The 248,678-nt window shown below is 33.6% G+C and overlaps 4 protein-coding genes across 6 annotated transcripts; 1 reads left to right on the top strand and 3 right to left on the bottom strand.

The window, feature by feature from the left end:
* Positions 1-35,128: 35,128 nt before the first annotated feature.
* LOC123718585 (protein bric-a-brac 1-like) lies at positions 35,129-193,713 on the top strand. Of its 2 annotated transcripts, none has more exons than XM_045675224.1 (5): positions 35,129-35,876; positions 185,862-185,919; positions 186,902-187,165; positions 188,325-188,491; positions 188,931-193,713. In XM_045675224.1, exons 1-5 carry the CDS (start codon positions 35,202-35,204, stop codon positions 189,420-189,422), a joined length of 1,656 nt encoding a protein of 551 aa, XP_045531180.1. In that variant the 5' UTR covers positions 35,129-35,201; the 3' UTR covers positions 189,423-193,713. The 2 variants fall into 2 exon arrangements, with proteins under 2 accessions (XP_045531180.1, XP_045531179.1); XM_045675223.1 differs by having other exon boundaries at positions 186,899-187,165.
* A 2,574-nt stretch (positions 193,714-196,287) lies between these two features.
* On the bottom strand, positions 196,288-210,985 carry LOC123718464 (F-box/WD repeat-containing protein 7). 2 transcript variants are annotated; one of them, XM_045674977.1, is made up of 12 exons: positions 210,804-210,985; positions 208,852-209,114; positions 208,378-208,677; positions 208,204-208,287; positions 208,032-208,076; positions 207,509-207,675; positions 205,392-205,607; positions 204,563-204,851; positions 203,567-203,748; positions 202,187-202,412; positions 199,812-200,022; positions 196,288-199,267 (listed from the first exon to the last, which is right to left on the bottom strand). In XM_045674977.1, exons 2-12 carry the CDS (start codon positions 209,101-209,103, stop codon positions 198,981-198,983), a joined length of 2,259 nt encoding a protein of 752 aa, XP_045530933.1. In that variant the 5' UTR covers positions 209,104-209,114; positions 210,804-210,985; the 3' UTR covers positions 196,288-198,980. The 2 variants fall into 2 exon arrangements, with proteins under 2 accessions (XP_045530933.1, XP_045530932.1); XM_045674976.1 differs by having other exon boundaries at positions 208,378-209,114.
* A 1,358-nt stretch (positions 210,986-212,343) lies between these two features.
* Positions 212,344-213,602, bottom strand: LOC123718647. The gene is made up of 3 exons (XM_045675336.1): positions 213,443-213,602; positions 212,924-213,125; positions 212,344-212,656 (listed from the first exon to the last, which is right to left on the bottom strand). Exons 1-3 carry the CDS (start codon positions 213,478-213,480, stop codon positions 212,411-212,413), a joined length of 486 nt encoding a protein of 161 aa, XP_045531292.1. The 5' UTR covers positions 213,481-213,602; the 3' UTR covers positions 212,344-212,410.
* A 1,680-nt stretch (positions 213,603-215,282) lies between these two features.
* Positions 215,283-218,166, bottom strand: LOC123718651. Its single transcript, XM_045675337.1, has 5 exons — positions 218,002-218,166; positions 217,493-217,711; positions 216,790-216,925; positions 216,178-216,305; positions 215,283-215,496 (listed from the first exon to the last, which is right to left on the bottom strand). Exons 1-5 carry the CDS (start codon positions 218,007-218,009, stop codon positions 215,361-215,363), a joined length of 627 nt encoding a protein of 208 aa, XP_045531293.1. The 5' UTR covers positions 218,010-218,166; the 3' UTR covers positions 215,283-215,360.
* Between the last annotated feature and the right edge of the window lie 30,512 nt (positions 218,167-248,678).

Here is a 248,678-nt window from a genome sequence, read left to right as displayed (position 1 = left end):
CAACATGCAACAGTCTTACCTTTATAAAGATATAGAATAGATTAATTCTCTATGATTTACTCGACGAATTTAGAATTTGTTCCTTTAACTGGCAGTAGCCGGGAAAGGCGAGGATTTGTATATCGAAAACCGTCAAAATAAGAGCGTTTAAGAGTTAGTGAGGGGATGTAGGCAGGTTACCCATATGTTCATCTTAAATACCAAACATACTTATACCTAGGTAACACTGAACATGTTTAGAAAATGAAAAAACGGCTTAAGGAGTAGAAAGTTTTCGAAGTAATCTCCGTTCCTCTCTATACATTCGATGGAACCACTGAGAAAAGCAGTGGGCCCATTCTTCATTAGGGGTCTCTCTACGGCATTTTCGTACGCTTTCACCGCATTTTCAGGGCTCGTAAAGCGAATACCTCGAATTTTATCTTAAGCTCTGGGGTATAAATGAAAGTCACAGGGCGCCAGGTCAGGACTGTATGGCGGATGACTCGACACCTACCATAGTCAAATATTATCAGTCCATGCGAAGGTGTCGTCGGTTAAAGTATGGTGAATCCATCTGGTACAAAGCTTCCTGACGCCTAAATGTTCGTGTTATCTTCAGTAGTCGCTGTTAAAGGACGTCCTTCACGCGGATATCATTGAGGTTGCTATGTTCATTCTTAAACTCGTTAAACTAATTGTAAATAGTGGAACGAGATGGGGCTTCATTAAAAAATGCTAATCGCAGCCTATCATAGCTTTGTTGTTGAGTAAGCCCACAACGAAAGTCATAATAAATAATTGACCGAAAAATTTCTCGCGTTAGGTTAATTTTCACGTGTAACAAGAGTTTTAGATTTGCCGCCAATTCACAAAAACAAATGACAAATTAATGCAATATACTACATTAGGTTACCAAATAGTTCTACAATTAAAATTCAAAAAAGTTTTCATTAGCAATGTTTCTAACTGGCCAGTTAGAAACATTTTCAGTGTTACCCAAGTATGTTGACGCATGTTCGTACACATTTTGGAACACTTATGTAGTCTAAAATATACACAAATTATAACAGCGAAACAAATTAGTGGAACACTCATCGCCGCGGGCGGTGCCAAAATGATTTTATACGTATTAAATATTTTAATAACGGGATAGGGTCGCAAGGAGAACGCCCTGCGGTCTACTCGAGGGTCTATCACATCGCAACTGTTCAATTTTATACACCTCTGTGGGGTGTCGAAAATATCAACGTGTTAAGGACATAACACACTATCCATTTATTGCAAATAATGATCAGTCGTTGCGCAGAAACTACTAAAAGTAAATGCCAACTTATCCCACCTACGCAAAATCTCGTACATACCTATATTTGTATAATTGAACGTATTATGAGTAGATTAGATTACTTAATTTTTGTAAATCGCCGGTGTTGCGCCACATCCGATACAGTATGTCTATAAGTAATCATAATATAATAGCAAAAATGTTTTAGACGTTCAGTATCGTTGATATAATTGTATAGATGATATTTTTGTAGGATATAGCCAGTGTGAAAGTTCTTTAATTCAATAAAGAAATGATTTCACGGTGGTTTTCGAGTGAGTTAGTTACAAGTGCACAGAGGCAGCGCTGGAGTACGCATTAACAAATAACACATGTGTTAGAGGGAAGTAAATGAATGAGTTAGGCCCCGAAGTCAGTCAGTGTAACACTCAATCTCAAACGTTTTCTTAGTATTCATTTACCTGAATAGATAAAAAGGTCATACAGCAACAGGATCCAATTTTGAACCAGGATTATTCTATCGGCCTTGAATAAAAACATAATTTAATTAGTTTCTTATAAATATCGCAGAATGTACAGTGTAGAATCTTACATGAGTGTTTGAAATCCCATCGTAAAAAATCGTATTATACACTGATATGTTAAAGAACAGGTCAGAAATATTATGTTTTGACATCAATCAGAACACGATTGCAAGAGAATATGTATTATTTGAGGCTGAAATTTATGAGTTAGAATTATACGTTCGGGACTTAAACCGCATTCTCTTCGCATATACAATTATGTCTACGAACAAACGTGAGTTTGTTGTGAATATTTATTAAGATTGGATAATTTTCTCTCAATTATCCGTCAAGTTTAGAGTTGCTATTTTTATTGCGAAATTATATGGTTATATGTAAAGTTATATATATTAGTTCTAAAAAAACTTGGCGATTAATGAGTGGCGGTTTTCTTGCCTGTTTTTCTCGTGCGCTCTAGGCCCTTGATGGAAGTAGTGTACTTGGTGTACAAAGAACTATTCGTTGATACACTATTTAACAATAAATAGTAGGCGTACATACCTCGGTGTATCCTTTAAATTTAATAATGAAAGGCACACAATTGTCAGTCCTTGGGTGGGTTTGAGAGGTTAGACGCATAAAAAATACTTTGCATTTAAATAAAATCATAAATAGTTACACACTAACACTCACTAAACAATATATGATAGATGGCTTAATTAAATAAGTTAAATTAACAAAAATCTAAGCAATTACAAATGCATCTAAACTAGCGTTATATCAAAACAACAGCGAAATGCAAACAAAGTTGCGAGATGTTTGAAAATTATAGATCACCCTCAACAAAATTTATAAAATAAGAATATTAACTTCATAAGAAATGTTTAGACCTTTTTTAAATATTGATATGGATAGTTCCTTGACATTCATAAGATTTATTAAGATCATTTTAATCATGGTTTTTAATTAGTCGACGTTTATTACCGTGGTTTAAATTATTAAGTAATGTACATAGTTATATATATCTAAAAGGGTGGCAGCGCACTTGCGAGCCCTCTGGCATTGAGAGAGCATGGGTTTATGTGTGTATCACTTAAAATAAGGTGAGGCTCCTGCCAGTTCGATAACAAAATATATATTTTTGCTGCATCATTTGGTTTCATCATTTTAGTCAGTAGGTACTTAATCTTGTAAGTCTTATTTTCCTATATGGAAATTGGATATTGCAATAACACTAACACGAAGTTATAAAGACGCAAAATATGTATTTCATTGTTTATAGAGGTCATATTATATTTTTTTCCTTTTATTCAGATACTTTTACACTTAAACACATATACATTTCTATTATCTCATTGTTTTTAAATACAAGTGTGCCCTTGTTTGGCAAAGGCCTCCTCCAAAATCCCGTATTCCTGTCTGCACTGTGCTACTCTCTGCCATCTACCACCTCTGTTTCCTTCTGGTCTAACCACCTGCTAAATTGCTTTTAGTACTTTCTCGCTCCAATTTTACTACATAAATATACATATATTAGCCAATACCATATCGTTATAAGGTAGGCGTCCTAATGAACTGTATGTCATCTACCCCTACTATTTGTCGTAGGGATGGTGGGGTACAATAAATTGGAAACCAGGTATGTCCTGTACTATATGTAATGTACTGGAAGTCTTGAGGGGTGTAGTGTGCAACCCATGTGTTCTTCAAGAACTGGGTTTCTTTGTACTCATGCGATATGTGCGACGGCGAAGGCCAAGGTTGTTTGCGATACCAAGGACCGGAACCAGTCTGTTGCTCAGATCTCCGTTATCAAATATCGACATATTTATATGTTCGCAGAGTAAATTCACAGCAGCGTTATTACATATATTATGTGTTTAATATTATTTACTTCTTTTATTTTATTTTTTCTCGACATTTGCGTACTGGAATAATCTGTTAGAATAATTTATGTATTTCTTTCATCAATAAATAATACCGATAGAAATCATTAAAACCGAATTTTGTACACCCTCATTAACTTAGTTCTATAGGTATTGCAAATACCATAAAAATATGGTAACAAAGTAGTTAATATAAAACGTGTAGGTAGTTGGAGCTGGCAATCTGAAGTCCATCATTAGAAATTATAAAATATAATAAACAACTGCAATAAGAGGCAGTGTTTCGATGTTTTTGGGTCACACAGTCAGCGTTAACTCAGAGCATTGAGCAATAAAAAAGATAAATTTATTATTCCATTCGGAAGTTAATGCTTCTCTGACACAGACTTACATAAATTCGTAGGTGAATTGCACCTACGTGTATTGTATTGTTTTGTTTGTATTGTAATAAAAATCTAATTAATTAGTACCTAAACATAACAATCAAACATGCTGATCTGGTCTTCATATTTTATTTATTTATTTCCAAATCATCAATTTAAATAATACGTGCATTTTACTTATACTATACGTCATTGCATTAAGGCCCATGAAAACCGAAAGTCGAAACGTTGTCGATTGTGACAGGTCAAACGGACGTTATATGACGTGAGGTCAAGTGGTAACGCGTGACTAGATAATGATGATGATTTAACATAAAAAAGTATATTTGATTAAATCGCTGTAAATAAGGCCGAACGTTGCATGTGAAGAAGGCTAATATTATAGGCTTTTCAAGTGCTACTGTAAGAGATTTTTATTTATGCGTTTTATTCGCATTAAATTCTTTGATCGAACAATAGTTTTTTTTTTTGCATCTAAAATATATATCTGAGGTATTTTGTATTTTTTTACATGAAGGGAATCGACGAGAACATTTCTAAAAGGTACCTAGTGACCTTTTTTATATAAGGGAACCGGAACCTTATTATAAGCATATACTCTCAATGGTTCGCGAGTATGTTGCCGGCCTTTTAAAGACTTATATTCGGCTTATTCATTCGTGAAAAATATATTTTTATCCATATATTTATTATAAGCTGTTTTATTAAATTTATTTATGACAAAACATTTAAGTACTTAGTATATTAATTAATAATATTATGCTCTATTAATCCTTTGAATCATCACAAATATCTATGTCAAATGTGTCACGAATCAAAGTTCGCGCTGCATCTCAAAATTTTATCGTATGAGTTAAAAGATAAATAATAAAATTATTGCATTTAAAGTTTCAATAAATTGTCTTATATGCAATGTTAATGCAAGCATAAATTAATATTTTGCAACACACCAAACTTATGCGTCGGCCATTAAGCGGCGATTAGAATACCCTACCGTTAATTAAAACAGTGGCGCTACAACCTTTTAGGCTTGGCCTTTCAGGCCTCAGATTTCTGTTTGTATCTGTTTTGTGAACATTTGTTTTTGTTTTCTAATAGACAGGTAGGTTCAGCCTTCTGTGCATACGCAGTCGACGTGTAAGGCTATCGGTTCCGTCGTGATGTTTTACTTAACTGCACAAATAAGTATTTAAAGTACACAGAAAAGTATTAGTGCAGCCGGAGCTCGAACCTACGTACTCAGGCATGAGAGTCGCTCAAGCCACAACACTGTTATAGTTCCATCTCAATTAATAACGTGCTACTCTTGAAAACTATGAAAAATTCTGAGCTATTTTTTGTAGTTATGTACCACTATCGTATTGTATGAAAAACAATCTAATCTAACCGTTTCAAACAAAAACTTGGCTTAATTTTAAGGTAAGGGGAGCTACCGACTTGCAGCCACTCATTACTGTCTACAATCAAAAGTAATTTCAATAAATATGGACGCTGGCCCTCTGCTAGCCCGTATATCTCTACTAATAAACAGTTCAGCGTCACGAGAAAGCTGATCGTTGTTCAAATTGAGGTATTTATTATGACTTTCTCACGATCTTCGATTGCTACCCTTTTATATTACATGAGAATATATTAATAAGGATTTGCTTTTTTATGAAACTCCTCCGAGCGGTACATGCACGTAAATGTATACGAATTTCCGTGAGAGCCGGAAGTAAACAAAAACAGAGTTTTCTAGAATACCGAAATCAATATGATTTTAATTGGAATCCTAAGAACCTTTGTTGTAATAATGTTAAGCAAACGAAATGTTAAAATTATATGGAGTCACGAAATATGTTTTGTTTATTAAGAAAAACACTTTTTGAACGGATTGAAGTTATGTATTATTATTAAAAATGTATAATTATATACATAATTTTAATTTTTTTTCTGACGTTTCGCGTGCTTTTCAGCGTGCGTGGTCACGGTGATTTTTAATTGTAATACATAGCTTCAATCCGTTCAAAAAGTGTTTTTCTTAATGTGTAAAAGCTATGTTAACAAAAGACAATACTACGTTTTCTATAGATCAATATATATTTTAACTTAAACAAACTCACACAGACCTAACAACACCACTTTTTTGTATCTGTGATAATCATATCCACACAGCTTGATAACATTTAAACTCCAAAGCCATCGAGTCGGGCAAATAATGTTTTCTACTATAAGGAAGCTAGACTATCAGTACACAAGGAAGTAACATATATGATAATTACTAGTTAACAAATTATAAATGATAATAGCGACATTGCGGCACAACGCAACGAGCCCGCTGAAAGCAAGCGCGGTTGTACAAGGCATAATTAATCACACAGATAAACTCGGCCAATGAAGGAAGGAAGCCGGCCACATTTATATTTTGTGTGACAAAATACAGCGCCGTTTGATCCGGACGTAAAAACTGAGGCGGAGCCGCCTAGTTGAGAGCGTAAAACAACTATTAATATCGATAGTCTTTGGTTAACTCGAGTGGAGGATGGTTGGTTACTGTTCTTCCGACTTAAGAGGAGGACCCTCGATCTATCTAACCACTGACTGGCCTCCCCGAAGGCCCCAGCTGAGGTCCAGAAGTTTTATATTTCCTTAGCCGGAATAACTTTGTTAGCGCGTTTCAGGGAATAAGGTCATCGCAGAAATTTAGAAGCGCTGATTGTAGATGTCGGTATAGCGTATACACATTTAGATAAAACGTTTTTGATGATATGTATAATGCATACTTAAATGAATAGTTTTGTTATGTATTTAATTAAGATGTATCCTTTTTAATATATTTGATACTCCTGCGTTTGTGTTTGTACGGACATAAAAATCCTCAATTCAATTCATACGAGCAAAAAATTAAAGAAAGGAGTCTGTAAATTTTTAGTCTAAACAAAAACTTATCAAGTGCCGCTTGAACTGCTATATCATACCTTTTATAACGCGACAGGTGGAGGACTGTAAAGGACAACTACTATATATGTGATACAATCATTTGTTAAGAATAAATCTTAGTACCAATTTTGTTTTAGTTACTACAGCTGTAGTATTGTCTTTTATTAACATAGCTTTTACACATTTAAAGAAAACACTTTTGTATCGGATTGAAACTATGTATTATTATTAACTTACAATCCGGTAAAAAAGTGTTTTCTTTACTAAAGATGTATCACAAGTCTATGTAAATTTTCTTAGGAAGCATGATTTCTTTAATCGTCGATGTTAAGCGCACATCCCTATGGTTTAACATTCGAGCCTTTAGCGGTACCGCTTATCGGGGCGTTTTACATTTTTATTGCTAGCGGATACGGACCGCACTGCACAGACTTTATTATTTCTCCCTTGCAATTATTGTTTAGAGAATATACTGCGGTTTTAGCTAATATGATTGCAAAGAGGCTAGGTGAATAATGTACTGACTACAAACAAAGTTTTGATATGACCTCCCATTTTCCGAACTTTGTTGGTAACTTTTTTAATCTATGTGCAATACGTGTTTATAGAACAAGGAAAAAGATATGAGGCTACCTTGATATTAAGTTATACCGCCGCCCATAGATGCCAAACGTACGTTACTGGCCTTGTATGAGCTTCCGAAAGATTTTATAGCGCTTTTAATTAGATTTAATTGTGTCTTGAAACTAAAAACGTCCACACTTTAAGACTTCCGTTTCTCCCTAAATTGAAAAATATATTTTTTTAAACCTTCCGATAGATCTTATCGCGTTTTCAATTAAATTTAACTGTTTATTGTAACCAAAAGCTCATTAAATACTTATAACTTAAATTTCTCTCTAAATCACCACGTTACGTAAAATCGTTTAGCGTAAAATTATTCCTACTCATATAAAAAGTAATAAGAGCGGAACAGCCAGCGATTTCGACATTCAATGGTCATGTCAATGTTATCTTGTTACCGTGTTATCATGTTAACTTGTTCCACCATCTGTACTATAATGTATTACTTATTAAAAATAACAGCGATATTATGAACGAGAGTTTTGTTAATACCTATTGGAATATTCTAAAGAAGTACATAATCAACAATGAAATATGTAAATATAGAACTCCGTCGATTAAACAAACTTCTATCAAAGCTTAGACTTCTAAAGCAACTGCTAATTCTATTAAAATGCCTGTAAAGGTGCCATCTTCGCCAGCAGAAACTTAATTTATAAGTCGTACTATTCGACGGAAACGAGACACCAGACCGTGATTTCCGCACGGAAACCTGCAGACCTGTCTTTGACCGATTCCTTGAAGCCAATCGTATCCTCGTTCGCTTTGCTATTTTTGTTTATAAAAAAAGTATAGTAAAAAAATACGTGGCCACGCTCACGGATTTGGTTTTCTGTATCTACTTTCTTTTTGAACTTTTGCCAGACTCAAACGCGATTTTGACTCTTACTGTTGCGGTTCCCTCACAATGTGTGTACACCATATCAGTATTAACTCTACGCGTAGATAAATCCATTGATACAATACCTAGTTTCGGCGGACGGCTTCAGTGTGGCAAGGCGATATGGGTATATGGGTACATACTCACGTATATCTTAAGGTAGACTGGGGAAGACTTCAGCCCCTGTATGATATATATTTATTAAGGTGAGACAAAATTCAATAACGCTCCCCAAGCAAATAAATTGCTATAAATACGAGCGTCTTGGGGCTGGCAATATTTGAATTATATCAATTTACTAACGACCAATAGAAAACATTGGCGTAATCTGAAAACGGTACATGTGACCAATCATTGCTTGAATCCGAATTTGGAATTTTACGTTGGAAACGTTTTAGAAGCTATCGTTGTGCCTCAGGGCAAATCAAATCGTTAGTCAATAGGGAGAAGTGGTTGCATTGAACCGTGTGCTTTGCTTGGCTACTTCATATACAAGTATTTAGGTTTAAGCCATTTGCGTTTCATCATAGATATCATAAGTTTTGGAGTCCCTATAATTTGATCCAAATATTGTTTGCATTCAGTACGGGTAAAAAACGTTTACGAATTGCTTATTTGTTTACTCTATATCCCGGTAATGGTTAATATTGAAAATTTATGGTCTGCCGATTAGTTTAGATTGGAATATATATTCCAATCGTTTCTAGAATGAAAAGTTGTGTAAAGCTCAAACTGAAAAAACTAAATTTAAAAATCGAATAAAAAATGGTTTTTTAATTAGGTAAATACTATGGCCTATCAGGATCCACTTTGAACTTGGACACACCCTATGCATTCTGAAGCTCGTTTTCGATTTCCTTTGAAATTCTTAAATAATATCCTCTTGTCGTTGGCAGTTCCGGTTTAGGCTTTTGCAAGGTTCGCTTCAGTTCGACTCCAACAGAAGGGTGTTTAGAGGAAGGCAGATCTATCTACTGCCAGTTAATAAATGATTTTTAATTAAAATAACAGCTTTGAATAAAAAAATCTCATTACACTAGAAGATAACAAAAAGTTTCGTATAATCCCTTTTTCTCTCATGTACTGGATGCATTTTATCCAGAAGCCCTGTTTTTAATTCCCGGGTCTTTGGATTGAAAGCTTAGCTACCTAGCCTTATTAATAAAAGCCACATAAAATACGAAATGTCTTGAAACATTGGTTGTGTATGTGAACAATGTATTGCCTTGGTGGATTAGTTCGAATTGTCCATTGAATTATTAAACACTCTTCGTTCATTAAAACTTCGTTAGTCTGCCTTATGCTTGACCGTTGCACTTCAGTATAAATGCTAAAGTGTATCAATATGTCATCTTTTATTTTTGTGGTATGTCATTTACTTGTTTAGTATTAAATGAATTTTTAATAATTATTGTGTGCATAGCCTAAAATTTATACAGACTTAAACTGTAAGCCTTAACTACTTAAATAATGTTTTGTGACGAGTATGAATGACGAGTATGATAAGGACAAATAAAACAGGGATAGGTACATTATGTTTTATTTTACAAAATATTATTTAAATTGTGTTAATTTAGAAATAGAGTAAAACCATCTTCATACGATTTCCCGCATAACATTCGCCTTACGTGTTTAGGTGGTGCTTTATAGATCTTTAAAGGGGTTTTGACTCAGTCTTTACACATTTGTGTAAAGTGCGTTGCATTCAAAACAAACTGGAAGCTGTATTGGTGACCCTAGTCAGGAATATAATAAAGACATTTTAAGTTCGTTTAATTCAATAGATATATGACACACAAATATACAAATTTGAGCAAACGTATCTTCTTGGTTTAATTTGAAGGCAATTATGCTTGTGAGTACAATACTAGCCTAGCGGTGTTTTCTTTAACCCTGCAAGCAGTTTTTACCATTAGGGGCTCAATATCAGGCTCTAACTTAGCCATTAGCTAACACTGCACCATAATAATTATTATTACTTTATTTTCTCCCATATAACATTTGCAACAAACAATAAGATTACAGTTAAGAAAGTATTGGGAGACTGGTTTCCAAACTAGGTAAGAACCTGTGATATGGATTGGTTATCCATTCCACACCAAAGTCATGCTGATTGGTAACAAATGGTTATAAATAGGCCATTAATTATTTAAATTACAAATGCAGGACAACAAACCCTAATAATCTAAAATAAAACAAGTTCGTTAAGTAGAGACATGTATACATATGCATGTGATAATCGTAATACATATACGTAATTATCTTTTGTAAATTCGTGAAATACAATAATCACAGGATTGGGTAGGAAGAAAGATAAAACCATAGATTCTTAATGCTTATGGAATGGAATTAATATTTTTCAACTTATAGAGAATAATATTCATTTTAAAGAATATTCCTGAAAATGTAAGTCGTGGGATGAAATTTCCAGACTATATCGATCTGAGCAATTTGTAGATATTTCAAGAATCAGTGTGTGGGAGTTCGTAGGTGGTGAATTTAATTGTCAACCGAGACGTGAAAATATTTTGTGAAAGAGAAACTTGTGGGTATTCATTTTCACAAATAGCGTATTGTATGTCTACCCACTTATTCGTTTTTTATTTAGTATAATAATATTATAAATGCTATTGAGAAATAAATCTGTTACTTGATCATTTTTCAATATAAGAGGTGATCAGCCTCCAGTGCCTGCTATTACACACTTCAAATAATTGAATGAAATTATTACAATATTTGTTCCATGTCCACTTGGAAAAAAATTGAGGCATTTTACTGATAAGGTGTTCTGAGACAGGCCTTTACTCGTATAGAGGTCCTTGCAACTAAATATTGCCTAGGATTAAGTTATTTTTTTATATTAGTTACATTTTAATTTTAACTTTTAAATTCTATATATTTATAATAGTTATTGAGGTATAGGCTTTTTATTTTATTTATTTTTCAAGTTACAACTACACTAATACCGAACCAATTCGGGTCCTTCAACAAAAGAGCGTAACAATTCTTAAAAGGCCGGGAACGCACTCGTCCTCTGGCATTGAGAATGCTTTAATCTTCAGTCGGTGACTCATGTCTGAGCCTCGTGGTCAGCAAGGTGTTTCCTTGCTGACCGGAAGACCGCACATATTGTTTCCACCAGTTTCTGTCATGAAAAAGAGGGACTCTTTAATAATAACAATAGTTCAATCTTTTACTTCACTTCACTTCGAGCGAATCTTAAATGCGCACATAGAAAGAAAGTCCATTGGTGCACAGCCGGGGATCGAACCTACGGCCTCAGGAATGAGAGTCGCACGCTGATTCCACTAGGCCAATACTACTCACTGTAAATGCTTATACTAAGTTGTAAATAAAGTTAATGATGTATGTTTGTCGGTGCCTTACGACCTAAGAGGGCGGTGCCATAATAAAGTTATACTTTATAGCTTTTGTGTTTGTTCGTCCGTGCGTCATAGGCGCTCCTTTTGACGATTACTAACCAATGATTGTATGAAATAAGTTTAATATTTAAATAATCACAGCGGGTGATAACAACGACACTGCTAGATCTTGCCGGGTGTAACACTTTTAGACCTCCGTTAAAAATTTACAACGTACAGGACGATGCAAAAAAATATTTTATTGTTAGATTACAAATCATTGACTAACTATAAAATGTAATTGAAACAGTATTTATGTGGAGATTAATTAACTTAAAAAATTTCAATGAGTATCTCCTAAATGATTTTATATAAATAGAGATTTATTTAAAAAAATAAAATAAATTATTATTCATTTAATTTTCCGTTTTTTCTTTGCGCAACCCTTGTGAGCAACTGCAACACATTACCATGTTTTGAGTCTAGAAACATCAAATGTTTTTACTTATTTAAACCTTCTCTGAACTTTTCCTTGCACAAATATTTTAAGATCATAATAAGCCAAATCGGTCATTCATTTCGAGTTTTAGCAATTTATTTGTATATATAACTAGCGGACCAAACAGACGTTGTCCTGTCTTAACTATGAATATTGATTTCAAAAATATTTCAGAAACAAAGTGTTAATTACTCTAAGGCTTTATGATTTACAACATTCTTTGTTTGCATTTTTGTCCGCAATCTGTCAATGTTATGTCAAACGACATAAGGTGGCATAAAAAATTGTAAAAGCGCTGTAAATTTGCTATCGTAACAAAAGTCAGGATTAATATGGTAGTTAAGTATTCTAAAACTCTCTAATTTTCAATTTTCTTATTTTTTTCTTCTCCTGACAATAACAAACACAACAAAAAAAGAATTAGCGAAATCGGTCCAGCCGTTCAGTCGAAAAATAAAGACATTCATTTTTATATATATAGATGAAGGTAAATCACTCAGCATTGAAACAACATTAGTACATTGTACTGAAATGGCTATTATGAAATATATACTTTAACCACATATTTACAAAAGCCTGCCAATGCTCGGCAAACTGATACATTGGTACATACTATAAAATAAAAATTTTAATGCGGCAACCACTTATTGGCAATCGTCAAACACGAAGGGTAAAAAAATCGATTCCCGAATTATAAATATTAGGTAAAAAAACAACAATGATCTGGATATCGATGAGTTTTGGCCAAAACGCGTTCTTCAGAAAATAGGGACAAACGGGATGGCAATTCGTGTGTCGTAACTTACACGATTTGCACTAAATATTACTAAAACAAGAAGTGACGAGTCACGAATACAAAAGGTGCGTGTAACCACGATTAATATGCTCAAAGAATAAATTACCAACATATTGTGTACAAATTCTTATAGTATTAACTTTAATATTCATACACTTAGGTACGCCTACGCAACATGATAAGAAATTTAGAAGACAAATTCAACAAAAACTGAATATAATAGTTATATAAAGCGGTACGATAAACTATTATTACTTAATTCTTGTGTTAAAAAATATATTATACTAGATGATCCGGTCAACTTCGCATCGCCATATACATATATGGGTGATACAAAATCTTTAAAACATACCAAACAGAGCTTTTCCTACAGATATTTCCCAGATAGGAGAATTAGACCTGTCGTTTCTAGTATTTTTCTATACATATATATAAATATATATAAATTACCGCTTAAACCTTTTCTGAACTTTCACAAACGTTTCAAGATCATAATTAGCCATTTTCTCCATTTATATATATATATATATATATATATATATATATATATATATATATATATATAGATTAGGTAGCTGTTTGGGAATAAATTCGTTAATGCATTAAAGGCCGAAAAAAAATCTAGGAATTATGTTTTAAGTAAGCTACGTTATTAGTCTTATAAAAACTTACTGGCCCTGGGAGTCCATTCATTTTCGGCGCCCTGGGCGGTTGCCCAAGCGCGTCCTACCGTAACGCCGCTACTGTCGGTCTTCGTGGGCCTATTTTTACCTCAAGTCTTAAATTCAAACTCAAAATAACTTTATTCATACAGCTAAACCAGTACACTTATGAACGTCAGAAAAGAAGTTAAATTAATTGCAAATTTACATTTACTACTAGATCGCAAGCCAAGGGCGTAGAGTGGGCAAGAAGAACTGGCAAGAAACTTTCTGCCCTTTTTTTAATCGCTAAGTTTAAATTAACTTACGTTTAACGAGGACTTTGAATTTATTTAGTGATATTTCTCTAATTTCAATTGGAGTTTGCTGTAAAAGGAGTGGTTTATCTTCTGGAGCATGGTTGGTCGTACACTCAAATTAGTTCTGTTTCCAGTATTATACTGGTGAAAGTCACCATTTGTTTTAAAATCGTTTATATTTTTTTGAACATACCAATAGGCTTCAAGAATATAAAAGACCAAGATCAAGTTGCGTGTATAAGTTTTGGACATATTTAGAGTATTCACATATTAAGTCTGTAATGAGAATCTTAGCGTGCTTGAAGATTTTAATTAATTTCTTTCATAGATTTTTCAATATAAAATTCTACTGCAAATGAATTTCTTCCCGTGTATTTGTTCAAATATTTATCTACTTCATAGATAGGTATTTAATAAACTATCAATGGAAAAATTTTCTCTATGCGTGGGTAATGGCGACGTTACAGTCAGTAATTTGGTCGCCTTAAATAAATACTAGATTGATACGTTGTATATCGTCATTATGCATGTATTTTACATAAAATACTGTTTATAAGAAATATGCGCCAAAATTATGATTTGACGGCCTAAATATTACAAATAAAAATACTTAAATATATGTTTTCTAAGACCAAGATGGTTTGTTCGTCTATTTTAAGTTTATGTTCATTATGTTTAGAATCGAGCTCACATTTTTGATGGGAAACCTCTATCGCCCCGGGTTAAACCAACTGATGTCGTCGAAATATCGCAACTGGTTTTAATGGGTCGAGATTGAAATATTTTTTTGAATATTCGTGTTTAATGGGGAAAACAGGCACGACGCTGAACTGTTTAAGTGATACCGCTGCCCGTGCTCACCTAATATTGCCAGTAGTACCTAACATTTACTAGAGAAAAATGTAAATTTTTTACCATGTAATATTTAGTTCCTGTCGAAATATGTTTTTTATGCATAGTAAAATAGATGTCTCGCATCTGCCAGCCGGTCCGTGGTGGCTCACAATTTTTAATTTATTAGAGCAAATAAGCGAATTTTATGAACTGTAGCATGGAGAATGTGGCCGCATCTATCGATATAGCTCTCGGCACCCCTAGGCCGAGCAGAGACCTAAGTAGGCCACGCGATGGGGTACCAATGATGTATTATAACATGCATTTTCCGATATAACATCGCTTTTATTCTTTACTAATTATATTGCGTATTGCATACAAAAATTGTTATTTTGGTGTACAGATATGCACGTCAGTACATATGCTTCAAAATTTCTATTTACTGCCAGTTGTCAACGGACAAGAAGAAATAGATTCCAGATTTAATTCCCGGTCGAATAATCGTTTTGCGATCTCCCTTGAAAGACTAGTATTGTGACTGGAGCATGAATTCGAGAGCTATGTGTAACATAAGACCAGCAATTACTCGTGAATTCTTATTTAATATAAACTGAAAATTATAATAAAATAAATAAAAATAATAAAATAGATAAAAACATATTTATAAAACAAATGAAAACTATAGTCTAATACGAAAAAGATTCACCTTGGTACTACGTGTTTGTGTTGTTCTCACACTAATGTAAAAGCATGCCTCTATTTTACCGCGCCTTGTTGATAGAGGTGAAACGTTCTTATTTATTCATAATTTTTTATTTAAATACAATAATAAACTGATTTAACTTGTGATGAGGAACGTGATTTATTACTTACAAATATTTTGTCAAAAACCTTTGCGTTTTATATGTGCGGAGAGCCTTTGCCATTGCCATCCTTTCTACGCCCTTGATTTGAGACCTGGCAGTAAATGTAAATTGAGAAGCATCGTTTTTTGTAATTATTTTTCTACAGTGTACATTAAATTACGAAGATTACATCGTTGTTTATATATTGTGATTTGGATCGAGTTAATTCGGGCTTTAGAGTAGTGTTCACCTAGTGGATTCAGTGTGCGTCGTATACACACACACTTATGATAGTCTGTCTATGTACGCATTTATCACTTGCTCATATTGATAGGTGAAGGTTTTCCTTTACGATGTTTTGTGAGGCAAAGGGCTTGTCTTTAAGTCAAGCCAACGGTGTTTGTCAGAAATTTGCATACCTAATACAAGAAAAATTATCACGAAATAAATCTGAGCCAAGACCTAAAATATAGTAGCGTTACTGGTTTTCTTAAAATTTTGATAACGTGCAATCAAATGCACATCCAACAGCTAATTATGGGCCCTATCATATCATTCTCGTGTCACTTTGCCAAATAAGGAAAAATGTTATTAAATTAAATTCAGAACATTCTATTTATTGTACACCGTAAATAAACCATTGAAGCGGCTTATGTTTCACATAATTCGCATTAGTAACACAAAGAGGTGCTTTTAATAGGATTTATGCACCCATGATTGACAGCAACTGGGCTAAAGGCATCCGCCGTCTTACTCCATAGACATGGGAATTCGATTAGGCCGAGAATAATTGGAGTGGCCACCTTCCGCCTAGTCAATTTGATCTTGACGTGACCACAGGCAAATGTGAATACGATAATACATTGTATATCTATTGATAGATATGGGCTGGAAAGTTTAGCACTAAGGGGTCGTAGCAATGAGCTTGGCATCATGGCTGGGACATATATGTCGACCTATGAGTGTTTCAGTAAAGTCATTGAATCTAGATTATATATTTTGCTAGGGTGGGGATTGTTCACGATCGGTTTCTTTATAAACTATAGAATTTTCAAAAGGTTGCCTGAGAGGCTTACATATTAGAGGTATACTATATAATAAATTTTAATGTCCAACAATGTTGGACAGAGAAAATTATATTATATTATAATCATAAATTTCTCTAATCTAATTAACTTTAAACATAAAAAAACAATCGTGCTTGACACACGCCGTCGACTTTTGAGTCTACAGCAAGCCGGTTTTCTCACGGTTATTTCCTAAACCGTTAGCTGTTAGATGTGCATTTATTTGCTAGTTATAATAAAAAAAAACACCGGTGCTACAACTCTTTAGGTCTTAAATTTGTCTCTTTGTTTAGTGATATTTTTTTTAATAATGCAAATTTCTGCAATACAACCTTAACTTGGATCAAAAACATGCCGGTTTCCTCCTTGCTCTGCTGCAACAGCTCTCTTTAAACATCAAAGCTCACATCTGATGCTTTCCTCTCTCATCGAACATGTCTCGCAATACAGCAAGGAAAAGCTGCCAGTGTTAGAGGAACACTGCCACAGGGACAAAAAATGTTTTTATACATACATATATATTTCAACTATTTTTTGAAAATAAATATTTAATTATTTCTATGATTACTATGTAGGTTAAGAAAATTGTAAATACTATATATTTTATTATATTTCGGTTCTAATAGACGACATAAATCATAGTTCAGTATTCATAGTATTTATTTCCATAAACAGATTACATAGGAAATATCTAAATATGTATTGTGTAGCGATATTGAGAGTTAATAATAATGTTCTAGTTCTTTCGATTTAAAAGGGATGCTAAAACGGTGACTCAACATGATTACAAACCGTAAGGGTGTGCATGGTACACACACATATGTGGGTTAGGTATATATTTTAACAATAGCCACAAAAATATGAAAACAAATATTACTTACTAAAATTACGAACAAACCAAACCTAAGTTTAGGATATAAGTAAAACGTGTACTGCGTATGTTATGTTGTATGCTCCAAAGTCTAGAATCTAGAATAATATCGGAGCGAACGAAAGCTCGGATTCAGACTGATAGACAAATATTACACAAACAGCCTATAATTAATTCTGTTCCGTACTCCGTCTCTCGCATATTTTGAGCGAGAGATTTCAGATTGGAGTCGTGGCTAGTCATAATTGATGGCATTGATTATACATTTGCATGATGTTACGTTTGCCGATTAATTTGGTGTATTTTAGTGGCATGTTACAGCTTGAGGATACTAATTTCTTTAGGCACTAAAATTTTTGAATTGCGATGCAAAATTTGTTAAAAGACCAAGTAGTGAAGTGTATACTATCTTCATCTAATTTCTTGTATGGTATAATAGTTTAAGCTGGCGCCTGGTAGATATCCGTGACGCCAAAGCTAGTGCTTTCCTCGCTCATCGAATAAGTATCACAATACAGCTAGGAAATGCTGCCAGCGTTAAAGGAACCAATTTTTTATTATTATTTAGTATTTAATTATTACTATGTAGGTTAAGAAAATTGTAAATACTGTATATTTTATTATATTCAGGTTTCAATAAACTATATAAACCATAGTTCAGTAATAATATATATATTGCCATAAAAAGATTACATAGAAAATATGTATTGCGTAGCAACATCGAGAGGTAATTGTAATGTTCTAGTTCTCTCGATTTAAAAGGGATTCTAAATCGGTGACTCGACATGATTATAAACCGTAAGGGTGTGCATGGTGCATACACATATGTGGGTTAGGTATATATTTTAACACGAATAAGGATATATAATAAACTCTGGTGCAGCATTGTGTTAAGGAGTGTTGCCCTAGTGGCTTGAGGACGTTGTTCAAATCCCGGCTATGAACCAATGGACTTTCCAGGTGCGAATTTAACATCCGTATAGTCAAGGAAAACATCGCCTTTAGACCCAAGTCGAAGCCGTCGGGAAGCCGTTGAATGATGCTCTATTGTAGTAATGAAATTAAGTTAAGAAGCTTAAAATATAATATCAAAATTTTTGATAATTAATTATTTAATTTCATGATAAACAATTTTAACCATAATGCGTATCTCTTTAATTTATAAGTCTTTTATGTTTTCCTTCGCCGTACGTGTAAAAAAACTGGCGCTTAATTGTCCGCCCTCAGGTTTGTGATTGATTAGACAGTACTATAATTATATTACATTGGTTTATGGGTGATAAATTCGTTAGGTATGAGTAAGTAGTAAGTTAATTAGAGTTAAGCGACGCCCATTGTGCGTATAATCTATTGACTAAATGCAGGTACCACATCAATGTCTCATAAAGCATTCTAACTTAACTACTATTCTGAGGAGAAATTACTGTTTGTCATAACTAGTGGTTAATTTGAACTAATATTAATACAGCAAAGTACAACGTGAAATAAAAATATTATAGCAGAACTTTGTTGTTTATTATTTAAGTCATTGATCGTATGATATTATATTTTAAGTAAAAAAACCTAAGCTTTTAGATGAAACTTGTTTAACGTCGCATATGGGCTTGAGGCTGACATTATGTTAGTTCGCCTATGAACACTCTCTTTGTCAGAGGATTCGCGAGTGAGTTGCTGACCTTTTAACGGTACTGTTACTTTTAGTGTTGTAGGTAATCAGGTAGTTGCAAATTTCCTCACCATATTTTAACTCAATAAAAATTGTATCTGCCGCTGGTCCTCCATGTTGAAATGGTTGCGCAGTTGATTTCATTTCCCTTGTGCTAAGTTCGTTATCTAACGAAAAACTGTTGAGACAACTAGCCGTTGAAATACGGGACTAATCTCTCGTGACCCATCGATTTGCTGTTTAAAATTGTTTCACTTTAATAACAAACGGGTCGAGAGGGGGTGGAATGGGGTGTGGGGTGCTGGGAAGTGAAAGCGAAGCAATAGTGGTAGGTGGCGCCCTCAGCGATTTATTGTTTTTAATAATAACGTGAAGCAGTCACAAAGAGAACAAAAGTCTACGTTGGAACGAAGCGCGGATGTACGGGATTACGAAGTCAACTGAGAACAGTTGAGGTGGCATTTAAATATAAAAATAAGTTGTGCTCTGTGGGGCCATATTAATAGACTAAATAATACAGTATAATAGACCGATAACACTTGTAGATAAAGGTAATTAAACAGCACATTTAATAGATATCGCCACACCCAAAATCTATAAATTAAAGAATATTGTTTGTTGTAAAAAAACGGAATAAAGAGATCTTAAAAATGGAATTAAAATTATGTGGATACTTAGCAATGTATCAATAGTATCGTTATGTCAACTACCGGAATAATACCCAAAACAGTTAGACGAATCAAATTGAGACCTCCCAATGTCCATTTATATCCTTCAAAAGGCAGTATTATTAAATACTGCAGAATATCCCGCAAATAACTACAATAACCATAAAAAATGTGTTCACTTGGTTTAACTTAAACATCTACCAATAAAACACTATATGTAACGCTAGTAACACTAGTAGAATTATTCCGTGGTACATGCTTGAAACCAATTTCAAGAAAATGTAGTATTAGTGTTACATATAATCGAACAAGTCGTTAAGCCCTTAATTGCGCGTGAGTATGAGTATCTCGTGTGGGCGTATTCACAAAGAAAGTGTAGCTCGAGAAAGGCAAAGCACGATGTCTTTAAGATGTGTTGATGGCGGCAAATGCTCAGAATACCGTGGACTGCGAAGCGTACCAATACATAGATCTTGACCTAACTCCGCATACGGACTTGCCTGCCTTACCATATGCCTACAGCGTATATAGTATCTCATTTCGGCCATACAATGCGTATCGAGGCGATGAGAACTTCGAGAAACTGTTCGTGGTTGGTAAGGCAGAAGGAAAAAAATCACGTGGCCGTTCACCAACCAGATGAACCGATCAAATGAATGACTTATCGTCCTCAAAACTGTTCACTGTCATAAGGCAGGCGCTGGACAGAAACATATAGTCCGTTCAAGATGCTTCGTTGCTGACCAGGACGCGCAGACATAAGGCGCCAATTAAAAAGAGTGAGGGTAAACTCTGTGTATTAGAGGGTGTAGCTAAGAGTTATAGTTATAGAGTGTTTTCTGCGTTTTCACAGTCATGCTCATATAGAGATAGATAAAGGCCTCTGAATTGCTTGTTCTTTTTTGTAAGGCGTTAATAATTAATACTTTCGCAATCCTTCACTAGGTTGAGTTCTTTGTGCTACTTTATAAACAAATGAAATATAGTGCATAAAACAAATTTTATTATTTAATTTATATAACAAACTTGCAGGACGCTCACCTTATTTTAAGTCATGTCATGAACATGTCCATAGGTGTTCATGGACACTCACATTGCTGGAAGCCTCGCTATAGCATTGCCTTTTAAGTATTAGTATGTTCATTTCTTGAGGAACTCTAATTGTGCTATGAAAAAACCAGCAACTAAGCAATAATTGCCCTTTCCGATATGGTTTTCGTACATCCACGTGTCCTGCTCGAAGTCCCACTGGAGCGGTCCGCGGTCGCAATATTAACATTCGTACCCTTTACCATTCTCAAATAAGTGGGCTCACTCTATCCCGATGGACTAAGAGCTATTTTACAATAGCACGGCAAGATGCGTTCGTTTCAAAACGATGACGTCAACATTATAATGTCAAACTAAATTTTTATTGTTTTGTCAAAGTGTTTGAATAACAGGTCTAAATACATTTTAACAATAGCTGTGTCCCGTAGATTAGTGTTATATATAAATAGCCATAGAAATTCGGTATTTGTTCCGGATATTAGTAATGGCGTTAATTAATTAATTTTGAATATTATGGAGTATTAATTGAAACACTTTGTACAACAGTGTAACCTTTTTAGTTTTTTAATTTCCGGTAAACTATAGCGTTTATTGACTTGTTCGAATTTTCTATGAAATACACACTTGTCTAACTTAATATTTTTAACCGACTCTAGTAATTAATGTTATCACTATATAAGTGTTAGAGGCTCTAAACGTGTACTGAATTAGTGTGTGTATGTTTGTACACAAACATATCTATATCTATTTCAACTTAGGGTACAAGTTCAATATTCGTTTTAGAAGTTTATATTATAATATAATATTGTACATACCGACAGCTATTGATACATATAGGCTACGAAATACGAAAATATCTTTAGAGGTGCCATCTATTAGGTATTTTAAAATTTTTGTGTCTGAACAGTCCACAAAATTATGTTTTCCAATCTGGCCTTAACAATTATTTATTAATTTAATTTATAAAGCTTAAACTAAAATAATGTTCATTAACATATCAGTATCAGTCTTATGTGTCCACATATACTTATATTTGCACTAGTCGACCAACCCAAAAGCTTTAAAATTACATATAAAAATATATTTTTTAGCACTTGTTGACTAAACACAAGAAAATTAAATTTCAATGACAGATACAAAGAAAAATATTGTTAACCCATTTAGCAAATGAATCGTTGCATTTTCCCAAGAAAACGATGTTTTGTGTTTTAAAAGAAAAGCAATAGATCCAAACCGCTCCCGCCCCTTGGTAATTGAATTATATCATTGATTTTCCATTAAAATGCTTTATAGAATGTTTAAGTCGAGGTGGGGCGTTGGCTGTGCAACGCCACTGATCACGATATTAATATTTTTTTTATTACAAAAGCAAAATGTTATATTTAGATCGTTTGGAATATAAAATTGACGAAAAAGCGCACTATTTTAAACTATTCATCTCTTTTATTTAAATTGTACTTACATTGTGATGAAAAGAGACATTTCAAGCGAGCAGGGTCATGTTATTGTTTATCGCATGGACACCCGCGGGCTTTAAGGTAGTGTTACGCTCTTGAAGATCTCTAAATCATCAACGCTTTGCTAAATTATAATTTAAAAAGTTGTTCAAGTTTAGTGAAAACTCATAGCTTTTCCTAGTCACGATATCATGACCAGCTCGATATCATTAGAGAAAAATAAAGCAAATACAGCCAATGCTCTCTGCATCACCTAATGGCATCATTTAAGCCTGCAATGAAAACCAGTGACGCTACAACCTTTTAGGTCTCTGATTTCTGTCTGTGTCGTGATGTGTTTTCGTTTGTTTCGTGTGTTAAGCTCGCACATAGAAGGCCAACACTGGTCTTCATTCCAGAAAGCATGGAAAATCTAGGATGGAAAATTTATATTGTCGTAATTCAAACAACTCCCAGAAAACAATAATAAAAAACAGTGAAAAAATTAATTGTTATACGTTGTCATGGCAAGCATGTGAACTTTGTGCGCGTGTGAACATGTTTTTTTTTATAAGTAACTCCTAGTATTTATTTTTTATCAAATAAATGTGTCTCGGGGTATGTTTAAGGGAACTACAGTAAACCCTATGTCATGTGGAACATGGTGTAATGGTTGCAGCTCCTTACAAACATTGTGTAAAACAAAAAACTTGGCGATTAAAAAGAGTGGCGGAGAGTTTGTTCCCAGTTCTCCTCTTCCGTTCTACGCCCTTGCTTTGAGATCTGGCAGTAAATGTAAAATTAGAAGCATTTTTGTATTTTTCTTTTTTTGACGTTCATAAGTGTACTTTGTGTTACCTATATGAATAAATGATTTTTGACTTATTTGAACAGATAACACATTCAGTCTTACTAATAAAAAATAGTATTTTCCGTTATTTATAGTAATAACTTGATTTAAAGGCCTGCAGTCTGCGATGACTGTACTTTTTAGTCCTCCCACAGGCTCGTTTGGCCCTACACTATAAAAATAATAGTTTGTAATTGAGATTTTGATGCATTACAGGAAATCCTTACAGTATCACGGGCTATTTTCCTGCCACGATGACATCAACCCATATATATCTGAAGTATGGTGAATGGAAAAAAAATATGGTGGAGTTGAGTAGTTTATGTATCCATTTTGAAAGATCGATACACGATTTAAATAACTTCGGTCGATAGAAATAAAACCAAACATAGCCAATTGTTGTCACTTTGAATTCATTTTATGACGAAATGTATATAGAACATGACTTTTAAATTTACTCGATATATTTATCGCAAGCCAAGTATTCCATTTCAGAAAAATTAATGAAAAAAATAATTAATAATTTAATGTTTTACATAACTAATTGTTAATACGGGCCGGCGCGCCTCAGTGCTCCAGCTCTCCACTGCGCACCGCAGTCCACCCCGAGACACTGACACAGCAATTCGTGCTGGGATTGAGCCTTAATTGCGTGTACTCGTAATCATTAATACACAGCCACTGGGCTAGCCATCTTTTATATAGATAAAATATGAATATAAAACCATTGATTAAAGTCTGAATAAATATAGAGAAATAACCAATTTTAACGCCGTCTTACGCAGATAGAAGTGATAACTGAATTGACACCGTAGCATCAACCACTCGCGGATTAAAGAGTAATAATCACGCAAGCGATAATGGTGCTTCAAACAATGATATAAAGCTTATTCTCGCCTCACGGGATTCCACGGTTTGTAATGGTTGATGAGTGTATACGTCATCGAGGCTGTCCATCGCCCTTTCCAATTAACTACATGTCAGATCGACACTTGCACAAATCGGTAGGTATAAAATGTACAAAAGCTATAGGAGATTGTACGGGTTTTTGGAAGAATCGGCTTCTTTTATTTTCGTCTATAGTGAATCAAATGTGGAATTGAAAATCAATTTTCAATATAGCTTTTTTTAGCTGGTTTCAAAAACACGCGATATTAGATTGATAGGTTGTTTTAGTTGGAGATAAAACTTCACAATACTTTATAATTTTATAAGTATGTATGAACAAAATTACCAGTGGGCTAAAACTTCAGCGTGCGAATCCCATCCTTGAGGTCGTATGTTCGAATCCCATGCACCAATGGAATTATTTTTCTATATATGCAATTAAGACTTGCTCGTTCGGTGAAGGAAATCATGGTGAAACTGGCATGCCTTAGACCCAAGTCAACGCCGTGTGTCAGGCACAGACTGATAACCTACTTGCGTATTAGAGAAAACAAATGATCACAAAACAGACACACAAATGTGAGGCCAAGACCTTAAAACTTTGAAGCGCCACTGGTAAAACAAAATACTGAATAAATAAATGTTCCGTTCAAACCGTGTTCATTATCATGGAAAATTACTAAATTTTACTTAACTTATTTATTAAATTCATATCGTAATGAGTAGGTACCATAATTTCGGATATCATAATGACTCATAATTGTAATTTATCTTATATACGCTACTTCACATCAAGCTCAAGAAATAATAATATAAAGGTATTGGAAATATAAATAATTTTGTGAGCAACGGATAGAGATCTCTTTCAGGCCAAAAAGTGCGAATGTTATGTAAATACACAAAATTTGTATTAGAGTTAGAGTGATTATGATAGTGTCAAACGAAAACTAGTTTGTTAATTTTTTTAGTAAATAAAAAAAGTGTACTATATATTTGATATGACACAACTTTGATGAGGCTTTCAATGACAACTACATCTACGGGCTGTTTCCATACGATGTTTTTTCGCTGCAAGTTTTGCACAAGTGCAATGATGCAGTTGGGGTTTATGACAGTCGTTACGCAAGCCACTAACCCAACACTGCTATATTCCACTGCATTTGTAACGCAGAGAGCAGTGAGTGGCCTAGTGGCTTCAATGTGTGACTCTATTCCTTGAGGTGGCAGGTTCGATCCCCGGTTATGTACCAAAAGACTTTCAGTGTTCGCATTTACCATTAGCTCGAACGGTGAAGGAAAACATCGTGAGGATACCGGCTTGCCTTACACCCAACAAAGTCAACGGCGTCTGTCAGAGACAGGTCACCTTGTCAACTACACTACTTGCCTATTAGATTGACAAATGATCAATAAATACATTCAAAAATCAGTGGCCCAGTCTTAAAAAGGTTGTAGAGCCGCTGATTTCATTTAAAACGCATGCAATAGTTATAGCGACAAAAAATAATGTTCTTTACCTAACGCACGCTTCCATATAAAGATATTTCCATACATTCTTAAAATGACTTCGAAGACAAAGTGCTTGAATGTTTATTTTTCCAAACTCCGTTAGCGGCTTACTTAACGTACCATGATACTAAGAAACAACTCGAACGAGCAATTAAATACTTCTTAAGATCTACAAATATTTGTCTTTAGCTAACAGTCTTTTTTAATCTTGAATTAATTTTATTAACATGGTAACAACGAGCCCTATTTTTAATACTTACTAGTTACCCGAATCATGTCTTACTGTCCGTGACTGGTGTAAAATAGTTATTAAGTCATTTAAATGTATTTTGGCATTAATAAATTAAGTAAAATGTTACTTTTAAATGAACATTTTAAACAGTGTATGTACTGAAATTCCAAACAATCTTTGATTAAGTATCGTAATTTGTAATAGAAAACTACATCTAAACTGGTTATTGGTCTTTAAAAATATTATTGCAAGGAAAATGTAATCATATAAAAACCCCATTTTCTCAAACTAACAAATTGAGATAAAAATGGTCGAAACATTGAACACCATTGCCAATTCATTGATACTAGACGACTGTCGAACATTAAAAAATTACGGGACGAAAGTATTATTATGTTCAGTGGTGTCGAAATAATAACAAATTCAGATTCAAATAACAAATAGGATACGATTGTTAACTTTTTAGATGTTCAGAAGTGTCGTATGAATATATCAATAAATCTCAACTATACCCCATGTGTGCCATTAAAAGTATATCGATATACTTTTTCAATTTAAAAATATTACGAATTATTCATCCTTTAATAAATTGTCATTTAATTATAATATAAAACATATTTCACAACGATTATGGCAGCCTATCAATCAGCGTAAAGTTCCTTTAGGTAATGAACATGATCCCAAGCCAAGTATTCAGCGAGAATGCGGATTTGTAATAAATTTGATAGTTAGAATAGTTAGAATAATTAGATAGTTTCACGTTTGATTAACGTGATCTCGTGGAGTTAACTCAAGTTATTTAACTTAATGTAAAAACCATACAAAGCATCATATGATTTTGACATTTTTACACAATTTTTGTTAAGTCCTAGATGTAAAGTGCGAAGCACGAAGCTGCGCGCGCCGTACGACTATCATTGAGCAGTCATCATAGAATCAAAGAATTTTGTGCATTGTTCATTATCTGTTACAATAGAATAACCTATCACAACATGAGTCGATCTACTTTATGTGACGATTATTTTGTGTATGGAAATTATGATTCTATGACACACATGTCCTTGTTAAATAGAACGTTTAGAATTATGTTTAAAATAAAAAAAAATCTGAGAAAATAAAATATGAGGCAAAAAAACTTACAACAGTTTCCGAGAAAGGTTTTACTTCTTTTTTTAGGATCAAAATTACCTTGTCCTCGAGTTTTGCTCTTAGGAACATTTCTTTCCATTCATTTTTATTTAAAAGTAAAATAATAGACGTTACTTTTTGCCAGCACCCAATCACCATTTTCCTAATTGAACGCTATCTTAATTAAAACCTGTTAAAGTTACCATATTCACCAATCTGGCAACACTAATCAAGGTAATAGACGTTCAGTTTTTATTAATTAATAATGGCAAGTACAATGTTACGATTTAAGGCTTTATGTGCTACAATTTAATTTGATGACCCTCGCGTGACTCGGTTTGTCGTCACATTTTATGACTGATGTAAAATAATGAAAAATACCAAATGAAAGTTTATATGACCTGTTTGATTTAGGTCTTTATAGTTTTTTACGTTATATGGTAATTTTTAATGTAATGACGCGATTCGAAGGATATTCACGTTGAATGAATGAATGAATGAGTGAATGAATGTTTCTTATAGCTACGTGCCGTCGACTCGAGTCTAAGGCATGCCGGTCCTCATGGTACGAGAGAGTTGATGCACAGCTGGGGTTCGAACCTACGATATCACGGATTAGAGTCGTACAATAAAACTATTGGTTCAAGCTGAGAGACAAAGAGGGCGTAGAAATGTGCCTGTCCCAATGGTTTGGCTAAAACATTTGATTAAAATATTTTAAATTCGATTAATAATAATTATTAGGTTAGACGCGGGATTAAGTTTGTAATTACCCAGAGGTCAATTGGTTCAGAATCCTAGTTTTATTTAAATATCCAAGGTACTTCCGGTGGGGCTAAAAATAGTATAATGTATTTCTGGTAGTAAATAATTTCTGAACAAATGTTATTCCACTGGGACGCCAACCATAAATAATTCAGCTACACTTCTAGTATAATATTAATAAAGCTAATATTTCCGATGAGTTATAATACAATTTACGTTTATTTATTTTTTTCTTATTATTCGTTGTCGTAATTTGCTTCAGTACTTTGTATCGGAACCCTTTCTCGGGTATAGGCTTCCTCCAGTTTCTTCTCTATCCATGGCTTTCAGTCTAAATTAGCTTAATGCTATTGCTTCTATTCACCTTTTTCTACGGCACCCTCTTCTTCTTGATCTTTTCCATATAGATGCCTTTAAAGGCTAACTGTGCGTTTTGATACGTGTCCCGCTCAAGTTCTGGTTATTTTCTGTGAGTCGTGTGTATCACTCGTTTTATTAATAGCTTTTTGCTGTTTGTTTTTATATTCCTTAGTTAATATTAGGTCCTTACATATGAAATTGGCGTTTTGTCGTACTGGCCACTTTGACCTCAAATACCTCGTCTTTGGTTAGGAATTTCAAATTCAAATTTGTACAGCTATTTACTCATGTATTTGTGCTTCGATGACCGTCATTCATTGGTTTTTTTTCTGTTTGCGTCACTCATTTTACAAAATGGAAAACTTAAAGTATCGCATTTATTTAAGAGTACGAGTTCCGCCGTGGCACTAGTGCTGCGGAAACGACTCGAAGGGTGAATGATGTGTATGGCGGTCATGTTGTAAAAGAAAACACAGTTCGTTTTTGATTCCAACGTTTTCGTTCTGGAAATTTCGACCTGCAGAACAAGCCCCGTGGACGGCCTAAGACCCAAGTTGATAATGAAGTATTGAAGGCTACTGTGGAAGCGGATCCATCGCAAACCACGTCCGAGTTAGCTGCAGGCTGCGGTGTTAGTGATAAAACTGTTTTAATTCACTTGAAGCAAATTGGGAAGATTAAAAAGCTTGAAAGGTGGTTATCTCACGAATTGACTGAAGCAAACCGGCAAACGCGCGTCGACTGCTGCGTTACATTACTGAACCGGTACAATAATGAAGGAATTTTAAGCCGAATCATTACCTGTGATGAACAATGGATTCTTTACGATAATCGGAAGCGCTCAGCGCAATGGTTGGATCCTGGCCAGCCAGCCAAATCCTGCCCCAAGCGAAAATTAACCCGAAAAAAGTTACTTGTAAGCGATTGGTGGACTAGTGCCGGTATTGTTCATTGCAGTTTTCTCAAATCTGGCCAGACTATTACGGCTGATATCTATTGTCAGCAATTGCAAACCATGATGGAAAAGCTAGCGGCTAAACAACCTAGGCTGGTCAATCGCTCCACGCCACTGCTACTTCACGACAACGCTAGACCACACACTGCACAACAGACGGCTACCAAATTAGAAGAGCTTCAATTGGAATGTCTAAGACATCCTTCGTACTCCCCGGACCTTGCTTTAGATTACCATTTTTTTCGAAATTTGGACATCCTGTTGCAAGGGAAAAAATTTAACTCTGATGGGGGGCAGTCCAAATCGCCTTCACAGATTTTATTGATTCCCGTCCGACTGGTTTTAGTAAAGGGATCAATGAACTACCTATGAGATGGCAAAAGTGCATAGAAAACAATGGTTCATACTTTGATTAATTAAATATATTATTTTTAAAAATATTCAACTTTTTGTTCCTCCCATACAAAAATCTATTTAGTAAACATTATACTAAATAGATTTTTAGAATACTCCGTTAAAATTAACCATCTCAGTCAAGTCGAGTCACCGAGACCATGGCAGAGATTAATCTCAAAGTTTAAAAAAAGATAGTTTTAGTGCGAAGATAGTTCTGTTGAATTTGCATCATTCAATTTGAATTAATAGTATATCGCTACAGGGTGAAACAAAGTACTTATAGGTTATCTGTCAAAGTCACACTACAAGTTTATGTTTTAGGAACAAGAAAAGAGAGAGAAAGACTCTGAGACCAATCGAACTTTGTCTTGCAATATGGAATGCTTGCTCGCAACGTGAGCATGATTTATATGTATATAGGGTTGTCTGGAAGAGATCCCTTGTTAGCGATAAGGCCACCCGATGCATCCCCTACAGTTTTTCTATGAATGTGACGATATGAAAATAAATTAATAGTAAAAAAACGAGTAGATGTAGGTAATTTCCTCGCCAGCACTTTGGACCGTAATCTGTAAAATGAGACACTAATTAGTATTTAGTTTCAGATTAATCAAGGTATTTCTATTTGTGATACAATTTATTCACATCCCATTTTACAGTGTACTGTAGTCTTTTATTTATCTGTGGTTTCTAATACCACCATAGAGTTTTTGTGACGAGTTTCTTAGAAAACAGTTGTGTGTGTTTATACGAGATTAAAGGGTGCAGCCGGAACGGGGTAACTGTCGATTTAGCCTTGTTCCAACGTATTTTATTCGAAATTTACTTAAAATAACTAATATATACGTGCACGGATGACTGATCTACAAGCCTTAATGTTTCCACTTCGTTAGTTACTCTAATACTTAACCAGAATAACTTACGTCCTTTGACGTAAGCAACGTCTGATCTATTTATACTCTTTGAAATCAGCTTTTGTTTCGAATTGAAGGAATTATGCCGTTATATGAGTAGGATAAAAGTACCTTACGAATACATCAACAACAACTATGCTAAAAACTCAGTTTTGTATCGTACTGCGCGGACACAACGTCCACTATTTTTTTGTCATAGTGGCGTATGTGTTCTGGATGAGCTTATAAGTTAAACAATATTTTTAGACAGGAGGATAAACACGCAAGGAAGAAGTGGCTTTTTGATACCTACTTCGTTCCTTGTAACTTTGTAGGTTTTAAATTTTAAATTGTTACAATAGATATTTTGTCTTCAGTCACCGTGACCACGCACGCTGAAAAGCACGCGAAACGTCGGAAAAATAAAATAAAATTTAGAATTATGTAAATAATTATAATACATAGCTTCAATCCGTTCAAAAAGTGTTTTTCTTAATGTTACAATAGTGTCTTTTTAATTGTTTTAAATTACATAAAGCAAGGGATGACATTAATTTAACAAATTCTTGACGTCAAATACGTATAACCTGGAGTCTCAGTTCAGAAAACCACTATTTAAGTGTCAACTTGTTTAACCTATCGAAGAGTATGCATAAAAGAAGTATTAATAATATCACTCACCTGCATTAGATCATACGGTGTGTATGATGTCTTCGTGATGCAGTGTCCTCATGTCCCACGTTCAAATGATAAGACAACAGAGCCGAATTAGATATTAACTTGTTTAAGTGTATTTAATCATTTTCATTTCTTTTTTCCTTTCTTAATTGTTAGAATCTTTTTGTATATATGATTTCATTCTTGTTAAGGTTGCCTAGTACGTCTCTTGCGTATTACTCAGAAACGAAATAATTTCAATTTTTCTTTCCTGCTATATATTGCATTATTATTCATTAATTAATAATCAGAACAAGTCCAAGTCTATCTATAAAGTATATTGTCTAGTTCCTGTAATTGTTATTTAATGTTTGTCTGAAAGAAATGGCCTTATTTTGTACATAGATTTCGTCACTTGAAAGATTCATCGAAAACTATGGCTTACCTGAAAATTAAACCTTGTCCGCTAGTATTAAGGTCGTTTTTAACAAAGCTATAACGAACGTCTCGTGTAATATGAAAGCAACTTATTACCATATTGTGAATGTGAGAATACGAACTGTTTCCTTAACAGCCGTACTTAGAGTCGTAAATTAATTGTAGATTTTAGTTAGGTGGCTTACCTGATGTTAAAACACACAATGCCAGCGTGTATCCCTGGCCTTTTAACAATGAGACCTGGCTTACGGCTCTCATCCCTGAGGCCATAGGTTCGAACTCCGGCTGGGCGCAAAAGGAATTTCTATGTGCATTAAAACTCGCTCATACGGTGATGGAAACTGCCGTGTATTTGAACGTCAAATCCACTCCACTGGATAATTATCCAGTTATATATATAATCCAGAATAATAATTCTTTTGCAATAAATTACAGCATTGAATAGTTAATCATCCATTTGAAGCTAGGACGGGTGAGTATGTGACTCCGGAATGTCAAACATTTTAACATACAGGAATCACAGCCCTAAGTCCCGTATCACCCCAAGGCACTAAGAACTGTAACTCGAAGTCGTTGATTGCACGAAATCAAACCTACAATTAAATTAACCGCTCGATTCGCCAGACATAACATCAAGATTAAAAATAACATTTGACTCCGAGGAATTCCGCGCTCATTCTATATACATAAAAACCCCGTCGTATAGTAGTAAAAGATACAATAATCCTACTATATTGACATTAGATGGCATTCGTTTCTTTGATAATTTTAATTAGTAGTATACGTACGAATATTTCCCCTAGAACCAATTTTAAAAACCGCTTAATTATCGCCAAAAGATTTTTTTGTACACTCGGTTTGAGAGGTAATTTCATAATACGTCAAAAATACTTGATATTATAAAATTTCTATCTTGATGTTAAAGCTATAATATAACTTTTTGATATTTCAGTTATAGCCGCTTGTTTATATTTGGTTAAGTTTGTTGGTTGGGTTCTAGGCCTAATATAAATTAAATAGAATTGTGTTTCAAAAAAAAAATAATCATTCAACTTAAGTTTGGGGGGGAAATCCAAAGTTGGTAACGTTTTATGCGTGACACACGCCGTCAACGTTTTAAAGCATATGCGCATAAAAAAGTGTAATTTGACCTTGTAAATCACACGCTTAGGCTAGGTCAATGGCCTTAACAAAAAAGAAAAGCCAGCACTGAAAACAGTGTTACAACACTTCTGTATCTGTTCGTGATAATTTTCTCTAATGCTGTTTACTATGACCACGATGCTTAGACATGAGCTACCTATAACAAATTAAAATAAATTTATTCATATTGACAAGAATTTTTTATTTTATTTTATAACGGGCAGGAGGCTCACTGATACTAAATGATACCGCCGCCCATGGAGACTCCCAATGCCAGGGGGCTCGCGAAGGCGTTGCCGGCCTTTTAAAAATTGATACGCTCTTTTCTTGAATGAATTCAGCTCAGTAACGCTCAGTTGTGGAACGGAGGACGTCGAGGTGATACGGGTAGAATTTTGTATTCTGCCTCGACGTCCGATGATGAAACTGAGGTATTAATCCGATCAACTCTGAACACTCTCCATGGTATATGAGGTAGAAGATGCAGAGTGACCCAACATCTCTACGCAACCCCATAGGATCAAACCGATCTGAAAGGGATTGGTCGTCGACGATTCGAAACGCTCTTCGTTGAATACGGTCAAGTGGAAGGAGCTGGTACTGGGGAGCCCCGACCATAGGTGTGAACAGTACTCCACGTGGGGTCCAGTTTGCACTTTATACAGTTGCAAGCGGTGGCCCGGAGTGAAGTACCGTCTCGCGTTGCTGAGCACACCAAGCTGGAGGCTAATTTAGCTTTTCCCTCCAAATGACCGCGAATCTGAACGTCGTTCGATATGTCAACGCCAAGTATGATGCTGGCTGTGCTTTTAAGAAGAGTGTCTTCGAAAAGAGGAGTAGCGACAAAGGGTGTTGTATAGCGGAAAATGCGAACTTCTGTTTTCTTGGGGTAAAATTGGACTAGGTCTACCCCAGTCCGAGACTCCGTGTAGTAGAGTTTCGACTTAGTCTAAAAGTTCCTAAATCAAGGGTGTATAGAAGAACTGGCAAATAACTCTCCGCTATGACCACTTTACAGGGCAAACATTACGTGATTTGAGATATTGATGCATAGGTAATCTCACAATAATTAAAAAATGCTTTGAAGGGAAAAACTGGAGTGAAAGCCATATAAAATGAAGTCGAGAGTTTTGTAAATTTTTAGATTTGGTCCAAGTTATTTAGTAAATTTTAATTAGTATATACCGTGTGCACGTACGTGCATGATATATGTAAATACGTTCACACGTGACATTATAGGTACGTGATTTTTATTCAAACTATTTGACGGATGACCAAAATTAATACAATTACAGATGCCTACTGAAATAGTTATACAAAATGCAGACTCGATTTGGTCATAGTCTGTCTTTTGTTTTTGTTATGAGTGTAGAAATAACCCGAACGAAATGCAAGGATACACGAAAATATTATGGGCCTAGTTCCCTGGACAGGACCAAAACAAGGAAACGACATGACGTTAGTAGTAGTAGTGATTAAAACAGATGCAGTACCTACCTAATGTTTGTCTTACATGTTTGTCCCTTTAAATTAGATAATATTGTTTAATACCGCATTTCTGAGTCAACGGTCATAAAGCTCCGGTTAAAATATAGTCTGTTTGTTAAAAAATATAATATTTCATAAATACTAGTCAGATCTATCTATCTCTCCATACCTTTCAATACTTTAATGTCTTCAATAAAATTATTTAAAGTATCTTAATGAATATATAGCTATAATGCTAGACGGAGAAGCAATCAACCTTCGAAGAAAAATATTTTTAAGTCCATAATTTTATTTAAGCAAAAGTTATTTTCATTCTTAATTGATTGGTTCTTATAAAAACCCCTACAAAGATTCTTTTGAATAGAGATTCTTTGCTCTTGAATGATAAATTGAAATTGTATTAATTTAGCTTAGAGCTACCCACCGGTACAAGATCAATCTAGAAAATGAATCTCCCACACATTTCTTATAACATTATTTAATAATAAGATGTGAAACCTGATAAATAACTTCAATAAAGCAAAAAAATATAACAGTGATTCCTTGTTAGAGGTGAAGAGGGTAAAATTCGAGAATTAATGAATATTTTTGTAGTCTAAAGAAAATAAAAATCCAAACAATAAATATGAACAAAACATGTCTATCATAAAACCGTAATAATTTCATCATTTACTCAGGTTTGCGTACATAAATCACGAGCAGTTTACTTTTTAGCAGCAAGCAGAAGAGAAGTTGCGCGGGCGCTGCGCGATCGATGCGGCGGCGGCGGAGGGAAGCGGCGGCGTGCGGGGGCGGGCGGGCGTGGCGAGAGGCGGCGCGCGGCGGCCATTCGCTTGCCGCTCGGCCCGCCCTCGCGCCGCCCCGCGCCACCCGCACGGCCCTCGTCGCTCAGTGCTTCGCGAGCCATCGTCGCCGACGCTTGCGTCTCACACGCTACTTCGTGAACGCGTTCCGTTGCAGATGCGAGTTACCTATTACTAAAGCGATGCCGGCCGAGGAAGAACCCGTGGCCATGGACGCCAGGGACCCACCCGGCTCGCCCCAGCAATTCTGCCTGCGGTGGAATAATTATCAATCCAACCTCACGAGTTGTTTTGACCAGCTGTTTCAAACGGAAACTTTGGTGGACGTGACGCTCGCCTGCGATGGGAGGAAACTCAAGGCCCACAAAGTCGTGTTGTCGGCCTGCAGCCCCTACTTCCAGAGCTTGTTTATGGACAATCCCAGTGAGCATCCCATCGTGATATTGCGCGACATCATGTACAGCGATTTGAAGGCAGTGGTAGAGTTCATGTACCGTGGGGAGATAAACGTGTCGCAGGAGCAGATCACGGGCTTGCTGAAAGTGGCCGAAACCTTAAAAGTGAGGGGATTGACAGACGTGAACGGGGAGCAAGCCGTGCTGCGAGCCGAGACCGCCCAGAGGGAGATGGAGGCCCGGGCTCAAAAGCGGCCAATGGACGACGCGGTCACAATTCCATCTAAGGTCCGCAGAAGGGGCTCGGATGTCGAACGCAGCCCGAGGCAGAGCCCCCGCGAGTCCCCGTCGACACCAGCCGACCTTCTGCCCCCGCCGGACGTCAGCGTGCCCATGCCCATCCACGGCGACGACGCGGACATCAGACCAGGCATCGCTGAAATGATTCGCGAGGAGGAAAGGGTGAGTCCAATGTTCTAAAACTTTTTCCCGCCGTTTTCGCCCCGCCCCGCGTCTCATCCCCGCTTAATCGGCGCCTCTTTAAAACCGTAATACTGCACGTAATTAAAAAATACGATTATTGTATTGTAACATTGTAAATACAAAGACATTCATTATTCCATATGATTTACTAAACGTAAATTGATGACTCAAATACAACCGTTGTCTATGTTTTTTTTTCAATTTATTTTTATATATAAAATTTAGTTTCCATATACCTTCTAAAGTGTAGAATTATGTATATTGTTTCGCGTGTAATTATAATAATACATACTAAGTTGCAACTAATAACTTGTTAACTTAGTTTAATTGTTGCAACTGCAACTTCGGTTTGCATATTTATTGTAGTGTAAGGTATTGGGTAATAAACCTTACGTAATGGTCTTAAAGCACAAAATCTCTTAAATGAGCGTAACGCGGAGTTCAGCTGTTGTAAGACTAGGGAGCGTCTCGGTCCGAGTGTCAAGGAACTGATAAATGAACTTCGCTCAGAATTTATGGAGGCGCATAGATCTTGAATAATTAATCATCGGATAATACTTTTACTCTTTTTAAAATATATTAAATTTAAAAAAAAAAACATTTTTTTATATTAAATTTATTGAATTAATTAGGTGTTTAAAATAAAATGAAATATGAATAAATATTAAAACGTGTCGTTTAAAAAAGATTGTATTTAATTTTATAGTCTTCTAATAAAATTCAATAAATAAAAGTATAATAACGTTAAAACAATTTACATTAAACAGTTTATAATAAGAAAGAATTATTTTTAAAGGTCATCCGTAAAGTTCATACAATATGCATACATTTCAAATTAAATTAAATTCTAAAAACAATTTTATTAAAATCTATCTATAAATATTATTTTAAAAGTAATTGACAGTAAAACATTAAACTAAGTTAAAACTTACTGCCATATTTTAAAACTGTTCTCAGCTATGTGTATGATTTGGTTTTATTATCTTAATTTTTAATTAAAGGTCAGACAAAACGTTCTAATTCATGTTCCTTAATAATAGGGTTAAGCCCAATTATTAATGATTAAAATGGTAAATAGTTCTTATAAATATATTTATATCTTGATTTTCACACTATATCGAAATTCTTATTTAGGATATAATAAGCCGCGTCCATATCGCGTTGTTCAACGGGAGTTAACTTTGTTGCGCTACTTTAAGTTAAAGAGAATATTTTTTACTTTATTTTTTATAGATTTCCTTTTTGCGATACAAATGCTCTTTTTGGCTGTATTTAAAATTCTTTAATAATAATGTACTTATAAACGTGGATCAAAACGGATTTTTGTATAGACGAAAAATATGAAACACCGAAAAAATTGGACTGATAAAATACCTTTTTATTAAGAATGAAAAGATGGATTTTAAATTCATATAAATCGTAGGTATTTATTAAACGCTATTTTTAAAGGTAATGGTCTCTCGCCCTTTGAGACTTGGGTCAGTCACATGTGTTTATAGATTTTTTTCAAGGACACCATCTGTGTCCAACCGAAAAAATCTATTGTTTTTCGAATCCAAATCTGGAGCTTCGGGTCTTACGTGTTTGCTAAGCCCATAAATTATACAATCACGATTGCAATTACATCTTTTAATCCATTTAAATTATATTTTTATAACAATAAAATTATCATTTGTGACAATAGTGATAACTATTATATCAATTATAAGCATAATTAATTTAATTATATTACACGTTGCGTAACATTTAAGCGTTGTACTTAACTAATATAAAACAATATTCTTATCAATTTTAATATTTTTCTCCTATTGTTCATAACAAAATATTATTAGATTCAGTGGAAAAATGATCGCAATCGCTTTTTAATATAGCGCCACCTATCGGAACAGATTGTAACTTCATTCAAATTTTCGACCTTTCTGTCAAATACATACTGAGAGTGTTTTGTGTGTTATATCTTTATACAAAATGACCATAAACCGGAGTTCGCCTTCTAATAGGGCTGAAATAACCCTAATATTAATACAGGTTCTTAAGTAGGTACAATACCTAATACCTACAAACTAATCAGTTTCCTTTCAGCGATAAATATTAATTATTAACTTTACTCCATTGTTCTAAAATTTTCCGATAAAGTACTGTTTACACTGGTGCGTATTATGAAAATGCAGTTACCTAAAAACTATACGAATTTATTCAATAGACAAAAAATATATTGAGATGCATTTGAGGTATCTTAAATGTCTTTGTCTATTAAAGGCGATTCAATAGAGATAGCTATATTTCTCCTGTAAGACTATTATCCGCTCTTACATATCGTGATTTTAGGTATAAAACCTATACAATATAGGTGAAGTGCCCTCTAGTAATGCTCTAAGTAATATCGTATGGCACGACGCTAATCAAATACGTCATGTTTAAATATAGTCTCCAAATAACAATTCAAACAATATTGAAAAACTTAAAGAATGCTGCTTGCCTTACACTTATTTTCTGTCCCTTATACACATACGCGTTTTTCAGTAGACTGGACAAAGATGTTTTCGCTGCACCGTTTGTTTATTTAGAATCGGCCCTCTACATTGAATCAACATTTGGGAACTGGGGCTGACGATTTCTTTGAATTGTTTTAAATTCGTATTTTAAATATTTTTCAATAATCAGTTTTGTTCTATACATATATAAAAAAAAAAACTAATCTTAGTGTTATATTGGAAGTTGCTTTAACTTATAAATATTGTATTATGAACTTGCCTTAGCTATTTTCACGACCTAAAATAAAGTGTGGCAACAAAAGCATATTGTTCGTTACAATTAGCAATACAATAAGCATAGATAAGCATCCATACACAATACTTTTCAATAATACGTTTAAGTCAGGTAGAAATTAGCATAGTAATGTCAAAATTTAAAATTTGAGCTTACCAAACACCTTTGCCATTCCTCTTTTACTTAGCCCTGTCGGACAGGGAAGTGTTAAACTAATGAGGGATTGGTCAACAGTAACTATAGTTCTTCTCAAAATCATGATCATCATTCTATATTCAAAATCTTGATACGTCATGATAAGTCACGATACGTTATAATTGTTTGTCCAATCAAACGCCAGGTTTCTATTGTTTTAGATTCACCCAGGGAAATGGGAAGTTTCTCAGGTCAATCCCCCTGCTATTGCTCATGCCAAGAGCAGGTTGGGCAGCTGGCCCGTATTTTTTACGGAGTTTTCACTCACAGTATAAGTACGAACTTATACTGGTCCCCTGCCTAAGGAATCAACTGATGATAGTTAATGCTGTAGGTACCTTCGCAAGTCTTTTGTGAGATTTATGAACTAACAGGTATTGCAGTGGATAGGGCAATATTTTCGGAAGGGACAGGAACAAGTAGTCAGTATAAATCTGGCAAGAGCCTGGCTAAAGCGTGCGACTGTAAGCCCTGGGGTCAGGCGTTCCATTCTGGGTGCACCAATGGATTTTGTATGCAAAAAACTAGTAGATATTAATAAAATTCACGTATAGAGGCTGATCAGATACGTCAAATAAAACAAAATATTAATTTACAATTATTATATTTAAAAAATAACTCTAATTGAACTATCTAAAAGTGTTTCATCTTATTCTGCCAAATAGTGTTTACGATTTGCTGAAAAGAGACAGAGTGCTTGAATAAATATATCAATGGCACTACAACCTTTTTAGGTCTGAGCCTCAGATTTTTGTATCATTTTCATGATCATTTATTAATCTAATTCGACTTTTTGGGTCTTAGGCAAGCCGGTTTCCTCACGATGTTTTCCTTCAGCGTTCGAGTGAATGTTATATATATACATAGAAAGAAAGTCAATTAATGCACAGCTGGGGATCGAACCTACGACCTCAGGGATGAGAGTCTCACGCTGAAGCCACTAGGCCAACACTACTCTAATGGAGTGTAATATTTATTATAAAAACGAGTGTCAATGTGAACTACTATAAAACATTTATTTTTTTAATTTTACTATCATCAAAATCAAATCAAAAATAGTATGAAAAGTCAGGATCAAAAATATAACAAGTCTTAGTGTTATATCGCCTTGATAAATGAGAAAGACTGAAATATATCATAAAAATCGCTTAACTGCCTTTGGGAGAGAGAAGAAACAAATCAATACGTTACTATATTTATAATATAATGTTTGTCAGGTTTCGTATATAAAACTATGAAATATTGATAAATAAAATGATATTTCTATTGCAAGAGCCTAAAGAAATAATCGTAAATGTGACAAATATGAAATGATGCCTTTAAATAACTACTTTATAACTAAGTATAACACTAATAATAATATTCTATTACTAAACTTAAATTGTATAAATTCGAATTAAACAAAATTTATCAATTTATTTAACAATTGATTCAAATAATCATTCTCCTCTGTCTTACAACGCATTCCGAGCTGGAGACAGTAAACTTCGTCTACACACCTTTTTGGCTACGACCGAAGACTGAGTGGGTAGTTTATGATGGAATTGCTATACCGTATTTATTTTGAAGAGAGACCGACTGTCAGCCCTAAGGTCTTACGTTCGATCCCCGTTGTCCACTTTCTATTAAACATACGAGGAAAAAACCGTGAGGAATCGGCTTATTTAGACCGAATAAGTCGGTAGTGTCAGGCACAGAATTCTGACCGCCTACTTGCTTATCAGAGAATACAAATGATCGCGAAACAGATACAGATATTGAAGACACTTCTGACTTAGCCTCTCAAAGTTACTTTGTTTAATAAAATGAAGCATTAAAAAATTCAAAAGTGATAATGTTAAATCACTTCACTATCAGCGGGAATTTCTTACCCATATCTTGACTTCGACTCAAATAATTGTAGTCCGTCAGGTGTGGTATACTTCACGAACAGAAAGACGTCTCATGTCAAAAAAAAAATCATACATAACTTCTTTGCTCTGATAGCCATTTGTTTTGTGAATAAATAATACATCTCGACATTGTAAAACGCGAACAATTAAGTAATTTAAATGCAAATTAATTATAGCAAGCAACAATCAACATTAATTAATAATTTATCACGAAATCCGAATAGTTTTATTGCGTGATTAAATATGAGTAGACAGATACGATTTCCGTTAACTATTACTATGTCTTAGAATGCGAAATCGGTTTGGTGAAAATTAATAATAATCAAAATTAATATAAACACCAGTAGCGCTACAACGTTCTAGAATCTTCCTTCGAGGAGAAGGAGGACGCCCGTCTCGGGGGTTAGAATAAAAGTTATAGCAGGGAAGGTTTAGAAAATGAGGATGAGAGACAAGTGGAAGAATTTGGAGGCCTTCACTCCGCCGGAGGTCGTGTACTAAATTTAAACATAATGATATGTCTTAATGTAATCTTGATTAGGTTGTAATCGAATAACGGCCTTTTATATATAAGATATTTTAAGACCAAGTAAAAGTATGTAAGTGTTTCTCACATTAAAACAAATATATATAATAATAATAATAATTAATATAAAACAGTAGCAATACAACCTTCTAGCTTCAAGTGTCCACTTTTTGGGTTTTGGTTATTGGTGTGTGGACTCAGTGCGTAGGACTGTTTTGGGTATATATAACTGTAAGCGCAAGTGTTCAGCATATAGACCGAAAGATCTTTATGGCACACCCAACACAATAATTGTACTTTCATATTAATAGATTGCGATAATCTATAGTCATGTGATACTAAGAAATTCTACAATTGATGTATAATATGGTAAAATGAAATATAAAACCTTATCACTGAAGGAATTAATCGTACAAGAACGGTATTAAATACAGAGATTGATAAGCATAAATTAATCTTAGCTAATACTTTATTTTACTTACAATTTTAATTAACCGCGTTAATGGAAACTCACGTGTTCCTTCACGCATATAAAATCTCCACTAATTAATTTTTAAAAATTTATTAAGCAGATAATTTTTGTCCTATAAGAATTCTGGTACTAAGGTTGGTCAATTTGTGAGGATGTAGGGGGTGATCTACTGAACGGATTTAAAAAATATATTACCAATAGAAAGCCCCGAGAAAGATTTTTTGCACAGAGAAACATCTGCCGAACGAAATCGCTTCTTACGGACGCTACCTTAACGACAACTCTGATAATGCCTAAAGCATAACTAACTTTTATATTATACCAAACAAGTCCGCCTCGTGTCTCAAAAACTACTTTAATTTATTATTTTTTTACGGGTCACTAATTAAAAAAATGTTTTTATTTATTTTTTGTTAAAATTGTGATAACGCTTTGATAATATCAGTTTAGTGCTTTATCTCAATATATATTTTTAGTATAGGAGTTATCGCTAAGTCCCAACTCTCTAATAAGTCCTTTTTACTGTTAGTGAAATATTTTCTTATCCTTACCGTGATTTGTCTTATATCCTGACTTATTCGACGCATATGTATTAGAAACATAATATCTATACTAGTATTATAAAGAGGAAACATTTGTGTTTTTGTATGTAAAGTTTTAACACAAAAACTACAGGACCGATTTAAAAAAATCTTTCACTATAAGAAAGCTGCATTATTACTGACATATGCTATATTAACTATTGATGATAGAACAAAAAAAAAAGAACGTATCAATATCTACATAAATAATGTTTTACCCATGGGCAATTGTATGTTGGCCTAGATCGAGCCGGAATTCCAAGACATGAAACTATTTTGCTTCCACAAAACAAAACTACGTCAAATGTTGTGTATATAATTTCTAAGACACTGAAGTTCTACAAATAAATCTCTTCCCTAAAAAAAGTTTTGCATTTTGAGTTTTTATTTTGACAATTTATCATAATCATGCTTAAAACTCTTAGACTGATTAAAACCTTCTTTCGCTACCTACTTTAAATACATGTAAAGTATTTTTAAATTTACTAATGTCGGACGGTTGGTCGGTGTCGGTCGGACGATTGTTCACATTTCGAATGACGTTCAATTTCCCGGTCATTTGGAAGGGAAGACTAAATTAGTTTCGAAGAAGCTTGGTTTGCTCAGCAAGGCGATACGGTGCTTTACTCCGGGCCACCGCTTGCAACTGTAAAAGCCCCAGTCGGCCCTACATGGAGTGCTGTTTTCACCTCTGGGAGTTTCCCAGTACCAGCTCCTTCTGCTTGACCGTATTCAACAACCAGTCACTTTCCAGTAGAGATGTGGGACTCTCTTTATCTTCTACCGCATTTACCATGGAGGTGTTCTGAGTAGTTGTTCGGACTAATACCGGCACCTGAGCTTTTTATCGGACGTCAATACAGAATACAAAATACCATTCATATTACCTCGACGTCCGTCATACCACAACTGAGAACCTGCAGAACTGTGGAACCACCTGCCGACTGAAGTATTTACGAACCAATTCGATTTAGGGTCCTTCAAGAAAAGAGCGTACCAATTCTTGAAAGGCAGGGAACGCACTTGATCCTTCTGGCAATGTGAGTCTCCATGGGCGGCGGTATCACTTAACATCAGGTGAGCCTTCTGCCCGTTTGCTTCCTATTACATAAAAAATAGACTATAAGATTAGGTAGAATAAGGGCTGTCGCATCATCTAAGTGGCGGTGGGCAGGCCACATATACGGGTATATACACAAGAACTGATGGATCCACAGGCTCTTTGACGGGAGATCTCGACAGAACAAAAGACCGCGCGGCTGTATACCATCTAGGTGGATTAACGTCGTCGTTAAGGGAGTTGGGTCCTCAGCAGAGGCTAGTACTGGATGAATATAGAGGAGGCCTACTTCCAGAAATGGACCCAAACAAAGAGTGAAATTCTTAAAACAAAAATCACAATTTCAAATAATTTCAACCCAGACCGTAACTTTCGCTTATAGTTTGGCGCTTTAGACACCTCCTACATTAAAAGTATTGACGTACGAATATAGTGAAATTAATTTGAATTAGAGCACCGACATTAAGTCTCCCGAACGCATGCGTCATGCGATTGAATAATTCAATTATTCATAATATCTACACGCGCTGAGACGATGAATTTTTAGTAGCTAACATCTTATACGTTTATGCTGGATTTCTAGAAATGGACAAATCATCACTTGGAACGGTAAAATAGTGAATATGTAGACAGGGAATTGTAATAGTTTTGTGTTCACTCTATATTAGAGCAGTGTTGGCTTACAGTGGCTTCAGCGTACGATTCATACCTGGTAGGTTTGATCCCCCCCCGGCTGTGTACCATAATATGAAATAGCGCCAGTGATTTACTTTTTTTATTTTATTATAACGATATTTGAGAATGTTTGGAAGCTAGAAATTAAACCTTTAATAATTTTTAAAGGTTCAAGACAATAATAATCTTTATTTATTAGCTCCCATATAACATTTACAACAATAAATAACATTGTATAAAAATTACGCTACCCGCAATTGGATTTCGATGCTATACTATGTATATTGGCATGACTGAAGGTAAAAAAAAACACTTTTTAAACGGTTTAAAGCTATGTATTATTATTAAAACTTATAGTTATTTACATAATTAAAATTTAGAATTATGTAAGTAACTATAAGTTTTAATAATAATACATAGCTTTAATCCGTTCAAAAAGTGTTTTTCTTAATGTGTAAAAGCTATTTTAACAAAAGACAATACTATGACTGAAGGTTCCAAACACTAACATAGACCACGAATATAACAACTCTCAGCCAATACATACCCACACACACCCTATCATATACTCATACATTGACGCATACCTAATGTCTTATACTTGTGTTTGATTAGACGTAACTAGTATTAAAATTGTTCTAAACATGCACAATGTACCTCGGAATAATTGTTATCTAGTTACCCACAACACAGGGGGACCGTAGTGCGGAGACCAGCGATAAATGAATTTTGTCACAACCATATGTCTGTCTTGAATTAAGTTTAAATTATATATTTATCGATTCATGATGCTGGTAGATGGTTGCACACGGGCCTAAACCAAGTAAACAGTGTATAATGCATTGTCTTGTAGAAATTTGCGCGTTAGTCTGGCCGTATTTAATATCACTGCTTTTTGTAGGATGATAAATGGATTTTGATGGTCTTATTATATTATTATTATTCTATACTATTTATATTTTATATGTTGGCCTAATGACTTCAGCGTGCGACTCTCATCTTTGTGGTCGTAGATTCGATGTGGCTGTGTAATTTTACACAGCCACACTTTCTTTCTATGTGCGCATTTAACATTCGTTCGAATAGTGAAGGAAAACATTGTAAGGAAAGGGACATGTCTTAGACACAATAAGTCGACGGCGTGTGTCTACTACTCGCCTATGAGATTGTAAAATGCTCATGAAACATATATCCAAATCAAGAAAAACCAAGAAATCCGAGGCCCAAACCTAGAGGTTGTAACGCCACTAATTTATTTTACAAGTTTCTATAAGAAGTACTTATATCCCACAATCACATCTTAAATCCACCATCCTTTTGTAAAGATGTGAATTTGTGAGTTTAATTCAGAATTGGAAATTCCATTTACCATTCCATATAATTCCTTTATGTAGAAAGGATTTTATGTATGAGACCACACTTCGGCATATTTATATGACCTCATTTTCCGTCGCCGTATAATAAAACTGCAAAACAACATTCAAAGGTCAATCATAAATTGCATGGAAAAATGATTCTGTTATGTTTTGATATGAATTCAGCACCTTGGAAACATTTTAACATGTACTAATTACAGATTAAACCCTTCTTCGCTATCGCTTTAAACAATACAATTATAATACGCATAAAAGTTAATTTAGTACGCAATGATTCATTTTCGATTTAGTGAATAAGCCCTAACGTAAACAATGACGTAATTTAAAAAAATATAAACTCGGCATGTGTTCATAGATTTATAGGAGACAGTTCTGTTCCTACCTACCTTACTATAAAAGGTAGAAGATAGAAAAATAATGATCGCAAACTTATAGTTTTATAGAGTTTTTCAACCTAACCTAACCTGTCTAAAAAGTGTTATAAAGGAAATAGTAAAATAATTGTTTGCCTGTACAATATTAAAATCAGATTACCTTATGAATAAAAATGTTTAATTAATGTTTATCGCCGCGAATATTAAATTCGCCAATTAATATTTATTTGTGCATGAAATTAAAAAAATATATTATATGGAGGTGTTATTAAATTCACGCTGGGAAACTTCATTTGTGAAGATTTATATTTATGCATATTGCCTTATCGGATTCAATATAATACCAGTCGTAACTGTTACTAGTCGTTGATTATTTTATTTTATCTATTCTATAGAATCGACTTGATGAATGGATTTTTGGATATATAATTAGATATTTGGATATTGGAACCACACGAAACGTGGCTGTGTAGTCAGGGTTCGATTCCCTCCATTATATTATTATCCCTTGATGAGTTTGTTTTGTTATTTTTGATAAAAAAATATAATTAATTAAACATACCTAGAGGGGGGACCCAGCTCTTCCGTTCAATAAAACTCTATGCGGTAAACTTAGTATCTCCTATATATTATATATTTATATCGATACATTTCTAAAAGCAACCAAAGAGATCAACCTCCTACTACAGCTATGGAACACAAATGACCGTTAAACATAAATATATTTCAAGATCATAATTAGGCAAATCGATCCAGCCATTTTTGAGCAGTAAAACTAGGAAATGCTGTCAGCATTAAAGGTACACTGGTTGGAAACTTTTGATTTTTTTACATACAATTTTTATTATTATCATAAATAGTAGACCTTTAATGCTGGCAACATTTCCTCGCCGTAATGCGATACTTATTCGTTGAGCGATGAAAACACCAGCTTTTCAATTAGCGCCCCTGAACTTGAACCCCATAGGCCAAGATTCTCTACTCTAAAGGGAACACAATCAAAGTTGGAGGAAAGACTCTTATATTTGAGCCGAGGGAGGTAAGACGGGGCTAACGTGACCACATAAATAACATACTAGACCAAACCCTGTCCCATGCTCCACGGGATCAAAGACATCATTACTGTTATTTACTATATAGGTTAAGAATATTCTAAATAATGTATATTTGTGTATTGAAAATAAATCTATTTAGAAGCTCAATAATTATAACCAACGAGGCGAGTATTAGCTATTAAGATACATACGTAAATGCCCGTAGTTTAGTTATGTAACATTTCACCAATCGCGGGGTACGTGCGGAATTGAATAAAAGAGTTTTAGTGTATTTCACTATTAATAAATTAATCCTACAGCTAACTAAACTTAAAATATAATAACTAAAATATATTATTAAAAGGAGTCGCTATAGGTTACGATTATACTGGCAGCGTTCGCCCTTTGAATAGCTAGACTAATTCTTTGTCTGAGGTAGCTAGCTGCCAGCTCTTCGGTCTCCTGTGTCGACTAACTTTTTGCTTAAAAAGTTTTATAGCGGTAGGAACCCACGGACCTTGGGTCTCAACACCTCATGGGATAAAATCATATTCGGAGTATACCCTCATCCTAATTAGCAATTGAATTATTAATATATTCAGAAATAGATTCATCAAAATTGGAGAATCTAAAAGCTAAAGATAATTACTGTTTTAATATTTGTGTACTTCTGGATTTGTGATACAATTGATAGATGTCCATTACGAGTCGTTATATATCCCGGGCTACACATGTTAAACGATAGGCAGAATAACGTTTTACTGCTAATCTATTTTCGCAAGAATGCTCGAAAATTATGGTAAATATTAAAAAATAATGTTGTCTAATAAAACACTCTCATTTATACATAAAAAAAATATTTTTGTATCATAAAGATTTTATTTGTTTTTGAAAATTTAAATTAAACTTAAACTTTATTGATAAAGAATAGTTTTATAATAAGATATTGATAAAGAATAATTTTGATTAGGCAAAGAGCACTGTTCCGTTACTAAAAGTATTATTTATTGAAACTGTAAGTTATTGGATGGATTCTAAACTAAATTAGATGTGTTTCTCTTAGGGAGCGTTCAAGTATTACGTAAGGAATTTGTCTGTTTTGTAAAACGTTACGGTGCGTTTTACAGGGTTGGGCGGGGTTTTGGATTACGCGTTATGTAACATTGTTTTTAATCATGTTAAAGCGATTAAAACAATAACAACAGTATTTTAGCCAGTTTCCGGTATTTTACGCCACATAATTGTGACTTAGGTAAAAATGGTGTCTTGGTGGTCACGTAACGTTTTACTGGGGGATTATTACAGAACGATACGGCGTGTTACACTTGGCCATCAAAAATTGCATTACGAAAATGTATGCCTCCTTCATAAACTAAACTAGAGTATTACAAGTGCACTGAGACTTCGCTAGGCTTCTATGTGTGTGCTAATAAGTGCTCAGCTTATGCTTAAAATGCGTTTACACCACTAGCCCTGTGAGACTTGACTCACTTCAGCCATGGCGTTACTGGATTATATCCCGCAATAATAAAATATTGCGTGTGTCGTTAGTTCAGTGGTAGACTAATAAAATAAAAAAAAGTCAATGGCGCTACAACTTTTTAGGTCTGGGCCTCTGGATTTCTGAATCAGTCATGATCGTTTGTGAATTGAATAGGCAAGTAGATGATCAGCCTTCTGTGCCTGACACACACCGTCGACTTTTTGGGTCTAAGGCAAGCCGGTTTTCTCACGATGTTTTCCTTCACCGTTCGAGCTAATGTTAAATGCGCACGTAGAAAGAAAATCCCTTGGTACCCTTGGCACAGCCGGGGATCGAACCTACGACCTTAGGGATGAGAGTCGCACGCTGAAGCCACTAGGCCAACACTACTCACAGTTTAATAAGACAATCGCTTAAATTTCACTGACGACGATTTTGACACAATTACTAAGCGGCTATGTGTGAAAAATTAAAAAGCTCAATGTCAATATTACACAATAGAATGATAGCCGTTATCTAACGCCTTTCACAATTTGCTCATTACAAACATCGGCTATTCTTTACATGTTATTAAGCTTATGTACACAACTTATCGTCTTCATAGTTTTAATTTAAAACAACAGAGATAGTAGTATATGGCTATTTCATATGAATTTCTTGTTTGACCGGCGATTCTTGGTAATTTGTGTCAACATTTTGGTACTTTGTTAGTGATATTCTATTAAGCTTTTTCTCACAGGTATTAGTGCAGTCAATATGATGTAATGGCGGTTTTATTTATTTATTAAAGCATCATCACATATATAATGCATTTTCTAAATTATAAGTTACAATCTATTTATACTAAAATACGTGTCAAGTATGGTAAACATAAACTTTACAAAAAATAAATAAAAATATTACACTTCTATTCTAGATTTTATAAGTAATTTTTTGCTTAACAATACGGATTAGGCACTAGATAGGCGCGTAACAACGCTTGATTAATTTGATCAACCCACTACTGAATATATATCTCTCGCTCTGGATCAGTAGTGTTTATAAGTAACGAAGAATTCGAATGTGAGATGCCTGATCTCCTGGATTGGTTTTTAAACACGAAATTTGGAAAATTCAGGTGATTTTGAATCTTGAGAATGAATGTCATCCCACATTCAACCTTAATACATATTCTGTAGGAGCATATTTTACATTTGACGATTTAACAATTTGTATAAGAACGTAACACCGGCTGGAGATCTATGTTTAAATTTACTAAGTCGCTGATAGTAGATACAATGAGAAAATATTGTACTAATGTAAGGTGTCGGATAAATTATCTTTGAATACTTTCAATGCGTTGCAAAAGGGTCGTATAAAATGGATTCTGGATACCATATTCAATCTCAAAAGCTGGCGCGGCCGCAGAGCATGCAGAAAATAACAGTTTAAATATAAGAGTCTTTGCTGCAACTTTGATTTTGTTCCATTTGGAGCAATTCTTTTGGGCCGTGGGGTTCAAGTGCACATGTTCTAAGGCGATTTGTAGATAGCACCGCTGCCCCTAGAGCTGGTGCCACCCTCCCTGAACGAATATGTGTCGCAATACAATGAGGAAATGCCAGCAATAAAGGTACACTGCCACAAGTACCATACTTTTTGAATTTGTTTCATCATTCATAAATGTCATATTTATAAATGTTTAATGATTGTTATTATTGAGGTTTATAGACATAAATGTTTGCGTCAGCCTAACAAGGGATTGTGTGTACGATGTTTTCTTTTACAATACCTATTCGACCTACCTTGGTCTGAATAAAAATTTAACAAAGAAAAGTCTATATAGGACAACATTTTTTGTTTGAATAATTGTATTCAGGTAATAATGCTAGTATTAACTGAATTATCATTGTTAAACATAAGATAATTATGTTTTTGGCCTTTAATCTTATCTTAATGCTTTGTGCGCATCGCCGCCTAAAATATAATAAACCAATGAATGGAGATTGTATTATTTGATTAATTATAAAAAGCAAGCGTAATTAGAGGTCAGTAGGTACTTGGTTTGTTGACTCAGTTTCCGCACTTAGACTCTCAAATAGGTCAGTTGTGCGTAAAGTCCTGGCTAACTAAGCCAGCCTAACTCCTTCCAAAAGCACAGAAGCCTCCTGGGTACTTTGAAGGCTTCACGGAGAGACCTCACTGTTCCGAGGATTTCTGCACGTTGTTTAGCCACAGCCTCGCATTCCTGGACAACGTGGGTGACTGATTCTTCTGCGCTGAGACAGCCTCTGCACAGGGGGCTGTCAGTCGCGCCTAGGACAAAAAGATGTTTTGTTAAGAAGACCATGGCCCGTAATTGTCCCTATCATTGTTTTTAGATTGGTTCTATTTAAGATTAGAAGTTGCTTTGTAAGTCGCGGGTTGACTGCTAGAGAGCCTTTTGGACTGTCTGCTGTCCGCACCTCAGTAGGTACTTAATACAATACATATAATTAAAATAATATCAGATTTATATTAGGAACGGTCTGTAGTTATAGTATTTTATTCTCGGGGTGTCTTTAAAGACTTTCGTAGAAAGAGAAGAATAATGAAAAGAGAAAAGTTTCTTCGACCATTTTCTTGACTTAAAGAATAATAATACGGAGGTCCTGGCTTCGATTCTAGCACTTGTTGTTTTAATCCGATGTGTGTCCTATTATAAATAATTGAATTGAGTTATTATAAAATGCCGTTTTTTAAGAAGCTTTGTTGTCCCGTTTATTGTGGTATGCCTTCGCGTTCGTAAAAATGCGCGTACTATTTGGTTGTTAGATGTATCCAAGCAAAGCCTTAAATAAAAGGAAAACAACGGAGGTTTAAGGACAAAAGCTTTAAGCAGCTTTTCGCGTGAACTTTCGCTACTTATAAATTCTAATTAATGTTCCGAATTCAAGACTTAAAACTTAAAAAGTTGGTTAAGTAATTACTAGTTTTGGAATCGGTTTATGAAAAACATGTGTTTTATTTTTAAGATATTGCTAGATTTTTTTTCTAATGCGTTTTGTGTCAAATTCCAATTTCAATGAAATATTCTGGGAAATAAAATGTGTATTACGTGCGTCTGTAGTCTACGGTATTTTAGGAATCATTGTGTCTATAAATGTTAGATCATAAAAATAATAATCGTTTGTAGATTAATGCGCGCGCATGATATATTGTTGAAGTATTTAGTCTGCTGTCAATTATATTGATTTGTAAGAGAACTCCATTACATTACGATATACAAAAAATTCTAAATTCAAATTTAGCACAGTGGAAAATTGCATTTTGATATTTCAACGCGGACGTTCGAATTTTGAATCCAATAACAGTTTTCATTTATAGAACAAATTTAATTCAATTTCGTGAATTGTAACTAAATACGACTGGTTCTTGCAATATTAAACTCAGGGAAGGCATTTTATAAATAAAGAGCCACCTCTCTTGTTAATAAAATTTTTACGTTCATCTATTGCTTATTGCTACGATTACTGCTTAACTATAATTATAAAACACACATCATTGTTGTTTGAAGACAAAAAAAACCGATCGAAAAACTGCCAACAATATAGGATAACTATATCACAACAACTACTGAACCGATTATGATGAAACTTGGACTGTTCCCTAATTTAATAATTACCGCTACATGATTATTGTATAGCCTTAAAAGTCTCATTCACGCCTGCATGTCATGAAGGGTCACAACTGAAAAAAATCAATCTTAATAATAAATAAATTCTTGAAATAATTCTCTTAATAATTAATTTTATACTTAAGCGTGTGACTCTCAACTGAAATTTTCTTTTGTGCTCGTACGGTGAAGGAAAACATCATAGGTTTATCAGCTACTTGTCTATTAAATACAAATAGTCGAGGAAATCTCACCCATATGAGGACGAGGATACCATTTTGACGTTGAAGGTTTCCATGGGTGGCGGTTAACACTTTACTCAAAGTGCACGTTTGCGTCCTGTTTCATAAAAAAATATTTTGGGTGGTAGCACTGGAATTTTTACATATAACGGGACAAACGGTCAGGAAGCTCACCAGATGTGAAGTGATACCGCCGTAGACAGTCACATCGCCAGAGGTTACTAGTAAATTGCTGGCTTTTTAAGAATTGGTGACCTTCGTATTCTTATTATTATAGTTATTTTATTTTGTATTAGTCGTCTCTCTCTACCTCTAATTATCTACGGCACTCGATTGTGAGAAGTGATCAATAGAGGCGTCGCTGAAGCTCAAGCCAATCTGATATAAAGACACCTGTTGCACCATCTTAGGGTAGACAAGGCATATGGAGAGAAGGTCTTGACAATATTACTAAATGACTCCATACCTCTTGACCTAGGCATATCAATCATGAATATTGCATGTTTATATTATATTTTTTTTAAGATCAGTGTTGGATTCATCGTGCGACTGTCATCCCTGAGGTCGTAGGTTCGATCTCCGGCTGTGCACCAATAGACTTACTTTTCTATGTGCTCATTTAACATTCGCTCGAACGGTAAAGAAAAGTCAAGACCCAAATATTCGATGACGTCTATCAGGCACAGGAGGCTGGTCACCTACTTGGCTATTAAATTGACAAATTATTATAAAACAGATACAGAAATCTGAGGCCCAGACCTAAAAAGGTGTGTACTGCCACTGAATTATTTTAATTCACAAAATATAATATAAACTTACATCGTGTACTCTGTGTAAGTCAATAACACGCCGCAAATATAGTTAAAACTCGAATAAACGTCGTGTTTGCAATCCTGTTATTTTAATTAAAAATATCTCTCATGAATATTTATGAATAAGGATTCATACAACTTTATACAAACCGAAACCGTCATTTAATTCTAATGTATAACGGATCTTTTGAAAACTACATCTCTCTTGTTTGGCTCGACCGTAACAATCTTAGGAGGCAAATATTTTGAAACTATTTTATAATTTTTATTACAAAACTTAATTTTTACATGAAACCACCATATTAAGAGTTACTTTGAGTAAAACATAATTTCATATGTTAGTGGATCTACAGAACTCTACAACTGAGCGTTTTTTAAGATAGTTTTGGCTGCGCACCACCTCTATGTGGAACTAGCTGCCCACTAATGTATCTCCAAAACAATTTGACTTCAAGTCAAATATCAATTCTTAAAAAGCCGGCAACCCAAGTCTGGTTTTGAGAGTCCATGGTCGGCGGTAACACCTAACATCAGATAAGTCTCCACCCAGTTTGCCCCTGTTCTTTAAAAAAATATATTTAAGTGACAAAAATGCTTGAACAAGTTACAGCCTTTATCATTAAAGAGGTTGATTCTTATATGGAGCTTAAGAGATGTTACGTTCTACTTGTCATCCTGGCTTACAGACACCACCTCCAGGTTTCCACAGGTGATTGAATGGTGAAACTGACGCTAAGGGAAAACAACATATAATCAAGTGAAAGGCTTTCATTTTCAAACATATTTTTTTAGTATTTTGTTTAAAAATAGTATATAACGCCATCTCGTATCGAACAGAGAAACACATCTTTATTCAAAACTATTTTAATATAAAATATTTCTGTCATAGGTCCTATTGACCAAGGAAAGTGTAGTTTTAAATATTATATTGAATATTGAACTATGAAAATATGTAAACCTTTTAAATCGAACCTTTTAATTCTCTTACCGACGCTTAAAATATGTCTTGTTTAAAGGAGTATCTCTCGCTGGACGATTGGACATGTCGAGTTATATTTCGAATATAGTTAGTAATAATAGATTTTTTCTCTTCGTGATTTTTACAACAGTGCTTGTCACATTAAAACTTTTTTATGTATCATTGTGAGCGTTGGCAAGCTTTTGTAAATTTAAAAATATTTATTTAAATAGTTAAACTAAGTGCGGCGGAGTTTCTTAAATCCTTTCTGCGTCCTTTATTTGGAAACTGGCCCAGAAAGTTATTAATTTATTATTATTATAAATTATTCGTTCATTAATATATTTTGACTTTATTTATGTTAATAACTGATGTGCCTTTTATAACTTCACCCAACTTAATAAACATATTTTCAGTTATATTTCTATGAATTTATGTGACTTCAGTCATAAATTCATGAATATAATAGGATACAATATACAAGTACTAGCTAATTATTAAAGTACAGTGAAAAAGTAGAAATCTTCAAACGCCATATTCTATATATATATATATATATTTGTTCTAAAATTCTAAGTAATATACTATCGTGTTGTGTTGACAGTAAACGTCAAATTTGTTTAATTAAAAGTCATGTGAATTACAAGTTTTGTGATAGTTTTGACAAATAACGCATGTAAGATTAGATCTACAATAGATTTATGCCTTGAATGAGTCCTACTGGCCGGCACGCAATAGTACGCACGATATTACGTTCATACACATCGGGTGGCGAGTATGACCGGAAACAGTATCAGTTTTGCCGTGTTTTGGTATAGCCGCTTTTTAGCAATGTTTTTACAGTACTAAGTTAATTCAGATTTTAAATATATTTCTATACGCGTCGTCGTCGTTATATGGTCATATTTTTTGTCAAATGTAGGTGTGGATTGTTTTTACACAATATTTTAGGGTCAGATTTTATTTTCATATTAAATATAAAATTTATTTTTAAATTATAAAAAAAAATCATCCGACGAAGACCGTCACTGTTATCTCTTGGTAACGAAGATTAGTGCCACCATCACTATAAGAAGAGAATTACCACGAGAATTAGTGAAATATATCTACACTAATAAGAGAAAAGATTTGATTTGAACCTAAAAAATATTCACCATTAGTATTCCACATTATTCCCGATGTACATAGGCTGTAGAATTTTTTCATAAAAGTTACGCTATGAAAACTTCGATAATGTATACAAATACAGTCCTTATATCGCCTACGCTGCGAAAACTATTGACAATAGAGCTAAGTTATGTATTACAGTTTTATAGAATACATCAATATCTATCCTTGGTATCATGTCTTATTATATTTCTAATCGAATAAATGACCACTCGTGCGGAGCCGTGAATGTATTATACAATGTATCCTGTCCCAAAAATTCCATGAAGCTATTTCTAAACGCTGCGTCCCTCGTCTACCTGATTAACTTTCCTATACAGACACGGAGAATAGCAGCCACGCTGGCTGAACAATTTTCATATTACTAAATCTGGCATACGACAATAGATAAAATAGGAAAACTACGGATATTCTCCCAAAGGAGGGCGAATTCTCAGTAGAGGTTGTGATTACTGTGAAAAATAATTAAATAACAAGAGACATATAGTTATGTACAAGACCACATCCTACGCTTAGTGACATAATTATTGGCCAATTATGTGCGATGATACGAAGCGTGACGAACAAGCGTATTTTATAAAATTGTAACTCTTGCGTGCGATTTTTATTAACCATTAATTTTCACTCTTTCTTGAGTTTTGTATCAATAAACGAATGAGTAATTGTAACTTCCCGATACGCGGTACCTGATTAAAAACAATTGAAAAATGTATAAGAGTCATCTGAAATTAACATTAAAGTTCTGAAAGTTGTATGCAGAACAATGGGATTTTAATTTTTCTGTAAGTAAAAAAATACTTGCGGAACACACTAGTGCCTATTTCAATCGCTGTCAAAACACCATTATTTAATTGATTACATTATTAAATGCAAAAGTGCTAGGTATTTTTTCCTAAAAGCAGTAATCCATATCTAAACAAAGCTTTTATACAATGTTATGAACAATAGCCCCTGTGTTGTCGGCAATCTATTAATTAACACATATCCTTGAAATTGACTTAAAGGTTGTAAATTAAAAAAAGTTCTTTCATTAGTTCATCGGAGTAGAGAATGCCACCTTTCTTTTATTATATGGGGTATAATGTAACACACATAATAAGGTATATTAGGTAAGTCTGAATACATAAAATACTTATTTTAGATACCCCGTGATCCAAAACCAATCTAAATCTGATCTAAAGCCACTTACAAAGGACCAGAGGCCCTACCACCTTTGGTCTTGTCCTTGTATTCTGTTTGGTGATGATTCTTTTTTTATAATAGGTGATCAGGCTTTTATTTTTATTTCCTCACTAGGTTATTCATTTGAACGGATTTCTAAATGCGCACAAAAAAAGTCCATTGATCCACAGCCTACGACATGAGGGATGAGTCGTACGCTCAAGCCACTAGGTCAACACTGATTCAACGCAAAGTTTAAACTATAGACGTTAGATTTTTGGAACGTTGACAGCTGACAAATTTATGGCAACACCAACCAAAAATATAAGAATGATTGACCTCCAAAGCATGGATTGCGCAAATAATCATTGCAACAAGAATAATAATTTTATTACAAGAACTGCAAAAATATCTTATGTTGCGATATATACTTTGTAATTTATTTTTATTAAGTTCATCCCTTCGTAATTAAGTGTTTGACTCCGACCATTCGTAAAACTGGCAATAATTCCCTACCAAACGTGTCTTGAAGGTATTTATTAAAGCATAAGTAATGGTTGCAACAACCATATATTTTATAACATTAACCGAATAAAATAACGTTAGTCCATTTATAAACGTTTTTATAAGTGTATAATTTTGCACCTTTGTATGCAAAAATAGCGCAATGGTCTGATCTATCACTTTTTCTATATTAAGCTTAAGAAATCCACTTCGCATAACTCTTATTAATTTCTTTGTTAAAATTTCTATCCAGTACTGGAAAATCTGTAAGAACGATATATTCTTGAGAATATATACTAGCTTTGAAGAGGTTTTTATAAGTATTCAGTTCATTCGGAACGTCTGGCATTTTAATCACTTATTTATGGGAAGGTGCTGCTCTCCCTGACAAAGGGAAAATATATTAAATTAGCAGTCAATCTAAATAAAGCGTACATACAAATAATACCATAAATTCGATTAATATCGATTCATCACTTTATTTTAATTTCTCCTAGAGGTTAATATTCTCCTAGTGGTTCATACAAATGAGACCACACATTCGTTACGTGGTTTCCAGTGAAGCCTCTGAATTTCAGTCAACTTCATTAGTTGAAGAAAATATATAAGCTTCCGCCGAAGAAAATTATCCAAGAAGAAACGTTAATTAAGTCTGCAGTCGTAATTTTTAGCACAGAATAACACTAACAGTCGGCTCAATTTTTTTTTAATTCCTTTAACGAGGTTAACAATGAATTCAATAATTAACTGCAATATAAGCCTTTCCGCCCCACTGCTCTCTGTAGTCTGTGCCGTAAATATAACCTGTCGATATCGACCCACACTTAAAGGCAACACTGTAATCGACCAGACGCAATTTATTTATTATTTATAATATTATAATTATAGTTTCAATATACGAAATGGGATCGTAACGGTGTGCAGTTAAGTATTGGTTATTTTGCATATCTATAAGCTTAATCATTTATATCCCTACAAACTAAGTAGGCTAAAGAATTTTTAGTTTTAATATGAAAAATCAACAATTACAATCGTTGCCCGGAAAATGTTTAGTTAATACGATGACGTGGCTTATTTAGAGCTGTGGTGTTAGCGTGTTGATAAGCGGAGCGAAAAGCGGGTAGCATTGTCTCCGATACATCAGTTCACACTCGTCCACAGCGTGAGCGTGGAGATTTATATTAAACTAAATCGTTTCAGATATCGTATTCGAAAAATAAACATTAGGTTTGCTACGGAAAAATCTGTGTTACGTAGTTAATACAATTGGTCGGATCCAGAGAACGCGGGAAAATATATAAATGTAAGTTAAGCTTAAGCGACGTGATTACAACGCTCTAAATGGGGACTCACTGCATGATTCATGTATGGATGCTGCTCGCTCATAATGCGTTAATTTGATCTAAAAATAACACCATTCTTTGTTTGTTAGATTTTACGAAATCTGTATTCATTATGAACATTCTGTATTGTATAGTCTAGTTTTTTTTACTTAATTACACATAGCATTCATATATTCACAATGAACACATGACATGATATGACATCTGTGAGGTTCTTTTTGACGTGGGACTGAGACGTAATTACTTTGTCCCTGAAGGCCTTACGGATTTGTATGAAAACGGGCACGTGACTAAACGTTAGCTAATGTCATTCCCAGTCGCTCGCGCCTGTCGTTTGATTTGGGCGTACAGAAAACTGATCGTATTTAAAAACGTAACGGACGCAGAACTGTGCCTGGCAGTGGGATATTTTTTAAACAACTTTTAATATTCAGAACACTTTATATGTAAATTTTTGAACCTATGTTGATGTTATGAGGGGTATGTACACAGGTAATTTGCTTGAGAAAAACTTGAATTTTTATTAAAAAAGTTATACGTGGTGTTACAGAATATAAGTTGGAGCTTTTAGATAAGCTTTCTTTATATATTTAAAGTGTTTTCTCAAGCACGTGTGTAGTAAACTTCTTTACTAAGCCACTATTACCGCAAGCGGTTACAAAAAAACCTTACAGCGGCTGTGGTCACGCGTCTTTCAAAATTGTTAAAAACATGGCAACACTGGCGCACTGAACATATCATAAATAAATCTAATTCAAATGTGTTGTTAATTTTGTCTTCTCGGTTCGGGTCTTTTGCTATGACAGAAAATCTTTAACTTATTAGGGTCGGATATTAAAAGGCCGGCGCCGCACTCGCGAGCCGTCTGACATTTCTTCTCTGTTCTATTACATTCAAAATATATACACAAAAACCAGTGCAGTGTATAACACCTGTCACTCTGTAGCTCGGTGTACTTTAGACAATTAAATGTAAACCTGTGCATTTAATGAAGCTCCTAAACGGCTGAAGCGATTTTGATAAAAAAATTTGTGGATTAGAGACACGTTTAGAATTAGATGACTGTCAGAAGTAGAAATATAAATTAATCATGTTTTTTAAAGTCTTTTTACGTGACTTAAATGAAATGTTTTTGTTACAGGTATGTACAACTTATTATTATCCATGCAGAAAGGTAAGTCTCTCCAGTGAAATTAAAAATCATTTTTTAATTTATAAAATGCCAGGTAAGTCTTCAGTAACATTTGATTTTAATTTGAAAAATCCAAGTCTAACAGTTAAATGTTTTGTCCTTATGTAACAATGTATATATTTAAATACATTTGTATGATTCTGATCATTTACTACAGGAACTACTGATATGTACTACCACTACTTGAAAAATCATTAATAAGATATATCATATACTTATACTATATATATTTTTGTAAATATTATTGATGAGGTTATTTCTAAATTATAATTCTTGCAAAAGTCCAGTTACACCCGCGTCATTGTATGTATAGGCGGCGGTGTCACATATAGAACAAGTTTAATATAACAATATTTTTTTTCATAAAATTACTATTCAATTGGATAGTTTTAAGGCTTAAAGTTTTACACAATTGTGTTTACACAGTTTAACTACCGGAAGCTTTAGTTAAGTAATATTAATTATAAAAAAACGCATTAAAACTAGGTTTTAGGTCTGGACCTTGATTCTATATGTAGTCATTTATTTCTAATTAAACTGACACGCCGTCGACTTTGTTGGGTTTGAGGAGGATGTTTTCCTTCATCGTACGCCGCTGAACCTTCTAGAGATGAGATGCACGTAGAACGAATACTTCTCTCAAATACAAAGATTGGTTTAAATATGAAAATAACGACCGTTGTCGCGATTCCGCTGCACGAGAGCTTCATTCAATTACATGAGGAAATGAAACATAAAAATAACAATATCCTTATATGTTTTAAGTAACTATAGCTGAAGAAATGTAACTGATGTTAAGTGGTACCGCTGCCCTGGATACACTCACATAGCCATAAGTCTCGTGCGTTGCCGACATTTTAGGAACTGGTACGCTCTTTTCTCGAAGGATCCTAAGTCGAATTGATTTTAAAATACTTCAGTGGGCAGCTGGCTCCACGTAGTGCTGATGCGCGGAAAATACTGCCTTAAGAAACGCTCAGTTGTGGAAGGACGGCCTGTACGGATATAGCTGAAGTTCAGAGATAGATAGAAAGGAATTTTAATCTGTTTTGTGTTCTACATTAGGCTAATTTCTTTTTTTAATACGATTTTTGACATAGGTCAAAGTTCACACTTAGTCTCGTCTCGGAATGTTACCATCATTTGCGAGATGTCGCCCTATAGTAATTGAAGTTGTACAAAAAAATACACATTGGATTGATAAATTCATCGGCATTTTAAAAGTCGGTTAAAAATGCAGTAACAACTACAAAATTACTTCCGGGTCTAAGTATTTATTATACTCATTCATCATTTTAATTCACCGCGTCTGCTCGCTAATTAATATTTATTTTATTGTTCTCTATATCTCGTTACAGTGCACACAAAAAGATTATCTACTTAAAGTAAAATCGCCTGCTATTTTATATTGAACGCCTTAATTGCCACTATATTGTATAATTACTAATTTTAATTCGTTAACAAGAAATATGTTAAATTATTATTACTGTTATTTAGATTCCAATGTTGTATTTAAATTAATATAAAATTCATAAACATCTGTCTATACATAAAAAATTGCGCCGAAATGAATATAAAAGAAACACATTATTAATTTAAAATGGCTAGATATAAATAATTATGGCTAAGAGCAAAAAGAAAATGACTTCTCGGTCATTCAAAAATACTAATAATACTACCATAGAGAAATAATAATACTATAAATAGGTCCAAAAGACTTCAATCAAACTCTTAATTTAAAATAAACCAGTAGTGTAAAAAAAAATATTTAAAAAATACATTTATTATCTGTGGTTATTATTCATGTATGTGTCAGAACACAGCGAATATCTTGTAATGACTATTATCTTCAGACGGATCTAACATATTTACAAAGCGGTAACGTCACGGAATTAATCGTAACAGAGGGGACATTAAATTGTTAGGTAGTGAGAATAGTATTTTAAATTGGTTATTTTTAACACATTCGGAATTTTACCTCATTCGTAAAACTAAATCGGTCTGATTGGACTGATTTTTCGTTTTTTTCTTGTAAATTGTGTTTACGCTGTGATGAAAGGAGGCATGTGTACTTTAGTTAACGTTTAATGATTATGAATAAATACGATACACAAAATTTTTGGTGTTTAAAAAAATCAATAGTTCCATTAATTTTAATGAACAATAATTGTAGTTTAGATAAAATAATTTGGCAAATACAGTGAAGGCAGATTTCCTTAGCATTGAGATCAAAAAGTATTCGTGCTTTCGCATGCTAATCTGTGCCCTCCATCGCAGTGTAATTCGGTGTCACTGATACAAGCGAGATAGCACTATTGTGTTGTCAGCACATCACTTAAAACAGAAAACATAAAACTTAACGGCCGTCTATATGAATATATTAATTTCGTCTTGTTTATTACGGCCCGAATTAATTATAACAGTTAAATGAGCGTGCGATAATAAAAAATATTGAACGCTCTGTTTCTTAAATAATATGCATTATATTTTTATAGATGTTGGTAGGCTAATGTCCGATGTAAATGAGAAATAGTTTTACGTGTAGCTATAAATGAAATTAAACGCTTCGCTTGCTTCCTTCATTCAGAGCTGTTTTTTGTTATGAATTTTCGTCTGACCGCAGAGAATTTGTACAGTAGCTTTTAAATTAGTTAAAATTTGTATTTATTGTTTACGGTTTATTACTGACGGTGACTTTTTGTCTTGCTTGGTTAAATTGATTGAAGTACTTATGTCTCTTTTCGGTGCAGTGTTAACCCACGTATATAGAAGAAGACGAGAAAGTTATTTATGGTTTTATATGAATAAGGTAAATGTTTGGTATGTTTATTAGTGAAGTAGATATGAGTCGCAAGTCTATTAGAATTGTTAGAATTATTTCATAGAGCACAATCGACTAACTACCAATATCCTCTTTAAGATATTTTGTCCATTGCTGATTGAAGTCAAACATGTCAAGGTATTTATGAACTTACGTCAGTACACGTGACATTTTGGTCCCGACTTTGATCACAGACGACGTTTCGAAGATAAAGAAAAGGATGTTGAATTACTTGAGTAATTGTAATTAGCACCCCCTACCCTAGCAGACACCTAATAAGACTGTTAGACTACGATGCCCTTATAGTATTTGTATTTTACACAAGGAGCACCATAGGCAAAACAAACCTCAAGACATCGGTGTCAGTGTCATTATAACCGTGTCATTCAAAAATCCATTGAAGGGCGTTCCGGACGGACGTTTGAGTTTTTACCGTATTTAACTTTATAAATAGCACGACAGTTTTGGGAATTTTGAAAAATATTGAAATTGAAGATAGTCATAAAATTTTAAATGAATAGACATTAGTTTGGTGCTGTATTTTTATGGAAAATTTAATAAATGCAGGTGTAAAGCTGAATTACTACGGTCTATAATTACTTCTTGTATTTAAAGGGGAAGGGGAAGGGGCGAGGGGTTAGTTTAGAGTCTGTAGCTTCGAAAAAAAATTCAACGGTCCTAAACGGTGACATCTAACGCGATCGGACTTTGCGGTATAAAAAAAACAAAAAAAAGTCACATTCAGTTCGCTGTTTATAGATCCATATTACGTACTTAAAATTTCTTGTAATAATAGTTATTGTAACATGTCTTAGCAAGCATTCAATATTTTTATACACCTTTCACATATTAAAGCTATTAACTAATGCCAGACGTCGCTGGAAAATGTTTTTAAACGACATTATGAAGGTAACTTATTAAATTTCTAGACTTAATGTATTTAGCGATGGTATTGGACTGAAAACTGGAGACTTGCTTTTCATTACCGTAAATCAATTTTAAATATAAGTACTGATGCGGTTAACTGTACGTACAGGTAAAGATTCCACGACCCGATTCGATTTACTGTTGGGAAATACTCCTGAGGCTTTCAGATGATAAGTCTTGTACACGGGGTAGGGTTTGATGGACCTTTGGCATTCATAAGAAGCCATGGTATCCAACCAGCTATCCATAGACATACACAACTAGATATATTTTTACCATATTCTACAGGCGTATATCGAAATTATTGCCAAAGAATCCTTCAAAGACTAAGTACACACACACCTGGTTACTTTTTAACTATTCTGTCCTGAGAGTAAGCTAATAATTGAACTAGGTGCAAAGGCTGGTCACCAATAATTGTTTATTATGATTGTTACAATTTGATTTGTCTTTAGGGAAAGCCCAAAGGTAGAATTCAAAAGCTTCCAGGTGTCTCGCAATGCACCAGGAGGTGGAGATTAGCAGTGATTTCTCATCTTTGAGTAACTAGAGGTGATGTAAATAACTAATTAAAACAGAGACGAGCAACACAAATGGGCTTATGTACAATTCTTTTTTAGTACCTCTTATATTTTCGTGTATGTATATTTCGTGTACATATAATATACACGAATATATAAGAGCTATAAAAACTCCTTACAGACTATTGATGTTAAAAAAAATGAAAACAAAGCTTTTCAAGCCTAGGATTATCGTGATTCGTCAGCACATTAAGCAGTAGTAAACTTTACCAGGCCATAGACTAGAGACAGATATTATAAAAACAACAGGTAGATATTTGTGTTTGCGCAGATTGTCTTGACAATAGAGGCAAACATAAAGTAAATCTCTCTAATATTTCTCTATGACATTTGACTTTACGAAAGACCACACAGACATTTCTATACATATTTTTCTTATATTTCTAATTAATTTATCTATTGCGTTAGTAACCGTAAATTTTGAATTACTTGTTCTCACTGCGAACTCATTAAAAATAAAATCACGCGTTTTTCTATTCATATTAGAAGAAATTATATTCTATCTGGCAATTTTAGGTGACTGTAAACTTTACTGTAATATACAGAATATAAGTTATTCAAAATATAATTATCCGGATCTGTAGCTCACTTGACTCTAATAGAAAAATGACTCCGGTTCACAAGACATGGAAAATACTACCCTATCAAATTGCGTTGTTGATATGTCTAGTAGAAAATTAAAACCTTACATGACAGCAAAGGGAGAGAGAAGAGCAAATGCCTCTAAATCTACGACTCGTGGCAATTATGTCACGTAATTGCGATATTGAAACCGGGCGGGCGGAAGAATGGAAATGAAATCTAGTGCATCTAGAATAGGCAAATGAAAGTTACTGGAATCGATCATTCAATTGTCAAGTTTAAATTCTCCCACCCAGATTGAAACAGGAATTTAATTGTTGGTTCCAAGTGGAGCAATCAAAAAACCTTCTCGCTAAGCTGTTAATCATGTTTTCGGGTCTTCTTGCTTTTATATTAACTGTGTGCGCTATACCTAGTCCAGCCATATCATATCAACCCTCTAAAGAGTCGAAATCACTTGGCTTTGATAGCTTGTCTTCCATACAATAATACACTCTACATAGCATTACACCGACTCTTAATAGCGACTACTTTTAAGTTGCTAAATTTGTAAAAACTGCGCAGATGTGTAACTTTATAAAAAATTCGTTCTTTTGTTTACAAATTGCTTGCACGTGCTTTAACCCGAAGATGCCTCAATATCGCAAGATTTATATAAAATAAGTAAAAAAAATCAACATAATTACTGGTGCATCAAGAGACGTCAGGTGAATACGACAGGCTATACGCAATAGCGTTCAATTAAGAATTGTTTTCTTATGTACAGATTTTGTCTAATATCCATTTAACGACAACTCTTTGTAACGTCAAAATATGTTACAGTCCCTTGAGTGTCGCTATAGAGAGTTGAAAAAAAAAATGCATTTTCATTTGTTTAATGTTAGTAAATTTCTTGATCCATAAAAATCTCAAAGCGACAATACACTTGGAGGTAGGCGTGTACTTTCTTAGTTGTGGAATTACTTTTTACATTCACCTTTATGCACGTTGACAAGAAACAATTTATAAAGTAAATATATATATCATTAGACCTCTAATTTATAGAGATAAATTGATTACTTCGTATGTTTTGGCTTAAATTAATGTGTTGGTCAAAATATTTACATTACTTTTCTATTCGGTATGTAGAACTTAACAAAAAAATTCTAGGCTTTGAATACAGGTGTCAAAGGTTTTAGAACGTTCCCATCAATTAAATATGCTAAAATTGAAAGACCGGATACGGTTGGAGCGCCATTTAGTCCTTTACCTTTAGCGATAAAAAACCAATTCTTTTTGTAGTTGGCTAAAAGCTACGTCTGCTCTTAAATGTGCACTGACACCTCTATATTCACTGCGTAGGTTAGAACGGACGGGTAAAAGCATGTAATAGTATATCCCAGGATTTACAATAGACTCAAAGTCAATACATTTTTTACATAGGTTTCACTTAGTGTTGTTTAGATTCATTAATTTCTTGTAGAAGCAATCAACAACAACAAACTAACCATCAACAACAACAACCAACAACATGTACCAGTGTTTTTTTGGGAAATTTATTATAAAGAGTTTGATGACAATCAAATTCGTTAGTGACCACTATATGAATTTTTGATATCGTTTTATACTTAATTATTTAATAACTAAACACACCTCTATTCAAGGTAACAAAACTCATAAATTATTACGTGTGTCCAAATATTGGTTGGTGGTGTTTATTTTTTAAAACCGGACGCATCAAACCTACGGTGTAGTATTTAAATGTATTCACAAACAACGGGCGAGCAGGACCCGCGGCCGCGGTGTCGAGGGACCTCACTACTACGTACCTAATTGAAACCAACTTACTCTGACCGATCAAACTTGATACTATAAACTAAAACCTGCCACGTGCGATGGCGCTAATATTTATCCCGCTCTGTAGCTTGGGTTGCGGATATGGTGCTGAAAATTGCAATTATAGTCGGGAAATAAGTCGGTGAAGTGCTTCAATGCGTTTTAAATGGTCTAGGTTCAATATGCCAACAGTTTTCTGCGAGATATTAATTGTGGAGACAGATGCAGAATGTTTCTGTCATGCAAAAGGTTTTTTATAACTTGCATTTATGATATAGATTATTAGTATCTTAATGTACACATTTCATTACTTTTTAGTCACAATTTTTGATACATTTATTTGATTAAAGCACTCATATATATAAAACATATACAAACACAACTCAGCTTTAAGTTCCTGTCAGCAATACTGATTTTTAGTAGAGCCACACTTGGAGTGATAGATACAATGAAAGTTAAGCTTAAGCTCCAAAAAGAAAATTTTATTTTTATTTTTAGACAAGTTTTGACTAATATAAAAATTCTAATTCATGTAAAGTATCAAGAGATTTCGTGCCAAGTAAAACGTAGGGCCGGCCAGTCTTTAAGTTTACTTATAATATTAAGATAAATATTTCACAGACCCATGTGAAACTGCTTTATGGTTTGAGAATATCACTTTTAAATCTTACTGTGTTCAAGTTTGAATGTTTTCAATGCAATTAGATACGCTTAACCATCCTTATTGTATGTATCTTGTGCCTGCCTGTGTTTCTTTTGTGCTGCCTTTCGGGTTTGCTTGTTAAAAATCATCGCGGACTACTTTATTTTAGGGGGCAAATAGACTACCTCAAGTTAAGAGGAAATGCCAACATTGGGTACCCGCGGTGGGTACATCACGGTGGTCGTTATTTGACACCTAATGTGTTTGTAATACTGACCTAACGCTCCTTCGATTAGGCGTGACTTAAACGTGCTCCAACGTATGTAGTTTAAAAGTGCTTAGAACAAAGTTAATTTTGATTTCCTTTTTAGCTAGCGCTGTAAATAGTTTTTATTCTTTATTTTTATTATTGCTAATAAAAGTACAGAAAACACGACCTTGGTCCCTGAACCACCACGGTATAAATTATGTAACGTATATATTTTTTTTATAGAACAGGGGCTAACCGGCAGGAAGCTCATCTGATGTTAAGTGTGATGCCGAGTCTTTTAAGAATTGGTACGCTCTTTTCTTGAAGGTCCCTAACTCGAATTGGTTAAACTCTGTTCCAACATCACCTTCAAACTTTAGTAGGTATTTATCTTGTTTATTAATGTCTTTTTGTTTATTATCTGACCCAACGATTACTGATTTTGCAATTAAAATGCCATAAGTAAATTTTAAGTGCAATCTAAAATAGACTACATTACAATAGGCTTAGACTTTGTTTTTAAACAAAAAGTAATTTCGAGTTGTATAAGGCACAACATTAAGTGTAGGAATATTAAATCGAGATCGGAAGTTGACGGCGCATAATAATACGGGTACAACTTTTCTCATTTTAATGTTGTTCCTGGCAAAGTTTAAATATAAAAATATAATGATGCGACACGCATTAGTGACTCATTGAGTGCGTGCGTGCGTCCTGCCACACAACTTTAAGCTCTCCCATTGCGAATATAGAAGTTAAAACAAATGGAAAATAAACTTTTCGAATAAAATAAAAATAACCCTCTTGGCGGTGAGGGTGGCGGCCCTCCCCAATAAAAAATATAATAACTTTTCTTTTTATTCGACGTAATGGCAACGTTTCGTTTACTAATGTTGCCGTCCTTTTCGCACGGATTATTGTTATGGGGTGCGCGCCGACTGCTCTGCACTGCCAACAATTTCAACATTGTTCGCAAAATTTTATTATTGAATCTTTCAACCGGGAGCAAATGTCCTGCAAGCTAATCAAAGCCTCTAGAAAATGCGACAAAACCTGACCTTGGGAATTCATGTCTTCGTCATTATTTAATTTTTCTAAAATTTTCAATTTATTTTTCAAATTTCGATTCGAAAATTTATTTATAGAAGTTCGTTCGTCAATTGTTTTTACGTACCTATATTTAAAAAATTATGAGTTTTAAACCAGATGTAATCTGTCGAGGCACAGTAGTTAGAACAAGCAAAATAAATAAGAGGATTATTACTAAACCGACTGACATTTTGTAACACTTGTAAGTTACCGGGATCTATTCACGTTAAAAATGCCCTTAGGCTTATGTAATAAGGTTTAAATTTCTATGACGTTTAGGATGTAAAGTATTCTTTTCTACGATAAATCTAATGATTTTGATTATTATAAATATCTATTTATTGTATTCGTTGGTAATACTTATTGAATTTAAAAAGATCTACACTTACAAGTAGTTACTACGGTTATTTTAATTTACAGATAACTTTTATTATATATTTACGGTTCACATTCGTTATTCCGTTGACACATTAAATTATACTCCATAAAATGTTCGACCTGTAAAAGGCAATATTGTGAAGAGTCAAATTCCAGGCTTAGAAGCTGAGGCAATGACAGACCCATAAAATAAGCTTCTATTTTAAAATTCGAGTAGGCTTGAATATCACCAGGGTTATAATTTAAAATCGCAATTCAGTTAAACTTTCGATTTTCTTATGAATAATTATAACAGTCTTTGTTCAGAGTACAATAAAGCGGACTTCATAAGACCGATATTTGTGTACGTCTCAAAGTTTTTGCATACAATGCTTGTTATAATCTTGTGTATCAATAGTAACATTGTGCGGTAATTTGTTGTGCTCTACAAATTATATGGGTTATTATTGTTTCAAAATCCATTTTATTTAGACTAAAGAATAGCAAATGATTTTGGCCCGTAATGAACTATGCTTACAAATTTTCTTAGGTTAAACTTCAGACAAGACTGTGTGCTAAGGGCATGAATCAAAAATGACACTTAACGCGAACTATGACTCTCGTTTGTCAAAATCCAATTTATTTTTGACGTTTCTGAGTCACACTTATCGTAATGGGTGGACGAAATAATCATATATCTGACTCTAAGGTTATATTTACACCCTTATTCTATTGGACTGAAAATACTTTAAAAATAAAAAAGTGATACCGAACCATATGGACACTCCACTTGCCAGAGGATCAAGAATTGGTAATCCTTACCCTTTTAACACTGCTTTAAAAAGTTGTTTTATGTATATAATATATATAACTAGAGCTTAAATTTAATAAGTTGCCTTTAGTTTAATCGTTAATTAGTTTTATCTCTGTAATAAAATAACAATTTCCCTAACTCTATTAGTTTTTTAATTTCCACAACATTTATTATTTCAATGAAATTTAAACACCTGAATATCGCTGAATGTCACCTGAATGAAGGACCCAAAAATTCAATGAAATAAGTCTCATACGCATTTATTGCAACGTTGTTTAGTATTAGATGTATTGTAAAAATCATACTGAATCTGGTTCTATAAATAAAATTTATATGAATTTGAATTAACACGTAAGTCATTTTTCACGTGTTATATTAGAATAATTTTGTGTTCTCTACAGTTGTTATAAAGCTTATTATTGAATGGAAAGACGCGTGCGCACTACACAATAGACGACGAAACTAAAAATCTGTTCAGAATAACATTCTCTTGTTTGAACTGTCCATGTTTGTTTAGTTGGGAACTAAAAAATTACCAGCAGAATGTGCCAGCTAAACATATATAAAATTGTCCGACTTTTCTAAATACATTATACGATGACCAAGTAAGGCCAGAATTCCTAATAATTTTGACTGTAACTGTTGATTTTGCTCGTGTCAGTTTGAAAATAACTGACAAAAGTTTCTTCAACTAATTGGGGCATCGCTGGTAAGTAGAAATTTCAAAAGAGAACATTAAAAAAACATTACGCAGTTTTAAAACTCTCGTAAAAAAGATAAAAGTATTTTGCATTTCGATTTTCAATTTCACAAAATGACAATCATCTATTGTCAAACACACACACAATTTATCATTTACAATAAACAAATTACAGACAGCGTTCATGTAAACTTTATTTGTTGAAAGTATTTTAAAACTACTTCAAAGAACGCGCTCCATATGTTTCGTCACAACTCTCTTTGAAATTAATTTTATAGGGCTCATTAATAATAGTTTGGTCTAGTTTTCGTTTAGCCCCCTAATGGGGCACATTGAGAATTGATCGATATTTTTAGGCTAAAAAATTGTCTTGCTGCAAACAAAACTGCCAGGTTATATTACGTCCGTCAACACCTAGCGCAAAACGCATACTGTTATGAGTTTAATAAAGAGAAATATTTAAACCTGAATCTTATTTATTTATATTTAAATTGAAAGCGTATTGTGCCTTAATACACAGCTAAATCTACTGATGATATAGAAACAATATTTATACAATGTTTATCATAAATCCTTGGCGTGAATATTAAATCGCAATTACTGCATTTTGTTTAAACTAGGCAATTGAAATAGACATTGTAATGCTAAAGTGATTGTAAATTGTGTAAAAATTTACTAACAATTAAAAAAGAGCACTTCCAGAACTAAAAAATATATCACCCATTTTTGGAAGCCCGTAAAAATCATTTTTTAACAGGCCTTTTATCTAATATAACCTCTCAAACTTTTCCAGTGTTACTAGTTAGATAATTGGATGAAAAATAAAATAGTGCTACAGCATTTTTACGTCTGGATATCAGAGTTTTGTATCTGTTTCGTATTCATTTGTCTTTTTATAATATATAGAGAGCATTACTAAAACACATCGAGTTAGGTTTTCAGTTTGGCATTTGTTACGGGCATTAGCGGAGTAGTCTTTTAGTAAGATTTTATTTACTTCAGAAACATTACAAAACAGAATACAAATGCTGTAAATGGGCGGTACTTTGCTAAGAGCACTTTCTTCGAGACACTCTGTTCTGTTACTAATACTTCATGCTAATAATCATCACGTCACTTAGACTCAATTGTTAGATTACATAAATTAAGGTGGCACCTTATTTGTAGCTAACAAGCGATCGCTTCCAGGCACCCCAGTGAAAAAAGTGCAAATATACATCTAAAAGCTACTCTTAAGAGTCTTGAATGGCGATGGTAGGTTCTAAAAAATATAAAAATAATATATTAACATTACAATAAAATAAATAACAATAGATGAAACAAAACGTAAGTCGTAATTACAAACGGTGAACGTTGACTTTCACTTGTCTTTCGTATTTTTATCAAATAAGCGAAAATTAATTAAGTTAACAAACGTACATACATTGCAGTCGGGTAAATACTTATACATCAAAATATCATTCTAGTCACGTATACAATCATTCGTATTGTTATTATGTTTATTATTTTTTTGTGAGACCGAAAAATGTTAATAGCGTACCAAAAAGGCTTATATCGGCCATAATTACAGTATTTCGTCTCCGCTTCGACGGTTTCAAGCATCAATACGACTTATAATATGTATCTCGTTTTGATCTTGGTTGGTAATAAATAAAAATTAGGGAGACAATTTGTGGAAAACGAAATTTATGCATTATTTAAATGAACATATTATTTTTACTTTTTTAACAATTCTAACGATTCGAACTCGAGTATTACAGTTTTGCAAAACATACTTTACTTTCCTTACGTATTATACTTCGTTAATTCTCAACTTACATACATACATATGCAGACGTTTATTCCTTTTAGGCACTTAAGAGCGTTTTGTTTGTAGAACAGAGGACACATGGTAAGGAGACTCACCTGATGTTAAATGATACCGCCCTTGGACACTCGCAATGCGAGAGGGTCGTGAGTGCGTTACCGGCCTTTAAAATTGGTATGCTCTTTCCTTGAAGGACCCCCAGTCGAATTGGTTTTGAAATCCTGTTATATAAAAAAATATATGGTCAAATTCACAGCATATATTAAAAATTTCATTTCTAACTAGTTAAGGTCCTGCACGAATTTCTGTGTCAGTGTCTCGGAGTGGACAGCGGTACGCAATGGAGGGTTGGAGCACTGAGGCGCCTGCCCGTTATAACAATTGGTTATGTAAAACATTAATTTAATATAATTTTATCAACTTTTTTTTCTGAAATGGATTACTTGACTTGCGATAAAATATATCGAGTAAATTTAAAAGTCATGTTCTATATACATTTTCGTCATAAAATGAATTCAAAGTGTCAAAAATTGGCTATGTTTGGATTTTTTTTGTATCGAGTGCAGTTATTTAAATCGTGTATCGATCTTTCAAAATGGATGCATAAACTACTTAACTCCACCATATATTTTTTCCATTCGCCATACTTCAAGAAACGATGACAAACAATGGAAAGAAAAATATGCTTTTTTGGAGTTTGGCGACCGTATAGGCCCTTAAGCCTTGATAAAACGTCTAAATTTTCCTACAAATTTCGTAGAAACTATACGCACCAATTAATTATTACCAATGATTGAGGTACACACAATCCCACCAATTAAATGCTCAATATAATTGACATATTATACGTAACTATTGCTTTTGCAACACAAAAAATATGTTAATTTTGCTTATTAATAATAATGTTATAACAAAATTTGTAACATTTAGTAGAGTTATTGTTCTCTGTCTTTTGTTTTATACCATTTAAATTTGACAGACACGCGGACTTGGTATCGACAATTAATATAATTCAAGAAAAGGGTTTTAAATATATTAATTGCATATACAGTGACCCGTAGTACTCCATCGAATATTAATCTAAGTTGGCTGAGTATGTAGAACCTTACTGTAAGGCATGGTGACTGATGGTGATTACAAATAATTTACTTCACGTTTAGCAAATACACATACATATAAAACATGTTTTTAATTAAAGAAATTAAAGTAATGATTGCTTAATTCTATAAAATATCAGCCGACTAGTCCGTAGAATACATGAATCAATTTATTCGAGCAGTGAACGCGAGCAACTGCATATTTTTCAATTACGTCAATTTAAAATAATACTTAATTCGCTATTGTGAGTCATTGAGAGCATTGTGTCAGTCGGCGGACAAATAAAGAGGATTTTACATTGTGGGCATGTCAACTACCGTGTTGATGTGGCTTTTTAGTCGCAATCATGGTCTAATGAATCGGTAGATATCTTTCCACTTATGGTGGAATTCACAAGGGCGAAGGTCACTACAGCGTACAGAAAAACATATAAATGGAATCCTGTTAATTCGCTCTATTAGAAGATAGTATATACTTTCCCCTACTTTTACCTTATAGTGGAACTGTCTTTAATATCATAACATTATGCGTATGAGAGTAAAAAATACTCGATATATGAGGTTGGCTTTTGTGTCAGTGAAAACAGAATATATGTATGGTATTATTGAACGCAAATTGAACTTAAAAAGTTATATGAACCAGGAATATTCTAGATCTAATTACTGATGATTTTTAATTCAAATTAATTTTTGCACACCCCCTCTAGATACCGTAGGCTGCCCGTCACCCCATTTGTCCTTCCAGAAGAACGCGTTTTGGCCACAACTCGCCGAAATCCAGGTTTAGTTTTGCAAATAATAATTTATGGTAAAGAGGTTTTTCTTTTCGTGTTTCTTGTTTTAGCCTATGAGTGCTTGTCACATTAAATATTGTATTTTTTGTTCTTTATGTACCAATTTATCAGAGTTCCGGGCGTTGGCAAGCGTTTTATAAATAAATAAATAAACATAATACTTAAGAATAGAATTCAGTATGCTATTTAAAAAATACGTTGGCTCCGAACATTTTTAGATTTTATTAAATTTAAAATGAGTTTGAATATGCCTAACGGCTCATACTCAGAAAGTTTTTAGCGTTGTTGTCGTTTTGTGAGCTTTTAGACGAATTTTACGGAGAGTCGGAATGCTTCATGTCATATTATATTTTCATATAATATTAAATTCGTTGTGTTTTTAGAACGTTCATTAATACTGTAAATATTTAACCTGAACTGTTGCTCGATATTAGAAAGAGAGTTATTTCAACACATGACAGTAAATTATATTAGCAGCTAATCTAAATTAATCAAATTCTATCGTTCGTGACAATTTTATATTAAAATTAGTTTGAAATATTAATATGATATGAACTAGTTACAATGTTGTTTCCACGCAACTCTATTTGGTTAATATTCTAGCATTTAACATTAATTAGTCAATTTATATTCAAGTAGCAACGAAGAGTCGGTTCCATATAATTCACCACACTAGTTCAGACCTCGCCTGACATTATGCCAATGTAACTAAGTGCCAAGGCTTCACATTCATACCACCTCTAAGCTCGGAAATAAACAAAAAAAAAACAACGTAAAAATCTGAAGTTCTTACGCAAATTTCATGATCTCTTATGTCGAAGAGTTCAACAATTTAGAGGAAATATTTAACATTTACCCAGTATCCGGAGTTTCTAGGCTTGAACACTATTTCTTTGTGTACATAAAAGTAACATGTGTAGATTGAGGCGGCAATTATTAATGTCCACTGTAAAGGTTTTAATATTTATTAATTCCGGAGACAATTACATCAAGTCTTCCAAATCTGGAATCATCTCCACGTTATTAAACATGGAATAAAAGGCTGACGTCTTGCTATGTTTAATTATGGTATTCAATATACCATACACAGGTAGAAATAAATATCTAACACATAAAATAAAAACTGGATGTGTAAATCAACTTTAATTAATATTCTATTAAAGAAAAAGCGAATTATATTCATACTTTTTAATCCATATTAGGCGAGCAGGAATATTAAAAATTCATGAATAAAGGTCACAGTATGCCAATTTTAATTAAAGAATACGAATTAAAATTGTTATTAAAATATTGTTTAAAATATTTAATACTGTTGAATTAATAAAAATCATATGCTCTGTTCTGGTACATCTCCAGAGTTTAACTGATTTATCTCTATCTCTATATCTCAAAGCAGCCTAAAGTCGACAAACCAGTCTCACGATTAATCGCAAAACATGTTGCATTTTCTTTCCCATAATTCGATTCAAAACATACCTCCCATAGGTTCAAAAGCGTCTATTAACCATGAATCATTTCACATCAGTGGTGTTGATTGAAGATTATTACCTTTGTCAATATTTATAATACCTATTGTTATGATCGCGTTCTGCTCTTTATTATTATTGGCTTAAGGTTAAAAATATAACGTTTTTATTGTTAAAATGTCAATGCACTCATACATATTAATATCTATTCGTAGTCGTCTGTTGCACTCTGTTTTATTAAATGTATGAGTTTTCTTCATGTACTTTGAGTTTCTTTAGCGTTTATTAAATATACTTAAGTAGTTCAGGCTAATTATAATTTAATGGTAGTAAGAAGTAACTGTTCTCGCGAGCAATTTGTAGACTAAGTGAAATTTGTGAGTACTTTATTTTGAAAGCATGTAATCATAATTCCGGGTTCGAGAGAATACCTATATTGCTGGTTACTCGACAACTACTGTGTTTGACGAGATCGAAATACACAAAAAGTTAGATATGAAAATTGGAACTATTGATAAATTAAAACAGACTTTACTTGAGTTGTCGGTCGTTTTGACAGAAAACCGATACCTGAGCTACGTATGTATGTCCATTGACCTAAATATCATAAACTTAATGTGAAAATATAAAGTGTTACTATTTTGAACATAAATTTTATATAGAAAACATTTATTAATTACAACGTATTAATGAGTATTAATAAAATTGATTTTATTATATATTTTTTGTAACTTTTGTAGTGAGGCGTGTAATTGTTTTATATTTATAAAACTTTATTGCATTTCCTTTTTAGTTTTATAAATTATTAATCTATATTAAATGTCTCAATTAATAAAATAAAACGGAAAATCACACAATTCAATCAATAAATAAATAATCGATTGGAATCTATGAGAAAGTTTCTTAGCAAAGAATGCATCAGACTGTGAAATTTTTTACTGGAATTATTAACATTTCACGTATATTATTTATGGTTATCATATCTATAAATATTACTCTTAGGTTTTTGTGGTTTATATTAAAAATCCCTTCTACTATGTTTTTAACATGGTACGGAAATATTAAACGCTAATTATCTTTCCCCATTTAAATTTTTTTTGCAAAGTTTTTAAAAGGTAATATTTACAGATAATTCTATACTCCTACTTCCGGTATTCAAAGCTACGATTGAAAGTTGTCTAAATAATAGCTAGTTCATACAATAGTCACGCTAATGATCATGACTGGTACACACTAATTAAATCCTACCACAAATGATGTTAGTACCACAATATATACATTTTATTATATGCAAAAGTTACCTTTGTTTTGATTCATAGCGAAATTTTGTTACTGAAATAGCTGTCACTCATATGGATACCAGGAAATAAGCAAACAAGAGAGCTAATAATTAACTCTATATGTTCCCCGCTTCATCGACTACATTGTATCACTGTATTTCAAAAGGATTCGAACGATATAAATAGAATTTTGTTTAGTTTGTAGTATGGGTACCAATGGGTATGGGACAAACACGTGCTTTTTAAGGCAAGTGTTCAGCCCTCAAACAACACAATACCTATTACTTTCGTGTATGTAAATGCGGGAGCACCTGGCTATACGTACTTCTTTAATTGCAAACGAATTTTCAATTGTATTAATATTAAAATCACGATTTGTGCGAGTAGCCGTTTATAGGGTTTGGGTAGCCGTTTTTTGGCTTTGTGCAATTGGGAGAGAGAGGATTGCAATATAACCTTATTTGAGGAAGTACTCTCATGTATTTTCTTATTAATATTTAAATTGCAGAAGGTCATAATGGTTGTCATGCGTGGGTTTCTTAATATTTGCATAATTTTTAAGCATAATATTATGTTAAAGATACGGGGCCCGTATAACGCATAATTGATGCAAATTAATTAAATGGAATGCATATAGAAAACCGCATATTATATTACCGATGGGTAAGTTTCTTGTTTATATAAATTAAGGATAGTGCCTTCAGATAATACACGACAACGGGACCTGTTTAAATATTTAACTTTATTTCAACTATCCAAATGTGTGAATTTACTGTAGAATGTTCAAAATTGTACTTTAAGAGACACCAGTAAAGGTAAATAATAAAACAGTTATTGATCTAAAAACTTGATCAAGCGTGACTTTCCACGCATCATTGAGCGACGCAGTTATGTATCTAACGTGCGATGAATAATTATATTGTAAATAAAATGTGAAAAATCATCGCCTCACTCGACTTTTTTTCCCGTGAAAGCACTTTGTTAGATATTTATTACGGCGTGTGTTATAGTGTTTCCTCTGCTTGGTGTTTTGTTAGTACATCAACGGCCTTTATACTTATAACTTCTGGAATGTTCTTCTATGTTGCAATGTTTGCCTTCGTAATTACCTGATTGTATTACATCTATTTTTTATAACAATTTTTGTCTACTTCACACTTAGACAGCAATTTAACATTATAAAGTAACAATGTGAATAATGAATATGGCCTTTGCAAATATAATTAAGGAACTTGAATCAGATCATTTCTATATTGAGTCGAATGAAACCACACCAATTACAATGAGCATTCAATTTAAACGTAAATTTCTTTGAACTTTTTAAAGAAACATTTGCTATAAAATATTACATCTTAGCATCGTAACAAGAGGAACACGTACCAGACGGATATCATGTTTTCTTTTAGATTCAAAATTAATTATGACAATAGATTATGACCTTCAGGGAATAGTTGTTTCATTGTTTCGTGTCTGCAGAGCGCGATGTGAGTTATTTATTACAGTTGGATTGTGCTTGTACTAGATTAGACTAAAAGTAGATTAATACCAAACTACTAGTTTTGTCGCCCGCTTTGTTCATACGAAAATACTTCGATTTAAAACTTTTCTTTTTTGTAAATAGGCAGTTTCTATTTTGTTTTTAAGGAGTCCCTATTAAACTTAATCGTCTACTTTTTACTGTTATGAATCACTCAGCTATAGTCATAGCTAAATTAAAAAAAAAATATAAATATTTTAAACAACATTGCATTTCTCCTTCTCGGAACGTATTGAAGTAAGTAGATTGAGTGGCTTCCTATTATTATGATTGTTTTATTAGCCTGTATTATTGGAGTATATTGTTATCTAATTGGTATCTGATGGTATAAATATTGTGTTGATTTTTAGTAACAGAGAAGTGGTTTATTAAAAATAGGCAAATTGAGTTCGACGATGCTAGTACATATTTCTAATGTTCCGTAGCAATACAGCGCGAAAGGTCGCGACCGGGCCCCGCAGTTGCCCGTTAATGTTAATTTATTTGATGTAATACGCGGTGGGTGCGAGACGCATGCGTCGCCGCCGCAGCGAACGATCTGGATATTTTTTATGTGTTTATATAATCTAATTTTATTGTTTTCTTTATTTGCGTCCCACTTTTGTTTGGTCCGGAGCCCGGCATTGTTCTCCATCGTAAACGCCGATTTAGATATAAAATGTTGTAATAATAAATGCCGTATGAATTTTTATTTAGTGTATGTATTTTTGCGTTCGTTTGTTTTAGTTTGTGTTAACGAATTACGAACATTTGTTTGTCATAGTTTGGGCTTGGGCGTGCGACGGATGTAATTTCTTTGAAGCGTGTGTATCAGCTGATTAAAAGTCAATTAGTTGGAATCGGTTAATAAGCATAAATGATTCCTGTTTTCAAAACATGTTAAATATTTGCTTTTCATTCTCGTGCCGGAACACTGAATAAGAGAGGGTAGGTGTTTACGCATTTTTATCGATTATGAATTATGTTATATATTGTTACTGTCCGTTTCGCGTTATACAAATGATTCTTTGTGACATTGTCGTGTGCTTGACTGTGGAATAAAGAAAAGCTTTGTGCGATTTGCTTAGATACAAAATGTAAGTTTGTCTAAAGCAAATTTTGACAGTTTTCACGCTGTTTAGTGCATATTGCCGTTATGTCACTCTTGTTTAAGGCGTTAGTGCTAAGTTAAATTCCCGACGGTATTCTAATGCTTTTGCCTATCAAAGATGCAGGAGGCAACGGACTGGATTGATAAATTTATTCATTCTCATTCCACTCGACCCTGCAATTGCGAGTGGGTCAAGCCAGATGTATGGGGGCTAGATTTCTACGTATAACAAGCTATTTTGTAAGGGTTACAAAAACTGAATACATATCGCAAAAACCTGTATTTACTATAAATAATAATAGCAAGTCGCGACCACGGTTTAGTAATTAAACACGGCATTCACAATTACAAACGGACAATGTTTTTGACTTAATTATTTTCTTGGAATTTCAATTAAAGCTTTCAAATTGAAAACTTTTACTGTGCTTTTTAACTTCGGCTCTGTTTTTAATGTATTATTACCTTTTAAAATAAATAAAGGCCTTAACCGAATCCACTGAATCGAAAACAATGTAACTTCGTAATTTATTTATAGTTTTATTTGTCCGTATAGTTACGACCATATATCAGTTCACAAGAAATCAAAATATGTAGTACTACTTTTTTAATATCACATTCGATTTATATGCACAACTACGTAATTTGAAAGCACAATCATCTATGTCCTTTAGTTTCTGTTTATCAGAATGTATTTTGATTTTTATCACAAACGTGATAAGGGTTACTTTTCCGTGCAGCCTCTGACTCGTAAAGCAGTCATCCGGCCGTGCTTAGTAAGCGATTATGAACTTTATGGTGCACGTATACTGTTAGATTTTCATTGGCGCTATTTTGACAATCATTGCGCTATCAAAGTAAATTCTTTCGGATTCGGATATATTTTTACTTTAATTGCACATAATTTATGAATTTGTATAATTAATAATTTGTATAGAGACTTAAGAAGCTTTTACTAAGCTCTCAGTATTACGGGAAAACATCGTAAAGACAACGGCGATTGTTAATATAAAAATCCTTGATCCCTAAACGTATATCCATGATGAGTATAGGCGTAAAGGCCAGATATTATCCTGGGATGTATCAGTGAGTTAACAAATGTTACATTACTAAAACAAACTTATATCATTACAATACTAAATTCTATATTCATATATTTCTTTCTCTTAGTTTACTTTTAACCAAGGTCCCGATAGCCTAATTATTTTGTATATTTTTGCGATATCTTCACCGATAAACATATCTATTTCAATCTACCAAAATACTAGGAAGGCTTATGTAACATTATGAAAACCATACAAATATTCGTTCAATGAAATGAAAATTACAGATACTAAGTGTAATTTTTTTATTATATTCGTTTTTACTTACATCCTATAACGATTTAATATGCTGCCAACAACGTTATAAATAAGAGAAATTAATAGGGTTTCGCATTAAGCAATTACATCTCATGATTATTAGTATTAGCCATAGCGCTAATAAAAACATAATATTATATTTGTACTTTCGACATTCACTAACCAGCTTGTAATATTTAAATATTAATGTATGATGATCTAGGTATTATGAAATCCCAGCTATATATCAATCGCATGATTTGTAGTTAAATGAAGATCCATTTTTAAATAACTTTATATTTTGTACAGACATTATAATTTATTTTATTAAAAATAGCTTATGTAATTAATCATCTGTTAGAACAAAAGCGGAGCAAACAAATGAATTTTTGTAATTTAGTAAATTTATTGCGAGGCGCGTTTACATTCTATTTCCGAAGAATCGCGAAACCGACACGGGCATCAGCTATAATAAATTTCTTGTCTTATAAAAATAAAAGTTTTCTTTTTGCCCGTGCCGCGCGGGGCGATCACAGACTAAATGATAACAGAGACTGATAAATTTAACCGCTAACCTTGAGGTACTTCTTATAAAGGCTCCCTTGCTGTATCTGTTTCGTCAACGAATGACGGGGCCGTAGTTGAGATATTTTCCTTTGTTTATAAATGATGTCCCCGGTTCCTTACATGGCAATAATCTAAAGTACCCCGACGCTAAGTTCAAACTACGACAGAAATAATAAACGAGCCAAGTTTCGGATTTGTATAGCCGGAATATAAATTGTATAATATCAGTGTGGGGTATTATTATTGAAATTAAAATGTATTGTTATAAGTTTAAGTAGTCTGTGTAAGGGTGGAGGAGCGGGGGCGGGTAGACCCTACCTCGGCAAAGTTGTGAATTGGCCGCGCAGCCGCTCGCATTATCGTGATTCATGCCGCTTATAATTTTATATTATGTTAAAACTGAGGGGGTGCGGAGGCGGAGGGATATTAAAAATACAAGAGGCCAGAGCACTTTGCACCGTCTGCATGGTAACCAAGTTTGTTTGTACCAAAACTATTGATCCGAAAATCCGCCCGAGTTTCGAGCTTTATAATCACTTCCTGAAGAGTTTACTTGCGATTTACGTTCTTTTATTTAGGGGTTAGAATATTTTGCGCTAGTAAAATATATTCACTCGATACAGATGTATTGTAATGTCATCTGAATTGGTGAAATCAATATAGGTAGAAATAGATTAAACGGCACATCGAGGTTTATTTTGGGCTGTCTGACTTCATTCTACAAAAGATGGACCATTGAATAGTGGAATTATTACTTTGGATAACCGAATTTTGCTTTTCTATTATATGTCGTAAATATGCCATATGGCACACAGCTTATTCGGAATGCCTCAGTATGATTGACCTAATTATTAATTATTTTATTTGGAATTTCACACACATTTCAAAAAAGCTAGAGCGGCACACAGAGAACCTTATTAAATTAGCCAAGCCTGCTATTAAATGGTCCGCCGAACCGAGACGTTCAACGCACTGCCGTATATTTATTATACACAATACAATTTCATTATTAGATATCTATTTGTGAATAGTTATTTCTATTGTCGCTTTTTCTATTTTTTCTCGTCTACAATGCATGATTATGTGGCTTATAATAAATGAGTTATGTGGGAGGAACGTTATACCTGGCCGGTTCCAAGTACGATATTATATTTTGTAATTATTAACATTACCATATGATTACAAGTTTTTATAGTACACCCGTTATGTTATGCATAGTAAGTTTTGAATAATTTGCAGCATCCTTTTTAAAATATACATATCAGCGATTTTATCTGTTCTTTTTCAGTATCTTGAACTTAATATACGTTCGTCACATCAGCACCAACTATGCAAAAAACTCAATTTTGTATCGCTTAGCCCGGACATAAAACGTTCAATATTTAGGCCTCGACTTGTATTAGCTATCGGGGAATATGCTTAAAAGGTATTAAGAATATCCATAGCACTAACCTGCATCATGAACACACCCCACATACACACCATCATACAACGCAGCCGAATTAGGCATTACTTAGTTAAGTTTATTTAATAATATTTATAATTTATTTTTTCGTAAATGTTTGAACATTTTGTATGATGTATAACATCTTTAGTAAAATTGTTTTTTTGTTTAATTTATTAACCTGTGGTACTTTGAAATGAATGAATGAATATTTTTGTAAAATATGGATTGATAATATCGGTGTAGAAAAGCTTATATGAGAATATAAAAATAATTCTCTAAGGACTTAGGAAACAGTAATAGTTTGAACCAACGTTCACTATAAAATCGATACTTAGCTCACTAATTTAAAAAAAAACCGATAAATCGGCGTTTTGTTTCAAATGTTAACTAAGTCTAGGGTAGGGTAATTAAAGTAAATATGATACATAATTTACAGATTACGTTCTAAGCTTCGCATAGTTGAACTTTTAACGGCGCGAGAAAAATTTTACGTTAAATTGTTTTCAAATTTTCCTCTTTATTAGTTCGAAGACTTTCACGTTCGGCATCGTAAATAATACAAATGCTTATTACGAGAGTTTTTAATTTGAATTTTTATTAAAATCGTTTATCTTGTTAAGATTTTTCTACTTGAAATGAACTGCTTTTCTGAGTATACAAGTCTGTGTACCTGGTGAGAAAAGTGTTAGAAAACCAGAACCTCACAATTTGGTGGCCCAGCCAGAATTTAGGTTAAGAAATTCCTTGTTTTAAAAGCCAGACCCTCAGATCTAGACTAGTGCTGTCTCGTCTGTACATGCGTGTCAGAGTCTTAGAGCGAATTATGACTCTCATATGTTCATAATCTCTATTTACGTAATATTAAATAGTCAAATTTCAACGTCCAGAGGCACATACATTTCTTTTAAAGTCGGTTAATAAACAGAGAATTAGTGGGTAAAACTGATTTAATCAAAGATTGTATGTCAAAAATTAATTTCATTCTTAATGCATCTTTGGTCTTTAATTTTTTAGTTATATAATCTCACGTACGGACAGCAGATATATCTTTAAATAATATATAATCTTGAGTTATATATTTTGGCTAATTTAAAGCAAATATCTGGAGTGCCTAGATATCCTTACAGTTGTGTGTTGGCCTTGCCTGACACGACATCTAATAACACACCAGTTCACATTCATTTAAAATTACACCTTAATACAATGCAATAAAGATACTAATTCAATCTTATATGTAATTCTAAGTGTAAATAAATCCCGGTAGGTAATAGTTTTTTTTATAAAACAGGCATGGACACACACATTTCCAGTAGGATTACAAGTGCGTGGCCGACTTTTTAAGAATTGGTACGCTCCTTCCTTGAAAGTTAAGAGTTTCCCTCTGGCTTTAAAACAATAACTAGCTTTTATTTGCGTCAGAATTTACTGGTTTAATGTTTAATTAGCTCCCGTGAATCGAGTTAACGCCAATTATTATCACAATATACTGGAAATAAGTAATTGTATTCCATAAATTATATAACAATGTTGCAATATAACATTCTTGTAATAAAATATAATGCATATTAATTTTATCATTTCCGTAATACTGTGTATTGACTTTATTTATTTAAAAAGGTTTTTTAACGGACATTACAAAGAATCTTACATCCAGAAACAAATAAAAACTAATAAAGCTAATTATCCATACTTTTACAGGCACACACGTGGTGTGTTTTGTTTGTGTAAAGATAACTATTACTAACAGTATTCTTACAAAGTATAAGTAAATAAAAATTTGGTAACATGATTGAAAAAAGAAATATATATATATATATATATATAATCTAAGCGACGTGGGTTTCTCTGAACGGTTTAGGAAACCGTTTAAGCTAACTTCACCTAATCTTTATGAAGGTAATTTCTACATTAGTACTTGCTCTATAGATACGAAATTGTTTTATAATAAATACCTCATGTAAAATCAACACTGTTAGTATTGGTTTTGTAGCAGAAAAAATGGTAATATATAAATAATTTTATTAATAATGCCAATTATAATTAATCGTATTAAAACTTTGCCGACTGTACTTGGCCCTTAAAAATGCAATTTTCGAAAATTGGTTCATTACAGTGGCAATAAATAATTATTTATAAATATGGAAGTGTCAACGCTGTCAGGTGTCGCAATGAAGAATAACATTTTATTAAACGTTGTAAGGTCAACGAAAACAAATTATCCGATATTAATTTACTCAATACGTTCTGATAATTGCCGATGTACATATTCGCATAAGTTTTTTTTACATAATGAACATATTTTAAATTAATTCATAAACCGGTTACGTGTCATCGAAATGGGTGAAGTGTGTGTCGGGTATATTTTTACGTATTTTAATTAAGATTTAATAAATCCCGTTTTTTATGCAGAACGATAAATAAGTTTAGTTATTATTTTTGGCTAAGTCTACCCTGTAAAACGTTTTTTACACAGTGGCCTAGTGGCTTCAGCGTGCGTCCCTGAGGTCATAGTTTCGATCTCCGGCTGTGCACCAAAATTTCTTTCTATGTGCGCATTTAACATTTGCTCGAACAGTGAAGGAAAACATTGTGGGGAAACCGCCTTGCCTTAGACCCAAAAAGTCGATGTCGTGCGTCAGACACAGAAAGCTGATCACCTACTTACCTATTAGATTAACAAATGATCATGAAACAGATACACAAATCTGAGGCCCACACCTAAAAAGGTAGCGCTATTGATAAAATAAAATAGTTTTTTGTTTAACTGCTAAACCACGGCGGAGTTAAACCGTAGTCTGAGTACACACGTTACGAGCGATTAAATGGTTTTAAAATTTTGATAACAAATTTCTTAATTACTGAAATTAATTGTTATTTTTTTAAAGTAATCACGAATCTTTCTTATCAGATAAACAATAACAATTTAGTTTACCTTTTGTTATCGCTTTGTACGGTCGGTAAATTAAAGAAAGCTTATTTTGAATTATGTGAAAGCGTATATTCGTACTATTAAGAATAGTGAAGCTCTGGTACAAACAATTTGAAACGTTTCAAACTTTTGAAACTTTTTGTTGAAAACTTATACAATTATACATGTACATATAGAATGGCTGGATTAGGCTAATTTTGATCTTGATATATTTGTGGAAGTTCAGGGAAGGTTTAAACGAGAGAAGGAGATGTGAGAAGCATGTATATATTATAAAAAAAATCTGAGCATAATTAGTTTTTAGTTTCAAAATATGTTCTGTTTTGTTGAATTTTTGTGTGTTTACGTGGACTGGAGAATGGAATTAAAGTTAGACGATCAGTTTTGCATTTAAAACGTAACTGTGTGATTAGTATATTTTATTTTAACGTTAAAATGTAAAACTGGCAAACTGTGTAAAATATAACTGGCATATAACTGTCAAATTTGACAGATGCGCTGAGAATTCAATAAGTCATATTGTGTTAATAATAATTATTGCCTACAACAATGTGTAATGCGTCTGTCATAGTAGTAGGGTCTGTGTACCGGAGCTGCTTAGTGACAAGCATGTCTATGAATACGATTCAGTGGAACAGTGACCAGCATCGCGTAAAGACAGTTTGCTTAAGCTTTTAAAGAGTGTATTTCTTTTACTACTTGCTTATACAGATATTACGAATTTGATACTAATGATATATTTAATCCACAAACATCTCAATCAATTCAATAACCTCAAAGGAGTCTAGTAAAACAAATGTATATACATTATATAATAGCTTTACGACACAAGATCACACTACATTGTGTCCGTAAGTACGTTATCGCGCGAAAAATGATCGATAGATCCTAAAGTAAGGGGTCAATGACCGCCGAACACCGACGTTTCTAATTAAAGTATATTTTATTGTTCCCCTCGCCGATAGCCTCGGCTCGCCCCCACCAATAAACAATTATTATTATTATATTTATTCTACATTACAGCCGACGCCACATTGTTTCAAGTTTCCCCGAGACTGTATGGCTTTTTGTGCTGTTTAAAAACCATCCATTCACTTTGAACAATAGACTAATTAACATCATAGGTAACTTATATACAATGTTATTATAATTATATATCGCAATATTTTTATTGTGTTCGTGCGTCTCGCGCTCTCTAGCTTTCTTGCGATTTCTTCGATTGTTTTGACTCGAAGTGAAAAGTTTTTCTCGGTCCTTAAATAATGCAAATCCCTTGAAAGTCTAAGTTTTTGTTATTCGTCCCAAAATCTTATTATGACTTATAGGCTATAAGTAAGAAGCTGAATACAAAAATAGTCGTACGAAATTATTATATTTATTTATTTGCACTTCGTTGTAGTAATAGAGTACAATTGAAATAATTACATAAAAACGGGCGGCCTTATCGCTTTCGAGCGATCTCTTCTAAAATTAGATAAAATACATACATTAGTTTAGTTTAGCAAAGCAATGAAACATTAAATAATTGAACTCATAAAAAAGATAAAAGATATACAGATAAAGAAAACTAAGCGTGAACAGACTCAAATAACATATCAAAAATTTAACCAGGCCGGCGACGCACTTGCGAGCCATCGATATAATTTTCTATGTAGGTGTCACTTAATATAAGGTGAACCTCCTGTCCGTTTGCCCCCTTTAACATAAAGAAATATGTTAATTTCCAAGGTTGATCGAGCTCAAACATTTTTTAATATAATTGAATTTATATGCAAGTACTTATATTTAATTAAAATAACTTATATACGGCGTCATTGCCGTCTATGGCAGGACAAGGTGACATTTGAGTAGAAACTGCATAATTTAATACAATGTTGTATTTATAAGAAATGTATTAGGTTTAACTTGAGTTATGTTGCGTAAAAAACACGTTCCATTGAACGTAAAGTTTTAGGCGATATGTCGTTTTTTTTTAAATAATGTAAAGTAAAATTATTAAAAAGGCAACGGGCGGTCTTCTGGGCGTAACTAGTTGCCTAGGAAAAGTCCGAATATCACTCACTATTGGAAAACAAAAAAAATGCCCCCTGCCATGTCGGAATGTTCGTGAATCTGCACAGATTTATTCAGATAACCCCAATACATTTAGTGTAAATTGGTTGGAAATAACGAACATTTTTGGTGTTTTGAGAAAAGTTACTCCACCTTTGAGCTTTCATGAAAAACACTGCATAACCCCCTTGATATAAGCGTGGGATATTTCTCTTTTATGTATAGATTTCAATAATCTGTGATGGTATGTATATCTATAATTTATAGACTATTATATAATGCTCCGGGCATTACCTTTATTGCTCGTAACTTACATCGATATAACGAAAATATAAGTATTTTTGATTCAGTGTTATAATTACTCATTCCAAATTTAAAATATGCTTAAGAGTGACTTTACTTTACTTGAGTTTTACAACCTGCAGAAAAATTAAAACCGACGAAAATCCGAAAAACTACTTTTATGTCGTCAGTCAATATCTATATTTTGAAACTGGTCGGCTTCATGAAATACGGGCTTCTTTTTAAAAATTGCTTGGCGTTTCTGACGAATTATGATTTATCATCTCTGTGATAAAAACAGATGTATGTTACCTAGAAAAATTTCGTATGTTATAACTTCGAATGTACTATTAGAAGCATATAAATTTGTTTTATTCTCAAGATACTATAGATCGATCAATTTAATAGTTTCGTACCAGTCTGTACTTATCAACGCACATTGATTAAGCTTTTTTAAACCTTATTTCTATGTTATTAGAACTCAAAGTATTTTTAATTTTGATCGGCTTTGTTAAGTTATTATATCCATTGTACTGTTGTATTTTGAATGATTGACGGAGTCTTGTGAAATACCAATGTAGAGCATGAGAGCCAAATTTTTATATAATCTTCAGTCCCTTAAACATATACATTTCTATAAAACAACGGTGTAAATGAATATTCTATATACATTGTCTGTCTGGAAATCGCCTGTATACTATATGCCGATAGCGTATATCTTATTTCGGCCGTACAATGCACAAAGGTGATGAGAACTTGGAGAAACTGATTGTGGTTGATAACACAGAAGACGAAACGTAGCCGTTAACCATTCAGATGTACCGATTAAGTGAAAGACACATCGCCCCTTAAAACTATATGAACATAAAAGCCGCTGGGCAGAAACAGGTGGAAAGAGAATATCCTTTCGATGTTCTCTTGTTGACCACGACACTCAGACATGAGCTCATGAGCTGAAGAGAGATATCTGTTTTATTAGGTAACCAGAGTTCGACCTTGAAAATCCATCTACACTAACAATGAAATGAATACTATAGAGTATAGTTCCTCATAGCAGTAGCTCATACAGCAGTAGGCCTAAGTTAATATAATTTATATTGTACAAGTCATGAATATTTTAGTAAAGTGGTCAGTTTTCTGTTTCGTCCCTTTTCCATATTTACAGTAACAATTTATTCCCGACTAGGTACTTTTAATTATAATAATTAAAGCTTTCACTGTATGCCGTGTGAACGCCGCCAAATAAGGGTGGTTATACACAGAAAGCGATAAGATAATATTAATTCTTATGTAGTTTATAACTTTTATTTAACAGGACTTTGAGTTATTTGTTTTATTAACTTGTAGATCGTAGGTTTGACTTCTTTCCGTGCTAACCTGGAATCTAACGCCTTATAAACAAGTCAACTAGTTATTTTTGTACTGACACGCTATATATGAGTCTATATTTCCCTGCCTCATTATATTTTTATACATCACCTACTTGCCAATTAGAAAATGATGACACATCAAACATGCTATGGGCGTGTGGACACAAATCTTTATGCAATAGCCAATTTTCTTGAATAAGTATGTTTATAAAAGTAACATTCCGTAAAATTAAGTAAATTACATTAAAGTTCTATTGATTATGTTTCAATGTATGAAATTGGTACTCGTAAAATATATTAATATTTAATGCATTAAACAGTAAACATTCGTCATTTGTTAATTTAAAATTTAGATAGTATGTGGTCTGGAATAGTACTAATTCGATTGACATTACTTTAAATTCGTGAGTGTTTTATTTTAAATCTTCATGTTATAGCTACATTTATATCGCAGCCCTAAGTTTCTCATACTATTGGAATTTCTTTAGTATAATATATAGTGGGTTGGCATTGTCTTACCTGTGTTTTGTTGATTGTGAAAAGCGACATCTGTCATTTATTGATGAACTTTTTTGAAACATGTAATCAACGTATTATAACTGTCGGTCTAACAGTTGTATAACAGTTAAATGCTAACAACTGGTTCAATATACAAAATATCAATCGTTTTTGTTACGGTAGGTTTTTATAGGAAACGTTATAAGATAGTTCGAGCAAACGTTCGTCTACTTTTATTTAGGGAAAATGTATGGTGAGTATTAGCAATGTATTCGTTACAAACATACAAAAATGTGTAATATTGCCTCTGATTTTATGCATCACCTTGAAATCTATCAGCTCTATTTCTCGAAATGGTTCGGGATTGAATATTACCAAACTTATATTTAAATATTAATATACTATACAAAATATTATAAAAATATTTGCTTATTAAACAAAAACTTTACGTAGCGTATAAAAAGTTATTAAAAGTTAAAATGTTCATTCGTCGCCGTATTTGGTTTCATATATTCCAAAACCGTACACCTTATAATTCTTACATAATTAAGTTAAACGCAATAATTTGTAAAACGCTCGCTTTAATTAATTGTAATGACATTAAATATTTTGATTATATGGACTAAACAGCAAACGGCAAAAATAAGAGATTTGTTTTGAATTTGTGCCCTTTGGATACAGGTGCTGATGGTAATGATTTCAATCGGGGCTTGGTAGACGACAGTACGGGTAACCCCAGAGCTGGTGCTGAGACGCGCTGTCAAAGAAAGGTTCACCGCTAGACCGAACTTTTTTAATTATCAAAAATTCTTTATCATAAGAAGATTTATTATTTAAAATATTGCTATTTTAACTGCTTTAAAGGACAAGAGTTTTGCATTAGTATATTTTAAAACTCTTTAACTCGGAGTACCAAGACTAGTATTTTTCCAAATATCAAGTGTTATTAATTACGTTCGTGAACTTGAGTATCTACTTATTTATTTATTATTAAAGTTGTATTCTAATACATGAAAATTACGGTGAACATAAATGTTACAGAAAAATACGCTAAAACTTTAGATTTCACTAGTAATTTTGTTTTTGGGATTCGAACAGAAGACCACCGTTGTTCACGCATATAATGAAGTTTACAGTACTAATATCGCATTTAATATATGGGGACTCGTGGTAAAAGATTTATGTATGTAATGCCACCAATCATTATTGCTAATCCTGTTTCAGAGTTTAGTCACAAACACTGACACGAGAATTTTATATATGTTCTATATTTTTATAGTTTAACGAAAATGGATAAAGTAATTAATTAAGTAATTAACTTTTTTAATTGTCTATAATTGTTCTTTTTTATTGTTGTCCAGTAAACAAAATGTGGGCCACCCTTATCAATTGTATAACAATTTGTTTAGTAACACCAATAAATTTATCAATATTAAAGTTTGTAACCCAATTTTAATAATGGTAAGTACTGTTAAAATGGATAAATTAATTTATGTTTTCATTATAAATAAAAATAGTTCTTAAATAGCATACAACATACCTGTTGCCCTATAAAGAATGCTGTCCGCAATAACAAAGCAATTAACAGGATATCATATTTTAAAACATTGTATAGGCTTTGTTCTCAGGAAACATATGGAGGAGGCTCTTACCATAAAGGGGCCATAAAATACTAGACCATTAAAAAGAAAAAAAAAACTATTTTTTAATACTTATACTAACACAACTAATACTAATATTAAGAAATGTAAACTAACCAATTGTCGTATAGATTCATTAATAAAGCATTAATTAAGAGTATTGTTTTAATGGCAACTTGTTCATCGTGCGACTTCCGTCACTGATGTTGTAGGTTCGGACTTGCATTTACGCATTTAACACTCGCTCGTACGGTGAAGGAAATCATCGCGAGGCACAGAAGGCTGATCACCTAATTGTGTAATAAATTTATAACGAAACAGAAATCTATATCCTAAACCTGAAATGTTCTAGCCCCAGTGTTATTTCAATTTTATTTCCGAAAAGTAACATAGGTAACATATAAGGTGTATATTGTTGATCGTTAAGAGGTTTTCTTATTTGTCTTTAACAGATGAGAATTGGAGATGGATTTATGAAACTTATCATTGCTTTAAATCAGGTTTGTCTATAAAAGACAAGCCCTAGCTGACGCTACTATGACCACCTAAATTAGACCGTCATAAAATTGCATTGTAAAATGTACTTTAACTTATATCGGATAATTGTTTCAGATATAATATCATCTTAAGTCTTCTTCAATGTTTAATCAGTAAAATGATTTTCGTATCAAAAAAATAACATAAACAAATCTGTATCATCGATTTAACTGATAATGTTTGTTCTTTATCTATTGCATCGTAATAAATTTTAATTGAAAGAGACGGAAAGTACAATGTTACTTTAAATGTAATTAGAATGAATGAATGAATTATTACGTATAAAATTATTTTACTTAGGTATTCATAATGTTCAATTATTTTGTTTTCATTCTTGTCTCACTTTAAAACAAATAAACCCGACATTCCTTAACTAAAGCGAGCTTTTTCGTAATTGTGTGTTTTTAGTAATTTAATTTGTGACTCAAACCTATCATAAATTTTACACGTCAAATACCTTTTCTCTTTTAATGTTTTGCATTTATCGATATCGCTTCGCTCGCTTCGGCTGGATCATTTCTTTGTTTTCTATACGACTTTAACCAGATTAAATTGTCAAGTAGTTAACAGGCTACCGCAATAACTAAAGATTTCAAGAGCCAACGAAAAAAAACTCCGCGGTTTAATATTTAAAACTTTACAATATAAATAATATTCGTTTGCCGACACTGCGGACATTTACATTATGCGGAATAATCTCATTAATATTTATGACGAAATAAAAATAAATTATCCTCGTGTACCGTCCGTCGTGCAAGTGAGCGACACCTGCTTTACTTTCAACCAAAAAATATCCTTATTCATATAACACAGAGTATCATAATTGCAACACCTAATTTCGTTCTCCAATACGCGTACTATGCTTTTGTTGCGTACGTAAACCTCTTTGTTATAAAAAGCTCTATACGCAGGTGTCCTTTATCAATATTGCAACTTTACTAAATTAATACATAGCCATATGGTAATGTAGATGTTAATATAAAAACTTTTCACAGATATCTAGAATAGTTGAGATCATAAATTAACATCAGCTATATTGTTATATGTGGAGATAAAGACTGACTCTATAAGGATGAAACGGTACATTAAAATGACTAAGTAATGTAATAGAATAATAAATGATAACATCCGTATTAAGAGAACTTACGGGCATCATTTTATATTGTAGCGACAACAATGGGCCCGGCAAGTACAGAGGCACGTATTATATCACCGTACAGTCGCGCGGAAAAGTCTTGAGAACAAAGTATTTTTCGCTCGAGTGTTGTGTGTACACGAGAAGGCTTCGACTTCGCAAAGGCGCCGCTCGGCGCGCGTCAGCCGTTTCCAAGTTCAACATTCACAAATTCTCGTCGTTTAATTCGCTTAACGAATTATTACAATGTTGCTAGTCCATTAGAACTTTTTTACACGATTGTCTTTTTACAGATTCGTTCCGACGTTGGACAATTAATATTAATTAAGATTTAAATTGGTCTAATTACATAGAGCCCGTCCCATCTTCCAGCAGGCGAGTCTTTGAATTTACAAAGAAATATGATATATTTTTAATTTCGTGAGTTAAATAAGTTATTACTTGTACAAAATTAATACATTCTAAAAGGTTATGTGGTGTATTTTGAAAGTCAGTTTGACCTTTAGCCTTTGTCATTAAATGTCAATTCCTACCATTACATCATTACTTACTTTATTTATTATTTTCAGGTAAGTCTTAAAAACCTGTGCCCCTGTGCCCTGTCGTCAAGACGAGGTAAGTATTCTTAAAATAAATCGGCGCTTCGAACTTTCCAGATCTTGAGAATTGCATTGAAACACGACAAATTTAGACGTAAAAGTAGTATGTGTCTCCATTGAGCCTGATATAAGTTTCAAACTTAGCATAGATGCGGTTTTAGATAAAAAACGTGCAAATGTCAGCGCATCGTGGACTGTTCCCGATTTGAATAAAATACGCCCCTCCCCACGCTCGAAGTCACTCAAATTGTTTCACGACTTAAACCTAACAGCTTCTTTTAGTTTAAAGCTCTGGCTTTTTTGTGTCCACAGCCGCAATTACCCCTTTCATTTTCATCGTATGAGATGGCTTTTATTTTATCCAGCAGCTTCTGCGATACTTTTTTTATATTCAGAGTATGTTTAATAGAGGCGGCGTCAACCCTTTCACCGCGCGACAATGTACCGGTACGCGAGCGTAAAAATTACACGCTCACGAGGCAGTGTGAATTGTCCGTTAATTCGTGTTTTCACTATTTCAACGTCAGTCGTACGTTAGTGGATGATTGAGGGCGGCAAAGCTTTGCGTTTGAATTTTTAACGGATAATGGCCCTTTGAAGATGTGGCGTAGACGTGTCGCGCTAGATAATTTGTACATTAATGTTACACTCTAAATACGTTATGATACATTTGCGAACGTGTTTGTTGAGTAAGCTAAGTACATAGCCGATTTCTGTGTATTATCATTGCGATCCTTACGAGGGAAATAGTCAATGAATATCCACTGAAAATTAAAACGTAATATGTAAGAAAGAAATGATAGTAGGAAAAAGCTTGGTAATTTACTAAAATCCCTCATTACATCACTGTTTAAAAAGGTGACAATAATTAGGCGGTGTTCACAACTGCTTTTCATCGGCAGCGATGGCGGCGGGGTGTAGTGCCTTAATTATGACATTTCAGTGTTAAATCTCATTTTAATGCAGTGTATGGCGCTCTCGAGCCGCGGCCCGGTGAAAAGGCCCTCTCATTAAATTAGTCCGGCGGTTGGAGCACTATGAATTTACTTAGTTCACGCACTGATTCACGTAAGTGTGAAACTCGCGCTCTCAACCCCTTCTATGAATTAGCGAAACACTACCTGAATACTCTCTATGGGGGTAATGAAGACTGTTAGTATTTTTTATAGTGGCTAATTTTTGCCGCTTTCCGCTGGCACACGCGCGTTAACATTCAAAAGTGGGGTTATCTGTAAGTTGAAAAATAAACGTATAAAGAAATGATTGTAAGATGTTGTTTGCATGAAACTAAAGGACTTTTAACGTACGTTCTTTATTTTACAGAATAAAACAATCTATATCATGATATTTGACGTTTACAAGTCGAAGATTTTTTTTAAAACTTCTCTCTTTTTTTTATATTCTTCGACTTGTTTTATGTTGCTTAGGTAGTCCATTTAATAGCTATTTATTTATTACAACATTAGCAGATACATAACTCCGATACTATTTGTCTCCTTAGGCCAGGGTATATAAAAGTTATATTAAATGGGTGTAACTAGTCATATTTATGGCCTTTGCCCGCACAAATTGAGTATAGTTTGCTACCAGCTTCGTTTAAATAACTAATGTATATTAATATCAGTTGGAAGCTTTGTGATATGAACTTAGTTATTAATTAATGTTTATAATGGTATTAAATTGCACAGCGCAGTTAAGAAGGCCTTAATATTTTATAAAGCTCGGAAAATCATACAATTGCGACATTTGTATAATTTTTGCCAACTTATTAAGTTAAGCCGACGACTTTGGTTTATAGAAAAGATACAATAAATTAATTTCTGTCGTTAAAATTAATTAAGAACGTTCTGATGTTAAAATTGAAATTTTCGCATTTTCTATTACACACAAATCGTCTTCTGAAAGCATTTTTAGCGATTAGCTATCAATCAATCAATTAGGTATACCTCGAACCTATCAGAATTTGCTTAGAAAATAGTTTTATTACGAAAAGTAAATCAAATTATTGTATGCATAATTTAAAGTACGCTTAAATTCAAAATAAACAACAACTTTTATACATTCTCACTCGTATCGCATCTGCATCGCTTGTTTTTTATCGCGTACAGAATTATAATAATGGGTGTGAATGAACAATAGGGTGTGGATTATAAACTTTTAGGGTCTCTTGGGGTATGAAGGTGCGCAGTATGCGTGTTTTGTGCAACTGCGCACGCGTTCAGCTTCACCGATCTGCAACTCACATCTGACAATTTTGGGGTAATTTTTTTACGTATTGATTATATTGTATTGTTGTTTGTATTGTACATGGAAAATAAACGCTAATAAATCTATAGTATTATACAACTTTTTTCATGAGAAAATTGCAGTAAATGTCAATTTGAAATCGCATTACTTAAATTGACGTTGTTAATAAATTATCTTACAACAAGCACGCCATCAGGACAATTCTGTATCGATTTTGTACTAATCGTATAATTTTAAAAGCTCTTTGTTATTAAACCATAGTAATATCCATGAAATTGTATATGTGATGACATGTGTTATTTTGCGATAGGCTTTATTTGTCATTGAATTTTTCATTTAATAATCGGTAATCATGTTTGATGTCTCCGTTCTGTAATGAGATGGTTTGGTTAAAAACTGTCAGTGAGGATACAAAATTATTACATTATTGCGTTGTATTGTTATTGGTTGTAGGAAATTAATGGTAAAAGCAATTCTGTGGACATAAATATATACGCTTGTTGACCCCTATTGTTCTTTAGTAATAAGTAGGGATACTTTCTGCTTATTATAATGATGTATATAGAAAGGGCAGTGAGTATAAGGACGTTGTAGATTTAAATATTGAAGTATAAAAAAGTGTTTATTGATTACAACGAATTAATATCGAAATACAGCGAATACAGGAAATGCTTTAACGCTGACATTAAAGGTACACTGCCATATGGACAAAACGTTTTAAATTAGTTTTTATGTTCAATTCATAAATTTATACTTATTATTAGTACCTATGAAACTAAATAATATTGTAATTACTATATATTTGTTTGTTGGAAATATATAAGACCTTTATTTCGATTAGGTAAGTGTCACTTTTGTTATAACAATGCATTATAATGTGTGAGATTTGCGAAACTTTTTAAGTAAAAATACCTGTGTCAGTGATATCGGCTCTTCTATAACAAACTTAATAGTAAATTCCACAACAACTTTTTTGGTAAAAATTAAATTAGATTTTTTAAGTGTTTACAACATCTTCCAATTTTTTTAAATAAAAATCATTATGCGACGTGAGTGACGCGTAACATGTGTGCATGAGTGAGCACTCATGCACACATGTTACGCGTCACACTCACACTCGTGTGGGTGCTTGTGAGTGTCATAAACTAGGTCATATATTTTATATTTATCACTGTTTATGATATTTCACAAGGAAAACATTTAAAAATCTTGCAATAATTTAACAATGCGATATTTCAAAATTTATGTCGACCTAATCCTTTGATGTTATATTGGGATCTGTTGTGGAAATTTTGGCAAGTAACCATTTCCTTTTATAGTAAATTTTATTTATTTCTTTGTATGTAACCTAGTGTATAAGTGCATCGAAATAAAGCTCTACATTTAATGTGTTTTGTTTTGCATAAGCCATTAAGTAAGAAAATAATATCCGTTGAAATTGTCGTCGCATGATGTGAATATTGCGAAACTTAAAACTATTTAAAACCTTTTAATCTTTGGATTCAATAGAGTCATTCAAATAAACATGGTTTTCATGTTCAGTGATCGTAAGTTGTTATGTTGTTTACTTGTTTTTGCTCTACTAATCAACTGATTAGACGTATATCTCTTCCTACCAGTTTCAATACTTTCTTATCATTACTGTTATTATCAATAATATTAAAACTAATCGAGTTTTTTTATTCTACATTTAATGCGCTTTCTGCCCGTATCATCCTTACAGCTGTAACGAATATTAATTTATTTGTATAAATATTTATTAAAATATAGAAAAGGGTTAGATGAAGTCCTAAATTGGCTTCCCAGACTGACGATAAGACTTTAAACATTAGAAATTTCTATATATTTCTGAAAGTTATGATTTCGTGAATGATTGATGGCTTTCTTAAACATGGATTAAAATAATTACTGTGGTAACGATGTTTTATTCATATTAAACAATGGTTGCCATGGCAACAAATACCGTATTTTAATTCGCGGTTACCGTGTTCGCAATGACATTAAACTAAAGGATAACCTGTACGGTTTTCATCCATATACAGAAAAAAAATTGTTTGTAATACAAACTTATTGGAACACTACTAGTCCAAAATCACACAATGTTTTGCGAACCTTGTGAAGGCTGTGGTATTATTTACATTACGGCACTGATTTATAACAGACATTGAAGACACACACATGTTTATCAAATTGCCCCTAATAGCCTGCAAGTTTACCTTAGGCATGGACGTGGGAAGCCCCGATATTGATGATTTATTAATACCGCATAATTTATATCGCAAAATAAATCCTTGAAAAGGGAAATATCTGAAGCTTTTATGCGCCAATTACAGTCAAAAACTGTTATAACGACATTGAAGGCACTATTCATATTTTGGTCGTAAAAACCGATAGTCCTAATAGCCGATGACGTTGTTATTAAATACCAACGTCATACTAATAATATGACATTAATAATAATACATATAAGTCAGCCGAGACCTGATTTTGGTCAATATAACCGGTACGTTGTTCTAAACGATGTCGTCGTAAACGGTTTTGCCTGTATTTCCAACTTGTTGCTAAAGACCTACTACTCGTCATTGTCCCTTAATAATTCAAGAAAGCATAACCGTAGTTACTTGTCACTAGAAATATTGTATGGGGTTAAGGTGGTCGGGTTAGAAAAAAATTAAAGAAAGAAAACTTATATCAGTTCTATCTGGCTTTTAAGTTGTAGAAGTGCCCGTTGTTATAGTATAAGTATAAAAGGAACTAGTAGGTTCTTTTGTTAAAGGCCGATTGAAAGACGGCTCAAAGACTTAGGAGACTTTTCTATGCTCGTAATTCGTTTATTCGAACAGTGACACGGTCGATGCGGTCTCCGCAAGCCTTCATCCGGTAAACGAATAGCGGTCGCCAGGTTTTACGCAATTTTGATTAATTTATAGAATATTTAGAGCTTCCGCAGTACAAACTCTGTATTGGGAGTTAAAGAGGACTCGCTTTTTATTTAAACTTAGAATTTTAGTACATACGTCCTAGATGACGACCTTGATTTATTATGATGGCAAGAGTCAATCAACACGTTCGTGACCGGATAAAGGATGTTTCCATTGACGGTACTTAGTTGATTCTTGACACATGTTGATGCGGATCTTGCTATTACAGTTTACATAGATTCAGAACTGTTCCATAAATCGAGGAATAAACGTGACCTAGTGATTGAACGTATTTTAATCAAAGTGCGACTTTACTGCGAAAAATTCACAACTTTCAAATCGATTGATAATCGATGCGATCACCTACTTGCTAATAAAGCATAATTCTGAATCTCATTTACATGTCCCATGCCCCAATGTGGGATTTATTGACTTTGTCTATAAAGATTGCCCTTGAAACCATGCATTTAGTTTCTATACTAATATTGTAGAATACTATAATATTAAGACACCATAAAAATGTTTAAAATGTCTTAACTTCTAAAATAGTGGCAGGCAATAAAGCTATCTTTTGCGTTTCCCAATATATCGTATAACATATGTGACGGAGTGAGTAGTAACAAAGAGTAAGGAAGGAAGGTAGAAAGTCGAAAGAGGTAGGAAGCGGCTATGAACGATAGGATTATTGTTGTCTAGCGATACCAATGACGGGGGAAAGAGGAGAGACAGAGAAAAATTGTTGATAAAGCAACAAAGGATAATCTGAACAATGTCTCGAAAGAACGACATGAAAAAAAAAACAGGGCGCTGCAGAAAACTTGTTGAAGGTGTCAGGAATATTGACGTCATAAATTAGTTTATTAGTTGGCATTAGCCGTGTAATTTCGACATTACAGTTCCACTTTTTAAAGACTTCTACTGGGTTCGGGGTTAGTCGAACCAGTTCTTGTATTTATAGCAACCCCAATTTGTGATAAATAAGTTTCGTGACATTTCGTGAACTCCTGCCACAACCGAACCCGAATCGACTACAGAGTCAAACGTCAGTCTTAGGAGCGAGTGTTAAAGAGTATATTAGATATTTATTGACATTAATTTTCAAATGATTAAAGTTATAATAAATTACTATTAATAATAATAGCAATAATAATAATGACTCCATATTCATATCGACTATTGAATAGTCGTTAATTTTTAAATCTAGCAACATTGACCAATTAAATAAAACATTCGTATTAACAAAACTGTCAAAATTAATTGAAATAACAATGGCAGCTGACACTAACGCCATTGCTCCGACATTTATAATATGACAAAAGTTATTTTTACTACAGACTATGTAACTACGAAACTATTTAACTACGAAAAGTATGTTAATTTTTAGATCTATTAACATTGGCAAAACGAATAAACCATATAATGGTTTCGAACTAATTTGACTTTGATGTTATTAAATTATAATTACAACTGCAGCTGATTCCAGCGCTATTTCTCCGACATATATTATGCATACTATAATTGTATTTTGCAATGTTCTTAGTTACTTTCGTAATTTATTCGTATTTATTAATGCACTATGCTTAACAACGTGACTGTAAATATAGATTTCTGAATTAGCGTGAATTTTGGACGCAAAGCCTTTCAAAGCTTTATTGTCAAAGAGTCGTCCTCACAGCAGATTATAAAATGTAGTACTTGCCGTAATCCAGACACCCTGCACGAGCTAAAAAATGAGGGCAAAATGACGATGTTGAGGGCAACGGGCGAATTGCATAACGTGGCATCCATTAGAGTCATACATACTAAGGCTAACCCAAAACGTTCGCCCCATAGTCGCAAAGAGAAAAACAGAACAGCCCCCAGTATTGATTCAAAACAGGGATAGTCGCTAAAGGCTCGGGGTTAAAAAAAGGAATTAAAAATATGCATAATCAAAATTTGTTCGATGAATCCCTCATGCAGGTTCAGCTAATGCAGTAGGAAGCTCGATCGATTATTTTTTGGGATTACGGCCGCGTTCACGGAATTACATAGTACGACCGACGCTGGGTACGCTTCTGTGTTGGCTTCGCGTGCTTGTAATGAATGTTTTCGAATTGACTTTCGGTTTGAACGGTTTACTAGTAATTATAATACGTAGAAATGTTACAATATGAGCCCTTGAAACTGTGTAAAGTTTGATGGATATAAATTTGTATGTTATTAAGCTTAGCGATGCCCCCATCCTATGAGTACTTCCAAATCGATATCAAGTTTTCATTATGTAACAGGTCTCCTTTGGACTAGAGAGGCAACGTCCGCGTATGACATCTAGTGTCAGTCCAACATGATTTCCGACTTAATGAAATTCCAATTGCCTAACTAAATTTTGATTGACTACGAGCAGAGGTGCCGCTCCGGTCTGTATTCAGAATATGTAATGGTTTGGGTATTGTGCGTACTAATTGTGGGGTTTATAAGGACCTTTGACGATCCAAAATAATCTATACGAACGTAAGAGACAATCAAAGGTCTTTGAACGTGAAAATCAACTGCTCTTGCGACACTGTCAAGACCACGATCAATTGTCTGTTGGCATAACGTCATGTTGATTGGTTTTGTTTGTTGGATTGTTACAAATGGTACTGTGTACTTTTGAAAATAAAAAAAAGATTTAAAGTATACGATAGCGGCTTAGTTGTGTAAAATAAGGGTAATAGTAGCTCAGATCACCCTATGATGGGGTGCGCAAGGATCGGTGTTAACAATTCAGCGGAAGGTAGAAATAAACTTTGTCCGTTAAACTTGCGACCGCGGCCCGGCCCGTCATCGGCGCGTACTAACAGGTTGCCAAATGCTACACTATTTTTACGTGTCCCGCCTGAACTCGACCAGTGATGTGATCAAACACCTGTTGTTTGTCGAATAAAAAAAGTGTTAACTCTTAGAAATATTGTCAGTTTATAATAATTGCGGTATATTCGTATTTCTTATGTATGTAAAGTACAGTACGTACTTAAATTTAAATATCATGTTGAGTCTTTATATTCAATACATTCCTTCTGGTCGCATAAGAATATGTAGTGTCTGTTGTTTCGCTTTTTGAATAAATATATATTCTAAACGATGTCATGCAACGGTGAAGTGAGTTCATTTTGCTGTTATTGATTCTTCATTTCACAACAAACTGAAGATATTGCAAATGATTGTGTAACCTCTCAATCAGCACACTTTATAATTATAGCTTGACGTTCCGTCGATATAAAACGCGTATAAATAGAGTGGTAACGCAAATGACGGAATATATATGATTGACACGTTCATTATACTCAATCCCGGTCGAGATAGGCTTAAAAATATTAAGTAAAATGTCATCAATGTCATCGTGAGTCATCGTCACAGCACTACGGTGTCGAGCGTCAGCGGTGATTGCGATGATCCGTACTGAGCCAATTAAACGGTTTTTACACGGCCGCACGTCTGAATGGTATAATGCGTTCACTCGGCGTGCGATGAGGTTGCACACCGGGACTTTTTAGATTCGTACACAAACGATTTATGAAATTAAAATATTGATTTACTTTAATCTGTTTAGGATGACAGTTCTTTGTTAGCGTATTACGAATATGTTGTAGTAACACCTACATTCTATGGCTACAATCACGGCGGCTATAACCTGAAACGCGCTAACAAAGACAATCCAGCCGCTATGGACATACAACTTCTCCACCTTAGCCACTGGGGCTTCGGTCTAGTCAGTGGTAAGACTGGTCGAAGATTATGACTTTAGGTTATAGGAACTGTTTCCATTCTTCTTCAACAATTTAATGATTTCAGCATCGACAAATTAATTGAATAATTTGATTTGGATATTTAATTAAATTAAAACCATTAAGCTCCTTTGTCTCCCGGTAGCCGTTATGTAAGGGTTTCTTATGCCAATGCTTTTATAATTGTTAACTCTCGACTTATAACACAGTGCAGTCAAAGTGTGTCCTAAGCCATAATGAATTATTGGCATATACCTATTTGCTTTGTCGCTACAAAGCATCCTCCAGAATATTGGATTAAGTCGGTTGACCATGTCAATGACTCGAATTTCAATTAGAACAAATTATCAAGGGATGCACCGCAGTAAACTTGATTTGTTCACGCAAGCGCAGCGCCAGCACGTGTTCCTGTTTCCAACATTTTCCTTCGATGGTAGTTACAAACAAGTAATGAAATCGGTTTGATATTCCAATGGACGTTCATTCAAAATATCTAGGTATTTACTAGAATTCATGTCTTCGCATAAATTTTCTATCGTAACCCGTGAAAAATGTTAAAATTTTCTCGGAGAGAAGTGAATCACAAGAATAGTTATTTGAAAATTAGTTCGACTCATGATTATGGACATTTTTACTTGTAATTAGGTATCTCGTCATAAACACGAGTTTAGCCAACGCAATCCACAAATACCGCCTAACACATTCATGAAATAATTAATAATTACATACTCACAATATTAGCGGAAATCGAATCGTTGTTGGCATTTATGAAGCCATTTCTCTATTTCGACTTAACTACTCAGTAATTCCCCATGATATAGGTACATTTCAACTGGCGACTCACTAATCGAATACATATCACATAGAACTCGATTTCGATTCACGTAAAGCCGAGTTCAATAGGCTAGTAGGTACTGACCTCAGTGCAACACTAATGGAACCTTTGATTATAAAAAGCTCTGCTAATCGTATTGCAGGACACCCTTTGTAACAATACAGTTTGCAGGCATGTGTTGGCTGATTTTAGATTTCATTAAAATAATGTACCAAAGTTTACCATTTATAAAGCATTTTCAGATTTTCTTTTTTCAATTTGAAACAGTAAATATTCGCACACGCATTTTTGAAATTTTAATACAAACTTTGATATTTTACAATTAGTGAGTCAATTATGAATTGATTTTTATTCCTGTTTGAGAAATATAAATTTTCGCGTTTTTGTAACCTTTTTGGATAGGCTCGAGATTTATACAAAAATATAAATATACAGGCTTGTTAAAGTATCCGTGGTATCCACGGAGTGGGAAACGCAAGAGGCATGCAGATAAGAAGATGAAAGGAAGTTATGAAAAAGGTAGCGGTTTCAATGTGGATTCGAATCGCTAGAGAAAAGAGGGCTTTGTCGAAGTAAAAGCTGTCAATAAATACCCGTTTGACATAGATACAGAAAGATACTAAATATTATATTACGTTAGGAATATTTATATTATTTTTAGCATGTATGTTCTAAAAATTTATTTATAAAACTTCAATGCTTTTTAAAATCGTACCTTTAGATTGGATATATAAAATTCTAAACATTTTTAGCAATCGTTACAAGACCATGACATTACCATACAATCCTTAATAATATATCGAAAAAATATATATTTTGCCAAAGACTAAATCGGAATCTTTCCTATATTACGTACCTGAAATCTGTCTTTAAATAAATTATACCAGGGTAAATAAATTTATTCACCTATTAAAGATAACTTACGAGGACACACGCAGTAGGACACACAAACACAGATAATATAGCGGTGGTCGCTAAAGAACATTTACACAGGAAATTTAGTTTCAGAATATTTAATGTTTCGGGACTTAATCTAATCTACGTGTCGTAATTTAATTTGTATTTTTAGCATTATTTATTTAACTGCATGTTTTATATGCTTGTATGTACAAGTGCATCGACGAACTATTCCGATCGAAATCTGTGTGAATCACGCGTTGAGTTATACTTTATATGGTTAAATTGAATAAATCAATAATAAAAAACTTGCAATGTTAAGATTATTACAACAATTTAGTTTCCATACAATAAGGCGCAGTTAATAATTAAGTATAATTATTTATATAGTAAACAAATATGTTACATTTTATGTAAGCAATTCTTATTTAAAGTTAAGTAATGTTTGTCTGTACAATATATACGGAATATAAACTTTTGCAATTTTATCTAATCCCATTAATTTAAATAAATACTCTTAGCTTGTAGCATTAATATATGACAAAGGCAAAAATATACACTGTCATGCGTAAAAAAAACATATATAAAAGTAACTAAAATATCGTCCGCTGTATGTTCGTCCACCAACAACCATCTTCGTGTTGAACCTTTCCCCGTTTCGTAGTAGGCTGTTGTAAAGGCACTCGGAAATCATTGCGACCATATTCGGTTCTGATTATAGACATATGAATGAAAGAATTATGCCTAAACGAAGTTTCAACTTCGTGACATTAATGCTTCGAACGAAGCTAAACCAGGCGTCACGCCTAGCAATATATTATAATTTTGTTGTCTTATTAAGTTTAATAGTCGTATTACATTGTAGACATGACTACAATAATTATATTATTATTAAAGCTAATTGTACTTTATGCTCATAAATATCACAACCTTCACAACTACATTATTTAATAAACATAATTATTATTACAATTAATAAAATTACCATTTTACAATGATAGAATATCGTTTTAAAAAAAAAATATTTTACAACGCGTTGATTGTTTGCTTATAGATGTATTAAAACTAATCTTAATACATATGCGAAGAGGGGTAAGTGAAGGAATGATCACGTTTATTTATTTAAATTATTATTTGTTGGAATTGCCAAAGGTGTTCCGCCTGATCTATGATGTTCAATAATATAATTTCAGATAAATGTATGTATTTTTAAGAAATGTTGTTTAATAGGTATTAGTTTAATACTTGGAAAAATTCCTAGAGCCAATTAAAATAATATTAACGACACTAAAGCAGTAGAGTTTCTACGTTTGCGAGTCAGGTCCGAGTTTTCATTTCCTCTATTGTTCCTACGTACGAACTAGTGTCTACGATATTGAAAACAAATCATGAGTCAAAATTAAGTCTGATTATATTAGCTAGCCCTTCACTTGGGCGTGAAAATGTATTTCATTTCTTAGTTACTAACATGTAAATATATTTATTAAGACCTACAGTTCATACTATCAAAGAAAAATCATTGCTTCACTGGCGACTAGCTTCTGAGTTATTACACTCCTATATATTACGTCCCGATATAAAGTGCAAACAGCAACAAATTGTTTAAAGCGTAGACAAACACAGCTCAAAACCGCGGCCTAGTTTTGTACCAGTCTACGTTTAATGCAGTTTATATGTTTCCTATTATGTCATTAAGTGAAAAGTCGAGGTCCAACAGATTCTTAATTGGCGCAATGTACTCTAAATAGATACCTATAGGTTATTCGTGAAATTCAGTACACGTTCGGGCAAGCTTACATCGAAATTTGATTACGCGTTGTCAAGCTAGTACGTCAAAATCTATGCTGGAATTAGTAGCTAATATCAAGTATTTAGATTATAACGTTATATGCCCGAGCAGAGGCTTATATACGCTTTAATGCAAAGATAGGATACGATATTGTGAGCGGAATTATGCATTTGAAATTTGAACACGTGTGTTTGGCCTTTCTGACAGAACACTAATGAGAGTTATGGATATAACAGGTATCTTAAACTAAAAGTATCATTGCTTCCCAAATTAAAATTTCATTTTAGTTTATTTTAACAGACTGTTTATTTGTACTGTCGTGGGAATAAGTTTTATTTTATAAATTATTTTTGACCAGTTCTTAAGCCTGCATTGTATTTTTTTTAAATTTTTGGAGTTTGAATAGTATTATATTTATCTCATTATGCAGTCGTATAGCAATACAGTACAATTCAAATAATTAAATAAAAAGGAGGGTAACTGCTGGCTTTATCGCTTTCGAGCGATTCCTATCAGGCACAAATTTAGAAAAAAAAAATCAATTAAAGTATATGTAGGCAAGGGAAGGGACAATAAATAATAGGGACATAAAACAGAAAAGGGCCTTTGTTACAAGTATGTAATATATGGAGCGCGAGTACAACTGTAGATAGGCTGTAGACAGGAGAACGCGCTGGTGAAGCCAAGTAGACGTTCTCACGTCACTTTTGACAATAAGTGGTTATCGAAACAAGAGTGATTGTAAAGCGATATATCTCTCAGTTGAAGTATTTGTTTTCTATAGGGTCAAGTGAACACTGAGAATATATTTAAGATCTAATAAAAATGTACTCAATACCATTCAATTATTTTAAATAGCAGCCAAAAAAACTACCAGAAGTTTCTTTTCATATACGATATTATTTTCTCGGACACAATCGCTCATACATGCTTATGTACCTACTATTAGGATCACATTTATAAAGACTAAATGCTGGTATTACCAAATGAGTATTAGCCTTAGCCTTAGGCTACTTTGTTACAGTGGTCGCATATAAAAATTTTTTTTTTTTAGTTTATTATGTGTGGGCAGTGTTGGCCTAGTATGTTCAACGTGTGATCGTAGGTTCGGGTCTAGATCTGGGTGTGCACCAATTCATTTTTATGTACACATTTAAAACTCGCTCGTACGGTGAAGGAGAACATCGTAAGATCCATAGATTCAAAATGTCGACGTGTCAGATACAGAAGGTTGATCACCTTGCCCATTAGAAATAATCGGGGAACAGAAAAATAATTCTGAGGCCCACCATAAAAGGTTGTAGCGCCATTGGTTTAGTATTATAATGCAGGGAACATTTGAAAAACTCCTGTAAATAGGTGCGTTAATGATAGGCGATAATAAGGAGATAATCGAAATGCAGAAGATGCAGCGTGCGGCTGTGCCCGCAGCTACATAATGAATCAGAATTGCAAAACGCACCCCCGCTTTGTTTACGTGCTCATATACATAATACTTCCTATGGTCGCTTGTTTAGACTATGTACGGGGGTATAATCACATTGACTGGGTGTCGAGCTTCACATTTCGCTTGCGGTTTTCGAATGCTTCTATCAAAGCCTGTTAGAGGTAAGATTTTGCGCAGTATTTTATTTGAGTAATTTTATTATTTAAACTCTTCTGGGTAGTGTAACCAATTTAATATCTTGAACATTCATTGGTTACACTAATTATTGATAAATGCAAACGGCATGTTCTGAAGAAACTATAATACATAACTTAGCAATTTTTTCAGTTTCTACCGGAGGATACTCTCTGATTAACTTTAATTTTCAAGAGAGACTAGGCTCGTTCCTCTATGTCCCCATTTAATATGAAATGTCGATTGTAGCATTGATCGACGGGAGCGTGGATTAGAAATCCCGTGCGAGATATTGTACCCTGACGAAAGTACACATTAGTTACCGCTCCATTTTCGTTCACTTCGTCATGAGTGTGGATGCGCTAGAATTTCGTACATGCTGCTCTGTGTCTACAAATCTAATTTGAAATTGGTTAATGAAATCGTAACAAAGAGTGATTTAATACAAACATCGATAAAAATGATATGATTCCTTATTAACTCCACAGCCTCTCGGGCAACAAATATTTCTCTCACAAATCCAACATGCAATTTTAATAAAAACAAACAATTAATTGATATATAGCCACGCTTTTTCCCACACGTTTCTAATGTTAAGGGTGAGATGAATTTGCATAATGACGATATTATAGTGTTGTAAATGTGTTAGTGTTTGAATTTGGAGATAGGAGGATAAGGGGGGCAGTCGCTCACCGAGCCAATGTTAGTGATGCAGCTATCTGCAATGGTGTTTTACCCCCCTTTGAAAATGTATCCTACATTGTTGCACTTCATGAAGATTCGACTCTCGATTAGGCACAAACGTTCGGTATAAATTACCATGGTATCAGACGCATTACATACCTTCTCACTTTATGGTGGTGAATTCACGCTGAATTTGAAATAACAGTATTATCGAAAACCTCCTCGATTATCGATATACGAGTTGGAGTAGTTCCAATGAATAACAAGTTATCATATATCGTAATTAGCGGGTCAAGTATATAAATCTGGCAATAATTTTGCTGAGCAATTCATTGTTTCACACGAGGGTCATGAAGTTGGCAATGGGTCCTTTAGTATCGTATCGGCTATCTTTGCGGAGCTGTCTGTTTATCGGACGGGTGATCATTGCGACAATTTGGGTTCTATTAAATTCAATCGTCAATACAGAGGTCCTTTGAATAAACCTCCCGTTATCAACCTGTCGATAGCTCCAACTTTACAAACCACAATAGCGAACTTCGCTTAAATGACTACAATGCTCGTTGAGGCTATTGTAAAAAGGCATCTATCTGATGTGTGCCTCAAAACGTTACCTTTGAATGGTCGTTGATGGATAATGATATTGTGCGGAGCCGCAAAGCTTTTGTTTTAATGAGCGTCTGACCTATTGCTTTGTTCTATTACTTTTCTAATTCAATGAAACGTTAGTGATTATATACAAGCCCGGATGTGTGCTTTACTATTTTATTAATTAAAAGGAACTTTTCCAAGCTTTGTTATACCCCTGTTAATAGCATTCGTATATGTTGATATACAAAATATTTCTAGCGAAGATATTAAGAATATTATTATACATAATATATAGTATCTATTTACCGCTATATTTTAAAGCTATATAAGTCTTCATTGTATACTAAACTTATTCGATAAGTTCTAGTTCGAAGTAATTTTTTAAAATAAATTTTATTAGTTAATATTCTTATAACAATAGAAGTTGATTTAAAATTTCACACCCGGTCTAAGATTTCTTTCAATCTTTTTAAGCTAATGAATATAAGTTTTCCCATCTCGTATACCAAATGTAGATTACGATACTAGCAGATTACGCAATGAGACCCTAGCACTCTAACTTATGTATGAGAGCTTGTCCGTTCCTGTACTCATAAATCATTGATGAAAATTGCAATTCATATAACGCCCTGTTCAAATATTTACAGGTGTAGCTTTCGGACCGATGCACAAGTAATATTAGTTTAGATTTAGGTGATTGTGAAATCATGCGGTACGTCACCGCGGGTGCTGACTTCGGGTCAGATCGAGCTAATATTTGCCCATATATTGTAGCAAATTGGTCTCACGCAATGCGTTTGGCAAATCTCATAGGATACAGGCGGACTCCCATGCTTTCTCCAACTCAAAGAGCCTTTTGTAATAAATCAACACGTGCAGTCGGAGTGAGCTTTTGGTAATGTCGACGTACATAGTGTCAACTCTAGGATCTCGTATTGTAAAGCCACGGGTTTATTACCGGTTATTATGTTGTTACTAGAATACTCTGAATGGCTAGTGAATAGGCTTAGTATTAATAAAACAAGAGATAAGGGTTGTCGCATTTGTCTGAGCGTCTTCCTTGCTCGAATCTCGATTCTACCCGATCCTGTCCTGATGCCTCTACATGCTGCCTCTGAATTATTTATGCGGATTTTATGTTACGTCTCCTGCAAGCTTCCGAAACGAATTTCTTGGATTTCTTACAAATGTATCTGCCACTACCATTTTGGTATCATGTGTTATTGTGCTGAATTGTTAAAGGCAATATTGTAATGCTAACTAAAATAAACTTTAATATTTCAAGAACATATTTTAAAATCCCACAAAGGTAATGAAACGGCTAATCGAACAAACTCGAAGTGTTAAAAAGAATGGACGTTAAAAGTATTACTCTTAGAAATAAGCCTTAAAAGTTAATATAGCCAGTAGCACGGGACCACAACGGTATTCGTTAATTATCCGCATCAACGGGACGAAGGGGGGGTAGGGTGGTAGGGGGGCAGTGTAGTACGCCGCGTTTGTCGAACAAATGCGGCTGATTAGCCTTGCTTTGTAAACCTGGCCCTATCGATGCCCATTTCTAGATCTGTTTTTTAAAGATTTCTCGTCTCGATATTAAATTCGAGCTGTATTACTACGGAGCTTGAAATGAGCGTTCGTTTACCGAGACAGCCGTTGATTGACTTTTTAATTATTAATTTCCTTTTAATTTTAAATAGTTCTTCTGATAACATTTTTGCAGTTTTCATATACATCGCTAGGCTACATTATTAAAGACATTAAAAAAAATCGTGTACACATATGCTTTGATAATATAAATTATTAATATTACCGATTATAACTTGCAACGTATAAAGCGGTAGTCTCATAGCTTGTCTAATAAATCGCATATCACGGAGTCGAATTAATCTAAAGGTAAGCCGTACAAAACCGCTGCATCATTGGTATCGGAGCCGGCACCTATTGTTTAGAAGCAGGTGTGGCCTGCCCACCTGACTTACTCCTAATTCACTTTTAGTCGGTCGTACAACGCTCGCAAACGCATGTGGGCTCTGATATCTGGATACCGTACACGATTATCTACATATCTCTATTTGCTTGGAATAGTTCGTCTGTGCTTGGGTTCGCAGATTGAACTACTATTCTCCTATTGTACTGTATCAATTTGGATCAGATTTGTCATTTGGAAAATTGCTATGTAATGTAAGGCTTTTAAATATTCCGAAAATGTGGGGACGTTTGATATTTTTGATTAAAAAGCATTATAATATGTTAGTGTTCGATTAAGCGCCGTTTCGTAGATAGTTGCTCGTAGCGTAGATTTGAAATAGTGTAAGCGAATACCGTAGACGCTCTACGACGCAATTTTTTAATTAGTTTATTTATCGCAATTGAATAGTTAGGAACTCTATGTTAAACATCAAACTCGTGAATTAAGAGATGATTACTGATTACTTAAGCCATTTAGTAAAGATTTAAATGTAATCTGTGCTTCTTTCACTTCACCGTTTACGATTTGGGAATCTCTGAGTTACATCTCTCTTTGTATAATTATTTATCTAAAATTAATGTTCGGCTTTTGTTTTACTTTGTTTTGATTAAATTATTATTAAGGGTGTTCAAACCAAATGGCTATAGAGTTTTCTTAAAAAATTGTAATAGCGTTCTTCTTCTATATCCCGCCTTGGAATCAATCTCGAATCGTCATGCAGTCTTACCATTACACCAATATTAATTTTGTATGCGGATATGAGGTTTATAATAAAGTCATTACAAGTATTCACTATAAAGATTAAACTTTAATAATTCAGTTATTGCAAGTGTTCTCACCGAAGTTTTATTGGAAGGAACATTAAATATTTACATTGATTGCGTTTACTTCTCTGATATAAACCGTTCTCGTTTCACAAATAAATTTAATAGAAAAATATGAAATGCTCTTGTAAGCTCATAAGCTGGTTTATTAAAAATATTTATGAGTGAGTGGGAAATTAACACGAATATAATCGGATTTTCATCGAACAATTTAATTAAAACACATTCGTGCACTTATTTATTCCATTTTATTTTTAAGTAATAACTTACATTAAAATAATCTTAATGTAAATTCAATTCATAGACGAAATATCATTCTAATATCATATAACAATAATTACTTAAAACCATTGTCGTCGCTTTGACTTAATTTCATATAGTGTTTGACATCTTATACCAACCACGTTACTTGTAGACTTGGAGTATCAGCCTTCATTCGAAAAGTGTTCTTTTACAGTTCTAGAATGTTAATATAACATGAATTTAATTTAGACAATATTGTGGCCGTATTTGCGAATGGGAGAAATCTATGCGGTAAACTGTATAAATTCAATTAATACTAACGTTAATTTCTAGTGATTAGAATAATTATTGTGTTGTTATGGAAACTAGTATGTTATTTATTAACAAATTATACACGCAAATGATATAGACATATTATTTTGTAATTACCGCTAATATACAAATGATAAACCATATAGACCAAAATGTCGGAATATTACTTTGCTAATCTTTTATTGAGTAACTGAATGTGATTATGTCTTATTCGAACTTCACGAGCTGTTGTTACTAAATAGTTAACGATTTAGAAGTGGAGTGGAGTGTTAGTTCTTTAGATGCCTATTGCCAACGGACAGCTGACCTGACTTAGTCTTTTTCGTGTATCAGAACACAAACGGGATTGAAGCTCACCTGATATTAAGTGATACCTCCGCCCATGGACACTCACATTGCCAGAAGGCTCGCAAGTTCGTTGCCAGTACACGTATTTTGTACACTATTTTTATGAATGACCCTTAGTCCAAAAAAGTATATAGTTTCGAATTCATAGTAACATAATGTATTTGTGACAAGAATGAAGTGTGTTGAACTAGCCCAATGTATGCAACTCATTGGCCTAAGGCCCAAGAGCTTTTGACAATTTCCGCCCGAAAGCGGCTGCTAGGAAAATTGAATCGTGATGTCCAAGGTACAGATATAAGCGTTTTGAAATCATATTCCTTTTATTTATACATTTAAGAATTTGCCGACTTATTTATCATCAGTATATCCTAATTTTAACCCTTTCTTACCATATAAGAAAAAGTTAAAAATTTATGGCATTTAATGTTCGTATATATGTACGTAGTTTCTGGTTAATAGTTGAATGTTTTTAAATATGTTTCTCTATATATTTGTTGTATATAAAAGTTGGCACGTTTTTAGTAACACTTGTTGACCAAAAGCGTTTTCTAATACGTATTTTAAATTTTTGTCTAATATACGCAATACGACGAGGTACGCCGTTTATTTGTTATCCTTAAATTTACTTGAGCTAAGTCTTTACCACGATAATCCACAACATACCCATGAAAGTAAATAAAAACATGTTTTGAATTTAAAAAAATCTTTCAATTGTTCTCTATCATTGTTATTTGGAGAACTTTGCTTCTGTGTTGTTTTAAAAAAGAAATTGTTTGTTGTAAGATTTCGAAGTTGTATATGAAATGACATTTTCTGATAAAACGCATAAACTTGCTTTGTTCTCAAATGTTGATTTTGTGTAACGCGAACACAATTGTATGGCATTCACTTGTTTCTACGTAGATTGCTATTAAGTTGTTAACATTCTACGAATTTGTTTCATATAAACATTTAATAAACTGAAAATATATTTGGTATTGAGACGTTAATTAGTATAGATCAAATGGTCTTTCAAGTTATTCATTTATTAAGTCTAGAAAATTAAGTAGCTACTAATAGGATTAAACTTTCTCCTTTATTGCTCTTTTAAATTACCGTCTTTAGTCTCAGCTTCGATCATTTATTATAAGCTAATCTATAGTTCGAACTCAGCCTTCGTGGTTTTATCTGTAGTGTAACAGAGGTACTAGATTTGATTCAGGATAAATAATTTTTTTGAGTAGTGAAACCAATTTAGAATTTCCGTCTCTTGTGCCATTGAAGGGTTAATAAATTAAGCTATAGCTAGAAAATCAGGGTCATTCATTCAATAAAACTTATTAAACATCGAGCTAAGTTATAATAGGCAAACATTAAACATTTAAATTAAATGATAAGTTACATAAAAAGTGTTTAATATTTATTTATTTATTCATTTAGAAAACAAAACAGATAAACATAAAATTAACACATTGGATATATCCACAAAAAGTTTCACTGATAAAAAATAAGATAAAGCAAAGAAAGAAAATAATAAAGCAAAACAAAACAAAAATGTTGACAGCAGAATGTTATTTAAGTAGACAATACAATACAAAATATTTAAGTAGACAATACAATACGAAGTTTATAAATCAGGAGAACGACAAACATACTAGTAGCCATAATAAAGAAGAAAAATACAAGGTTTACTACTTTAATAGTTGTTTTAACTTATTCTTAAATGAAGCAGTAGAGGAGTGCGAAAAAAGATCGATATTAGTAGCAGAATCCAAAGTAGAACACATCCTGTGACCTGTTCACAACGTGGGAACCCAAGGTTAAAGGTTCTGTGCGAGCGTAGAGATCTTGCAGGAATATTGAATCTTATGAGTTCGAGAAGATTTGAACAAGTCAGTTCATGTACGCATATTTTTCACTATAAGTGACACAATCTATCAAATTACGCCTAGTACTCAAAGAAAGTAAATTATATTTTATTAAAAGTTCATTGTTTTTAGCCCTACCACCATTCATGCGACAATTTAAAATACGTTTCTTTTGTACAGCCTCCCATGGTGTGACATATATAGCGTAGTAGGGATTGGAGTCCAGATTGGACAAGCGTATTCCAACTGAGACTGCACAAGCGTCTTATAGAGGTGAATATATGTGGTTTTTTCTTTGAAAGGTTTGGTGACACGCCTTATGAAACCCAACATACGGTAGGCTTTACTAATAGTCAAGCCCTTGTGCTTATCTAGGGATAATTTGGAGTCAAGAAGGACCCCAAGATCCCTTACAGAGTCCACACGTTCAATGGAATGGTTTCCAAGGGTGAAGAAAATAGAAATAGTCATGTACCTTTATCTAATGGAATAATAGGCTGGAAAACTTCAAGTAATAAAACTTCAAACACTTTCCATTTAAACTGAACAAAACGTGAAACGAACTTTCGAAATGTTATCTAAAATAGTGTAAATACTTTTATTTGAAAGCCGCCCCGCTTGATTGGGTAGAAGGCTTCTCTCGCGGGATAGTGTGAAAAAAGTCCGATGTTACGCGGAATGGTCCATTCATACTGGCATGCTTCCCATTGTCTATAAACTAAAACGGTCCAACACCTCTATACACGGGTTGAATAGCAGGCAGAAATGAACGTGAATATCTGCCAAGTTCAAAATGCTTCAATTATATTGTTAATTAGACACTCGTTACACTAATTAATATATGCTCAACATTACATTCCCAAAATTATTGGCACTCAGTGCAATGTATTTGATTTCGCAATTAATTACGAGTATGATGAAATGATAGATTAGTTACCCAAACTTTGAACCCACTTATTGAAATTGATTGAAAAGTACGCGTTCTAAAAGCGACTTAGAAAAACCCCAAGGCAAATACAGCGCTGATAACAAAGAAGCATTACCAAAATACGATCACTGAACAACACAAACATAGTTGAAAATAGGACGGTAAAAAGTTGAACTAAAAAGGATAACGGGAGGTGGCCGTGAGGAGCATAGTTTAGACTGATAGTGCCTACGGTTAGCACAAATAGCATTAATATAAACTAGAATCGAACGTTGCTCTATCGATTAGGAGCTGGCGTTTACAACAATTAATGACCTCCATGTCCCTCGCTCGACAAAGCTATGGCTAAACAAATAGATGCACGCCGCGCCTCCCCGATATATAGTGTGTTTACGAATTGCTAATTTACGAGTGCTTTGAAAATTTGAAGCGGTTCTTCGAAGTTTAGTTCGACGAGTTTGCTGAATTTGTTTCTATAGCGAATGCTTACACAATGATAGATAATTAATCAGTTATGTCATCATTATTGTAAATTTATACATTTAGGTTTTGTCTTTTATAAGTTACTAATTACTTATAAGGATTTCTTTGTTTGATTTTGTTTATTTATAAACTAATAAATAATTTCAAACGCTATGCTGCTAACAAATTATAATTCGTCCTTAATAAAAAAAAACAAATAAAACCGGGTTCTCAAAAAAACTGTAAAAACTAAAGCTACTCCCGATGTCTGCTTTTCAATTGGCACACAATATTGCTCGGATTGAACCACTGTGCGATTAAATTGCAACCACAACTGTGCTCAAGCTTCGATACTAATCGTAAATCTTGGCTGTTATACTAGGCGTATAGGTAACTATACGGCTTAGGTTATTGAATAAACGTACGAAGCGATTCATTTAAAGAAAGGCTTGTTGCACGGCCATTTTAAAATTAGAAAATTTAGAAAATATAAATGAAAGAGGAACACGCTGTGCTTAGCAAGCAATGGGGTGCAATTATACGAATGTGTGAGTGCGCTCAGTCAATGTGTGCATTAGTTTAGGTAGGGGTGCCGTGCTTAGACAATTTTAGTATCACATATTGCAAAATAATGCACGGGGGTCATATCGCATGAACGGCCTCTGTTGCCGCACCTTGTTTATGGCATTTGGGTGGCCGAAAAATAATGGCCCATGTAATTCTATTTTCAATTGTTTATTTGTAATAACTGATTTATAGAAGACTCACACGCAAATGACATGGACAAGTTAATCTTAGTATAGACGTTAGGGATCAAACGTAATGTTGCCGAAGTTATTAGCTAATAGAAAAATGCTTTGGTTTCAAATCGGCCCATTCTGTCCGTACGTTTATGACGTTGTGAAGATCGTGACAGACACGTTATTTCCGTACACCAGGTCTAACATCACAACAACGGGAAAGATACTGTTCGCCTATTGTCCAAATATAAAAGAGAAACACCTTTTGTTATGGAATATAGGAAAGTACCTATACATTTTTATACCAAGCTCTGTTACTTTGAATTACTAACATACTTTGAAAAGTGTTTCCACGGCGATTATCAATAAGCCAGGATAGTTTATAGCCACGTTTCACATTAACTAAGAGGCACTCAAACATTCACATTAACTAAAATTGCGTGCGGTCGGGCCCTCGGATAGGCTAGTAGAAATACTGTGTATCTTCACTTAATGAAGTATCGCAAATGATGGCCGACGTTCGCATACCTCGCGCTCAGAGATAACTGGTGGAAATTCAAATTCGTATCGGCCAGTGGGATTCTTAACAAGGCCTCGGGCTATCGAGAGCTGTAAAATCTCGAAAATCCCGCCACAGGTCGCACTAGAATCGGAATATGCGATAAGGTATTTGGCTAAATGTTTTAGTGTGCCGCCCCTACAGCGTCGTACGTTGTCTCGTGACATTCCTTTCTAGTTACGCCCGAAAATGGGTATTTTTGAAAATTTTCATAAGCCGTTCCTTTTTAGAAAATTAAGTACGTTTCAGTATAAAACTGAAGCTTTTTGAAGGCTGTCTAAGAATCCAAATAAATATACAAAATCACTTACTTTTAATCGATACATTATTCCGATTCATTATTTAATAATAAAAAGAGCCCTTAAACGAATGTATTCAACTCATCATTCTCAAGCAATTACAAATAAAGACGATAAAACATACTATTTACCGTTTATAAAGGTAACTTTTTAAAATGATATAATACTTAGAACCAAAGACAAATCTCTCAGCTAAATTGACATGGCTCTTGACGTTTTGAAGAATTCATTCACTTTATGTAAATATAAGAATAAAAAAGTATTCGTGTGAAACAATGGTGTCGTGTACAGTTTGTCCGCTTTTCATAAACACCAGTTAAGCACAAAATGCAACTGTGTTTTACACTTTTATATTAATTCTAATTTTCTTATTTCAGGTAAGTGAAAGTCTTGGATTATAACATTAGTGTTGACAGGTAACTCTTATATAGGGTTAATAGAAATAATATATATTCAATATTACAAATTATGATACTTAGGATAAATTGACAACCCGAAAAGCGATATATCAGAACAAATCAACGTGCAACCCTTCATGATGGTCTTAAAATAATCCTAGCAAATATAATTAAGATTTCTATTTCTTTGAATATGTACAGATGATAAATCTGATGCATAAAGCCCATTTTTAATAAGGAATGTTTTGGTTTTTCTGTCACCTTACGCCCGCAAACGCGTTGATATAAAGAAAAATATATCGTGCCGTGGTAACGGTTAACCCCGATCTAAAACATCGTATTATAACACTTGTTTGAAGTCGAATAAACGCTATCGTAAACGGTTTTTCATAAACTGCAAACCCTCATTTGTGTCATTTCTTTGTTAGTATAATTTAAAAAGGAAATAGATTATATCACCTGCAATGTTTCATTGCATTTTTTTCTTAAAGCTTTCATTCTTCTATGCGAATTTGAAAAGGGGAACGACAAATTGGTATTGTGTGAAGTTGGCGGCGCTTTGGCGCTGTATAATGTTGGCCTGGGTAATGGACGTTTGAGACAAAAGGGCTCGGGAGTGGTTGGGACTCGCGAGAAAAGGTTTAGACCCGATGCACACAGTCGATAGTCCTTGATACAGTCGGAATTTCTATTGGACATATTACGTTTAATCTGTAGGATACTACGGAGTTTACTAACAGTTAAAGTTGCATGGAAACTTCGTTACATTTCACTATATTAATTACATTTTAAATGTGTTATTTATTCATTATGTATGTTAGACATATTTATCATGGCATATAATTGTTTGATAAGAGTGATGTATGTGCTTATGTTACATTTTCCCTTTTTGTTTATTCTCTGCTATGCCGAACCACTCACTTTCGTTCTACCACCGTATACAAAATTGCCTTTTCAATGCTATTCCACATGAATATGGGATTAATTATTATTGATTACCCTTCTTGTGTACCAGGTCTTATAAATAGGGTAGGTGCAAGTTTGTCGCGTCGTGTATCGTAGTGTTCCTAACACGCGACGCGCTAAATAATTCGCACGTCAAACCCCCGACTGCAGTTGAAAGTCCCTTCACTATCTTTTAATCGACTAACCTATCAATTACTAAGTATATTATGGGAATTAGTATTCAAAATGGTAAGTACTATTATCAAAGCTCGACCGACCACAATCACGTGTTAACGGGAAACACATTTTTTTAATAAAAACGATTCGTAAATACTTGTTTTAGAAGTAAACAGACTGCTGTCAAGTGATAAGCCTATAGACAATCACAGTGCCAAAAGTCTGGCAAATGCGTTGCCGGTCTTTAAAGAAACTAATGCTTTACGTTTGATATTCACTTTTTGAAGGAGCCTAACTTGATCCAGTTCGGGATTACTTCAAAATACTCGTGGATCGACGTACGTCTACGTGGTGTTATAATTTATAGAAGTTTCATTCAACTAATGAAATAATTTTCATATATCCAAATCTCAATTGTTACCTCTATAATTTTAGTTTATATATACAATTTGAGAATGTTTTTCGACTTTTATTTACCAGTTAAAACATTCTGTATCAGTGTATTTTTCTTGCGGGATTTAAATTGTATCTTGAACAATAATTGTTTCGCCGAGAAACAAGTCTCCAGGTTAAATTCAATACACATAGCTCGTTTAATAAATTTAGTTAATTACAATCTAGCTCGTACTGATCTTGTTTCAACAAAGCGTAGGTTAACACAATTTGACAGAAACTAATAGTTCAATTTAGTTTTTGATTTATGTTTAGTATGTGTATATAAATAAATGGGTTATAGAAACATATATTTCATTATCGCTTTGTCGTCTTTATTACGGTTTAGAGTTGTATTGTACAGACAAAACAGGCGCGGACTTATTTGCTTATAACCACGAAATCTTTAGACATTTTCGAATTATTACAATTGTCAATATTAGGTTGTGTTAATACTACCCAATTGATATGTGGATATGAATGTATGAACCAAAAACCCGAAGTAAGTAACATAATTACAGGATTCTTACGAGACGAGTCAGTATGGTGCGATTTTCTCAAAGCTCGAAACAAAAACTAGGCTTCAAGGCGTAGCCAATTTAAGTCCAACCAAAACATTATAAAAATTTAATATAAAATCAGCCCGATATTAATATTTATAGTATTGATCCTGTATTTTCTATAGCGAGTCGTAAAAAACTCCCTTAGACTTAACGACTGGGATTAAACGTACGTATCGAGACCGATTTGTACGATGGCGTTCAGCTGAGCACAATGAAACAAGAAAAAGTGAAGAGAAAATTACTTAGCGCAGTATCTCCCGCAATTAATTAACGAGATTAACCTAGCAATATCCAATGCTGTGAAATGGCCTTTGCCTTTTTAATCGGAACATCTGAATTACTTTTAGTAGTATTCAATTGGTATTGATAGAATAGTAAGTATAAATGTGAATCGGTATGGAAATCGTTATAATGCGTTTAAGATACAGGAAATATTTTCTTGTAAATTCAGCGACGCTATCAAAGTATCGGATTATATAGAGACGAGAATTTTATCTAAGAAACGTTAATTACTTGCTGTGATTTGGACTTAGTCCAAACTTTTACTTTAAGATTTGTAAAGAGAAACGTAAGGGGCTTCATATTTCCAACTTATTTCACTGTCGAACTATGCTTCTTAAGAAACTTCGTCTACGATTTCGTTCAAAGCTAGGTAGAAGTTTGGACCGGCCAGGTAACTGTATAAATAATAAGCGTTGTACCTAATAAATGAATAATATTTAGACCTTATTTGCTAATTGTCATTTCATCTAATATGACATTCTATGGATAATTTACTTTTGATGTTACGAAACAATGAAATCCTTGAAGTTTACAGTCTAGCTAGTAATTAAATTTCATTTCGGTGTCACACCAAGGGCCTCCTTTATTTTCCTCGATCTCTTCTCGTCCTTGACCTCGACTAATTTTTATTACATGACGCCATTTACCTCATAATAAACGTGCGTTTTGGTGAATGGGTTGGACGTTTGTAATTGGTTTGATTTCACATGATCATTCCTCAAAGCAACGGGTTACTTAAATAACGTTATATTTGTCTAAATTCTGCTTACTGCATGTCGATTGCCATTGACACAATACATAGGTGTAGTTGAAAGTTGAAGCACGTCGTCGAAAAGGTTTATAGCTCAAGGATTGTATTTTTAAGCGCGAGACAATTTGCCATAGTTGCCGTGAATTTTTCACTAACTTTCCCGGCTTGAGCCACCGTACAAACGAATATATTGTTTGAATGTTTCAAACCTGCGATTTGTAAAGTAACTTTGACAGAAACTCGGGGTCGGGGCCGAGGGGAGGGCTTACAGCACAAATTATAAATAATAGGCGAACGTTATTTTTCGAATACATTTTTCATTTTATATTGTACGGAAGAGCGGGTGTCGCGGAGGAGGCGAGGGAGTTAAAATAAAGAGAAGCGCAATTGAATTTTTAATATTTCATGAAGAGGGCTGGGCGGTGTTCCCGGAGTTGCTTTAATGGGGTTACGACGATCTATTCCATCTCACTTACGCTGCCCGCCAACGCGTTGCTGCGGTCAAGGCGTCTTGCTCTTATACCATAGATTAAAGACTAGCATTTAGTTTGAGATAGACAAACGTCCAACTCAACCACTATATAGTTGAGGCTATGCGTTCCTTCACCTTTATCTTGCTAGCTAACTAGTCAAGAATAAGAATCTTAATTGAACACAGCCTTTGCTAACGTATAAAGTCAAACATATTAAAATAATTGCACTCAAATGAAACTGGATTCTTACTATGAATGCCCCACTTTTAAGAGCACACAAAAACATTTATACGACTAAATATTACAATTTCGATTCAGAGCCGTTATAGGTTGAACATTTTAATTGCTAAAAATTCACGACTTGAAATTGAAATGAAAATTCAGACTTCAATAAGTCGTTTCAACTTTTTTAATCAACGCTTTTTTATGTGTATGTTTTTGAGAACGACATGAGATTGAAACTAAACAGATTTGTAGTCGTAAGTCAAAGTCTTATAGAAGACACGATACCTTTATAAATGCAATCGTTAATATTAGTCGAAAATAGTTACAATCACGTCTTAAATTCAACGGATATCACGCTTACAATTGTCCGATAAGTATCAATTATAGTATTGTCTTTGGTTAACATAGCTTTTACACATTGGAAGAAAACAATTTATTACTGGATTTAAGCTATTTGTATTATTATAATAAACTTATAATTATTTACATAATTTTAAATTAAATTTTTTCCGATTATTTTTAAAATTATATAAATAATTATTCTCAATTATGTCACTTAATAAAAGTCAAAGACATCAGACTATCAGACATACTACAATAATTCATTACACTTTAAGCCAAATCAAGCTCAGAATCTAATATAAAAATAAATATGCCTTATTTAATTTTTTTCCGTTGAGAGAACTTGCAATAAGAAACGGAATTCCATTTACTTCAATAAGTCCCTCTCGCTGAACATTTCTTGCTCTAATGCAATATTAAAGATACAGCTACCGTATACACTTTACGCTTAATAGAATCTAACAACCAGGCGACAAGGTGTATTGTAATGATCGCCGAAGCGAAGATTACACGCACGGCCGCATGGATTCCTGGATGTGCTCATTAGATCGGTGGATTAAGTAAGCATTCCCATAGAAAGGGTAGGCCGTGGTCTTCCTCGCGTGGACCTAGGGATTACGTCTGCATGTATTGAATCGGCTGTTATTTCACTGGCGGGTTTGATTCTCTGAGATATAGTTACTGAAACTTTGAGAGAACCAAAGATAACTAATTAAATAGTGGCTAAAGACAATTGTTATTCGTAATTTTATTTGATTAAAAGATATACCGGGAAAAGATTGGAAATAGTAGCGAAGATGAGAGACTAATGAAAGACACAAGTACAATAATAACTTAATGTAATCCTAATTATAGTACTAGAATAAAGGCTATTATAGTGTCGGTAATGTGGTGTAATTAAATTTTATTTAATGATTCGTATTTAATCTTAAAACTCTCAAGGCTCATCTTCTAGTATTCTAAGAAACAATTACTAATAAATATACACAGATTCTAGTATGAAAGCAATTCAGTTTAAAACATTCCATTGTATTTAAAACGTGAGAAACATTATTTAAAATAGACATAATATCGTAGATTGATTCATCAACAAAAAATATCACCATTGAACTCCATTGACAAACTCCCCCAAATCGAAATTGAATGAGCGTGTATCATGAGTCGGCGCTTAAATAACAATTGTCGTAAGACAGTTCCAATCTGCAGGGTTCGAGTTGCTTGTCCCATTCACTTCAAATAGTTTTGATACTCGATCGCCACATCCTGGTATTATGTTTTCTTTTAAGTGAAAACACAACATAATGCTACTTGTATCAGACAATTTGTATGCGATTGAGGCGTTAGGTTGCACTTACAATAACATCAGGTACCCGAGTAGCGCCATAATATAAACATTTCTGATAATTCTAGCCGATAAACATCTAATTTCATTAATAACAAAAATCATTTCTTTTGTGATTGTCGTAAAAATATTTTTACTAATAATAGTTTTCATTAAATGAAATGGACTGAAGATAAAATTAACTGTTTACATTTTGTATTTATTGTATTGAACGGAACAGGAAAAAAAACAGTGGCTACGGCTAATCAGATCCGGCGGATCTTAGAAAACTTCTCGTTAATCAACATCGTTTAAGAAATAAGATTGCGGTAAAACTGTGATTTTAAATGTCGATGTTATCGTAATATTGGTACGGATTTCGTAAACACGAAAGCTATCGTAGTTTCGTACATCGTTTATTTTAGAGCATGTGTTCAAAATTTTCACGAAAATGCCAGATACATATATCCTATAGGTGACGTATTACGTTAAACGCATCGAAACTCCAAAACATATTGTAATGTCATTATATCTAGACTTGTGCCGTAAATGACGACGGTGTTGACATTTATAGCTTAACAGACAGTGTAGGTACTGCACGCCACGGTGCTTACATGTCACTGTCTTTAAAATCGTGTTAACGAATAGCGACGTCCACGCGTTTACAAATCTATCGAATCGCAATTTCCGAAACGTTAACCCTATTATGAAATGGGTCAGTATTTCCACATTCATTAATTGTAACTGTCTGCTGGCGTCTATGATGAGGTGCAGGTTGCAAGGTAAGCGGGTCACGCCTGTCGTCTAGGCGTCTGACCCACATAGCCACAATAAGTTTCCGCAAACCACCACGCAATTACGCGAAACAGCAGACATAAAAAATTACCGAAACAAAAGGGGACCGGGCGTGCCACCACCCACCTCTGCTACAATTTATCATAGCAAATAAAAATACGCCGAATTAAAAAGAAAAGGACCAAGAAAGTTAAGCGAGAGGGAGCGACAAACGCTTCACTGCCGAACGTCCAAAATATAAAGTCTTTTATTTTTTTATGGCCGGCCAGGGCGAGAGCTGCGGAGGGTTGATTTTGCAAAATCGATACTTGAACGTGACCAATTAAAATGGTAGCCTTGCACCCACTTCTAGATGTGATCTTTGAAATTTAAATGTCACCTTAAAATCCAATCGGGCATATAATTTGGGCTACTTCATAAAGTGAGCGCTAATAAATTATTTGATTGAAATTAGTGGAACTACACCTTTTTTTAGGTCTGGGTCTCAATTTCTGTGCCTGTTTAATGATCAGTTGTCAATCTAATAGATGATAAAGCTATTACGTCTCTACAGCAAATCAGTAAATAAATTAATATAAATATTTGATTTACTATTGTAAATAATTGATGTCCGAAGATCATTAAATGCCTTAACATTGTTTTAAGAATAAAAGTAAATAATGAATGTATGCAAAAAATACTCAATTATATTGTAACAGTGATACTTAGAGATGACCACGTGTTTCATTGCTTCGAAGTGAAGGTAATTAAATTTCCAACACGAGAAATGAAGTTGACGCATGAATGGTGCTTCACTTCACGTTAATAAATAGAATCAGAAATCTTTGGATCTAAATTTGAATACAAAATAGATAGTTTACACTTCAGAAGTCAAAAATGAATGGACTCCAAGTGTAGTCCTTAATCTCCAAAGCTGTATTGGATTTTTTCTAATGAGTCACAACTCAAACGGTTCCTCGTTTCAGAATTGGTAATCAATTGATGTCAAAGAATCATAGTATCGGCTTAGCCAATTAATTTATTTGCTTTAACTGTCTGCTATCAATTAGCGGGGACTTGCTATTGAAAGATGCAGTCTCAAGTTCATTATGGATTTTAAAACTAGCGTACACTCTTGAGTTTAGTTCGTAAATAACAATTTATTAGCTGCATACAGGTTTTATGTGTGTGTATCACAGTGAACCACATTTGTGTGTTTGTTTCGTTGATAATATTTCTTTAGGCAAAGGCCTAAGGTACCGGCATGTTTTCCGTCGCAGTCAACAGCAAATGTAACCACCCATAGAAAAATCCATTGACACAGCTGAGATCCTACTAGTAAGAAGTGTGAAGAGAATCGCTCGCAACCATTGGTCTGCGCAGACTTATAAAAGCTTTAAAATATGTTTAATATTATTGATAGTACGGTGTAGATTATTCAGTCTATCACCGCATTCACAGCGGCTTAAGTACCCGTTAAAGTGCTTTGAATTAAACAGTCAATGAGATCAAATTAATTAAGTTCTCGTATCGAGTACTTAGAGGTAATTTTAAAATAAATCCGTACTTCAATGGAAATTTTGTCCTGTTGACAAAGGTTATATGTCCGAAGGCTTCGCGAATACAAAAGAGCTTTTAGTTGGCGTTTATCTATTGTCTTTTTGTTCAACATATTAATATTTGTTTATTCACATTATTAGTTGTAATTAATTACTCAATGATTTAAAGCAAAAGGTTTCATTTGCGTTAATATGTTGCGTTGCGTTGCGTTGGTGTATTGTCTACCTGACTGAATTGAAATTAATTTGATTAAAACGCAATATATGTTCACGAAATGTATATTATGTAATTAAGAAAGGCAATGCAGGCCTTAACGCTACTCAGGGATCTCTTTCCGTGAACTCTAATAAATAAATTGTAATGTATGCTATTACAAGAAAAATCAAACCTAACAAAAATATACACTAAATTAGTAGAAAATATATAAAAATAAGAAATTCCGATAGGTAAACTAACCATATTGAAACGCAATATATTTTTATAAGATCGCAAACTGAAGACGTTAAAAATCCGTCATAAATTAAACAATTTTAAAGGCTTAAAAACTTGTATTAGTGCGACACTCAGTAATAGTCGACGCTGCAAGGTTTTGTCTCCAAGTGGTAGGGAGCACTCACGAGCTAAGGGGGGCGAATAATTCCGTCTAACGTGAACAATACCTTATCACAACTAAAGTACTGTATTATGTATGTATCGGGGTGTTACACGCCATTACTAACATATTTCTATAGAACCAAGTCCGTAAACTACAAAGATATTGTTGAGCTAAACGAAAACCTTGCTTCTTCAGTGCTAAGTGGTACTCATATCTCTATAAATTATTAAATATAAAAATATTATAATTATCACTATATATAATACGAAATATAATATTTATAACGGACTGTAGTAAATATTTTGTTTGTGTATGCCGTCCGTGCAAGTACTATATTAGTCTTATTAGATTAGATTACATTTAAATATAAAAAATAGACTCTTGGTAGTCATAAATAAATAATAATAGATCGCATGCTTATAAAACAACTTCCTCACACTAAAATATGTGTGCATTTAACTCTTAGTTGTACTCATGTTTTGAGGGACTTTTTCAGTGTATAATTTTGCATTATTTAGTTTACATAAGAATTTCTCCTGTTTTTATTAGAAATAGATTTTGATTACTCATTTAAAGAACCAAACGAAAAAAACTAAAAGTTTATTTTTATTATATCACCTTAAATTTCTTTATAACGAATAAGTAGCTTCCAACAATAAGATAAACTTTTATATTTGTTTTTTACCTTATATATTTGTATGTATAATAATGAGGAAATAATTGCAGTTCCTTACAATTTCCTCGTCAACCAAAAGCTTGGCGATTAAAACTAGTGGCGGGGAATTTGTTGCCAGTTCTTCTCTCCCGCCCTACTCCTTGATTTGGCAACTGGTATTAAATGTAAATTTATATACTTGTATTTAATATTGACGTTTATAAGGGTACACTGTGACCAATATAAATTGATAACACGTTCACAAGTATCCACCGACTATATAAAAAAAATGGAAATATTAAATAAAATTAGATCGATATATAGTCATTTATAGCAAATACATAGTATGTTCAGCTACATTAAAACTCATCCCTAATTCATTAATCCAATTCAAAAACTTAGGCATCTTAAACAAAACTGCATTGCACAAAAGCGTTATTTAAAGACACAAACAGATGCGTTACAATATCAAACGAAAGTTTACTGTAGCAAAGTTGCAAGCGTGTTACGCGACAGCACCTTTGATCCACACACGCCACAAGCCTGAGAGGCTACTACCCCCATTAGTGTATGCAGATTATACTTTGTGTCATTTTTGTCTCCACCCCATCCTCCCTACACCTAGCGGGGGTTTTTACTTAGCTGATGACTTATTAAGAGCGCATTCTTCCGCATTCTTCAGAGGTGTCTGCCTGGCGCGGCGGCTTAATGACGTGGGGCGCTCTCGCTTTACGATTTCGTTCGCAACTCAATAGCCCACTTCTCAGTACAATGATACGTATTCGATTAGTAACGACTCATTGGTTTATCTATAATATGGTCATCAACTACTACATAGCCATTATAGTTCTAGTTTACATTTCGTTTGAATTTGAATTTGGAGATTTACGTACTAGTAATGCGTTTTGTTCATGCGACGCGTGTGGTCCAGCTTGGGATCGATTTCCAAATAAATTATATATTATTATGCTCCATATAATATATAGAAAGACACTGTATTAATTAATCACTACTATCAGTCTAATGTAACTTTGAACTTGACTAAAAGTGCGGCTGTTAGTTAATGACTCGGAGTACGACACGGTAGGTATAAATGCAACAATATATCTTATTAAGTTCTAAATATTATATATGTTGGTAAAGAAAATCGTAGAAAAGATGATATACTATGTAGGGCAACTATAACGATAAATAATTGAATGCGAATAGAAAAAAACATGGTCTAAGCCAAGGTGTTAATTGTATGAATAAATCTAGGCCTTTTTTCTTATTCAATTTACTTAACTTCAATAAATACTTAAACCTATTTAAAGGTAGTGTGCTGAAATTCTATTAGAAACTAGTAAGAAATGTTTAACTTTAATATATGAATGCATAAACTTCACTATTCATTCATTTCTTTGCTATTTATAAGTATCGGTGGCAATGTTTATTTCTTCTTAAGTCCAAATTTCTGTAATTTAACTTGGTTTAGTGTTATTTAGCTGATATCGTATTATAATTCTAGTAACGTTATTATAAATATACTCGTATAAAATAGGACAATATGTACATATTGATAAATATAAAAATACATGTTTTCATCAATAAGATTCTACTATATATTCTTTGTATCTTTCCGAAGATAATAAAAACTCCTTTGTATTTATCTCGTTATAGATAGCGCTCAAAGCTATATTTAATTGTCCTAAAAAAAGTAGTACAGATTGTGTATATATTATAATAATAATAAAATACCTTTATTCACTATCCTTTTAAACTTACATGCTGTTGTTATGAAACAGTAGTATTCTTAAATCTAATTTACATAGCAATAATAATAAATTTATTAGCAACCACTTTCGTCTGGTTGTGTATCGACATAGACACCCCACCGCCCCATTGTTTAAACGTCTCGCTATCCTTAACCTATACCAGATTATGAATAAACGCATTTTGCAGCTAAGTTTCATCATCGGACGAGGCAGAATACAAAATTCCACCTGTATCACCTCGACGTCCGCCGTTCCACGACTAACCGTTTTTCAAGGCAATTTTAGCCGCGCACCACCGCTATGTGGAACCAGCTGTCCACTGAAGTATTTCCGAACCAATTCGACTTAGGGTCATTCAAGAAAAAAGCTTACCAATTCTTAAAAGGCATGCAACGCACTCGCGAGCCCTCTGGCATTGAGAGTGTCCATGGGCGGCGGTATCACTTAACATCAGGTGAGCCTCCTACCCTTTTGTTCTATAAAAAAAACAACTCAATCCTAATTTGAGCTTTAAAAGCTCATAAATAATTAACGGAAAAATTATTTTCAAGCAATAGCAAGATAAACTTTCCAGTATTACGCGAAGTATGTCTGCCCTTGGCCATTTAGACCTTGATTTTGTTTAACAAAAAGGTTTCTTCGTCTGCAAGAAATTTCTGCATCTATATTACACAAATTGTGTTAAAAACAAACTTTTTAGGCTTCCAAGAGTTTGTTTTTCTAATTGTAAGCCGACAGTTTGTACCATGAAGTATCAAGGTTTCCGATACAAAAAATGAAAGGGTCGGTATTAATGAAAGGGTAAGATTTTTGAAAGAATCCAATGAAATACAAGGCTTTCGCAATTTTATCAAGAATGAATTGTTATGAATCAGCTGACAAATTTAAAGAAACGAATAAGTAATTATGTAAGCAATTAAATAGGACTCAGGCTCTTGATTGAAAATATTTAAACTACTGTAACAATTAAATGTTTAAAAATGTTAATTCTGTCTTTATTGTGTTTAAATCCCTTGACCTGAGAAAAATCCCTTATCCATACAAGGATTAATAAGACAAATAGTATATAAATCTTAACTGAATTCCACCAAAATCTTTCTGACAATTTTTGCGCAATAGTCCAAATATAATGCAATCGCTAAATGAAACTTAATTTCATGTAACTTTTTCTTCATAGCAAATACGCTAGAAGTCATCGAACCACTCATAAATTGCCTTATGCGCGACCAAAAAGGAACGCGACCATTCCAGAATTAACCCAGGCTGCAACCCGCTGGCGTTACGCCATGATATTTAATCACTTTATTAAAGCCATAAAACGAGCAACCCATCGACTCGCCGGCAGAACAATGGACCACATGCGATTGAAGTAAAACAAATCTTACCTCTGATACAATTAAATAATGCTAAGAGAAGACTGATTTCAACTTAATACGTACGCACAATACTTCATTAAAAAGCCTTTTAGCGCAGGACGTGTGAACATTCTTTACAACGTTTGAGGTGTGCATTTGTTTTTTTTATTGAAATATTGTACTCAGACTTAAATATAGGTCGCCTAGTAAGGTGCATATACATTTTATATACATAAGCTGGGTTTTAATATCTTTAATCGAAGAAATTATAACAACTAGTGTTTTTATGTATCGTTATTATACATATAAAGAATGGTATTTTAAATTTTGAAACCAGATTTTGCCTATGTTGGAAATGAATAACACTCAAAGTTACATTGAAGACTTCAGTCAAGTTTTCCTATTTTCTTTCTTGTGCCTTATAGACATATCTTTAAATTTTCAAATGACGATTATGAAAAAGGATTTGCAATTTGCAAAACCTCCATTTTTGTTGTACAATGCGAATTCCAAAGGCTAACACAAATATTTCGTTTTCTAAAAACAGCGAGAATGTAGTAAAGAAAAAACTAAAGCTGTATTTTTATCTCGCATCGTCTGATTCAGGGCCTGTACCCTTGTTGAATATTAGAATTGCAATTCTTTTGATGTCCTTTGATGAACGTACATAGATTTAAGCGATATTACTCGCTCTTTAAAATTGTAGCTTGCAGTATGCGCTCAGTGCCATAATGCTGATTTAAAAAACATGGATCGTACTTCAAAAAAGAATGTATCCATTTAGATTAAATCAATTATTAAATAATTATACAAAGTTAAGCTTATTAATTTAAGCCTTTTGTATGAGAGTTACTAATAATACTGATGGCAATGTAAAGATGGACAAATTACCAAAACCAAAAATGACCACTCTAGCAACTATGCTATGCGTGCACTAGCCTGGACTACTGAGAACTTATAATACATTAAATATATTGTATACCAGTGTAATGTAGATATGGTCTGTGGCCCGTTGGAACTTAGGCGTGATGACGTATAGACGTAAGTCAGAAGTCGTGGATCCTAAATCATTTATTATAATAAAGCTCGATGCAAATTGCTACTTTCAGTTACACTTTTCTTACGTAGAAGTCCGTTTTATATAAAAGGCAATCTTCATGGAAATTATACAACCGGTGAGGAGTATTAAAGGGCGTCGGTGAGACCGTGAAATCCTCGAGCCAACAAGTATATGGTGATATTACGTAAATGAACGCAGCGAGAGCGGATAAATCGAAAACTTTTTATCGTGTTGACTAAAAAACTAAGGTTGAAAACTCATTTCTGAAGTGTTCGTTTGTTCAATAACATTTTCGATTATTAGATTTCCATAAAGCTTAAAATAAGTTAAAACAGATTACGAAGCAAATAGTACAAATGCTAATTAATTGAATTTTATGACCGTAATGAATCAGCGGGCAAATTAAAATGATCAATTCAATTACTAATTAATTTCTAATACTGTAACAATGAATGACTGTTAAGACAGGTGAATTTATTAATGAACCTTAAATATTATTAGGTACAAGTTAAGAAGTGTGTTAATAATTGTGCATTTTAATCTTTATATTTAAAAAGTTTGTCGCTCCGCTCTCCTTTATAATCATATCCCGGGGTCACACCGTACTTCCCTCTTCGCGCCTGCCTCACGCGATTCGTGTAGGACAACATTAAGTGCATTAGCGTCGCCGACAGCCTTTTTTAAACCTAACAACCTTAATAGACTTGTTTAGTATACGCCACGTTAACACTTTTTTTAATGTTTTACTTTGTGTCCGCAGTTTCTCTCTCAATATCGTTGCTTTATTTATCTTTAGTCAGATCATGCTGTTATTTTTCTTTCTTTTTATTTTTTATTCTTTCGCGCCGGTACTTAGGGATGTTTAAACATAAAATCTATCATTTACGCCTTTTAAGATGTTAGTAAAAGAAAGCAATCCAAACACAGAAATTATAAAAAATATACTAATATCGGTTGTTAGTCTAACATGTTTTTTGATACTACATGAAACCTTTAGATGTCCGAAGTGTTTGGGAATTTCGTAACTAAATTTTAGTGCGATGCATATGCATATAGTGGACGGTAGTGTTTGAGTTTACTTTGTTCCACTTGTATTGGTTGAAGTTTGATTTATATACAGTCGGGCGTTGAAAAACGACCGTTGACTTGTTGTTTTTTTCTTCGTAGACGTCATTTATGAAACTCCGGCAAAGAGCCAATGGAAATCGACTACAGACTGTTTCACAAGCACAATAACATTATGGTAATCAATATCTACCGTACAGTTTCCCGGCATGATTTATTGATATTACATATTTTAAGTAATATTATGATACGTTAACTTAATTTAAATATATCAGGACAAATTCTTTGAAATGTATGTAAAGCGTGGTGTCTGAGTTTGACCGTTATAGCATCGACAATTCATCGGCGGAAGCAATCGGCTAGTTGAAAAAGTAGAGCCTTAGATTGGATCGTCGCGCGGAATAGATTTTCGCTAGTTATTAGAGTGTCATCGCAGGATTTGGCCCGGGCGGCTGAGGTGCAGCCTCCTCCGTCCCCTTGTGCATCCCCACACGCCTCGTTTTTATTTTGTTGCCTTATTTTTCTATATGAAGGTCCACTCACTTATTCATGCGAGCGGGATTGTAGTTTTTTATACTTTTTGCATGCGCCGTATATAGATATTTTTGGCTACCTCCTATTTTTCCCCGGACTATAAAACTCGAGCGGGTCGTGTACTTTTTTCGCGGTGGCCCAACTGGGGCGTTAGGGGGCGCAGGGTGTTAGCAGTTAGAGAATTATTCATTGCCTACCCGCGCCGAACGAACTTCCCGTTATTTCTGTTTGTTATGAATTATGTCCAATGACTTTTCCGACGCCCGGCTTTCTTTCGCTTTCGCTAATTACTTTCTCTAGCCACCAACTATAAATCTTTTCGAGGCGCGATCAATACCTTACTTTTGAATTGTATTGATGACTCAGACTTCTTTGTAATAGCAGTATGTATTTATTAGTTACTATTGTGGGCGTTCTGTTAGCTTTGTGGAGATATTAACAGTTATTTAGTTTTCGCCATGACAAACACTTCAGTAGTTTAATTATGTTTGTTTCGTGATATAAAGTTCAAATAAATAAGAATGAATTTTGACAAGTAGCTGATGAGATATTACCAATAATGCTGTACTTAAAATGTTAAGTAAATTCTCAACAGCCTCAAACCAGTTTAATAAGATTTATCCGTTACTGATGAGCAGGATGTTTCGTATATTTATGTTCTCTACACAATAGGCATCAAATACGCACGTAGACAATAACATACATTAAGATACGATTTAACATTGTTTTCCAGCTCTGACGCTCTAAATGCTAACAAAAGACTCTAATTCACACTCTACTGCCTACTAAAATATGGAGAAGAGCTCGCTCCGACCCGCGATACAAATTTGAATTTCATATCAATGTTTCGCCTATTACGGATGCACTCATTAATATCTTAAGTGATGTGTGTAGTGACGTACACCACGATTTTGTACTTTATGTCTTTAATAAGAGAGAAGCTTATAGCGGGCTTAGTTTTAAAACCCGGTAGAAGGTAGGTGAAAATTCTGCAAATTGTATGACCCTTGCATGAAAAAACATTATTGTTACATATCCGTGATGGCGTTTTTGATGTAAATCTGGAGGACGCTTGGTGCAGTCGGGGCCCTTAAACAGTTGCTTTTACCCACAATTATCTCTTAGTTTTGTTAGACGTTCCCCTACAAAACATTCTCATTTAGTAATAGTTACCATACGAAGGGCGAAATTTGCATCTTATCACTATTTTTAATGAGAAATGTATTTTGTCAACACTGTATAAATTATTGTCTTGACGTGAACAACATCTGAGAAGATTCTGGGAATTAACACAAATAGTAAGAATTTTAGACAAGTTTGTGTTCAAGGAGATTATTATTCATAATTAATAATTCAGTCCAACTGCACCGATTAAACTCATCTCTCTTTTCATCATAGCGTAAAAACAATTTGGCAAGAGACAAAAGAGTTAACGGCTTTAAAGGTGTAATTTACTGATTTAGTATACTACCATGGTAGAATATATTTATAGCCAGTTCATGCGTTGTTGTGAATAACTACTATAATACTACATCTTATTCTTAAAATGTACCAGATATTATCGGAGTCAATGTATAATAATGTAGTTTGATCTTTGCAAATTAATCACACTTTAATTTCCTTGGTATTAAAGAAATTAACAAAATTTTTATGTTATGTAAAGATTTAAAGAATGTTAGTAAAAAATATATACCTCTAGAGAACTGGACCTTTAATGTGCCTTAAGTTTATAGTTTCATTATCATTAATTTATTTTATATTGCGTATCAAAATCCCTTTAAAGACAGTTAAACCAGTAAATGGCGAGCAGTGTTGGCCTAGCGTGCGACTCTCATCTCTGAGGTCGTAGGTTCGAGCCCCGGCTGTGCATTAATGGACTTTCTTTCTATGTGCGCATTAAATATTCGCTCGAACGGTGAAGGAAATCATCGTGAGGAAACCGGCTTGCCTTACCCCCAAAAAGTCGACGGCATGTGTCAAGCACAGGAGGCTGATCACCTACTTGCCTATTCACCTATTAGATTAATAGATGATCATGAAACAGGTGCAGAACTCTGAGGCCTAGACCTAAAAAGGTTGTAGCGTCATTGACATTTTTTTTAAACCAGTAAATGGTGGCGTAATTTGAATGATGGCCCATCTCCAGTTACAATCTCTCCATTACAATTAAGGTCAATTATCATATAATTTATTTGACGCACACACCACAATTTATCTTTTTTTTCTACCTTGTAAAATGTTTGATTTAGGTGCAAATGTCGCCACACGTACTATGGCGTCAAGAAGGGATCTGAGTTGTACGTCCATTCATTCGTGTCACACAGAAATACTGACGAGGTAGGCTCGGCGCGTTTCCAGAGTCGTAACGTATAAAAGATTTTTGGTACAAAATAAATATTTTTGGCGATTTTTTTTTATGTAATAGCAGGCAAACGTGCAAGAGGCTCTCCTGATGTGAAGTGATACCGCCGCCCATGGACACTCACATAGCCAGAAGGCTCGCAAGTGCGTTGCCTCGTCTTGTGTTAAAATGACCTGTTTCCATGCAATTTAATCTTTGTGTACATTAACTCAATTCTTTATTACGAATGATGATTTAAAAATGTTATTCAATCCTATTTCTAATACTTTGATCTAATTATTGGCATTTCGCGATCACGTACTAATTGAGGCCATTCGTGAAATCGACGTAAGAAGAGCTGTTGCATCATATAAGTAGCTGCGGGCAGACCACATATCATGGATAAGAACCGCTGGGGTCCAGCATGCTTCTTGAACTGAGACCTAGACCTAACGAAAGACCGCGCGGCTGCCCACCGACTAGGTGGACTGACGACATCATCGAGGAGCCACCGCCCGGTAAATTCAGAAAGGCCGGTGCAGGGCGTACTGGCGGGTAGGCCTACGTCCAGAATTGGACCAAAAATACAAGCTGATGTTGAACGAATCCTACTTAAGAACTGTTTCTATTATTCCTTTAATAAGTTTGCTTTCAGTAAACATTGAATAGATGAAATAAATAATTAGTGTTAGAATACGGCCCTGCACGTCTTGGAGGCAGGCCTCATATTAATAGAGGTATGGTACAAGCTCCTCTGATGTTCTGACAAAGGGTTGCGCGAGACGACTATTTTTATTAAAACCTACAGCAAAGGCACACTTTTTTTAATAACTTATGTACGTAGGTGCGGGTCGAGCCATTTGAATTGCACTCGGGGTGCAGTTTGCACTCGCACGCGGTTTTTTTAGAGAAACGTGTAGTGCCTAGCCTTTGTGAAAGGACTTTCCTGCCTTGAGCCGAACGTTTGCTATGAAATGTTTTATTTTAACACTTTCCCGTATAGATTGTATTGATGATCCCGATCCTTTGAGGGTTTGTGGAATTTAAAGCGAATTTTTGCTTTTTCTGACATATCTGTACTGCTGATAAGAAACGTACTCTTCACTGTTCAAAATTGGGACAATATTTCTCAACAACGAGGAAAAATGTCGCCTTAAAACTTTAGTTAAAAATTAAACAAGTCATAATCACAGTCACTAAAGTTAGAGCCCTCAATTCAAAGCCGAAATGAATGAATAAAATAATACTTAGTAGACAATGAGCGAAAAGTAGTAAAAAGTTGAACAGAACACAAAACTCAAAGAGTTTGGAACATTAAGGTATTCATAAGAGCGACATGGCCTACACGTGCAGTTCACTAAATGAAACGTCACCAACGAGTACCCAGACGAAAGACGCCTGGAATTAAAAGGAATCAAATATGAATGGTGTATGCATGAAGCATGAATAAGTCGGTTCGCTCCTGGCAGCCCGGCGCGCCGGTACTCCCCAACAACTAAAATAGGTACATTAATAATGCGCTTGCTTACAATGTGCTTTAAATGTAGATCCATAGGGCGTCTCATTCGAGCCCTCTCACTTGCACACTAACATATGCTCATGCAAAATGCAGGCCATCACTACAAATACTCTTTCACCCTCAAGATACCACTTTCTCGTTATCGGATGTATCGGTGACCGAATCCGACAAATGTACGATCGAAGAGCCGTCCCCAGAGCAGGTAGCCTCGAGCGCTAATTTCTAACTCTTTGACGCACCACATACATTATTAAACAACTTGTAACAGCCTTTCTACACTACTCATCTTTGAACTTTGTGAAAATATAACGCGTCAACACTTTACAAACACCTTTTAGAGCCGGAGATTATGCATAAAAACTATATTATGCATGGAAAATATATAGAGTTGTACACTTTTAATCACTTACAATTGTTAACTGTTAAAACGGCAGTAGAAATAAGTAATTAATCTTTTTTACTGAGGTTATTGTTATATTGAAATACATTTAATTGCTTAATTATTACTTAAGAATTATTAGAAAAAACAACGCTTTAACGTTAATGTTTATTTACAGGAAAAAGACCATGTATATATGTAGTATGTACATTATATTTCACCAAAATCGAACTAATAACCTCAGGGTTAAGAAATCAACTGTGCTACTGATGTGTTAATATCACAATAAAATGAATTTCGCATATTATATGACTGTGACCGTCTCAATTAATAGAAATAACATTATTGCAAATATTGCTATTTCGATCAAAACCTTACTTTTGTGATAATATTTTAGAGTAACTTAAATAATCCCCTAGTTTTGGAATAAAATATATATGAACAAACCAATGGCGCTACAACCTTTATAGGTCTGTGCCTCAGATGTATGTATCTGTTCCAAGTAAGTGATCAGCCTCCTATGCCTGAGACACGCCGTTGACTTTTTGGGTCTAAGGGAAGTCGGTTTCCGAACGATGTTTTTCTGTATTATTCGAGCAAATTATTAATGCGCACAGAGACAGAAAGTCCATTGGCTGGGGAACAAACCTGCGACCTCCAGGTTGAGAGTCGCGATCTGAAGCCCGTAGGCCAACACTGCTCATATATATAATACGCATAAATAAAATATACTATAAAGTTAAGCTTACCCACCGCGTATAATCTGACTTTGACTATTCGATAGATAGGTCATATTAATTAATTAACAAAGGGCATAAATAGGCTTCTTAGAGGCTTAATCGCGTCAGCCATTGTAATAATAATAAATGCAGGACTCACCTCACTGGCTTAAATTTATACAGGTAAATCATAAATATATGTTTTGTTAAATGCTTTTTACCAATATCATTATTGTAACCAGATGATACTTTAAAATATGATCTGTAAAATTCGTTATGTCCAGTACCTAGTCCTTTTATACACTACTGTTACCAAAACAGAGTTGTTGTTCAAAACGTTTATTAAGAATTGTATTGTATTCAATAATCAGGTGTTAATTCATCGCAAGGTGTATTTAAATATCAATGCGATAAGAAAAGCCTGATTGTCACTAAAAATATTTCTCATTCAAAATGCAATATTTAAATGATACTTCATATTTTTATTTTTATTCTCTCAACCACATTTATTGACACCACTTCTAGTGAGATGCTAGTGAGCTTCTAGATTGAAAAGTTAACCATTTGAACTAGTGAATAAGTGATAGTGGACGGTAGTATTAAGTGCTAAACAGTGAGAAAAATAGAACAGAAGAGCAGACTATCTTCCCTTTAATAGAGACTGTAAGTGTTATTGGGCACTTCCTTATTTTAAAAATCCTTTTGAGTAAATTAGGTTAGACTTAAATTACTTATTAGTCCTAAGTTAGGCAAGATCGTGATGTTCTATGATGTCTTAGTAAAGACTCGCAAAGGTAATTTAGGTAGTTTTTAATTCCTATATTTTAATATTTCTGATACTGCTTTAGTTCTTATTTCCGTAAACGAGGCATATCTTTCGTACTTGTTTTTTAAAACACAAAGTAAATTAAAACGTATTGAGTTATATCGCACAATATTAATAGCATGCCACTAGGTACTTTGACTATATACATACATTATGTACTGAATAGCAAGCCGAGACTTGGCGATGTAAGGCTGAATAAAGCATTAGACACGGCGCGTAAACTAAAATATGCATAGCTTCTGTGTTACTTGCCGACCTCCAGCGTCCGGTGAGTATAGCTATATACTTAAACTCGAAATTATACATTCAGTAGACAAAATAAAAGGATATGCTGGTATTGGGTCATCTATAAACTTTATTAAGGTGAATGTTGATTAGGATGTGGTTATTGCTAAAGTCAGAGATAGAAAACTCAAGTGAATCACATAAAACTAGACTTGGCTGATTTTATTGAGTTGTCTTCGAAGACTAGCTCTCGCTAATCTCTCTATTAGCGCTGATAAATAAATGCTCTTAATTTACATATTCATTTCGTACTGTGAACGAATTGTAAAACCTTGTTCTGTGTGTGTCTTTTATGTTTATAAATACCTATTTATTTCCAAACACTATGGCACGGTGTCATTCAACTACTCTCTTGCACTTATTCACATTATAATTTAGCCAATCTTAGGTCAGCAGAAACACAAATTGAAAACCTGTACTGACCTGCCCTATCGTGTCCATAACTTGACCAGTTAATAAATTTAAGGGTTACTTTAATATTTTCTTTGCGATTGCCTAATTCAAGGTGATTATTGTTTGGTTGATGGAATAAACTAGCACTTTATAAAGTTGCCTATATGTTCAAGTAATCTTACGTAACTAGCTAACTTTTCCTTTGCATTAATAATGAAGTGCTATTACATATACGCTCTTATTAATAAACATTTTAAGCCAGCTTGCCAGTTCAAAAACATCGCTATTTAATTGATACAAGCTTAAGTATTTTAGTTTTTTGTGTAACAAATGTATTCATTATTTATTAGAATTAAAAACTTTACACAAAATTGCCTTATTTGTGAGGACCATATCTCCATATCAACTCCAAGCAATATTTAAGGTGGAATTTAAAATACCCAATAATTTTATGATGTGTCATTAAAGTTATCAAAATTTGATTCTAACTGCTTAGATATATTTAACACAAAAGTTCTACTAAAAATGTTTAAATTAAAATATTTCTAAAGGAATACCCAATAATCAATTACTAAGCTTTCCGTAGCACGTTTCATCCGGCCTACGGCTACAATAGATACCCGTAGCAAATCACTGAAGCCACGTAGGACGCGTAGCGTTATTACATTAGAAACTTGCTACGACGTTTTCACGCCTAGAAATATGGATTTGTCAAAAATATATTTTTCCAATCCCCATAAGTGGTTTTCTTTTATATTAAAAAGCTAATAATATTATCCCCTTATTCTATTATTATTCTTATTTATTTCTGAAATTGTACCAAGAAATTAATTTTTTAATATTATGTTTAGAAGCCAATGATTCGATTTCTAAACGCAAACACTATTACAATATTTTGTATATCCGAAGATGGAATAACGAATGGTAATAGAAATGAAATACGAATCTATCAAGTTGTACATAGAGGGGCAATCAAGGCGACGAATCCGCTTTGAAATTGGAATCATACCGACATAGATGTAACAAGTTTCTTTCAATTGAAACGATAACTCGGCGGTAACGAACTTTAGCTTTTAATTTCGTGTCCCGTATGCGTTCGACCTGTTTTAATTGATCTCCGACATTTACGTGGAGTCCCCGTCACTGGAAAGGACATCATTGTCGTGCCTTTTAATCGATACGTGACAAGACAGGATAAGCACTTCACCCGTTATTGCATATTGATAGACTTTAGATGGAAGTGCTACTGAGATCAATTGATGCATTGTTCATAGATAGTACATTTAAATTGTTGTACCAAATTATAGAATTTAAAACTCTTCCACCTTATTTTTTGTAGTTTTTGTTGAATTAAATATTCGATGGTTATCGTTCGTAGTCCAACATCCAACAAAAAAAATATTAAAATGTTTAAACAACGAGCTTGCGCCAGAGTTGAATTGGTGTATTTTGCGGCCTCTTCAACTAGAATCCTTATAGTTAGTCAATTTATATAAAACGCTAAAGAATTACTTACCTAAACCTTCATTAAGAATATATTATGTACTGTCGATAAGCTGGTCGGTATTTTTTCAATCTAAGATTCAAACGGCATGATTTAATTTATTTTATCATGTATTTATACCATAACCAATGATTATTTATATTATTAATACGAAAAGAAAAATGTCTTCATCGTAATAATTTATTTGTATATCAAAGTCCATAATAAAGTTTAAATTACGTAAGAAATCGACTCTATTTTTGGCTCAAAATGGGCAAGAGTTATGCACTTTTGACACAGAGATTTTTTCCTAGCGGCCGATTCTAACCAATTCTTTCGCTTCGTTTTACACTCGCCCAATGATATATGGTTTTTGCAATAACTGCTCGCTATTGTTTTTCTTTCTTTATAGAATTTATTAGAACTGGGTATTGAATTTGGTTCAGTATTTTAATAAAATAGGCTGACTACAAATTGAACCTACATTTAGTTCAATCCCCATACATCGTTACTGGTTTATAATTTTTTTCAAATACTCTATTTTAGTACTGAGAGGATATTTAACTTTTATGATCAGGCATCTAAGTAGAAGAAGATGTAACCAATGCACTAGGTGCTACGATTCACCTTTACCACATTCAAAGCATTGCCGAGATCATAATTTGAATTCCATGCATTCCTAGTCCGAGCGCTGAGTAACTTTATTCATTAACTTCGAAAATATTAGTCACGTATCAGTTATGTTCGATTGCAACGCACAACGAATACATATAAATTACATAACCTACTACAAAGCTGTGAAAAATGCAAAAGTCGCGTAGCAAAATGTTGTTTCAAACGAATTGCCGGTACATCGGGGGGTAACAGTGAGCTTTTTTCAACATGACGGGCATAAATTCACGTACGTACTAGGTTCTAGATCGAGATGTCATATAAGTCGTCGATCAACGTTTGTAAATAGAACTGATGTATACCTGATAGAGCTTTCATTGTTGTTTATTTTTCTGTTATGGTGTGGTTTATTCGATGAATGAACTATGAAATCCCATATCCCTAATCTAATGACTATGAGGCCGACCCATTTCAGTGATAATAATTCGTTATGGGTGAGTCAAGTAGCTTTTTTCATGTAAAAATAAATACAACCACATTAAGAATGTTATATCAATGAAGAATGCAGATAATCAGTTACAAAAATTACTTAAAACCAAGTTTGTTATTCAGTCAAACTCCACTGAATATGGATATGAAACAGAAACGTCGCATCGTTAATCTTCACCGATACCCACTTTATTTCATTGAAACAAATATACGATGAAAATAAAGTACAATAAATTAAACTCTTGTCGCTGTATAATTTATCGAGAATAATTTTGTATCGATCAAGCTGCGTAACGGTCGCAAACGCACCGTTTTTTATTACAAATTAAAAAGGCAGCGGCCATTAATAAAAGTTTCGCTACCGATTAGCGGGCGTTTTAATAATACGAATATTGTTCGGATAAAAAATTCGCGGTGCAAAATAGCGCTGCGATGTCCGTGTTATCTTTAATTTGTAAGGCAATAAATATTAATATATCACGTTCCTCGAACATCGGAATCATTCAATGAAATTTTTGCGCTGCCAAACTAATTTGTGAACTATATTGTACGCGCTTCGGTCCCGGCTCGGTCAGAGTGTAATTATTTTGTTTGTTAATGTTTTTCGCGGTGAAATTCAACGTGTTGAACGCCGGTCAATATTTGGTCGCGATGTTGTTACCGCTCTAGAAATATTCACACTTTCCGTGTTTCCAGTTTATTATAAAACTTTGCTTTTGTTCTTCTAGATTTAAGTAGTTTTATTTATAATCAAGTATATATTTTTACTGTTGAATTACTAACATATCGAGATTATTTCAGAAATCTTGATGAGTGAGACAGCAAAATATGGTGTTTAACCAAAGACAGAACTATAGTTATAACAATGACTAGCTAAATTAAAAAACACAATAATCCTACATAAATAATAATACAAAAGCATTTTTCTTTTCGAAAGCGGAATACATATCTTTTAAATAGAAACAGTAACATTTAAATTATAATTCATTGGATAAGTGTATCCCAATTTCTTCAACTTTCGTTTCATCATCAGAAAGACAATACTAAAACAATTGAATGTCTGGATTATACACGTTCATTTCATAATTAAAATAAAACTCGGACGATATCACACAAATACAAAAACACTATATTATATCCAACGAGTTAATGAAATAAGCCGCGCGAGGCCGAAAACAATTTTGTCGGCAGCCGGTGATAATGTTAATTTATTATATCATTTAAATGTCGAAAGTTAACAAAACGATAGTTGTGATATAAAAGCTGTTTATTGCATGATCGTACATCAGTCTGCTTTATAACATTACTGTACGTTCACTTTCGTTTAACGAAACGTAGAATGGTTCAAAACAGTTTCGCTGTAAAAAGCTTAATCTTTTAATATTTTTATATTTTAAATATTAAGTTGTTTTTGGGGTTTGATTTTGGATAATTTGGTGCTTATACCAAGCCGTAGATTCATTCAAGTACTGGTTTACCCAACACCTCCATGACCCAGTTCAGATGTCCTGAATACAGTCCTGAAATATGTGGTTTTAAAAATATGACGATGGCTGGACAAGCTGGGGTTTTAGATTTTAAAATTTGTTACCAAATGTTAACCTTGAAGTTAGAAGTTTTGTTAGTGCTATACCAAGTGCTTCTGTTCTATTTCTATTTGAATTATATGCTTCTAATAACCATCGATGAAAGAAAATAATGTTCAATAAATTTTCTTCAACGGTGTAAATATTCAATTGATACTGAAAAAGAAAATTGTTGTTTGCGAGTGATGTCCAATATTGCCATAAATAACTTTATTAAAAGCCTTTATATTGTTGTCTATTAAATACATATAAAATACGGAATTTTACTTGGATATTTAATGTGGAATGAGTTATAAAATATAAGAAAAAACATATATTTTATGAGCGCAGTTTTATTACTGGAATGGAAATAAATGCTAAGGGAGTCATAATTTATTTAGTCTTCACATAGAGGCACTTTTTGTAAGAATATTTTGCACATTAATAAAATGTTTTGTTCGCTGTAATAGGTCTTAGTTTAGCTTAACGTGAGTTATTTAATTCCAGGATATACATTTTTTCAAACAGGCGTTTGCCTACACCTTACTTAGTTGAAGGCACGATCCAGGCTTAGGTAGTTAGTCACGGCTGACCATTTGGTCTTCTTTTAAACAGCGGCATGTTGTAATTATTTGAAAAATAGACGCAGGGAGGAAGTTCTATTCATATTCATAAGCATTGTTATCATAAACACTATTTAGTTACCATGCTTTATACACCCTAATATATAATGAACATGACTTATCGAATCAAAAAATCTTGCAGCATGTTGTTGGGTGTGTTTCAAGATATAGAATAGTAATGGCTTCGCTCCACATTTGTGCGTCGTTTTTTATTTACTTTGAAAATTGGTCTCTTCCTTAAAGGACGAGTATAGTATAGAAGAGTGCTTTTGAGAGGAGAGGTTGTGTCCATAAACTAAACAGTTTAAAACTATCTTTGAGGATGTTTACGTTCTTTTGGTTCCATTAGCTTCGTCAACAATGAATTTATTACAAGAAATTTTATTGCCACAAAGACTGCTTAAGCTTTTAAAAGAATTAAGCGAGCACAATACCGGTGAAGAGGCGGAACCGAGCATCTGGAAGCACTCAATTTCACCCGAGATCTTTTCCGAACCACTTCTTTTTTCCGTAAACTCTTTATACACCGCAATTGAAAATCCAATATTTCTGGACGCTGCCGGCGTAAACGTTCAGGATTTCGTTTTAATAACGGGATAGATAGATCGAAGGGCAAACATTGGACAGATTTTGGTCGGTCCAAAAAAGGCACACCGTTCATAGTAAACTAACAGTGATGCTGGCGTAATAATTGCTCCGAGCAATTAACGCGTGGCTGGTGACTCGCTTTAATCCGAATTCGAGTTTTTAGCCACAATTGTACCGATCGCGGACCGTGTCACCGACTCAACAAAAACCCATTTGCTTTTTGTTTCGTATATTGATATTGCAAAACTGTGATAAATGCTGGGGTTGGACAGAAGTTAGTTTTGATTGACTAGTTTTCACCAAATCGTATTGCTTTAAATACTGTAAGTTGCTGCAATACTGCTACCAAATAATGTCATACATAGTTTAGACGTACGACTCTGGATGTCCTCTTCCCCGTTTAACGGTATATTGGTAGCAACAAACTACTTCTAGTAAATATACTAGGCCTACATATTTTTGTTACATCCAAAATATGTTTCTATATCATATATAGAAAATGTTTTCATACAAAAATTGAAAAATTAATGAAGATGTTCTTTCTTAAGAAACCATACTTTGTTCTTTTGTGCCAAATGTTTCATCAAACGATAGTAATCGACACTAGAACTAACGCTGTAAGCTAAAAAAACCACAAAGCAACCCATCAATATACGAGACATATAGGGAGCTCGTATTTGAAGATTGAAAATAAATTAAATTTCGCGCGATAAAATAATTAGAGCAGCGGATGGAGTGAACGTTGAACAAAATCGGACACTTAAAATTCGTATTGTTGATAAATGTATAAATTGTTTTGGCAATTAACCGAGGGCGGTAAATTGAGCATCACCAACAGTTTGATGCCTCTGAGCTTATATTATTTCGGGTTATAAGTTCGGCGAACCGATTTATTGTTAACGATTTCGCTGTACAACATTTGCGATATAGTATTACGGGCTAACGAATCTAAGAACCGTAGAGGTGTGCTAAGAGTCAGGCGATGTTTAATATACAAAATACATATGACTATGACTACTGATACTTCAAGATGTGTAAGGGCGGTCTTCTAGATTTTATTGAAGCCAAAAGTCTTTCAATGTTATAGCAAATTAGTCCTTAACAAATCAGGCAATTAAATGTAGCTGGCTTAGAAAGTATAGGTATATTTCTTAATTTACTTATAATGATAATTTAAAGAACTCATTATGATAATAAGTCTTCTACTTTATAAAGAAGCAAAACTTTCTTAACTTTTAAAGTTTTGAATTAGTTTTTAATTGTGTTGCTCGAAGTAGTAATAAGATACAAAATACTTTACTAAAATTTTATTTTTATATGACGTTTTCTATATATAAGTCGTAAAAATCCTCTATGTAAATATCAAGTATTAAAATTGTGACATCGAAATAATTTCGAATGCATGCTTTAAGTGATTTATCCTCGTGTAGAAATAAAAATGAATTGCAAAATATATTGGTTACCTCAAATCTCGAACACGACTGGACCAATTAATATTTATTCCATGAAATCTGAGAAAGGTTGTTATGGTGAGAAAAATATAGTACTTAGGTTTTTATCGAACAATCTTTATATACACAGCAATATTTTACATGCTGTTATTTAGCTTCTAAAAAGGTAGGCTTACCAAAATTTACATTTCTTATTTTATAATTTTAGGAAACTTTGGTTCACGTGTCGTTCTTATACACTAGAAAATAAATTAACAAAATTGATCGACATTAATGTTATAAATAAAAGATTACCGATATTTTGCCAACTTATAAAGTTAAGATATTTGAAGGAAGGTTCTAACAACGTGTAGAAATGTATATATAATTTAATATTTTAGATTGAATAAAATGAAATTGTGTTTATTGATTTTAAGTACAAATGCATTACAATGTATTGATTGTAATGATTTTAAGTAAAAATGCCTGTGTCAGGGTTCCCAGCTCTTCCATAACAAACTTAAAATATATTGAATGAGCCAACATATCAAACAAATATTATTTCCCCGGCGCTTTTTATAAAAACTAAAAATCATTCTAGTGTAATGTTTGTAAATTAGGAGATGGTATTAAACAACGTTTCTGCGGAAAATGTATTACAATGAGACCCCAGACCGTAGGGAAAGAGACTCTACGCCGCAAACTTTCGACTGAATGGTTACAAAGATCTAACTGATTAAACACGTGTTCATTGTTGTTTTTGCAACGTCGAATTTCTCACTTTTTGTACTAGTTCGTAATTAAGGGCTCATACAGGAAGCCCTTTGCTGCTATTTTATTACCAATTAATTATTATATCATGCTAAATATGTTTCATATCTTGAAGTTTTCATTTTTGATTAGATGTTTCGATACATACCTGGCCTCGTATGTACTGAGATATTTCCTTAATTAATTAATGCATTCAAAGCAACAACATATCTAGTTTGTTTTTAATGCGCCAATGCGTAACCATTTCACCATTAATTAATAATGATCTGAAGAGATTTTATGTTTTCTTTCATTTAATTTGATCGTGGCTTGCTGCACAGACCGGTAAAGATTAGTGCATTCAATCATACAAACTCTAGCTTTAAAATATGAGTATAGTTATATAAATATACTTCAATACAGACGGCTGGCTGTATACTCCCATAATGATATTGTTATTAAAACACACATAAACCATAGAACTATATTGGTATACGCGAACATACTATTGGCACGTTATTTTTATAAACATGCATATACTAAATACAATTAAACCAATTTATTAATATTTCACTTAGAATGATTTATTTAATAATTAATTAACTATTTGTCAACGAAAAAAGAAATTTTGAAAATTATTTTATAAACGAATATTACCAGTGGGTAAAAAACACTTTATAAATCAAATCCCTTTTATATCAAGTCTATAAAAGCTTTTAAAAATCGGCCAATATTAAAAACCAAGAAAGTTATTTCGTGAGTAGAAAAGTTAATGATTTTCATTCTCAGATAGGAACGCTGTTCGTTTAGATCCAATATCAATATGGGTAATTTTTTGTTTTTGATTCTTTTGCGAAAACCTATCACACACTGCAGATGTTTGCGCGGAGATGAAATTGAGATTGGGTGAAATATGCTGATGTATTCCAATCTCTACATTTACTAAAAAAAAGAATTAACCCTTACAAACAAGTTCTCAATAAATTGTTCGGTATTTATTGGTTTCCTGTTTAATATTCGTATTATTTTCTCTATAGGCCACTGCTAATTCTAATGTCTAATCGCGCTTTTCTCTTTTCAGGTAAGCCGCATTTCACTAATAAATAGGCGGGTATTTGCACTACCTCCAATACCTTGTGTAAGTATAACAACTGAATAACTAATACACATTTATGTTTCCGTTTTCCACTGAGTAATCTAGATAACAACTACATTCCGGAATACAGGGCATCTTCGTTAGCAATTTCGGGAATCTCGGTTTTCTTTTCTGTTTTCTAATCTATACACTAGGGGTGCCCAATTAGGCTACCACGTGTGAAGTTACAGTGCCCGCTCAGGCCGGACAGATAAAACTCGCTCCTTCACCGAAACGATCGATCCTGGACATAAAAGGAACAATTCGAAGTGCATCGCCTTTTTTCGAACTCGGTAGGGGTGGCAACCCCTCACCCTCCCTTTTCCGTCCTAGAGGCGCGCTTGACGCGCCTGAAAGTGCTTTTTGGGTGGGTGACGGAACGCGTCAACGACGATGTACCTACCCCACAAGAATTAGCTTTGAGCAGGTTTAACGCAATTGAGATGGCAGACACTAATCTTATTCTATACGCTACGTTCGCCGAATAGACAAATCGCGTTACCTGTTCCCAAAAAACTATTCGAGTTTCCTTTCTATACTTTTTACGGTAAGCTTTGCCGAAAATAGCCAACTATTCTGGTCATAGTATGTTTTTCAAAACCTTTAGAATATAGTAACTTCATATAGACGTAATCGCGGTCAGCATTTGATATTATATGTGCGAAAATCAGGTCACGCATACACTGATTTGTTGCGTCTCTCTTGAACATATTTATATAGAAGGAGTTAGAAAACTAATTAAACAATCATTCGTGCGATACGTTATTTTATCGTATTGAATAAAGTTGCATTAAAACGTGTAGTAGAGCGTAAATAATGATTTTCATTGCCACATTTATTAAATCAGTCGCATATTATAAATATTTTATTGGCTTTTACATAGTTACAGATAAGTGAGTTTAAGACAAAATATGAAAATTATCGGTACTGCGTCGTAATTATTCTCTTAGCCGCGGCCAGAGAACCATAAAATACGTCAAAACTTTCATTTAAATTAAAAATAGATATCCTGTGAACGTCTCTCCGTTCTTCGATAAATAACGTTATTTTTTAAACAAACCGATTGTTATCATAAAACATTGCAATGTAACATTTAAAAAACGCGTTGTTTTACGTTATCGGAAAAAAGGAATCTAAAAGGTCCGGTCGAAACTGAATAACATACATTTTAAATATAAAAATGATGTGAACGTAGCGCTCTACATAACACAAATTGCTTACCAATTGGTCGTGTCTATAAAAATATCGTTACCGCTATATATTGTTTTTTATAATACAATTACTCAGGCGTTGAGAGCTGATTCCTATTAAAGACAGTTGTAGTCAACCATGTTTGTTATGGCTTATGATTTAGAAAAACCGATAAACAAATTGCTTGCAAATATTTGAACCTAACGGACGCCACCGCTGTTTTATTTAAGGTTTGACTCACCCCAATAGCTTAACGTTTGTTTGGTTCGCTGAATTTTTCCTGTGACTTTTGATTTCAAAAGCGCTTCATACATTTTCTGATAAGTTACAGTCAGGTGGAGGTGTCATTTTGATCATCCAGTTTTGCTGTTACTGATTTTTTATTACTTTCGCGCCGACAAGTCAACTTCCCAATATGAAATGTTCTATAGTGACGTAACGTAAGACTAATACGATGTGAAAGCATATTTGAGAGCAAAGGTGTAGTGTTTTGCCTCATTGTTTTTTAAAGTGTAAGGTAAACAATGCTTTTATTACATTTACTTAATTAATATGCTCCTCAATCTAAAGATAATCTCCTTCTTATAAATTTGTATCAATAAAATGTTTTCTCCCTGGGACATTTAAGAATATAAATGTGACAAAACATTACAGTAAACCGATTAAAAAATACAATATTACCAAGAGGATAACGCGGTACAGACAGTTACAAAAATGTCTTGCCTTTCAAATCAATAAAGCAATCAGGGTTGGTATTGAAAACAGCGCCAAGCCTTTGATTCCCAGACGAACACGAGTTATTCTTTGCGCAATTAACTTGTAATAACAAATTTGTAACAAAATATTGCAGGAAAACCAGAACTAACTATTCCAAAGAAAAGCTATAATTAAATTATATTGAAACGTAAAATCACTTTTTTACTCATTAATCTTCTCGTATTAGACTGTTTCCATTTAAAATATTTTCGAAGCATTGCAAGCAAGCTATATACGACTTGCGACCAATAAGGACTTCGGATTAAGAGAACGGATGATGATATTATCATGTTAGTTGGGACGTCCTACTTGTCAACTTCCCGGCCTTAATCTATACGCGCCGGTCTTTGATGTACCATTTGGAACTTGTAAATGGTTAACACCTACGCGTTAAACAATTTTTGCAATTGCCTCGAAAAATTGGAGATGCTTACTTTGTTCCGTTTGCGCGGTTATTGTGATGTTTGCGTGTGTAACTAGTAGTTTTTCACTTATTCATACTTTATCTTTAATACTTCAATTGTAACGACTATGCTTTTGGCTTCTTAGTTGATCACCAATTTTCCTAAAAAAGCGATAAGCGTTACCTAATTAGTCCTTATAATTGAGTCAAATCAACAAACCTAATTGCTCTGTACACATCGGATGCATTGGGTTCGGTTTCCAGCGCAACAATAAAGTTTGGAAGTACAGAAAGCAGCTCACCGACTTGCTGTTGAAGTTTTATGATTACGAGACTTTAAACAACAAAAATTATGGCAAATAATGGTTGTGGGACTTTTAACAATCAGACTTTTAACAAAGTCTACTTTAAAACACATTATGTTGTTTCCGTAAGGTTCGAACTCGCACCTTTAAACGCAAACCAGTGCTGAACATCTAGAGCATCATAGCTTTAGCACATAAGAACTTTTCTCATAAACTAAAACTTTTCCCTCACTATAGTTCAAAACATATGCCAACGGACCTGACGCAAATGAAAAGTTCGAGTACGCGGCTGTGTTCGTCAAATGTATTGGCGCTTATCAATTGACAGTCCCAAAACATCGCGCCGGTCGGGGTAACCCTTCAAATCCAGTCGCTATACTATCGTACGTCTCAAGGTGAATGCCCTGAGTATTATACCCTCCCACCGCGTGACCCGCCCAGCTCTTGGGTTAGGTCAGGGTCGGAGCATCCAGGCCACCTTATAAAGAACTCTCCCATCTGTTTGTCTAATGTTATTCAAGGGCCCATACTTATTGGGCGGATCGAACCTTACGTCAAACGATTTTTCCGTTCGACTAGTCGCCGATCTGTCTGTCTACTACTGACCCTAAAACAAGGTCAAGGTTAGCAAGTGATAAATTTGGATACATATTTTTACGAACTTTTAATGTTCTTTAAACGACTTATGAGTGTCTCCATTAATCCTTTCCTAAACGGTACCTAACTATTGGATAAGTATTTCGACGTTTATACAGCGCTCCGTAATTGCCACAGGTCTGACCTCAGCATTGCAAAAAATTAAAAAAATCGGAATATTTCGCTCATTTCTTTCCAACGCAATTGTTTTCGAAAATTTCAAAGACAAAATAAATAGCACCCGAGCCGCTCTTCCGTCCGTTTAAAGCGAGAACAACAAAAAAACTGCCTTTCCAAGCATTTTATTGAGCATTGTTATTGTTGCATTTAATACTATGTCACTGATCTGTGTGATTAGTATTGTAAGTGCAACAGAGATTCTCACATATATTTGCATTGTGCATTAATATCTTCCTATTCATCATCCTTATATTATCAGGTGTAGTGAGCATGTAGACATTGTATGTAACAGTCTAAGGTTATAACAGAGCAAACATTATTAATTTCAATATTCAAGCAATACTCGAACTAATAATTGCAAGCGTTAAAAAATCATTTTAATGGTTAAAATAGTATACGTATAAGGGTAACAAAACAAAGATTTCTATATTCTTCGTGTGAGGCCGCATATTTTTCCGTCTTCGATTTTATACTAAGCTTTTGCATCACTCTGAAAGGGAGACGCACGCGAGACAGATTCAAAAAGCGTCAATAGTCTCAACAAGGTCCCAACGTGAACCTATTAGCGATGTATGCTTTGAGATCGCGCATTCACTACTTGCTTGTAAACAACCGAGTCACAAGAACGGTACACGTGAACGAACGTCTGGAATCTATTATTTTGCTAATACAATGTATGGACTTTCAAATTTTTTAATGTTGAATCAATATTAAATTATTCTAAACAAAATACGCTCCGAGAAAAACCTTATTATCATAGAGATGGCGGCGCGCGCGTATCACATGCATGATTTGTGTAACATTATGATTTTATTATTAATTTAAATATCGCGTACGAAGCTACGGAGTGTGCCGTAGCAATTTCATTATTATTTCAATCAACTGAATGTAAATTTATTCAACAATCTCACGAGGTAATTGCGATATCGGCGTCTCGCTTTTGCTTATTAAAGCTCTCTGTCTAACGCATGGTGTTGCCGGCTTAACCCCACATTCTTATGCGTTCAATCAAACATAAGCTCGCTTATATTATTTCGCGACTCTCTCTGTCTCGGCGGATGCTGTTTGCTCAAATTATTATAATTTTTATATTGTCATAGGCCACACGTAAAGTATAAATATAAAAAATAGCTTCGCTCCTGCCTTGTTAATTGAACTCATTATCGCAAATATAGTGTTGGCAAACTCTATTGTGATATACTTGTCAATTAAACAGACGTGTGCATTATCTGAATAAATAGTTCACAAACCGTGAAGCAAAATAGGTCTTAATCATTAAAAATTCAGCTTTTACTTCATAACGAAAATGAAAATCGTACACTCAAAAGCTAGCATTTTTACTTGAAATAAAATATTTTTATAATTCGTCGAAATATTTAGGGATGCGATATTAAAAAAGATATGAATTTTTAACTAGCAACCGGCAAATTAAAATCGTAGATGTTTCTGTTTGACAGGCCACTAAGCGTGAACTAGTCTTTTAATATCAACTTATATTAACTTTTGACCGTTTTCTCGTTTTAAATTTTAGCTGTCTGTCGTCGACCAGCCTGCACTTTTAATTTTGAGTGTCCGAAGCGTTCTATACGTTTTATAGGCTGAAACATTTAAGAGGAAAGTTTAATATTTTATGAGGCTTTATCCGGCGAGAACAAACCGTATTGCTATTTAAATAGGGCCTTTAATAATATAATATTTGATGCATGCGCGCTTATTCCTCCCTCGTTGAATATTCAGCAATAATTCGCTTACGGAAAGATATAGCTATAAATTGTAATATAATTACTTTGAATTGTATTGTATTTGTGCGATATTGGTTATAAAGATAGAACAGCGTATTATAATTTAATTATCAATTTGTCAACACTGGGTTTTTACTTTTAGTTAAAAACCTTAGAATCTTTTAAATGTACAATAGGATGATTGAAAAATAAAAGAAATTAAATTCTATTTGTGTGATTTAGTACAATAAATATACAAATTTTATTAAATTGTTTCATGACCAATGTTTATTTGCATTTTCGTTCGTACTCGAACAGTGAGTAATAACTCAACCAAAAGTCTCAAATTTTAATATTAGTTGTGTCATATTTTTCAAAGTATGCTATTTGACACACCCTCGCCTGAACGCGTAGTTGAGTAGACCACATAGTAATTATAAATCGTTACTATAAATTCACTGTGAAAAGAAAAACCCTTTGTTAATTTTAACATATCTATTCAACGGCGGGAAACAACCTTACTATGTTATAATTATAATAGCGTATAACACAAATTTTTCAAAGGCTGACTGCGTCGCGATGAAATCAACTGTGTGAACTGCGCTGTTTGATGTTCATAAAAATTGAATTTTATACTTCATTTGTACTTTAAAGCTCCCTGATGCAACTTAGTGAAGCGATTATGAGCAATACTTATTTACACTATAAATATTTTATACGTTTGTTGGTGTCGGTGAACGGAAAATCTATAGATTTGAACATTTCTTTCATGTTTCACGATCAAAGGGAGCTTTATTTTTTCAAAAAGAGTGCAAGAGAATGTTAGGCCACGTATATCTATTTAAGAAAGTTTTTTTCACATTCCTACTCATACAGTACTCAAGTGATCATATACTGGTCAATAAAAAAAAAACTAGAGATCCTGAATTTTGAGGCATAGGATATTCCTCTAAATTAATGAATCAAGGACCCCTTTACTATTTTAGGGTGTCACGATCCCGAAATTATTTTTGATCTACCAGATTTCTACACCGTTACCCGTAAATACCTTAATTTCGAACAGGAGCTCAAAACTGTTTTTAATTCAAAAGCCAATTGTATCATATTGAAAAATTTGCGTTAAAAATAGCATTGTAATGTATAAATTAGCCGGTTGGCGGATCATCACGACGTAAATTACTTGTTTTAAAGTTTTAAAACGCTCTTTATAAAATACGCTCCTAATTAAATATGTTCCTTTTTTTGTATTAAAGCTATTCAAATAACTATTTTTATGAAGTTGAGCAGTGTTGGCTTAGTGGCTTTAGAGTGCGACATCCGTGAGTTCGTAGGTTCGATCTCCGGCTGTGCCCCTATAGAATTTTATTTCTATGTGCGCATTTAATATTTGCTCCAACGGTGAAGGAAAACATTGTGAGGAAATCGGCTTGCCTTAGAAAAAAGTCGACGGCGTGCGTCAGGCATAGAAGGCTGTTCACCTAGTTGTCTATTAGATAAACAAATGATCATGAAACAGATTTACTAATCTGAGGCCTAGACCTAAAAAAAGGTTGTAGCGCCATTGATTTTTTTATGAAGTTCACAGATTTCATAAACAACTAAAACTAAATTTATATTCATAGTATCTGTCGTATCATCGATTATTCTAAAATATCGTTAGAACAAATGTATTTAATTTCTCTGTCTTTAAAAAAAGTGTAGTAAGCAAGGACTACATAATCTTAAATATAAAATATACCTTACTATAGTGTACACGCCTGAATAGACAATTGCTAATAGATCGATTTTTTCACCCCAGTAATTTTTAAATGAGTAGGCTGGTAATTTTCTAACGAAATAGAATATTTTTTTACCCTAAGACTTCTTATTAGTACATTCTTTAACAATATAATTACCTACATTAAAGAGGTCTTTAATTAAGGGATTGTGATACGACAGACGTCGACCTGACAGTTTGGTCGTTTCATAGTATTTTTTATTTCCTAACACGCTTCGTAGAACTTATATAAATTCTAATTAAGCAATATTGTTTCAGATTCTTCATGCTTTATATTTTAAGCATTTTATATAATACAGATGTATTGCTTGAGTTTTATGGCATGTATGTTTCATTTAGCGAAAATATTAAAGGTAACATCGGATGTTTGGGTAAAGTTTAGAAGAATAGGATAACGTTTGCAATTTATGGCCATTTACCGGAGAGACAAAACGAGCACAACAAAACTAACATTTCGTCGTGCAAGCAATTTATTAGATTTTGTCCGTGCCGTTAGTTTCAAACATGAAGAAAAATTGGACCAGGTCCACTCTCTTGGACGGAAAATTAAACAGCCACAAAGGCAAATATGAAACAAATCGAACCGTTTTAAGTTTTTGTCAAAGGGAAGAGCGGAGACCGAATTCCTTTTCCATTTGTCTAAAAATGTTGCAATTGAATGCAATTCGGTATGGAATATTGAAAGCTGAGAGTGGGTGAGTTTTCCTCATCCGTTCACGCACTGAGGGCGGGCGGGCGTTGCGGGACGAGCGCCTCCATCGCGCCCCTGTCCACCCCCGCGCGCCGCCCGCCCCGCGTCTGTTTTCTAAACCTCCACGCAAATAGTACACGTTTGCTTGGCAACATTTCATGCTTAGTGTATACAAATAATGTACGGCACGGCTACAAACTGCGCAAAGGGAATACTAATGCGAGCGAACACAGGCCTCAAGTTAAACATTCGTCCAATAATCGTTCGTATTGTAATGTCCGTTTTCACACCCCCGTTGCTAACGCTCTATAGCTAGACGTTCCTTCACTAAAGTTCAATTTATTATTGGACTCCATCGCTTCATTAGTCAACTGGAATTGCTAGAATACTTTGCCGTATTAAAATGCGAAGACTTCGCAAAGTTTTCCGCAAACTCTAATCTACATATCGTACAGGCGTCTGAAAATAATTACTTAAGGCGTTCACAAAGGTTGTATGAATAGAGTAGCACCATAGAAGACTATGAAAAAAAATGTTTTATCACGACGAATACGAGATCCTCAATTGAATAACAAGCTAGGCTGTTAAGAAGTAATTTGTGATAAGCAAAATATGTCCGCACTATAAACTGTAAAGTGTGGGCCTATTTATAAATACAATACAAGTGTAAGTCACCTAGGAAGTGTGGGGTATAGCGAATGCATTCCCAAGTGCAGAGCGTAGCAAAAGGCCGGGCGCACAATCTGCCAGTGACGCCGTATAAACACAGCTCCCCAGTGGCTCCTCCACAAAGTCCAACTGATTCACAATGCAAAACGCATCGGCCGGCCTACCTATCTAATATTGCCTGATGTATTTTGAATAATTGCCGAGCACGCCGGCGGCTGATTGCGCGCACAAAGAGAACGGTAGGTGCATCACGGAAAATGTCTTGCCGAGGATTTGTGAATGCTCTTTGTAGAGATTAAGCCAGACAAAAGTGGCCTGTCACGAAAGAGAGACCGGCTTAGGTCACCTTGATTGTTGGCCATCAAGCTATATTCAAATATACAATTTAATAGGTGAACTGAAATCTATTTGGAATTGTTAATGAAGTTGAGAATATTATCTATTATCTTATAGTATTGTTGCGTATCCTCATTTATTTATTATTATATAACAATCAAATACTAATATTACACAATAGTAACTGATTAATTAATAATATACCTGATGCGGTTTACAAGTTTCTAATATTGCATGACTGTTATTAAAGTTAAAAAAATACGAATTAATTAACGATACAATGTGCCAATAATTATTATCTATAATCAACTAGTTTTCAAGTGCCTATACAGTTGCTTATATACCTTTTTAAGTATTATCGTATTTTTTCACAGTTTTCTTAATTTGAAATGAAAACGTTTTATATATTTATTATTATTCTCGATAGTGTTTTGTCTAGGACTTGGTAAACAAAAGTTCAACAACTCTTTAAGTAAATCATTAAGAATTATATAATAGAAAAATCTAATACAATGTTGAAAGCAATTTCACTACACTTTTATCGTGAAACTCCTTTTTTATAAAATGTTCCAACACGCGATTAACGAATTCAAATTAAGCGGAACCAATAAAGTTATCACACAAAATTGTAATATTAGTTTTATCAATTCATTTTACACCTAACACCTACTACCAACTTAAATCAAATTGGTGATTCGAAGTTTAAAATATCAACTCCGGGTCATTCGCCTCTCAGAGTTCATGAAGTTACGACTTGACCTATCAGCTGTTTTATGAATTATCTGTTTAAAAAATATTGTATGTAGTTACTTTTTATAATATTTATGACTCGTGATAAAGTATTAAGGTGAGATGTTGGGCTATCATAGCGAAACTTATATTAAATAAGTTCCATTTACGTAAACGTTGACCTTGATCTTGCTCAGGAAACAATAATAATTTAGGTTTGTTTAATTATAGGTATGCATTGCGCGGTTGACGCTCGACTGATTGTTAAGCCCCGGAATCCCTTTTAAACGACATCAGTTAATTTTATGTAACCTGTTATCCAAACACTTGGTGCTCGGTGCAAAATTAAATTTATCACGCTGTATTAGAACAAATAACGTAATAATTTATTGCTAACTACGTTATAATACAAACTGACATATATTTCAGAAGTCAACTTAGAAACTATAGTTATAATAAATTTGTGGGCTTTGTATAATTACTAATGATAAACCATGGTGTGTTATAATTACAAATCGATTTTTATCTATAATTTTAATTGCGTAACCCGCAATTTAATGGTGTAGATCTTTATCTAGTTCAATGGGACACGGAAACATATATCAGGAAGCAATTAATATAGTTAAAATTGGATCATAGAATCTCTAAGTTTATATACTATGCGTTGACTAATATGGCATAGAGGCAGTAATGCTTTTAATATACGGCAAGTATATTTCGTTTTATTATAACCCAAACAACCTAGTTTTCAGTATTTGCAAAGCTCATTCAGCTTACCTTGGACAAATAGGATTACTTATCTGTTCATTCATTTAGAAAATTATACCTAACAATATATCATTGTCCAGCCAATTCGTAGAATCAGAATTTCATTAATAAGTCGCTACCGCGCGTAGATTTCTAATTACTGGGGAATAATATTAGTGGTAGAAATCGATCTAACATCCACCCCCAACCCACACGAGTGCAAGGCAACGAGGAACAAAATTGTTGATTCATCATTCTGCAACTGCGCCATAACTGATTTTCGGTTTCCGTTTGCTCAAGTGTGTGTGTGAATGCGTGTACTATCACAAGTTAACTATACGTGAATCGATTCAGACTTGGAACATATAAATTTGTTAGGGTTGCAATTAGAGCTAGTGCCGCAAGTGTTTTGCTAAATTGTGGTGCAAATAACTATACCACGGGTTATATGATTAGAGTAATCATATAGCGATTTTCGTTTTATTAGATTATAATGATTACACTAAGCTAATTTAGTTCTGTTTATAAAACCGTGAATAATTCGTTGGAAAAAATAAATGTATTTTTTGTTTGTCGTCTACCACCTTACTGTACTTATCGTAACATGTAGTAACCCGCAAGATACTTCGAGGCCAATAATCTCCTACTCAGACCGAGAAAGGTTTCACATTCGCTTAGACTTCCTAATGGTGGGGAGGAATGCTGTGCGACCTGCTGAGATAAGCTAACGTATATATAACATATATTAAAAATACATATTGTATTCAGGAGTTTAATCCAATAGTATATTAATCTTTGCTATCTAAACCACGTTCAAGAAATGTAAACTGAGTATTAATCTGTAACAATTTCTACGTTATGCTATTTTTAGTTACATATAATATATATTACATAGGTAGAAAAGAAGAACGAACGTCCGTCGTTCCACAACTGAGTGTTTCTTAAGGCAATTTTCACCTCGCACCACAACTATTTGGAACCGGCTGCCCACTGCAGTATTTCCGAACCAATTCGACTTACGGCCCTCAAAAAAGCGTACCATTTCATAAAAGGCCGATAACGCGAGCCTCCTAGAAATGTGAGTGTCCATGGGCGGCGTTATCACTTAACATCAGATGAGCCTCCTGCGCGTTTAGTAACAAAAATTTAAATAAAAACGTCTGGCATTCAAATTCAAAACGGCTTCGATTTGACCCTACTTTTGCCTTTTGATAAGTTGTATACACTTCTCTGGTCTACCACAGTGTAACCGTTAGTTTCCGGTCAAAACGAAACAAACAACATATTTTGCGTCGAGGTTAACTTTTATATCGACAATTTAGATTACGTCACTTCCAAACGAGCGGAAAACTTTTGCGCCGTAACCCCGTTGCCGCCCACGCGTCATGTTTGCCCCCGAAATCCTTGCAAATATTATAAATGGCTTCTGTTTATTATTCACGACAGGAGTGAGGTAATTTTTAATAGAAATAAGAGTTGACTTCTTTTCGAATTATAATCAATAGATGTGTATTTACGTATATTCCTTTGACAGTCCTGAATTAACTTTTATTACCTATATACAATCTGGAAAAATTGCAGCGCCCCTTATTTGGAGCTATACTTATGTTGATTATACAATAACATTTGTGTTAAACCTACGAAATGTTTTAAAATACGCACTATCTGGAACAAATTTTGTCATATACAATTATTTGATAACATAATTTCGAAAGTTACTATTTTACACTTTTGACGCTGTGTAGATTTCGTAGCCGTTATTTTCCTGAAAAATCGACTACGCGATAGTAGCCCTTGCACTCCCTTGATTTGCGAACTGGTAGTAAATGTAAATTTACAATTAATTTAACTTCTTTTCTGACGTTCATAAGTGTACTTGTTCACTTGTATGAATAAAGTCATTTTGAGTATGAGTTTGATCGATTTTAATCCGTATTTTGTATATTTAACCCTCGCAGCGGACAATAGTTAACGAAATCTGACATAGTACGACGAGGCTAGAGTAGTAATTACTACCTTTGGGTTAAAAATTACGTCCACGCCGCGCAACTTCCATTAGCAGCTTTAGTGCAGCGCGTCCCAAAAAATGACTCAGTGGTCCCCCTACGAATTTATGTCCTCTTTATTCGAAGCTACATTTTTGGAAAGTCCTCTATTATTGAAAAGAACTTTACAGCTATATTTAGGTTGTGTCGACTGCTTTCTTTCTATGTTTAATTATATATGTGTATATCATTAATGAATGCAAGAGATGAAAAATCCAAGCCAATTAATTTCCGTAAACTTTTATAGGTTACACTTAAATGTATTATAACTTGAAAGTGACCGTGACGAGTTCAAACGTGCTAATGTAAGTTTCCATTCAACATACTACTCTCACATTTCACCACACTTTGAAAACGTAGAAACACAGCTCTAAGCTATCGCAATGCAAAGAATAAGCGAAAATGCGTTCACGCGTCAAACATTAACCCAGCCCATTTGACTTCGCAAAAAGCGAAAACAATAAGTATAAGCAAAGTGGCAACTCGCGTTCACCCTTTCCGAGCGACTTCACACATGGCTTTGTTCGGACTAACGATAGCAGAGCCGGCAAAGAAGTGTACTCCTGTTTGGGACGACGACGTAAAGTTCATTAAAGGCGAGTAGAGCGTGTTGGAGTGGCCACCGGCGCGAAGGGCCGATCGCCCCAACCCCACAAATGCCCGCCTAATATTTTCTATATGAATATTAACGTCGTGATGTCAGCTAAACTCATGCCCACGATGCGAGGTTGTCCGTAACGAAATTTAAAAAATGCAAGCTTTGAGCTCCCGACTTATGGATATAATGTTTGTTACGAAAACATTGTAGCCTGTTGTCCCTGTATTTATGTATGATATAAAAGTTGTATGACGCTTTTAAATCTAATAAAGTGGACGCAGCCTTAATTTCATTTTATTCATCGTCTGAGCAATTGCTTAATGGACATATAAGACAAATTCTATTGTCCCAATAAACCGTTTAGAAAATCTGAAATTACTTTCGATTCTATTTGTAAATAATAAGGCACCTAAAATATATAATTAAACGCATTTGTCCAAAATGAATTTAAACAATTATCACAAAAGCAACGAACGAATAGTCCCTTGATTAATATAATTATAATATAATTTTCATTAATTAAGATTAACAAGAAAGAGGGCGCGGCATAATTTACAACGACCGAGTTACATAATATTATTTTTATTTTATAACAATGTCATTAAAGTTATAAATATCAACTGCGATTTACACTTTTTATCTTCGTAACTAGGTATTATTCTGACTTTACTTGAACTATGTACAAATTTCAAATACCCGTTGTGTCCCTTAGTAACATATTAATTTTCTTGGAACAGAAAAATTATCTCAAGACCTTATACGGAAGTAGCATCTGCTTATTCCTTTACCTAATGAGGGCAACGAATGTAAGCAAAAAACGGCAAACAATTTAATATGATTCGCACTAGCTTTTTATTGTTAAAAATGTCATGAATACAACAATCAAGCAATTATATTAAGAAACACATTTCATTACATGTTTGGGATCATTGACATTAAAATATGAAAGCGACAAAAAGTCACTTATTGAAGTGCTGCGTTCTTATCAAGCGTGACGAATGTGTATAGATATATAACGATGCATATTATACTAATCAACATCGTTTATGTTCGCATATAAACCACCCAACGCTTTTCCTTATTGTTTTACGTTGGGGAAGCCGAGTTGAATCGAATAGACGCCTTCGTTGGAGAAACGTATTGCTATGTAAGTGCGATTGTCCATAGAAGCATCGAGGTCCTTAGTAGATAACAAATGACCGCTTTTTGTTCATTATCATTCTTGCCTCTCGATAATCGTCCACATTTCGTGACAAAGGCGTGTCGAGAGCACGTAAGCAATTAATCGACAAAAATCGACGAACACCCCATGCATACATTCACCCCAGTGGAGCCCACGGCCGATATTCGAGAATCGGTCCTCCGCTTCGAATCGCAACCAATTTAAAATCCACTTAAAGACAACCACAGACTAATCGAAAAGTTTGCCGTGGTGCGCGATCCAGTAGGAACCTTTAATTGCCTATATTAAAATAACTGACTGATGTCAAACATATCTAGGGCGCGCAGTCGTACCTGGTACGAGGGCTCACATGTTAATAATCATTATGATAATATCTTCTATGTAGTATGCGATAGCGGCGTTTATTCCCCTCGACAGGGCTGCCCGTTTTCGCTTACACGATATAATTTATTTGTGAGTAAAAATCGCTCCTCGAGTTCCGTTTTAAATGTTCATTAATCATACAAATATTTTTACGATAGCGAGCTGGTTTTTACGATTAACTTGGGTATAACAAAACGAAATTAACGCTACTACAACTTAATTGCTCATGTACAAAAATCTTGTAATTAAAATTATAATTAACATAAGCATCGTGTTTTTTTGTAATTTATGCGCATTATAAAAATAATTTAATTTGAAATTCTTTTAAACAAAATAAAGCTCTGTAGTCCGACTGGCTTTATTAATAGAACGTATAATTAAAATATACAGTAACATATAATGTAAATGAAACCGGAGAACGCTTAGAAAATGCATCGTCAAAGTTACATATTTCAATAATAAATGTTGCTAAAAGTAGGCTATTGAAACATCTATTAGGTTTTTATATTGTCCTTATAATTTGATTACCATAAACCACTTATTTTATATTACTGTGGTATCTACATCCATTATTGTTTATTACATTTTTTAAGACTAAATATGACTCTCATTACTGAATTAAGAATAATTAAGACTATCATTAAAATTTTAAAAATAATTTGCTGACTAATATTACAAGGTTATGTTAGTTTGTAGGAATTATCTCAGAATTACTTAAGTGATTCAAAAATTATTTCACCTAAAATTTCTCATACTTTTAAATAGCATCAGAGCTTTTATATATCTGGAAATGTCTTAAAAACTATTTTAAAATTTATGCCAGTCAGCCCTATGGAGGTGCCTGTTGTGTTGTAGAATGTTACCAATTACAATTGCAACGTGTTTCCCACAAAGAATTCGTCTAACTGCAACACCATATAAAAACTGCTGAAATTCAGGTACAATAATAGGATCGTTGTATCGCATACATTGTAAAAATATCTTGTAATTCCTAAATGCCGATCGAGTCATAGTGTTTTTGCCAATGTCGGCGCCTATATCGCTTGGCGCCTGCGGAATTTAGTTGCTTTTACTATAACGAGTTTCTACTTATAAACTCGAACAATTAATAAAGAATATGTCAAGTATTTTAGTATATTGAAAAGGGCATCGACGAACTAGTTATGAAGAATTGGGTTAATAACTTTGGAAGGCAACTTGAACAACGCGTGAAACAGCCTACCTACGACCACTACTACTGATAATCACTCGAAACGACAACTTCTATAAATAATGCAAACGGCCTTCTTAACGTCCGATATTAAACCGTATTTGGTGGTGCTTCATAGCGCCACCACAAATTAAATAAAAATCAAAATTATTGAAAACAACTTGATCTACCACCCACTTAAATTTTAGTTGATGTATAAAGATCAAATTAGCCGATTTCGTACGTTTGGGTATCAGAAAAAAGGTTAAGAGAAACCAGCTATCCAAAAGTAAGAAACCCAAAAATTAACAGCAAGGCAAGATAATTCTAATGATAACGAAAAATTACCAAGGCCAAGGTCTTATGAACATATTAGTATTGTTATATTAAGGACTATTGCTATGTATAATTAACCAATTACATACAGCTATTCCAATATAGTTTAAATATAATTAATGTTAGAAATATAATTCAATCGAATCGAAATATGCCAATGAAATTATAATCAAAATATAATTAAAGCAGCACCGTCACGTATTCATTGAGACAAATCAGATTAATCACGAAAGAAAGATGAGTATTCATTCGATGATGAAGACGTTTTCATAAGTCTTCTTCGTCATCTAAAACGTACTTCAAAAGATCGAAAAAGCCATGTTTAACGAAGACTTATATTGTGACTTTGATAAAACAATTTAATAATTATTAAATATAATAACAAGTTATTAAATTGGGTTACATGGCATATATAATCTGTTGGTAAAACATAGGTACGTCTAAGTACACTTTTAAACTTACCATATTTAAAAACTAAAATATAATATACCATGTTTACATGCAATATTAGGCAAATAAATAATTTTATTACTTTTAATTCCATAAGATGAATGCCAGGTATAAAGTAGGCCACAAGGGTACGTAAATCCATATAATCAGTTATGTTAAATCAAGTCAACACTACTATTACGAGAAAGAGCAATTTCCATATAAAACAATTACCGCGTTCTAAAAACTAAAAACAGCTATCAACTTTCATTTTAATTAAAATAATCTTAGTATCTGGAACATTCTTAATATACCTAATTATAGGTAATTAAGAGAGTGGCATATGAAAAGTGCCATAAATATGTAAAAATATTTTAAACGATCCATTCCCTCGAATTATTTAGCATGCCTACAATTTTTTGCATGTGTACAATCGTCGAAACTGTATAATAATTACATTCGAGTGATGTATCTGCTGTCTGTTATTTGACAAGCGTCCGTGTTGCCACGTAATAAAATTAAGTGCAGTGGAATTAAATTCGCAGCCGCGTTATAGATATCATAAATTGTATTGTTCCTATCGTGTTTTCGTTATTGGATTATGTCTCGGCCCAAGATTATATCGTTGCAAAATAATTACTCTTTTGCAATTTTTAATATCTTCAATATCGAAATGTAATTTGTAAAAAATGTATCTAACTAATAGAAAACATACATATGGTATGACTTTAATTACGGCGCATTCAAGCTTTTCTCCCACCCTCCTCTTTGGACATGACACAAAATTTTTGCCTTTTAGAATTTCGTATGGATTCAATGTCAAAAATCCGGTCGTCCAACACACCGTACTACTTTTTCATCTGTTGCCACTAGGCAGGATATTAATGAATTTCCTCGGCGTAGTGGCGCGGGATTAGTTCGTTAATATGATTAGCTTGCTGCTCCGGAACTAAAAACGTTATTGTTGCGTAATCCGCGCGCGGTGATGGATTGAATTCGACAAGCCATTTTTTAGCTCACCGTTAGACTAATTAGAATGACATTTGATACTGAAATAGACATGGATTACTTATGCATGTTTTTACTGATACTTTCTTTAAGCATTTATCGAATTTAGTCAGAAAATATAGGCTAGGCAATCGAAACATAAAGCGTTCTCAATACAATAAGTCGATAATAACTGATTCAATAACGATTATTCGTAATGAGTCAAAATCGCATTTAGTTTTACGGTCTCCTTCCGTCTAAAATTACTTTTCGTTTTACGCACTAAAATCTCTTGAATAAAGAGTTCCTTCACGCAGTTAAGTGACCAATTAGGCAATGGACACCTCGCAGCGTAGACAACATTTCCAGGTAATTTTGCTCCCAATGCCTGATATAAATACGGTTGGATTTGCCAAGATTCCCTAAATCATATCCAAAGTAAAGTTTCGTACACCGGCTGCTTTTTGGTTGAATTTTTATAGCCCTCCCATGAAGGCAGTAAGCGGACCGTTGAGATATAAATCAACCTCATATTGTGATTTAGCAAGCCTCGTTATTGCAACAATACCCTATATTTACATATAAAGCATTATTTTAGACTCTTTATTTATCGTTCGTTGTAATCCAATTCGTTGTAACTTACGGACTAATACCCGATCCGATTACAGCTATGTATTCATTATAACTGTTAAAATTTCCATTGTTCGTATTTGTTCCTTTCTTTTCGACAGTATTCGGCGTTTATTCAACACTTGTTCTAATTTTAAATATCCCTAAACGAGAAACAGTACAAACAGTGTTCCAATTTTGATATGAAAATGAGAATTGATATTAGTATATCTACTTTATATAACTTGCAACTAACCCGCCTGGCAATATGCAAAGTTTCACCGTAATTTCCATAAAAATTGTAAAAGTTGCGAGTAGCCGTTTCAATTATAAAAAAGAAGCTTTATATTGATCGCCGTAGCAGAAAATTAATTACTTTATTTAATAGTAGGTACTGTATAATTAAGATATTCAATCCACTAATAATAATTTGAATGTATAATTACTTCGTTGAAATTTGTTATAATTTATTAGTTCGCTTGTTTCAACCTATTTTATATTTGATTAGTATAATTACTATGCTAAACATCGATAAAAAGGAAAAATTGTGTAAAGGTAATTTAGTATTAACTTGAATAAACGTATTAAAGGGAATTTAAAAGTTTTTTCGCTTTATTGTTGTGTTGTAATTTAAGATGATAAGAATTGAGAAACATAATTATACTTCTGCGGATCTTGCAACTTTTACGATTAGGATGATTTTCATAGTTCTGGGTGCGTTGTATATATAGTATACGATTAGTACTGAAAATATAATACTTGTTTGTGTAGTTTATGCAGCAGGCAGATCCAATTTGATGAACTACAAAAAGGTTGAGCCAAATAAAGCTTCGAAATAAAAAAAATTAATCCTTTTAGACCACATACACAACATAAAATTTTCTAACGTGCTACTTTCCAGACTTTTCTCAAAGCAAAGATTTAATTTCCTATGTTCGATCCTTGATAAGGTTTCATAAACTTATAATCGATTTTATATTAATATGGATATAAAATATCATTATAGAACTGTAAACGATATATGTTACAGCAACTTTAATGACATGACATGATGTCTTTCTGAGCACTGTTGGTCTAGTTGGTACTGTCATCCCTGAGATTGTAGGTTTGAGTCCCGCCTGTACACCTAATTTTCTGTCTGCACTCGCTCGTATTATAAAGGGAAACAGGAAAGCGGCAAGCCTTAGTTAGACACAAAAAGTTGATACTTTTTGTGTCACCTGATGGTGAGTATCAGGCACAGACAAATGATTACAAATCATACAGAATATCTGAAGTCTAGAAAATGCTGATAGAGCCACTAGTTTTTGTTTCTGAAGGTAAGACGAACACAGTCGAAACATAGCGCGAATATTGAATCCAAATTTTGACATACAGAAGTCATGCTTTGCGTTAAGTCTCGACTTAGAATCTGAGGGTTAGTTTCATTATTACTTCTTAACATACTATATTTTTGATTACTCATATTAATATGTCACTGGTTGACCTCTCAGTCCTAAAATATAAGTCGAATTGTGTATGTATGTGTTTACATCGAATCACACAAACGCAACAGTCGAACAATTCAAATATTTTAATCCTGGCTTACACTGAAAGCTATGAAGAGATTTCTCAAAATGTTATTTTCGGAATATGATTATGAATACTTATACATATATATTTAATTTTTTTCCATTAATAAAAATATTTCATATATATATAATGATCGTGGTACTGATCCATATGAAAAAAATCCGACTAGACGAGTCACAGGTCACTATGTCTGTCAAAATGTCAAGCAATTTTTATTGATTACATAACGATTCGCAAATACTTGGTGTTTAGACATATTTATGTGAACCGGGTTGACGTATGGAATTTCAATTTCAAAGAACCTCAATCGCAGTCTGATCTATTATTTATTTGATCTATTTCTATCAAAGTGAGTGTTGTCAGTATCGACACTACAAAGTTTAACAGAACAGTGTATGTATGTGCTACGCGATGAATTATTTAAAATCCCCTACTAATATTGCAAATTCGTAAGTATATATTACGCTTACTCAACCGATTTTAATGTTGTTTGTACATAGATAGCAGGAGAACAGGTTATTTTTTATCGCAAAAAAGGGGTGGTAATGTTAGTGTGAAAATTTGTTTTCTTTATCTTTACGTTTATGTAACATTTTGTCACTGTAAATTCCAGTGCTTTATTTAGAAAAGATTCTACAAATTATATTTGACGCCCACAGATAAAGCTAGTTGAATATGTCTGATAAAGTTGGTACTTCTTAAATTGTATATCCAAGTATAAACTCGAAAGAGAACTCAGTACACATATATACTCATAATACTAATTGCTATTTGTTTTTAGTTTGACTGTAGTTTTCTAAATCAAGTGTTCGTAGCAATTGCGTATCATATTTGCATAAGGTTTGTTAGCTTATTGAGAGCGGAAGTCATTTTTTAAATTGTACAACTTTTAAGTATCAAAAAGTTCAGTTTTTTCGCATCTTTCACCTTATAAGCTTCTAGGCAATCGAAGTCACAGATTGAGCTTGTATCAACCGTATTTGAAATGTTAAACAGTACGAGATCACTGCATGCATGATGCACTATTTTAATTTAAAATGAGTGCAATAAATTTAAATAATGTCTTGATATATTTAATAAAATCTACGTAATATATTTTATACATTCAAACATTTATTCATTGGCTGAAATCCCTTTTGGTGTATTTTTAGAAAATTGTTACAACACGGATTATATTATCACTCTGATACATGTAAATAGTGTAACATAACATTACGTCTTTGTCATACGAAATTCATAGTTTGCGATAATTTTTAACTCGGAAGTTCCTCAATATTTTTTATTTCTCAATAAGAAGGTGATACGTCTTCTGCGCAGACATGTTTTGCTTCTTAAATAGGCTGGTTTCATCAGCTACGCACTAAAGTATTTCCGACCCATTCGATGTAGAGTCCTTTAAGAAAGTTAAAGTTCTCGAAGTAAAGATACCAATTATAAAAAGGCCGACATGGGTATCACTTAACATCAGGTGAGCCCGTTTGTTTTATTAAAAAAACTGGTGGTTTTACAGAAACATCTATTGAAAGGACTCCTTAACTATTCTACCAATCTTGGTCTCCAAGGGCCATATTCTACAGAAGTGTCGGTTAATAGAAGACCTATATTTTGTGAAAACACATCACAATATTATTAAAAAATAAACGAAATTTTTTTGGAGCATGGGTTGGAACGCACAGTTTTTATAAAACACAACAACTAATATTTATTTCTAATATGTATTTTGTAGCATTAAAAGAGATGTGTGTACAATCCTTAAACATTAAATGCATAAAATATGCTCTGATTTGAAACAATGGGAAAATATACATATAATAACATCAATGAATAACAATGGAGTATAAATTATCATTTAAACTGGTGTATATTTTATAAAATATTACAGCCCTTGTGTTTGGTACGAAATGTAACGCAACCATATAATTTGTTTCGATGTAAGTCAAATGTACCAACGAATAACATTATTTAAACTTATGTGAAACAATGGTTTCAAATACACACTGTGTATTTAACTTGACGTGAACCAGTTAAGTTCTATTTAGTTCAAAGCTTTCGAGCTATACAAGAAACCTTTTTTTTAATTTTACCGAAACAAAATCTTACGTAAAAATTGATAGATAACAGTTAAATATAGAGTTTGTTAAATATTGTTCTTTATATAAAATTAAAATCCCACCATATCAGGTACGAATTTTCTTTGCTTATACACTTTTAATGGTCATCGCGAGTTATTTTGCGTAAATACGCCTTACACTTGATAAATTAGGATGTTTTTTGAACATTCTTTTACACTTGTGATTTTGGTATTAACTTAAGATTCTATTTAAGCTTTTTTTCTTCTGATACCTCTCTATCACGGAGGTTAGTAGCCGTGCCTTGCCTCTGTGCCATATTACTTCTGACAAACTATACGAAAATTAGGATATAAATGACATAAACAATCTGTACTTATATTTTTCGTATCATGCTTATTTTTTAATAACTGAAATTAAAAAAAAGAAGCAAAATATAAAGGAAATATAAAAGTAAATACATTACATAATATCAATAGTTAAGTTTAAATTTGTACGCGTATCAATTGGCTGCGACCGCCGAGCATATTTCTATAACCGGAAATTTTTGGGAAAAATAGCGAATCATTATACAACCTGTTGATAGTACGGACAGCCTCCCGTACTGTGATGGAGGTTTCGCGTTAAATGATTGGTCAGCCGATGATAGCTATGTATAACGATTTAGTGCACAGATAAAAGCTAGTTTGGTGGGCGTGTATAGCTCTTCAAGTCTTTGGAATTTGTTATTTTTCTTTAATAATTCACATAATTATTATTTGCATCTTTGATCTATCTATAGCAAAAATATATTGATTTAGATACAGTATATCTGACCTTTTAAGGTGTTGCGGGACCTATTGGGATAATATTTTCTTGAATATATTACTAGAGTATTTCAAATCACCTCTCTAGGATACTTCAAGAATCTTCAAGATCCAATAATATCCCCAGTCAATAAAGACAAAATAGGGTTAATCCAAATAAAGAAAAATTTAAATATAAAGAAGTCCCTGACATCCCTGATAGCGACACGACTACCGGATTCGTGAAGGAGCTGCGCACGATCAGCTTGTAGATGATTTTTTCGTGATCAACCCGTTCATTGTTCGGTAGCATTTATTGGATTGAAATTGTTTACAAGATCCGTGCGGTCATTGCAAGTTTCCCTCACGTCTGTGTGATCTATTGCCATACTTATCAAACAATTTTACTAAACCCGTCTGAAAAATTTCACTTTAACCGAATTAATATAATAAGTTCAGCGATAATATATAATAAATGGAGGATGTATTATATAAAAAATTTAATAAAAATATTTAAATTTATTTTTCCAAAACAATTTTTAAAAAATGGCGCTAAGAAAATATATTGGATTAAATACGAAAACACACTATAAGACAAAAACAGTACTTAAATTATGTTACTACTACAAGAAAAATTTAATTAAAAGAAGTAGGCAAAGGCGTAGGTACGCTATTACGTTAAGGGATTACGCCTAAACGATTTTTTGTAAATCAAAATTTGGTTTCGCAAAATAACATGGTACCTATGCCTGTTATAACAGCAAATAGATGACAAGAAAATGTTTAATAACGTATATAACGTTAGAAGAAATGAATTATTACATATTAAACAATTAGCAACAAGTTTTTTTTAAATGTCATTGCTTTTAAAGGACTATTGACCATAACTTGACAAACTTTTTGTTCTTTTATAATAATGACGCACAAATTATTACGCGTTTAAATTATTTGAATTTATTGTAAAAAGTTATTGTAATGAGAAAAACATGCACTGTACAGGATAAACATCGGGAAGACATCTGCGTATCTTAGAATTAAATAGCGACTTTTATCAGACTCTAAGTGTCAATGCTCTATGTTTTACACCAGCATGGCCCGTGCACAAACAAGTACGTGGAACGACACACGGAGTCAGACAATAGATGACACCACCTCGGTCCACCGCGGCCTTGTAGAAGCTCTACAAGGCCTACTGAAATATTAAATAAATCACTTAATATTTACACATAATATGAGGGTACTATGTGTTAATAATTTATACAGTTTCTTTATAAAATATATTTATAATCAGAAATTAAATTTATTGATGTATGAAACACGAATTAACAGTGTTAAACTAGTGGCAATTACTTAATTTGTGAACTTACTTAAATCCGAGCCAAGAATTAAATAACCTCTTAAATGACTACTTTGGGTACGCCTTCAACATCATATTAACATTACATTTTACTTTTAACAAACGAAAATAATATCTGAAATTTTCATAAATATTTTGGAACTCTGCTCACAAATGCATTGTTTGATCGTTTAAAATTAGCTCTTTCCCCATTCGTTAGTAAATTTTTGAGTGCTTTACATCCAGTGAGTTATAAAGTTTGAGATTGATTTTCAATTTAATATTTCATATGAAAATAATTGCGTTATGTATGTCTCAACCAAATCCATTGATTTGGTACTTTGGTAAGCACAGGATAAGTTTTTTTATTTGTCTATGAACAATAAACTATATACGAGTATCCTTTATGCCCAGTTACAGTACATATACGAACTGTAGATAAGCAACAATGCTACATAAGCTATTCTAAAGAACGTAGATAACGATCACCAATTGACCTTGTGTCGACTGCACGTGTGCGAATTTCGTAGGCGAATATTTTCCTATTAATAACATAGAAAATGTAATTAAGAGGCGCTGTCTTGAAAAGTCATTGTTTCTTTCGGAGAATTCTTGATGCGTCTTGCGTTTTTGAGGCAATCTCTTGCCGTGCCGCCTTTGACGAGACTCACTAAAGAAACTTATACTCTTAAGTACCACTTCTGCCCCTCAGCATATTACAAGCTTGAAAAATATCTATGGAAATTTCATTAAGTATTAAAAATTTAAAATTTACCGCACGTCTTCTTTTCAGTATACGTGTTCGTTCACATAAATCAATACGATCAAAAAATTGTTAAAAGATATGAAAGAGATTCATATTTTTTTGTCCCTTGAGTAGACAATTTTTTTGACAAAAACGTTTTTAAGAAATACACCATATTTTATATAATATTACACAGTAGATAACAAACTATTGAACTGTATCGTACAAGAACTTTTATATTTTTGTATTATAGTAAATACTTTTATTACCGCGATATGATTTATGCACAAAAGTTTTAATTTTCATTCCATATATCCATGCTATAGATTACCACATAATCTAAATTTTTGAACGAAATGCTTTCGTTTAGTTCGACGTCGCTAAGTTTCCATACAAAAATCTATTAATTTTTAATAATGAATTTACCCGTAGCGCTTAAACCCTATAGACACTTGGCCACAGATCGCATCCATTTCTTTGATAATTTTCTTTAGAGACGTATATATAGCCACGTTTCTGCAATTTTTGGGTTTAAGATGCCAGTTTATTTGCCAGACGCGATTCCAATGGTCGAACAACGGTTGAATCAAAAGTCAGCCATTACACTGCATTTAAGGCGTATCAAATAATTTTAAAAATACATTTTAATTTCACCGCTCATTATATATAAAATTTTAATTATTAATCTACCATTACTTTGAAAGTAGTTAGTTCATTCAATGTAATTTTCGAATGAAGTTAAGCAATATGTAACCTAAAAATTCACGGTGATATTTGGCTAGGGACTTTTTAACCCCTGAAGCAAAGTGTATAATAAGTTTGACATATCGCTGGCCGTAGCTTCCAAACTCTAAACTGATTTTGATTGATTTTTGATTTTGGTGACATGATCCAATTATAAAAAAATCGGTTGTTTTAGGTTTTACCGTTTTAGGGTGTATTTTTAACACCGCAAACGTTAACCCTTGTATTTAACAAGATTATCTGTGAAATTGCACTTTTTAAGTAAAGTAAAGAGTATACTCTTACTATAAGGTTTAATTTGGCCTACCGCCTGCGTGCTATACAAATTTAATATCTCGTATATTTTTACATTTAAAATAGGTATAGGGGAGTCTAAAAAGCTGTTTTTGTATGCACATATAAAGTTTAATTATGGAACAAATCTGTTGTAATAATCAACATTTAGCATTCCCGTACAAGCGTTGCGGAATTTCAAAGTACGCTAACAAATCTTCCCATTCTATGCTTCCTGCCTTTGTTTGAATGTTTTTAAAATAAAAAAGTAATAACTTAATGCTATCGTAAGACATTCATTACCACCACCGTCTCTTTTTATTAATTCACCATTAATATGACATTGAATTGATAAAAAATACGTTAACATACAGCAATCTAAAATAAATCCTGAAGCGACATTGTAAAAATAAATTGTTTATCCGCTGTTAAAAGGATTCAACCAAGTGGGACGTTCTCAAATTAATTTTCCCGTGTGTTCACACATTCATTGCGCTGTCTAACAGTATTATGTTAAACAAAATTTATTATTAGCGGACATTAAAGATCCAAGGCGCCAGGTCTGACGTCCGCCGACGCATCACAACACTAAATGAACAAATTACATTATTAAATCTATTGTTCACGATGTAGCTTTTAACAGACTGTAACAATAGTTGCGTTCATATATTTTGCTAGTTGTTTTTAGGTTCAATAGACCCTGATATGACAACACACAAACGTATTTTTGATAAATACTAAATGATACAATAATATTTAGTAATTAAAAATCTAGTGCAATATTACCATTGCCAAGCCATTGCCATTGTTAGTAAGCGTTCAAGAAACTTATACGTAAATTCATCGTGAATAATACGGATGGTTAAAATGTATTGTATACGGTGTAATCGATAGTAAATATATAGCAATGTATATGTATGTTTCTCCTTATTACTTTCTAAATGTTGTTTTTTTTTTTAATATTTGCATACATAGGACTTTTTAGTATAAACTTTACCTTTACTTAAAAACCATGTCAATTTTATTACCAAAAATGTTTGTAGATCTGTAATAGTCTGTATTTCGTCAGTGTTGTGGTGTTGAATAGATGATAAATTCAATAATTTTCTTTAAAGAATTATCTTACCTACCTACTTCATACTGTGTGATTTATTACACAGTTTTTAATAATGAAACAAAATTAGTGCATATAGCATAAATACGATGTGACGAGTCAATAAGACAAAATCCATCACCACTGTATCACACCAAAATTCGTCCAAATCTATAAAGCAATCTAACGCAAAGGGTTAATAAATAAACTCAATTTCGCAGAACATTAAGATATAGTGAGAACAACATAACGATATTGAATTGAAATATGTTTATATTTAAAACGCATTACCTGTTAACAGTTAAAATTCCTTTATATTTGTACATAATTAAACGTACTAGGCCATCTCTATTGCATAGAACCAATAGATTGACGCAGGTAATTAATCGCAGTACAAATAATTGTTAGGGAAACAATATCTATACTATTGACAAGCCCAGTGGCGTAGATTAGAATGCGAGTCGGCGCCGCTCTACAATCGAGGACAGGAGATCAAAGAGATACGTGTTTACCGCCCATGGACCATCGACTAATCAACCATCTGATTAATTTAATTAAACATTACGAGAAAGTTCTGTTTACCGCGCGTTTCCTCGGGCCCACATGCGCGTTCAAAGGAAGTAGGCCGGAGTATAAACAAGAGAGTATTGTCGAGACGGTCGCAGAGCTGTGCCGACTCGGTACAGCCATCTTCATATTGACATTTTTTTAAATTTAATATAAAAAAAAAATTACTTACAACAAATATGTATACCGTTAGCTTTTCCAACACTCGTACATTCCACCGAGTCCATATAATTTTTAACGGGTTGATTGAAATTGGCTTTAGAATATACAAAGTATTCGTGTTAGTTTATACCTCAAATTATTTATTCAATTCTACTAAGTCGATTGATAGTCGATAAAAAGTAAAGAACTTAAATGCTGAACGTAGTAATCGGTTTACATATATGGTTGTGTAGTAAAATAAATACGTTGTATAAAATGTTAAGGTCTAAACAGCTGCCATTTCATTACAAATACTTACTTACTTTAAGCATTTAAAAAGTCTAAAAAATAGCAAGTAAATTTTAAATTTAGTAATTCTGGCCATAAGAAGACGCCCTTATGTCGGCGGAGACGCGAGAGGCGCGATTGTGTACTTTGAAAATAAAGTAACAGACAAAAAGCAAATGTGCATTTTTACAACTAAAACATTAATTTAAACGTTCTAAGCTAAGACTTTTGTATTCTTTATATCATGAGTATAACAATAACATATCTGTAGGCTTATGAAGTTCATTATTTTTCAGTTCATTATTACTCCAATGAAATCGTTTCCTGATACAATTGTATAAATAAATGAATTACTACTCGGAGAAATCCTAAGCAAAGACGATAGAAGGAAGTGCAAAATTTATTAAAATAAACGCTAGAGCCAAAAAAAATCGGAATGAGATGTCACGTGACAAATTTATAAATGGAACAATATGTCGTCATTGGCTACACACGAAGGTCCTTAACCCTCATTAGCCGGACGAAAGGGAAAGCGCGCGAAAAAGAATGAGTTAATTCGGGAAAGCCAGTTTCCGCGCGCTCAAGTGAGCCTCTTTTTTTCATTTTGTTTTTAATTAGTTGCCGCTTAAACTTTTTCGCGTTCCGTTGTTCACTTTTAAATTCTATTTTTATTTTAACCCCTTTCAATTACGTTCTGAAGGACAGCTCGCGTTTAAAGCTGACAACGCGATGTCACAAAACATTTTGAAAGTGTTTATTTCAATACTAACTATCCCGATTAATTACAATTTTGTATAAATTTGTTTATTTGTACAACTGATGAGAACTGCTTTGGAAAATCCATAGCATATCCGGGTTTAAAACTTTGAGAAGTATTCCCGAACTTTTCCGATATGCGCCCCGAGTGAGCTTGCAATAAAAATTATATTTTACTATTTGTAAAATGTTTTTAAAACATTCAGGTGCTCATGATTCGAACTGCAATCAGAAATTCAATTAAGTGTTAAGCTCAATTTAAAGTTTCAACAATTTTATATAAACGATCAAAAAATGCAACAAAATTTAAAAATCTTTCTTTTTCATAGGCCACCAATTACAAGCGCTGATTTGTTATGAACGAGTGCTCTTTGTACTTGAGACTGGGCAAGATTTAACAATTAAAATGATTTACGCTCGACACAGATATAAAAACTAACATCTAAGAAAATAAAGATCATTTCTTTAGGGTTGCGTAACATTCATTTCTTCCTCATTTCTTAACAATAACATGAGATGTACGCCGATTTTAATTTAAAACAACACAACGAGACGCGAGCGTTCAAGCTATATGAAAACATAACAATAGACATCCATTTGTACAATACAGAATTAATGTTCTAAATTAATTATAAACAGATGCGAGCGAAAATTTCCTCCATAGTATTTGTAGTCGGCTAAAATACATTTTCGCCGATATACCATACTATTAATATATGTATTAGTAATTGTATTATATATTAATATTAATGTAATAATTTAAGCTGTAATATTAATAGCGAATATGTGGCTGACAGTTGCGGTTTGTCTGTAGGGGCACCTTTGTGTGGCAGAATACTGACAAAATTATTTAAAATCTTCAACAGATTGTTGCTCATGGAACTAAGTAAATTTATTATTATATAATATAAACGCAGTATACATTTTTAATTAGGTATTAAGGCATAATTATGCGAAATTTATCACAAAAGTTGAATTATTTGAATGCGGGTTATATTTTTTTATAAGCATACATATGTAGATAAATCCACTTGACCGTTTACATAAATCACTAAATGCCTAGGTCTCAAGGGGATCGTGCATAACCGGTGTGTCGGTGGTGCGATTTGGTTCAACCCTATCTAATGCATAATGAGTTAATGTTGCGGCAGGGACCTTCCCGTTGCAATTCAAAGGAACATTCAACAACAACAACTACAAAATTCATTTATATAATACACTTCATACGTAAACCGAAAGTGTATTTCCAATTCCAAGACAATTTCGGCAATTAAAATTTAATACAGTAAGGTAAACCTACTTAGTGGGACTTGAAAACGAAGGACAAGAATTCCTTACAGCACACTATAATATAAATAAATTAAAGCTGAATATTAAGGCTCTGGTTAATAATAAATTAAGCGGAGTTTGTTCTTAAGCGCGATGAAGTAAGGACGGACGCATTAAATATTTTAACCGATACGTAATTCGAAACTATGCTCATAATTTATTCAGTGTGGACCATCTACGCCCGGTTACCTGCTACGTCCGAAACTGAATTATATATTAGTGTTATAATTCCGACGGATGTATGGGTCGTTTTAAATTAAAAACAAATGTTCGTCAAAGTTCGCCCTAAATAATTCAGGCATCGCGCCTTCCCGCTCGCTGTCGTAATTGGGATATGGCGGGGTATGGGAGGCCATGCGGGGGCGACGGGAGGGCCGTGGGGTGATAATTAACATGTTTGTCTTGCTTACATCGTCGCCAGCGCCGAAACTACGCCGAAGTCAAATAAAATCTTACTCGTTTTGCATAAGCACCGACTCACTAATATTTAACTTTAGAGATACGACAGTGCCTCTAATTAATGCTAAGAATTAAAACTTTTCAGTCATATGCTGTTGAACTTGATGTAATGACATAACGTACATAGACATCATTTGGTTATAAGAATTGTTTACATTGTAATTTCTGTTTAAACGCCACCGTGTTATTACAATATGGAGCCGCTCAGTAATTACTTTTAAGGTTATTCATAATTAGTTTTCATTTTGTTATAGGATTAGATTCTTGATTACTAAAAAAAAATCTTCATAAATTTCAGTTATAACTATAACAATAAATACGATACCTACGTAACGAGTAAAAAAAGTTCTGTGAATATAAAAATGTGTTGAGAATAATCTATAATTAGTTGTATAATGTAAACATGTGATTATATTATATATTTTTTTGTTGAATTTGCTTGGACCAGTCTTAATACTTACAAATTTGAATTTATAGCTCTACTCACAGTCGTTCATATGAGTTGTTTGTTGAGTGAAAATTTAAATTAGTTCGTAATAGAACCAATTTGAAACCTTAAAAGCTGCTCTTGCTCATACGCCGTTTATTACTCCGGCATTAAATTTCGTAGCTAGCGTAATACAACCAAAATTTAGTAATACAGATAATTATAGCGTTGTTGAATATTGCTTTTGTTACACGAATAAAACATATTATTGTATCAAATATTTACAATGCGCGCTCATAGAAACGTTCACAATTAATAACCTTCGACCTATACTAAAAGCTGGAAGTTTTTAGCCGCCCGCCCACCGCCCTACGTCGCTCAACGAAGAAGTTATTGCGTTTATTATTACGTAAATATCGTCAGCGATAATTAAGTTGTTTTATTATTTACCCACTATCGCCCTGGCCTCGCTCGTAATGTACACGCATACAGTAAATATTTTATGGGCAGACAAATTATTCATATAGTACTATCCAACTGTTATTACATAGAAAATATAAACTCTTCTTATCATATTAATTGTATAAACTAAACATATTTTATTAACGATAAAATATGTACTCAAAAGCAATCTTCAATAAAACGAATGACATTATTAAAGAGTGTTAGGGAGTCGGATTACTACGACATTTACTTGAAATATTTCAATTAAAACCAATTCATTTTACTTAAAATAAAGAACAAAGTGATTGCGAAGTGTACTTACGAGTAGTAATAGTGGTAACACAAACAGTCAAAATTTAAGATATTTTTAAATTATATTTCATATAATAAATATACAGTCAATGATACTTATCGAAGAAATTTCATCACGGAGGATGCATTTCAAAATTGTACGAGGCTTTCATAGAAATAGATCTTACAATAAACTCCGGAAAATATCACAATATTTACACAAACATTTTTCACTTTAATGGAAAACGTCTCGACTCTAAAGTGATACATTTTAGATAAATTGGTACAATAATGGTGAATACATACTTGAGTACAGGTCCTATGTCTCCATGGTAAGCCAGTAGGCAACCATTGTAGTACTAGCTTCTTTAGTTTCGGTGGTAACACATGTCTATAAGAGTTATTAATAAAATTATATAAATTACACTATGCATTTCAATAACAAAAAAATAAATTATATTATTAAATGTTGTCAAGTGAGATACTCTAAAAGATTAGTTCTATTTGCAATGTTAAAAGGTCAAGATTTGCGTAGAATCCCTACGCAAGTTTTAAGGCTGAGTGTAAAAAGCAGGGACATGAAAACCAGGCAAACTATACCATACCTCTCAGAGTTATTTAAAATACCAACATTGCATGTTGAAGTACGATTCTATAGGAATGATCAGTCCTCGTTGTCTAATCACTCGACTAGTCTGCAATAGAAAGTAGAACAATAAAAAATGAAATAGAAACATACTCCAATACTCGAATAGATCTAGGCACAATAACAACAACGGGAGATGCGTGCAATAGACTCAAAGTGCCTATTAAGCCTTCAGACGCTGTAAACATATAAAATGAAGGTTATTGTTCTTCTGAAACAATAAGAGCAACATATTCCACAATTGACTGAAGCCATTTCAAGTGAAAGCACTATAGAAAAAAGTAACCATTGGATACCACATCGACGCACGCTTAAACAATCAAACGTGGAACAAAAAGGCAGTAATGTGAAAATGGATAATGCAACGGCCTTAAGAGAGTGAGCATGTTAGCAGCGACAGCGATTTCTATAGCCTGCTCTGGCGGTAGGCTAGCCGCTTTGAAATTGCGGATCGTATTTCCATGTATATACACAGCTATTAAATGAATCACAATAGAACTTAATAACAAATAGAATTTTATCAAAAGCCTAAGTTCTCTATGAATATTAATATGTACTTTATAAAAAATCCGCAATTAATTAGGTCTTGATTTTTTTGTTACAATCCGAGATGATGATAATGATTTATATGACATTGAGACTTTTTATTTTAGAATATGAAAAATATTCGGAATCGCGGCGCCTAACATCACGATTACACCCATAGCGCCGTAGAAAGGATGTGTGATTAGTTATCCTTCGTCTCTCGGAGGATTCCATTCCCATTCTTCTCTAACTCTCCTATCACAAATGAATCGCTCGTATTTGTGTGGAATCCTACACACACAACTAATACTGAGGCGCTAAAGCACACATTTCAAAGTCATTATACCGCAGAAAGTTTTATTATTTATCACAGAATTTTTAGAATTAAAATAGTATTTTTCTTGTTTATAAATAATGAATTCAGTGCTATTTAACACCGGCGATCTCGTTCTAATGGTTTTAAAGTCTGTGTCATTGATAAAGAAAATATTAAGTGCAATGTTTGCCCACCATCAATCAATGATATTATATCTTATACTGTTATGTCATTATATTAGGTCCTTACATATGAAATTGGCGTTTTGTTGTACGCCACTTTGACCTCAAATATCTCCTCTTTGGTTAGGAATTTCAAATTCAAATTTGTACAGCTATTTACTCATGTATTTGTGCTTCGATGACCGTCATTTATTTGTTTTTTTCTTCTTTTTTTCTATTTGCGTCACTCATTTTACAAAATGGAAAACTTAAAGTATCGCATTATTTACGAGTACGAGTTCCGCCGTGGCACTAGTGCTGCGGAAACGACTCGAAGGGTGAATGATGTGTATAGCGGTCATGTTGCAAAAGAAAACACAGTTCATTTTTGGTTCCAACGTTTTCGTTCTGGAAATTTTGACCTGAAGAACAGGCCCCGTGGACGGCCTGAGACCCAAGTTGATAATGAAGTATTGAAGGCTATTGTGGTATTGTTCATTGCAGTTTTCTCAAATCTGGCCAGACTATTACGGCTGATGTCTATTGTCAGCAATTGCAAACCTAATAGACCTAATATTAAGCAAACGAGTATAGCATTACTGGCTACGCCTTACCCACATACTAAGTGACTTTATTATATTACACTAGCAAACGATTTAATTTTAAAAATTCGGAAAACTTTTTCGATCCATTTTGTACTCTCTCATTAACAAATTGTAGAAAAGTTTTAATTAATTTTTTACATCTCGTAGTTTCGAAACATATAATTTCGAGTTGAACGTAAACTCGCTTTTAAAGTTAAATAGAAAAATGCAATGTATTAAAACTACGTAATAAAGTTCTGAATTCATAAAAGCAAATTCACGGCTCCTTATTTTATACCCACAAGCTTTTATTCTCATTTAAAATAAAGAAAACGGCTCGGTAGGATTGTTACTTTGTCACCAATGCTGCTTAACTTTCATTTGCCGCGTGAACACTAACATTTCGCCCTTCGCTTATTCGCGTTATACTTTACTCAACGGAATTTCATGCCATCGTTGTATAAGTTAGCTTTTTATAATTAATTTTCGGCCTATCTTCCATGGCTTATCTGTCATGGATTTGCAAATAAGAGTTTAGTTTTCGGAGTTCTTCTCAGACTAGGCGTGCAGCCCTATAAATTTTAAAAATTTACTAAATACTAATAAATTAAATAAGTACATGTTTGATTATGAAATTGCTGCTAAACTTATTAAAGCCAAAATAATAAGTATAATAGTGAAATTCAAAATAGCTATTAGTCTTTGTTGGTATCTTTAGTTTTATTATTTTTAAATTCTGTATATAATTTGTATTAAGGCATAAATTATCAATTAAAATTAACTAATCTATATATATATATATATATGAACCCCTATTTCCCTTGGTCACGGTTTCACGCGTGAACGGCTGGACTGATTTCTCTAATTCTTTTTTAAAGAAAATTTAAGAATACCTTTGTTACGATAGCAATATTTTTTCATTTCATTCAATTTTTTTTATAACCTGGCGTTGGCGTTTGACATAACATTGACAGAATGCTTGCTGCAAATATCGTCAGAGGATGTAAAAAAATTAATATCGTTTAAAATAAATGCATCATACATTTATAAAAAAATACAGTCGCTAATTGTTTGTGGCATTAATCTTGAAAATCCACGTTTTCACATGGTCAGTTATATGTCGCCTGTTCCCATGGCGGAATACCCAACAAAACTGTATATCATAAAGCATTTTTAGTTAATTATACCAATTCGAAATTAATATTCATAGTTAAGACAGGACAACGTCTGTCGGGTCCGCGAGTATTCTATATATATCATTAGTAAATAGGTTGCTTTGTGTCAAGTGAGATACTGTACGTTGGTAACTGACCGGTCTTGAACTCCTCTCAACAATCTCTTGCTTCATGAGGCGTAGTACACTGGTTCACTTGGTATGCCCCGTAAGCTACCCTGCATTAACGGAACATTTACCTACAAGTAGTTATTAAACACGGAACATTTCACTTCAGAGATTTCTTTGAACCAATATTGATTTATATTATACGATCCAGATCCTTAAATCTATCAAGTCGACAGCAACCTGTTGAGCACGATGGGCCGTTTAAATAATTATAATTGTTTTATATGAAAAACTCGAATCAGAAGTATGATAAAATATTTTTTAATACAGTTGCTCAAATTAGCGTATTGCAGAGACGGATGTATAGTATGTAGCAATGTATATTAAAAAGAAAAAACCAACCACGAAGTTTTTGCTACAAAAAATTCATAGAAGTTTTTATGATTCATGCAAATATTTTTAAAAGAAGCTACTTTTTGTTTTAGTATCAGATTAAATGATTCGATTTAATCTAGAGTTAGGTTAGGTTTGATTTCATAGCAATAAAAAATTCTACTGAAGACTTGGCTGTATGAGCATAGTTCCCTTTGCCTACCCAGAATGTGTGAAGCAAACAAAATAACCCTGCTCATATTATTTTACGGTTGGCGCTATTTTCGAAAAATGTTCTTGCTAGTTTAGTTGTTTGTTGCACAAAATGAGTAATTTTGTCGATATTTTATTTGAATTAACACCACCCGAACTCAGTATAATTGCACAAAATGCTTCGGAGAACATTTTACCGGAGAAGTCAAAAAGTCGCTACATATCTACATACCACGAATTTATTGCGTGGAGAGGAAAGAAAAAAGCAAATAGTTTTATTAAATTGCTTAATTTTTTCGCAACTGTATTAAAAATAGTTGTTAAGTACACGTGCGGAACCGTCATTGCAACTTCCGACGTTCCGACAGTCAACCCTCACCTTCGGCTGCGCCTCGGCTCGGCATATTTGTCGGACCTCTTTGCAATGACAGGCTTTCTGCACTTGTAATGAAATATACTATTATGAACGTATAAGAATATCACTTCCCGGCGTGGAATATGCGCACACCTATTGCTCCATCATCACCACATAACGATGATGAAGCAACGGTTTTTTAAAAGGAGCCCAGACTACCGACGGCACCCTTTCACGATTTAATCTTTATATTTATTAAAATAGCAGCAGATTTTTACATAGTATTTAATATGAGTAAGCATTGGTTAGATCGGTCCGTCGGAAGAACGGTCTCTTTATACATTTCATTAGGGTCAAGGGTGAGACGAGTTAGTTCAATTGATCTCAATTAGAATTATTATTAATATACCTTTAAATATGCCTACATGCCGTGTATGAAATCATAGTTATGCTAAATAAAATGTACGTGTTGTAACTAACTATTGGTGATAATTTTTATATTTAAAAGTATAATGCTAAGGAAATTTTCCAGGACTCTTACTCTTCCATAGGGATCAATCGATTTTTGTCACATTTAGTTTAACTTTTAAACCTTGACTGGAGGTAGGTTACTCTTAAGAAAACACTTTTTAAAAGGATTGAAGCTATGTATTAATAATAATACTTGATACTAATAAATGAAATAATAATAAAACATAACTTCAATCCGTTTAAAAAGTGTTTTCTTAATGTGAAAAAGTCATGTTAACAAAAGACAATACGGTAGGTTACTCTGTCTGACATTTTTAATTCAGATATAAATTTCACATACCTAATAAATTCACTTATTTACATACTTAAGCTAATTTTAATATAGTAAAGCGAGCTGTCGGATGTAAAGCCACTTCAGTATTTTAAACTTGTAACAATCTGCCCTTTGACCAACACGCACTTATAAATTTCCTATTACACATGAACTCCTAATAATAGTAAAATAGCTTGTAAATTGTGTTAGTCATTATTTTCTCCCATTTCATCATCAGAAAGTAAGGAAATACCGTAATAAGCTTCTGTATTACGCAATTACGGTGAATATTATGGCGAATGTGCATAATAAGTTACGCCAGCCAAATTACCTTTGCATTATTGCATTAAAATATAATTCATTTTATATCTCTTGAAGCCTTGCGATACTATATAGTATAAAGTAATGACTAAATTTAAGGAGAAAACTTTTTAAAATTACTTTTGCGAATGTATTGTCGAGTGAGATTTATGAGTCATCGGATATAATCTTGGCAAGTGCAGTGTAACATAGCTTCAATTTACGCGTTGCATTATTATATTTTAGTAGTTTAGCTACTGTTACAGACTTCATTTATTTGAAATTTTTGAAATAATTGACGTTAGGTCTCTGAGAATAGTAGCCAATTGTTTGAAATTCACAACAACCATAACGGTAGTCCGATGAATAAATTGATTCATGTTTTAATTTACACCTACCAATCTCGATCAGGAAGTTTACGACCGCTACCGACTCGGACCCGCTCACATAGTGCAGTTTATTTACGTTGAACCAGTAATCGCTCCAGCAAAGAGCGGCAGTCTTTGTACATCGTAACAAAACTTTATCGAACTTTTAATTGTGATCCCGGACAAAAGCGCCGAGTAACTTCAATAGTAAATTAGGCATTTCGGAAATAAATTTTTATGAATCGACGCCGCGCAGTACGGCTAGTCTTATTTACGCTTCATGCACGTGCACCGAGTGCCGTTTGAAATGTATTGTTTGTTTACCCAAATAAACACTAAAATCCAATTCAATAACAAAGAATTAAAGATCCCGAAATAAAATTTATTGCTGGCAAACGATAAAATAGATTTATGAATGTGCCGCGCGAGTGACTTGCCCATAATATTATTAGGCACACTCGGGAAAACAATTATATACGAAGGTATTCATAAAACACAATACGTATTTAAAATGGAAATAGACGACACATTTCAGGCGTGCTATAAGGCTCCTTTCCTAATGGTTTTATTGTATTTAATATAAATCTGATAGAAAAACTGCGTCTAGTTGTATAATTTCGACAGTTTGGGCTTCAGGCAGTCAAAACGTTTGTGAAATAAATTCACTGTCAAGTTACTTTAAAATGTTTACAATTCGGCTCTTCAAAGCGAACATGTCAAACAAAAATTGTGGTTTTTCCACGGTGAAATCATGATGAATACTTCGATTAAAAAAAGCACTATTGTTGTGGACATGTTGGTGAGCGTTGAGCATTCAATGCTTGGTTTATTACGTATTTTAAAAACAGTAAAAATATTTTTTTCATTCCTCGTATTCCGTTTAACTTTTCACGTGAGTAACGGTTGGCGTGAATCTCGCCTCCAGCGAAGTTTAACTCGGTATTCTCCGTAAATCAACTCGTACATTTAACTTATTAATCACTTTCAGCGATATTTTTTACCTGCAACTCAGAAATCTTTATCTAACGTTTAGTGGCTGGTTTCATTTCTATACAATGGTATATTTGTATTAACACATACATTTGTATTTGCTGTTTCAGGCGAAGATTCTTGAGAACTCCCATGCTTGGCTTGGCGCTTCCACATCGTCACTCGCAGGTCAGTTAAGGAATTAATGTATTGTTTTTACTCCACGATCCAAAGCAAGTCTCATCCCTAGGCATCCCATTTGTCCCAACTTTCAGAAGAACCTTTTAGTCCAAACTTTCGGTATCTTGATTGAGAATTTTGTTTAACGATCTAGGTATGTATATCCAAAATTGGCCCCTCACACTTTGAACTCAATTTTCCATTAATTTTTTTATTAATGAATCTATCAATTGCTTTTCTTACGTTTCTTTTTGATGCCAGTCTCATTCAATTAAATTTTTTTTTCTGTACCAATGTATGAGTGTGCAGAGCGTTGGCTAGCTGTGGTTTCACTATTTAATTATATAATTTTAAAGTATATTTCAATCTATTTTAAAATTGCACGGTACAGAAAGTCTTATTAAGTATTTAGTAAAGTTTTTTAGTATTTAATTTAATTTATTTTTTTATTAAGGCTTCATTGGTCTGTCTATCTTTATTTAATCAACTCATTTACTGGAACCTAACGATTATTGATCGACGCTTAGTGCCTTTCAATTCATTAGCTTAGTGCATTATCTTGAGATAGCAGTGTTTAGAGATAGAGATATTTACGGTACTAAGGTTACCTCCCCTAAAGAGTACGTAATTGAACTATTCCAACTTGAACTTCTTCATCAGCATCTTAATAATCACGGTGACCTCACTTTTACCAAACCACATAATGAGCTATATTTATCACAACAATAAAAGCAAACATTTACGGGCTATTTTCATAGTTTAAAACTATTAACATACAACCGACCACCTGTCAGCCTGTCTAAAAGAAATGTTACAGTTGGAACGTAAAATAATAAAATGTTATTCTTTTTACTTGCAAATTTTGGAATTTGTTGATTATAATTGGTCCCATCGAAACGTAAAACGTAGAAATTCTTAGCGAATGAATCTTATGTTTACTTTTTATATTTTTACCCCTTGCATTAATACTATTATTTTTAAATTTCAGTAGATAGCTACCAATACCAGCTCCAGTCAATGTGGCAGAAGTGCTGGAATACCAATCAGAGCCTGGTGCACAACTTACGATTTCGCGAACGCGGCCCGTTAAAGTCCTGGAGGCCAGAAACAATGGCAGAAGCAATCTTCTCTGTACTGAAGGAGGGACTTTCTCTGTCACAAGCTGCAAGGAAATACGATATACCATACCCCACATTTGTTCTCTACGCAAATCGGGTCCACAATATGCTGGGACCCAGTGCTGATGGTGGTACAGGTATGTGGAATAGAATTATTTTGTTAGAGGCAAATCAATCGCTTTACTTTACAATTCTTAGTACGAGTTTTGTCATATTAAATGTTAATTATACTTAAGACAAAAATTTATTTGCAAAACTAGGTATTATTTATCGAATTCAAAAAAAAGTAAAGTAAAACTGTCACACAATTCCAATTATGAGTGAAATGTGTATATGAGGTGTTCGAGTGGTTTGTTATGTGAAGAATGAAAAGAAAAATGATATTCGCGTAGAATGTGAATAAAAGGTTTACTTGCAAGTGGTTAAATGATTGAATCGAGTGAAAATATTTGTTGTGTCGTGTTGTGTTGTGTTGTGAGGATATTTTATCTAAAGATAAATAATACTAAAAAAAACTAAAATGTCAATGTTACTAACAAATTTCCAACGATTTGATTTGCCACTATTTTTTGTTAGTCATTTTGTAATTACCGTTAAACTATAAAGTTTTCCGTTAAATGTCTAAAACGAAGGCACAACATATATAGGAGATTACACAATGTACAGTACATTTATGTTATGCTATGCGAATGCTTTGATGCGAATTTTTCTCATGTCAATTTTATTGTTTAGTTCTGCAAGTTAGTCTTACGGAACAAAACAATAATACTTATTTAAATTGCTAATGTGCCTTAATCTGCGAATTTATTGTTTAATTATATCTGTATTATAATGTGAAATGAGTATTCTGTTCTTTTTGCAAAACACGTTCTGAATGTTTCGAATATAGATTATAGAGGTTATATCCATATTAGTTATTTTTGTGGTAAATCCGAAGATTAGCTGGTAATAGAATTACCGTTAACGTCAATGGTGATATAAAAGACACGTAGTCATTATTAATGTCGACCAGCTTCCTTTAATAGTAATTAATTTGAATAATAATAAATCATTTTTATCTAAACAAATAATTTTGTCTTTCGCTTTGGAAATTATAAGGACAATTAGCTAACTTTAATTATATTTACCGCAAATGTAACTTATATAGCAGTTTATTTCACGCCGTATTTTGCAAAAGTCACCGCCATTCCCGTAAATCTTTTCTTCGAAAGACGATTTGATTTAACGGAATGCGAGAGTCCCCGGCAAACTCTTGTGCGTTGCCTGTTCACGCTTTACTGTTGTGTGTCATTGCAGATTTGAGACCAAAAGGTCGCGGTCGGCCACAGCGCATCTTGCTAGGAGTGTGGCCCGATGAACACATTCGTGGCGTGATCCGAGCCGTAGTTTTCCGGGATTCACACGCTTCCCACACCGCTCATCACATCAAGGAAGAAGTGTTGCCCGTCTATCCTCAAATCACGGTCAGTATATACACTACAACCATTTATGGGGGCAATTACTTCCATCGATAAAACACAAACGTCCGAACAAAACGGAATTGCATCTTTTATTGTTCATGCGTTTGATTCATTGCCTACACTGACCCACCCTTCGTTCTGCTAATGCGAATATGCCTTTGCGAACTTCAATTATTGTAATTGGCTGGCGATTTCCATCGCGTTAGATTTAATTAAGATTTCTTGGAAATCTGCTCAACTCCCGACCGTTTGCGTTATATAATTACTGCTTCATTGTAATCAACTCAAGAGAAATTGTTTTTTAATCATGCAAATGGTACGTGACAGATATCCACGAAAGTAGTATCTTACTTTTCGAAAACAACTGTTTCGAAAAGTAAGAGCTCTATTAAAATGTGCTTGTAACAAAAACGTGTACAATATTTTACATGTGCGTTTCCAGGATGGTATGACTGTGGGTCAAAGTCCCTACCCGGTACCCTGCGGCAACGGGCGCGAAGGAGGAGTGTCACCAAATGCTGCCGCAGCCGCTGCTGTGGCTGCAGTGGCTCATGGTCTACGACGTCAGATGTGCAACATGGTAGTGGCCGCACAAAGGCCGCCCGACCACCCGCCTCATCTAGGCCTACCCCCTCTACCACTGCAGTCTCCACGCTTACCTTCACCGCTGTCTACCGGCTTAGAATCTCCTCTCTGCTCACCACCTCCTCCCGGGCACGCGCTCGAACCTCCAAAGCCAGCTGACCCCTTCCGCCCATTCGTATCGCCTAGACCAGACAGCCGTTATGGAGAACGAGATGTGATTGCCGATATCACCGAAATGGGCCCACCGAAGACACCGGTAACCGTGGCAAAGAATGGCAAAGACCTGTCGTCCCCGCTGCCGGTGAAAATGGAGGCGCCCCAGGCAGATGGGCGTGCTGAGAACATCTGAAGCCAGGCCGCGGGCCCGGTGCTGCCTCAGACCCCGATTGGTCTGCCGCCACCGATGCCTGCCTATCCCTATTTTGTTTCGAACCGTAACTCAATCGGTTATTTCTAAAGAATTTCTCGTACTGCATCGCGGTGCAAGTATATTCTGCTAAACCTGTGTTTATTCGACATTATTTTGTCTGCATTATTTCATCATTTAATTACATACTGTTTAAAGTGGACTCCCTGTGCAATACATTGCTCGTTGTTTAGTTACAAATTTTGTATTACTATGAAAGATTATGTTTAGTTTAATTATAATAATTATTTTGATTATAAATAATCGTTTATGTACGTGTTCCAGTGGCACACTAAGTGTATTATTATATTATTAATTATATGTATTTTGTTAGAGAGCGCGAGCGAGGGGCAGCAACGCTTGCGAGAGCTGCCCACCCGCTCGCTTTAGTAACTGTATTGGTTCAGTGGTGTAATAATAAAATTAAAACGTAGCTACCACCTTAAAAGAGATAAACTCTTGTAGCTGCGAATGCAAATGCATATATAGCATCTATTATAAGATGATACTTGATGTGTTTCACGATTTATAAAGTTTGTAAGTTATCAAACATTTTTGATCCATGACCAACCCTATTTTCTGCCAGAACGCACCTTTTTCCTGGAAAGCGTATAAATTATCTTATCTGGACATAAGTCCAGTTCTAAATGACAATGTACGTATTTGTTTCTCATCTTATAAGTAATATTTACTTGGAAGTTCAGACTTTTATAGTCCTACAAAATCTATGTTTACGAACTGTACCACCCTGTATATCTAATGTAACATTGTGGAAAATCGAAAGCGGTTTTTAGTGGTCTACCTTCGAAGCTTGGTAAAGCTTTATTCAAATTCTATTATGACACCACTGTGAAATTATATGTGTAAAGTTAAGAACGTAACCTAGATCCATCTATAATATTAATAACATATATATCAAAATTTAACTCATTTGGCCCGATTCAAAAGACTGTTTGGTATACCTAATCATTATTCAGTGGAATACATGCAAAATATATAAGACAAAATTATAAATTAGCTCTAGTTGTAACCCTAAATAAAATCTTTATAACTTGCATGTCGTCATGGTGTCGATATGGGTTCTATAGCGTAGTAGTGAGTGTTGCTTGCGGCTTCCCCCGAGCCAGACTTCTCGTTCACTTCAGCAAATCACACATACATATTTTGTAGAATTAGTGATCGCCAAATGTATTATAGATGTATCTTTAGCCTGTAGTGATTGTTCCAAATGTTAGGCTAAATTAGATATGGCTCGCCCAACCTCTCTGCATTAACTCAAAATCGATGTCAGCTTTTAATGTCTCTCAGTATCATTCCAATTGATGTCCGTGTTAGAATATTACGGTTTATGTCTACATATTATAGTCAAAGTATGGAAGTATTTAGAGATAGAAGTGTAATCATTTATTGGCCTCGTATGCCAACTGACATACATTTATATCTAATATAACGATTTCTTGAAATAAAAAAAATTCAAATGGTTATTCTTTGACTATACCACATATTAACAATCAAGATCTCGTAGTATATCTAATGTTATAAAAAATATTTAATAAATGTCGTTAATGTAAGGAGGAATACTGGCTTGTCCATGTTAGGTTTAGAAGCACTAAACACTCGCCAAGCGTTTGAAGATCATCCCTTGAACGCCTGTTAACCTATCTCGTAGCTAGAATATACATTTTCAATTAACTTAGATTAGCTGTGTACGTGTAGCGTGCTCACGCGGGTGACACTGCCTACGAACATCCTCGCCGAGTGTAAGGGCTTCGGCTGACCTGACATTCCCAATCAGTGTCTCTAACGTGAAAGCGATTATAGAAAAACATAAAATAAGGTGTATATGTACAAATTTAATTTATCAGCACCTTCATAAACGGATACAAAGTTATTTTTATTAATAGTTTCGGCGGGAAAAATTATAAGTATGTATACGGAAATTCTTGCCGCAAGGGTATACCATTATTTAGGTATTGTTGGCGGATATTCGTTGGCGTTTATCACAAAACTAATGGTGGGGGAGGACAAAGTGCCGGTGTCCCAAGAGGGCTCCGGCGCTTCGTCCAAGCGAGTCTCGTCGCAGAATGTTCGAAATATGTATAAAGTAAGTCTCTAAGTGGCCTTGATATCTCACTATTGTTTGGAATTTGGATTAACGCATTCGGTTTAAGTTTGAAAAATTTGTAATTATATAAAAAGACCAAATTATTATAAAATACATTCACAAATCAAATCTAGTGTTGAAACTTTTGGCTATCTTTTTGGAAAATGGTTAACCTAGGTAAAAAATGTTATATAAACGGCCTATACGTTTCAGGTGTATTGCGTAAATTTGGTAAATGTTACTACGCATATTTTCTATTGTATAAGTCTAGGCTAATGTGTTCAAAAACTAAATTAAAAATTTTGAAAAAAGTAGAAAGTGCCTTCCAAATTTTTTGACCACAGTTAGTGTTGGAACGGGTGCGGCGATGATCGGCAGAGAGCGGCCCGTGGCAGTGGATTAGGCCGGGAGTTTAAACAGTATATCTAATACCACATTCATGCGTATACGCCGCTTACCAGCTATCGAATGGCTCACTGAACTATCCGGTCCTAGCCACTGCCATTCGACCGTACTGAACGTTACTATAAATTTTTAGAATAATAAAAATTCAAAATTATATTATAAAATTAACATATGAGTATTATATAGAAAAAAAATATACAAAAATTATATATTTGGCCGATGTGGTTATACCCTGACTGGCAAGCGTTAGATCACTTTTCGGCGTCCAAAATTAATTCTATATATTTTATTTGAAATCAGTATAACAGTGCAGAGATGCAATGTGCCATTCGTCTGAACATGGATTGTTCATTTACAGCACATTCGGTGTTTCGTAGTCATATTTAATGAAAATTTAACTTATTTATTATTCCGAGTGGAAAATTACGATTCGATTGCATACGATATACTTACCTAAGTAAAATGTGTTATTTTTCGTGATAGTTAAGTGAAATAATTACCTTAAATGTATGTACCTATTCAGGTCAAATTGGCCGGCTGCGTACTGTAAACTCTTTGTATCTTCATCAAGTATGAGCTGTATGAAGTGTATTGTGTTAAGCACTTGGATACTGTGCTTTTATCATGACATCATTATTTTTAAAAGTAATTTCATTTTTGTGATACTAAAAATAATTTGATTGTAAAGAACAAAATCACAATTTTTGTCAGCTATACCTAATTGTGTTATTTATTTTTAGTTAAATTCCTACCGTCATTGTGGGCTCAAAGTTTTATTGATCGCTCTTACTTATAGATTCACCAAAAATATTATTTCAGTTTTTATTAAAAACATTTTTAAATATGACTGTTTAGTTGTAAGTAAAGATACGTCTTCAATGATGGTCAACTATGGATATATAGTACCTATTTTTTTTAAGGCTTTCTGTACACAAGGAAACGTACATACATTGAGCATACATTGCTATTATTATTTTGTCCGAAACAATATGGCTTGAACAATGTTATGTAAACAGTATCTATACCAATGATTTGACGTTTAACGCCTGCGTTCAATATGTAAATGGTTTTGCGTAATTTGATACAGAACTATTTCAAGGCACACAGCTTACTCGATTGCTATAATGTTGTTATGTTTCCTTGTGGTTCCTTATGCCAATGATATATAATTCAATATCCTTAGTTTAGACTTATTTCTCCTACCCCTGTATTTTTATTTGGTACAAAGTACAGGGGTCTCAGAAATATTTTTCATTGTAATTTATGTAGTGAACATTGAAATCATGGTATAGCATAAAATAGTCATTATACAAGTTCGAATATTGTTGTTAATTTTTTCGTTTGCGTTTCTCACTTTGTTCCTTAAATCATTGTATGATTTACATTATCGAGATCAAACAAAGTTTAGTTAAGTAGGTACGCTGATATGAATGTATTAGATGTAATAATTATCCGAATGATGCTGAGGCGTGTCACAAATATCCTTCTATTGATGTAACAAACTTCATTTATGAAAATTTCTTCAAAAAAAATTGTTGATTAAAAATCGTCAAGTACAATTTTGATGTATTTCTTGAATTTCGGTCTGTAGCTGTTGACTTTATGCATATCTGATTTTAATTAATGCGATTTCAACTAAATTATTACCTATGTAGTATTGTATAATGATTCAGTAATGTTAAGTTCGTTATGTCACAGTGTACCGTTGTCTGATTAAATATATAAAATAGATCAATAGTGTCGTTTTATTTTTACCAAACCCCAGCGCCGAAAGTTTGTAACTCCCAATCGCGAAACCAAAGTTTTGACAGAAGCGCTACCTTCGGATATTATAAGAACAAAATAAGGTAGATGTATTATATATGTATATAGCTTTACAGAGATGTAGCTTTCTCGAAAGTCATTCAATAGATTCACCACTATACAGTACTCCCAAATTAATACTGCGCATATGTACAATGTTTTACACGTATATAAGTAGCTGCAACCATTACACCATGTCCCACATGCAACCTTAAGTAATAAATAATAATAAAATAAATTAAAAACAAAGATTTGTCAAAGATTCTCTATCAGCATCAGGAGGCATGGTGAAATAGGAGCCTGCACTTACATTCTCGTCGGAATAACACGGAAATACATAATCGAAATAACTAACATCACCGCATCCACGAATTTAAGTACGATCAGTCACCAGAAGTAGCACGCGTTCACGAGTATCACGTATGTCCAGCCATCAGCCCCCTCTCCATATTTTAGAAAGAGAGAAAACCCGACGCACGGACGCAACCACAAGCAATGACATTTAAGCGAGCATGACGATCCTTGAAATGTGAACTTGGCTACATAATTATACTCAAATAATTTGAAACCACATAGTTCACGGTTTGTTCCCACTTTACATTAAAACAGACGTGGCCGTTAACGATCGCCCCAAAGTCTGGAAATCTAGCCGAGATTCTGTCGTATTACCTCTTTAGCCTTAGCAAGTATTTTGATAATAATCACATAAAATAATAACCTTCACCTCTTAAGGTGCATCTTGTATCGTATCGAACCATCGAATTGGGAACCTCAAAACTAATCTTTAATTATCTAATTTAAAGAGAGAATAATAAAAAAAATTACTTACATTCTTATAGGGGATTAAATTGACATAGCGTGCTCGCTACATCATCAACTCATTATTTTTCACTTGGGTACTTGACGGACGAATGATAGGTCATTCTAATTGATTTGTTTTTTATAAATTCAATACTAGTCTGATCGTTAAGAATATATATTAGAAGAATAGAATAGATGAAAGTAAACAATGAAAATTCCTTACAGTACCTGCAAACTAATTGACAGGATATTATTGATTATTCATTTATCTGTATGTATTCCATGACATAATCCATTTTTATTATTGTCCGTGGTTGCATCGGCTTTGCCGCAAGTGTGTCGTTCGTAAAAAGTTCGTTTAAGAGGTATAGCTTAATATGTATTTTGTCGACTTGACCTTCTATGTTTGAATTCCATTATTGGACACCGAGGCAGAATGCAAAACCAACCAACAATAACTCGACGCTCGACGCTCACAACTGGGTTCCGAACATATACGACTAAGGGCAATTCAAGAAAAAAGCGCACCATTTCCTCAAAGGTGAGGCAACACGGCGTAGCAGGCGTTCAGGGGCAGCAATTTGCACTTAATTCAAAGCAATCCGCTTGATCTTATACCTTTCCCAAAAAAATTAAATTATGTATATTAGTCATAAATTTTATTATATATAAATCTCCTGTCACGATGTTTGTCCGCGATGGACTCCTGAACTACTTAACTGACTTTAAATTATATTGGCACACCGTGAGCAGTCTGGTCCAACTTAAGAGATAGGATAGCTTAGATCTCTAATTATAGTCCCTCTAAGTATAGTATAGTTAGTATTTTATTTTATTGCAAATTATTTGTCTATAATTAATTGACAGTCACAATTATCTGTTAACTCCAAAAGATTCTAACAGATGTCGATACTTTTCGACTGGATTGAGTAAGTAATCAATAGATGGCACTGTTATGGTAAACCGACAAACGTGTCATAAAAGCTACAATTCTATATCATGATTACCACGTGTTATTGAGGCTAAAGTATAAATTAAATTTATTTTGTAGTAAACGAAATACCGTGAAATTCAATTATTAACCTTAACCTTAACCACGCCAACCACGTGTTACTTAGACCGAAGTGTAAATCAAATTCAAATTATAGTGACGATTTATTACGATACGAAATTATTCTTTCGTGTCACGGTGTTAAAACCACATTAAAGAGAAACGAAGTTCGTTCGAAGTATTTTATAAAATTTTCTTTATAATATTAGCGTCTAATACTTAGAACCAGAACTAACCCAAGCTTAATACGCCATAAATATTTCTTGTATTAATACAGGGGGAATATGTACTTGTAACTCAATTTTTAAAGGGAATTATATAAGAGGGGTAATAAAGAAGGACGTAGTTTAAGTCTTGAGTTTTTTATTAATTTGAATGCTTTAAAGTTTTCATTTAAACACCGCACGGCAAGTACAACATGCATTGATATCAATTAGGAAGTTACTTCATCATGTCATTTCTATTATGTGCCATACAGTAATTTCTTAATTAATAATCTCATTATTACTATTTAAGTATTTTAATCAATGTAACACAATTTGACAGAAACAGACGATATACTTGAGTAGTTAAGTGTTAAACGAGTGAGGAGTTTCAATCTCAATTACAACTTTTGCATTCAAGATATGAAATAAAACAGATAATGATACATCAATTTTAATTATTTATTAATTACATAAAAAGCTAAATTTTGGATAAACTCAAACGGACATCAGATTTTTATAAATTTAAAAAAGAAATAATAATTCTTCAACATAATTCAGTAAAATACAATCCATATTAAATAACACCAAAACGAACTTATAATAAATGTTGGAAATCATACATTGTTGCGCGCTTTTATATTTACAAAAATAGGTCGTTGCTCAGTTGGTCAGCGTGTCTTATACTAAATTACAAAAACAAACGCGAAACGCATACAACAAGACAAAGGATTGATTGAAATAAACAAAGACAGGATGGTGGGTAGCGTGGAGTGCATGAGCCTACGGTTACAACGTCCGTCGCTTATTGCTTTAGACACTTTAACCGTTCGCTATACTAAATACTATAATTACACTATACCTATACCTCAGTCTTCGTTTAAATATTCAGCCATTGAACGAGTAACGCTAACTGGCCGCGTCGTAGACTTCCAGTCAAATACACAAACGCGTTACGTCTCACATATCGCTGATAATATTTACATACATAGAATAGTAGAAAGTATCTTATAGTATGTGCATACGATATTAAGCACATATATTAATATTTGTAACTGTTTTACGGGAGGCTAAACACCAAATATTTTGGGCCTTTTATTAGGCTTAATTCGAAATCTGAATTTTTTCAGGATTATACATGAATAAAACCTTAGTCTATATTACAAGAGACAAATGTCTGGCCATTGAAAAATCTACAAAATTAACATCACAAAACTGATACATTATTAGGATAATATTAAGAACTACAGTTATACTCTATTACTATGTTTCGTCATTCAATATTTAATGTTACATTTGAATCATAATTATGCAATTGAAATTATTCCCTAACTACAATAAATATAACTATTATGTTGAGAGATCCCTTCGAGAATTGTGAAGAATAATTACCTAAGAATAATGTGATTTTTTTTAATTTCAAAGTTATTATGCACTGGTGGCAGAAGTTATAATAAATAAAACATCACGACAATTATTTGTATACAAAATTAACAATAATTAATGGGAACATAGAATTGCAATTAAAAATCAAATTAAAAATAATAATAACAAATTCGACTAAACTAGGGAATAGAACTAAGTGCTGGCTACGCCCAGGAGTGTTTCACATCGACAAACAATACATTTAAAAGTTGTAGCGAAAACTTCGTTGCAATGTACTAACATAACCGAAACAAAATAGTTTTCTAAAACTGTATACTAAAAGTATTTTGTGATGATGATTAGCCCATTTATATTGTATGTACCACTTAGGAATAACCACTCCATAACATCTCTCATACTTATTTTGATACCATTGTCCAAATAAAAGAAAAATCGAGAAACACATACAAATGGGCAAAATACGATAAACTCTAAAATAGGTAATTTTAAAAACAAGCAATGGCACACTCCGAAGTCCGCCCACTATCTACACTATAACTAACATGTAGGGTTTCTACAGTTAACTGAAACTTAATCCTATAACAAGAACATCTTCAAAATGTCAGTAAACTCATGCCAGTGTTAAATAATGTTTATTACAGAACCGAGGCTAAATTAGAAACCCTACTGCAATCCGATTTCACCTTACTCTTTGGGATAATGAAGCATACCGTTTAGTGCAATAATTTGGCGATGCATAATGGCAGCCATCATTATTTACCTATTCAAGATCAAATCTAACAACTACAGTGTACATAAATGGTATAATATTGGTATTGAATGAATAAAGGTAGATAGATATCGTAAAATTACCACAAACAACTGGTTCCTTATACCAAACTGTATGGCTAAGTAGGCACTACATGAAAATGGTACACAATTCAATTTGACTTGAATCGAGATTATTTGCCTCCTATACAGTAACAGTCATAATGAAAAAAAAAGTATGACAGTATTTTTGAACTTATTATTTTGGCTGTGAAAATTGCACCTAATCGCCTACGAAATCGTTTCGATTCGGATCCTTTTTTTAGAATATATAATAATTAAATGTATAAACGTTAAATTAAATTAAAAGGTCATCTCTATAGCCTAAATAAAAAGGGCGTGGTGCAAATAGATTAATTCTTCTAACAGAACATCGTCACTTAAAATTTAAAAATATTAAATACAAATAATAATAATATGAAATATAATTCACAGAACAACACACAAGGGAAATTAAATTAAAATCAATGTCAAAATATAAGCAGATTGCAATTTCTAAAGTTTAATTAATTGATTCAATAAACACATCAAAAAAAAATATATGAAATATAAATACAATAATATTATGAAATAATTCTAACCACCTACACAGACGGGAAAATCAATGTCAAACAATATTTTGACATTTCTAAAATTTAATTAATTAAACAAACACATTTAAAAGTTTACATACATCAAAATAAATCAAATCAAATAATTCATGATCGAATATTTTATCATTACTTTTTTATAGGTGTGGTCGGAGGCAACGTGTGAAAACCATACCGCGTACGGTAACATTATCATAAATTGAGTATTCTTATGACACACGAATGTTTGGTCAATTGTCAACTGTCAACACATATTACAGACTTGATGCCTCCCTTTACCACGCCAGTCTAACAGTGCCAAGGCGCATAGAGATTGGCATGTCGGCGCATAAGGCGCCGATTTAGTCTATGCTATTCATCACACTTCCTACAAGCCCCAGGAACGTCAAAGTCGAGGACCAACAGTTTGGTTTCTTCGGTGCCATTTCGGGACCCGACCGCACAAATGAGTTTAGTCGCTGAAGCCCGAATACGCCATACAACTCCGCCAGAACCGCCAGAGCCGAGTTCGACTAGGTTCCTTATAAACTCACCGGTACGCACGTCCCATAACTTCACGGTGCCGTCGTCGGACGATGTTATCACGAAACGGTTGCTGGATTGAAGGCAGGTGACCGCCGATTGGTGTTTGTTTGGTCCTAACATTTTTTTTAAAAATTAAATTAAACTCTGTTTGGCTTCAGTCAGTTGTTTGACACAGAAGAATATATTCTGCGTATGTTGAACAAAAAGAGATTAAACCTTCGAGAAATGTAACCTACATTAATTTATCAGTGAACTCTAAGTATATATAAGTATATTAAAAATGGAAATATTTAATCATAGCGTACGGGGATCACCTGAGTGTGATTCTAGGCATGTTTTGTTTTAAAAATTATCAATAAAACAAATGCACAATTGCTCTATGAGGTTCTATGACCTAAAGAACATTTTATATATGTTTCAACAATATCACCTTAGCTATAATAAACGAAATACTTAAAATTGTGTCGTAACTTCTTTTTATATATAAGCCTTCTGGGCGTCTTTAAGTAATTAAGCGTCTTCTAAACGGCTGGACTGGCTGTTACGAGTTCACGTGGTTTCGGGAATGGGTACAATTAGATTTTTTTTTTTGTATTTAGGACGCGTGTACATCACAACATCTGTCGGTACCGCTAGTTGTAATATAAAAAAATATACCTGATAAAGTGTGAAGACAATGTCCAGTGGTGATGTCCCACACTTTAACAGTCGAGTCAGCATTGCCCGAAACGAGAATATTTGAGTGAAGTTCCATGCCTGAAGTTAGGGACTGATGGCCGGTTAGTGTATGCTTCAGCTGACCAGACTCAACGTCCCATACGCGGATCGACGTATCCAAAGAACCACTTACTACGTGCACACCGTCAAACTGTAATAAGTAAATTAAAATGATTAATGATTTAACTATAGTAGTATGCGATGTGATGTGGTGACTTTCACCAGTATAATTCTCGAAACAAAACTAATTTAAGCGTACGACCAACCAGGCTCCAGAATATAAACCACTCCTTATATGAAAATGGAATCGTTTTTACAACAAACTTCTAAGCGAAATTAAAGAGTTATCACTGAATAAATTCGTTATCGTTAAACATAAATTATGCAATAAAGCTTTATATAAATTTGACGATTATTTAAATGATCTTTATCCTTGGGATTGATCCAGCTCCAACAATTCGTTTGCCTTAAAACTTAGCGGGGTCTTGCCAGTTCTCCTTGCCCGCTCTACACCCTTGACTTGCGAACTGGTTGTAAATGTAAATTTAGAATCAATTTATAATCTTGTCTGTTAACGTTCATAGATGTACTTGTTTACCTATATGAATAAAGTTATTTTGAGGTTTGATGAGTCACGGCGAAGGTTTTAACGTGGGACTTTCATCCCTGGGGTCGTACGTTCGAACCCCGGCTGTCAACAAATGTACTTACTGTCTATGTATGTATTTAACAGTCGCTCATATGGTGAATGAGTCGTGGGGAAACCGGCATGCCTTTGACCCCAAAAGTTGACAGTGTGTCAGGCACAGAAGGTTCGTCACCAACTTGCCTATTAGAAATGATCACGGAACAGATACAGAAATCTGAGGCCCAGACCTAAAAGGTTGTAGCGCCACTGATACATTAATAATAAAAAAAATTAATAAATACCCCAGTATTTAATCTTCTTTATATTCGATTATGTAAATCTTTAACATAGCGAAACTTCCATGCCATACGTACGGAAAACAAACTTGCCCTAAGAAAAGATGAAAATGAACTAGCAATGTGCCAAAGGAAAATGGAAAGAAGCTAATACTAAAAATACGTAATAGGAATAGTAACAAAACGAACAGGAAACATAAAAGAATCAAAGGAGTAAATAATGTGTTAAGAGTAAAGAAGAGAAAGTTGGGAGAGATACATTTGCATAGAGCTGTGGTCCAGTACGGCTGCCTAGAGGCGACTACTGACTATATTTTAGTATTTTAGTGCAGTTTAGAATCACTTTGTAAGGAAAAACTATTTTATTCATATTATTATTTATAAAAAAACAGAATAGCTTTTAGACTCCACCGTTAGGTCGTGCGTTATGGTTCGAAATTTTGAAAAAAATAAAAAACAGATTTGGACCAAAAGTTAAATTTATGCAATATTGTATTTTTTTCTCTAAAGCCAGACTGGGTAATTAACAACAGTAGTGTAATAATATACTGACTCTCCCACTAATTATAATTTTCAACTTTTCCTATTCTAATAAAGCGCCATCTTGTGAGTTGTGGTAAAAACAACCAAATACACGTATACTAGGCGTGTTCAATAAGTGATAACGATTATGACTCAATAGTCTACTTTTTAAATGTTATTTTGTTTCGACGTAGTCAGTTTTAGGTTCAATCACTTCTTTTTTTTTAATTCAAATTTATGGCCCGTGTGATATGTTCCTACAACCGCGGAATTAGGTAGAAATCATAAGGAGCTGGGTTCTATGAAGATGAAGGATGTTCCAACAATTTTAATGGCCTTCTTGAATTGCGGCCATCGTACAAAACAGTTATCTGTCCTGCTTACAAAGTCAATAGTGTATAAGTAAAGTAATAGTGGTTCCATGATTAAGCTATCATTACCATTCCTGGGCAATCTCAGAAAAAACAGCCCACTTCCTATATAAATCATTATTTATGCTGCTAAGTGCCATAATGATCCGCGCGGATAATGTCTTTTTAAAGCATTTGTTCAGTCACTATCGATTAAAGGCGTCCTATGCGTCGTCCTTAGAAGTTCTTCCTGGTAACCCCAAAAGTTGCTCTGAAGTCTTGATTTACCAGCAGATTTAACAGAGAAATTTTACTGCCGCGTGAACTTAAATTTTACCCAATTTTTAGAACACATTCTGACAAACAAATGACATTATTTACAAAATTTCTAATGCCTGAGTATGTCTTCAAAACACTTATAGTCTTCTAGTATTTTTTTTTATATTCTTATTTAGGAGAATGTATCACATTATCACTACTAATTAACTACTTGAAGAAAAATTCTTTACATGTACGTACCTGCAAACTATAAACCCTGTTGGTGTGTCCCGCCAATGTGTGCAAGCATTCCCCTGTCTCTGGATTCCATACTTTCACGAAGTAGTCATATGCGCCCGACACAACCACTTTACCGTCATATTGGACACAACGCACCGCCGCTAAGTGACCAACGAGTACGCGAAGACAACAGCCTTTGCTAATCGACCATACGCGTAGAGTTGCATCACGCGACCCTGACACCACTCTGTGGACAAGCGAAAAACTAAGAAACGACACTCAGAGTCAAATCGAGAAAATGGCTTACGAAATGAAAAAGGTTTAATTACGTTCGCGTATTGGAGAATATGTAGAATTCTCCATACCACGCGCAGCGTCATATAATTTACGACAAACAATATTTACTAAATGAATCTATTAAAAACCACTTTAAATAATAACTGTATAAATATTCATTTGTACAACTTTCTCCAAATATGTCCGTACATTACTCAAATTACATTATTAAAATTTATGAAATAAACTCACATTCGAATTACTATATGAATTTAAATTTATTCGTGCAATATTTTACGTATCACCCAAACATCGAATATTGCCTGCATTGCGTTATAAAATCAATATAAAATATAACATAATTGATAAGCACTCTGGTACATACGTTATTCATATAAAAATTATAAGTACAAAACATTGTATTGGTATTCACGGTATGTTGCATTGAATAAGGATTTTGGATAAAATTCCACATATAAGAAGTCGCAGGCAGCAGCTGGATTTAACCTCGGAAGTCCTGGGTACCATTCTCGGAAAAAATCGGATTCGATAAACATTGGTCTAGTATACATTAACCAGCCATACTAAGCCAACTTGATAAAAAAATTAAAGCGCTTGCAGATTGATTACTACTATACGTTTTATCATACGCCTATCATAGATAGGCATGATAGTGATATGTCTTGAGTTCGACTCTCGGGAGAATAATCGTTTCACGTTCTAACAGAAGGCTCCTTGGCCTATAAACATTTATAAAACAGTCACAAAATACTCGCTTCATACCCTGATGTTAACGGAGAAGCACTCATTTAATATGTATAGCAAAAGCTTAATAAATTATGGTTTTCGCATGTAGCACTAAAGTGACGCCAGCGCAAAACAATTTGAAAAAATTAAAATTACCACAAGCATTTCCAAAACACTTTACTAATTAACAATATACAAAAATTTAAGAAAATGTTATAACTGTAATTTATAAATTTCATAATCAACAAATTTTAGATACACTTGCAATTTTTCGCAATAATGTCATTGATTTTGCTTTATTTCTCACTCTACTTATTAAGATATAAATTAGTTAATCCTATGAATGCATATAAAATCTTAATCGCATAGCTTTCGTACCTATTTTGATGCAAGTGCATGCACCGCACAGTTGAAGTATGTCCCGCTAACACTTTGAGGCAACGGCCTGTCTTCGCATTCCATACACGCAGAGTGCGATCAGTGGAACCGCTTATCACAAGATCACCGATCATCTGCGATGACCACACACCACCGGAATGGCCGACCAATGTGCGCAGACACTGAAATATTATTTATTTACTGTGTGATGGATTAGCAAAATCAACTTAAACAATAGGTTTACTTTATTTTTTTGATTAATCTTTTTTTTTTCTTCTAATCAATAGGATTTTATTCTTCAGGTACCTGGTTTATCTATTAACTTATATTTATTATTAAATCATTGAAATTATTTGATTTTAAGGGAGCGTTCAAGAATTACGTCACGCAATTTTTGTAGATTCTCGACCCCCCTCCCCCCATGAAACGCACCGTATCGTTTTCTATATCCAATAGTAAAACGTTTCGTGACCAGAACCCTTTATACTCCAGTGAGTCTTTATACCTAAAACTTACCATTATGTGGTGTGGTGGACTGGAAACTCTAAAATAATATTATCAATAACGAGTAATTCAATCCCCGCCCCGCATCGTAACGTTTTACAAGAGGCCCCCCCCCCCCCCCCTCAATTCGTTACGTAATACTTGAACGCTCCCTAAGACATTGAAATATAAAATGTGAAGTAGTTAAAATTATTAAATTAATAAGAAATATTTAGAAAAACACAAACGAAAAATATCCACAAGTATGATGTAAGATGCTTTCTGTGCGAGACGAATTGAGTAAACTGAATTTCTCGGGAATCAGCTATATAGTTTGAAACGACAAGGAACTCTTACTTATATAAAAATAAGTATGTATGAAAAATATTAAGTAGGTAATATGTTTAATGAGACAATCTAGCCACACACCGAAACGATTTTTTTTCAGGAAAATATCCTTTAGAAAATAGCAAATATAATTTAATCAGTCCCAATAATACAAACAAGACATACCTTCCCTGTAATAGCGGACCATACTTTGAGTGTAGTATCATCGCTACCACTGAGTATGCGATTTCCATAGAACTGTAGGCAAGTTATCACGTGATCATCATGGCCACGCATCACTATGGGGTTATCTACGTTATTGTACAGCCAATTGTCTTGAATAAGGGATTGACGCATGTAGGCAGCTTTCCATGGACTGGCGCAACGGGGCATAGAGCGAAGACGCTTTTTTAGTGTTGTCAGACCTATGCGACGGCATTGTTCCTTCCACAGTAGATTGTCATCAGCCAGGAATCTGTAAAACATTTCGATAAAATACTTATTTTTAAAAACCGCTTTTAAGGGCAAATCTATTTGCAATTGCTTTCCTAAAGGAAGCCGGGCATTCATCTTGATTTGATACAATGTCTCTAAATAGAAGTAATAAAATATTTTTTAATTAATATTCGTACCAAAGTAGAGATACTTATTCACTTAAGTACTTTTTGCCATATTTAGTTTCCAAGTGAAAGATTCGAAGACGGCTGGACCAATTCATGTAGTTTTTTATTTTATTTTTGCCTTTAACACAGGTTTTTGGAAGAAAAAATTGGAAAAATAAAAAAGTAGTTTAGTGCAAAAGTTTTGATTCCGGAAAAGCGAACCGTTTCTATGGAGTGCAGCAAAGCAAAATGTCCCATACGTTGGTATGTAGCTACTAAAAAGGTAGGCTAAGTAAAAAAAAAATATTAAGTCAAAACGAAGCTAGTAACTTTTATTATATGTTGACCAAAAAAACATATCTTTCTAATAACTCCGAAAATTAAAAGCTGAAAACTAAAAACAATAGTATCACCTCCAATAGCGACATGTTTGTGCAGCCCGTAAGAGATCCTTGGGCGACAGGTATCCGAGCACTGTAAGTGCCAACTCTTTGGGTAGAAGCGATATGAAGTCCCGTTGGAAAAGAGGTTCTATAGCCTTCATCATGTGGCGCACATGGCCTGCAGTGCAGCGGCCTATGAGAGCGTCGATAGCTTGAATCTTCTCAACGTTAGTCCAAGACTGGAATCTAAACGAAATCATTGGTTAGTTATATCACAAAGACGTACTATTAATAACGAGTCTTTTCTGTGCAAATTACATACATGCCGTCACATGAAATCATATATCTTTCATCGTTATCTGAAACAAGAATCCGCTCGCTATATAATTTGATACATTACCTGTAATAGTACATTATTATTTTATTTCGCAAGTCAACAATTTAATTGGAAACTTTACCTTTGTGCTAACAAAGGTAAAGTTTCGCTAGAACATTCGAGACGATTTAATAAAAGACGCGATCGCCTTTATGTCCAACACAATGTTCTCGAAGAAACTATTGTAAATGATTGAATGGAGATGCAATAAATTACAATCATATCAATGGGAAGGTCATAAATGTGAAAAAAATGCAAGCTGTATATGCTTTTATTGGAATGAAATCTAAAGCTTTAATAAAAATCTTCATAGATAGTTCCTACATTGTTGTTGTAACAGTGCGACCAAGGTATTACACATAATTCTTATTACTGTAAAATTAACTACGCATCCATATACAAATATATACAGAGAAATAAGATATGTAAAACAGATACAATATTTGATAAACAGAGTGAATAATCCAAAAATAAACAAAGTATGAAACGACTTAACACGATCTTAAATATGCAAACAGTTAACAATTTGCGCACCTGGCATGCATTCTTGTATAACTTGACAAGCGACCCCCTATGAATATGACTCGTAACTAACAACTATTTAATAAAGTCATGTTATACTGGCTGCTGAACGTGACTTCGCCTACGTAGAAATATCAAAAATTGCCAATTTCGGATTCTCGTTACAAAATGCCATAGCTGACAATCGGGAGAAATATGATATATACACGGATAAAACTTCGAAGACATGTTTGAACGTTATTTTAACATTACTTATAACAATTCAGCACATTAATTCAATATGTGTAATATAAGGATTTACAGCAAAAGGAATGTTCTCAACGATTTTTATGGCAGTTATTCAATACTATATGGTATATTCTAGAAGGTTTAAGAATTCGATTTCAATAAACGTGAGACGATATTTTATCTGCGTGTAATACGTCACTTATAATGATATATATATATATATATATATATATATATATCATTATAAATATCAGAGCGTACGTGTCGTGTTGTATACATTATTTCTCTAAAGAAACATGCCGAATACATGAACAAACGCATGGATGTACCATAAATTTGCTTTACGTTGAAATTCTACCAAGAAAAAAATTAAATATTTCAATTTCGTCACCATTTTTAGCACAAAATCTTCAATCGTATGTAATATATAAATTTACGTAGCTTGTGATCGATAAATAGCTATTAGATATAACTTCTTAATACCATATAATATGAAAAACCAAATAGGAAAATAGGGACCTGCGACCATATTCTGTTGAAAAAGAACGAGAATCGTGCATTTTTAGGATAAACAATGTATCGTTTATCGTCTATGGACTTATCGGACTCCATACCTCATCCGTCCGGCAAAAATAATTCTTAAATTTTTAGAAAAAAATAACTTTTATACATTATATTATTATATTTATAGAGCAGAGTTCTCTCATCCCCGTGGCCGTAGGTTCGACTCCGACTATCCACCAATAGACTTTTTATGTGCGCATTTAACTCGCTCGCAAGGAAAATATCTTGAGAGAAAGCCGTACACTCAAAAAGTCGTAGGCGCCGTCGAGACTGGCTCGGGATCACCTACTGGCCTATAAGAATAAACAAATCATCGCGAACAGATGCAGATCTCCGCGGCCTATACCTATAACTATCTCTATCTCTTCGTAGTGTGAAAACCTTTTTTCTATACATATATATACCCGAAAATGTGAAATATGTATACTACATTAAAGAATATAATAATCATATCTACCTGTTTAGCCATTGATTCAATTCAGGCGAAGCTTGATTTATATTATGCTGCAATGACTGAAGTCCAAGGCTAGAATTACTCCATTCGCCGGTGTATGGAACCATTGTACCATCAGGACGAAATCGTTTTGCAGACTGGGGCGGCGGTGGCTCGTAGCGCCTTTTTCTCTGAACGAAACATATGAATTATTTATTCACACTGAATACAAATCGTTGGAACGGGTAAAATTTGCAAGTATATAAGTAGCAAAATTTAAAACTCATAACGTCGTCATTGCAAATAAGAACGTAAACTTTACGTAAGCAGAATTGTACCTCCAAAGAAACCACACACGGTTGCTTACTTATAGGAAAATTCTTTACTTCCTTTGATAAACCTTGTAAGAATATTTCAAATGGGCTTTGACAAATAATAGTTTAAAAGTGGTTTTATAAAAATAAATATTTACAAAAATTATTCTTCTATATCACAATTTGTAGAAGAAGAAAGTTCTAAATAAATACTGTCAACAAAAACGAATTACCCAAAATCTTTCCTCAGGTTCTGGTTCGTCATCATCTTCTCCATCCTAAAAACATTAAATTATTTAATATATGCAATTGTATTTTAGTGGAATACAGAACATTTTCAGAAATGTACAGTCTGGGTTCGTATAATATACGCCTTAATCACTGACTTTGATGTCAAAAACTTACCTCAGGTGATGAAAGACAGGTACACCAAGTCTCTTCTACATCATCCTCCTCAGAATCATCATCAGGATCGCAATATGCGTAACTCTGCAAATATGATTCATATCAAATATAAAATTTTAATATCACTGAAATAAAATATATATGAATTAACATATTTAACGAAAAATTACTTACCGAGACCTGGGAACTTCTTTCTCCATTTTTGGTAGCATCACAAAGCCCCAAAAGCTTTTCGGCATTTGAAGTAGAAGGCACTGTGAAATCCTTACTATCTGAGCTAGTGCTTGCAATACTTGAAGCATTAGAATTAGATCTACCTGATGGCCCACTAACCGCATCAATTTCCATGTTACTATCATTTGCATTTTCTTCCAATTCAGCCTTATACAATTTTCCCTTTGGAAAATCTTTCTTTTCTGGCTTTCCACTATTAATTAGTTTTTGCATAAAATCTTCTTTCGACATAGATGTTCCCTGTACAAACAATCCTGCTTTATCATGTATCATTTCTTTTAATTTGCTCCCTATAACTTTGTTTGCTTCTCGGCCACAGCCAGGGAGGCCAAAATCATCAGACATGAAATGTTGTAACCTAGCAATTGTTTCTGCACTTGCTATTTTTAATAAATCAGGGTCGACGCTACTTACAGGCAGAGAATATTGTGCCGTTGAAGCCTCGTCTTCATCTACTACCATATTAGAGCAGTGTTTAAGAATTCTGTTTTCCTCCTCGAAGTCATCTCTTTCAAGGTCTTCAATTTGTTGGTCTTCATTGTTTTCAGTTGGTATTACTGCAGGCTTTACATTATTGGCTTCAGTCTTATCTTCCACATTGTTTTCAAATGAATTTTTGCTCCCTTTAAATATATCACATTCAGAGTACGAGCAGGATGGCTCCATTGTGATGATTTCTGGAAGATTCATAATTTTAACAAGGATTAACACAAATACGTAACTAAGAAACAGTAGTGAATAAAGATAAATTTATTTATATAATGACAGAGAATAAATTTTAAAAGCTGATAGAAACCCAAATATCAAAAATAGAAAATGATTCCATCGTGTGTGTAATTGTGCGTTTGTGTGCATTACAATCCACAAATTTGGAATTCAAATTCACTTGAAAATGATCTCATGCACATGCATCCATTACCATACATCAGTATTTATAAGCAAATATTTATTTTTTAAATATTCTTATGAATATAAACTTAAAAATTTCTTTAATTCAAAGAATTCTATCTGATCAGATTTTAAAACAACAGGCTTGGTTTATATAATTATCACCTATCCTATTGTTCAAATTTGATAAGAATGGGTAACTGATCTATGCAAAGCCCATTTTATATAGATATTGCAATGCTATTTAATAGAAAACATATTCCTAACAGGTTTCTCCTTATAAAAAAGATAACTTCCAAAAATCCACTTTGTTCATAAAAATTCTGTTCATAATTCCATTACACTTTTTCCTTTGCACTTAGTCCACTTGGCCAGGTAGTAGATATTAACAGTGTTAGTATTATTATTAAATTTAACCAAAGTTTAAAAATAATACAATATTTAAACTATACAAAAGGTTAATACATAATTGTTTTGTTAATGAAGTGTTCTTTGCAAAGATAACCTAAAAATGATTTAAACAACAAGACCAGAGATCGGCCTTTTGTAGTGTGATAGGCCATATACACCATTACTGACCACAGCACACAATAATTAAAGAAATCTAATTTCTTGTGAGCCTAGGAGATACTTTTGAATGGATACTGCAACTAGATTATAGTAAATTTTCCCAATTTTCCCCTTTTAAGATTTTCAGACTAAATCTATTGGTTTGATTACTTTTAGTACTATTTTCTGAGTAAACACAAGTGTGTGTAAGCTTTGTGTCTGATAATCCTTATGTTCAAATACATAAATTGAAAATCCTAAACACTAAATTTCATTAATACAGTAATAAAATATAAGGTCCATGGTACATGTTCTTCAATGAGATGTTTTGATGCCAAAATCGTTGTTATTTCCTCAGCATTTGAGAGCTGCACAAGGCCATTACTCAGTGCATATTCAGCCACTGTCATAATCAAGGCCAATTCAATCATATTGTGATCTATTGAATGTATCTTTAAATAACATTATAAACCAATTGAAACCTTAAATCACTTAACATAAATAATATCTCTCAATACTAAGTTCATATCAGATACGTAATTGCGTATTTCAGTTGTCGAAATCATATAAACGGGAAGTATCGCCATGTGTTGTCGTTCAAGCAAAAAAATAACTGCGAGATAAAAGGACTCAAACCGTGAGAATATTTTTTTCACTGAACACAGGATTCAGATGCATCCGTGCTTACAAAAAAAACATCTACCTAGGTGAAGTATGGACAATTAATAACGAATCCGTGACGATCCATTGTATGGAAAATTGCTTGCACGTATTAGGATTCAGGATGATTACGTTAAGAACAAAAAACTAGTATTAACTAATTAAGCAGGAATCGATATTTTAGAATCATTTGGCTTGAAAGAACCCTGTAAGACCAAATGAAAAGAAACTAAAACCACGTCCGCTACAAACATTTGCTTAACACTCACCTGTTTTTAGATACCACGGAAGATCTTCATTTGAAGATACTATGTATTTCCTAAACACACATTTTATTAGCACTTTCAAATTGATGCAGGTTGCAGCATCAAAGTGAGTTTAGGTTTAAAATTATTCATTAAACTTAGAAGTGTGGTGCTTGCATTTCGACAGTCGACATTCGACAATAGTGAATAGTCTAGTTTTTTTTTAATTTTATGGCCAGTGAATAGTCTTATGTCCATACTGTAGAGAATAGAGATGGGTAAGTGGCAAATATTATCTGGCAACACTACCCTGCGCCTCGGAAATGCGCTACCTTTCTTTTTTAAATCGCTGTGACATAGACCGTCATATTTTGGCACTTTTCAACTTTTCTAGGCTTTATCATATTTAGTTAAAAAACTTTTCAACCAAGATATCATTTATAAATAAACATATAAAGAAATAAGTACAAAATTGGTTAACTGAAGATTAATTCCCATTTGTCAGTCAGTCATTTGTCAGTTGTCAACACACCACTGTCAACTATCAATTTTAAATATGCGTAATGCGCGCCTCGTTAAACTACGCTTAGAGTATAAATTTAATTCTCTGAGCTACTCTATAAGCCACAGACTTTATAAAAATAAATGGTATAATACACAATATAAATTAATTTTATATAAGTCTAAATGATAATATATTTCATAGCTTATGTAATTACCAACTTTTATACTATATAGAGAATAAATCTCAATTATATTATTTAAATCCGTCGTAGACTACATAGATTTCTTAGGAAACTTTATATTTTCGAGTCAATTACATATTTTTACTTTACAAAATTTTATAATAATATGTTTTATACTTTCATTGAGTATTATGGTACAGTTTTAACTGATTTCTATATATTATTATAGATTTTTAAACATCGATAAGTAGTGCTCATTCAAATATTGTTTGTTTACAATTTTGTCAAACAATAATAAAGGTAAATAAATAATAATCAATAAATACGTTCGTACATTTATTAACTCGATCGAATAATGTACTCTTACAGTTTTATGAAATCTAACTTATGTTCGAATTAGGTATATTAATTTCACTAAAATATATAGCCATGGGCAATAACCACAAGGTTAATGATGCGTTTTCAATTTGCATTGAACATTGCTGCGTTAAAATTGAATTTGACGCACCTTTTGTAGGTACTGTTGAAGAACGGTGTCACTACATTACCAGTATCTAATAATTAAATATAAAGGATGTGAATCTTAAGTTTTACTTGGTACCAAAAATACTATTTGTATTTATATTATTGGCAAGATATTTTTTAGAAAAGGCAGTTTGTCTGCTAGCATGCATTACTAGTGTTAAATAACGAAACACGGTTGCAATGATAGAAACAAGGAATATGGCCCCCACAACATGTGGTTGTACTATTCTAGTAGTGAGCAGTCAGATGGCTCGTGATCTTGACACACGACAATATTGCGCAAAGTAACATAGCGGAATAGATTACGATTCTCTTTGGATAATCTAGATGACACGTTGTTCTAAAATAATATCCCAATTCTCAACATTTTATTTGATTCACAAACCACCACATATCACAACGTTACAATACTATTTTTAATCACCATTGGGAAAGTAAATCAAAATCGGTTAGCCTTTGTAGGACAAAGCCACGTTTCTTGCTTTTTTTCTTATCCTTATCCTTGTCTGAGTCTTTTTCCAAGCTCTGTACTTTTTCTTTTTTTGTTGGTTTCGTTTCCGCTTCTTTAATTTTTTTTGCCTCACAATCTAAATCAAAAGGGCAGTCATCCGCAGAATATATAGGCATCATAATTACTGGAATATAATTAGGGTTGTCGTTGCCTTTCTGAAAAGAGTTATTTTTATTTTTATAATCTTGAATTATATAATTTAGATAGTTTCTGAAATGGTCATATTTTTTTTGAAAACTTAAGCTTTCTACAACATAAATCTAGCTACGGCATGCAGTATAATACCATCACAAACAATAACTGCGTCGATATTACAAAGATAATATGCCTATTCCTATAGTTAAACCATTTTTTTTAAATTTAAGTTTTCTTACTTTTTACTGAAAGGATTTTGTAAACTGTTATAAAAAAAGAGTATTTACCAATCCTTCGGAAGCACATTGGCAGCAGTAACTTTGAGCAGCCGATAAAGCTTTCGACTTTACCAGATGCTGTACAATGGCTTTCAATCGCTCTTCGTCCAAATTGCCAGGCTTTGTGTTCTCCCATTTACCATTTGGATTCATTTGTACTAGGACAGGTGCTGATACCTCTAAGGCATCAAAACCAGGCCGCTGCAGAGGTCTATGAAAATAAAATATGACAGCAAACCGTACTGGGAGAAAGGCTTCGTTTTGACTATAGAAATACGTTTCCTGCCCCACGCTAAGTCCGAAATGGTTTTGTGGCTACTTACAATTTATATTGTTTCAATAATTATACCTATATAGGACCGAGGACGTATGAACGTCAAGACGAAAGAGATCTTGAATTCGTCCTTAGGAGAAACAAACTACAAAACAATAACATTAAGTTCTAAAATATGCAGGTGCAGCATCAGGAAACCAGACCCAGCTATGTTTCGCAACGCTTATCAATACCTGTTAGAAAATAAAACTTACATATCTGCGACTTTTGATAATATGTCCTTATCGACCATTGTTAGTCCTAATTTTAATTTAGATCCTAATATTTATTAACTATTTTTGTTTATCCATAAAAGTCGGGATTTTTCTTGTAAATTTTTCAGTGTCCAATATTTTTTGTCAGATGTGGGTTTTTGACTTTTTTAACAGATTTATTCTTAATTATGGGTTGCCAGAAATATGTATAAAAATCGGAATTAAAATAATTTTTCGAGGTCAACTATTATTAAAAACGAAGTCACAATTAAGACATTTTTTTTATTATCTTAGTTAGCTTTTGCAATAGTTGTTCCTTCGTGAAGAAATATTTCTACCGAATCATATTTCTGGATATATAGAGAATGGGAGGTTGTGCTGCTCCTGTAACCTGAAAAACGGCATCTCGACCAGTCGTACCACGACGTCCCAAAAACCTTATAAAATAAATGAATAAGCCAATGTTAAATGCATTTACATATATATAAATTAGCCGCCTAACAGTAATTTATAACTTCACTACTTTATAAAGAAACAAGCGGATCCGAAGGACGTCTACAGACTGGACACTCGTCTTACATACAAATAAAAATATCTAATTATATAAAACATTCTCGACTCCAATTGACAACACAAAAAAATTCAATCAAACGCTGTCCAGCCTTTTAGGAGTTTAACGAACACATGCACAGAAGATTTATTTACACATATACCAACTGTTTAACCACTAAAAGTTAGAAACAAAGGCTGATTTGTGAATCGAAACCATCCTGGGCGCCCCCCAATCACATACAAAAAAAATCATTTAAATCAGTCTATCCGTTTAAGTGCAGTTCAGTGATATACACACGTACAGTGGAATAATATATATATATATAAAGATGAACACAAAAAGAAATAAGGATCTGAACGCACGGAAAAATATTTGACCGCTATTATATTAAGTCAATCCCTTTTCATAACTGACATTATTCTACATTATACCGGATATTATGGATATATCCTGTCGTTTCAAAACCTTTATTTAAATAAATTCTTCAATTTAGGGAGAGATTACCTACCGTTTCGACGGGATGGACCCATGACCATTTTTCTTTTCGTCAATTTTCCAATGCTTTTGATAGTTATTCTGCATAAAAGCCAATAAAATCGGCACAGCCCTTTTCTTATAAGTGTTCGAACAAACGAATAAATACAAAGTATATTTGACAAAGAAAATGTGCATAATTTACACAAATATTCATTAAATAATGCACGCTGTGATTCATTTAGTAACATCCATGTATGAGCTTCCGTCCTGCCCTTCAGGCGACTGACCACCCCACGACCGCCCAAGTCGAGGCCAAGGTCTCGGCAGAGCAACGCTCGTCAAAACAGTCCGGGCTGAAATGTCAAGGTCCTGAAGGCCAAGCGCGAGATTTCATTTAAAAAAAAAAGCAATCCCGCGCCTTTAGTTGTCTGTGCGCTGCCGATGAGTTCACACAATATATGCATCTGCGCATTGATGCGTGATCACTCAATGACGCCGTGCAGAAACTCATGCTGTTTCAACGTTACGTTTTATGTTTTAATAATAAACTGTATTTTAATTTTCATTACATACTTTATTGTGACAGGCATTGACTGTATTCAGAAATCTGATTTTTCATTATTTGTATTAAAGAACTCATGTCTCTTTTCTTATCAAACACAATTTCATACTACTTAGGCCCGTATTCTAAAACTTCATTCAAACTTAAATCTTGATACTAGAACTATGAACACACTTTTTCTGTGAGAAGTTGATGAATTATGAATTAAATATGAAGTTAAATATTACAAGCAGTAAAGAAAACAAATATTTTTATTTTATTTTTTGCAACACTAGGTTTTTTATTCGACTATTACATCAAATTTGATGTCGAAACGGTACAATATTTTACCATTGTGATAATAAGTCAAAGTCTGTATGCCTACTAAGTAGCCAGGGTTTAGGCTTATTGAGAGGTCCACCTCCACGTTTAGGTCCGCCTTCTTTTGCTTTTGGTGACTTCTTACAGGAGTGCCATATAAACCTGAATTTTATATTTAATTTAATTTTAAAATAATTTACAGACATAATTCAATTCCCAATTAAAAAATATTTTATTAGGTTAGGTAACCTACCTATATTTATTATATTAGAAGTAGTAGTATATTACACATTTATGTGTATATATTGTACCCAATTAATAGTTAAAACATTTAATTTCTGGCATTAATCTCAATCGCATAAGCAATCTTACTATTTACTCTTATATATAATTGTTTTTAACTAATATTTCAGGAAATATTGAAATCAAAAACGTTTACAACGTCATCTAGGAAACATTTTATCCTGTATAAAACCAGCCAAGCTGGAATGTCTACGTAGTTTATATTATTTTGTACAGGTGACGCTAATAATATTAAGTTTTATTTTCATTCCAGTGATGTTTCCCATTTAAAAATCTTCCATAAATTATTGTAAAATCGTGAATCGTTCAAAAATTCATTAATTTTCATAATCTGAACACAATTGTATTTTTTTTCATAACGTCATCTATACGATGACAACGACAACCTTGCTTAACATTTAAGTTTGTTAATACTGACAATAGGTGGCGCAAAACAACAAAAATCATTTTTTATTGATTGGGATTACTATTTTGAATTCTGGCAATGTAATAAAAAACATTGCCAGAATTCTCTTAAATTCATAACACAATAATAGGTACCTTGGCGTTTTAATTCTTTGATTGTGAACTGGACAGTTGAACTCCCAGTCTGGTAACTGAAGAATATAAATAATTTCCTCTTCTTCTTCGGCTTCTTTTTTCTTTTCTGACTCAGACTTCGAGTAGGGCTAAACATATTAGTATTGTAATATTTTATTGCGGAAAAATCGTTATTGCGGTAATTTTAATGTTTGTTTACTTCCGTAAAAATTTTACTCAAAAATTTAATGTACTATGTATTAAACAAAGCATGTAAAAGATAAATACGAATGGAATTATTCTAATGTATGTACACTCGCGGCAAGTAATGCGGCATATAAAGCAATTATACTTTATACATTATGCTATAATGCGAAAAATTCCTATCTTATTAATAAAATTCCTTAATAATTAATTAATATATACTACATATATACTTACTCAAATCTATATTTGTTTAGTCTAAATAACACCTACAAAATATTAGCGCAAGACTACTATTTTATTTTAGGCACAAAACCAGCATGTGGTTTTCTAATAAATTATTTATTACTATACAATTCAGATTCTAAGAAACAAAATTGTAGTATACGGAAGTACAATATGTTATCGTAAACTAATAAATTTACTTACGAAGACACTAGGAGCTGAAATAGCTTCGCTCGGGTCGAGAGAACCGTCCAATATTTGTTGGTTAATTTTATACTTCCTCGCTAAGTTAAAGTGTTTTACATCCTCTTGGGTCATAGGAAACGTTATCAGAGGTCGGCTGAAAATATTTAGCAGGTATTCTTTTAATTAGTCAGCCTTAAATGGCTAACTGAAATTGTATGGTTAATATTAGTAGTATCGACTTAGCATAGGTGAGAAACGTTCCTAAAATCGCTAGATACAAATAATTTATGATTGGGTCCTAGCCATACATTTATAAAATATTTTATCTCTGTTTTCTTTAATTAAAGCATTAAAAATAGTTTTGTTAAGTAATGTAAGTCAAGGATAGAATCAGGTAGACATAAAAAATGTGTAAATAATTATGCTGTATCATTTATAAATTAAAAATAACAAGCAGATGCAGTAATGCAACGATGCTTTTCCTTTACTGTTTCTTTACCTTTCCGAAAGGAAACCCTTTTATGCATAGCCGGAACTTAACACACGACATCAGGGCTACCGATCGACCGGTTAACCATTAGGCCATGTAGTGGTTTAAACTAAACTTATCAATACAAAGAGAAACAAGACTTTGCTTGAACTTATGGCTCGCATAAAATTAAAAAAACCGGTAATCTGTGATGATACAGAACGGAGCCAGTGTTTTTCTTTATATAACTACCGGAATGGATCCAAATAAAGAGCACGCTGCGGCAGCTTGAAATGTTTCTTGATGTAGTCTTCATCGAGTAATTGGAAGTCGGCAGAGGGTGTTCCAGATGACATAGGACGTGGTTTCTGGCCGGGCGTGGGCTCGCGTGCGTCATCGCGGGGAACCAGGCAGATTAAGGGTAAGGCATTGGCTGTGCTGCCGCCCGCAGCGTTAGTACACGCGCAGCAACTACGACAAAAAATTGAAAACTATTTCTTTTACATGTATCTGTTACGTGGCGCTAGACTTCTCTGCTATTTAAATTTAAGACTTAATTATCTTTATAATGACAATCAGAACTCGATAGTCAGGATAACGGATGTGAGTTGCCCTGGATTGTTCAACGTAAAGTAGTAGTTCCATAACCACTAACAATAAAACGAATCAAATCCCTTCATCTTCCACCATCTTCCCTTTTACCTTCACAATTCGTTTTACCCCTCGACTGATAAAAAATAGTTTCGAAAATAATATCTTACCTCGCCATTTTTGTAGTATTTTCTACCTAAATAATTTAAAGACTGGGTAATATCATTTTTTAATATATTTTTGTTAAATTCTTACACGGATTTACATTTTTTAATTTTTTAATGATTACACAAAAATTTCGTTAGCTTAATGACATTACGCATAATTTTTCACGTCATGTCACAAATTTAATTATTTGTTTTCTTTTTAAAGAGGTTTCCAAGACGGTTTAAACCAAATGTTATCATTACAAACTTATGAAAAAATTATACTGTAACTGTATTATTACTTTAAAACATTTTACATTTACTATCGTGGTTTTAAATTGAATAAAATCTTACTTACCAATGGGTCGAACCGTGTATTTTATTAGTAAATAAACTCAATAAAACAAATCTTGTATTTATTCATAAATGTATATAATGTATGCACTATCAATAAATTCGGAATCCCAAAACAATTTTATGCATTTTTATTCAGACGTAATCACATCGTTGTTAAACGACACTACAACCTTTTTTAGATCAGGGACTCAGATTTATTTATCTACTCCATGAACATAATCTATCTATCTGTGCCTGTCACATGCCGTCGACTTTTTGGGTCTAAGGCAAGCCGGTGTCCAGACGATATTATCTTTTACCATTCGAGCGAATGTTAAATTCACACATACAAAGCAAATCCATAGGCGCACAGACAAGTATCGAACCGACGACCTCAGAGAGGCGCACGATGAAGCCACTAGGCCAACACTACTCATAATACATTTTATATTTTATAGGAGAATGTCGTTCCTCCTCGGTCCTGACGTTCTGTTAGGCATTTTTCATTAGTCCAATTATTTTTCTATTTCATACACTTTTTTCAAATAACGCTACTGACTTTAGATCGACACCGAAGTAGATATATAAATATTCTACCAAGATATACTTTAATGTACAACTTCGACCTCTACAGTATTTGCACTAAACGTATATTTACTAACAAAGTTTTAGATGACCGGGAGTAACCAAATATGCAAATATGACCCTCAACTAAAATTGTATTCAGACGTATTTATCGCTTAGGGCTATGACTATATTGCTTAGAAAATCCAACGCTTGAGATTGTTATTTTCTCTCGGTATATACACGATATTTCTTCGGAGATGTGTGGAGTCTGTATCTTCTTGATTTATAATAATCTGAATCAAGAAGATATATAAGTTTCAATCAGGTCAATTATATGGTTAAAGTAGTTACGCTTAGTGGACCGGCTATACACCAATATACTTTTCCTTTTATGCAAAAAAGTTTTTTAAATACATGTTTCTTTACTAAGACATAATGGAAAATTACGATCTAGCCTAACTTAAGACTAATAAGTAATTTAAGTCTAACCTAATTAGTCATAAGGATATTTAAGATACAGTGTCCAATAAGACTACTTACAGTTTCTGATAAATGGAAGACACTCTGTTCTTGTGTTCTATTTTTTTCTTACCACGGTTTAGCAACTAAGACCTACGTGCACTAAATGTAATTCACTAGTTCAAACGGTTTTGTCCTTTTCAGTCTTCTCACTGGGCTAGAGGTGTCAAGGAGTTGAATAGCCTTGACATTCACGTTCGTGGGGTCCAGCAAAACAATAATTAATAATTAATTTCTCGTGTGGTGAAAGAACAACATCTTGAGGAACATTCCCAAATTGTCATTATGTGTCAGAATCAGCTTTAGCTTAAAGCTCATTTTTAACAATTTTTTTGTTGTTATTTGTTTGGAATTGTCTGTATTTCATTGTTTAAATGAATTAGACTTTAGGCAGAGACTCGATAAACGAAGAGTTACTTTACCTTAGGAATTAACTCAGAATCCAGACTTAGCGTTAACTACTATTTATGTTATTTTGATATTATTTTGATATTATTGTTGATTGTTATTTTGATTAGATTTTGATATTCGAAAATCATATTTAACGTTGAGTCTCGACTGTTTCTTAACCTTAATACCTAAATGTTAATAGAGTTAATGTATAAAAAATGTGAGTGCGTACAATATTCCAATAGTTAGGTACAGTCGATAGTAGATAATGGTACAAAACTTTCGTAAGTGTAACTAACAAAAATCACCGTTTTCTTTTAACGTAATAAAATGGTAAATATACCCTTGAGAATACCAGATTGACTTTCAAAAAACCATTGCTATTTCCGAAATACGGCACTCGTCAGAGACATAACAATACTTTTTGTTTTTCTTCACACCCTTTGTATTTGTTTTGATGTCTATCAAATTCGTTTAATGCTGTTTTGAAGAATACTTCTCCTGAACGATTATGATAATGCGACTTCTTTGCTTATAAAGTTTGTGAGCAACAGGCATTGGCGTTTAAAGTTATATAAAACGATGGGGTCGATTTATATTCGTGGCATTAAAATAATTTTACGTATTTTTAAGGCTCTAGTATAGTCTACTAATCAAAGAATTTTAAAAGAAACACAAGCAAGGCTAACAGACAGTTCAGTACCTATACAAATGTTATATAGAGAAAAGATTTGTATTTTTGTTTGTGTAACGAATAAACTTAAAGGTTACTTTATCTCGAGTAGGATATGCTTTATCAATTAATCTGTCTTCAAATAAGGACAGCAATGCGAATCCTTACGTTTTTCTATGCATTTTCGATGTATTTCTCTCAATAACTCATTATTAATATTAGGATCGCTTTCGGTATTCTTGCGGCTCAAGCCCCTTGTCCATTGAAGTAGTATATAATGTGTAGCGTATATCTTTCCTATATATGAATATGTAACATCTTACCCCTACATAACATCGGTGGTTAATAAGATTATTGTAGTAAGGTTTAATATAAAACAAATTGTATTATGTTTTCCCTAATAAACGTGCATTTCTATTCTATTTCTTACAAATTATTATTTTAAATTATTAAGTATAACAAAAAAAAATCGATTTTATCATACCCATTGTCCTAAATTCGATGATGGAACTGAAGGCTGAATCCGGGCTACGCTGCGGGCTGCTAATTTAAAAATACATTTAGGTCAATTTGTAAGTCAGCGAAAGTATTGTCGAGGGAGTTAGTTACAAATGCGTACGTTGACGGAATTAAGGTTGCCCAATACTAAATCTGTATAAATATTCGTTGACAAGGTAAACTAATTAAATTTTAACCCATGCTTAAGTATAACACTTAATATAGTGTAGCTCTATTATAGTTCACGCTCGAAACTTCATAGATTTTTTAATTAGTTTTCTTCATAATCTTAAGTGTTAATTGTTTGTTTGTCGTGTATATTAATTTTCAAAATTTAGTTATACCGTACAGCTATATCATAATAACTTATTTAGCTATTCGTACTAAAAGGATTGTTTACGTCTTTGTCTCAGAATTTTGCATGAAATAAGTAGAGCTAGCTGGAAACGAGCTAGCAACTTAGATCTTTTTTTATCGTTGATTCGTAAAGTACGCAATTATATAAAATACGTGGAGCGCTCAGGTAGTGCTGATTTTTTATAAATATATTCGATTTAAAATAATTTGAGGTATTTGACCACTCGACTAATAAAACCCAAAAGAGGTCATAGTTCAACGTGTTTTTTTAGTGTATGTTAAGTTTGTAGTTTTAAGGCAAAAGTCGAAAAATAATAAATAAAAAAAGTACAAATGTTTTGTTAATTAATGTTATAAATTTGATGGGTATTGGGGATTCTTATTAAAATGTTAATAATGCTTTATTAGACATTAAGAATTGTCTATTCATAGAATAAAACTCCATAGATCTACTCGAAAGTAGAAAAGGATTTTAATTATCTAATTCTAATTATCTTTCATTACAAATAATATTTCCTTAATTTTAATAGTCACAAACAAGTAACGGAAAATTTATTTAAAATAAAAATGTATTTGAACCGTATAAGTAAATTTATTATCATACATTTTAATTAAATAAATACTTGTGTAAGAGTTCCCAGGTCTTCCATAACAAACAACACTTTTAAGACGATATAAATTTTATCGAAATTCATATTTTTTACAATATTTAAAATATGGCAACTATTGATAACAATGTTTTTACTTACAAATTATACATCTAGGTATCTCATTTATATCCAGAAACCACATTACGCGACACGTAACACATGTGAGTACACGAGCGAGTGTGTGAGTGTATGTATATGGGAGTGTAAGGTGTGTAAGCGTATAACTGTATGTTTTGTCTCAGTAGCGTCTCCAACTCGGCGTAAGATGTATTCAGCAGCTAGTCTTTCAGCAGATTTTTTTTAAACGTAGACGGTGAGCATGCGCCACTGTTTAATTTATTGAAAATGTAGTCATGAACAGATTTAAGTGCAAGCTGCATATTCCGTCTGGCTCTCACTATCTGACTGACAATAACATTCCTATCCCTCTTAATATCAGCTTCCGATAAAAGAGGAGAGTTTTATGTGCTTTTAAAATTATAATTAAGACATAAAACTTCTATATGCGAAATATCAATACCTTTAAAATAATAAAAAAGTGAACAGAAACAGACCTCGAAGGAATTCGTAAATCATTCCCATAACTTATACAGTGTTATACCTGACGTGGCCATACATTGGACAGTCATTCAGGACATGTAACACCGTCTCTCCAGTGTATTGGTACAAGGACTGGCAGCACTTTGTTCTACTCTGAACCTGTGAAGATACGACAAGAATCCACCGTGACCTGTTCTTCAGATGGTATATGAGGAAAATGTTACTTTGGGAGGACCCCAATGTAGTTGTTAGATACATTTATAAGATATATATATATATATACCTTATATTTCAGAATATATATATATATATATATAGTCCTTGGCGAGAGGGAGGGGGCGGCGGGAGAGTGACGTGTCGATCGCGTAAATCAGTTGACGGTTGTGTCCCGCGCTGTGTACGATGCGCAAACTTTCCGCGCTTGCCGGTATCTGTAGGAAAGTTGATCATTGGTGGAATTCACGAGGAAAAATTCGATGATATAATAAAATAATTTATAGAAACCTATAACTATTTACATAATTTAAAATTTTCCGACGATCCGCAGCGTGCGTGGTCAATGTGACTGAAGACAAAAGGTCACAGCTGTAGAGAAAGTTGTGTTATCTGTGATACTTTTGACATTCAACACATTTTGTCTGCAGTCACCGTGACCATGCACGCTGTAAAGCACGCGAAATTTCGGAAAAATTTAGTTTTAAAATTATACCTTTACGCGTTTTCTACTAAAAACACCCTTTGCCACTATTCCTCTCGTGGAAGACACTCTCCTTAAAGCCACAGCCAGTATCGGAATACTGGGCGTTGACGTATCGAAAGACATTCAGTATTGTAGACATTCTGAAGGAAAGCCTAAATTAGCCTCCAAAAGGCTTGTTGGCTTAGCCAGGCGAGACGATACTTCCAATTGTATAAAGCCCTTCCAATTCGGGCCCCCATTGAGCAGGTACTCGTTCTCCCCTCTGGGCGTTCAACGCAGAGCGGTCCGACCGACACGACCAGTCACTTTCCAATTAATTCTTAATTCCTTGGCGTTACAGATCTTACCATGGAGAGGGTTCAGAGGAGGTGTTCAGAGGTGTTCCATACCTCCGGCTGCGTTTTAACATTGGACGTCGAGGCAGAATATGAAATTTCACCGATACCGCCCCGACGTCCGTCGTTCCACAACTGAGCGTTTTTAAGGCATTTTTGACACTACCGCAATGTGGAACCACCTCTCCGGATATGTATATCCGAACCAATAGGGCTAAACGTCTTTTAAGAGCATAACAATTCTTAAAAGGAAGGCAACGTACTGGCCTTATAATTTAAAACAATTCAGTGAAAGAATTTATCGTATATCATAATTATATTCACCATCAATAATATCCGAACCGCATTTATTATAGGTACGTGTGAAATAAAAATACTTTGCCATCCCACTCACACATTTGACTCAGAATATTTTCATTATGAGAAATTAGAGTCGGGAAAAATCAATTGCAACGATTTTATCACGATCATTTTTCGAGTGCTGATACCTATGATAAATAATCGGGTAGATATCAATATATCGATATATTTGTAGTACTAGAAACATATTCAATAATGAGGGAACAGAACGAAAGATTACCAGTAATGTATATTTGATTTTTCTCATATATTTGTATTACCTTGTAAACTCATCACTATTAGCAGTTAAATATTTTTGTTTGCCCCATTTCTTATACGTGGGGACATGTGTGCATACTCACTAAAACCTCACGATGTAACCCACACACTCTAGGTAACAACGGAGCCTTTTTCGCCTCCCACCATGTTTCTATAATCGATACACAATTTAATTAATAAAATAAATATATTGGCAAAGGCAAATTACGCATAACCTAACAGGCCGAAATGGTGATGATCAGAAAGCCAGCGCGGTACTTTGTAAATTCTAATATTAGCAGCGCCGGCGATTTCGACTTCATCAATGAGTTTTGCAACACGATATCAAAACTTTGCAACATCAGCGCACAAATTTTGAGAAAATTTCATCGATTTATCGCTATATCTATTGAACCTGCGTTTGCGGCATTTCTTATCCTCTATAGGCTATATGATCGTCACAGAAAAAATAGATCACAGTAATCATTAAACAATCTAGCTAGTAACTGATCACGCTGTTAGTCATACGTGTAAACATAACTTAAATGATTATTTGTGAAATAAATATCATAAATCCTTTATAAATAAGGGGCATCGTCTTTTTTTAACTTTTACCAAATAACAGTTCCTTTGTCTCTTTATTTCTATATCAATATTGGTAATGCCATCCCATAAACAGATCATTGTAAGGGTGCAATTTTCAGACTTAAGGTCTTGCATTTGAATCCTGTCTATAAGTGCTATTGATTTTAAGTTACGTAAATATTACACACATGTAGAGGACGGATGTTGTACTGGTCCTCCAACCTAATGGGAGAATCTTCGGTCATTCTCACAACTGACTATCACAAAGGCCCCAATGAGCATAGTCGAGAAGCACATTTCAGGGTATGGCATAATTAGGTGTCGCTACATAACTATAAAAAGTCTCATTGACACTTCACCGACCACAAAATTGTATGACTAGGCAATAAGTATAAAGACTTAATATACAAAATGATGCTGATATGTCCTGGAGTTGTCTGCACACGCCGGGGATGGTGCAATATGTTACAGAGGGACGCGTGGCGACACAGGACAATACATAGTAATTTATACGTCTGGGGGAACACGTGTGGTAACTGTACTATGGTATTTTGAACATTACCTATTGTAAAAAATTAAATTATTTTTCAGTTTATCTCGAAGAATTTTTATTACTGGGCTTGCTTAATCTTTAAATAAAAAAATGTATTGTGTAAGAAAGTCATACATCATATTAATATCTAGTAATGTTATCACGTTTATTTATTCCCAATATTACACAAGAGCGATAAGGACAAACTACCCAATAGCTTTAATCCTTATAGCTAATCTTTCAATGACAGTGCCTAGCAAAAGTTTTTAAGGTACAACCTTAAAAACGGCAGTAAACAGCCTAACACATTAATCAACTGGACTAGGACGGCCGATTTTAGTATCCTTGAAAATATCTCTTCCTGAGCAAGCAGGTCAGCCTTGAGTGCCTGAGACATGCTGGTCATTCCATACGATAGTTTCCTTCACAGAACGAGCAAGTTATTTGTGTACAAAAAATGCAAAATCCATTAGATATCGGGATTCGAACCAAAAATGATGATGGTAGGTGAACGTAGATCATAGAAATGAATTTTTAATGCATTTACTACTACAGTCTCTATTTTTGATTTCAATTTTAAAATATTAAAAAAGAATTAATGTATGGTGCAATTTTTTCTGTTAGATTCGATTGTCAAATTCCTGACTGCATTTTATTGAGGCTTTGTTTACAACACAAAAAATGTTTTGGTTCATGGAATGCTTAGTATTGAACATTGTATTTTATCTTAATTAAAAGGTTTTTTCAGTTCAAAGTTTTTTTTATGGGATCTATTTAAATTTTGCAGATACGTAGAATTGTGGTTTTTTTTTTAGTTTCTTGGGAAACTAAATGTTAAAAAACGTTTGCATGTAAAATAAATAGTTGCGTTAAAGTTGCTGTTTTTAAGGTAGTAGTAAACAGCTTTTGCTAGGCACGGACATTAAAATATTAGGTATAAGGATTAAAGCTACTGGGTATTTAGTCCTTATCACTCTTGTGTAATATTGGAAATAAATAAACGTGATAAAATTACTATTAAAATGTGGTATGACTTTCTTACGCAATACATTTTATTTATTTAGAGATTACGTAAATATAGTAATAAAAATTTGTTGAGATAAAATGAGGAAGAATTTTTTTTTACAATAGGTAATGTTTGAAATACCATTGCATAGTTACCACACGTAGGTAGGTAATGAAAATTAAGCGAGCGAGTATTTGTTAAGTTCACTCCTAAAAGAAAATGTTAATTTTACCTAAGAAATTCTCGGATATAAGAAATTGAAGCTAGAATTCACTCCTAACAGAATAATATGTATCCCTCAAATCAATGAACCGAGTGCGCGTTACAAATCACCCATCCGTGATATTGCGTAACGTTGCGCGTTTGCAAAGCTCTGGGGCTTCTCTATACCGTGGCTGATCAGCCCTGACCAATTGGGAGGAACCGTGACAACTGAAGCGAATATAAGGTAACAAAGCATTGTTTACTGTTACTAACAAGTGTGTCACTTGAAAAGCTTCATAACGTGTGCTACTGAGGATTAATAAAACGGCTTCAATAACATTTGTTTCGTGTACAATTTCTATAATTGTGATCGGAACACTCTTCAATAGTTTATAGATTTAATGTATGTGATTTTTTACTATACTGGAATATTCATTAATGTGACTAATTATCATTTGCAACTAGGCAAATGTTCCTGATAAAGTCGTCGATTATTGGCTTTAAAAGCATACCTTCATTTCGCAAAACCATAAAGTAATTGCGTACATTCAATTCAACTCGTCCGTTGAATATCTTTAGTGGTCAATTTATAATTATTATATTGAACTGGTATTCGTATTGACGTGCCTATCATTTTTCAGTGACAGTCACTCGTAACGGCCAGCCATACAGCTTGTTTGATGAATATATTCAAAGAACGGTGCACTCAGCTAAATTCAATGCCTCGTTAGTTAACAACTCATTTTAATATAAAGCTTTCTTTAAGTTTTCGTTTGGTGTTATGGAAAATTTTATTTAACTTTTTATGTAACCGTTTACAATGAAGGACATTTTTATAACTAAATATTAACTATTTTCTTTTAATCACATACAAAGAAATCGGAAAACCAATTCATGTGTTCCACTATTTCTGAGAACGTAACTGACGCAACACGGCCAAGCTTAAATAAACATTTAAACACGGATTAAGCCACCTGATAAACATTTTTATTGTCATTGATACGGTATAATTTAATTATTTTTGTCCCCGCAAAATTGAATTATTATTACGTACAGCAATATGTTAGGTCGTTGTTATGCACCCCTTCGGTGCACCCCTAAAGCATTCCTTGGTCCACGTGTAGCGTTTTATAAAGGGAGATTGCTAGTTAGGCGGATAATTAATTGTTTATTATAATAAGCACTAATTTTGATGACTTTATCAATTTATGTTAAAAATTAATAATAAATTGATCGATTTCCATATGGTTTAGTTTTAATTAGATAAACATTCTACTTTTATATTACATTGGTGGCACAAGTAGGGTCGAAATGACTACGTATACTAAATTGATAAATAGAACAAAAAATAAACCCCAAAATTAATTAGCAGTTAATGAAGATAGTTTTAATATGTTGTCATTAGAGAATCGCAGAAAATTAATTGATATATTGTTTGCATCTAATCTAAAAATTTAATCTAAGAATCAGATTGCTTACCCCCAGATATAAGATACCCCAAGCATCCCATCGTCCCATTTGGCCCTTTCAGTAGAACGCGTTTTGTCCAAAACTCACCGAAATCCAGATTGAGCTTTCTGATAAATGAACTAGGTCTGGATATCAATAGCGGCTCCCCTTTGAAATCGATTTACCTCTAGTTTTACAATTGAATTTTTTGCCTATAAGTGTGTGTCACAAACATTGCATTCTAGTTTCCTTGTATGTATAATTGTGCCGAGCGTTGGCAAGCTTTAATAAATAGATAAATAATTTAACTGATTGTTTAAAAGTCACCGCTCAACATTGTCTTCTTTAAGCAAAACGGCGAAGAATATGAAAGAGGACCCTAAAAACTAGTGGCACGCCCACCTCTGGAATGATTTTCGGCTAAAGGGAGTATGAGAGGAGGGTGGTCGTATTTCACAATTAAATTTTTCTGGCGCGATCTCGCAATGTATACGCTGAGCAACGCCGCACGCTTGGGGTGAGACAGCGATTCGCAAACTAAATTATTATTTTTATCTTAGATTTAGGATTTTTTTATTGGTCAATATGGGACAGCAAATACGTGGAGCTCGTTTGGATTTATTCATCACTTATAAATATGACAAATACGTACTTACAAAAACGACACAAACCCGACAATATCAAGAGACGGTAACGTTTTACTGCCAGATTTGGACATACTAACGCTTTCGGATATTTAATTACAATATATGCTTTTAAAGCAAGTCTTAATGATATTACCTAAACAGGAAATCGAAATTCATATTTTCCATACTAATAATACATATTATAATTTTATTTCCATGCCTTTAATATCAAAAAACAAGGATTGTTTGTTTGAAAACCACTGTCCCTCGGTTTAATATCGCAACGACGACGACACGGCGGCGTCACGTGCGCTCAAAGATATACTAACACAGGCGCAGAATTACAAACACATCTGTCTGTGTGACCTGGATGCCTTACTGATGAAATCTTCGACATGTTACTTGATAGCCTGAGGAGTTCTATACGACATCGTCTTGAGTGTGCTTTCTGATTGGCCAGACTGATTTCTTCTGTTTTGACGTAACGTTTATGTTAATTATTGTATTATAATAAACCTGGTGTCTAGTATAAATTAATATTTTTTAATTATTATAAGTTAAACATCAGTTTGTGAGCGGTATCATATTTGCCAGATTGTTTCTTTGCGACATAAATACTAGTCCAGCCATAAGTTCTGTTACAAATGAAAATGAATTTTTTAATGAATATTATTTTATTACTAAAATTTATATCTACATATTTATTAAAGTCTCACCAAAAAAAAAAAAAAAAATTTTGAATTCGAAAAGGTGAGCTTTGGCTTTTATACAGACCTCTAATCTGTTTGGTCACGAATCTATATTACGAACCGTTTTAAAGGGAAGATTTTTGAAGAGGCTCAAGCCACCGTGCCGTTTAGAGCAGGCCAATTCCTATAAAACTGACCATAATTGGAAGTCTAATGGGATGAGATCTGGGCTAGATGAGGGCCAGTCTTCAGCTCTTATAAAGTCCGGAACGTTGGTTTCAAGCCTGGCTTGGGTATTTCGTACCTTGTGACCAGGTGCGAAATATACCAATTTCCTGCTGGGAAATGGCTATATTTTTAAAAAGTTTATTGCTGAGAGGGTTCACAACATGATCCAAGACTATATCTTAATACACTTTGGCTGAAGCTTGAACTCCTTTTTTACAAAAATGTAGTTTTGTGAGTTCTTGATGAGACACGCCCCATCAAACCATCACTGACGCAGGGTGATGACCACGTCGTACCTTTCCGACCACTTTCTTTAGAACTGTGAGCGTACACTTTATCATTTTGCTTATTGTAGTGGTCCTCATGCGTGAACATTTTTCATTGGTAAAGAGGATTTTTCTCTGATTTTCACCAGCGTATCGCGACAGAAGGGGTTTTGATATATAAACATAGATTTAGGGCATGTTTATCAACGCTAACCACCGAGCACCAGGTCTTGCTTTTTAATACACGACACAGTCCTAGGGGGAAACTTAATTTCTCGCGATAAAGTGTTTTGCTTCCTTATGGGGTATTTGTTGATAATACAATTTCCGAACATACGGCTGATACCAAGCTTATGAAGTGTCTGGAATATGACCGACGGCTCCATACCCACTTTGTGCAAGGCGATCACTGCAATCCTATTTTATTTAACACTCCATTCCATATTGTTATTTGATAATGAACACGAAAAAATGTGAAATCAAAAGATGTGTTTAAAATAAAATGTTCCAAATTCAAAATAATGAAATAGTTGAAATTTTTTTATGTAACAGTATTTATGCCTAGACTAGTTAGTATGTATTCCGTATGGATTTTATACGTGGAATACTTTTTGCCTTTACGTAAATAATTTAAAATAGTGCATTTATATTAGTTTATAAACTTTAAAAATCACATTAATTATTAAAAAAGTATACATATTTTGAACAGATTACATGCAGGATTCTCAAGTTTTCAGTGAAGGAATTCGTTTTATACACGGGATAACATAAATATTACGTGACAAAATATTTTTCATCTACTTATTAAAGCGTTATACGTGATTAAAATAAGTGCAATAGAATCCGTAAAGTAGACTTATGTATAACGGTATTTATACATTACGTAATTTTTAAACAAAACCTATTTGCAGGGTAAAAGTCAAAGGGGACATTCCAGAACTACATATATTAAAATTATAAAGTAGACAATCGGTTTAGCGTATTTTTAGTTTATGCATCGCGTCTTTCATTTTAAATCGTATTAATCGGAGATTTACAAAAATAGAACTACGAATTGTAATGGGAAATGAAACCTTATTTTAACGAAATAGCAATAATTTATTATATTGAAAGCAAAAGGGGACGATACCCAGGGGCGTTGTAACAGGTGCTGTGATGCTGTCCGCAACTGATCGCTAAATGTTAGGGCTGATTACGTCGTGACTTTAGTATGGCGATACACATATCTGCTGATCAAAGGGAATGTTTCCTGTAACCAGTGTATGTTTAAAAAAATCCAGTATTTTGTTTAGTAGATAGATTTAGAAATAGGTTAACAACACTTGTGTAGGAAAGAAATTGGATTATCTGGAAGAAACTGTTTTTAACAGACCATCCATTTATCCTTTTTTCCAGGATTTATGTTATTAATTGATGTAAATAAAGTGTTATTACGGTACTAGTAGACCCAACAGACGTTGTCCTGTAAATTCGTCTTGGATACAAAATAAAACTGGACCGTATTGATAAAAACATCTTATTGTAAATCTAAAACGATCTGGGATACATCCATCCATCAATTCGGTCCAGTCGTTTAGGAGTTATTTGCAAACACATGAACAGATAAAAATGCCTTAAAATATCAACCAAACAGACACTATAATTTGCAACAGCGCCAGTCCTCTGTAACTTTTAATGGATCGCGATCCCGACCTTTTGGATGTATTTTCTCGATACCCATATTCGTTTGCAGAGTACGAGCGCAGTGTAACAAAATTTGAAACAACTATTTGTATACAACCAGCAGTTTACGTATAACTATACTATAACTATATAAGTTCTATAATCTCGTTAAATATTATTTTTTGGAGTTATACTTATTTTGGCGCATTAACGAAAAATTATGAGAGTAAATTTTTACGATGCGCGCAAACCATCACCTAAAACCGACTCCCTGAAGTTAGATATAGTCAACATTTTAGTTTTTCAAGAAATGTTACCAACAAAGTAAATGTAAATCTATGTAGATGCGTAAGAACTGATAACTGTATTAATGATATTTATTTATTTTTACAAACGTAGAATAAGGCGAAAGATAAGATGTTTGAATATTTTACTCTTGTAGCGGCAAAGAAGTTTCTAACGTGAACATAAGTACACATACGTTTTTTTTAATATGTTAAACCCGAGCAGTGTTGGCCTATTCGCTTGTGTGCTACTATCAACCCCGGTCATAGGTTTCAAATTTATGCTTCAAAAAGTCGGCTACGTGTGTCATACACAGAAGGACTTGCTTATTTAAAAAAACGAATGTTAAAAGAAGTTGAAATTAAACTCCACTCGTACGCACGTATACCATATTACTCGCGTGTCACTGTCTCTGTAGCAAGTGTGACAGGGAATTAATTACAACCCTAGTGCAAGTGCAGCGAGCTTTCCCGCGAAAGCACGTCCAGTCATCAATAATGCTGATGTGTATTACTGTCATAGGCCTTTGTTGGTGTACCCTAGTACGATTTGATAATTACAGTTAGAATTAGAGCAATTTGACAAAGTATTAAACGATAACTTAAAAATCCGCGTCGTATAAAAACGTTTCTAAAGTTTAATGTGTCAAGCATAACGTCATCTGTGGAACGATCTTGAGTATTGAAGCTGTTGAAAAACGCCAATTAATAAACTTTAAACTAACGTCTGGGATTTTCAGAGCATTTTAGTGCTCATGGGAATAGTCAATGCTGCCTGATACATACTCTTGGACCTTAATGTAGGACGTCACGACAAAAATCAAAAAGATGGAGCCTAGGAACAAAGGCTCCACAAATACGAGAATGTCCAGGCTATTCAACTTCTTGACACCATGGGCTCAGTTAGAAGATTGAAAAGGGTAAAACGTTTCGAATAAGTGAATCGTGCACGGTAGTTTTAAGTCCTGAATAGTATACAAGAACAGAGTGGCATACTCTTAATAGAGACTGAAAGTAGAGTTTTATATTTACTTCCATATGTTAAAAATCCTTCTTAGAAAATTTGGTTAGTTTCCAATTACTTATTAGTCTTAAGTTAGGCTAGATCGTTATGTAAAATTGTGTCTTTATGTTGTCGTTGAAAAAAAACTAAATAGTTTCAATAACTAGTTTCTATGAGTACTTATTAATAAGCGTTATTATCTAAAAAAATGTATTATGTTTGGTTTCCGCTTTATTTTTAAGGAAAATATTCTACATATATCGACAATCGTAATCTTTATAATTTAGTCAAAGTTAAAAACGTATGTATAGGGTTTTGAAAATTCTTTCATAAATAGATTAATTATACAATTATCTCTCCTTTTGTGTTCCTTATTATTCCAAGAAAAAATAAAAAATAAAATCCTTAGGTTTGATATCAGAAAGAAGTTTGTATCGATTTGGACTATAATACTTCATAGATTATTTGTCAGAGAAATATTTTATGTAGCCGTCAGTGTTTCAGCTAAGATACAGTGATCTAGCCCATTAAATCTCATAAACAATTTTAGTATAGAATACTTGTGTTTTTACTTATTTTTAATTCCACTCACAAATTTCTTTAAAGCACTATATTATACACCTAGTACCAACGCTTATACTGTTCACTAAGCTTTTTAGGTTTACTACACTACACCTGTAGTTGCTAAAACTATACTAGCTCAAAGACTTTGTCTTTCTACCGTGTACTACTCCCGTGGTGTACAGGACCTTACGAGGCCTTGCTTATGAAGTAATTTTTACCGATGTCGGGACGTGACGGCTTCATCACCCACTGGTGAAACGACCTGCGACAGAGGTCAAACCCTTCCAAGGCCCATCTTCATTCGGGGACAAGCCGTCTGGTCTCTTGTCAAAGCTGTCCAAGGGAATAACTGCCAGCCTTCCGAAGGCCGAACTTCTTGGGTGTCTCTTTGTGTCGAACTTCACACTTCACCCAGGTAAGGCATCACCTTCATTATTGCGGTGTGATACTATTTAGTATACATATTCCGACAACGTGCTATCCGCATCTTATGTCTTTATAAGTAATGTTTTGGACGGCTACAAAATTATTAGACAAAAAGACCTAGCCCACAAATGATGTAGTATCTTAACGGGACATGGAGCGTTTGCTAAATACCTGCACAGATTGAGCTTGAAATCAATCCGTGATTTACATGCGACATACTAACAAGTCTGACAGTGATGCATCTCAATATAGAATGTCCCGTATTTGGAGTCTCCAGGTGCGATCTGGAGCAATAAATCGATATAAAGGTCGCTACCGGGAATTTACCCGAAATATTTAGTAGCTTCAGATCGCAACTGGAATATTTCTGCAGTATAATAGTGGAGTTAGGATAGTGAAATGCATCACTCACGGTCTAGCAGAGGGGAGACGACGGGCCCCCACTCGCCTATGAATATAGAAGTAATATAATATTATTAAATTTCTTAATAAATGTATAAAATAAGGTCAAGCATAGAGTTGAAGATATTGGGAATTTTTTATATTTAAAAAAAAACTAAGAACTAAGCACCTAATAGAGAGAAATTATAGAGCGTAATTTTTTCTCGCGAAGCCCGAAATACATAATTTAAACCTTCTCTAGATATAACAATTTAACTCACCATGTACCACATGTTCCAAAACACTGGCCCTAAAGGCTAAAGATTTCAAATATCAATTTAATTACGATAAGACTATAATTTGTATGCATCATACCGTGTAGGTCGAAAATTTCGGATGTTTGTCCCTCTAATCCGATTAGCGACATCTGTCGACTATCACTCGACGTTCATTTTAATAAGAGATTTGGGTATCTGTTCTATGATTGACTAAATATGACTGTAGCGTTCTGTATGTTAAAATTTTTCTATATCAGATTTGAGTCTTAGACGTTATCTCGAGACACCTAATTACCGGACGAGCGTGTATTGATTCCAAATAGATATAAATGTTATTGATTACATTAATGCATAGGAATTCGAATGCACTATCCCAGAGTTGAGAGACGCACTCTTAAGCCCGAAAAACCTCTGATGGACTCTAAGGCCTGTATGTATCGTGGTCTACAATCGAGTCTAGATGGCTAATACTGATTAAAAGGTATGTATCGATTAAGTCAACAAGTCAAAACAATACGTCGTGTTCACTTTTTTATTTAAATTGATAATATGTCGACAGGTGCCCATTCTTCATTTTAAAGCATTCGGAGAAGCGCTTTTACACCATTCATGGTCAGGCTTTACATTATTCATTTTTAACAAAATAGTTTTTCTATTCATTCACGATATCATTCTCTAACACCTGTATAGTTTGTTTGACAAATAAAAATATATCCGCGAATGCGCTTAATAATGTAAATACACTGAACGATGAAACAGTGTGAAACTACGAATTAAATCGTCAAAATCGTGGTAACTATAATATGTTATACACCTCCGATATTTAATATTTGTACAAGTTCTGGTTTAATTTACATTTTTGATTAAATATTATCTATAAATGTTAATTTATATACAAATGAATAAAACTAAGGCAGTGATCATTTCATTTACGCAAACTCATTTGACTTTATTTCAATAAAATTAACATATTTTAAGATTAATAAAATGGTAATAGGCCACTAATTGCGGTAACGGATAGTCGGAAATTATTTTCTTCCGAGCTTTTCTCGAATGCTTTCTTTGGTTTCATTTGTTTGATTATACAATGTAGGGATCTATAGATTATTATGGAAATTGATATTTATTTTCTTGAAAGAATACACGATGACTGAAGACAAAAGGTGTTGAATGTCAAAAGTATCACAGCTGTCGAGAAATTGTGTTATCTGTATTTATTTCCCAGGAGTTGGTATCGACTTAAATAATTATAAGTTTATAATAATACAAATAGCTTTAATCCGGTAAAAAAAATGTTTTCTTTCAATGTGTAAAAGCTATGTTAACCAAAGACAATACTATTTATTTTCTTTTTTATATGTTATTATTTACACCCATTATCATTTTAAACCAAACTAAAAATATTAAGAAAGAGATTATTTGAATAATATTTATAACTATCTGCGTTTACTTCCTTAACTGTTTATAAAAAAAATGACAAAATCCGTTAAAAAGGATCTAGGAATCACATAAATGGACCGTAACTCTGTCCTCAACTCTCAGAAATTTATAAAAACTACCCCATAATTAAGAAAGTATAAAGCCCTATTTAAATAGCTTATTATGACTCTGAATTAATCATATGTACATTAAAGCAAATTCCCACCAAACTACCAACTTAATAAATAATATATAACCACCTCGTTTGACAGAAGTAAGCCAAGGCAACCGCAGATAATCCCGGACCGATATGAAACTATACTTTATATCGCGGTAATTCCGACTCGTATTGACTTAAATTCTAATAGCGAAATAAGCCACGCGTTCACTAAAAATGTTCCATATTAATGCTGAACAATTTTGAACTTTGTGACATCTATTACTGCTCAATTATAAGTAATTTTATTAAAAACTTTAGCGATGCGATTCTCGATTTTATTACATTGGTATAAGGCTCTCTTTGTATTTACAGTGTTGTGAAAATTATGACTTGTAAAGCAGGCGCTTGCCCCTGGCAGTTAAATTGAGGTATCCATGAAAATGGTTCTATGTCGGATATATTAGATTTTAATGAACCTGGAGGGAACATACAAAATATAAAGAGGACTCCCTAGGAGTCCTGGAACAAATATAAAAGCAATAGAGATACACGGTTTCTTTAAAAGTCTGAAGTGTATCTTACGCGTATACTAGACACGTTTTAAATTATCTCTTATATTAATGAATAAATGTATGTAAAAGCGCGTACTCAACTACGAAATTGCTCGGTCAATTATGTATACCAGATTTAGTAACGGGTTTTCCACATAAATACCAAAGTTTCGCTGCTTTGTTGTCCACAATATCCGAAAGGCAGAGTACACTATTGGCACGTGCTGGCCGCGGGGTGCACAAGCCTCTAAGCCGTTACAGCCCGCCGCCCGCCGCTCAGGCAGCGTCAACTTTTGCCGATTGATAAGCGACTGCGATTGCCCGATGTTTGCACATGAACATCGCCACGCTTTATTGCCTCGTGGGATGTACCCCATTGTTGGCTTCACAATAAACACTGCCGTGTCACCCGTTATGGGAAAAACAATATTTTTCCCTAGTTTCGCGATATTTGCACTGCACTAGTTAAATATTTACAAAATGCCGGTTCGATAAATTGCAACTGTACTTATTTGTTTTTGGTTAATTAAAATGTCCGACTGTAGATATGCTTCCGATAATATTTGACTATTGAACCAATTTTGCATCGAATATTATTTTATGTCTACGTGTATACATAAATGTCCTTTTTAATTTAACGTTCAACTTCAACATCACATGAAAATTATATTGCTTCTTGAGGTGAATTTAAATCTGTAAAATATTTGATTAATTATTCAAAGCCACACTTCGTTAATATGTACTCCAAGTATATATTATTCAGAAAAATTAATAAACACTGTGCCGTGTCACAGATAACCTCTAATCTAGACAAGTGCCAAATAATCAATCCAATATCTTGTACAACAAGTAGAATATATCATGAATCTTGTCAAAAGGTTAACACTTCGTAATAATATAACACCTGTTTAAATAGGTGAATTCCGTACCATATTACACAGGTTATATCATGCGCTGTAAAATGGCCTGTATGTGAGGTACAATAAACACAGTATCGCTTATACTATTTCCAATTATAAATTCAATGCCGCCCAAGGGTACGTTATCGCCCTATGGTAAACATCGAAGGTAATTTCGCCACGAATACAATTCTACACCAGATAACAATTTGTAACAACTTATCGCCACATGGCTATTTCCCACTGTCTCTCATGTATTCGTTTATGAATAGAGCAAAGACGCTAGAAACGTTAAAACTAAGATATTGTTGATATCTATACGAATGTAAAGTTTAGTTTGGCTGAATGCTAATCTTAGGTACTAATCGGTATGAAACGAAATATTCTGTTGTCCACAGAACAGAACAGGGTAGGAAGGCTTATTTTTAAATTATTTTTATTAATGATATTTTCTATATACCGTTGAATATCGCCTTGTATTTATTTCGTATTTGTCGAATACTGATATTTATTCAATTCTATTTTCACGGCAAATGAAGTCGATTTTGTCATGTGTCTAAAAGTTGCAAAGTTGCTTACGGTCTTAGTGCTTAACACGTAGCTTATTTGGACTTTTCGTTCGATAATTCTATCTACCTATAGTATTGTCTTTGGTTAACATATCTTTTACACATTGAAAGAAAACAAATTTTTAACCGGACTAAAGCTATTTGTACTATTATAAACTTATAATTATTTTACATAAATTTAAATAGCTTTAATCCGGTTAAACAATTTGATTTCTTTATATCTACCTAGATAGATTGCCACGTGCTACTTCTTACAACCTAGTAAGAAGTAACACGTAGTAATAAAATGGACACAGGAATATGCCCTGTTATAACCCATCAAATAATCAAAAGAATCCTATATTAATTCATCAGATCAAAGTTTTTCTCATAGTATTCTTCAAAAACGGCACGCGTTGAAGCAGATTATCTATCGAGTTTTAAACGCTTGTGAATTCATTGATTCGACTCATTAGCCCCAGTCAAAAGCGTTTAAGATCAGATGTGATCATATTGAATGAGACAAGTGCCAATATAGATATTATCAGCTGAACGCCCGTCAGGACACGCGCCTGGTGCGTGTCGAGTGTACCTGTAAGTAGTAAACGCTTGCAGAAGTGCTACGCGCGTAGATGCTACGAAACAGTGGGTTTTTACACTGTTTAAAAGCTTAGAATCGAGCCTCACTAACGTTTATTATTACGTTAAAGTACATCAGAATTATCTTATAAAAATTAAATCCATCTAAACCCTTTAAAGTTAAAACAGTGAATATTTTAGGTTATTTACAATGAACACTATATAATTTAATATAGTTCAATACAGGCGTGTTATCAAATATTGATTTTGAATTTCTGATAATACTCTAGTGGTTCAACAACTTTTCATAGTCCTCGACCGTAGTCTGTTTATTGTTTAGGTTTTTTTATTTAGTTTAAGTCTAATATAATTGACTAATAAGGATGTTTAACATAAGAAAGTATGCCGTAACACTACTAACAGTATCTATTAAGGGTTAATCACCTTTACAATCAAGTATTAATCATATTTCTGTGTCTCATTGATTTTTAAATCCAAAATGAGAGTTTCCTCCATGCACAGCCAGGGTTATATATATTTTTAAAGATATTCTTTGTAAGGCAATAAAACCTCGTGTCATAAATATTATTTAGTTTATTTTGCAGCGTCTGTTAAACTTTTACTCTTTGACAATCCCACCCCATTCACATAGTTTAGATCTATAACAATTAATCTTTGTACGGGAACCTAACTCAATACAATAGTGATGACATCGATTTCAGATATTCATAAATGAACAAAGGTGAAACTTGGTTTCGGGCCTTTACTCGTTTACCGAATAGATGTAACAGACCGAATAAATTACACGTTTCAATCGTTTAGACCTCTCTGGATTATAATTTGCAAGTACTTGATTAGGTTTTTGTACAGCAAGTCGGGACTGACCCCGTAAATTGCAAACAGATTCCGATACTGAATGTATATAACGAAATAGAGATAAAAGTGCCATATATGAAATTAGTCTAGTCTATAAGCAACCGGTATATACCTTTTTATGTGTTAAATCTATTTATCTCTGGAAATCATCATCTACCTTTAAGAAAAGAAAATTGATAGACAACGTTTTTGTAACAATATTTCGAGAACTACGAATACTACTTACATTTATACTTTTCGTATGGCTTGATCCCCTGGCGTTGCGTAGAGATGTTGGGTCTCTCTGCATCTTTCACCGCAATTACCATGGGGAGTCTTCAGAAGAGTTGTTCGGTTTAATACCTGCAGCTGAGATCATTATCGGACGTCAAGGCGAAATACAATAAACCATCCGTATCACCGCGACGTCCGTCGTTCCACAACGGAGCGTTTTCTAAAGCAGTTTTTGCCGCGCACTGAAGTATTTCCGAACCAATTCGACTTAGGGTCCTTCAAGAAAAGAGCGTACCAATTCATGAAAGGCCGACAACGCACTTGCGAGCTATCTGACAATGTGGGTGTCCATTAGCGGCGGTATCACTTAACATCAGGTGAGGCTTCTGCCCGTTTGCCTCCTATTACGTAAAAAAAATATTATATGGAATCCAAAAATATATTATTGTAAGCATCGCAGTATGTTTTGATTGCTTCTACATTGTCTGAGAGATTGCGAATAACGTGAGACAATTGAAACACAGGATCACGGGGCCTTATATGAAAGGTCGGAAATGGTTCTTATAAGAAGAACATAAATGTAATTTTATTTTCTGGGATGGTTTTCTGCAATAGAGAAGCAAAAAGTTTAGGCAATGAACTTCCAAAAGCTTAGGCAAATACCAATATACGAAATTAATCTCGGCATGTTTGCTCTGCTGTCATCTGCGTCAAATTGACCACTTGCTGTCGGCACTTATAAGCAACCGGTCACTTGGTACACGATAGGCGGCCTTTCGAACTCCTGCAGTGCAGTCGAGGGTTAAGTATGAAGCATGACTCATTAACATGAACTAGAACTTAATTTGTGTCGTCATTATTCAAAATGAGTATTGAAACAAATAAAATACTTGGTAAAAGAAATTGAATTAATTGTATACTTGATAACCCTATTTCGCGTTCCATTAATATCGCTTGTGCTTTGTTTTTAGATGATATATCATATATGATTAAGATGTTTAATGATTAAGAAAAACACTATTTGAACGAATTGAAGCAATGTATTATTATTAATAACTTCTAATTATGTACATCATTCTAAATTTTATTTTTTTCCGACGTTTCGCGTGCTGAAAAGCAAGTAGTATGTATGTTAATACATAGCTTCAATCCGTTGAAAAAGTGTTTTTTCTTAATGTGTAAAAGCTATGTTAACAAAAGACAATACTATGTTTAATGATTTTGCACAGAAGCAACAATAACACTAGAAGATAAGGCTAATCAATATCTATTTTATTTAAATCTCATGAAATACTGGAACAATTCAATAAAACAATGTCATTGTTTTATTTTATTAATTGTAAAGTATCTGTCAACACTGTTGTAATGCAGTTTGGTAGAGTAAAATATCTCGATTTTCCCAGTTCCTCAGTTCCCAATAAAATACTAGGCCAAGATATTAATAGTATTTAATAATATTGACTGGCGTCACTGACGCATAACTTAAAGCTTTTTACATTAAAAATGGCTGGTTTTCATAGAACCCCGTTTCCTTTTAGAAATGAATCGTAAATAAATATTTTTATTATTTAGATATGTAGTAGTAGTACAATGTCTGATTGATATGTAAATAACCACAGGCGGTTGACAATCGATTCCAGGCGACGGAAGCAAATATAAACAAGAACCTAGACTAATTTGCAACTTAAGAAGTAAGTGTAAATATAACTTAAGTCGAAAACAATGTGTCAGACAGAAGCCTTATGAAAGGAAAGTTGTCGTACAAAAAATGCATGAAGAATTACTTGTCTGGCACTATAAAAGTTACACTGTGTAGAAATGTTCCAGAAAATTCCTAAATTATGTGTTAATTATAAAATACTGGCTTCCCCGATAGTTTTGATACTTCCAGGCTGGCAAACAAGACGGTAAGACAAAGGTGTCCCTTAAACATTGGCATTGCTAAGAAAAAGCCACAATTATATATTTTTTTATATTCACGTAAAATTTTAAAAAGCTTTAACCGGTTTAACCGCGGAGTCTCGCTGGCGATTGCTGAAACGCACTCGAAACATCGAGTTATGCAAACTATTTATTCATATAATTTAAATGTAACACTCGCGTGAACCTTAAATAGTTTATATTATTTATAATTGATTTAATGAAACACTATTCGTTAAAAATCTTCCGATGTATTAGTAATGAAAGTTATTCAAAACGATTTCTTTTTATAGCAATAAAACAAGTTTCATTACTAAGTCGTATTATTGGAATTGCCAAGCTAGGGCGTGTCCCAACGCATTGGGGGTGATCTTTAATACGGTAATATAAATCGAATATTTCTATCTAAAAACGAAAATTTAAATAGAAGAAGTACCTTTAAAATAATCGGTACTATTAGTAATTCTATATTATTATAGCATACGCACCTCATATAATTCTAATAGTACCGATTATTTAAAAGTTTAGGTTTTGTTGTCAAAAAGACAGAACATTCGTATTAATAAAGAAAGTGTAAAAAGACATACTCGTTTCGTTACGGAAAAATGCAAAATAAAAAATGTTTTGAAACAAACCGATATCAATTCATTTGGAAATATTCTAATCATCGTGTGATGAGGATTAACTTTAGGGGGTCGTCACCCCGCATAATCCAGGGGACTGGCACAGCATGACTCTCCTTATCCAAAAATCTTCAAATGACATGAGATCAGGCAAATATTGTATAATATACCCCTCTGACTGGAATTTTGTTGCACGTTTTTAGATTTAAAAAACGTTTTGATAATTTACTTATGAATTTACTTGTATTTTAAGATTAAATTAAGTTTGTGCATGCAGTGTTTTCATTTTTTATTACTAATATTATAACTTTTTCACGTTTCTTATAAAGATTAATAGACAAAACGACGACAAATTAACTAAAATTATACCGTATCTGAATCGTGAACAATCGGCGCATACGCTAATATGCTGACATTTTTAGAAATAAAGCCGGCACAAGACTGATCTGTTAAAATTCATTCAATTATAGAACATGTAGTTGTGACTTAAAAGTTTTAGACTGTGGCGTCTCAAACTTTTAAGTCACATTACAGCGTGGTCACATTCTCTCTATCACGTCATCGTTAAAACTTTAATTTTTCCCTCGGGTATCACAGGTAATTAAAGGGAGTAATATAGAAGATGAACGCTTGAAATAAAAGCTAATACATTTTAGTTAAATCACGGCACGTGTCCGTCACGCGTAGCGCCGACGAGCAGGCTTGCAAACATATTGACAATTCGTATTTTTGTTACACGGTTGGCTGCTTGTAACTTTTTTAAACGTTTTCTATTTACCTTTGTTTAAGCTTTGTTGCACCCACTAACATTTAAAAATGACATAGTGCAACTGGTGGCCTTATCGCTTGTAAGCGATACCTCTGATAACAGTAACGAAAGAATTGTGAGAAAATGCAAAAATTAAACCATTTCTTATATCACAAATCGTCTCTTTCTCGTTACTAAGATTACTAGTCAATATGAACAATACAAATATCCAACATAGAAAATCTCATATGTTTTTAAGACTGAGTTATAGGTATTTTCTCATATATAAGTCTATTTGCTCGCCATGCCTATACTTCTACTTTGATCTGCAACAAAACAAGACCCTTTATAGTAAACAAGGGGAAAACGTCCCTTTTCGTGGCATACAATCCATATGTAACAAAATTGAACTTTATCACAACGAATTATAGTATATATTAAAATGAAGGTGTGCATAAGGCAGCATTTTCAGTACACAGTTATTGACGCGAGTCAATACGTACGCTCATGAACGATTTCAAGGAATTAGACGCGAAAAGATGCTCCACAGATCTTCCTTGCTCAGTTATTTCATTCCTTTCAAGAAAGACTTTTAAATTATTTCTAATTATAGACTATCCTTCTAATTGTAACGTTGTCCAATAAGAACCTCCAGTGCACAAAATCAAGGGAAAAGAAAATCAAGGGCATAGATGGACGAGAAGAAACTCTCCAACATTCTTTTATTCATGAAGCATTACTAGGACTAGCTGACTTAATATTCCTTTTTAATTAGACACTTTCTCAGATTTATTAAATTCTCAGCTAGCAGAGCGGTGGGATTTCTTTGCCGAGGTACTTTTAGTTTAGTAAAACAAACATTACTACTTACTTGAATAATTAATAAAAATGTTTCCTCATGACCAGACGAATATAAATTAAAGCATGCTTGTAAAATTATATGTTCCATTTTAACCCAATTCAGCATACGGACTCGCCTATCTACTATATACCGACAACGAATTTTATCATGTTTCGGGCATACAATCCGCAAAGGTGATGTGATGAAGTTGGAGAAACTGATCGTGATTGGTCACACAAAAGATTACGAGGCCGTTTACCAACCAGACGGACCGATCAAGTGAAAGTTTCAAAACTGTACACACATAAGAGAGGCGCTGGACAGAAACCGGCAAAACAGATTGTCCTTTCTAGATGTTTCTTTGCTGACTGAGAGAGTAAAATTACATTATCGAAAAAAGTGTTTTCAGAAGAAGTGCGATTTTAGTGGAATATTATCCAATCGACAGTTACCAATAAAATTATTTAAAAACAAAGCGGATTGTTTTTTCTTTTTTTTCTCATTCGGTTGACTTCAATATTTCCAATCACTTTTAGCACACACCATTGGGTATGGACTAATTGTACTGGATATTGCCTATACCAACGCAGGTTTATTGGAAAATCAGAAGTAGTCAGAAAGAACGAGGATTTACAAATATTTTCGAGTTATCGAATTTTTTACAAACGATTGCGTTTTATGAGGAATTTTAATTGAAGGTTTTTTAGCTTTAACATTTTAGATTTACTTTGATTCTCAACGCGCCTCGTAGCTAAAAATGCTACTTACATAAATAGATTAGCCAATACTATGTCTTATCAAATTCAAAGCTTTATTACCTTAAAATTTGGGTCGATATTTCTTTAATAACCAGCTCGGAAAGAGTTCTTTCGAAAACCGTTAAAGTCGTGAGTGACATTTGTATGAAATTAACATTTATAATTTTTGAATATCGAATGAAAGCACAGTCCCTAAAATTACTTCTTTTGACGTAGTAGGGTTTCAATGCCGGGTGAAACGGACAATAAAATTCTGGTGGTTTGAAAAGTTCCGCCTGCTCTATCGATACTCCGGTCTCACCAATGCATTCCATTGGTGAGGTGAATACATGCTTATAATGTTAGGACTTACATATAAAATTGGCGTATTGCAGTACTGGCCACTTTGACCTCAAACATCTCCTCTTTGGTTAGGAATTCCAAATTCAATTATTTACAGCATTTGCATCTGGTGCATTTGTTTTTTCAAATATCATGATTCATTTCATTTTCCGGTTTTCATTTTGTTTTCTTTGCGTTGCGATTTCTATTTATAAAATGGAAAACATGAAATATCGCGTTATTTACGAGTAGGATTTCCACCGTGACACCAGTGCTGCAGAAACGGCTCGAAGGATGCGTTTTTGGTTCCAACTACGGTTTTACATTCTGGAACGTTTCGTTCTGATAAAACTGTGTTAATGCACTTGAAGCAAATTGAAGGAATATCAAAAGAAGGTGAAAAAGGTTGATTGGTACCTCACGAATTGATTGCAGGAAATCTCAAACGCGCGTCGACTGCTGCGTTACATACAACCAGCGAAATCGTGCCCTAAGTGAAAATTGACGCCGAAAAAGTTACATGTGCCTTTGGTGGACCAGTCCGGGGTCGTTCACTATAAGTTTCTTAAATCTGGCCAGACGTTTACGGCAGATGTCTATTTTCAGCAACGGCAAACCATGATGGAAAAGCTAGCTGCTAGACAACCAAGGCTAGTCAATTTCTCTAGACCACTGCTGCTTCTCGACAATGCTAGACCACACTGCACACCGGAGTGTTACCAATATAGAAGAGCTTCAATTGAAATATCTACGACATCTACCCTGCTCCCCTGACTTTTCTCCACCAGATTACCTTCAAATTTTTTATTGATTCCCTTCCGAATGTTTTGTTTAGTAAAGGGATCAATGCGCTACCTATAAGATGGCAAAGGTGCATAGGTAGGTATATACTTTGATTAATTAAATATATCCTTTTAAAAAAATCTCCCTTTTGTTTCTACCATACAAAACGCGAATCTCATATGTAAGGTCCTAATACATTTACAATTGCAGATAATATCTCTGCGTTAAAAGAGATGTCCAGTATTAAAAAAAATATCTTAGTATTGTGTTTAAATTTATAACTCGATACATACCTTGTTGTTAGAGTTGTTGTGTGTTAGACGTTGTATATACAATATAAATATTACACTGAAAGTAATTGCTTATTTAATAGTCCATAAATAAGGAGAATATTGCTGCGATACCATTATTATCCTGAATACCAATATATCAGTAGTTTTATCTGGGTATTAAAATTAAGTACATGTAGAGTTCCTTGTGTATATTATACCTACTAATTAAATACATGATTTCAATCATCCCGATCATGGCACCTAGTGATTACATATTATATCTGTATCGGTTGATACTAAATGGATCTAGAACCTAGAGAATGGATGCCGTATGATGGAGTGTCCAGTATTACTTCTATAGATATTTAATTCACTGTATAAGCTATGTTGATTGATCGTTAACAAGGTGAGGCAAATTCAAATTTCAAACCGAAAACACTTGGCTTTGGTAAACAATTATTTAACAGAATTATTTATTTTCTCCATCCTGAGTTTTGGTATTGTGATGTGGGTTTATATAGAAATACATATCACATTTAGTTGTCAACGTTATGATTACTAGGATATCAGGGATGCGAGTAGCATGCTGAAGCCACTAAGCCAACACTGCTCTTTTAATACGTTGATATATTTTACTATAATTATTTCTAATGTTTAGTACAATACACTTTTGTGTTACTTAAAACGTCTAAGGTACTTTACATTAAAAATCAGTACAAAAATTCCGTTACATTATCGGAAACTCCTTAAAAACCTATAAAGAATGAGTGCCTTTGAAATTGCCATCGACAAAAAATTCGAACCATCAATGATCACGCTTAACTGAGCTTTATAAAAATAGTATTCGTATTAAAAACGAGTTGTGGTAACCCGTCCGGGACGTATTCTACTTGCTCATACCACCATTGGACTTGAAGTGGTGGAGAGGTGAACACACAATAGAATCAAACGCACGCAGAGGCATTCATTGCTACTGATAAATGAAAACACAATAATAAGTCCATGTAAATTAAAAGCAGATGGAAATTGGATGCGGCAATCGGAACATATCTGGCGATACAATTGATATTTTAATAGTATCTGTGTAATAATAAAAATTTGCTTTGCTTAAAAAATTACATGAAACATCTTAGTTTTACGCATTATTGTTTTATCAAGTACAAGGTAGAAAACACTTTTACCCAAACTAGTAGTAGATTTGTACAAATTTTAACTGTTAATTCGTTAGTTCTGTTAGTTAGTCTAATAATACGTATAAACGACACAATAACAGCATAATATTAAAGCGTATCCATTTCATTATTGCTTCAGTTGTGTTTATAGATGGATTGTGTAAGTAATAGTTCAATGGCAGAATTGGTCCACTCCAGTACAATACCCATAGTATATCACAAGTGGCCTAACCGAGATAGCTCTCCAGCTGTTTTTTCGTATAAAAAGTTGAGTTCACCACAGAATAAAAATTGCAATAGTCACATATTTTTATGAATTGAAATTGTTTTTGAAGTGTACAGTGTTTTGTTTACTATAGCTTCGTTATTTTGTTTATCATACCACTTTAAACAGAATTAACGATATGAAACAATCACGTGAAATTTTTGCGCCTTATTTATTCATATGCTGGGAGGATCAGACCCCTGTTTCTGTGACATACATTGTTGATTTTTGAGTCCTAATATCAGGTGTCTTCTTAATCAAAAAGAAAGTAAAACTACAACAAAATAAAATTGAAATGGCAAGTTGAAAATGCGTTTTGATACACCCTTTACATTTATTCATCAATAATATTATTAGAGTGATAATGAAAAAACGTATTATTGTGCCGCCTTAGTAACGTTTTATTTATTTTTATTACTAAACAAAGTTCTGAATTTACAATTAACACCAGTTCGCAAATCAAGGGAGTAGAGCGGACGCGAACTGGCAAGAGACTCCGCGACGCTTGAATCGTCATCTTTTTAACACAACAACAACTACTTGACATATAGAAACAAAATCTCAATACTGTCACTCTAGCAAAAATCCTTAACGAAATAATGTACGAAGACAGTTAGGCTTCCGCTTCGAGCTAGCTACAGATAAATATATGCATAAAGTCTGTAGCACGCAGATATATATAAGCTGGACAATTACTTAGATCAAAGACTAACTGAAACTCAGGCGATAGAAATCAAGGATCCTAAGTTAGCGGGCAAGTTAAACTTGATAGTTTAATTCAGTCTTCAAAGTTCCAAATAAACTATTCTAGAACAAGTTAGATAAACTAAAACCACAAGGCACCAAGGAGACTGGAGGTGATATTGAAATTACAAGGAATGTCTCAAAGCGAAATTGGAATGTCATCAAAACGGACGTTGTAGATTTTCATTTGTTTACGACGGACACAATTTTTAAGAAATAATAAACTGATATAGTTAAGGAAATGTCCTTAGACTCTTGGCAAAAGTTACAAGTTGAATTTATTTATTAAACAAAATATTAAAACTTTAATACTAAAGATACCAATGATGTCATTATTTCAATAGGGTTTTTAATCTCATTGGTTTTAATAGAATGTATCTTAGAAATGTTTTCGAAAGGTTTTAGAAGCTAATAGTCACACACACACAGTCAAATGATGTTAGTATGTTAATGAAACAATTTTTGTCAACAATTGTGAATGAAACAACGTGAGGTAAGAATTAGTTCAGTCATAAATTTTCGTTAAAGTGGTGCAATAACTATACAAATTTAACTAAGTATAAATGACATCTTTTGATTTAAGCTGTGTTCTCTCTCACTTGCTTCCAGGCCACTGTAACTAGAACTTTAACTACTAGAAGTCACTGAAATATATAAGGAAACA

The sequence above is a fragment of the Pieris brassicae genome, chromosome Z, assembly GCF_905147105.1.
Source record: "Pieris brassicae chromosome Z, ilPieBrab1.1, whole genome shotgun sequence".
NCBI lineage: Eukaryota > Metazoa > Arthropoda > Insecta > Lepidoptera > Pieridae > Pieris > Pieris brassicae.
Note: the sequence above shows the minus strand (reverse complement) of the source record. Positions and strands in the feature narration are given on the sequence as shown.

Coding starts and splice junctions, on each gene's coding strand:
- LOC123718585 (XM_045675223.1), top strand. CDS start 35,202: ATGCCGGCCGAGGAAGAACCCGTGGCCATGGACGCCAGGGACCCACCC. Junction 35,877..185,861: donor TGATTCGCGAGGAGGAAAGG/GTGAGTCCAATG, acceptor TTGCTGTTTCAG/GCGAAGATTCTTGAGAACTC. Junction 187,166..188,324: donor CAGTGCTGATGGTGGTACAG/GTATGTGGAATA, acceptor GTGTCATTGCAG/ATTTGAGACCAAAAGGTCGC.
- LOC123718651 (XM_045675337.1), bottom strand. Junction 216,926..217,492: donor CTTTATTTGGATCCATTCCG/GTAGTTATATAA, acceptor AAATATTTTCAG/CCGACCTCTGATAACGTTTC. Junction 215,497..216,177: donor CAAAGAATTAAAACGCCAAG/GTACCTATTATT, acceptor TATAAAATTCAG/GTTTATATGGCACTCCTGTA.
- LOC123718464 (XM_045674976.1), bottom strand. CDS start 209,103: ATGGAGCCATCCTGCTCGTACTCTGAATGTGATATATTTAAAGGGAGC. Junction 203,749..204,562: donor GGTCCGCTATTACAGGGAAG/GTATGTCTTGTT, acceptor ATAATATTTCAG/TGTCTGCGCACATTGGTCGG. Junction 199,268..199,811: donor TTGTCTTCACACTTTATCAG/GTATATTTTTTT, acceptor AAAAAATGTTAG/GACCAAACAAACACCAATCG.
- LOC123718647 (XM_045675336.1), bottom strand. CDS start 213,480: ATGGTCGATAAGGACATATTATCAAAAGTCGCAGATAT. Junction 213,126..213,442: donor TTATCAAAAGTCGCAGATAT/GTAAGTTTTATT, acceptor TTATTTTCATAG/ACCTCTGCAGCGGCCTGGTT. Junction 212,657..212,923: donor AATGTGCTTCCGAAGGATTG/GTAAATACTCTT, acceptor AACTCTTTTCAG/AAAGGCAACGACAACCCTAA.